Here is a 241,496-nt window from a genome sequence, read left to right on the forward strand (position 1 = left end):
TGGGGGAAGCTAACCAAAGACTGCTTTTTATTGGCAGGGCACTTAGGAAATGTAACAGATCTGCTAAGGAGACTGCCTACACTACGCTTTTGGAATACTGCTGGGCGGTGTGGGATCATTACCAGATAGGACTGACGGAGTACATTGAAAAAGTTCAAAGAAGAGCAGCACGTTTTGTACTATCGCGAAATAGAGGAGAGAGTATCGCTGAAATGATACAGGACTTGGTGTGGACATCATTGAAACAAAGGTGTTTTACGTTGCGACGGAGTATTCTCACAGAATTCTAATCGCCAAATTTCTCCTCTGAATTCCAGAAAGTTTTGTTGACACCGACCTACATACGGAGAAACAATCGCCATGAGAAAATTAGGGAAATCAGAGCTTGTACGGAAAGATATAAGTGTTCGTTCTTTCCGCGCTCAATACGAGATCGGTATAATAGGGAATTCTGAAGGTGGTTCGATGAACCCTCTGCCAGGCACTGAAATGTGATCGATGTAGATGTACACTACTGGCCATTAAAATTGCTGCTCCACGAAGATGACGTGCTACAGATGCGAAATTTGACCGACAGGAAGAAGATGCTGTGATTTGCAAATGATTAGCTTTTCAGAGCATTCACACAAGGTGGGCGCCGATGGCCGACACCTACAACGTGCTGACATGAGGAAAGTTTCCAACCGATTTCTCATAGACAAACAGCAGTTGACCGGCGTTGCATGGTAAAACGTTGTTCTGATGCCTCGTGTAAAGAGGAGAAACGCGTACCATCACGTTTCCGACTTTGATAATGGCCGGATTGTAGAGTATCGCTATTGCGGTTTATCGTATCGCGACATTGCTGCTCGCGTTGGTCGAGAGCCAATGACTGTTAACAGAATATTGAATCGATGGGTTCAGGAGGGTAATGCGGAACGCCGTGCTGAATCCCAAAGGCCTCGTATCACTAGCAGTCGAGATGACAGGCGTCTTATCCGTATGGCTGTAACGGATCGTGCAGCCACGTCTCGATCCCTGAGTCAGCAGATGGAGACGTTTGCACGACAATGACCATCTGCACGAACAGTTCGACGACGTTTTCAGCAGCATGGACTATCAGCTCGGAGACCACGGCTGCGGTTACCCTTGACGCTGCATCAGAGACAAGAGCGCCTGCGATGGTGTACTCAACGACGAACCTGAGTGGACGAATGGCGAAACGTCATTTTTTCGGACGAATCTAGGTTTTGTTTACAGTATCATGATGGTCGCATCCGTGTTTGGCGACATCGCTGTGAACGCACATTGGAAGCGTGTATTCGTCATCGCCATACTGGCGCATCACCTGGCGTGATGGTATGGGGTGCCATTGGTTTCACGTCTCGGCCACCTCTTGTTCACATTGACGGCGCTTTGAACAGTGGACGTTACATTTCAGATGTGTTTCGACCCGTGGTTCTACCCTTCATTCGATCCCTGCGAAACCTACATTTCAGCAGGATAATGCACGACTGCATGTTACAGGTACTGTACGGGCCTTTCTGAATACAGAAAATGTTGGACTGCTGCCCTGGCCAGCACATTCTCCAGATCTCTCACCAACTGAAAACGTCTGGTCAATGGCGGCCGAGCAACTGGCTCGTCACAATACGCCAGTCACTACTCTTGATGAACTTTGGTATCGTTTTGAAGGTGCGTGGGCAGCTGTACCTGTACACGCCATCCTAGCTCTGTTTGACTCAATGCCCAGGCGTATCAAGGCCTTTATTACGGCCAGACGTGGTTGTTCTAGGTACTGATTTCTCAGGATCTATGCACCCAGATTGCGTGAAAATGCAATGACAGACAGTTCTAGTATAATACCCGTTTATGAATACCCGTTTATCATCTGCATTTCTTCTTGGTGTAGCAATTTTAATGGCCAGTAGTGTAGATGTAGATGTAGAAGGAGCTACAGCGTACTCCTATGAGGCAGCGTTATCAGCACCTGAACGGGTTCGAATTGTGCCTCGGTGTTTGTCTCCCTTTGGCCAGCAGATGGAATCGTGAGTATCCAGATTTCTGGCAGACTTGCATATCGTGGCGGTCCGACGTCCGACAGCATGCGACCGAGAGGACGGGCAGAATCGTCCTCATGGTTAGGGTCGAGCATCACAAGGGGGAACCACCATATTGTCCGCCAAGCGCATCGTAATCGCTCCCATCTGCGCCCGCCATTCGAGAACTGGTAGGGGACTCCTCGCAACATTCTGCGTCATCCCACACCATTGGTCGGAGATTAGCAGCTGGAAAGGGAATAACCGATCCATGTCCAGACTGCTGTTAAAGTTATCTCGCAAATGGATGTGTTTGAAATGGTGCAGTGGTTTATTACTAGGCTCATGTCAGAAACATACACTCCTGGAAATGGAAAAAAGAACACATTGACACCGGTGTGTCAGACCCACCATACTTGCTCCGGACACTGCGAGAGGGCTGTACAAGCAATGATCACACGCACGGCACAGCGGACACACCAGGAACCGCGGTGTTGGCCGTCGAATGGCGCTAGCTGCGCAGCATTTGTGCACCGCCGCCGTCAGTGTCAGCCAGTTTGCCGTGGCATACGGAGCTCCATCGCAGTCTTTAACACTGGTAGCATGCCGCGACAGCGTGGACGTGAACCGTATGTGCAGTTGACGGACTTGGAGCGAGGGCATATAGTGGGCATGCGGGAGGCCGGGTGGACGTACCGCCGAATTGCTCAACACGTGGGGCGTGAGGTCTCCACAGTACATCGATGTTGTCGCCAGTGGTCGGCGGAAGGTGCACGTGCCCGTCGACCTAGGACCGGACCGCAGCGACGCACGGATGCACGCCAAGACCGTAGGATCCTACGCAGTGCCGTAGGGGACCGCACCGCCACTTCCCAGCAAATTAGGGACACTGTTGCTCCTGGGGTATCGGCGAGGACCATTCGCAACCGTCTCCATGAAGCTGGGCTACGGTCCCGCACACCGATAGGCCGTCTTCCGCTCACGCCCCAACATCGTGCAGCCCGCCTCCAGTGGTGTCGCGACAGGCGTGAATGGAGGGACGAATGGAGACGTGTCGTCTTCAGCGATGAGAGTCGCTTCTGCCTTGGTGCCAATGATGGTCGTATGCGTGTTTGGCGCCGTGCAGGTGAGCGCCACAATCAGGACTGCATACGACCGAGGCACACAGGGCCAACACCCGGCATCATGGTGTGGGGAGCGATCTCCTACACTGGCCGTACGCCACTGGTGATCGTCGAGGGGACACTGAATAGTGCACGGTATATCCAAACCGTCATCGAACCCATCGTTCTACCATTCCTAGACCGGCAAGGGAACTTGCTGTTCCAACAGGACAATGCACGTCCGCATGTATCCCGTGCCACCCAACGTGCTCTAGAAGGTGTAAGTCAACTACCCTGGCCAGCAAGATCTCCGGATCTGTCCCCCATTGAGCATGTTTGGGACTGGATGAAGCGTCGTCTCACGCGGTCTGCACGTCCAGCACGAACGCTGGTCCAACTGAGGCGCCAGGTGGAAATGGCATGGCAAGCCGTTCCACAGGACTACATCCAGCATCTCTACGATCGTCTCCATGGGAGAATAGCAGCCTGCATTGCTGCGAAAGGTGTATATACACTGTACTAGTGCCGACATTGTGCATGCTCTGTTGCCTGTGTCTATGTGCCTGTGGTTCTGTCAGTGTGATCATGTGATGTATCTGACCCCAGGAATGTGTCAATAAAGTTTCCCCTTCCTGGGACAATGAATTCACGGTGTTCTTATTTCAATTTCCAGGAGTGTATCTAAAACACAGTTTATACGGTTGTTGACGGACCAGCACATTTTATACACTCAGGCGCCAAAGAAACTGGTATAGGCATGCGTATTTAAATACAGACACATGTAAACTTGTAGAATACGGCGCTGCGGTCGGCAACTCCTATTTAAGACAACAAGAGTCTGACACAGTTGTTCAATATGTTTTCAAAGGTTACCCAAAAAATCAAATCCTGTGTGGACAGTGTGGTGTCACCGCCAGACACCACACTTGCTAGGTGGCAGCCTTTAAATCGGCCGCCGTCCGTTAGTATACGTCGGACCCGCGTGTCGCCACTGTCAGTGATTGCAGACTGAGCGCCGCCACACGGCAGGTCTAGAGAGACTTCCTAGCACTCGCCCCAGTTGTACAGCCGACTTTGCTAGCGATGGTTCACTGACAAATTACGCTCTCATTTGCCGAGAAGATAGTTAGCATAGCCTTCAGCTACGTCATTTGCTACGACCTAGCAAGGCGCCATTACCAGTTACTATTGATGCTGTAAAACATGTACCGTCAAGAGCGATGTTCACCGTTTATGGATTAAAGTTAAGTATTCCACAGGTACGTCATTTTTTGCTAGTCTAACTTCCTTGTCCTGTTCCAGACCTCATTCCAGCCTGCGTGAGCTAAAACGCGTGCCTTTCGGCTTCCTCTCATTCCGGGTTGCGTCGCTTGCCAATCCACAACAGACAGTCATCTCCCAGAACGACAAATGGCTTTCAGATCTGGAAGATCAGCACTTACGACAGTCAAGCTTCTCCAAACAACATAAGGGAAGCGCTACAAAAAAAAAAAAAAAAAAAAAAAAAATGTTCTACACAGTGTTCATAGAGTTTACAAAGCCTTTGACCTACTGGAAAGAGATCTCATAGTCCGAATCCCACTAAATCACAATATCAGACAACCACTCTTTTTCGAACCTCTTCTGCAATCAGACGGACTCTTACAGGGTGACCCAATGAGCCCTTTGCTGTACATTCTTGCCACTGAAGAAGTACTGCGAACTGGAGAAAATGAAGATGATGTATACGTATATGTATACGCTGACGACATAGCCGTAGGTTCAACAGATGTACAGAAGCTGCAGGAAAGATAGATAGACAAAGATAGACAAATGGTTCAGTGAACACAAACTACATGTAAACATAACGAAGACAGAAATGGCGATTTTCAGGAAAGGAGACAAAACACCCAAGAATGCGGAAATCAACATCAGAGGACAAAAAATAAAACTCTCATCAGACTTTAAATACCTAGGGGTGACATTACAACCAACAGCCAAATGCTTCACAGAACATGCAGCCCAAGCAGTAATAACAATACAGGACATCAAGAACATCTGCCTACTCAGTCTAGAAACGGCCATGAAATTATCCAACGCAAAAATCTTGCCAATCCTGGCCTATGGGATCGAGGTTATATGGGACCACCTGACGGAAAAAAAATCTAGAAACACTAGAAAAGGTAAAATCGACTTATCTAAAAAGAGTACTAGGTGCCTCAAAGAGGCCGGCCGGAGTGGCCGAGCGGTTGTAGGCGCTGCTGTCTGGAGCCACGCGACCGCTACGGTCGCAGGTTCGAATCCTGCCCCGGGCATGGAAGTGTGAGTTGTCCTTAGGTTAGTTAGGTTTAAGTAGTTGTAAGTTCTAGGGGACTGATGACCTCAGAAGTTGAGTCCCATAGTGCTCAGAACCATTTTTTTATCTCAAAGACACTAGTGTCCCTGCTAGCGAGAGAGACATTCCTAATTGTGGTGTCACCGCCAGACAACACACTTGCTAGGTGGTAGCCTTTAAATCGGCCGCGGTCCGTTAGTATACGACGGACCCGCGTGTCGCCACTATCAGTGATTGCAGACCGAGCGCCGCCACACGGCAGGTCTAGAGAGACTTCCTAGCACTCGCCTCATTTGTACAGCCGACTTTGCTAGCGATGGTTCACTGACAAAATACGCTCTCATTTGCCGAGACGATAGTTAGCATAGCCTTCAGCTACGTCATTTGCTACGACCTAGCAAGGCGCCATTACCAGTTACTATTCATGCTGTAAAACATGTACCGTCACGAGCGATGTTCACCATTTATGGATTAAAGTTAAGTATTCCAGTAGCTACGTCAGTTTTTTCTACAGTCTGATTTCCTTGTCCTGTTTCAGACCTCACGCCAGCCTGCGTGAGCTAAAACGCCTGCCTTTCGGCTTCCTCTAGTATACTGGGTTGGCTCTCTTGTCAACCCACAACACTAATTGAAGACATTAATCTTCGATATATGATGCCACAACCAGGGCTTCCAGAAAACAACAAAATCATGGAGGACAAACGAGAAAATGTATGGCCAGAGTTCTATGGCGCCAAATCAGTGACGAACCGCTCATGGACAGCACCAAATTTCGAACTGCGACACGTCGTAACTAGACTTTCTATTCACGGCTTTCATCGTCTAATTTGCAAAAACAAAATTTATCACGTCCCAACCACATGTGTATGTGAACTGTGTAACGAAGCCTGTGAACGATACCACATAGAACAGTGCAGTAAAAGAGTGAAATCGATAAATGAATATGCGAAAATGTAAAATGTAAATGTAAAATGTTAAGCAAAGTAACTGTATATGGCTATCTGGCTGCAATTATATGAAATAAAATAGAAAAAAAAACCTGACGGAGATCGGACGGACAGTGACCAATCTGTCAGCTGATGTTATACAGTATCTGACATACACTCCTGGAAATTGAAATAAGAACACCGTGAATTCATTGTCCCAGGAAGGGGAAACTTTATTGACACATTCCTGGGGTCAGATACATCACATGATCACACTGACAGAACCACAGGCACATAGACACAGGCAACAGAGCATGCACAATGTCGGCACTAGTACAGTGTATATCCACCTTTCGCAGCAGTGCAGGCTGCTATTCTCCCATGGAGACGATCGTAGAGATGCTGGATGTAGTCCTGTGGAACGGCTTGCCATGCCATTTCCACCTGGCGCCTCAGTTGGACCAGCGTTCGTGCTGGACGTGCAGACCGCGTGAGACGACGCTTCATCCAGTCTCAAACATGCTCAATGGGGGACAGATCCGGAGATCTTGCTGGCCAGGGTAGTTGACTTACACCTTCTAGAGCACGTTGGGTGGCACGGGATACATGCGGACGTGCATTGTCCTGTTGGAACAGCAAGTTCCCTTGCCGGTCTAGGAATGGTAGAACGATGGGTTCGATGACGGTTTGGATGTACCGTGCACTATTCAGTGTCCCCTCGACGATCACCAGTGGTGTACGGCCAGTGTAGGAGATCGCTCCCCACACCATGATGCCGGGTGTTGGCCCTGTGTGCCTCGGTCGTATGCAGTCCTGATTGTGGCGCTCACCTGCACGGCGCCAAACACGCATACGACCATCATTGGCACCAAGGCAGAAGCGACTCTCATCGCTGAAGACGACACGTCTCCATTCGTCCCTCCATTCACGCCTGTCGCGACACCACTGGAGGCGGGCTGCACGATGTTGGGGCGTGAGCGGAAGACGGCCTAACGGTGTGCGGGACCGTAGCCCAGCTTCATGGAGACGATTGCGAATGGTTCTCGCCGATACCCCAGGAGCAACAGTGTCCCTAATTTGCTGGGAAGTGGCGGTGCGGTCCCCTACGGCACTGCGTAGGATCCTACGGTCTTGGCGTGCATCCGTGCGTCGCTGCGGTCCGGTCCCAGGTCGACGGGCACGTGCACCTTCCGCCGACCACTGGCGACAACATCGATGTACTGTGGAGACCTCACGCCCCACGTGTTGAGCAATTCGGCGGTACGTCCACCCGGCCTCCCGCATGCCCACTATACGCCCTCGCTCAAAGTCCGTCAACTGCACATACGGTTCACGTCCACGCTGTCGCGGCATGCTACCAGTGTTAAAGACTGCGATGGAGCTCCGTATGCCACGGCAAACTGGCTGACACTGACGGCGGCGGTGCACAAATGCTGCGCAGCTAGCGCCATTCGACGGCCAACACCGCGGTTGCTGGTGTGTCCGCTGTGCCGTGCGTGTGATCATTGCTTGTACAGCCCTCTCGCAGTGTCCGGAGCAAGTATGGTGGGTCTCACACACCGGTGTCAATGTGTTCTTTTTTCCATTTCCAGGAGTGTATTTTCGAGAGAGTTACTCGTGGTTACTAACGCCACTGTACCTACAAATGTAGAAACAGAAATAAATCACCTTCCCATCTAATTTCTGCGACGTCGAGAATTCCAAGGCAGAGAGAGCAGACAAAGTTTTCCAAAGAAAGAAGTTTTCGACATGACGCTTCGTTGCACGGAAGAGCCATTCTAGCGGCGACGAATGTTGGCGAACAAGTTATGAACAACGCCATTCTAAACGGGACTGCAGGTGAAGCGGTGACATACAAATTTATGTACTCTGTAATGAACCAAAATGAAATACTTGTTTTTACAACGGAATTTCGTAATTTCCTCGAAGTTCCTGGTTACCGTTGAAAACTGGAGTATCAGCAATATTACTCCGAAACAACAATCAATCAAAGTTGTGCAGTGGCCCACGATTAGTGGTTAAAAAATTGACGAACAGTCTGACTGAAACAACAATTCTGATTGGACTTCATAAAGATGACTCACACATACTGCTTCTGCGAATGTCGCTCATTTCGACCGACAAGGCGTTCGAGTTCAAACGACTTCAATTTCCGAAACACCCCGGGTTCGCTATGACTATCATTTTCGATAGTCATAGTCAGGTTACCTTCCATTCAGAAGGGTGTTGCACTCAGCGACTGTTATCATCATCATCATCATCATCATCATCATCATCATCATCATCAGCCAATTCGATCATTAGATGATGTGGCCTCTTCGAGTCGTGGATTCAGGTAGGCTTTCAGAAGTCTTCTCCAAGTGGGACGGTCTTGGGCAGTTCTCTGCCAGGTGTTACCAGCGATCTTCTTGATGTCTTTGTCCCATCTGTCTGGTGGCCTTCCTCTAGGCCTCCGGTGCTCTCTCGGACTCCACTCCAGTACTAGCTTCGTCCATCTGTTGTGTTTTCTTCTCGCGACGTGGCCAGTCCATTGCCATTTCAAGGAACCTACTCTCTCTAAGATGTCATTAACCTTCGTCACAGACCGGATGTCATCTGCCCTTTTCCTGTCCTTTCTTGTATAGCCCAGCATTGATCTCTCCATGGCTCTCTGTGCTGTCCTAAGTTTCCCTTTTGTGAATGAGTTCAGTGTCCATGTCTCGCATCCGTACGTCATAACAGGAAGAATGCATTGATCAAATACTGCTTTCTTCAGATTTGATCTGAATACTTTTGGATTCTTCCCAAATGCTTGCCAGCCAAGCTCGATGCGTCGATAGATTTCTGGCCTTATGTCTCCCTTCATATTTATAATCTGGCCAAGGTAGACATATTCACTGACCTCTTCTAGTAGACTGTCCTTGACTTTCACATCTCCAGCTGGGACCCATTTGTTGGATATTACTTTTGTTTTGGAAAGGTTCATGTTCAAGCCAACCAGCTGACATTCCGATGTAAGATCTGTAACTAAGTTTGGGAGCTCTGCGAAGTCTTTGGCCAGTAAGGCAATATCATCAGCGACTGTTATATGGACTTGTAAATTATAGATTTCAGCTATCAGTCGCCCTTTTTAAATTTTATTTGAATGCTCAATGAATACACAATGAACTGTGCATGAAGCCCGACCTACAGGCATTATATGTATTGAAACTTCCTAGCAGATTAAAACTGTGTGCCGGACCGAGACTCGAACATGGGACCTTTGCCTTTCGCGAGCATGCCCGAGGCAGGATTCCAACCTGCGACCGTAGCGGTCGCGCGGTTCCAGACTGTAGCGCCTAGAACCGCTCGGCCACAACGGTCGGCTAGGGAACTGGATTCAGAAGGGAAACCTGCTACTGTAGTCCATGCAGTTGCGCAAAACCACTGTACCAGAGTGTCGTAGTAATCGGAACATCTGCCTAATGAGCAGGAGTCCCGGGTTGGGATTCCGGCCTTGGTACAAATTTTCATTCGTCGCTTGAGTCTGCATATGTATACCACAGATGTTTGAGACTCGAAAAGGCCTTCTTAACCTAACGATTTCACGTGTTAACTTTGTTAGGAAGTTTCTGTGACGTTACTTGCCTGGAGGTAGCCCTGCATGGAAGCGAAGCGTGGACGACAAGAGTTCAGACGAAAAGATAGGGAGAGATTTTGAAAATTGAATGAGTGGATCAGATAATCAGAGAGTTGCGGCACCGAGATTTGAAAATTCTCAGATGCAGCAACAGCCCCCCACAAAAACTAATAATTGAAGAAAATTATCAGATACAAGAAGCCATAGTGGAAGGCAAACAATGGCACTCTGTTCTCTGCCCTCAATAAATTATTAGACAAGACCAAGCTCTCCTGCGCAGGAGAGCTTCTGTGAACTTTGGAAGGTAGGAGACGAGTTACTGGCGAAATAAAGCTGCGAGTACCGGGCGTGAGTCGTGCTTGGGTAGCTCAGTTCGTAGAGCACTTGCCCGCGAAAGGGCAAAGTTACCGAGTTCGAATCTCGGTCCGGCACACAGTTTTAATCTGCTAGGAAGTTTCATATCAGCGCACACTCCGCTGTAGAGTGAAAATTTCATTCTAGAAACATCCCGCAGGCTGTGGCTAAGCCATGTCTCCGCAATATCCTTTCTTCCAGGAGTGCTAGTTCTGCAAGGTTTGCAGGAGAGCTTCTGTGAAGTTTGGAAGGTAGGAGACGAGTTACTGGAGAATAAAAGCTGTGAGGACGGGGGTAAGTGGAAGCAGGCGCCGACTGCGATTCCGTGGTGAGAAGTAATGCTTGAATTCTCTACACATTCTTGACACTTTCGATCTCGAAATATCGGAAATCCCCAAACAATTTCCGAAATGGAATATCCCATGCGTCTAGGTCCAACGACCAGATCGCCTTCAAAGTCGGTTAAGTTCCCTCGTCCGGCCATAATGATGTGGTAAACTTTTTTATATGAATCGCATGAGTGCAAATGACAGCTTGTATAATGAAACTTCCTGGCAGATCAAAGCTGTGTGCCGGACCAAGAGCACTTGCCCGCGAAAGGCAAAGGTCCCGAGTTCGAGTCTCGGTCCGGCACACAGTTTTAATCTGCTAGGAAGTTTCATATCAGCGCACACTCCTCTGTAGAGTGAAAATTTCATTCTATAAACATCCTTCAGGCTGTGGCTAAGCCATGTCTCCGCAATATCCTTTCTTCCAGGAGTGCTAGTTCTGCAAGGTTTGCAGGAGAGCTTCTGTGAAGTTTGGAAGGTAGGAGACGAGTTACTGGCGAATTAAAGCTGTGAGGACGGGGCGTGAATCGTGCTTGGGTAGCTCAGTTGGTAGAGCACTTGCCCGCGAAAGGCAAAGGTCCCGAGTTCGAATCTCGGTACGGCACACAGTTTTAATCTGCCAGGAAGTTTCATATCAGCGCACACTCCTCTGTAGAGTGAAAATTTCATTCTATTATATGTATTGATCAAAAATGATAGTGCAATGCGAATGGCTAGTTTCTACCTGAATTCTGGATCTGCCAATAAAATTTAAAAAGGATGAGTGATAGCTGAAATCCATTATTTACAAGTGGCAATAAAGTGTTTAAGATGGATATTTTTTATTATGTTACTGGATGTGTTAACATATGTAAAGGAAAATGATATGTTCGGAGAATTGTGGTCAGAGAAACAGTTTTCAGGTAGCGGTATCTGCGTCTGCGAGGGCAGCACTGTGGGGTAGTAGAATGTTTGACAGTCAGTAGCGGATAGCTACGGTGTGCAGCACGTGGATTTTTTTCGAGGAGTGTACTGTGCAATACATGGACGCACTTTTGGAACTATGTGAGTTGCAGCCTTAGTACGAGGAGGAATGTTGACTCAGGACAGTGGTTGGATAGCATACTGACATAAAACTGGTTTCGGAATGGAGAGCAGGATATAATTTGACGAGGTAACAAGTTAATTTTAATTTTTGTAAATTTGTGGTGTTGGTTCATTTCACTCTCGCCACATTCGAGTTTTTGATAATTATTCCAGTGATCGATCTTTTGCGTTATTTTACAGTACCAGCGAAGTTATCAGATTAAATGAATTTTCTTATTAGAGTCTGTAATTGCTTCCCTTATAAGTTCCTTCGCAACTGATATTTCAGAACTTAAAGGTTGAGTCGTGTTTTAACATTTTAAATGTTCGGATAATAAGTTGCCGTCTCTTTATCTAAGAACAGATGATGAATGCAGCTAGCCGCTATCTCTCTGTAATGTCTTGTCCGTATAGACGTGTATCTGTTGCCTTTAAGATCCCTTCACCTTCACACGTAAATCTATACAGTTAGTAAGGCCCTCCCAGTTCTTGGCTGATCCGTGATAAGACAGGCGAAAAAATAGACTAATGGAAGATTATTAGTATTATCTCTACTTTCATTCGCTCTCTCTCTTTGTCTCTTTTATCTATGTATAGTTTTTAATATAAGATTTCATTACGTGTATAGTGGAAAAAAATTCAGCCAAATAGGATCTTTGGTGGAGTCCTTCGTCTTGGTAATCAGCGGCTTGCTTGCTGTAAGAGATCTTTACATTTATCATTACTGTTAAACACTGCAGTCATCGGGAGAATCAATCGTTTGGACAATTTGTTCCTTTTACGAAAGATTGCGATTTCCAGATGTGTACGAAGCCTTTTTGGGCGATTTAACACAGACTCAGTGATTGCAGGCTCTCTTCGACACAGCTGAAACTTCCCCAATAATTACAGGGCCTACGTGATCAACAAACGATTCAGAAAAAAACTCATTCGTTCATTCACTCCAGAACAAAAAAGTCACAAACCTTATTTATGGAGGAAATCGTGTATTAAATCCATCTCCATTACATGTCCAGATCTCCGGTGATTCCACGCCTTAATTATTTTCCTTTTACAATGTCTTTCTCCTCAAACAAACCGCTAGCGGCACAAATGTTAATTGGCTCGCTTTAGCGAGAAGAAAAGCAGAATATATACCTCTCAGAAACACGTCAATCCCTCAAAAGGTACTACAGAAGCTGACCTAGTTACCACTCTAACAACCATGGAGAGTGCATATATGCATCTCCGTTATTTCAAAGAATAAACGCACTAGAAAATACTTTGGCGTCGGTGAGCTGTCGCCGCATATATTACGAGAAAATCAGATCAGATAACTTTTCCAAAGTGAATGAATGTGGATGGTTTGATTGAAAATGATTAATTGGTGCGTGGTAGAGGGTATTTGCTGTGGGGACATTACAGTGTGTTTCGTTGGCATTCTATGTCAAGGTTATGAACTTAGTTTCTCTGGACGAACTGTAGTTAGTTTTTAGCAGTAGTTTTTTCGCTGTTGCGGAGTCTTCCTATGTTGCTGTTTCTGCCAGTACTTCATTTTGCAGGTGACATTATTAATATCTGATTGTTTCGTTTTCTTTGGGCAATGTACGTTCTGTCAGTTTCTTTATTTTACCAAGGTGATATGTCAGCGCAGAAATGTTTATGTGTTTCAGCGTAAGTTCTTACACATGTCGACATTATAGTTTCGTCTTCTTTATGCAGTTGCGTTTTTTTTAATAGTTCGCAGTGACCAACCCTACTCACCGTTGCTTGTTTATTTGCTTAGGAATGAAATCGCTTGTCACACACACACACACACACACACACACACACACACACACACAAAGGATTCTTGTCAGTTTCATGTAATTGATGCGGCTTTGAGCTCAGTAGCACATTTAGGTTGACAGTTCACATTCCGAGGTTTGTATTTACGATAACATATACAAGTGAAGGCGCCGGCCGGAGTGGCCGTGCGGTTCTAGGCGCTACAGTCTGGAACCGAGCGACTGCTACGGTCGCGGGTTCGAATCCTGCCTCGGGCATGGTTGTGTGTGGTGTCCCTAGGTTAGTTAGGTTTAATTAGTTCTAAGTTCTAGGCGACTGATGACCTCAGAAGTTAAGTCGCATAGTGCTCAGAGCCATTTTTTGAACAAGTGAAGGCTATTCACTTACAAGTGAAAGGGCAATTTTGGCAAGTGTGCTCTATCAGTTTAGAAAACAATTGCTTCTCTCGAGAGCAATTGTACGTTAGAGTCGGTAAACCGCATGATCTTTACGTTTATGTAGGAAACGGAAAACAAAAAAACGTAGTCAGTACACTGGCTTCACAACGAGAAAGAATGCTAGCGATCAGGCAGGATGCTTACGTACATGTCACCTGTCAGATTTGTATCTAGACGTATCAGGGGTCCCATATCACTCAGCTGCACATACCTCACGCCATTCCACAGCCATGGCCAGCTTGAACAGTCCCCTACTAAAATGAAAGTTCCATGGATTCAGAAGGTTGTCTCCACACAAGCCGGCCGCGGTGGTCTAGCGGTTCTGGCGCTGCTGTCCGGAACCGCGGTACTGCTACGGTCGCAGGTTCGAATCCTGCCTCGGGTATGGGTGTGTGTGATGTCCTTAGGTTAGTTAGGTTTAGGTAGTTCTAAGTTCTAGGGGACTTATGACCTAAGATGTTGAGTCCCATAGTGCTCAGAGCCATTTGAACCATTTTTTGTCTCCATACCCATCCACGTCCATCAGCTCGATACAATTTGAAACGAGACTCGTCAAACCAGGCAAAATATTGCCAGTCATCAACAGTCCAATGTCGGTGTTGGGGGACCCAGACGAGGCGTAAAGGTTCACGAGTGGGCCTTCGGCTCCGAAAGACCATACCGATGATGTTTCGTTGAATAGTTCACAGGCTGACACTTGCTGATGGCCCGGCACTGAAACCTGCAGTAATTCGCGGAAGGGCTGCACGTCTGCCACGTTGAACGATTCTCTTCAGTCGTCGTTGGTTCCATTATTGCAGAATACGTATCCGGCCGCAGTGTTGTCGCAAATTTCATGTTTTACTGGATTCCGGATTTTCAGGGTACGCTAGTGAAATGGTCGTACGGGAAAATCCCTACGTCATTGCTACTTCGGAGATGCTGTGTCCCATCACCCATGCGCCGACTATAGCACCACGTCGAAACTAAATTCAATCTTGATAACCTGCCATTGTAGCATCAGTAACGGATGTGACAACTGCGCCAGACGCTTGTTGTATTACACTACTGGCCATTAAAATTGCTACAGCACGAAGATGACGTGCTACAGACGCGAAATTTAACCGACAGGAAGATGATGCTGTGATATGCAAATGATTAGCTTTTCAGAGCATTCACACAAGGTTGGTGACGGTGGCGGCACCTACAACGTGCTGACATGAGGAAAGTTTCCAACCGATTTATCATACACAAAGAGCAGTTCACCGGCGTTGTCTGGTGAAACGTTGTTGTGATGCCTCGTGTAAGGAGGAAAAATGCGTACCATCACGTTTCGGACTTTGATAAAGGTCGGATTGTAGCCTATCACGGTTACAGATTATCGTATCGCGACATTGCTGCTCGCGTTGGTCGATATCCAATGACTGTTAGCAGAATATGGAATCAGTGGGTTCAGGAGGGTAATACGGAACGCCGTGCTGGATCCCAACGGCCTCGTATCACTAGCAGTCGAGATGACAGGCATATTATCCACATGACTGTAACCGATCGTGCAGCCACGTATCGATCCCTGAGTCAACAGATGGGGACGTTTGCAAGACGACAACCATCTGCACGAACAATTCGACGACGTTTGCAGCAGCGTGGACTATCAGCTCGGACACTGTGGCTGCGGTATCCCTTGACTCTGCATCACAGACAGGAGCGCCTGTGATAGTGCATTCAACGACGAACCTGGCTGCACAAGTGGGAAAACGTCATTTTTTCGGATGAATCCAGGTTCCGTTTACAGCATCATGATGGTCGTATCCGTGTTTGACGACATCGCGGTGAACGCACATTGGAAGCGTGTATTCGTCGTCGCCATACTGGCGTATCACCCGGCGTGTTGGTATGGGGTGCTATTGGTTACACGTCTCGGTCACCTCTTGTTCGCATTGGCGGCACTTTTAACAGTGGACGTTACATTTCAGATGTGTTACGACCCGTCGCTCTACCTTTCATTCGATCTCTGCGAAACCCTACATTCCAGCAGGATAATGCACGACCGCATGTTGCAGGCCGTGTACGGGCCTTTCTGGATACAGAAACTGTTCGACTGCTGCCCTGGCCAGCACTTTCTCCAGATCTCTAACCAATTGATAACGTCTGGTCAATGGTGGCCGAGCAAATGGCTCGTCACAATACGCCAGTCACTACTCTTGATGAACTGTGGTATCGTGTTGAAGCTGCGTGGGCAGCTGTACCTGTACACGCCATCCAAGCTCTGTTTGACTCAATGCCGAGGCATATCAAGGCCGTTATTACGGCCAGAGGTGGTTGTTCTGGGTGCTGATTTCTCAGGGTATATGCACCCAAATTGCGTGAAAATGCAATCACATGTCAGTTCTAGTATAACATAATTGTCTAATGAATACCCGTTTATCATCTACATTTCTTCTTGGTGTAGCAATTTTAATGGCCAGTAGTGTATATGGGCGTATGCTGCCTATTTACCCATCTCTGTATTTGGCGCTTCACTTTATACAGCTACAAGTAAAGGGAAATCTGTGGTGTCACCGCCAGACACCACACTTGCTAGGTGGTAGCTTTAAATCGGCCGCGGTCCATTAGTACATGTTGGACCCGCGTGTCGCCACTGTCAGTACTTGCAGACCTAGCGCCACCACATGGCAGGTCTAGAGACGCGGACTAGCACTCGCCCCAGTTGTACGACGACTCTGCTAGCGACTACACGTACGAAGCCTTTCTCTCATTTGCCGAGAGACAGTTAGAATAGCCTTCAGCTAAGTCCATGGCTACGACCTAGCAAGGCGCCTTTAACCCAATCTGGAGAGAGTCTAATTTGTATCGTCAAGAGCGATGTACCACAATGATGGATTAAAGATGAGTATTAACTTAGCTGCATACTTTTCTTATTAGCATTCATAACTTATCTTGTTCCAGACTTCACGCCAGTCGGCGTGTGTGTACGCGTGCCTTTCGGTAACCTCACCCTGTGTCTAGACTGTCTTGTCTGGACACAACAAAATCGATCTTTTTTACTGAACGGCTTCTGTAAAATCTTTTGACCGCAGGGCGTGCGCCTAGATTGTGTCATCCCCGATCGGCTGTGGTGTTTCAGGCACTGTTAGCCTTCCGTTCTGAACTTTTCGCGCAGCCTCGTTTCGCTGTTTTGTTGCCTGGAGATTACGCCGCGCCAAAACCACCTCTGTGCAGGGCGCGAGACGGAGTAGGTGACGTTAGCGGCCCAAGGTGTTGCGGAGCGGGTGTCGTGTTTTCCCCGTCGAGCCCACCGCGATAACGGCCCGTGTGATAGATCTGGCGTGATAGCGAGGCCGACCGCATTCTGCCAGTGCGCGAAAGTCTGCCGTGCGTCGCGCGCCGAGGTACAGCCCTTGCCACGCAACAAACCTGTGCGCCCCTGCTCCTAGACGGTGAGTTCCGTTCGTTCAGACTGCATACGTCACTGACTCTCCTCCGTCTTCCTCTGAGTCTGTACTCTGCGAGCTACGCCGTGGTATGTGGTGCAGGGTAGCCACCCTCTCCACGCCATTCACAAACATAGTTGATCTGGAGGGGAGGGGGGGGGCGTTTACTTGTCACTTCTAACACAAATTTCACTTCAGTTAACGTATTTTTCTGTTTCCAACAAAAGGTTTATGTTGTTGTTGTGGTCTTCAGTCCTGAGACTGGTTTGATTTAGCTTCTAATGGTCCTTGAATTACGTAACCATTATGGCACCTCAACTTAACCTCTCGATACCAGCAATATTCTACTGTGTTTCTGTAAAGCAGTTGACATATTTCTGAGACAACATTCTAATTTGATTCCATTAATCTAGAGGTACTTTGATAAATCGATATGTTTATGTTGCAATGATATTATTCCTATATGTATTCTTTCTTTTGTCGCAATGATCTTTGACGTACTTGTAACTCTTGATTTTTGGGCGCGAAAGCAATTAGTTACAGAGTTAGAGACTGAGAAAGTCAAGTCTTCGATGTCATGTTGGAAAGACGCATATTGTAGTCAGCTTATAAAATGTGAACTTTAACAGTGAGGAAGATGTTTTCAAGTATGTTTTGTATTGTGAAATGATGTTTTGTGTGTTACGTGCCAATGCAACAAAAGCAATAAAAAGGAAGTGTAACTTCAATTCGGAGTGCTGATTACTTTTTTTACATCACCATTGTGCTACCTTTCAAAGGCTTAATCTTCAAGAATGGTTTGTGAAACACATCTATCAAACTTTTGAATATACCAGAACAAAACCTAGGCCTCTTTGCATCCGAGCCTGGAATCATCACCACCTAGATTTTCGACGATTGAACCATGATTTTACTACGGAACCAGCGTGGGAAACACGCAAAGATGAGTGCTAGTTTATGTATTATTGCATGAAATGACTTTATTAACTGCGCTCTGCCGCATAATAACTTTGTTGTTGCCCGAAAATGCAGTATTCAGCAGCGTGAGCAACACCAAAATCATTATTAAATTTTGACCTTTGTTCTGGCAGGGTTCTTAGAAGCTCTCCATGCTACTCTATCCTGTGCAAGTTTCTTCATCTCCCAGTACCTACTGTAAACTACAGACTTCTGAATATCCTTAGTGTATTCATCTCCTGGTCTCCCTCCAATACCTAATTGGTGATCCCTTGATGCCTCAGAACATGTCCTACCAACCGATCCCTTCTTCTAGTCAAGTTGTGCCACAAACTTCTCTTCTCCCCAGTCCTATTCCATACCTCCTCATTAGTTATATGATCCACCCATCTAATCTTCAGCATTCTTCTGTAGCACCACATTTCGAAAGCTTCTATTCTCTTCTTGTCCAAACTATTTACCGTCCACGTTTCACTTCCATACATGGCTACACTCCATACAAATACTTTCAGAAATGACTTCCTGACACTGAAATCTATACTCGATGTTAACAAATTTCTCTTCTTCAGAAACGCTCACCTTGCCATTTCCAGTCTACATTTTATATCCTCTCTACATCGACCATCATCAGTTATTTTGCTCCCCAAATAGCAAAACTCCTTTACTACTTTAAGTGTCTCAATTCCTAATCTAATTCCCTCAGCATCACCCGACTTAATTCGACTACATTCCATTATCCTCGTTTTGATTTTGTTCATGTTCATCTTATATCCTCCCTTCAAGACACTGTCCATTCCGTTCAACTGCTCTTCCAGGTCCTTTGCTGTCTCTGACAGAATTACAATGTAATCGGCGAACTTCAAACTTTTTATTTCCTCTCCATGGATTTTAATACCTACTCCAAACCTTTCTTTTGTTTCCTTTACTGATTGCTCAATATACAGATTGAATAGCATCGGGGAGAGGCTACAACCCTGTCTCACTCCCTTCCCAACCAATGCTTCCCTTACATGTCCCTCGACTATTATAACTGCCATCTGGTTTCTGTAGAAATTGTAAATAGCCTTTCCCTCTCTGTATTTTACCCCTGCCACCACCAGAATTTGAAAGAGTGTTTCCAGTCAACATTGTCAAAAGCTTTCTCTAAGACTACAAATGCTAGAAACCTAGGTTTCCCTTTCCTTAATCTTTCTTCTAAGATAAGTCGTAGAGTCAGTATTGCCACACGTGTACCAACATTTCTAGGGAATCCAAACTGATCTTCCGCGAGGTCGGCTTCTACCAGTTTTTCCATTCGTCTGTAAAGAATTCGCGTTAGTATTTTGCATCCGTGACTTATTAATCTGATAGTTCGGTAATTTTCACATCTGTCAACATCTGCTTTCTTTGGGACTGGAATTGTTATATTCTTTATGAAGTCTATGGGAATTTCGCCTGTCTCATATATCTTGCTCACCAGATGGCAGAGTTTTGTCAGGACTGGCTCTCCCTAGGCTGTCAGTTGTTCTAATGGAATGTTGTCTAGTCCCGGGGCCTTGTTTCTACTCAGGTCTTTCAGTGGCCTTTACGCAGTATCATATCTTCCATTTCATCTTCATCTCCATCCTCTTCCATTTCCATAATATTGTCCTCAATTACATTGCCCTTGTATAGACCCTCTATATACTCTTTCCACCTGCTTTCCCTTCTTTGCTTAGAACTGGGTTTCCATCTGAGCTCTTGATATTCATACAAGTCTTTCTCTTTTCCCCAAAGGTCTCTTTAATTTTCCTGTAGGCAGTATCAATCTTACCCCTAGTGAGGTTTCCTAGGCACCCCATATTCGATGACTAGGTTGGACTTAACATACAACCCATAAACCATTTTATCGAGTATGATGAAACATACTTCTTATACCTCAAATACTTCACTGTCCTTGTCCGATTCATTAATGGCGATTGAAACTTGGGATTTTTTTTTATATTGTCATCAGTCTTATGGCATGAATGATACGGTTTGCCGCGAATCTCTTCATATTACCAGGTAACATTTGGTCCATAATTCTGATAGTACGCCCTTACTACCTTACAAATGTATAGCTTTCAAGCTTTCGCGCGCACCGTTTTTCTGTCACTGCAGCTGCCTAATGCCAGGGAGTGAAGCACTGTACTGTGTGTTAAGTACGAGGCTTCTGAAATACTGCTGCGGCATTGGCAAGATGCATTGTGTATTATTTCTAAGTGCGCTGTTCCTAATCTGTACTTTGAGCGTAACATCTTTTTGATCTGAACATTTTATAATTCTTCAGTTACTTTTATAAAAAAAAATGGCTCTGAGCACTATGGGACTTAACATCTTAGGTCATCAGTCCCCTAGAACATAGAACTACTTAAACCTAACTATCCTAAGGACATCACACACAACCCTGCCCAAGGAAGGATTCGAACCTGCGACCGGAGCGGTCCCGCGGTTCCGGACTGAAGTGCCTAGAACCGCAAGGCCACCGCGGCCGGCTGATCCTTTTATCAGCTTGCTTTTGAAACGTATTAGGGGGTGGACCATTGATAGTGACCAGGCCAAATATCTCACAAAATAAGAATCAAACGAAAAAACTACAAAGAACGAAACTTTTCTGGCTTGAAGGGAGAAACCAGATGGCGCTATGGTTGGCCCGCTAGAAGGCACTGCCATAGATCAAACGGATATCAAATGCGTTTTTTTTTTATAGCAACCCCCATTTTTATTACATATTCGTGTAGTACGTAACGAATTATGAATGTTTTATTTGGACCACTTTTTTCGCTTTGTGATAGATGGCGCTGGAATAGTCACAAACGTATAAGTAACATTCAGCCAGTGGGGACGGTAGTTGCTTCATGATACATTACCCGTGTTAAAATGGACCGTTTACCAATTGCGGAAAAGGGTCGATATCGTGTTGATGTATGGCTATTGTGATTAAAATGCCCAACGGGCGTGTGCTATGCATGCTACACGGTATCCTGGACGACATCATCCAAGTGTACGGACCGTTCGCCGGATAGTTACGTTATTTAAGGAAGCAGGAAGTGTTCAGCCACATGTGAAACGTCAACCACGACCTGCAACAAATGGCGATGACCAAGTAGGTGTTTCAGCTGCGGTCGCGGCTAATCCGCACGTCAGTAGCAGACAAACTGCGCGAGAATCCGGAATCTCAAAAACGTCGGTGTTGAGAATGCTACATCAACATCGATTGCACCCGTACCGTATTTCTATGCACCAGGAATTGCATGGCGACGACTTTGAACGTCGTGTACCGTTCTGCCACGGGACTCAAGAGAAATTACGGGACGATGACAGATTTTTTTGCACCCGTTCTATTTAGCGACAAAGCGTCATTCACCAACAGCGGTAACGTAAACCAGCACAATATGTACCACTGAGCAACGGAAAACCCACGGTGGCTGCGACAAGTGGAACATCAGCGACCTTGGTGCGGCATTATGGGAGGAAGAATAATTGGCCCCCATTTTATCGATGGCAATCTAAATGGTGCAATGTATGCCGATTTCCTACGTAATGTTCTACCGATGTTACTACAAGATGTTTCACTGCATCACAGATTGGCGATGTACTTCCAACATGATGGATGTCCGGAACATAGCTCGCGTGCTGTTCAAAAATGGTCCAGATGGCTCTAGGCACCATGGGACTTAACATCTGGGGTCATCGGTCCCCTAGACTTAGAAATACGTAAACCTAACTAATCTAAGGACATCACACAACACCCAGCCATCACGAGGCAGAGAAAATCCCTGACCCCGCCGGGAATCGAACCCGGGAACCCGGGCGCGGGAAGCGAGAACGCTACCGCACGACCACGAGCTGCGGGCTTTTAATTAAAAATAAAAAAAAAACCTTCGTATTACCAACTGCCCGTCTAAAATTGTGAGCCATATATTTGTGACTATTACAGCGCCATCTATCACAAAGCGAAAAATGTGGTCCAACTAAAACATTCAAATTTCTTTACGTACTACACGAAAATGTAATAAAAATAGGGGGTTCCTATTTAAAAAAAAATACAAAAAAATGCAGTTGATATCCGTTTGAGCTATGGCAGCGCCATCTAGCGGAACAAGCATAGCGCCATCTGGTTTCCCTGTTCAAGCTAGACGAGTTTCGTTCTTTGTAGTATTTTCGTTTGATGCTTATTTCGTGAGATATATGGACCGGTCACTATCAGTGGACCGCCCTGTATACAGTTATATTGGTTTCTTAATCCGGACACAACTGCATGACATGTACATAAATGTGATACATTTACTGTAAATTATCAGTTTGTGATTACAATAATCACATAGAATATATAAAGTTTTAAAAATGTAATAGCCTTATGCTTGTGAGACGAAGATACTGACAACTGCTAATCCGGTATCAAATACATTTCTGTAGTACGCTTTACACAAATGTGTCACGAAGCATTTTTAATATTCATAACTCGGTAATTTTTCTGAAATTGACAAATCAGTTCGTTGAAACCGGCAAAAGCGAAATGAAACTATCAGTGTAACTGACAATTTTATTCTGAAATATACACTCCTGGAAATTGAAATAAGAACACCGTGAATTCATTGTCCCAGGAAGGAGAAACTTTATTGACACATTCCTGGGGTCAGATACATCACATGATCACACTGACAGAACCACAGGCACATAGACACAGGCAACAGAGCATGCACAATGTCGGCACTAGTACAGTGTATATCCACCTTTCGCAGCAATGCAGGCTGCTATTCTCCCATGGAGACGATCGTAGAGATGCTGGATGTAGTCCTGTGGAACGGCTTGCCGTGCCATTTCCACCTGGCGCCTCACTTGGACCAGTGTTCGTGCTGGACGTGCAGACCGCGTGAGACGACGCTTCATCCAGTCCCAAACATGCTCAATGGGGGACAGATCCGGAGATCTTGCTGGCCAGGGTAGTTGACTTACACCTTCTAGAGCACGTTGGGTGGCACGGGATACATGCGGACGTGCATTGTCCTGTTGGAACAGCAAGTTCCCTTGCCGGTCTAGGAATGGTAGAACGATGGGTTCGATGACGGTTTGGATGTACCGTGCACTATTCAGTGTCCCGTCGACGATCACCAGTGGTGTACGGCCAGTGTAGGAGATCGCTCCCCACACCATGATGCCGGGTGTTGGCCCTGTGTGCCTCGGTCGTATGCAGTCCTGATTGTGGCGCTCACCTGCACGGCGCCAAACACGCATACGACCATCATTGGCACCAAGGCATAAGCGACTCTCATCGCTGAAGACGACACGTCTCCATTCGTCCCTCCATTCACGCCTGTCGCGACACCACTGGAGGCGGGCTGCACGATGTTGGGGCCTGAGCGGAAGACGGCCTAACGGTGTGCGGGACCGTAGCCCAGCTTCATGGAGACGGTTGCGAATGGTCCTCGCCGATACCCCAGGAGCAACAGTGTCCCTAATTTGCTGGGAAGTGGCGGTGCGGTCCCCTACGGCACTGCGTAGGATCCTACGGTCTTGGCGTGCATCCGTGCGTCGCTGCGGTCCGGTCCCAGGTCGACGGGCACGTGCACCTTTCGCCGACCACTGGCGACAACATCGATGTACTGTGGAGACCTCACGCCCCACGTGTTGAGCAATTCGGCGGTACGTCCACCCGGCCTCCCTCATGCCCACTATACGCCCTCGCTCAAAGTCCGTCAACTACACATACGGTTCACGTCCACGCTGTCGCGGCATGCTACCAGTGTTAAAGACTGCGATGGAGCTCCGTATGCCACGGCAAACTGGCTGACACTGACGGCGGCGGTGCACAAATGCTGCGCAGCTAGCGCCATTCGACGGCCAACACCGCGGTTCCTGGTGTGTCCGCTGTGCCGTGCGTGTGATCATTGCTTGTACAGCCCTCTCGCAGTGTCCGGAGCAAGTATGGTGGGTCTGACACACCGGTGTCAATGTGTTCTTTTTTCCATTTCCAGGAGTGTATGTGCACAATAACATTATTGTTGCTGAAAAATACACATATAAAGAAAATAACAGAGTGAACTGTGGAACACCTTTGCCAGTTATGCCCTTTTACCTGTTCAACACAGGACTCTATGCACGCAAACGATTGCGTTCTAGAATGGCTCAGTTTTCGACAAATGTCATCCGATCTGCAAATGTGGTCGATAGTAGTTAGAAATGCACTTTTTTTCTTGTAAATATGTGTACACAGTGTTTAACCATATGGTTGGTTGCTTTATTTGGTGGTGGGGGAGGGGAGGACCAAACAGCGAGGTCATCAGTCCCATCGGATTGGGCAAGGAAATCGGCCGTGCCCTTCCAAAGGAACCATCCCGGCAATTGCCTTAAGCGATTTAGGCATATCACAAAAAGAAACCTAGATCAGGGTAGCGGACGCGGGTTTGAACCGTCGTCCTCCCGAATGCGAGTCCAGTGTGCAAACCGCTGCGCCACCTCGCTCGGCGTGTAGCCCTATGGATTTCAACGGTAGGCTTCTTGTACTAGTAAATCAGAGTAATGCTTCCTCGCAAAGTAATATAGCTCAAATAAGAACCAAGAGGAAAGTAGAAAAATGGAAGTCGAAGAACAAAGTGCTCGCATAAAAAAGGGTGTAACACAGGAACGTAACCTTTCGGCCCCAGTGTTCAATCTTCACACTGAAGAAACAATGACGAAAGTAAAAAGAAGGATACAAAGTGGGAGTATAACTCATGATGAGAGGATATCAATGGTGACATTCGATGATGACATTGAAATCACCGGCGGAAATGAGCTGCAGGAACAGATGAATGAAATGAAGAGTCTAAGGAGCAGACCGCTATGGGTTGCGAGGCTGAGAGTAAACAAAAGAATGACAAAAGTAATTAGGACTAGCGCGAATGTGGTTAGCGATAAGGATAATATAAAAATTGTGCACCACGAAGTACACACAGTGGAAGAATTGTATTGCCTTGGAAGCAAAGTAACACATGGCGGATAAAGGAAGGAGGAGATAAAGAGAAAACTACAACAGTCAAAGTGGGCATTACTGGCCAAAGGAACGGTTCTAGAATGAAATATTGATCCCAATTTAACAAAGAAATTTCTGCGAATGTGAATTTTAGCATAGCGCTCTGTGGAAATGGGTGAAAAATGTGGATGAGAAGAGAATCGAAGCATGGACGTGATTGTAAAGGAGGATGTTGAAAGTTAGATGCACTGACGAGGTACGAAATGATTCTGCGGAGCCACAGAATCTTGGAGGATTAGAACATGTGGAATGTAGTGACAGACAAAAGGGGAAAAATGATGGAACATATGTTTGGACATCAGGGACTATCTACCATGGCACATGAGCGACGCTTAAAGGGTAAAAACTCTAGGGTAAGACAGAATATCCAGCGATACACGTAGACACGTAGACTGTTGCAAATACAGTTAGAAGTAAAGAAGTGATTTTGAAATTTTATTGCCCGCAACTTCAACCGAATGTCGGTTTTTGGTGCATATAAAAATTTATAGCCTCTTGTCTGCTGAAGTGTGTGTCGTACAGTGATATAATTTCGCTGGAACATTAAGTAGTACATGTGGATATTGTCGGTATACTGTGTTGCTAATAGAGTAGTTAGTAAAGAAGCAATAAATTGAAACATCATTTATGATGTTCACGTTTCACTGCATGAAAAGAAAAATTTAGTAAGCTATAAGCATTTTTCGTTTCATCCTTTCGTGGAGTCAATCAAACACAAAAAAATTAGTCAACGTTTCATTTTATCTGGAAAGTTTGTTGCAAGTCGCTGAGCACACTCATTCTGAAATGCTGGATGACCAAAGTCGTGGTATGCGCGCGGCGGCTGTCCTGACTTAAGAGAGAAACATACAGGGTGTTTCAAAAATGACCGGTATATTTGAAACGGCAATAAAAACTAAACGAGCAGCGATAGAAATACACCGTTTGTTGCAATATGCTTGGGACAACAGTACATTTTCAGGCAGACAAACTTTCGAAATTACAGTAGTTACAATTGTCAACAACAGATGGCGCTGCGGTCTGGGAAACTCTATAGTACGATATTTTCCACATATCCACCATGCGTAGCAATAATATGGCGTAGTCTCTGAATGAAATTACCCGAAACCTTTGACAACGTGTCTGGCGGAATGGCTTCACATGCAGATGAGATGTACTGCTTCAGCTGTTCAATTGTTTCTGGATTCTGGCGGTACACCTGGTCTTTCAAGTGTTCCCACAGAAAGAAGTCACAGGGGTTCATGTCTGGCGAATAGGGAGGCCAATCCACGCCGCCTCCTGTATGTTTCGGACAGCCCAAAGCAATCACACGATCATCGAAATATTCATTCAGGAAATTAAAGACGTCGGCCGTGCGATGTGGCCGGGCATCATCTTGCATAAACCACGAGGTGTTCGCAGTGTCGTCTAAGGCAGTTTGTACCGCCACAAATTCACGAAGAATGTCCAGATAGCGTGATGCAGTAATCGTTTCGGATCTGAACAATGGGCCAATGATTCCTTTGGAAGAAATGGCGGCCCAGACCAGTACTTTTTGAGGATGCAGGGACGATGGGACTGCAACATGGGGCTTTTCGGTTCCCCATATGCGCCAGTTCTGTTTATTGACGAAGCCATCCAGGTAAAAATAAGCTTCGTCAGTAAACCAAATGCTGCCCACATGCATATCGCCGTTATCAATCCTGTGCACTATATCGTTAGCGAATGTCTCTCGTGCAGCAATGGTACCGGCGCTGAGGGGTTGCTGCATTTGAATTTTGTATGGATAGAGGTGTAAACTCTGGCGCATGAGACGATACGTGGACGTTGGCGTCCTTTGGACCGCAGCTGCAACACGGCGAACGGAAACCCGAGGCCGCTGTCGGATCACCTGCTGCACTAGCTGCGTGTTGCCCTCTGTGGTTGCCGTACGCGGTCGCCCTACCTTTCCAGCACGTTCATCCGTCACGTTCCCAGTCCGTTGAAATTTTTCAAACAGATCCTTTATTGTATCGCTTTTCGGTCCTTTGGTTACATTAAACCTCCGTTGAAAACTTCGTCTTGTTGCAACAACACTGTGTTCTAGGCGGTGGAATTCCAACACCAGAAAAATCCTCTGTTCTAAGGAATAAACCATGTTGACTACAGCACACTTGCACGTTGTGAACAGCACACGCTTACAGCAGAAAGACGACGTACAGAATGGCGCACCCACAGACTGCGTTGTCTTCTATATCTTTCACATCACTTGCAGCGCCATCTGTTGTTGAAAATTGTAACTACTGTAATTTCGAAAGTTTGTCCGCCTGAAAATGTACTGTTGTCCCAAGCATATTGCAACAAACGTTGTATTTCTATGGCTGCTCGTTTAGTTTTTATTGCCGTTTCAAATATACCGGTCATTTTTGAAACATCCTGTAGTTTCCACACTGAAGAGGCAAAGAAACTGGTACACCTGCCTAATATTGTGTAGGGCCCACGCGAGCACTACACAAGACATGTTATGGACTGGACTAATATCTGAAGCAGTGCTGGTGTGAGCGAACGTGTGGATGCTATTCTGTCATTCTGCACAACGGATTAATGTGAGATGTACCCTTTACCCTGTGGCTCCTGCAAGATGCAATTTCCACCCCCCACACCACTACAGAAGTCAGACAGACGCTCCTAACGTTCTAAGGAGAAATGCCTAAAGAACATTCATCAATAAATATCATGTGGAGTCGTCCGCTGTAAGGAAATGACACAAAAATTCACAAAATTTCTTACGTAGCTAGTGGGATACTTGGGTACTGGAGTAGAGCTAGTTAGTGTAAGAAAAACATGAAACTAACGAAAATTATTATTTATTTTCCAAAAATTCTGAGAAATCACAATGGCACTTCTAGTTATGAACTGAACAAGTTATATCCCGGTTTTTTTAGGAATGTGAAGTTACCTCTCAAGGATAGGATTCGCTAATGAAATTTCTGTACAAAGTTTAAGATGGTTGTTGACTCGGCAGAATGGCTGAGAGGCGCGCCTACTCAACTTGAATAATTATCCTTTAGAATGTTGCTAGGTACGGTTGAGGCTGTCGCATGTGAAATGCGGTGAAGTGTACTGTTGTGGAGGAAGTATGGGGCTCGCAAGAGCTGTAGCGCACAATAAGATGCGATGACTGCTGTCTGCGCCGCTCGCTGCTGACAAATAAGATAACTCTCGTTCTATCTGGATTGACCTTCGCCAATCAAACTCTCTCTACGCCTTGAAGTCAAGGATTCCTATTCGCCCCTAGTCTACCTATTGGTGTGGTACACAAGTCAGATACCCAGTCCACCGCGATGCCACTCAAAAATTCGCTCGCAGGCGTCTAACTATAACTCTGTCCGTTCACACCGCACGATAAGTGTGTCGGCCAACACAGAGAACAACGCTTAATCACAAGAACTCAATATAGAGTCGCACTCCGATTCGCTCGCGACAGAGGTGCTCTCCCAGAGAAATAGTGGCGAGAGACTTGTTCACCGCTCTTTGAGTACACGTATGAGCGCACACGTGTATCCGCTCCAAGAGCGGCAATGGAACGTCCCCTCTCCACGCCAGACGTGAAGGGGTATACCTTTCGGTCTCCTCCATTACTCCTTCAGCTCAAAGCGTCAGGAATATTGTCTGCCAATCAGTATTGCTCTTCTAAAACGGGAGAATGACGTTTCGTTTAAGGCGACCAATCCAGAAATCTGTAGCATCGGCGTTTGCCGTTTGCTCTCTCCCTGTGAAAACTCTGAAACTGTGTGCTATATTTGTAAAGTATGTGTAGACTGGGCGCTCCCACACAATGAAGCGGAATTTTCTTTTAAGCCAAACACAGGGTCGTTCTTCCTCTGACTCGGGCAAACGCTGTCTGCTCTACGGGCGGTCGCCGGCCGACGTAGATACGTTGACTAGTCCTCTGAAGGGACCGGCCTCCTGGCATGTGGTTTGCCTCTCCCAAACTAAAAGCTTTTGTGGCTGTTGTGTCTTGAATGTGTTTGTGTATGCCAGCCCCGAGTATTTCAAGCTCGGTGTGCACTTGCGATTTACTTGTTATTTCCATATCATTTACATGAATTCATACAACATTGACTTTATGTTATCGAAGTATGAAGGCTTTCTCGACCGGATGACATATCTTGTGGTAAACCTTCTGGGATGTAAGGTCGTGGTTCAATGGCTCTGAGCACTATGGGACTTAACATCTATGGTCATCAGTCCCCTAGAAATTAGAACTACTTAAACCTAACTAACCTAAGGACATCACACAACACCCAGCCATCACGAGGCAGGGAAAATCCCTGACCCCGCCGGGAATCGAACCCGGGAACCCGGACGTGGGAAGCGGGAACGCTACCGCACGACCACGAGATGCGGGCTGTAAGGTCGTGGTCCATGAAACTCTTCAGCTCCTAACGTTTCGTCCAGAGCTGCGCTGGACATCTTCAGAGGGGTGTTTCTCCTCCGGTGAGTCTTGCCGACTTATCGAGTTCGGGTGCGAATGAAGCGTCTTGATGTGTGGAGTATGATCGTGAGGGCGGAATATGTAAGCGATGAAGGTCAGGAGACCATGACGTCTTACGCTGGAGGGAATTGACACCATGAATCCTGCAGGGATGTCCATAAATCCGTATGAGTATGAAGGGGTGGAGATCTGTTGTGAACAGCATGTTGCAAGACTTCACAGATATGCTCAATAATATTTACGTCTGGGAAGTCTGGTGGCCAGTGGAAGTGTCTGAACCCGAAAGAGTGTTCCTGGATCAACTCCATAGCAATTCTGGACGTGTGGGATGTCGCACTGTACTGCTTGAAATTGCCCAAATCCGTCGGAATGCACAATGGACATGAATGGATGCAGGTGATCAGATAAGATGCTTACGTACGTGTCACCTGTCAGAGTCGTATCTAGGCATATCAGGGGTCCCACTTCACTCCAGCTGCACACGCCCCACAGCATTAGAGAGCCTCCACCAGCTTGAACAGTCCCCTGCAGACAACCACGGTAATTGGATTCATGAGGTTGTCTCCATACCCGTACAACTCCATCTGCTCGATACAATTTGAAACGAGACTCGTCCGACCAGGCAACATGATTCCAGTCATCAACAGTCCAATGCCGGTGTTGACGGGCCCAGGTGAGGCGTATAGCTTTGTGTCAACGGTTCACGAAGGGAATTTCGGCTTCGAAAGGCCATATCGATGATATTCCGTTGAATGGCTCGCACCCTGACACTTGCTGATGGCGACGCAATGAAATCCTCGGCAATTTTCAGAGCCGAAGGCCCACTGATGTACCCCTGATGTCTGCACGAGACAAAGCTTTACATCTCGCCTGTGCCCGTTAACTCGGACATTGGACTGTTGATGAAAAATTCTGCCTGGTCGGACGACTCTCGTATCAAATTGTATCGAGCGGATAGACGTGTATGGGTAACCTCATGAATTCATAGAACCTGCATGTCATCAGGAGACTGTTCAAGGTGGTAAATGTAAATGTCGTGTGAGTAGGCCTCCCATCCGGTAGACCATTCGCTGGGTGCAAGTCTTTCGGTTTGACGCCAGTTAGGCGACTTGCGCGTCGATGGGGGTAAAAAGATGATGATTAGGACAACACGACACCCAGTCCCTGAGCGGAGAAAAATCTGCAACCCAGCCGGGAATCGAACCTGGGCCCTTTGGATTGACATTCTGTCGCGCTGACCACTCAGCTACCGGAGGAGAAGTTGGTGGAGGCTATGTAATGGTGTGGGGCGTGTGCAGTTCGGGTACTATGGGACTCCTGATGCGTCTAAATACGACTCTAACAGGTGACACGTACGTAAGCATGATGTCTAGTCCTCTGCATCCATTCATGTCCGTTGTGCATTGAGCAATTTCAGCAGGTCAATGCGACACCCCACACTTGCAGAGTTGCTACAGAGTGGTTCCAGGAACACTCCTCAAAACTTAAACATTCCCCAGACATGAAAATTACTGAGCAGATTTGGGATGCCGTGCAACGTCCTGTTCAGAAGACATCTCCCCCCCCCCCGCCGCCCCCCCCCCCCCTCCCTGTCGTACTCTTACGGGTTCATGGACAGCCCTGCAGGATTCATCGTGTCAGCACCCTCTAGCTCTACTTCATATATTAGTCGAGTGCATGCCACGTCTTGTTGCGGCACTTCTGCGTGTTCGTGGGAGCCCTAAACGATCGTAGGTAGGTGTACGAGTTTGTTTGGCGCTTCAGTGTATGAAGAGTCAGTCTGAGAGGCAAACAGTGAAGCACGTCGACGGTCGCTCATGGTGTGGGTACGTTTTTCGGATTATAGGATCGGTGGTCTAATAAGAATTAGCGAAACATTAAAGAAGGAAGCTTCCTGGCAAATTAAAACTGTGTGCCTGACCGAGACTCAAACTCGGGACGTTTGCGTTTCTCCTGCAAGTGCTCTACCAACTGAGGTACCCAAGGACGACTCATGACCCGCCCTCATAGCTCCAGTTCTGCCAGTACCTCGTCTTCTACCTTCCAGTCTTCACAGAAGCTCTCCTGCGAACCTTGCAGAACTAGCACTCCTGATAGAAAAAATATTGCGGAGACATGGCTTAGCCCCAGCCTGGGGGATTTTTACAGAATGAGATTTTCACTCTGCAGCGGAGTGTGCGCTGATATGAAACCTCCTGCCAGATCAAAACTGTGTGCAGGACTGAGACTTGAAGCCGGGAGTTTTGCCTTCCGCACACAAGTGACATCATAGCATGCTGTTCATCAATGCCGTCTGATCTGGCAACAGACTCTTTGGTCGTGGGTTTGTTGTGCATCAGGACAAAGATCCCAAACGTGTTTCTAAATTTTGCAGAGCTTATGTCAATAGAAAATGGAAGTATCGGGAACTGTGCAATATTATTTCGTTTAGCCAGTCGCCTGAATAATAGCTCTAGAATGCCAATTCTTTGTGTAACTGTCCTGCGATCACAGGTTCGATGCTTTTGAGGCTAAAATCTAAACCATGTTGCATTGTACTTAATTATACCGACAGAAAACATTTATTTTGTTGATCTATTTCCTTACGATGTGTTTGTACACTAAAATAAAGTACATAGATTTTACCATGGCTGATCAAAAGCCATTGACCAGTAGTGTACATGGTATTAATTCAGCTGCGAATGTTTGGGTCTGTCAATAAAGAAGTTTTAAAACTATCCTAGCAGCTCAAGGCTACTTTAATTATAAATGCGAACCATATAAGGCTGTGATGCCACCATCTACTACGATGAATAGTCACGGTATTCCACAAATATTTATTGACTGGTTTTGACCACATTAGCCCTGCATAAGGTAATGGCTGATAGGAGTTAGCTAACACTCCAAAATACCAGGATTGCAACAATGCAAACTAAAGGTAATAAACTCTGGGAATTTGGTTCCGACATATTCTGTAAACAGCAAAATATTTTGTACGCCAGGCATATTTCAGCACATGTGTGTCACCAACATGTTTAGTTAATAATCTTGAAGGTGCAGCATATTTCACAGAACATTTAGTGAGCGACAGATTAGCCCAAAACTGTTTATAGCAATTCTAATCTTTATTTTAGTACCTAGACACGATGCTTATATTCTAGCTGTGTACTTGGTCCAGGTTGATGTTGGACTGTTTCTTGCTTCTTTTGTCTTCCCCCCACCCATCCCCCACTACCCACCCACTTCTCTTGGCACTGTGACTCACTTTCTGTGTGTGTGTGTGTGTGTGTGTGTGTGTGTGTGTGTGTGTGTGTGTTTTCAATTTTGTACTTGTTTGTGTTGTAAAACTGGAGAGCTTTGCTGGAGGTATTACTTTGCGACAACAGCGCGCACTTGTGTTTTATTCTTAAACACCGTAACCGGGATTAACATTCAAGAGATAATTCTGCTGCAGCGTGCTTACGGCTGCCATTACTGGCGGAAGCTAACAGGTACGCACTTTGCACTCGAGTCGGTGTGGAAAAACTTGTTGTAGACATCTTGCAATCTTTCTTCTAGTGTCGATAAATTTTAAGGGCTGCATAACTGAAGGTAAGTTAATACAGATATGTTATACATGCAAAAATTCTGTAAAAGTGTAAATTTTACTAAATTTGTCTTCAGACTTTGAGAAAGAAACATGTTACTTCTGTGGGTGAAAGCAATAAAATTTTGGCAGCATACAAGTTTTGTTAATGAAATTAGGGCCATTTGAGAACAGTTTAGAGTAAAAATTTTTATTTCGCAACATAACTTTGCTTGTAAATGTAACATTCAGTTGATCAGAATTATTAAATGTCACGACTTCGTTTTTTTCTCGTGCCACTGATCTTGTATGTAACAGTCTAATCTATCTAACTTGCTTAGCGAATATTTTTCTAACTGCACGTTTGTGATATTTGTTGTGGTTATTTTTATCATACTTAATTAGGTATCTGTTCGGTGAAAACGTATGTATCAGTTTTGTTTAATTGCCTTGTTCAACGCAGTTTAGTTTTCTTGCATTATCATTTTGTTTCAACGAGGATTGGACTATAATTATTCGCATTTAAAGAAAATGCGCAAGATAAATATCACCAAACCGGCAAACATTGCGACAAATTGTTTTCTGTGTATCTGCAATACACCAGTAAACGCCCATTTCATTGAAGAATCGGTAACTCATGTAAAAGAAACCACGGTGTTAAACTTTCAGCTCAGACAATAACTACGCGAAATATTAAAAATGGCATTTTTGTTACCTCCAGAAGCGTTTATACACGTGCAGCTAGGACCATAAGGCATAAACGATGAATCGAGTTAGCCCTTTAGTAACACAGATAACTCATAAAAGTGAGCAAATCGGTAACGCATTCATAACTGTGTTGTTGTAAAGGAACAGTACGAAGTTCATCTTTATCACGGATCTGCTTACCACTCGCTGATTTGCTCGTGCTTCTTTGTCTATACAATTCTGAGAAAGTCGATATGTCATGGTGACTATTAAATAGTTTTCTTTGATTCAGTTCACAGACTGCAACACTAACTAAGCTTTTCGTGCTAATTGAAGCGGTAGAAGCATGGTCTTTTCTGAATGTGCTTCAAACGAAAAAGCGATTTTGCTAGCTACAGGCTCAGTTGAGATTTTGCGGCCATATTTGCACAGAAACTTTCAGCCCGTAACACATTTCTTTTATTCTAACCGACACCTCAAATTCCAATATTCATAGATTTAGCTCTAAAAATGCTTTCATAATGAAATATTTTCATAAAACTTTTCATCAGCTGTGTCATCCCCTCACCGGTTGCATCTCCAGAACTAGCAAAACACTTTTTTTTAACTGAAAATTCAAAAACCAGTTTTTATGCATGTAGTGTCGTAGCAGTTCTTTAATAATAATTTATTTTCAGAACAAACTTTCATCCACTATTTCATCCCCTTAGTGGATTAATTTCCAAAAATGCTGAAACACAGATCGATTCTATTTCTGAACGAGGAACCAAATACTAGTTTCCGTGATTATAGCTTCTGATTGCCTTAATAATGATATATATTCAAATAACATTCCATCCAGTATTGAACTCCTTTAGGGGTGCAATTTTTAAAAATCTTTTCTTAAACGGGGCCCTCCAAATTTCGAGTTTCTGTCCTTAGCGATTTGGACTGCGAAATGATGAATGAATGAATGAATCAGGACGTTTCTTTTTAAACGAGGGTCATTCAATAGTTAAAGAGACAAACTGATCCGGATAAAAAGCTTTTATTTTTACAGAACAATACTTTCCCAATTTTTAACATAATCCTCTTGAACATTTATGTGCTTGTTCCCACGGGCTACAAGCTTTTTTCATTCCGGCTGCAAAGACCTCCTTATCTTGATGTTTGAACCGATTTCTCACAAACTTTTTCATGTCCTCGTTGTTCTGGAACCTCTTCCCCCGTAATGCCTCCTTCAGTGCACCGAGCTAATGTTAATCACTAGGTGTTAAACCAGGACTGTAAAAGGAATGAGGCAGTACTTCCCAGCCAATTTTGTCGATGGTTTCACTTTTAGTTGAGCAATATGAAGGCGTGCGTTGTCTTGCTGGAGAATCACACCTCTACTCTGAGATCTACGACGTCTTTCTCTCATGGCTGGCTTCACTTTGTTTAAAAGCAAATCCCAGTAGTATTGGCTGTTCATTGTACGTTACTCTTCGAGATAATAAAAAAAAAACTGGACCTTCAACATCCCAAAACACCGTCAACATGACTTTTCCTGGTGATGCTAGGGGTTTTGAAATTTTTTTTGGGCAGGTGAGTTGGTGTGCTTCCAATCCATGCGTTGTCTTTCTGACTCTGGCTCGTAATAGTGAATCCAAGTTTCATTAGAAGTTAAAATTTTGTTTAGGAAGTGCTCACCTTCTCTTTCATAACGTTCCTTTAGTTCTGTGCACACTCTCAATCTTTTGGGACCCATCTTGCACATGTTGAGCGGTAATTCGGCCTGTTACAGATAATGTTACGAACTCTACCAGTACTAACTTGAACGTTATCAACTATCATTTCCACAGTCACACGGCGGTCGGCACGAATAATGTCATCAATTCGACTTTCAAGTGAGGGAGTTGAAACTACATCTGGTCGGCCAGAACGGTGTTCGTCAGTCACTGAGTCGCGACCATTTTTGACTGCTCTACCAACTTGTAAAACTTTTCACGATACTTACCACCTTCACCATAAACTTCAGACATTCTACAGTGTATGTTCACTGGTTTTCTCCTTCGGCAAGTGAAAAACGAATAACAGGAACGTTGTTCAACTAATGTGGTCGTTCCAAGTGGACTCGCCATCTTGAAATGTATTTTTGAGGCTATAAACAACACAATGCTGATACATCAGCTGATCCGAGCTCGTCCCAGTGATGCCAACTTAAAACCATAAAAGTATCAAACTTGCCCTGCTAACAGTTTTTTTCCCAGACGAATTTGTCTCTTCAGTTATTGAACGACCCTCGTACATACGAACAGAGATGAACATGGCTCCACTCTCCCTCTCATCGATTTGATGTCACTGTGTTTTTCTGAGTAGGGTATAACTTTTTGTTAAATTAATATTCTCTATTCCGAAACCTCATTGCACATAGAAAATTTATTGTTATCAAAATTAACGATTAAAGATTATAGAGTTCCATATTCTGAAATTAAAGATATTTTAATTATTTTAGATCATAAAATTTTTTTCAAATGTCACACAGCTTCCTTATATTTTGTTTTCTTGTACAGTTCTTATTAGATAACAAACAATACATCAGCAGATGCAGGGGTATTTGGTCATGACAGAAGAAAAGAAAAAACTTAAGAGTCCTGATTACTGCTTTTATACGTTAAGTATGTTACATCCTCTCAGTAGCTTTTAACTGCTGTGGCACGGAAGAGCTCTTCTCAGGAAAGGAAGTTGTGAGTGGATGTATATCAGCGTAAATAGTGATCACTGAACAAGGAACGCAGCTGTGTGTATCACATTGGCTGTAATTCCTTATACAAAGTTCACGTTCGCACATAAACCATTGTTTTCTTTAAGCTGTAGCAGTACACAGATAACTATATATTGGGCATAATTGTGGTAAAGTTACGACGGTGTAATGGCAAAAGAGTATTAGATTAAACACTTCAGAATGAAAAATACCAAAACAGTTCGAATCGAGTACAGACTGTCTTCAACTACAAATATTTGTCGTCAGATTTTCAGTAAGTTATCAAAGAGGACTTTGGTTAGGCACTCAAAGAAAAAAAAAAAAAAAAGACGGGCAAGCCTTGATAGAACTACCTGCTTGAGACGGAAATCGGTAGATGCTAGATGTGATGCATCAGGTTAACTGAATCTTCCGTCACTTCTCGGTTGAGGAAAATTATAATAAATGAAAAGCACTAGTTTACTTTTGTTGTACAGTATTACTTTTAATGTGTTAAGCGGTTCTCGGCTTACAAAGCCTTCTTCAGACATTTACTGAGTATTCCACGAAAGACGTTTGTAAACGACATTGGAAAAGAAGTTGCAAATCTAGATTGAAGCAGAAACGCGCAGGAAATAACATCTCTGACAGTGTGGTCGTAATCAAATGTAGAAAAGTAAACAGTTGAATAGAAAATAAATATGAAGGAAAAAACTATAACACAGTACTGGAACAGCAAGCCCAAATAACGGTTTATAATAATAAAAAAACCAATAAAGTAAGAGGAGTACTTGATAAGGGTAATTGAGGAGATATAAAATATGGAAGTGATACACATCCCAATTAAAAGAAGAAATAGTTATCAATGTAATTACAGAATGCATGAGAAACTTAAAAAACAACATCCACAGGATAAACAGAACTGAATAAATGCAAAAATATTTAGGATTGTAAGAAACATACAGTAAATGCTAACTTTGAGAGTATGCTGGCACAGCTTTTTAAAAAGTAAAAAGGTTGAACAATTTACAAATACGAGGTGCATTCAAGTTCTAAGGCCTCCGATTTTTTTTCTCCAGACTGGAAAGAGATAGAAACATGCGCACTGTTTTAAAATGAGGCCGCGTTCATTGTCAATCTGTCCCAGAGATGGCAGCACTGTACAGCAGATGGAATTTTACCGCCAGCGGCGAGAATGAGAACTGTTTTAAATACTTAAAATGACGACGTTTTCCTTACTTGAACAGCGTGCAATCATTCGTTTTCTGAATTTGCGTGGTGTGAAACCAATTGAAATTCATCGACAGTTGAAGGAGACACGTGGTGATGCAGTTATGCATGTGTCGAAAGTGCGTTCGTGGGTGCGACAGTTTAATGAAGGCAGAACATCGTGTGACAACAAACCGAAACAACCCCGGGCTTGCACAAGCCGGTCTGACGACATGATCGAGATAGTGGAGAGAATTGTTTTGGGGGATCGCCGAATGACTGTTGAACAGATTGCCTCCAGAGTAGGCATTTCTGTGGGTTCTGTGCACACAATCCTGCATGATGACCCGAAAATGCGAAAAATGTCATCCAGGTGGGTGCCACGAATGTTGACGGACGACCACATGGCTGCCCGTGTGGCATGTTGCCGAGCAATACTGACGCGCAACGACAGCATGAATGGGACTTTCTTTTCGTCGGTTGTGACAATGGATGAGACGTGGATGCCACTTTTCAATCCAGAAACAAAGCGCCAGTCAGCTCAATGGAAGCACACAGATTCACCGCCACCAAAAAAATTTCGGGTAACCGCCAGTGCTGAAAAAATGATGGTGTCCATGTTCTGGGACAGCGAGAGCGTAATCCTTACCCACTGCGTTCCAAAGGGCACTACGGTAACAGGTGCATCCCGCGAAAATGTTTTGAAGAACAAATTCCTTCCTGCACTGCAAAAAAAACGTCCGGGAAGGGCTGCGCGTGTGCTGTTTCACCAAGACAACGCACCCGCATATCGAGCTAACGTTACGCATCAGTTTCTTCGTGATAACAACTTTGAAGTGATTCCTCATGCTCCCTACTCACCTGACCTGGCTCCTAGTGACTTTTGGCTTTTTCCAACAATGAAAGACACTCTCTGTGGCCGCACATTCACCAGCCGTGCTGCTATTGCCTCAGCGATTTTCCAGTGGTCAAAACAGACTCCTAAAGAAGCCTTCGCCGCTGCCATGGAATCATGGCGTCAGCGTTGGGAAAAATGTGTACGTCTGCAGGGCGATTACGTCGAGAAGTAACGCCAGTTTCATCGATTACGGGTGAGTAGTTAATTAGAAAAAAAATCGGAGGCCTTGGAACTTGAATGCACCTAGTATAAGGTGAGGAAATAGAAAAACATTAACATTGTACTACAAACTGTGCTTATGTAACGGTTTTGCTTAAATAAATGAACCAAGTAAATTCACAATAATTGTATTTGATGAGACAACTTCTAGAGGTATTAAATATGGAAAGTAATGCAAGTGCCAGTTAAAAGAAAGAATAACAGTCGCAATTAACAAATGGCTCTGAGCACTATGGGACTTAACTTCTGAGGTCATCAGTCCCCTAGAACGCAGAACTACTTAAACCTAACTAACCTAAGGACATCATACACATCCATGCCCGAGGCAGGATTCGAACCTGCGACGCGGTCGCGTGGTTCCAGACTGCAGCACCTAGAACCGCTCGGCCACCCCTACCGGCATTCGTAATTACAGTCTATAGGTATTGAAGTCCAGGATATAAGAGGAACATCAACAAAAGCAAAAAGAGGATAAGAGAATGTAGTCGAATTAAATTAGGTGATGGTGAGCGAATTAGATTAGGAAATGAAACACAAAGTAATAAATGAGTTTTGCTATTTGGGAAGCAAAATAACTGATGACTGTCGAAGTAGGGAGGATATAAAATACAGACGGCAATGGAAAGAAAAACGTTTCTGAAGAAGAGAAATTTGTTAAGGTCGAGTACAGATTTAAGTGTCAGGATGTCTTTCCTGAAAGTATTTGTATAGAGTGTGGTCATGTATCGAAGTGAAATACGGACGATAAATAGTTTAGACAAGAAGGGAATAGAAGCTTTTGAAATGTGGTGCTACAGAAGAATGCTGAAGATTAAATGGTTAGATTATGCGACTAATGAAGAAGTACTGAATAGAATTGGGGAGAAGAGAAATTTGTGGTACAACCTGACCAAAAGAATGGATCGGTTGGTAGGTCGCATTCTGAGACATCGAGGGATGACCAATTTGGTACCGGAGGGAAGCGTGTGGAGTAAACATCGTTGACGGAGACCAAGACATCATTACAGTAAACAGATTCAGAGGGATGAAGGTTGCAGTAGTTACTCGGGGATGAAGGGGCTTGCACGAGATAGAGTAGCATGGAGAGCTGCATCAAAGCAGTCTGTGGACTGAAGACCACAACAACAACGACTACGTAGACCATATTAATAAAATAAAAGAACTGAATGAATACAGTAAAATAGGGGAATGTATAGGAACGTATAGTGTGGGAAGTAACGAAAAACAGACAGGATTATGCGAATTTAGGAAGAGGGGAAGTATGAAGATGTGATATAAATGTACAGACAAAAAAATGTTTACCTTTACAGAAAAATTGGATGATATATTCACGAGATTGAGCTTCAAAAATTGAGTAAGTCAATGACGTTTTGGTGTAACTATGGCCCTTATGCAAGTAATCATTCGGCTTGACACTGATTTATACAGTTGTTGGATGCCCTAACGGGGGATATCATGCCTAGTAGCGTCCAACCAGTGAGGCGTGTATGGAGACGGCCCGGACAGCTCTTTGGTTCAAAGACGAGATTCTGTAAGCAATAGTGCAATCGTATCGTCAATATTTTGGTGAAAATACATATTGATGGATGATGTGCGTGCTCACCATGTTGTCTTCGTAAACGCGTTCCTTCAGCATACTAAGATTAGGTGAGTGGCATGTGTGTTCCCTGGGCATAAACGCAATCGAACGTGCGTCACATCTAGTGAAGCGAGATGTAATTGGACTTCGACGATGAACACCTGCTCTGCGTGACTTTCTCAGAATCGCCAGTGGAGAAGGGGACGATTTGGAACAGGGTTGGCTTCTACATCTATAGCCATCTCGAAACCACCGTGAGGTGCACGACAGAGAACCAGTTATTAGGGTTTATTCCTGTTCCATTCAGGTATGGAGCGCGAGAAAAATGATTGTTTGAATGCCTCCGTTTGTGCTGTAATTATTCTAATCTTGTACTCGCGATCCCTATGTGAGGAATACGTAGTGGATTGTAGGACATTCCTAGAGTTTTCATTTAAATCCGTTTCTGGAATCTTCGTTAATGGAATTTCTCGCGACAGTTTCTGGCTATCTTCAAGAGTCTTCGAGTTCAGTTTCTTCAGTATCTCAATGACATTCTCCCACGGATGAAACAAATCTGTGACCATTCCTGCTGCCCTTCTCTGAAAATGTCCAATATCGCCTGTCAGTCCTATTTCTTACGGGTCCCATACACTTGAAGAGTATTCTGCCTGACTAACTATGCAGCATTTTTCAGGTAGTACTTCAATGTAGATACCTGCATCATATGCTAAAACTCTGATTTTACTATTGATATTGTCTGCAAGATCATTAATATACTGTCTCCGATTCTACATCTACATGGATACTCTGCAAATCACATTAAAGGTCCTGGCAGAGGGTTCAACGAACCACCTTCACAATTCCCTATTATTCCAATCTCATATAGCACGCAGGAAGAACGAACACTTACATCTTCCCGTACGAGCTCTAATTTCGCTTATTTTATCACGGTGATCGTTTCTTCCCACATATGTCGCCATCAGCAAAATATTTTTGCATTCGGAGGAGAAAGCTGGTGATTGGAATGTCGTGAGAAGATTGGTCCGCAACGAAAAACGCCTTTGTTTTAATGATGTCCATCCCAAATCCTGTATCACTTCAGTGACACTCTCTCTCCTATTTCGTGATAGTAAGTATTCGGTTAAAACACTGTTGAAAATTTGTTTATACATCTTGTTCTGTAATTCTGTTTGTTCATTTTGTTGTCAGTGGGAAAACAGGTACTCCGTCTAGCCATCCTTCGTGTACCAAGTACTATTGGGGCGTGGTGGAAAGTAATGGCTCCGAATTTTCGATGTGTAAACTCTTAAAGCTTTTAAAATAAAACAAGCGTTATTAACACCCTACATCTATAGTTTCCATGTTTACATACTTACTTCTCGCATACGCACCGTGGAGACGAAAACATTTCTCTCAACGAGAGACCAGCTTTTTGATACCGTCACTGAAGAGTGTTAGGCTTGGTTCACAGAGCCACAACTCCACCTCTGGTTGCACCGCTTCATTACTACGAAAGTGAAGTCATCGAGGGTATTCTTTAAGTTTTATAAAGAGACGAAAATCGAATGGGGCCAAGTCGGGACTGTATGTGGGATGATCGATGGCGGTGAACCCAAGGCGTCGTATTGTTGCAGATGTCGCAGCGCTGGTGCGTGGTCTGGCATTGTCATGCTCAAAAATGGCTCTGAGCATTATAGGACTTAACTTCTGAGATAACTTAGAACTACTTAAACCTAACCTAAGGGCATCACACACATCCATGCCCGAGGCCGGATTCGAACCTGCGACCGTAGCAGCAGCGCGGTTCCGGACTGAAGTGCCTAGAACCGCTCGGCCTCCCCGGCCAGCGTCATGCTGAAAGAGAGGGCGCTCCATGTGTGGACGAACTAGTCTAATTCGAAACCTAATTACAGTATCCTGTTTCTCGCGTACCGAAGTAAGTATGATATTCACCGCCAAGTTACATGCTGCAATTCGAAGCGCTCTAGCGGCAGAGTGGCAACAAATACGAGGGTGAGTCAAATGAAAACCTTAAATTTGTGATAACAAATCGAAATTTCGCGCCGTCATCCTGTAAGTTGCTTGCTACAAACTGCGTGCAGAAAGGCCTGTACAGAATGGCCTGTAGGTGGCAGCATAGTGCCGATGCAGCTTCGACCATAAATATAATAGACTCACCGTGACGTCATTTTCGTGGCTCCAACATCTCTGGGCTGAAGTCACGCGAATGTTGACAAAACATGGTTGTTTCGTGTTGCGCTTATCGCTGTACTCAGCGTTTTCTCGGAGGAAATGGCATTACATGTCACGTGGAAGTGTTTCTATGATAGTGTAGATGCGTTTATTGAAATCTGCTGACGTGACTTTTATATGTTTCATACACTTGAAATAGAGTATCACGTAAATTAAAGTCTTGAAAGTGATGCCTGTAAACTCAGATTCATATTACAGTTTGGAAAGTACCTGTGATAATTCGATTACAGAAGTGCGTATAATTGTTTCTCGTTCCTACTCATAGGTTCCCTAAGGATGAAAACCGAAGGCAGCTTTGGATACAGGCCCTGAAACGGAAAAACTTTAAGCCATCTGCACATACGCGCCTTTGCTCGAAACAGTTCGCGGAGAAGTGTTCTGATAGGTTAGTTATTATTTACAATGTATATTTATAATTTATATTTACAGTGTCTGTCATTTTTAAACCTAGGCTTCAAAATTATTTTCTGAACCTTTCATGTAAAATATCATTTTTTTAGACTGATAGTTTCAACTTTTGTAAAAATAGTGGGAACTGAACCTTTGAAGTGCAACTAAAACTGATACTCTAAAATGGACCTGCTCCTAAAGTCGACAATTTTGGCACCTATAGTTGACATAATTCCCACATCCCATTTTCTTTTATAAGTGACTAGAGCTCAAAACGCGGCGAATACAATGTTTAAAGTTTTGACACGAGCCCACTCTTACTGTTGAAAAGAACTTTAACGACATTTTACTTTAATTGATAGTTTATAGTAATTTCGACCCGCTGCCCACCAGAGTGGCGTTCGATGTATTTGTTAGATTTTATAAATGGTACAGTGAACAAATGCAGGTCAAATGTAGTTCTGGCATAATTTTTCGCAAATAAAAAAGTAATTTTTGTTGGAAGCGTTTGGCAGTCAATTGAGAAATGTGGGGAAAATACGATACAAACATAGGATGGCAGACTGCTGATTTGAAATCGCGCCACGTTTTGCCAACAGTCACGTTGTTTATGTTGGAGCCACACCAGCCCTATAGCTTCTGCACAGCAAGGCCAGTCTACTAGTATTTATGGTCGAAGAGATGCACAAATACCGTCGCAGTATAAAGATGGCCGCCCCACTTGCGACTTGCACCAGGGAAGAACAACGTTCTGTTATTCGGTTTTTTGCGTAGTGAAGGTGTGGAACCTATTGAAATTCATCGACGAATGAACGTTCAGTACGGTGATGCATGACTGACACAGCAACAAGTCAACGAAAGGAGTAGGAAGTTCGAATGGTGTGACTTCAGTGGAAGATGCTCCTCGTCCAGGTCAGGCACAACGAGTTGTGACTCCACAGACCGCCGGCCGTTGTGGCCGAACAGTTCTAGCCGCTACAGTCTGGGACCGCGCGACCGATACGGTCCCAGCTTCGAATACTGCCTCGGGCATGGATGTGTGTGATGTCCTTAGGTTAGTTATGTTTAAATAGTTTTAAGTTCTAGGGGACTGATGACCTCAGCTGTTAAGTCCCATAGTGCTCAGAGCCATTTTGAACTCCACAGAAAATTGTATCAATTGAAGCCATAGTGAAGCAAAACCGCCGAGTGGCAATGAGTGACATTGCAGCGTGTTTACAGATTAGTGATGGGTCAGCACACCACATTGTGCACGATGTGCTCCAGTTTCACAAAGTGTCTGCAAGATGATTGCCACGGCAGCTGACTCCTGAAATGAGAGAACGACGTGTTGATGCTTGTGAAGAACTTCTTCGGCGCTTTGAACGAGAAGCTGATGGCTCCCTTGCAAGAATCGTTACTGGGGACGAAACCTGGGTACACTTCCACCAACCGGAAATGAAGAGAGCGAGCAAGGAATGGCGCCATTCCTCATCACTAAAACCAAATAAGTTTCGAACAGAACCATCAGCAGGGAAGGTTATGCTGACTCTCTTTTGGGACGAAAAAGGCGTCATTTTGGAGCATTACATGCCTAGAGGGACCACTGTCACCAGTGCATCATACACACATCTCCTAAAAAATCATCTGCGGCATGAAATCAAATCAAAGCGATGTGGACTGCTGTCAGCAGGTGTCCTTTTGCAACATGACAATGCAAGGCCCCACACTGCCCGTACAACAGTTGCAACAACCACACACCTGCATTCTGAGTGTCTTCCTCATCCACCATACTCACCAGACCTTGCCCCAAGTGATTTCCATATGTTTGGACCACTCAAAGAGGCAATGGGAGGAAAGAGGTTCCGTTCTGATGAAGAGGTACGCCACGCGGTGCATGAGTGGTTGCATGGACTACTAAAAGATGTTTTTTTCTAAATGAATTTATGCACTTTGTAAGCGCTGGAGGACTGGCATTGAGCGTGGGGGAGGTTATGTTGAAAAGTGATACATCTTTGTACCACTTCTGCACAATAAATAATATTTTTTAAAAAAAATTAAGGTTTTCATTTGACTCGCCATCGTATGTTGACGTGAGGAACAAAAATGGAGAACGTTAACAACGTTTGCTTTAGTTACAGAGCTTTAAGAAATCCCACATTAAAAATTCGCAGATATTACTTTTCACCACGCCCTCGTAGTTCCTTCGAGCTATTTCACAGAAGTACTCTCATCAGTTCATGATTTGTGACTGGTGTAGAGAATGGCAGCTAACTCTACATACAGATAAATGTAAATTAATGGAGATGAATAGGAAAAAGAATCCCGTAATGTTTGAATACTCCATTACTAGTGTAGCGCTTGACACAGTCACGTCGATTAAATATTTGGGCGTAACATTGCAGAGCGATATGATGGTTCAAATGGCTCTGAGCACTATAGGACTTAACATCTTAGGTCATCAGTCCCCTAGTACTTAGAACTACTTAAATCTAACTAACCAAAGGACATCGCACACATCCATGCCCGAGACAAGATTCGAACCTGCGACCGTAGCAGTCCCGCTGTTCCGGACTGCAGCGCCTAGAACCGCTCGGCCACCTCGGCCGGCAGAGAGATATGAACTGGGACAAGCATGTAATGACAGTTGTGGGGAAGGCGGATAGTCGTCTTCGGTTCATTTCGGCAAGATGTGGTTCATCTGTAAAGGAGACTGCTTGTAAAACACTAATACGACTTATTCTTGAGTACTGATCGAGCGTTTGGGATCCCTATCAGGTCGGATTGAGTGAGGACATAGAAGGAATTGAGAGGCGGGCTGCTAGATTTGTTACTGGTAGGTTTGATCGTCACGCGAGTGTTACGGAAATGCTTCAAGAACTCGGGTGGGAGTCTCTAGAGGAAAGGAGGCGTTCTTTTCGTGAGTCGCTACCGAGGAAATTTAGAGAACCAGCATTTGAGGCTGACTGCAATACAATTTTACTGCCGCCAACTTACATTTCGCGGAAAGACCACAAAGATAAGAGAGATTAGGGCTCGTACAGAGGAATATAGGCAGTCACTTTTCCCTCGCTCTGTTTGGGAGTGGAACAGGGTGAGAAGATGCTAGTTGTGGTACGAGGTACCCTCCGCCAGACACCGTATGGTGGATTGCGGAGTATGTATGTAGATGTAGATGAACATGATCATCATCAGTTCTTGATAGGTCTGTAACATGAATTTTTCATCTAAAACTTCGAACGCTACGTACCGACCCCACCACACACCTTACTGTTGTTTGCGAAACGCTGTTTTAGACACAGATGTAGGTTATCAGAGCATGTAAGTTGAGCATATCGTGCGCAAGTAACCCAGTACTTCTGCAGAAAGATATCTCCAGGTGACTAATGACATATCGCCATTCAGTGAGGTGATTCCCCGGGACGCGACCTGATACGATCTGTAGACGCTTCGCTACACGTTGTGCAACATGTCGCAAGGTTCTCCGGATGTTACACATACACCGACGGAAAAAATTGTAACACCAAGGAATAATTGATGTAGAGCAATGAAACTTCGCGAATTAATTTTCCCCTCTTTTCTCCGGGCCCCTCAGCGTATACCACCGTGGTGTGTGCCCCGCCCATGCCTTCGGAGCCGGCCGGGGTGGCCGAGCGGTTCTAGGCGCTACAGTCTGGAACCGCGCGACCGCTACGGTCGCTGGTTCGAATCCTGCCTCGGGCATGGATGTGTGTGATGTCCTTAGGTTAGTTAGGTTTAAGTAGTTCTAAGTTCTAGGGGACTGATGACCTCAGAAGTTTAGTCCTCTAGTGCTCAGAGCCATTTTGAACCATGCCTTCGGCTCGATTTGGCACAGGGCCCGAAGGACTCAGTTCGTCCTGAGGCCCTCCCTCCCCCGCCGCTTTCTTCCAATCCTTGCCGCCTTTCAAGGCCCTGACGTTGTCTATACTGACGGTTCGATGGTTGCTCGTCGTGTTAGTTATGCTCTTACTCTAAGGCAATCTTTCCCAATAGGTGGTCCTCTGACCCCCAAGGGTCCACGAGCTGTGCTACAGTGGTTCGCAAGATGCTATTAGAACAAAAAATATATTAAATATATTTCGTATGATAACAGAGTGTTTTGGCCTTTTCCTGCATGAGCAGAGCTTTAGCGAACGCTAACTTCTGCGTCTAGCGTCTTATTAGTGTGTGAAGAGACCGGCAGTGAGCATAAGCAACTTCTTATTCATACGGAAGTAAGATGGCTTTCTCGGGATAGGATCTTGGCAAGATTTTTTGAAAGAGACGAGGTTTGTGTCTTCCTTCTTGACATAATGTACGCAGATTGTCTCACTAGCTTCTCTTGGCTTTGCTCAGTTACGTACTTAGCTGATGTGTTTGATCACTTGAGTGCGTTAAACTTGAATTTACAAGGGAAAAATGTAGACATGTTCAAAGTTCGACCTAGAGTATTGCTCATCAGTGTGGGATCGGTACCAGATCGGTTTGACGGCGGAGATAGAGAAGATCCAAAGAATAGCGGCGCGTTTCGTCACAGGGTTATTTGGTAACCGTGTTAGCGTTACGGAGATGTTTAGCAAACTCAGGTGGCAGACACTGCAAGAGAGGCGCTCTGCATCGCGGTGTAGCTTGATCGCCAGGTTTCGAGAGGGTGCGTTTCTGTATGAGGTATCGAATATATTGCTTCCCCCTAAATATACCTCCCGAGGAGATCACGAATGTAAAATTAGAGAGATTCGAGCGCGCACGGAGGCTTTCAGACAGTCGTTCTTCCCGCGAACCATACGCGACTGGAACAGAAAAGGGAGGTAATGACAATGGCACGTAAAGTGCCCTCCGCCACACACCGTTGGATGGCTTGTGGAGTATAAATGTAGATGTAGATGTAGATGTTAAGATTAGTGCTATGGTCAAAAAGTGTCAGATCTGGACGTCAAGGATAGAAAACGTCTCACTAACTAACTCTTCTACTTTAAAACAATTCTTGGAGTCATCAGTGGAGAGTTTGCGTGACCAGATCAATGTAGCCGAGCATCTATGCAGCCTAGCCACCACGACTTTAAGAGAGTATTTCCCTGAACATGACCCTGACGACAGATGGATTCGAAATCCCTTCAGCTGTGAAGAAATAGACAAAATCCTAGGCCTCAATGAAGAAGAGCAAGATCAACTTGTGGATCTGTCCAGCTCTGTACGATGATAAACATTTTCATCGGTGATAAAATTACAGATTTGTGGGCATCAGCACGCAAGGGCTACAAGAAACTTGGAGATAAGGCAATGAAAAAGATCGTTCCATTTGCAGCGACATATCGGTGTGAGCAAGCATTTTCTTCCTTGTGTTTCATAAAAAACAAATATACGAATCAGCTCGACATGTAGTCGGATTTCAGAGTGAAAGTTTCAAGTTTGGAACCTAATAATTCAGAAATAATGGACTCAAAGGTCAGATTGAACTCATGTCTTTAAGAACTGAAAATTAAAACTAACTGTATACTGATGGAGTACTCTGTTGTAACTGTATTTTTTTCAAATAAATAATACGTCGTATGAATTTAGTGTTTTCTTATTTTTCACACGTCTACTCAACGCAATCTCTAGTACACTTGAAAACCCAATACACTCAGTTTTAATTTTTTTCTGTCTTTTACAGTTCATACTCATTTTTTTAAGGAGTTTGTTATACTAAACACCCAGATTTGAAGACAAAGATTTTGAGCAATAATCAAAAATTTAACGATAACAGTGATGCCTAAATTGAAAAAGTTTTAAGCTCAATATTTTTCCAATAATAAATATGTCACTGTTTTTTCTAACAAGGGAACCTCCCCATCGCACCCCCCTCAGATTTAGTTTTAAGTTGGCACAGTGGATAGGCCTTGAAAAACTGAACACAGATCAATCGAGAGAACAGGAAGAAGTTGTATGGAACTACGAAAAAAATAAGAAAATATACAAACTGAGTAGCCAGTGGGCAACATAGGCAACATAAAGGATAATGTGAGCTCAGGAGCGCCGTGGTCCCGTGGTTGGCGTGACCAGCTGCGGAACGAAAGGTCCTTCCCTCGAACGAAAAGTTTTAATTTTTTATTTTCAGACAAATATTATGTGTCCGTCCGTCCGTCCGATGCGATCACTTTTTTGGGAGTGATTATCACATCCACAAGAAAACCTAAATCGGGCAAGGTAGAAGAATCTTTTTACGCATTCGCAAGTGTACAAGTTAGGTGGGTCGACAACATATTCCTGTCATGTAACGCACATGCCGTCACCAGTGTCGTATATAATATATTAGACGTGTTTTCCTGTGGAGGAATCGGTTGACCTATGACCTTGCGATCAAATGTTTTCGGTTCCCATTGGAGAGGCACGTCCTTTCGTCTACTAATCGCACGGTTTTGCGGTGCGGTCGCAAAACACAGACACTAAACTTATTACAGTGAACAGAGACGTCAATGAAAGAACTGACAGATCATAACTTTGCGAAAATAAAGAAAGTAAAATTTTCACTCGAGGGAAGACTTGAACCGAGGACCTCTCGTTCCGCAGCTGTGCACGCTAACCACGGGGACACGACACTCCTGACCTACCATTCTCCTTGTATTGCTTATGTTGCACATGAACTACTCAGTTTGTATATTTTGCTTTTTTTTTCATAGTTCCAAACAACTTCTTCCGGTTTTCTCGATGGATCTGTGTTCAGTTTTTCAAGGCCTATCCACTGTGCCAACTTATAACTAAATCTGAGGGGGGTGCGATGGGGATGTTCCCTTGTAAGTACTAACAATAGAAAAGGTATAAAAAGACTCTTATTTGGCTTTCTTAGGTACTTGATATTGTGATATGACAAGGTACCAATCATGCTCGATGAAGGGGTCCTCGAGAAAACTTTGTTGGGAACCCCTGCTCTAAGGGTTGTTTATGAACAACACTCATTGCCGGCTGGCTGCAGCTTTTTCCCTGCTGAGCTGGTCGCCATCTCTCGCGCCCTAGAGCATATCCGCTTCTGCTCAGGTGAGTCCTCCGTTATCTGTAGTGACTCCCTGAACGGTTTACGAGCTGTCGACCAGTGTTTCCCTCGCTCTCCTCTGCTGATGGCTATCCAGAAGTCCCTACATACTCTTGCCCGCTGCGGCCGCTCTGTGGTCTTTGTGTGGACCCCGGGTCAGGTCGGCATCCCGAGAAATGAACGTGTTGACACGCTGGCTAAACAGTCTGTCGGTGCGCCAGCCTTGGAGACTGGCCTTTCGGAGAGTGACCTCAGGTCAGGTTTGAGGCAGAAGGTACTTCGCAGCTGGGGTGAGAAATGGAGCGCCCTGCCTTCTTCACCCAACAAACTTCGGGCCATCAAGATGGCTACCGGTGAATGGCGCTCCTCCTTGCTGGTCTCTCACAAGTGTTCTCCTCTGCCAGCTGAGCACTGGTCACACCTGGACGACGCACAGCTACACTACTGGCCATCAAAATTGCTACACCACTAAGATGACGTGCTACAGACGCGAAATTTGACCGACAGGAAGAAGATGCTGTGATATGTAAATGATTAGCTTTTCAGAGCATTCACGCAAGGTAGGCGCCGGTGGCGACACCTACAACGTGCTGACACGATGAAAGTTTCCAGCCGATTTCTCATACACAAACAGCAGTTGGCCGGCGATGCCTGGTGAAACGTTGTTGTGATGCCTCGTGTATGGAGGAGAAATGCGTACCATCACGTTTCCGACTTTGATGAAGGTCGGATTGTAGCCTATCACGATTGCAGATTATCGTATCGCGACATTGCTGCTCGCGTTGGTCGAGATCCAATGACTGTTACCAGAATATGGAATCGGTGGGTTCAGGAGGGTAATACGGAACGCCGTGCTGGATCCCAACGGCCTCGTATCACTAGCAGTCTGGATGACAGGTATCTTATCCGCATGACTGTAACGGATCGTGCAGCCACGTCTTGATCTCCGAGTCAACGGATGGCGACGTTTGAAAGGCAATAACCATCTGCACGAACAGTTCGACGACGTTTGCAGCAGCATGGGCTATCAGCTCGGAGACCACGGCTGCATCACAGACAGGAGCGCGATGGTGTACCCAACGACGAACCTGGGTGCACGAATGGCAAAAAGTAATTTTTTCGGATGAATCCAGGTTCTGTTCACAGCATCATGATGGTCGCATCCGTGTTTGGCCACATCGCGGTGAACGCACATTGGAAGCGTATATTCGTCATCGCCATACTGGGATATCACCCGGCGTCATGGTATGGGGTGATATTGGTTACACGTCTCGGTCACCTCTTGTTCACATTGACGGCACTTTGAACTGTGGACGTTACATTTCAGATGTTTTACGACCCGTGGCTCTTCATTCGATCCGTGCGAAACCCTACATTTCAGCAGGATAATGCACGACCGCATGTTGCAGGTCCTGTACGGGCCTTTCTGGATACAGTAAATGTTCGACTGCTGCCCTGGCCAGCACATTCTCCAGATCTCTCAACAATTGAAAACGTCTGGTCAATGTTGCCCGAGCAACTGGCTCGTCACAATACGCCAGTCACTACTCTTGATGAACTGTGGTATCGTGTTGAAGCTGCACGGGCAGCTGTACCTGTACACGGCATCCAAGCTCTGTTTGACTGAATGCCCAGGCATATCAAGGCCGTTATTACGACCAGAAGTGGTTATTCTGGGTACTGATTTCTCAGAATCTATGCACTCAAATTGCGTGAAAATGTAATCGCATGTCAGTTCTAGTATAATATATTTGTACAGTGAATACTGATTTATCACCTGAATTTCTTCTTGGTGTAGTAATTTTAATGACCAGTAGTGAATTTTCCCATTCGTAGGAGAAAGTTGGTGACTGGAATTTCGTGAGAAGATTGCTCCGCAACGAAAAACGGCTTTGTTTTTAATGATGTCCATCCCAAATCCTGTATCATTTCAGTGATAACTATTTCGTGACAATAATTATACGGTTAAAACACTCTTATGAGAGCGTTTATGTCCAGCATATCCTGTGTAAGTAATCCACTACTTCTGCCGCAGGAGATCTCAAAGTGACTAATGAGATATCGCCATCCAGCGAGGTTATTCCCGGGAAGTGACCTGATACCATCTGCAGACGCTTCGCTACACGTTATGCAACATGGCGCAAGGTGCTTGGGATGTTATACATACACCGACGGAAAAAACATGGTAACACCAAGAGATAATGTAGACCAATGAAACTTCGGGAATACATTAGGTGACATATTTAAGTGAGTAACATTGCAAGATCACTGGTTTATGTAAGAGCGAGATAAGCCACCGCAAAAGTGATATGGTCTCACATTGATAACCGGTGTAGCCGCTAGAATGGTGAATGCAAGCACGCAAACGTACGTGCACTGTGCTGTACAGGTGGCGGATGTCAGTTTTTGGGCTGGAGTTCCATGCCTGATGCGTTTGGGCGATCAATACACAGGCGGTTAAGGCTGATTTTGGTTGACGCTGCACCTGTCGTCCGATGATATCCCTTACGTGTTCGACTGCAGACAAATGTGGTGATCTAGGAGGCCAAGGCAAGAAGTCGATACTCTGCAGAGCGTGTTCGGTTACAACAGCAATATGTGGGAGAGCGTTATCCTGTTGGAAAACTACCATTGGAGTGCTGTTCATGAATGGCAGTAGAACAGGTGGAATCACCAGACTGACGTAGAAGTTTGCGATCAGGGTGCTTGGAATTACCACTAGGCTGGTCTTGCAGTCGCACGAAATGGCACCCAAGTGTAGATCCAGGCCGGCCGACCGGTTCTAGGCGCTACAGTCTGGAACCGCGCGACCGCTACGGTCGCAGGTTCGAATCCTGCCTCGGGCATTGATGTATGTGATGTCCTTAGGTTAGTTAGTTTTAAGTAGTTCTAGGTTCTAGGGGACTGATGATCTCAGAAGGTACGCCCCATAGTGCCCAGAGCCATTTGAACCATTTTTAGATCCAGGCCCTCAACTGGCGTAGTTTTAACCAACACACAGCCATAACTGGTACCGAGGCAGGACCAGCTTTCATCAGAAAACACATCTACATCTACATCTACATGATTACTCAGCAATTCACATTTAAGTGCTTGGCAGAGGGTTCATCGAACCACAATCATACTATCTCTCTACCATTCCACTCCCGAATGGCGCGCGGGAAAAACGAACACCTAAACCTTTCTGTTCGAGCTCTGATTTATTTTATTTTCATGATCATTCCTACCTATGTAAAGTTGGGCTCAACAAAATATTTTCGCATTCGGAAGAGAAAGTTGGTGACTGAAATTTCGTAAATAGATATCGCCGCGACGAAAAACGTCTTTGCTTTAATGACTTCCATCCCAACTCGCGTATGATATCTAAAAATGGCTCTGAGCACTAGGCGACTTAACTTCTGAGTTCATCAGTCGCCTAGAACTTACAACTAATTAAACCTAACTAACCTAAGGACATCACACATACCCATGCCCGAGTCAGGATTCGAACCTGCGACCGTAGCGGCCGCTCTGCTCCAGATAGTAGCGCCTAGAACCGCTCGGCCACTCCGGCCGGCGCGTATCATATCTGCCACACTCTCTCCCCTATTACGTGATAATACAAAATGAACTGCTCTTTTTTGCATCCTTTCGATGTCCTCCGTCAATTCCACCTGGAAAGGATCCCACACCGCGTAGCAATATTCTAACAGAGGACGAACGAGTGTAGTATAAGCTGTGGACTTGTTGCATCTTCTAAGTGTCCTGCCAATGAGACGCAACCTTTAGCTCGCCTTCCCCACAATATTATCTATGTGGTCTTTCCAACTGAAGTTGTTCGTAATTTTAACATCCAGGTACTTAGTTGAATTGACAGCCTTGAGAATTGTACCATTTATCGAGTAATCGAATTCCAACGGATTTCTTTTGCAAACTCATGTGGATCACCTCACACTTTTCGTTATTTAGCGTCAACTGTCACCTGCCACACCATACAGCAATCTTTTCTAAATCGCTTTGCAACTGATACTGGTCTTCGGATGACCTTACTAGACGGTAAATTACAGCATCATCTGCGAACAACCTAAGAGAACTGCTCAGATTTTCACCCAGGTCATTTATATAGATCTGGAACAGCAGAGGTGCCAGGACGCTTCCCTGGGGAACACCTGATATCACTTCAGTTTTGTTCGATGATTTGCCGTCTATTACTACGAACTGCGACTTTCCTGACAGGAAATCACGAATCCAGTCGCACAACTGAGACGATACCCCATAGCCCGCAGCTTGATTAAAAGTCGCTTGTGAGGAACGGTGTCAAAAGCTTTCCGGAAATCTAGAAATACGGAATCAACTTGAGATCCCCTGTCGATAGCGGCCATTACTTCTCGCGAATAAAGAGGTAGTTGCGTTGCACAAGAAAGATGTTTTCTAAAACCATGCTGATTACGTATCAATAGATCGTTCACTTCGAGGTGATTCATAATGTTTGAACACAGTATATGCTCCAAAACCCTACTGCTAACCGACGTCAATGATTAAGGTCCTTAGTTCGATGGATTACTCCTACTACCCTTCTTAAACACTGGTGCGACCTGCGCAAGTTTCCAATCTGTAGGTACAGACCTATCGGTGAGCGAGCGGTTGTATATGAATCCTAAGTAGGGAGCTATTGTATCAACGTAATTTGAAAGTAATCTAATCGGTATACAGTCTGGACCTGAAGGCTTGCTCGTATCAAGCGATTTGAGTTGCTTCGCAACCCCTAAGGCATCGACTTCTATGAAACACATGCTAGCAGCTGTTCGTGTTTCAAAGTCTGGAATATTCCATTCATCTTCCCTCAGACGACCTCATCCCTAATCCGATGAGCTCTCGCTTGACACCAGTCAAGTATCAATTATTCAAAAACAGTCTTAATCGCATTTATTGTTTTATACCTCATTATTATTATGAATGCGATTAATTTTTGAATAATTTTCAATAATTGAATAATGACGTGGATGCCATTTTTCAATCCAGAAACAAAGCGCCAGTCAGCTCAATGGAAGCACACAGATTCACCGCCACCAAAAAAATTTCGGGTAACCGCCAGTGCTGAAAAAATGATGGTGCCCATGTTCTGGGACAGCGAGGGCGTAATCCTTACCCATTGCGTTCCAAAGGGCACTATTGTAATAGGTGCATCCTACGAAAATGTTTTGAAGAACAAATTCCTTCCTACACTTGCAACAAAAACGTCTGGGAAGGGCCGCGCGTGTGCTGTTTCACCAAGACAACGCACCCGCACATCGAGCTAACGTTGCGCAACAGTTTCTTCGTGGTAACAACTTTGAAGTGATTCCTCATGCTCCCTACTCACCTGACCTGGCTCCGAGTGACTTTTGGCTTTTTCCAACAATGAAAGACACTCTCCGTGGCCGCACATTCACCGGCCGTGCTGCTATTGCCTCAGCGATTTTCCAGTGGTCAAAACAGACTCCTAAAGAAGCCTTCGCCGCTGCCATGGAATCATGGCGTCAGCGTTGTGAAAAATGTGTACGTCTGCAGGACGATTACGTCGAGAAGTAACGCCAGTTTCATCGATTTCGAGTGAGTAGTTAATTAGAAAAAAAATCGGGGGCCTTAGAACTTGAACGCGCCTCGTACTGGCAATCAACGGGGGAAAGTAGACACTTGGAGAGAGACATACAGTCATGTTCATAAAAGAAACATAAACCCGCGAACCACTAGACATGGGATGTTCATGTTCACAGGACACGCACATTAGTGTGTTGTGCAGAAATGATAAGCATTCCAACCGTATCGGTCCGCGGGTTCAGCGTCAACATCGATATCGCGGCGGAGCGCCACCTACCGGTAAAAACGTGCCTGCGACTCACGTTGTCGCTATAAACTTACGATAACGGATCAGTGCGACTTTAGCACACGTGCAGGGTGCCTCGCAGAGGTATGGGCGGACAGCATTCGACAGTAAGGCACACAGAAAACACAGTTTTGGTACGGAATTTGTACAATTTCTGACCTCATTCTTCCTATTTGCCTATGGAGTTATCTATTCCACACTCCTAATCAGGGTAGTACTTGGAGATCATATTGTGCAGCTCTGCGACATTCTTTTTGTGGTATTACATATTCTAGACTTCTTCAATCGTGTATCTTAAAGAGCTCTACACCCACATCTCAGATGCCCCATTTCACTCTGTATAAATTTTCATGGTGTGGTGACACGTAATATTATTACGGCACATTTTCTGCTTGAAGGAAACAACACAAATATTTTACAATACGATGGAAATATATACATACCTCAGATCAAGATGATGTCTATGTCGCTGTACTGTGCAGAACGTGCCAACATAAAAAATCAGAATTGTATATGAACGCTACCTCTCAGGCTGTCGAGAAATTTTTGTTTAATTGCAGTAAAGTCTTACCCTTTTTGTGTTTTTTCTTTTTTTTCTTTTGGTCATCAGTCTACTGACTGGTTTGATGCGGCCCGCCACGAATTCCTTTCCTGTGCTAACCTCTTCATCTCAGAGTAGCACTTGCAACCTACGTCCTCAATTATTTGCTTGACGTATACCAATCTCTGTCTTCCTCTACAGCTTTGCCCTCTACAGCTCCCTCTAGTACCATGGAAGTCATTCCCTCATGTCTTAGCAGATGTCCTATCATCCTGTCCCTTCTCCTTATCAGTGTTTTCCACATATTCCTTTCCTCTCCGATTCTGCGCAGAACCTCCTCATTCCTTACCTTATCAGTCCACCTAATTTTCAACATTCGTCTATAGCACCACATCTCAAATGCTTCGATTCTCTTCTGTTCCGGTTTTCCCACAGTCCATGTTTCACTACCATACAATGCTGTACTCCAGACGTACATCCTCAGAAATTTCTTCCTCAAATTAAGGCCGGTATTTGATATTAGTAGACTTCTCTTGGCCAGAAATGCCTTTTTTGCCATAGCGAGTCTGCTTTTGATGTCCTCCTTGCTCCGTCCGTCATTGGTTATTTTACTGCCTAGGTAGCAGAATTCTTTAACTTCATTGACTTCGTGACCATCAATCCTGATGTTAAGTTTCTAGCTGTTCTCATTTCTACTACTTCTCATTACCTTCGTCTTTCTCCGATTTACTGTCAAACCATGCTGTGTACTCATTAGACTGTTCATTCCGTTCAGCAGATCATTTAATTCTTCTTCACTTTCACTCAGGATAGCAATGTCATCAGCGAATCGTATCGTTGATATCCTTTCACCTTGTATTTTAATTCCACTCCTGAACCTTTCTTTTATTTCCAACATTGCTTCCTCGATGTACAGATTGAAGAGTAGGGGCGAAAGGCTACAGCCTTGTCTTACATCCTTCTTAATACGAGCACTTCGTTCTTGATCGTCCACTCTTATTATTCCCTCTTGGTTGTTGTACATATTGTATATGACCCGTCTCTCCCTATAGCTTACCCCTACTTTTTTCAGTATCTCGAACAGCTTGCACCATTTCATATTGTCGAACGCTTTTTCCAGGTCGACAAATCCTATGAAAGTGTCTTGATTTTTCTTTAGCCTTGCTTCCATTATTAGCCGTAACGTCAGAATTGCCTCTCTTGTCCCTTTACTTTTGCTAAAGCCAAACTGATCGTCACCTAGCGCATTCTCAATTTTCTTTTCCATTCTTCTGTATATTATTCTTGTAAGCAGCTTCGATGCATGAGCCGTTAAGCTGATTGTGCGATAATTCTCGCACTTGTCAGCTCTTGCCGTCTTTGGAATTGTGTGGATGATGCTTTTCCGAAAGTCAGATGGTATGTCGCCAGACTCATATATTCTACACACCAACGTGAATAGTCATTTTGTTGCCACTTCCCTCAATGATTTTAGAAATTCTGATGGAATGTTATCTATCCCTTCTGCCTTATTTGACCGTAAGTCTTCCAAAGCTCTTTTAAATTCCGATTCTAATATTGGATCCCCTATCTCTTCTAAATCGACTCCTGTTTCTTCTTCTATCACATCAGACAAATCTGCACCCTCATAGAAGCTTTCAATGTATTCTTTCCACCTATCTGCTCTCTGCTCTGCATTTAACAGTGGAATCCCCGTTGCACTCTTAATGTTACCACCGTTGCTTTTAATGTCACCAAAGGTTGGTTTGACTTTCCTGTATGCTGAGTCTGTCCTTCCGACAATCATATCTTTTTCGATGTCTTCACATTTTCCTGCCGCCATTTCCTCTTAGCTTCCCCGCACTTCCTATTTATTTCATTCGTCAGCGACTTGTATTTCTGTATTCCTGATTTTCCCGGAACATTTTTGTATTTCCTCCTTTCATCAATCAACTGAAGTATTTCTTCTGTTACCCATGGTTTCTTCGCAGCTACCTTCTTTGTACCTGTCTTTCCCTTCCCAACTTCTGTGATGGCCCTTTTTAGAGAAGTCCATTCCTCTTCAACTGTACTGCCTACTGCGCTATGCCTTATTGCTGTATCTATAGCGTTAGAGAACTTCAAACGTATCTCGTCATTCCTTAGTACTTCCGTATCCCACTTCTTTGCGTATTGATTCTTCCTGACTAATGTCTTGAACTTCAGCCTACTCTTCATCACTACTATATTGCGATCTGAGTCTATATCTGCTCCTGGGTACGCCTTACAATCCAGTATCTGATTTCGGAATCTCTGTCTGACCATGATGTAATCTAATTGAAATCTTCCCGTATCTCCCGGCCTTTTCCAAGTACACCTCCTCCTCTTGTGATTCTTGAACAGGGTATTCGCTATTACTAGCTGAAACTTGTTACAGAACTCAATTAGTCTTTCTCCTCTTTCATTCCTTGTCCCAAGCCCATATTCTCCTGTAACATTTCTTCTACTCCTTCCTCTACAACTGCATTCCAGTCGCACATGACTATTAGATTTTCGTCCCCCTTTACATACTGCATTACCCTTTCAATATCCTCATACACTTTCTCTATCTGTTCATCTTCAGCTTGCGACGTCGGCATGTATACCTGAACTATCGTTGTCGGTGTTGGTCTGCTGTCGATTCTGATTAGAACAACCCGGTCACTGAACTGTTCCCAGTAACACACCCTCTGCCCTACCTTCCTATTCATAACGAATCCTACACCTGTTATACCATTTTCTGCTGCTGTTGATATTGCCCGATACTCATCTGACCAGAAATCCTTGTCTTCCTTCCACTTCACTTCACTGACCCCTACTATATCTAGATTGAGCCTTTGCATTTCCCTTTTCAGATTTTCTAGTTTCCCTACCACGTTCAAGCTTCTGACAGAACCACAGGCACATAGACACAGGCAACAGAGCATGCACAATGTCGACGTAGAACGTTATCCTTTCGTTGATTATTCAATCTTTTTCTCATGGTAACCTCCCCCTTGGCAGTCCCCTTCCGGAGATCCGAATGGGGGACTATTCCGGAATCTTCTGCCAATGGAGAGATCATCATGACACTTCTCCAATTACAGGCCACATGTCCTGTGGATACACGTTACGTGTCTTTAATGCAGTGGTTACCATTGCCTTCTGCATCCTCATGTCGTTGATCATTGCTGATTCTTCCGCCTTTAAGGGCAATTTCCCACCCCTAGGACAAGAGAGTGCCCTGAACCTCTATCCGCTCCTCCGCCCTCTTTGACAAGGCCGTTGGCAGAATGAGGCTGACTTCTTATGCCGGAAGTCTTCGGCCGCCACTGCTGATTATTTATCAAAATTTAGGCAGTGGCGGGGATCGAACCCGAGACCGAAGACGTTTTGATAATGAATCAAAGACGCTACCCCTAGACCACGGGTCTCGAACGCTTTTCGTGTAAACCATGAAAAACAGTATAGCTTTTAAGGCTTGTGATGCTCTAGGAAGAAGCCACTGTGTAAGCTGCAGAAACAAAAATCTTATGGTGGATATACACTCCTGCAAATTGAAATAAGAACACCGTGAATTCATTGTCCCAGGAAGGGGAAACTTTATTGACACATTCCTGGGGTCAGATACATCACATGATCACACTGACAGAACCACAGGCACATAGACACAGGCAACAGAGCATGCACAATGTCGGCACTAGTACAGTGTATATCCACCTTTCGCAGCAATGCAGGCTGCTATTCTCCCATGGAGACGATCGTAGAGATACTGGATGTAGTCCTGTGGAACGGCTTGCCATGCCATTTCCACCTGGCGCCTCAGTTGGACCAGCGTTCGTGCTGGACGTGCAGACCGCGTGAGACGACGCTTCATCCAGTCCCAAACATGCTCAATGGGGGACAGATCCGGAGATCTTGCTGGCCAGGGTAGTTGACTTACACCTTCTAGAGCACGTTGGGTGGCACGGGATACATGCGGACGTGCATTGTCCTGTTGGAACAGCAAGTTCCCTTGCCGGTCTAGGAATGGTAGAACGATGGGTTCGATGACGGTTTGGATGTACCGTGCACTATTCAGTGTCCCCTCGACGATCACGAGTGGTGTACAGCCAGTGTAGGAGATCGCTCCCCACACCGTGATGCCGGGTGTTGGCCCTGTGTGCCTCGGTCGTATGCAGTCCTGATTGTGGCGCTCACCTGCACGGCGCCAAACACGCATACGACCATCATTGGCACCAAGGCAGAAGCGACTCTCATCGCTGAAGACGACACGTCTCCATTCGTCCCTCCATTCACGCCTGTCGTGACACCACTGGAGGCGGGCTGCACGATGTTGGGGCGTGAGCGGAAGACGGCCTAACGGTGTGCGGGACCGTAGCCCAGCTTCATGGAGACGGTTGCGAATGGTCCTCGCCGATACCCCAGGAGCAACAGTGTCCCTAATTTGCTGGGAAGTGGCGGTGCGGTCCCGTACGGCACTGCGTAGGATCCTACGGTCTTGGCGTGCATCCGTGCGTCGCTGCGGTCCGGTCCCAGGTCGACGGGCACGTGCACCTCCCGCCGACCACTGGCGACAACATCGATGTACTGTGGAGACCTCACGCCCCACGTGTTGAGCAATTCGGCGGTACGTCCACCCGGCCTCCCGCATGCCCACTATACGCCCTCGCTCAAAGTCCGTCAACTGCACATACGGTTCACGTCCACGCTGTCGCGGCATGCTACCAGTGTTAAAGACTGCGATTGAGCTCCGTATGCCACGGCAAACTGGCTGACACTGACGGCGGCGGTGCACAAATGCTGCGCAGCTAGCGCCATTCGACGGCCAACACCGCGGTTCCTGGTGTGTCCGCTGTGCCGTGCGTGTGATCATTGCTTGTACAGCCATCTCGCAGTGTCCGGAGCAAGTATGGTGGGTCTGACACACCGGTGTCAATGTGTTCTTTTTTCCATTTCCAGGAGTGTATAACCCAATGCGGGTAAGCATTGGAATATTTGGAAACCCGGAATTATACGTAGGTTTAGTTTGGCAGTTTGACATTCCCTTTCGTGTTTGTCGGTGGTCTCTGGCCAGCTATGTTTCTTCCCCTGGTTCTGCGCATGCGCTGCTGTATTTTCTTCCTAGGACAATGCCTGCTTACTCCGTCTATGCTGCATCGGTGGTGCTGGTCGCTGCACCTGACAAGAGGTACCAGATATGTTCTGTAAGCTCGATTAGCTTGGGGGCTGTTTTTCACGTCTTGTGATGCCGGTTCTTACCCCGGCATTAATTTGTAGAGTGTAACTGAAGTGTGGAGGCGTATGGAATGGCAAGCGCCTTTGAGGACACGCAACTCGCTAAACGGGGCTGGGTTAACATTGAGAGGCGATTCTGAGTAGACCGCTGAACCGAAAGAATTTCTACAGGTACTCTCGCCCGAAGCGCTCGAGAGCGTGGTATACGCAACGCTGTCGTTCATCCAAGGCAGCAGTCAAGAGAGGGCTTTGAACTATGACACGTAGGACTTAAGGCGTCGTCTGTTGAATCTGGAGAGAAAACATTGTAACTGTGGTCAGACATGGTACTCTACATCTACATCTACATACATACTCCGCAATCCACCATACGGTGCGTGGCGGAGGATACATCGTACCACAACTAGCATCTTCTCTCCCTGTTCCACTCCCAAACAGAACGCGGGAAAAATGACTGCCTAATCTCTCTTATCTTGTCTTTGTGGTCTTTCCGCGAAATGTAAGCGGGAAATACGTTGGCAACATAATAATTTTATGCTTCTGAAGAAGGCTAGATTAATTTAGCCGAAACCTGGTAAAGACCAGAAAATTTGTCCAACTGGGGCCGATTCTTCAAAATATTTCAAAATGCGGTCCCCAAAGTGTTCCTTCAGGACATCAAACACTCTCCCCTCCCATCCCAAGCCCTATAGTCTTGGGTGCGATGGGCTACAACTCTCATCACTTTTGGTGTTTCAGGAGGGGATGCTAACCAGCTCTCAGTACGTGCAGAATGTTGTCAGGCCCATTATGTTGCTGTCCTTGTAACAGGTAGCTTATGTGTTGCTGCAAGATGAAAATGCTCGCCCACACACTGCATGTGAAACTGAAAGTACTCTAGAAGATGTGCAGCATGTTCCCTGGTCAGCACGATCTCTGGACTTGTCTCCAGTCGAGCCCAGGTAGATACCGTGTCTCTTGACTTCCGCAAGGCCTTCGATACAGTTCCCTACAGTCGTTTAACGAACAAAGTAAGAGCATATGGACTATCGGACCAATTCTGTGATTGGATTGAAGACTTCCTTGATAACAGAACGCAGCATGTCATTCTTAATGGAGAGAAGTCTTCCGAAGTAAGAGTGATTTCAGGTGTGCCGCAGGGGAGTGTCGTAGGACCGTTGCTATTCACAATATACATAAATGACCTTGTGCATGACATCGGAAGTACACTGAGGCTTTTTGCGAATGATGCTGTGGTACATCGAGAGGTTGTAACAATGGAAAATTGTAGTGAAATGCAGGCGTATCTGCAGCGAATTGACGCATGGTGCAGGGAATGGCAATTGAATCTCAATGTAGATAAGTGTAATGTGCTGCGAATACATAGAAAGAAAGATCCCTTATCATTTAGCTACAATATAGCAGGTCAGCAACTGGAAGCAGTTAATTCCATAAATTATCTGGGAGTAGGCATTAGAAATGATTTAAAATGGAATGATCCTATGAAACTTGTGGTGTCACCGCCAGACACCACACTTGCTAGGTGGTAGCCTTTAAATCGGCCGCGGTCCGTTAGTATACGTCGGACCCGCGTGTCGCCACTATCAGTGATTGCAGACCGAGCGCCGCCACACGGCAGGTCTGGAGAGACTTCCTAGCACTCGCCCCAGTTGTACAACCGACTTTGCTAGCGATGGTTCACTGACAAATTACGCTCTCATTTGCCGAGACGATAGTTAGCATAGCCTTCAGCTACGTCATTTGCTACGACCTAGCAAGGCGCCATTATCAGTTGCTATTAATATTGTGAATCATGTAACGGCAAGACCGACGTTCACCATTAATGGATTAAAGTATTCCACCAGTTACGTCCGTTTTTCTAGTCTAATTTCCCTTTCCTGTTCCAGACCTCACGCCAGCCTGCGTGAGCTAAAACGCGTGCCTTTCGGCTTCCTCTAGTATTCCTGGGTTGGCTCTCCTGCCAATCCACAGCAAAATTAATCGTCTGTAAAGCAGATACCAGACAGATTCATTGGAAGAATCCTAAGGAAATGCAATCTGAAAACAAAGGAAGTAGGTTACAGTACGCTCGTTCGCCCACTGCTTGACTACTGCTCAGCAGTGTGGGATCCGTACCAGATAGCGTTGATAGACGAGATAGAGAAGATCCAACGGAGAGCAGCGCGCTTCGTTACAGGATCATTTAGTAATCGCGAAAGCGTTACGGGGATGATAGACAAACTCCAGTGCAACACTTTACAGGAGAGACGCTCAGTAGCTCGGTACGGGTTTTTGTTGAAGATTCGAGAACATACCTTCACCGAGGAGTCAAGCAGTATATTGCTCCCTCCTACGTATGCCTCGCGAGGAGACCATGAGGATAAAATCAGAGAGATTAGAGCCCACACAGAGGTATACCGACAATCTTTCTTTCCACGAACAATACGAGACTGGAATAGCACACTGATAGAGGTACACAAGGTACCCTCCGCCCCACACCGTCTGGTAGCTTGCGGAGTATGGATGTAGATGAAAGATGTAGATGTAGATGCAAGGCACAGTACTTCCATCCCAAGTCTTATAGTCTTGGGTTCGATGAGCAACAACCATCGTTCACTTTTGGTGTTTCATGAGGGGATGCTAACCACTTCTCATTACATGCAGAATGTTGTCAGACCCATTCTTTTGCTGTAACAGGAAGATTATGTGTTGTTGCAACATGAAAATGCTCGCCCACACACTGCCTGTGAAACTGAATGTACTCTACAAGACGTGCAGCATGTTCCCTGGTCAGCACGATCTCTGGACTTGTCTCCAATCGAGCGTTTGTGCTATATGTTGGGACCGGAAGTGAACCGTGCGACTCGTCAACCAACAGCTCGTAGAGAACTACGTGAACAGGTTGAGCAAACGCGGCATGACGGATCCCAGATCAGTATTCGCCATCTGTACGACGGACTGAATGCCGAAGTCAACGCCGCCTGTGAAGGCTACACCACATACTAATTGGATGTTTCAACATGAATCGATACCTGATACCATAGAACCGCTACACTAATGAGCTCTAAATATAATCATTTCACATACTCCGTATGCACTCTTGCAACATTAAATCTTAACTTAACTGAACACCTCTAGAACGGTGTACTAATTTTTCTTTCCGGCAGTTTATTACACTACTGGCCATTAAAATTGCTACACCAAGAAGAAATGCAGATGATAAACGGGTATTCATTGGACAAATATATTATGCTAGAACTGACATATGATTACAGTTTCACGCAATTTGGGTGCATAGACCCTGAGAAATCAGAACCCAGAACAACCACCTCTGGCCGTAATAACGGCCGTGATACGCCTGGGCATTGAGTCAAACAGAGCTTGGATGCCGTGTACAGGTACAGCTGCCCATGCAGCTTCAACACGATACCACAGTTCATCCAGAGTAGTGACTGGAGTATTGTGACGAGCCAGTTGCTCGGCCACCATAGACCAGGCGTTTTCAGCTGGTGAGACATCTCGAGAATGTGTTGGCCAGGGCTGCAGTAGAACATTTCCTATATCCAGAAAGGCCCGTACATGACCTGCAACATGCAGTCGTGCATTATCCTGCTGAAATATAGGGTTTCGCAGGGATCGAATGAAGGGTGGAGCCACGGGTCGTAACACATCTCAAATTTAACGTCCACTGTTCAAAGTGCCGTCAATACCAACAAGAGGTAACCGAGACGTGTAACCAATGGCACCCCATACCATCACGCCAGGTGATACGCCAGTATGGCGATGACGAATACACGCTTCCAATGTGCGCTCACCGCGATGTCCCCAAACACGGATGCGACCATCACGATGCTGTAAACAGAACCTGGATTCATCCGAAAAAATGACGTTTTGCCATTCGTGCACCCAAGTTCGTCGAACTGTTCGTGCAGATGGTTGTTGTCTTGCGTCCCCATCTGTTGACTCACGGATCGAGACGTGGCTGCACGATCCGTTACAGCCATGCGGATAAGATGCCTGTCATCTCGACTGCTAGTGATACGAGGCTGTTGGGATCCAGCACGGCGTTCCGTATTACCCTCCTGTACCCACCGATTCCATATTCTGCTAACAGTCACTGGATCTCAACGCGAGCAGCAATGTCGCGATACACTAAACCGCAATCGCGATAGGCTACAATCCGACCTTTATCAAAGTCGGAAACGTGATAGTACGCATTTCTCCTCCTTACACGAGGCAGCACAACAACGTTTCACCAGGCAACGCCGGTAACTGTTGTTTGTGTATGAGAAATCAGTTGGAAACTTTCCTCACGTCAGCACGTTGCAGGAGTTGCCATCGGCGCCAACCTTGTTTGAATGCTCTGTAAAGCTAACCATTTGCATATCACAGCATCTTCTCCCTGTCGGTTAAATTTCGTGTCTGTAACACAGCATCTTCGTGGTGTAGCAATTGTAATGGCCAGTAGTGTATTATGTTTTAGGCTGTTCTTGCTACTGGACCCGTTACCTGTCCATAGATTAACTGGAACCTCAAATAGCAAACTACTCCACCATTTTAAAGATTACAAAATTACGTAAAACAATCGCTGCAGAGTGACTAATTGGCCACTCTTGGTAAATGGGGAACAGTAAATAACTCTTAAATCGATAACTTAGGAAATGTCTATGTTGCTCAGTGTGCAATTCTTGTGCCATGTACCGTTGCACGCAGTGTGAAACGTTTCTGCCATCGTGGCATTTTCAGGTGAGAGATGGGCGGACCTGGCTGCTGGTGCTGCTGCTGCTGCTGCTGCGGTAGGGAGGAGCCGACCCCACCGCCACCCCCGCAGCCGGTGGTGGTCGCGATGCACCACGGGCACCCCGTCGTTCTCAGACCCGCCTTCCAACCCATCACCACGCAGCCACCTGGGACCATCAGCACGACCACGACCACGACCGTGCTCACCAGCAGGCAGCTGCCTCCGACAGCCTACGCCGCAACCAGTCCACCGCTAATCATCAGAGAAAATCATCAACGAATTCGAGAACCGGTATTGCATGCACTGCTTACACACTTGTTGTTGTTGTTGTTGTTGTTGTCTTCAGTCCTGAGACTGGTTTGATGCAGCTCTCCATGCTACTCTATCCTGTGCAAGCTTCTTCATCTCCCAGTACCTACTGCAACCTACATCCTTCTGAATCTGCTTAGTGTATTCATCTCTTGGTCTCCCCCTACGATTTTTACCCTCCACGCTGCCTTCCAATACTAAATTGGTGATCCCTTGATGCCTCAGAACATGTCCTACCAACCGATCCATTCTTCTGGTCAAGTTGTGCCACAAACTTCTCTTCTCCCCAATCCTGTTCAATACTTCCTCATTAGTTATGTGATCTACCCATCTAATCTTCAGCATTCTTCTGTAGCACCACATTTCAAAAGCTTCTATTCTCTTCTTGTCCAAACTATTTACCGTCCATGTTTCACTTCCATACAAATACTTTCAGAAATGACTTCCTGACACTTAAATCTATACTCGATGTTAACAAATTTCTCTTCTTCAGAAACGCTTTCCTTGCCATTGCCAGTCTACATTTTATATCCTCTCTACTTCGACCATCATCAGTTATTTTGCTCCCCAAATAGCAAAACTCCTTTACTACTTTAAGTGTCTCATTTCCTAATCTAATACCCTCAGCATCACCCGACTTAATTCGACTACATTCCATTATCCTCGTTTTGCTTTTGTTGCTGTTCATCTTATATCCTCCCTTCAAGACACCATCCATTCCGTTCAACTGCTCTTCCAAGTCCTTTGCTGTCTCTGACAGAATTACAAGGTCATCGGCGAACCTCAAAGTTTTTATTTCTTCTCCATGGATTGTAATACCTACTCCAAATTTTTCTTTTGTTTCCTTTACTGCTTGCTCAATATACAGATTCAATAACATTGGGGAGAGGCTACAACCCTGTCTCACTCCCTTCCCAACCGCTGCTTCCCTCTCATGCCCCTCGACTCTTATAACTGCCATCTGGTTTCTGTACAATTTGTAAATAGCCTTTCGCTCCCTGTATTTTACCCCTGCCACCTTTAGAATTTGAAAGAGAGTATTCCAGTCAACATTGTCAAAAGCTTTCTCTAAATCTACAAATGCTAGAAACGTAGGTTTGCCTTTCCTTAATCTTTCTTCTACTGCCATCTGGTTTCTGTACAAATTGTAAATAGCCTTTCGCTCCCTGTGTTTTACCCCTGCCACCTTTAGAATTTGAAAGAGAGTATTCCAGTCAACATTGTCAAAAGCTTTCTCTGAGTCTACAAATGCTAGAAACGTAGGTTTGCCTTTCCTTAATCTTTCTTCTAAGATAAGTCGTAAGGTCAGTATTGCCTCACGTGTTTCAGTATTTCTACGGAATCCAAACTGATCTTCCCCGAGGTCAGCTTCTACTAGTTTTTCCATTCGTCTGTAAAGAATTCGTGTTAGTATTTTGCAGCAGGGACTTATTAAACTGATTGTTCGGTAATTTTCACATCTGCCAACACCTGCTTTCTTTGGGATTGGAATTATTATATTCTTCTTGAAGTCTGAGGGTATTTCACCAGTCTCATACATCTTGCTCACCAGATGGTAGAGTTTTGTCAGGACTGGCTCTCCCAAGGCCGTCAGTAGTTCTACTGGAATGTTGTCTACTCCGGGGGCCTTGTTTCGACTCAGGTCTTTCAGTGCTCTGTCAAACTCTTCACGCAGTATCGTATCTCCCATTTCATCTTCATCTACATCCTCTTCCATTTCCATAATATTGTCCTGAAGTACATCACCCTTGTATAGACCCTCTATATACTCCTTCCACCTTTCTGCTTTCCCTTCTTTGCTTAGAACTGGATTTCCATCTGAACTCTTGATGTTCATACAAGTGGTTCTCTTATCTCCAAAGGTCTCTTTAATTTTCCTGTAGGCAGTATCTATCTTACCCCTAGTGAGATAAGCCTCTACATCCTTACATTTGTCCTCTAGCCATCCCTGCTTAGCCATTCTGCACTTCCTGTCGATCTCATTTTTGAGACGTTTGTATTCCTTTTTGTCTGCTTCATTTACTGCATTTTTATATTTTCTCCTTTCATCAATTAAATTCAATATTTCTTCTGTTACCCAAGGATTTCTACTAGCCCTCATCTTTTTACCTACTTGATCCTCTGCTGCCTTCACTACTTCATCCCTCAAAGCTACCCATTCTTCTTCTACTGTATTTCTTTCCCCCATTCCTGTCAATTGTTCCCTTATGCTCTCCCTGAATCTCTCTACAACCTCTGGTTCTTTCAGTTTATCCAGGTCCCATCTCCTTAAATTCCCACCTTTTTGCAGTTTCTTCAGTTTTAATCTACAGGTCATAACCAATAGATTGTGGCCAGAGTCCACATCTGCCCCTGGAAATGTCTTACAATTTAAAACCTGGTTCCTAAATCTCTGTCTTACCATTATATAATCTATCTGATACCTTTTAGTATCTCCAGGGTTCTTCCATGTATACAACCTTCTATCATGATTCTTAAACCAAGTATTAGCTATGATTAAGTTGTGCTCTGTGCAAAATTCTACCAGGCGGCTTCCTCTTTCATTTCTTAGCCCCAATCCATATTCACCTACTACGTTTCCTTCTCTCCCTTTTCCTACACTCGAATTCCAGTCACCCATGACTATTAAATTTTCGTCTCCCTTCACTATCTGAATAATTTCTTTTATATCATCATACATTTCTTCAATTTCTTCGTCATCTGCAGAGCTAGTTGGCATATAAACTTGTACTACTGTTGTAGGTGTGGGCTTCGTATCTATCTTGGCCACAATAATGCGTTCACTATGCTGTTTGTAGTAGCTTACCCGCATTCCTATTTTCCTATTCATTATTAAACCTACTCCTGCATTAACCCTATTTGACTTTGTGTTTATAGCCCTGTAGTCACCTGACCAGAAGTCTTGTTCCTCCTGCCACAGAACTTCACTAATTCCCACTATATCTAACTTTAACCTATCCATTTCCCTTTTTAAATTTTCTAACACTTACAATCACCAAAACTCAACATTTAGCTCTACATTAGCGCCTTAGCATTGACTATACCCTGAGGTAACTCGTAATACCGTGTCGGACCTTCTTTTGCTCCGGCGTACTGGAGCAACTCGGCATGGCATGCACTCAACAAGTGGTCTGAAGTCCTTTGCAGGAATACTGTGCATTGCTGCCTCTATAGCCGACCACAATTACGAAAGTGTTGACGGTGCAGGATTTTGTGCACGAAATGACCTCTCCATTATGTCCCATAAATGTTCAGTGGAATTCATTTTTCCAAGTTTAGGATTAGCTGCCTTTCACCACACAAATTGGATATTTTGCCTAAGTCGTGTTGTACCTTCCTACAGTCACTCAACTTCGCCACCTTACAGTACATAACGGCATCATCGGCAAACAACCCCAGACTACTGCCCACGATCTCTGCCAAATCACCCGCATACTGAGAACAACAACGGTCCTATCACACAACCCTGCGGCACTCCATTGTCTACGATGAACGCTCGTGTTCGACGATATCATACTGGGTTCAGCCGGCCACTGTGGTCGAGCGGTTCTAGGCGCTTTAGTCCGGAACTACGCGGCTGCTACGATCGCAGGTTCGAATCCTGCCTTGAGCATGGATGTGTGTGATGTCCTTAGGTTAGTTACGTTTAAACAGTTCTAAATTCTAGAGGACTGATGACCTCAGATGTTAAGTCCCATAGTGTTTAGAGCCATTTGAATCATACTGGGTTCTATTACTTAAGAAGTCTTCGAGCTACTCCCATACCTGTGAACTTATTCCATGTGCTCGTACCCTGGTTAATGAGGAATGATTTCCAGAAATCTAGAAATATGGAATCTGCGAGTTGACCTTCACCCATAGTTCTCAGTATATTACATGAGAAAAGGGCAAGCTGAGTTTCGAACGAGCGATGATTTCTAAAACCATGCTGATTGTGGTGTCACCGCCAGACACCACACTTGCTAGGTGGTAGCCTTTAAATCGGCAGCGGTCCGTTAGTATACGTCGGACCCGCGTGTCGCCACTATGATTGCAGACCAAGCGCCGCCACACGGCAGGTCTAGAGAGACTTCCTAGCACTCGCCCAGATGTACAAGCGACTTTGCTAGCGATGGTTCACTGACAAAACACGCTCTCATTTGCCGAGACGACAGTTTAGCATAGCCTTCGGCTACGTCATTTGCTACGACCTAGCAAGGCGACATATTCAGTTACTATTGATATTGTGAGTCATGTACCATCAAGAGCGACGTTCATCATTAATGGATTAAAGTTAAGTATTCCACCAGCTAAATTATAATTCCCTTGTCATGTTCCACACCTAACGCCAGCCTGCGTGAGCTAAAACGCATGCATTTCGGCCACCTTTAGTAAAACGGTATTGGCTCTTCTGCCAACCTCAACACTGATTCGTGCACATAAGTTCCTCGGTCTGAAGAAAGTTTATTATATTCGAACTGATAATGTGTTCAAGGATTTTGCAGCATACAGATTTAGGGTATTGGTCTCTAATTTTGCAGTTCCGTTCTATTACCTTTCTTATGTACTGCAGTCACTAACACGAATTCTTTACAGACAAATGGAAAAACTGGTAGAGGCCAGCCTCGGGTAAGGTCAGTTTGGAATCCGTAGCAATATTGCAACACGTGAGGCAATACTGACACTACCACGTATCTTGGAAAATACATTAAGGAAAGGCAAACCTACGTTTCTAGGATTTGTAGAGAAAGCTTCTGACAATGTTGCCTGGAATACTCTCTTTCAGATTCTGAAAATGGCAGGGGTAAAATACAGGGAGCGAAAGGCTATTTACAATTTGTACAGAAACCAGATGGCAGTTATAAGGGTCGAGGGTCATGAAAGGGAAGCAGTGGTTGGGAAGGGAGAGAGACAGGTTTGTAGCCGATCTCCGATGTTATTTAATCTGTATATTGAGCAAACAGTAATGGAAATTCTGTGTAGGAATTAAAATCCATGGAGAAGAAATAAAAACTTTGAGGTTCGCCGATGACATTGTAATTCTGTCAGAGACAGCAAAGACCTGGAACAGCAGCTGAACGGCATGGGCAGTATCTTGAAAGGAGGATATAAGATGAACATCAGCAAAAGCAAAACGAGGATAATGGAATGTAATCGAATTAAATCGGGTGATACTGAAGGAATTAGATTAGGAACTTAGACGCTTAAAGAAGTAAATGAGTTTTACTATTTGGGGAGCAAAATAACTGATGATGGTCGAAGTAGAGAAGATATAAAACGGGCAATGGCATCGAAAGCGTTTCTGAAGAAGAGAAATTTGTGAACATCGAGTATAGATTTAAGTGTCAGGAAGTCGTTTCTGAAGGTATTTGTATGGAGTGTAGTCATGTATGGAAGTGAAACGTGGAAGATATATAGTTTGGACAAGAAGAGAATAGAAGCTTTCGAAATGTGGTGCTACAGAAGAATGCTGAAGATTACATGGGTAGATCATGTAACTGATGAGGAGGTATTGAATAGAATTGGGGAGAAGAGAAATTTGTATCACAACTTGATTAGAAGAGGGAATGGTTGGTAGGACATGTTCTGAGGCATCAAGGGATCACCAATTTAGCACTGGAGGGCAGCGTGGAGCGTAAAAATAGTAGAGGAAGACCAGGAGATGAATACACTAAGCAGATTCAGAAGGATGTAGGTTGCAGTAGGTACTGGGAGATGAAGAAGCTTGCAATGCATAGAGTAGCATGGAGAGCTGGATCAAACCAGTCTCTGCACTGAAGACCACAACAACAACATATACTGGAATCACTGGGCTTTTTTCCAGTCGCTTGCGACTTTTTGCAGGCGAGAGATTCACGGTAAATGCAAGCGAGGTAAAGGTCCAATGACACAGAGCACTCTTTGTAGAATAGAACTGGGTTTCCATCCGGACCCGGTGACTTATTTGTTTCCAAATCTTTAAGTTGCTCTTCTACGCCAGGTATACTTATTCCTATGACGCCCAGACTACATTCTGTCCGTTGATCAAATTGCAGTATGTTTGTACGCATCTCCTGCGTGAAGGATTTCTTGAACGTGGACTAAAACTTCGTTTCATTTCCCTATCTTCAACTGACACACCAGTGCGATCAACAAGGTACTCTATGAAAGCCTTAGACCTGGCTAGTGATTTTACATACTACCAGAATTTTCTCGGGTTCTCTGCCACATCTTGTGCTACGGTGCGTCGGTGGTAGTTGTATGCTATAATACGTAAAGAAAATGAAAGTTCCAAAACTAGTTGCAATAAGGTAACATGTGTAATATTTTATACCGCAGCTTAATTGTCATTATCAACTAAAGGCTAGTTGGTAGTGACCTGTTCTGTCAAGTCGTGGTAAGCACAATGTTTTTGTAGTTACAAAACATAAAAATACTTTTTTACTGATATTTTGGCAGGTCAATGTTTTGACAGCAAAAAATTGTCAGAGTATTCAAATGTCAAAAACGTACTTTCTTACCTATTTTAAGTACAAAAAGTGTGATAGTTACGACGACTTGACGAAAAAAATTTACTGTGGTCGTTGCTGTGGCCTTCTCCACCAGACATCACGGCGCCTACAGTATCGGCAACCAAACTGACAGCCTGCAGCCGCGGGTTGCCCCCTCGCAGGCACACCGAACAAGCACTACACAACCGACAGGCAATATTGATGAACGGCCACAACAGCAACAACAACAACAACAACACTGCAAAGACACCAGCGGCCACCAGGGGCTACTACCGGCCCATATAAACATAAGGTCGCTGCAGATCCCTTCACTATTTCACACGTCAAACCACGTGATGGAAAATAGTTCCTAGGTACTCATCCGCCGAAGCGCTATAAAGGCCGGCGCTCGGCCGCACATCGGCTCCTACGTCACCATCCACAACATGGATTCCTACACCTTTTGCCCCTCCGCCGGTGTGCCCCAGGGTTCCGTCCTCTCCCCTCTTCTGTACATCTTGTATATGGCTGACATGCCGCCGCCCTAACCCCCTATTCACCTTCTCCAGTACGCCGATGACACTGCCTTCCTTGCCCTTGCCCCCACCCTGCAGCGCTCCTTTCTCCAATCCCATCTTGACCAGTTCACCGCTTGGTGCAACCAGTGGTTGTATAAGGTCAATCCTGCCAAAACCCAGGCGATCATAGTAGGCAAAACCACCCCTTCCTTCCGTCTCCTAGATTTCTACATCACCATCTATAGCCGTCCTATCGCCCTCACCCCCACCCTTAAGTACCTTGGTGTCACCCTCGACCGTCTCCTCTCCTGGACCCCCACCTCCGGACAATCCAAGCCAAGGCACGCTCCCGCCTCTGTCTCCTCAAACTCCTTTCCAGCCGAACTTGGGGTCTGGACCCCTCCACCATCCTCCACACCTATAAATCCCTCAGTCGCCCTATCCTTTGCTACGCCCACCCTGCCTGGATCTCCGCTCCCCCTACCTTTTACAAATCCCTTCAGATCCTAGAACGCCATGCCCTTCGCCTCGCCTACCACATCCGTCTCCCCTCCGGATCCTCCTTTTCCTCGATCGGATACGGATCCTCTACACCTCCCGCAAACTCCATCCTCCTCACCCACTGGTCTCTCCCATTCGCTCCCCCCCCCCATCTGCTGCCGCACCTGTACTTCCATGTCCCACCCGGTCTCCATCTCTCCACCCCCCTTACCCTCTCCCAAGGTGGCTTCCGCCACCTCCCCCTCCCTGATGATGCCCTCCTCCTCTCCATCTACCCCTCCTACCAACTTTGATCCTCCCTCCCTCTTCCTGTGCTTGTTTCCCTGGGCACCCTCTCTCCCCTTCTCTCCCCCTTCCCGCCCTCCACTCTTTCTCCCCACTGCTCCCCTGGGCTTCCCATACCTCTGTCCCTCCACTCCTCCTCCCCTCTCCTCTGCCATTGACATCTTTGCTCTCCCCTCTCCCTCTCCCTCACCCTTCTTCCCCACTTGGCAGGTCCCCGGAATCTCACACGTTACGTGGACATTCGCGCGCCGGAGATCATCGCCATCTGTTTCTCGTGTGGGCCGTCATGTTTTGTGTTCACTGTTCACATGTACCATCTAAATCATCAGTGTTTGTGCGTCGTGTCAACAGTTTGTAATGTGGATTATCATCGAGTGTGAACGGCTCCATGTTTTGTATTCTATGTCTACTGTTTTTTACCCGCTATTTAGTCACTTACGAGTATTCTTTCTGTTTTTATCATTGTCTACTCTAAGGCTGAAGAGCGGCGTAGAATGCTGCTGCCAGCGTACCTGTTGTTCGTACAGGTGTCAATATTACAATAAAGGAAAAAAAAACGCACATCGGCAGTTCATCGACCGCCAGCAGACGTGGATAGCTGGCGCCCCGGCAGTCCGGCTTGGATCCTCTCGCTGATCTCTGGATTAGGCTTGGTATATCAGAGATGTGTCTGGCGGAGACTAGTAGGAAATTATTTCAGTTATATGTAGTTGTGATTCGAAGGCGGATCTCTATTTTGTGTTGGTGTTATACTTGGAGAATTTGTTTTGGTTAATTGAACAGTCCAATAAATTGTTTTCGGACTTTGATCGTTAGTTTCTTCTGCTTACGCAAACATATCAGTCATCACTTCCAACTAGTTGTCACCTGATAGCAGCAATTTAGCCGAAACAAGCCTGTCGTGTAAAATATTAAATATATTACTTTATTGCAGCTAATTTTGGAGCTTTTATTTTTGTTATGTCAACGCGTGAAGTTTCGTTCTCTTTCCCTCACCCCTGCTGGGTGCTGTAGCCTGTTAGGCAGGCTGTGTTGTTGCCCAATTTTTCTTTGAAAGTACGCTGTCAGTATTTCAACAGCAGCGTCCTCTGTGACGCAAAACGGCTTTCTCGTAAAGTATGTCAGTGGGATTTGTTGAGCATCTCCCTAATGCTCTCGCACATAGTAGCCATCCCACCGTGCTTCTCTCTGTCTCTTCTGTTAATCCTACAGAGTAGTGGCCCCAGAAATAAATCTAAACTCCATCCGAACAGATCGTGGAAGGCCGAACGGTACCGACCGGCCGCCGTGTCATCCTCAGTCCACAGGCGTCACTGGTTGCGGATATGGAGGGGCATGTGGTCAGCACACCCCTCTCCCTGCCGTATGTCAGTTAAAGATACCGGAGCCGCTACTTCTCAGTCAAGTAGCTCCTCACTTTGCCTCCCAAGGACTGAGTGCATCCCCGTTGCCAACAGTGCTTGGCAGACCGCATGGTCACCCATCCAAGTGCCAGGCAAGCTCGACAGCGCTTAACTTCGGTTATCCGACGGGAACTGGTGTTACCACTTGTGGTGTGCATACTGTAAGACCTTCGGTACACACACCATCAGATTATTTGACTTGTCGCTCTAACGAGGTAGGCGAGTCTCAGCAATATGTCTCGTGGTCTTATCGTGGCGTGTTTATCTTCAGCCGTTAGGTCAGACGATAGAAATGCCACTTGCACGCTTAGGGTAGCAGATTGACGGTGACTGACTTTAAACAGAACATGATTAATTTTTACACACATTTATTAAAATAAAAAAAAAGCATAGACATTACATAACTTGATTCTGGATGGTGCTTACAATTGACAATCTGAAGTTCCTTTGGTCTTGGTACGTTAATCTTATTCTCACATATCTCTGATACTTGACAAAGTGTCTATACATTTCTCTTCATGGCTATGTACAGGAATACGATAATCTTATAAGGTGCAGACTGAAACTTGACTACAGACTAATGCAGACTAATGTAGAAGTTGTACAGACTGGTGCAGACAAATGCAGACTGACTAATCGGAGGTCTGTATACTCGTTATAATACCTCGCACGTTCATGTATCACTGCGCGAGTGTGCTCCACAAGGAGAAAAGGTTCTATGTTAGCAGCAATCTCATTGGATGCGTTACATATTAATACGCGGGGCAGCGGAAGCAGTATTTGGTCCGTCTCTATGGCAGCGCCATCTCGTAGTGCGGAGACAGACAAGCGCTGTGCCTGCGCTGTTGTGCTTAGCGGGGCGCGCTCTAGTGAGAAAGTTGTGTACGCACTGACTACACAAAACTATGTACACAACACCACTGCTGTGAGGCCATTGTCTAAAGACCCCAGACTGATGGGCAGTACTCTTGGACCAGTGGAACGACTGTGTTCCAAGCCGATTCATTAGCAGATGAGCTACATTTCTTTAAAACCCTCCCTGTGGATCTCAGCCCCACATGCATTTCTTATAAAGTTTGTTTTATGTGGCCACTCGACTTTGGGGCACTCCAGATGCTTTCTCCAAGACATTGCCATTGTGTCCAGTGCCAACAGCCTTGGCTCAGTCGTAACACTGATGCCCGTCAGTCACCGAAGTGAAGAGCAGTCGGACTTGGCTAACACTTGGATGGGTGACTGTCCGGGTCCACAGAGCACTATTGAAGCCAATTGAGGAGCTACTTGACTGAGATGTAGCGGCTCCGGTCAGGAAAACTGAAAACAGATGGGGGAGCGGTGAGCTGACCACATATCCCTGTATACCCACATCCAGTGACACCTGGATTCAACATACATAAAAGAGGGAAGGTCCTGTTGAATGACCAACTACACATGCCAAGCAATTCATTATTTACACTAATAGATATAATAAAAGAATAATGTTCGCAACAGGTATTAATACAATAATACTGTCCAATGTAATAATAATCTAACCCAACATCTTTACACTCTCTCATCCATGAACCCCTCAACAGAATATCGAAACGAAAAGCCGAAACAGCTGTCGCCAAAGTTTTCAGCCACTCGCTATCAGCTAGTACACCCGTCACGCCACCCCCACAAAAAAAGTCTCTATCCCCCTATCTCTCTCACTCATACACACACACGGTATAAACGTCATAAATAGAAGTTGGTAACGGACATATACTTCGTTAGGTTGGCAACAAATAGGTAAACATACCAAAGAAGATGAAACAAATAACGGAGTCGCAATATTTACGCTGTGAAAAGCAGTGTACGACGAAATAGTTGTATCGAGTGACAAAAGAACAACAGTCCACCACAAAAGAGAGTGAGAAACATGGTGAACAGCGTGTGGAAGGCGAGAACCTAAAGATGTGATGGCAGTGATAAAAGCGATAGCGCGACCTCCAGACGACATGTGAGGAATCGCAGATCAGCATTTCGTAAGTAATTACTTTCTTTACAAAAAAAACAAATAAAAAATAAACAAAAATAATGCGAAGTGAACTGTTTGATAATCTATAACTAACAATACTGTATCGTTATAGATCCTAATGACGATGCCTTAGAACAGGAGAATGCGAATCGCGTATGGGAGAAATAAAGTAACCTGCAGCAGGAAATGGCAGTTTTATTTACAAAACAAGTATATATATGCTTGCTGCGGAGGATGGCCAGGCAAACAAACTTTTATGAAGCTTGAGACAGCATACAATGTATTGTCCAAAATCGCTAAACGTACAATGAAACTGCAACTCATCGTTTCTGACAAGATTCGTCATTCCAGATTCGCACCGCCCTTGTGTACCCACTCACTAATGAGCCAAAGACACTACGACCACTGCCCACCGTGACGTTGGACACCACCTGGTGGTGTGGGGAGCACGTGACGTGGTAACAAAAGTATGTAAGCGGAGCAGACACAGGCGGGGTACAACCCTAGCCAAGATGTGGGCTGCAAATGGGGAAATCCATTGAGATAAGCTACTTTAACAAAGGCAGTTTACTATTACACAGAGCCTATGAATGGGTATCTCGAAAACGGCGAAGCTGATCTGATGTTCACTTGCTTGTTTGGGGGAGGAGACCAAAAAGCGAGGTCATCGGTCGGTCTCATCGGATTAGCGAAGAACGGGGAAGGAAGTTGGCTCTGCCGTTTAGAAGGAACCATCCCGGAATTTGCCTGGAGCGATTTAGGGGAATCGCAGAAAAACCAGATCACAATGGCTGGACGCGGGACTGAAGCGTCGTCCTTCCAAATGCGAGCTCAGTGTCCTAACCACTGCTCCACCTCGCTCGGTGGTCAGATTCTTGAAGAAATAATCGACAATTAAACTCCTCAATTAAATAAAAATCCACGAAAAAATCCAAATTCTCTCACCAGCATCGACCAATAGAGCAATCGGAGACACGGATGGGGGATCACCCTAGCGAAGGTACGGCCTACAAATGGGGAAATCCATTAAGAATCGCACCTTCGACAAGGGACAGATTATTTTTACGCAGAGCCCGTGAACGAGTGTCTCAAAAACGGCGAAGCTGGTCGAATTTCCACGCGCTACTGTCGTGAGCATCTACAGGAAGAGGTAGAAGGACAGTGAAAGTACCACCAGGCGCTAAATGGTTGGACGTCGACGACTCTTCAGAGAATGTGGGTTTGGAGGCTTGACTGCTCTCTAATGTAGGTTAGATGGTGATCTTTGGAATGTCTGCCGAAAGAACACAATGCTTGTCGCGCAGCTAAGTGTTTTGTATATTGTAATTGTTTTACTATTTGTATATTTATGCATTTATGTCGATGTATAATTGGTTTGTTTCGCGGGATTCTTTGTACTCGCGAGTACGGAATGTGGAGTTGCTTTTCTTCCCGGACAGCTGATGTGAAAGAATTCTGCTGTCAATATTTGTGTTTTTTTCGATCTGCTGTATATTATTTTCTTGTTTAGCGTTAATTGGACATGACGAGAAAATTAATTATGAAAAGGTTACATAAAAATGTGTATTCTATGTAATTAATCATTAGTTTGCGTATTTTGATATACCTGTTTTTTATGACCATGTACTCTGATTAATTTTACAAATAGTATTCCATTTCTTATAGTGTTACGAATTTTAATGATTTTGGAATAGCTAAACCATTTTCTATGTTTTTTATGAATTTTGATATGTTGTCACTCGCGAACGCTATCGTCCGGTGTTCCTTATCCTCTCCTTCACCAACTTCTTGGAACAGCAGGTGTGTTGTGTGACGCTCCCGCGAGTTGCCGCGCTTTCGGGGTTTGGCAGTTAATGTTTCCCGTCCGCGACACCATGTTCCGTGCGGCGATGACGCAAATATTCCAACTTGCGGATCCAGCCCTCACAAAACTCCCTCATCGAACCGCGCGAACTCGCATCGAAAGGCCTCGATACGACAAATTCGCGCCAGACACTTTGCTGTTTTTGCTCTGACCAGTATTCAGCCAGAAACAAATTTTTAAACTCGTCAAAAGTCAGGTTCGTAATGTTGAGGTTTAAGCCCCAACGCTTGGCATCACCAGCCAGCACATCAATAACCGCATTAATTTTTCTCTCATTAGTCCATGATCTGGGTAAAACTCTTTCACAATTTTTAATGAAATCCGTCGCGTGTATACCGCCTTTTTTTCAAGGGGTCGAACCCAAACGATCTTTTTTCACACCAATACTAATGTCAATCCGTGGAGGGAATTTGATTATCTCTTCCACTAAACTTTTACTTCTGTCATCCAACAGGATTTCCTCTGGAGAAAATCCCGTCGATTCATGTCTCAAGGTGTTCATAATTCTCTCAAATACTGCTACATATTTGCCCCATGCCCTATGATTGAGGCCGCTTTCGAGAGATTAAAAGACGAGTTGGGTGATGCCAAGCGTTGGGGCTTAAACCTCAACATTACGAACCTAACTTTTGGAAACAGCGGAAATGCATACGCTCAAAACATCAAAAAAATTTAGCATTCGTCTAATTAATCATAAACCAATTTTTATACAGTAACAATTGAGTGGAGATACTCCTAATCTTATTCCACTCTGTCATCTTGCACAAAAGTAAAACAGGTTGACAACATATCAAAATTCAGGAGCACATAGTTAATCCTACACTGTTGAACAGGCAGCTCCGCAGCAGACCACCCCTCCGTGTTCATATGTTGACCCAACGGCATCGTCCGTTACGACTGCACAGGGCACGGGACCATCGGGGTTCGACGGTCAATAAATGGAAACGAGTCGGCTCTTCGGCTGAATCACAGTATTGCTGCACTAAGTCGCTGGTCGTCTCCACAAACGCAGTCATCGAGGACAACGGTGGCTCGAAAAGTGCAGCGCGCCACCGACGCAGGCTGGTGGGAGAAGTATCATGCTATGTGAGACATTCTCCTGCGCTCGTATGGAACCCATGGTAGTAATCGAAGACACGCCGCCTTCATCCCTTCATGCTCTGCCCTGACGGCGAAGCCATCTTTCAGCAGTGTAATCGTCCGTGCCTCAGAGCCACAACCGTGCTACAGTGGTTTGAGAAGCATTATCCCCAACTCACGTTGATGTCTCAGCGTTCAAATTCGCTTGATGTGTGAGAGTCATTCAATAATTAAAGTCCGGCCGGGGTGGCCGAGCGGTTCTAGGCGCTACAGCCTGGAACCGCGCGACCTTTACGGTCGCAGGTTCGAATCCTGCCTCGCGCATGGATGTGTGTGATGTCCTTAGGTTAGTTAGGTTTAAGTAGTTCTAAGTTATAGGGGACTGATGACCTAAGAAGTTAAGTCCCTGCCTCGGGCATGGATGTGTGTTATGTCCCTAGGTTAGTTAGGTTTACGTAGTTCTAAGTTCTAGGGGACTGATGACCTCAGCAGTTAAGTCCCATACGATTTCACACACAAAGGGTATCTCGAAAACGGCGAAGCTGAACTGATGTTCACTTGCTTGTTTGGGGGAGGAGACCATAAAGCGAGGTCATCGGTCTCATTGGATTAGGGGAGAACGGGGAAGGAGGTTGGCTCTGCCGTTTAGAAGGAACTATCCCGGAATTTGCCTCGAGCGATTTAGGGAAATCACAGAAAAAACAAAGCAGGGTGGCCGGACGCAGGACTGAACCATCATTGTTCCAAATGCGAGTCCAGTGTGCTAACCACTGCTCCACCTCGCTCAGTGGTCAGAATCTAGAAGAAATAGTCGAAAATTAAACTCATCAATTAAAAAAAATCCGCGAAAGGAATCCAAATTCTCTCACCAGCATAGACCAATAGAGCAATCGGAGACACGGATGGGGGATCACCCTAGCGAAGGTACGGCATACAAATGGGGAAATCCATTAAGAATCACACCTTCGACAAGAGACAGATTAGTTTTACGCAGAGCCTGTGAACGAGTGTCTCAAAACCGGCGAAGCTGGTCGAATTTCCACGTGCTACTGTCGTGAGCATCTACAGGAAGAGGTAGAAGGACAGTGAAAGTACCACCAGGCGCTAAATGGTTGGACGTCGACGACTCTTCAGAGAACTTGGGGTTCGGAGGCTGGACTGCTCCCTACTGTAGGATAGATGGTGGTCTTTGGAATGTCTGCCGAAAGAACACAATGCTTGTGGAGCATAAGTGTTTTGGAGCACATAGTTAATCCTACACTGTTGAACAGGCAGCTCCGCAGCAGACCACCCCTACATGTTCACATGTTGACCCAACGACACGTCAGTTACGACTGCACAGGGCACGGGACCATCGGGGTTCGACGGTCAATAAATGGAAACGAGTCGGCTCTTCGGCTGAATCACAGTATTGCTGCACTAAGTCGCTGGTCGTCTCCACAAACGCAGTCATCGAGGACAACGGTGGCTCGAAAAGTGCAGCGCGCCACCGACGCAGGCTGGTGGGAGAAGTATCATGCTATGTGAGACATTCTCCTGCGCTCGTATGGAACCCATGGTAGTAATCGAAGACACGCCGCCTTCATCCCTTCATGCTCTGCCCTGACGGCGAAGCCATCTTTCAGCAGTGTAATCGTCCGTGCCTCAGAGCCACAACCGTACTACAGTGGTTTGAGAAGCATTGTCCTCAACTCACGTTGATGTTTCAGCGTTCAAATTCGCTTGATGTGTGAGAGTCATTCAATAATTAAAGTCCGGCCGGGGTGGCCGAGCGGTTCTAGGCGCTACAGCCTGGAACCGCGCGACCGCTACGGTCGCAGGTTCGAATCCTGCCTCGCGCATGGATGTGTGTGATGTCCTTAGGTTGGTTAGGTTTAAGCAATTCTAAGTTCTAGGGGACTGATGTCCTCAGTAGTTAAGTCCCTGCCTCGGGCATGGATGTGTGTTACGTCCCTAGGTTAGTTAGGTTTACGTAGTTCTAAGTTCTAGGGGACTGATGACCTCAGCAGTTAAGTCCCATAGGGACTGATGACCTCAGCAGTTAAGTCCCATAAGATTTCACACACAAAGGGTATCTCGAAAACGGCGAAGCTGTCCTCATGTTCACTTGCTTGTTTGGGGGAGGAGACCAAAAGGCGAGGTCATCGGTCTCATCAGTACAAGAGAAATTAATTTTAGCTCCTACAAAAGTTATAGGACCAGTAAGCAGTTCTTCTTGTGCAACTTTATTAGGAGTCGTACACTACTGGCCACTAAAATTGCTACACCACGAAGATGACGTGCTACAGACGCGAAATTTAACCGACAGGAATAAGATGCTGTGATATGCAAATGATTAGCTTTTCAGAGCATTCACACAAGGTTGGCGCCGGTGGCGACACCTACAACGTGTTGACATGAGAAAAGTTTCCAACCGATTTCTCATACACAAACCGCAGTTGACCGGCGTTGCCTGGTGAAACGTTGTTGTGATGCCTCGTGTAAGGAGGAGAAATGCGTACCATCACGTTTCCGACTTTGATAAAGGTCGGATTGTAGCCTATCGAAATTGCGGTTTATCGTATCGCGACATTGCTGCTCGCGTTGGTCGAGATCCCATGACTGTTAGCAGAATATGGAATCGGTGGGTTCAGGAGGGTAATACGGAACTCCGGGCTGGATCCTAACGGCTTCGTATCACTAGCAGTCGAGATGACAGGCATCTTAACCGCATGGCTGTAACGGATCGTGCAGCCACGTTTCGATCCCTGAGTCAACAGATGGGGACGTTTGCAAGACAACAACCATCTGCACGAACAGTTCGACGACGTTTGCAGCAGCACGGACTATCAGCTGGGAGACCATGGCTGTGGTTACCCTTGACGCTGCATCACAGACGGGAGCGCCTGCGATGGTGTACTCAGTGACGAACCTGGGTGCACAAATGGCACAACGTCATTTGTTCGGATGCATCCAGGTTCTGTTTACAGCATCATGATGGGCGCATGCGTGTTTGGCGACATCGAAGAGAATGCACACTGGAAGCGTGTATTCGTCATCGCCATACTGGCGTATCATCCGTCGTGATGGTATGGGTTGCCATTGGTTACACGTCTCGGTCACCTCTTGTTCGCATTGACGGCACTTTGAACAGTGGACGTTACATTTCAGATGTGTTACAACCCGTGGCTCCACCCTTCATTCGATCCCTGCGAAACCCTGCATTTCAGCAGGATAATGCACGACCGCATGTTGCAGGTCCTGTACGAGCCTTTCTCGATACAGAAAATGTTCGACTGCTGCCCTGGCCAGCACATTCTCCAGATCTCTCACCAGTTGAAAACGTCTGGTCAATGGTGGGCGAGCAACTGGCTCGTCACAATACGCCAGTCACTACTCTTGATGAACTGTGGTATCGTGTTGAAGCTGCATGGGCAGCTGTACCTGTACACACCATCCAAGCTCTGTTTGACTCAATGCCCAGGCTTATCAAGACTGTTATTACGGCCAGATGTGGCTGTTCTGTGTACTGATTTCTCAAGCTCTATGCACCCAAACTGTGTGAAAATGTAATCACATGTTAGTTCTAGTGTAATATATTTGTCCAATGAATACCTGTTTATCATTTGCATTTCTTCTTGGTGTAGGAATTTTAATGGCCAGTAGTGTAGTAAAAGTGTCGATAGTCTTGTAGACAGGCATTCTTGATCTTCTTGTATAGCTCCTCCTCCTGTACGGCATGCCTGTGTGCTTCGTGCGGCTGCCTCGAGTCAAATGAGCGTGCTGCTGCCTGCACAGCGGAAGCCACTACTGGTAAGACTAGGCGCGGCAGGAAGTAGCGCTCGCAAAAACTGTCATGGCGGCGCCGGAAGTTATTTTTCGCTGCGGATCGCGCTTAGTTAGAACTACAGCGCGCTCCGGCGGCGGCCTCGTGCTACGGCTAAGTCCCGCTCAAGGTCACCCGCCAATATGGCGGCGCACACAGCCATTGAACCAGCTAAGTCCCATAGTGCTCAGTGCCATTTGAACTAATAATTAAAGAAACAAATTGGCCTGGGGAAAAACTGTTACTAGGGAAAGTTCGGTAGTTTTATGGGTTTTAAGTTGGCATCACTGAAATGAGACCTGACCAGCTGATGTATCAACATCGTTTTCTTTATAACCTCAAAAATGCATTTTAAAATGGCGAATCCGCTTGAAACGTCCACATTAGTTGAACAATGTTCTGTTATTCGTTTTTTACTTGCTGAAGGCTAGAAACCAGTGAATATAGAGAGGGGTCCTAGAAAATGTATCCACAAACTGACGGAGTTGTCTCATCTTTGGTAGGTAATAGTTTGTAGTTCCGGAAATCGCCACACGAGCGTTGTATTGCGTTGTTTTGTTTTGTCAGATGACAGTCCCCAGATAGTGTTTTGTTCTTAGTTGCACCTAGTTTCTCGAGTAAACATGACTGGCGCAAGGCTTACATTCGATGAAAGGAAGTCAGTTTTGAAGTGGTGTTTTAAGTACGAAAAGATTGCCGAAATGAGTGTCAAACAGAGCCACCGACACGTTTAACGATTCGTACCATTCGAGACAAATTTGAAGCCGAAGGCTGTGTTAAAGATGTACGCAAACAAAGATCTGGACGACCTGTAACAGTAACAAGTGCAGCTAACTCCCATCGTGTGTTACAACAATTCACTCGCTCACCACAGAAGTCTGTGAGACAGTGTGCCCGTGAAACTGGAGTCAGTCGTTCAAGTGTTCGGCGAATTTTGAAGACAGCAAAGTGGAAGTGCTACATCCCACGATTGCTACACGCAATGAACGAGGACGACCCCAATCGTAGAATGGAGTACTGCGAGTGGTTTACTAACGTAGTGCACAACGATGAAGAGTGTGCAGAGATGATTGTGTGGTCTGATGAGGCACAGTTCAAACTCAGTGGTACAGTAAATCACCACAATTGCATCTACTGGGCGGCCGAAGATCCGAACGTCCATGTACACAAAGCCGTGTATTAGCCAGGAGTAAATGTGTGGTGTTGGTTGTCTTACCGGGGCTTGATTGGGCCATTCTTATTTGACGGCACAGTTACCGGTGTGGTGTACCTTCAAAAGCTTCAGACATCCATTTTACCTGCCATCCGAGACGTGTATGGAGACGGAAGAGTTTACTTTCAACAAGATGGTTCCCCAGCCCAAAATCATGTTGGGGCGTATCTCGACGAAAATCTACCAGGAAGATGGATAGGCCATAGAGGTGCTGTGGAGTATCCACTACGTTCCCCAGGCCTAACTCCTCTGGACTTTTACCTGTGGGGAACACTAGAGGACGTCGTCTATCGACAAAAGCCACGCACATTGGATGAACTTCGAGAATCCATCGTACATTCATGTGCAAATATCCAACTGAACACGTAGTCAGAAGTTCGTGCTGCAGTTGGGCGGCATCTTTTGTATGTGGATGTTAATGGTGACCATATCTTTAAGTTGGACTTTAAGCTACACTTTCACCAAAAATGAGACAACTCCGTCAATTAGTTGGCAAGTTATGGACTTTTGAACAGTGGATACATTTTTTTGGATCCCTCTGTATAGTGTAGAATGTCTACAGTTTATGGTGAAGGTTGTATGAATCGTGCAAATGTTTGCAAGTGGGTAGAGCAGTTCAGAACGGTCGCGACTCAGTGACTGACGATCACCATTCTGGCCGACCAGTTGCAGTTTCAACTCCCTCACTTGAGAGTCGAATTGATGACACTATTCGCGCCGACCACCATGTGACTGTGGAAATGATAGTTGATAAGGTTCAAGCTATTTCTGGTACAGTTTATAACATTATCTGTAACAAGCAGAAGTACCGCAAAACATGTGCAAGATGGGTCCCAAAGGAGATGACGCGGCTACACAAGGAAACAAGATTGAGAGTGTGCACAGAGCTAAAGGAACGTTATGAAAGAGAAGGTGAGCACTTCCTCGACAAAATTTTAACTTGTGATGAAACTTGAGTTCACTGTTATGCGCCAGAATCAAAAAGACAAAGCATGGGGTGGAAGCACACCAACTCATCTGTCAAGAAAAAATTCAAAACCCAAGCATCAGCAGGAAAAGCCATGTTGACAGGGTTTTTGGATGCTGACGGTCCAGTTTTTTTGTGATTATCTCGAAGAGCAGCCTACAATGAACAGCCAATACTATTCGGATTTGTTTTTAAACAAGGTGAAGCCAAGCATGAGGGAGAGACGTCGTGGATCTCAGAGGAGAGGTGCGATTCTCCAGCAAGATAACGCACGTCCTCGTATTGCTCAACTAACTCATAAAACAGACAAAAAGGGCTGGGAAGTACTGCCCCATCCCCCTTACAGTCCTGATGTAGCACCTAGTGATTCCCATTTGTCTGGTGCACTGAAGGAGGCATTATGTGGAAAGAGGTTCCAGGACAACAAAGACGCGAAAATGTTTGGCGGGAAATTGGTTCATACATTAAGATAAAGAGTTCTTTGCAGTCGGAATAAAAAAGCTTGTAGCGAGTTGGAAAAAGTGCATGAATGTTCAAGGAGATTATGTTGAAAAGTAGAAAAAGTATTATTTATAAAAATAAACGCTTTTTTCTCCAGACCTGTTGGTCTTTTTAATTACCGAATGATTCTCGTGAATCCTTCGGAGCTCGTCTGGATCGCTATCGGGTGGCTTCACCGCCTATGCAATTCTGCAGCCAGTTATTTACGCGAATTACGTGAGCCATGCGTAGGCATGTAATGCCTCGTACTTCTTCAGATCTACCAGCAAACTGTCGGATTCCTGATACGTAGAATCAGTGATGTAATCCTTTCGAAAGACGAAAAAACAAGCTGTTAAAGTAGGTGGTCATAATATTTCGGCTCATCAGTGGGTGGTCACATGCCACTGTAATGGACTTGTAGCAAGCGAGTAGAGGATGAGTTGGGCGATGGGTACTCAAGCAGTGAATGTCAACAGCTTGGGGTTCTTTCAGATGGTTCAAATGGCTCTGAGCACTATGGGACTTAACATCTGAGGTCATCAGTCCCCCAGAACTTAGAACTACTTAAACCTAGCTAACCTAAGGACATCACACACATCCATGCCCGAGACAGGATTCGAACCTGCGACCGTAGCGGTCGCGCGGTTCCACACTGAAGCGCCTAGAACCACTCTGCCACACTGGCCGGCGGGGTTCTTTCAAAGTAGCTTGTTCTAAAGCACACTGAATTTCATGCAATACATTGTCTCGTTGTTGTTGTTGTCGTTGTCTTCAGTCCTGAGACTGGTTTGATGCAGCTCTCCATGCTACTCTATCCTGTGTAAGCTTCTTCATCTCCCAGTACTTACTGCACCCTACATCCTTCTGAATCTGCTTAGTGTATTCATCCCTTGGTCTCCCTCTACGATATTTACCCTCCACGCTGCCCTCTAATGCTACATTTGTGATCCCTTAATGCTCAGAACATGTCCTACCAAGCGGTCTCTTCTTCTTGTCAAGTTGTGCCACAAACTCCTCTTCTCCTCAATTGTCTCGTTAATAGAAGCATAAAAAAATTTATACCTGTCCTTAACAATTTGTAATGTGCGTTTTATTATAGGCTGTTTATTCCTACGGTTGGTGGCAACCGTTGAATAAACGCGTAGTCTGTAGTGAACGTATGGCAACTTGTGCTCCTTTTCCTCTGATAGCCGAGTGCCTGCCCCAATGATGGAACAACTGAAACTACCAACATCTTCGAATGAGTACGTTACCAATTAGCCATAACAGAGTTTTCGTTTCTGTCGTTCACTATCTGTTTCTGTAAGGACAGATTCAGATCTAGTACACTTCAGTTCAATCAGACATAAAAATCTTTCTCGCGCCGGCCCGGGTGGCCGAGCGGTTCTAGGCGCTACAGACTGAAACAGCGCGACCGCTACGGTCGCAGGTTCTACCCTGCCTCGGGAATGGATGTTTTTGATGTCCTTAGGTTAGTTAGGTTTAAGTAGTTCTAAGTTCTAGGGGAGTGATGACCGCAGAATTTAAGTCCCATAGTGATCAGAGCCCCACCCCCCCCATGAACCATGGACCTTGCCGTTGGTGGGGAGGCTTGCGTGCCTCAGCGATACAGATAGCCGTACCGTAGGTGCAACCACAGCGGAGGGGTATCTGTTGAGAGGCCAGAGAAACATGTGGTTCCTGAAGAGGGGCAGCCGCCTTTTCAGTTCTTGCAGGGGCAACAGTCTGGATGATTGAATGATCTGGCCTTGTAACATTAACCAAAACGGCCTTGCTGTGCTGGTACTGTGAACGGCAGAAAGCGAGGGGAAACTACAGCCGTAATTTTTCCCGAGGGCATGCAACTTTACTGTGTGGTTAAATGATGATGGCGTCCTCTGGGTAAAATATTCCGGAGGTAAAATAGTCCCCCATTCGGATCTCTGGAAGGGGACTACTCAAGAGGACGTAGTTATCAGGAGAATGAAATCTGGCGTTCTACGGATCGGAGCGTGGAATGTCAGATCCCTTAATCTGTAGGTTAGAGAATTTAAAAAGGGAAATGGATAGGTTAATGTTAGAAATAGTGGGAATTAGTGAACTTCGGTGGCAGGAGGAACAAGACTTTTGGTCAGGCGAATGAATACAGGGTTATAAATACAAAGTCAGATAGGGGTAATGCAGGAGTAGGTTTAATAACGAATAAAAAAATAGGAATGCGGGTAAGCTACTACAAACGCATTATTGTGGCCAAGATAGACACGAAGCACACGCCTAATACAGCAGTACAAGTTTATATGCCAACTAGCTCTGCAGATAACGAAGAAATTGAAGAAATGTATGATGAAATAAAAGAAATTATTCAGATAGTGAAGGGAGACGAAAATTTAATAGTCTTGGGTGACTGGAATTCGGTAGTAGGAAAAGGGATAGAAGGAAACGTAGTAGGTGAATATGGATTGGGGGTAAGAAAGGAAAGAGGAAGCCGCCTGGTAGAATTTTGCACAGAGCACAACTTAATCATAGCTAACACTGGGTTCAAGAATCATAAAAGAAGATTGTATACATGGAAGAAGCCTGGAGATACTGACAGGTATCAGATACATTATATAATGGTAAGAGAGAGATTTAGGAACCAGGTTTTAAATTGTAAGACATTTCCAGGGGCAGATGTGGACTCTGACCACAATCTATTGGTTATGAACTGTAGAATAAAACTGAAGAAACTGCAAACAGGTGGGTATTTAAGGAGATGGGACCTGGATAAACTGACTAAACCAGAGGTTGTACAGAGTTTCAGGGAGAGCATAAGGGAACAATTGACAGGAATGGGGGAAAGAAATACAGTAGAAGAAGAATGGGTAGCTTTGAGGGATGAAGTAGTGAGGCAGCAGAGGATCAAGTAGGTAAAATGATGAGGGCTAGTAGAAATCCTTGGGTAACAGAAGAAATATTGAATGTAATTGATGAAAGGAGAAAATATAAAAATGCAGTAAATGAAGCAGGGAAAAAGGAATACAAACGTCTCAAAAATTAGATCGACAGGAAGTGCAAAATGGCTAAGCAGGCATGGCTAGAGGACAAATGTTGGATGTAGAGGCTTATCTCACTAGGGGTAAGATAGATACTGCCTACAGGAAAATTGAAGAGACCTTTGTAGAGAGGAGAACCACTTATGTGAATGTCAAGAGCTCAAATGGAAACCCAGTTCGAAGCAAAGAAGGGACAGCAGAAAGGTGGAAGTAGTATATAGAGGGTCTATACAAGGGTGATGTACTTGAGGACAATATTATGGAAATGAAAGAGGATGTAGATGAAGATGAAATGGGAGATATGATACTGCGTGAAGAGTTTTACAGAGCACTGAAACACCTGAGTCGAAACAAGGCCCCGGGAGTAGATAACATCCCATTAGAACTACTGACATCCTTGGGAGAGCCAGTCCTGACAAAACTCTACCATCTGGTGAGCAAGATGTATGAGACAGGCGAAATACCCTCAGACTTCAAGAAGAATATAATAATTCCAATCTCAAAGAAAGCAGGTGTTGACAGATGCGAAAATTACCGAACTATCAGTTTAATAAGTCACGGCTGCAACATACTAACTCGAATTCTTTACAGACGAATGAAAAAAGTAGTGTAAGACGACCTCGGGGAAGATCAGTTTGGATTCCGTAGAAATATTGGAACACGTGAGGCAATATTGAACCTACGACTTATCTTGGAAACTAGATTAAGGAAAGGCAAACCTACGTTTCTAGCAATTTTAGACTTAGAGGTAGCTTTTGACAATGTTGACTGGAATACTCTCTTTCAGATTCTGAAGCTGGCAGGGGTAAAATACAGGGAGTGAAAGGCTATTTACAATTTGTACAGAAACCAAATGGCAGTTATAAGAGTCGAGGGGCATGAAAGGGAAGCAGTGGTTGGGAAGGGAGTGAGACACGTTTGCAGCCTCTCCCCGATGTTATTCAATCTGTATATTGAGCAAGCAGTAACGGAAACAAAAGAAAAATTCAGAATAGGTATTAAAATCCATGGAGAAGAAATAAAAACTTTGAGGTTCGCCAATGACATTGTAATTCTGTCAGAGACAGCAAAGAACTTGGAAGAGCAGTTGAACGGAATGGATAGCATCTTGAAAGGAGGATATAAGATGAACGTCAACAAAAGCAAAACGAGGATAATGGAATGTAGTCGAATTAAGTCGGGAGATGCTGAGGGCATTAGATTAGGAAATGAGACACTTAAAGTAGTAAAGGAGTTTTGCTATTTGGGGAGCAAAATAACTGATGATGGTCGAAGTAGAGAGGATATAAAATGTAGACTGGCAATGGCAAGGAAAGCGTTTCTGAAGAAGAGAAATTTGTTAATATCGAGTACAAACTGATGTGCCAGGAAGTCGCTTCTGAATGTATTTGTATGGAGTGTAGCCATGTATGGAATTGAAACATGGACGATAAATAGTCTAGACGAGAAGAGAATAGAAGCTTTCGAAATGTGGTGCTACAGAAGAATACTGAAGATTAGATGGGTAGATCACATAACTAATGAGGAGGTATTGAATAAGATTGGGGAGAAGAGAAGTTTGTCGCACAACTTGACTAGAAGAATGCATCGGTTGGTAGGACATGTTCTGAGGCATCAATGGATCACCAATTTAGTACTGGCAGAGTGGAGCTTAAAAATCGTAGAGGGAGACCAAGAGATGAACACACCAAGCAGATTCAAAAGGATGTAGGTTGCAGTAGGTACTGGGAGATGTAGAATCTTGGACAGGATAGAGTAGCATGGAGAGCTGCATCAAACCAGTTTCTGGACTGAAGACTACAACAACAACAACAGTGATCCGAGCCATCTTTCTCTCACTTCGAAAGACGGAGATGGCACAACAAACGGTCTATATTCTGCATAGGAACAGTCCTGATGCAAATATTACGATGTACAACTCCCCGAGTCTTCTATTACCGCACACGGTTTCATTCCCCACGGAATTTTTACAGTGCGTGGTCTGTTACTACAGTAACCCCTGTTTTATTCTCTTGGACACACTACACAGCGAAGATAATGCAATGTACAATGCTTTGACGGCACTTTCAAAAGAGCGAGGCCGGTCCATCCATCCCGCAATGATGCGAACAACTGCAGATAATCGCGTGGAAGCTTATTTGTTTGTGTTCGACCACTGAACGTTAATAACGTTTCGCGTAATTTGTTTCCAATTGCTTTGTTTTAACACTTCACACAGGTAGGTGTCTCAAAATGCTCTAAAGCTGAAATCATCGACGTTAAAAGCATTAAAATAAAACATTCAGAATCAGATTACGCCAAACGTTACACCTGCAGATAATTAATGAAATTGACAAACAGCAGACAAATAATTGAAAAAGCCATTTAAATTTTAAAAGGGATAAATTAACACACAGTGTGATCAAAAAGGACTTTACCACTTTGGAATGATGTAGAAACTGATTGAGATAGCTTACAGAACAACCTCAAATTTGACATTAAAGTGCCAAGTGTCATTTTGGTTCTATGTGACAACCTTTTGTCATGCGGCAAACGCCCCACCAGTAATCAATTCGTTCCCACACTCGTTGCAGCAAATCTGGCGTAACTTGTGAAACGGCAGAGTAGTTTTGATTTTTCAGGTCGGACAAATTGTTTTGTAGGGTAGGAACTTAACACTGTCTCTAATGAAACCCTAGAGAAAGAAATCCAATGATGTAAAGTCTGGGGAGCGAGATGACCATGCGATTTGCCTTGCACTGCCAATCCACCGAGATGGAAAGCGATAATCGAGCAAACCTCGAACTTTCGTGAGGAAATGGGGTGGTGCACCGTCTTTACGGTAGTAAACCATCCCATCTCGGCCACCTTCACCTAGCTGTGAAATTCAAAAAACTTTTCGAAGCCAAAACACACAGCAAGCAGTGAAAGTAGCCATCTTAACTGTGCACTACGCTAGCGTTCGTGGTGGCGGAATGGGGTACTGATGCACTACGTGAATCAAACTTGGAGTTCTTTCCTACAAAATGACACATCTACCGATTCTATGTGTTATCTAAATAAATGTCTATGTCATACAATAGTTGTGCAAGTTTCGCAGGAGAGCTTCTGTAAAGTTTGGAAGGTAGGAGACGAGATACTGGCAGAACTAAAGCTGTGAGTACCAGGTGTGGGTCGTGCTTCGGTAGCTCAGTTGGTAGAGCACTTGCCCGCGATAGGCAAAGGTCCCGAGTTCGAGTCTCGGTCGGGCACACAGTTTTAATCTGCCAGGAAGTTTCATATCAGCGCACACTCCGCTGGAGAGTGAAAATCTCATTCTGGAAACATCCCCCAGGCTGTGGCTAAGCCATGTCTCTACAGTATCCTTTCTTTCAGGAGTGCTAGTTCTGCAAGTTTCGTAGGAGAGCTTCTGTAAAGTTTGGAAGGCAGGAGACGAGATACTGGCAGAAGTAAAGCTGTGAGTAGCGGGCGTGAGTCGTGCTTCGGTAGCTCAGTTGGTAGAGCACTTGCCCATGATAGGCAAAGGTCCCGAGTTCGAGTCTCGGTCGGGCACGCAGTTTTAATCTGCCAGGAAGTTTCAATGAAGGAATCTGTTCGAAGTAAAGCGGTCTTTGATTTATGCGAGATTAATCAGAAGTCATAAATTTAACAGTTGCAGCAGACAATGTGGCAGAGACTTATCTGAGCAGACGAACATCGAACTTGTATTCAGTGCAGTAGTTTCCACATACTGTAATATAACAGTACAGATATTGTGAAATTTGTTCTATAAGTACCTAGAAAAAGCATTATTGCATTTAGATTGTGACAAAATAAACATTATGCGGAAGAAATTGATATGAATATGTCTATTTGAAGACATTTTTGCGTCAACACATCAAGATTTTAAAAATGGGCTGATACTTTATATGCATATCATAGAAATACAGTATCAAATTGTTATATTTGCATTTCAGGTACAGGCGCATCCAGACATAATTTCTCTAATGAAGCACAAGGCACACTTCTAAATTTTTATATCTTTACTGCGTTTTTGAAGCTTTCCATTTTGATATATCTATAAATTTTGTCACTGGCTATTAAAGTCATAGAAAAACGCATATTGGATATGAAGCAAAATCTGTGGAACAGTTATATCCTAAAGTTGTTTTAGACTGTTTTATCTACTTGATTTGACTAAATCTGAGTAAATTATTTTTCACGAACTTGAATCCAAAGAAAAGAAAAAAGCCCTATCAGAATAATATCAGCGTTGATTACATTTTAGCTTGTCTGTGCATAAAGTGTGAGCAAATTGTTCTTCATACAGTTCGAGTTATCTGACAATATCTACCTTATTGCATTTTCGTATAAGCCCCCCCTCCTTAAATACTTTACACAGTACAAGTATTACTAATGTAAGACTACAGAACAATACACAAATTTTATTTCAGCTATTTTCTGGATTTTGTTAGACAAATTTAACATATTTCGTTTTGGATAGTTGGCAACACTAATCCGTTTCAGTATTTCAAGTATGTATAAAACCTTCTTTTATGATTCTTGAACCAAGTGTTAGCTATGATACCTGTCCTTAACAATGTGTAATGTGCGTAGGAATAAACAGCCTATAATAAAACGCACATTACACCTGTCCTTAACAATGTGTAATGTGCGTTTTATTATAGGCTGTTTATTCCTACGGTTGGTGGCAACAGTTGAAAAAACGCGTAGTCTGCAGTGAACGTATGGCAACTTGTGCTCTTTTTCCTCTGATAGCCGAGTGCGGGCCCCAATGATGGAACAACTGAAATTACCAACATCTTCGAATGAGTACGTTACCAATTAGCCATAACAGAGTTTTCGTTTCTGTAGTTCACTATCTGTTTCTGTAAGGATAGATTCAGCTCTAGTACACGTCAGTTCAATCAGACATAAAAATCTTTCTCGTGCCGGCCGGGGTGGCCGAGCGGTTCTAGGCACTACAGGTTCGAATCCTGCCTCGGGAATGGATGTTTTTGATGTCCTTAGGTTAGTTAGGTTTAAGTAGTTCTAGGGGACTGATGACCTCGGAATTTAAGTCCCATAGCGATCAGAGCCATCTTTCTCTCACTTCGAAAGAGACGGCCGATGGTGGCCGAGCGGTTCTGGCGCTACAGTCTGGAACCTCGCGACCGCTACGGTCGCAGGTTCGAATCCTGGCTCGGGCATGGATGTGTGTGTTGTCCTTAGGTTAGTTAGGTTTAAGTAGTTCTAAGTTCTAGGGGACTTATGACCTCAGCAGTTGAGTCCCATAGTGCTCAGAGCCATTTGAACCATTTTTGAACTTCGAAAGACGGAGATGGCACAACAAACGGACTATAGTCTATCCTTCATAAGAACAGTCCTGACGCAAATATTACGCTGTGTATCCTCCTAAGTCTGCTAGAGGGAGACCAAGAGATGAACACGCTAAGCAGATTCAGAAGGATGTACGTTGCAGTACGTACTGGGAGATGAAGAAGCTTGCACAGGATAGAGTAGCATGGAGAGCTACATCAAACCAGTCTCAGGACTGAAGACCACAACAACAACATGTTTCAGTCCTTTCTGATCTTTCTTCCTGTGAATTACATATGCTTTAAATGTCAGTATTACGACAAGTGGCTCAACGCAAAATTACATATCGTTATTTACACATATAAAAAGTTTAAATTTATTATGACCACTAGGAAGTCACCATTTGTCTTCCAAAACATTAACATTACCCCATATCCCTCGGTGTTGCTCCTTCCCCCTTCAAACATTCGTACGGGCGCCCTCGGTAAACAGTATTAAAATGGTCTTATGTATTGACATGCTTAATTAAGGTACTAACTCCAGCAATTCCGTGCAGTAATGACAAGCAAAAAAGACTCAGAACAGTGAAGTAGTAAAGAGTAAGAAAGCAGACAACAATGGCTTCTTCAGACAGTGTTTCAGCTACCTAATGTTACCAGCAGCCCGGAACAAGTACTGCCGTCACTTGATTTTTACCAATTCAGGACAGTCAAAATACAGTTTAGACATTGTAACTGTTATTCGTTTGTGAAAGTGATCTGCGAACGGTATTTATGAATCCAAAGATACATAAAATCTAAATTTCTCTTAATTTAGTAGCTTTTGCCTGGAGGTTTTGTTTGAAATGTTCCTACAGAGAGGCTTCAAAATTTCGCACGACATTAGCGATCTATGTCAGTGAAGGTCGTTGGTTGGTTCCCCCCTGTACCGTCAGTCGGTCACAGTCAGACAAATAATAGCAAAACCAGGAAAGATTCCGCATCACGTTACTGCAGACCTATAAGCTTTCTTCTAGTAGTCTGAAATGCTTTTAGAAACTTTGGAAATTCTCTCACATGTTTATGGACTATTACTGAAAGTTGGTAGATCTTGTTGAGAATGAAAGCTTTGCATAATCTGTAAGGTGACAGAATAAATGAAGGTCAATTTCGCACCTTACATAAAAGCTTTATATATCTAACGGGAAGGTGAATTTGACACCTAACTTAATTTGGCGTTGTTGTTGTTGTGGTCTTCAGTCCTGAGACTGGTTTGATGCAGCTCTCTGTGCTACTCTATCCTGTGCAAGCTTCTTCGTCTCCCAGTACCTACTGCAACCTACATCCTTCTGAACCTGATTAGTGTATTCATCTCTTGGTCTCCCTCTACGATTTTTACCCTCCACGCTGCACTCCAATACTAAACTGGTGATCCCTTAATGCCTCAGAGCATGTCCTACCAACCGATCCCTTCTTCTAGTCAAGTTGTGCCACAAACTTCTCTTCTCCCCAGTCCTATTCAATACCTCCTAATTAGTTATATGATCTATCCCTCTAATCTTCAGCATTATTCTGTAGCACCACATTTCGAAAGCTTCTATTCTCTTCTTGTCTAAACTACTTATCGTCCATGTTTCACTTCCATACATGGCTACACTCCATACAAATACTTTCAGAAACGACTTCCTGACACTTAAATCTATACTCGATGTCAACAAAATTTTCTTCTTCAGAAACGCTTTCCTTGCCATTGCCAGTCTACATTTTATATCCTCTCTACTTCGACCATCATCAGTTATTTTTCTTCCGAAACAGCAAAACTCCTTAACTACTTTAAGTGTCTCATTTCCTAATCTAATTCGCTCAGCATCACCCGACTTGATTGGACTACATTCCATTATCCTCGTTTTGCTTTTGTTGATGTTCATCTTATATCCTCCTTTCAAGACGCTATCTATTCCATTCAACTGCTGTTCTAAGTCCTTTGCTGTCTCTGACATAATTACAATGTCTCAATTTGGCGGTAATGAGCAAATTTGCCTGTAAGTGTTTAATGCAAAAGGGATGACACTCAGTCGACGGTATTAACACACCAGTCATGTGAAGCATGCCTACGAGCAGAAGGTGAGACAATCAGCGAGAAAAAAACGTTATGATTTGGAAGCAATTGTGAGGAGAGGAGAAGGCCACACCAGAGGGGGTACTACGGAAAGCACTTAGGGCGCGTCCCAAGGCGGGAGTCAACGACCGACCGACCAGGTGGCTCGAACCCAATCGGTCGAAAAAAGCCGTGACATGGGGAATGAAAGAACCTAGGTGGGGAGACAGTTCGGTTACGAGAAAGACAAGACGGAAATTTTCGAGGACTCTGACTAGGCATCAAGTGCAGAACGGGGCGCATAACGCTCTGTTCGACGCAGAGGAAAAATTTGTGTGAACACTGCGTTCACAGTTGCTGACGTCCAGCTAGGAATTAGCTCCAACGGCAGAGAAACGAACCACCCAGTTAGTTAATTGTTCTTGAGAGAACTGAGAGGGCATTACAATATGCACGCTGCTCCAGCCATGAGCCTGTATATCGGCATATTCCAAGACTAGGGATGAGTATATATTTTCTCGCATAACGAGAAACATAGGGAAAAATTCAGCAAAGGTTTAATAAGCTTTTATAGGAATTTCAGGGTAAGATAGTTACTGCCTACAGGAAAATTAAAGAGACCTTTGGAGAAAAGTGAAGCATTTGCATGAATATCAAGAGCTCAGATGGAAACCAAGTTCTAAGGAAAGAGGGGAAAACAGAAAGGTGGAAGGAGTATATAGAGGGTCTATACAAGAGCGAAATAGTTGAGGACAATATAATGGAAATTGAAGAGGATGTCGATGAAGATGAAATGGGAGATAAGATACTGCGTGAAGAGTTTGACAGAGGAATGAAAGACCTGAGTCGAAACGAGGCCCCGGGAGTAGACAACATTCCATCAGAGCTACTCACGGCCTTGGGAGAGCCAGTGCTGACAGAACTCTACCATCTGGTGAGGAAGATGTATGAGACAGGCGAAATACCCTCAGACTTCAAGAAGAATATAATAATTCCAATCCCAAAGAAAGCAGATGTCGACAGATGTGAAATTTACCGAACTATCAGTTTAATAAGTCACAGCTGCAAAATACTAACAGGAGTTCTTTAGAGACGAATGGAAAAACTGGTAGAAGCCGACCTCGGGGAAGATCAGTTTGGATTCCGTAGAAATGTCGGAACACGAGAGGCAATACTGACCCCACGAGTTATCTTAGAAGAAAGATTAAGGAAAGGCAAATCTACGTTTCTAGCATTTGTAGACTGAGAGAAAGCTTTTGACAATGTTGACCGGAATACTCTCTTTCAAATTCATAAGGGGGCAGGGGTAAAATACCGGGAGCGAAAGGCTATTTACAATTTGTATAGAAAGCGGATGGCAGTTATAAGAGTCGACGGACATGAAAGGGAAGCAGCGGTTGGGAAGGGAGTGAGACAGGGTTGTAGCCTCTCCCCGATGCTATTCGATCTGTATATTGAGCAAACAGTAAAGGAAACAAAAAAAAAGTTCGGAGTAGGTATTAAAATGTTCTGAGGCATCAAGGGATCACCAATTTAGTACTGCAGGGCAGCGTGGAGGGTAAAAATCGTAGAGGGAGACCAAGAGATGAATACACTAAGCAGATTCAGAAGGATTTAGCTTGCAGTAGGTACTGGGAGATGAAGAAGCTTGCACAGGATAGAGTAGCATGGAGAGCTGCATCAAACCAGTCTCTGGACTGAAGACCACAACAACAACAACAACAACAGGAATTTCTGTGGCAGAGAGCGGCCATGCCTATGACAGCTCATCACAGCAAAGGCAAATAGCGCGTGCAGAGGTGTAAACTTGTTGGTTCACCAGCTTGTGTCCACTGTACACTCGAGCGACCTTGGGTAATCTTTTGCTCAACTTGTCACAAAACTAACCATCCTCCATAGACTTGATTGTCATCCTAAATAGTACCGAACTTTGAAACGGAATCGGATAATTTATCGTAGTACTAACCAACATCATAACGTAATTGTAAGAATAATTTTGTAAAGAAACCTATGGTTAAAATTTAATATTGTTGTCTTTAGGATTAGTTCAGTTTCAGAGGACAAGACGCGTCATTTTCACAACTGTCTTAACATTGTCTCATTGTAAACTGTGTAAAAGCGTGTATATCTCTTAAAAGTCTGCAACATTAAACAAATATCATTACAGCATACATAGTTGTGTCCTGAGTGACAGAATAAATAACCACCATCTCACATCTTACAAATTTTTTCGATATTATTAATACCAAAAATACGTATGGCCAGCTTTAGTAAAAAAATACAACAATAAAGTGTTATTTTTCAGTACAAAATATTTAAATAATACAGGCTGTTGCAGAAAATATTTTACCTCCTTATAGACGAATGGCGTCTTTAAATATTGACCTCACATTTTATGTTTTCAAGCAGATGTGTTCTTATCATTAATTATCGATTAAACATAATAGCGCTAATCCTACATAATTAAACTAATAACTACTAGTAAAAAATCCCAGTAAAATGAAGGAAGTGTTGTTTAAAATTAAGAATATGTGACTCTTACCAATTGTTTTGTGTTGTCGAAATTGTAGTCTCTAGATGAACATGCCTGTGACGATTCCAGTTCTATAGCGCAAGCTTCAGATTCCTTACGAGAGTTTTTGGCCCTACGCTCAGGTTTGCCACAATAATCCGTTAGCTTGCGATTCGCTGCAGCAACGTCTTTAAACGCTCACTCCAATCTCTAATACACTATTATTTCAGAAGAAAATTGACACTTCACGACGCATGATTCTGTCACACTACTCAGTTACACACTTCAGTAATATCAAATTTGTCATTAAAAATGTATCACTTTTTCAAACCAACAGCTCAATTCATGGAATCAATACTAGAAATAAGAATAATCTTCACAAGGATTTAAAGTCACTTAGTCTTGTACAAAAAGGTGTGCATTATTCAGGAACACACATTTTCAATAACTTGCCAGCAGCCATAAAAAGCTTAACAACCAATGAAATTCAGTTTAAGAGAAGCCTAAAGGATTTATTGGTGGCCAACTCCTTCTACTCCATTGATGAATTTCTTAGTAAAACCAACTGATTTGTATATAAGTACAACATAACTTCTGCACAATTTCAGTGCAGTAATGTGTTCACTGAAAATTTGTGTGTGTGTGTGTGTGCTTGTGTGTGTGTAAGTATAATCTAACTTCTGCACCATTTCAGTGCAGTAATGTGTTCATTGTAAATAAGTATTACAGTAGTTGTATTACATGTTTCTTACCTTATAAATAAGTAAAAAACTTTTTTATTTTAAATTCAGTGCAATAGTATTTGTAAAATGACTCTTAGTGTTCATTAAAAAATGACGATCATTCCACTTGGGACCTGTGAAATGGTAAATTAGCTGATTTGTTTTAGTTGTAAATATTTGTCATGTATTGTTGTTTTTCTGACATGTTCCACATCCTGGAGGACCTCCTCACTACGGATCAATTGGAATGAAAGTAAATCTAATCTAATCTAATCAACAATCTTACTCGGAAAACAAGTGTTAGCTGACAACACGTGGAAGAGTTGGAAGGACAACTGACTGTTTTTAACGATCGATTGGTCAGTCGATTGTTTCTTCGTGCAGTCGGTTTCTTCACTCGGTTGCAGCCGTTATATGAATTTTACACTCAGTTTCCGGGTTTGAGTTATTTTACTTACTTTCTCTTTCGGACTTTTCGGTTATCATATCAGTTTTTGGTTGCTGTTTACAACTTAATATCAGAGGCTGCCCTTTAAATTTATGTACACTCCTGGAAATGGAAAAAAGAACACATTGACACCGGTGTGTCAGACCCACCATACTTGCTCCGGACACTGCGAGAGGGCTGTACAAGCAATGATCACACGCACGGCACAGCGGACACACCAGGAACCGCGGTGTTGGCCGTCGAATGGCGCTAGCTGCGCAGCATTTGTGCACCGCCGCCGTCAGTGTCAGCCACTTTGCCGTGGCATACGGAGCTCCATCGCAGTCTTTAACACTGGTAGCATGACGCGACAGCGTGGACGTGAACCGTATGTGCAGTTGACGGACTTTGAGCGAGGGCGTATAGTGGGCATGTGGGAGGCCGGGTGGACGTACCGCCGAATTGCTCAACACGTGGGGCGTGAGGTCTCCACAGTACATCGATGTTGTCGCCAGTGGTCGGCGGAAGGTGCACGTGCCCGTCGACCTGGGACCGGACCGCAGCGACGCACGGATGCACGCCAAGACCGTAGGATCCTACGCAGTGCCGTAGGGGAGCGCACCGCCACTTCCCAGCAAATTAGGGACACTGTTGCTCCTGGGGTATCGGCGAGGACCATTCGCAACCGTCTCCATGAAGCTGGGCTACGGTCCCGCACACCGTTAAGCCGTCTTCCGCTCACGCCCCAACATCGTGCAGCCCGCCTCCAGTGGTGTCGCGACAGGCGTGAATGGAGGGACGAATGGAGACGTGTCGTCTTCAGCGATGAGAGTCGCTTCTGCCTTGGTGCCAATGATGGTCGTATGCGTGTTTGGCGCCGTGCAGGTGAGCGCCACAATCAGGACTGCATACGACCGAGGCACACAGGGCCAACACCCGGCATCATGGTGTGGGGAGCGATCTCCTACACTGGCCGTACACCACTGGTGATCGTCGAGGGGACACTGAATAGTGCACGGTACATCCAAACCGTCATCGAACCCATCGTTCTACCATTCCGAGACCGGCAAGGGAACTTGCTGTTCCAACAGGACAATGCACGTCCGCATGTATCCCGTGCCACCCAACGTGCTGTAGAAGGTGTAAGTCAACTACCCTGGCCAGCAAGATCTCCGGATCTGTCCCCCATTGAGCATGTTTGGGACTGGATGAAGCGTCGTGTCACGCGGTCTGCACGTCCAGCACGAACGCTGGTCCAACTGAGGCGCCAGGTGGAAATGGCATGGCAAGCCGTTCCACAGGACTACATCCAGCATCTCTACGATCGTCTCCATGGGAGAATAGCAGCCTGCATTGCTGCGAAAGGTGGATATACACTGTACTAGTGCCGACATTGTGCATGCTCTGTTGCCTGTGTCTATGTGCCTGTGGTTCTGTCAGTGCGATCATGTGATGTATCTGACCCCAGGAATGTGTCAATAAAGTTTCCCCTTCCTGGGACGATGAATTCACGGTGTTCTTATTTCAATTTCCAGGAGTGTATATATAAATGAACCATCAACTAACTCGTTTCTGAAAGATCTCTGATCAAAGCTGTAATGATCGTTTTGGAACACCCGGTATTTTCCTTACTTCTTTATTGAGATAATGAGAAGCCGCCAACAGTCGGTGAACTTATGCACCACGAAGCTGCCCCACTCACCAGGCAACTGAATAATTTAAATATCATTTGCCTTCTACTCATTGAGCTGTATTAAAACAGTCTTAATTTACGTTCATATTCCTTACTACAAACGCGTACTATGTTTCAACATGAGCGTCTCTAAAATGCGCTTTCACAAATTCCTGTAACTCTCGTGTGTAGTTTGTATCTACTGGTCGGTAGGTGGCGCGCACCCGCTGGCGTCGTTGACAGCACTACAACGCGTCTACAGAATGACCCAGATGTCCGGCGATTTTGAAGTTTTTGTCTGGGGTTAGCAATTTAAGTGTCGGTAGGCATACCTGGCATATTTAGCTTTCACGATTATTGTAAGCGGTACATTAATATACTAGATACTAGAAGATATCAGATAGATTATATAATGGTGAGACAGAGATTTAGGAACCAGGTTTTAAATTGTAAGACATTTCCTGGGGCAGATGTAGACTCTGACCACAATCTATTGGTTGTGAACTGTAGATTAAAACTGAAGAAACTGCCAACAGGTGGGAATTTAAGGAGATGGGACCTGCATAAACTGAAAGAACCAGAGGTTGTACAGGGTTTCAGGGAGAGCATAAGGGAACAATTGACAAGACTGAGGGAAAGAAATTCAGTAGAAGAAGAATGCGTAGCTTTGAGGGATGAAATAGTGAAGGCAGCAGAGGATCAACTAGGTAAACAGAGGAGGGCTAATAGAAACCCTTGGGTAACAGAAGAAATATTGAATTTAATTGATGAAAGGAGAAAATATAAAAATGCAGTAAATGAAGCAGGGAAAAAGGAATACAAACGTCTCAAAAATTAGATCGACAGGAAGTGCAAAATGGCTAAGCAGGGATGGCTAGAGGACAAATGTAAGGATGTAGAGGCTTATCTCACTAGGGGTAAGAGATGTACTGCCTACAGGAAAATTAAAGAGACCTTTGGAGAAAGGAGAACCACTTGTATGAACATCAAGAGCTCAGATGGAAACCAAGTTCTCAGCAAAGAAGGGAAAGCAGAAAGGTGGAAGGAGTATATAGAGGGCGATGTACTTGAAGACAATATTATGGAAATGGAAGAGGATGTAGATGAAGATGAAATTGGAGATATGATACTGCGTGAAAAGTTTGACAGAGCACTGAAGGACCTGAGTCGAAACAAGGCCCCAGGAGTAGACAACATTCCATTAGAGCTACTCACAGCCTTGGGAGAGCCAGTGCATGGAGATGAAAAAAAGCTTTGAGGTTCGCCGATGACATTGCAATTCTGTCAGAGACAGTAAAGGACTTGGAAGAGCAGTTGAACGGAATGACAGTGTCTTGGAAGGAATGTAGCCGAATTAAGTCGGGTGATGCTGAGGGAATTAGATGAGGAAATGAGACACATAAGTAGTTTTGCTATTTGGGGAGCAAAATAACTGATGATGGTCGAAGTAGAGAGGATATAAAATGTAGACTGGCAATGGCAAGGAAAGCGTGTCTGAAGAAGAGAAATTTGTTAACATCGAGTATAGATTTCAGTGTCAGGAAGTCGTTTCTGAAAGTATTTGTATGGCGTGTAGCCATGTATGGAAGTGAAACGTGGACGATAAATAGTATGGACAAGAAGAGAATAGAAGCTTTCGAAATGTGCTGCTACAGAAGAATGCTGAAGGTTAGAGGGGTAGATCACATAACTAATGAGGAGCTATTGAATAGAATTGGGGAGAAGAGGAGTTTGTGGCAGAACTTGACTAGAAGAAGGGATCGGTTGGTAGGACATGTTCTGAGACATCGAGGGATCACCAATTTAGTACTGGAGGGCAGCGTGGAGGGTAAAAATCGAAGAGGGAGACTAAGAGATGAGTACACTAAGCAGATTCAGAAGGATGTAGGTTGCAGTAGGTACTGGGAGATGAAGAAGCTTGCACAGGCTAGAGTAGCACGGAGAGCTGCATCAAATCAGTCTCAGGACTGAAGACAGCAACAACAACAACATTAATATACATCCAGTGTATATTAATAAATATAAGACACCCATTTTAAGTTAAATGATATTTTTTGGTTTAGATAGTAAGCTGTTTGTCGCTCTCATTCTTTTGTTAAAATGTGTTTGAAAGACATTGCAACGCATATTGCTACATAATTACAAAAAAAAAAAGATTGAATCTGTTGAAGTAATATATTCGCTCATTTCTGAAGACAATTTTATCCAGTATAAAATGGTACTCCATTAAGGGGGGGATGGCTGTAGCCCCCATAGCCTCCCCCCCCCCCCTAGCCACCGCCCCTGCTTACATACACTCCTGGAAATTGAAATAAGAAAACCGTGAAGTCATTGTCCCAGGAAGGGGAAACTTTATTGACACATTCCTTGGGTCAGATACATCACATGATCACACTGACAGAACCACAGGCACATAGACACAGGCAACAGAGCATGCACAATGTCGGCACTAGTACAGTGTATTCCACCTTTCGCAGCAATGCAGGCTGCTACTCTCCCATGGAGACGATCGTAGAGATGCTGGATGTAGTCCTGTGGAACGGCTTGCCATGCCATTTCCACCTGGCGCCTCAGTTGGACCAGCGTTCGTGCTGGACGTGCAGACCGCGTGAGACGACGCTTCATCCAGTCCCAAACATGCTCAATGGGGGACAGATCCGGAGATCTTGCTGGCCAGGGTAGTTGACTTACACCTTCTAGAGCACGTTGGGTGGCACGGGATACATGCGGACGTGCATTGTCCTGTTGGAACAGCAAGTTCCCTTGCCGGTCTAGGAATGGTAGAACGATGGGTTCGATGACGGTTTGGATGTACCGTGCACTATTCAGTGTCCCCTCGACGATCACCAGTGGTGTACGGCCAGTGTAGGAGATCGCTCCCCACACCATGATGCCGGGTGTTGGCCCTGTGTGCCTCGGTCGTATGCAGTCCTGATTGTGGCGCTCACCTGCACGGCGCCAAACACGCATACGACCATCATTGGCACCGAGGCAGAAGCGACTCTCATCGCTGAAGACGACACGTCTCCATTCGTCCCTCCATTCACGCCTGTCGCGACACCACTGGAGGCGGGCTGCACGATGTTTGGGGCGTGAGCGGAAGACGGCCTAACGGTGTGCGGGACCGTAGCCCAGCTTCATGGAGACGGTTGCGAATGGTCCTCGCCGATACCCCAGGAGCAACAGTGTCCCTAATTTGCTGGGAAGTGGCGGTGCGGTCCCCTACGGCAGTGCGTAGGATCCTACGGTCTTGGCGTGCATCCGTGCGTCGCTGCGGTCCGGTCCCAGGTCGACGGGCACGTGCACCTTCCGCCGACCACTGGCGACAACATCGATGTACTGTGGAGACCTCACGCCCCACGTGTTGAGCAATTCGGCGGTACGTCCACCCGGCCTCCCGCATGCCCACTATACGCCCTCGCTCAAAGTCCGTCAACTGCACATACGGTTCACGTCCACGCTGTCGCGGCATGCTACCAGTGTTAAAGACTGCGATGGAGCTCCGTATGCCACGGCAAACTGGCTGACACTGACGGCGGCGGTGCAGAATTGCTGCGCATCTAGCGCCATTCGACGACCAACAACGCGGTTCCTGGTGTGTCCGCTGTGCCGTGCGTGTGATCATTGCTTGTACAGCCCTCTCGCAGTGTCCGGAGCAAGTATGGTGGGTCTGACACACCGGTGTCAATGTGTTCTTTTTTCCATTTCCAGGAGTGTACTTACAAACCCCTAAGGCGTCTGCACGACTTCGGGTGCCACCAGGCGTAGTGGAACGTAGCCTTAGCGTGTGTAAGAGCCGGGAATGGTAAGGCGCATCCGTACATTGCAGCCACTTACGGTATACGCTGATGGAACTTAAATCGTAAGGCAAAGGGTTAGCCGTGTTCCACGCGCGTGTTTCATAACGGAACAGGCTGCAGCTTCAGCCATCTTCATACTGCGCATCGTGCGACAATCGGAGGACAACAGTGCTGTGCCTATGACTGTAAACGAATTTTGATATAAAAACTACATAGCTAAAGCGTGACTGAGTCAAACGTTGACGGCTGTTAATAAATTTGAATAACTTAAAGTTTCATTTAACGTAACTTCGTACACTGCTGGCCAACACAATCGCTACACCAAGGAGAAATGCAAACGATAAACGGGTATTCATTGAACGAATATATTATACTAGAACTGACATGTGATTACACTTTTACGCAATTTGAGTACATAGATCTTGAGAAATCAGAACCCAGAACAACCACCTCTTGCCGTAATAACGGGCTCGATACGCCGGGGCATTGAGTCAGAGCTTGGATGGCGTGTACAGCTTCAACACGATACCACAGTTCGTCAAGAGTAGTGACTGGCGTATTGTGACGAGCCAGTTGCTCGGCCACCATTGACCAGACGTTTACAATTGGTGAGAGATCTGGAGAATGTGCTGGCCAGGGCAGCAGTCGAACATTTTCTGTATCCAGAAAGGCCCGTACAGCACTTGCAACATGCGGTCGTGCATTATCCTGCTGAAATGTAGGGTTTCGCAAGGATCGAATGAAGGGTAGAGCCTCGGGTCGTAACACATCTGAAATGTAACGTCCACTGATCAAAGTGCCGTCAATGCGAACAAGAGGTGACTGAGACGTGTAACCAATGGTACCCCTGTATGGCGACGACAAATACACGATTCCAATGAGCGTTCACCACGATGCCGCCAATCACGGATGCGACCATCATGATGCTGTAAACAGAACCCGAATTCGTGCGAAAAAATGACGTCTTGCCATTCGAGCACCAAGGTTCGTCGTTGAGTACACCATCGCAGGCGTTCCTGTCTGTGATGCAGCGTGAAGGGTAACCGCAGCCATGGTCTCCGAGCTGATAGCCCATGCTGCTGCAAACGTCGTCCAATTGTTCTTGCAGACTGTTGACTCAGCGATCGACACGTGGCTGGACGATCCGTTACACCCATGCGGATAAGATGCCTGTCATCTCGGGATCCAGCACGACGTTCCGTATTACCCCCCTGAAGCCACCGATTCCATATTCTGCTAACAGTCATTGGATCTCGACCAACGCGTGCAGCAATACGCTAAACAGCAATCGCGATAGGTTACAATCCGACCTTTATCAAAGTGGAAAACGTGATGGTACGCATTTCTCCTCCTTACACGAGGCATCACAACAACGTTTCACCAAGCAACGCCGGTCAGCTGCTGTTTGTCTATGAGAAATCGGTTGGAAACTTTCCTCATGTCGGCAGGTTGTAGGTGTCGCCACCGGCGCCAACCTTGTGTGAATGCTCTGGAAAGCTAATCATTTGCATATCACAGCATCTTCTTCCTGTTGCTTAAATTTCGCGTCTGTAGCACGTCATGTTCATTGTGTAGCACTTTTAATGGCCAGTAGTGTAATAATCTATCTGATTCAGAGTTCAGACAAAATTTGAGTCTTGTAACAAATAAATACCCCACTCATACGGTTATAGTTGGTGGGGACTTCAACCTTCACTCGGTATGTTGGCAAAAATACTTGTTCAAAGCCGGTGGTAGATAGAAAACATCTTCCGAGATTGTCCTAAATGCTTCCTCCGACAATTATTTAGAGCAGTTAGTCCACGAACCCACGCGAATTGTAAATGGTTGCGAAAACACACTTGACCTCTAAGCCACAAACAATCCAGAGCTAATAGAGAGCATGATGACTGACACAGGGATTAGTGATCACAAGGTCTTGTAGCCTGGCTCAATACTGTTTCTTCCAAATCCACCAGAAACAAACGCAAAATAATTTTATTTAAAAAAGCGGATAAAGGGTCACTAGAAGCCTTCCTAAGAGACAATCTCCATTCCTTCCGAACTGACTATGCAAATGTAGACGATATGTGGCTCAAATTCAAAGATACAGTAGCAATAGCAATTGTGAGATTCATACCTCATAAATTGGGAAGAGATGGAACTGATCTCCCATGGTACACAAAACAGGTCCGAACGCTATTGCAGAGGCAACGGAAAAAGCATGCCACGTTCAGAATAACGCGAAATCCCGAAGATTGGCTAAAATTTACAGACGCGCGAAATTTGGCACGGACTTCAATGCGAGATGCCTTTAATAGGTTCCACAACGAAACATTGTCTCGAAATTTGGTAGAAAATCCGAAGAAATTCTGGTCGTATGTAAAGTACACAAGCGGGAAGACGCAGTCAATACATTCGCTGCGCAGTGCCGATGGTACTGTTACCGACGACTGTGCCGCTAAAGCGCAGTTATTGAACGCAGTTTTCCGAAATACCTTCACCAGGGAAGACGAATGGAATATTCCAGAATTTGAAACACGAACAGCTGCTAGCATGAGTTTCTTAGAAGTAGATACCTTAGGGGTTGCGAAGCAACTCAAATCGCTTGATACGGGCAAGTCTTCAGGTCCAGATTGTATACCGATTAGGTTCCTTTCAGATTACGCTGACGCAATAGCTCTCTACTTAGCAATCATATACAACCGCTCATTCACCGATAGATCTGTACCTACAGATTGGAAAATTGCGCAGGTCGCACCAGTGTTTAAGAAGGGTAGTAGGAGTAATCCATCGAACTACAGACCTATATCATTGACGTCGGTTTGCAGTAGGGTTTTGGAGCATATACTGTATTCAAACATTATGAATCACCTCGAAGGGAACGATCTATTGATACGTAATCAGCATGGTTTCAGAAAACATCGTTCTTGTGCAACGCAGCTAGCTTTTTATTCGCACGAAGTAATGGCCGCTATCGACAGGGGATCTCAGGTTGTTTCCGTATTTCTGGATTTCCGGAAAGCTTTTGACACCGTTCCTCACAAGCGACTTCTGATCAAGCTGCGTGCCTACGGGGTCTCAGGTGTGCGACTGGATTCGTGATTTCCTGTCAGGAAGGTCGCAGTTCGTAGTAATAGACGGCAAAACATTGAGTAAAACTGAAGTGATATCAGGTGTTCCCCAGGGAAGCGTCCTGGGACCTCTGCTGTTCCTGATCTATATAAATGACCTGGGTGACAATCTGAGCAGTTCTGCTGTAATTTACCGTCTAGTAAGGTCATCCGAAGACCTGTATCAGTTGCAAAGCGATTTAGAAAAGATTGCTGTATGGTGTGGCAGGTGGCAGTTGACGCTAAATAACGAAAAGTGTGAGGTGATCCACATGAGTTCCAAAAGAAATCCGTTGGAATTCGATTACTCGATAAATAGTACAATTCTCAAGTCTGTCAATTCAACTAAGTACCTGGGTGTAAAAATTACGAACAACTTCAGTTGTAAAGACCACATAGATAATATTGTGGGGAAGGCGAGCCAAAGGTTGCGTTTCATTGGCAGGACACTTAGAAGATGCAACAAGTCCACTAAAGAGACAGCTTACACTACACTCGTTCGTCCGCTGTTAGAATATTGCTGCGCGGTGTTGGATCCTTGCCAGGTGGGATTGACAGAGGACATCGAAAGGGTGCAAAAAAGGGCAGCTCGTTTTGTATTATCACGTAATAGGGGAAAGAGTGTGGCAGATATGATACGCGAGTTGGGATGGAAGTCATTAAAGCAGAGACGTTTTTCGTCGCGGCGAGATCTATTTACGAAATGTCAGTCACCAACTTTCTCTTCCGAATGCGAAAACATTTTGTTGAGCCCAACCTACATAGGTAGGAATGATCATCAAAATAAAATAAGAGAAATCAGAGCTCGAACAGAAAGGTTTAGGCGTTCGTTTTTCCCGTACGCTGTTCGGGAGTGGAATGGTAGAGAGATAGTATGATTGTGGTTCGACGAACCCTCTGCCAAGCACTTAAATGTGAATTGCAGAGTAGTCATGTAGATGTAGATGTAGATACATAAGTATGACCTACTTTCAACAGCGTAACAACACTAGTGTACGTGTGCTACGGCTTCTGGCCAATCATCGCGATTGTGTTTGTTCAATAAGGTTTATTCTTATGATGAACGGAGTACAGTTACGCTGTTTCGCTTCCTATTTTCTAAATGAAACCAACATCTTTTATGAATTTATAAAATGTCGTTCTTTTAAAAGTAGGCAGGTTACCGTTATCATTTACCCCTTGGAATACCCTGTTTATCGTGTGCAGTTCGCTCTTGAAGAACGTTTAACGAAATCAGCACACATTTTCCTAAAACACACGATAGACGTTTCCTTGTCTTTCCTGGAGTTGATAGCTTAGCACTATTGTGTCTTTCTTTACCTGCGCGATTTACAATGTCGCAGAAAAGCTGATAGATTCGCATGTCCTTGAGGCAAGTTCCTCTACCGGCAGCGACGGATGTTTTTCCTATAACTTTCTCAAAAACATGACTATCAGCTTCTCAGCGTATTTTAACGATGCTTTTCTTCTATCTACATATATAAAAGAAAGTCGTGTTAGTTACACTATTAATAACTCAGGAACGGCTGGATCGATTTCGCTGAAAATTGGTGGAGAGGTAGCTTCGAACTAGGAGACGGCCGATCGGCCGCTATAAAACATGGTATAACAAAAACTCATCTGGCATCGAATAACAAATCGCAAATGTCAGCTAAACGACGGCTGGACCGATTTGGCTGAAAATTGGTGGAGAGGTATCAAGAATGTGTGTGCGCTGATATGAAACTTCCTGGCAAATTAAAACTGTGTGCCGGACCGAGACTCGACCTCGGGACCTTTGCCTTTCGTGGGCATGTGCTCTAAAATCTGAGCTTCTGTAAAGTTTGGAGGGTAGGAGACGAGATACTGGCAGAAGTAAGGCTGTGAGGATGGGGTGTGAGTCGTGCTTGGGTAGCTCAGATGGTAGAGCACTTGCCCGCGAAAGGCAAAGGTTCGGAGATCGAGTCTCGGTCCGGCACACAGTTTTAATCTGCCAGGAAGTTTCATATCAGCCCACACTCCGCTACAGAGTGAGAATCTTCTTTCAGGAATGCTAGTTCTGCAAGGTTCGCAGGAGAGCTTCTGTAAAGTTGGGAGGTATGAGACGAGATACTGGCCGAAGTAAAGCTGTGACGACGGGGTGTGAGTCGTGCTTGGGTAGCTCAGATGGCAGAGAATTTGCCAGTGAAAGGCAAAGGTCCCGAGTTCGAGTGTCGGTCCGGCACACAGTTTTAATCTGCCACGAAGTTTCGGTGGAGACGTAGCTTAGAACCAGGAGACGGACATAGGATACCTTTTATCCCGTTCGACCTCTATAAAAAGTGGTATATCAAAAACGCATCTGGAATGGAATAACAGAAAGCAAATGTCAGCTAAACATCACTATAAAACGTGGTATAACAAAAAGGCATTTGACATGGAATAACAAAACGCAAATGACAGTTAAACGTCTATGGTTAATTGTCAGTATATACACTCCTGGAAATTGAAATAAGAACACCGTGAATTCATTGTCCCAGGAAGGGGAAACTTTATTGACACATTCCTGGGGTCAGATACATCACATGATCACACTGACAGAACCACAGGCACATAGACACAGGCAACAGAGCGTGCACAATGTCGGCACTAGTACAGTGTATATCCACCTTTCGCAGCAATGCAGGCTGCTATTCTCCCATGGAGACGATCGTAGAGATGCTGGATGTAGTCCTGTGGAACGGCTTGCCATGCCATTTCCACCTGGCGCCTCAGTTGGACCAGCGTTCGTGCTGGGCGTGCAGACCGCGTGAGACGACGCTTATCCAGTCCCAAACATGCTCAATGGGGGACAGATCCGGAGATCTTGCTGGCCAGGGTAGTTGACTTACACCTTCTAGAGCACGTTGGGTGGCACGGGATACATGCGGACGTGCATTGTCCTGTTGGAACAGCAAGTTCCCTTGCCGGTCTAGGAATGGTAGAACGATGGGTTCGATGACGGTTTGGATGTACCGTGCACTATTCAGTGTCCCCTCGACGATCACCAGTGGTGTACGGCCAGAGTAGGAGATCGCTCCCCACAACATGATACCAGGTGTTGGCCCTGTGTGCCTCGGTCGTATGCAGTCCTGATTGTGGCGCTCACCTGCACGGCGCCAAACACGCATACGACCATCATTGGCACCAAGGCAGAAGCGACTCTCATCGCTGAAGACGACACGTCTCCATTCGTCCCTCCATTCACGCCTGTCGCGACACCACTGGAGGCGGGCTGCACGATGTTGGGGCGTGAGCGGAAGGCGGCCTAACGGTGTGCGCGACCGTAGCCCAGCTTCATGGAGACGGTTGCGAATGGTCCTCGCCGATACCCCAGGAGCAACAGTGTCCCTAATTTGCTGGGAAGTGGCGGTGCGGTCCCCTACGGCACTGCGTAGGATCCTACGGTCTTGGCGTGCATCCGTGCGTCGCTGCGGTCCGGTCCCAGGTCGACGGGCACGTGCACCTTCCGCCGACCACTGGCGACAACATCGATGTACTGTGGAGACCTCACGCCCCACGTGTTGAGCAATTCGGCGGTACGTCCACCCGGCCTCCCGCATGCCCACTATACGCCCTCGCTCAAAGTCCGTCAACTGCACATACGGTTCACGTCCACGCTGTCGCGGCATGCTACCAGTGTTAAAGACTGCGATGGAGCTCCGTATGCCACGGCAAACTGGCTGACAATGACGGCGGCGGTGCACAAATGCTGCTCAGCTAGCGCCATTCGACGGCCAACACCGCGGTTCCTGGTGTGTCCGCTGTGCCGTGCGTGTGATCATTGCTTGTACAGCCCTCTCGCAGTGTCCGGAGCAAGTATGGTGGGTCTGACACACCGGTGTCAATGTGTTCTTTTTTCCATTTCCAGGAGTGTATTACTACTAACTCTCAAACATTATTTATAGATCATTTCCAACCTTTTTTCATGCTGTAGGGCACCACCAGCCCAAGAATCTTTCACCACGAGAAGTAATAAAAAGCAAACAAATTATGTACACTTCAAGTAAACGTCCATCCTATTAGCAGCCACCTGAAGATGAACTGTCGTTTCAAAATGGATTACGCCTCTATTTTCTAAAATAAACAACATTATCAGTAGTATTTGGATGCTATGTTTTTGTTAGAAAGAATCAACCTATATTTTGTACCGAGCGAGGTTGTGCAATGCTTAGCATACTGGACTCTTATTCGGGAGGACGGCGGCTCAAACCCGCGTCCAGCTATCCCCAGTTAGATATCCTGTGATTTTCCTAAATCACTTCAGGCAAATGCCAAGATGGTTCCCTTGAACGGGCACGGCTGAGTTCCTTCCTTAAACCGATGGGACAGATGACCTCGCTGTTTGGACCCCTTACACCCCCTCCTCCACCACCCTGAATAAACCAACCTATGTTCAGAATGAGCCACGGTCTCAAAATGTCACTTTTTCACTTTTTTTTTCCTCGCAACCAGATATCCATGACGACCAGGAGGCACATACTTATGAAGCTAATTGTCATGATACAGGATGACACTTATTGTACTATATGAATTCGAATCGTCATAACTTCTGAACTGTTTATTGCACAGTACGTTGCGGTTCAAATAGCTCTGAGCACTATGGGACTTACTTCTGAGATCATCAGTCCCCTAGAACAGAACTACTTAAACGTAACAAACACACACACACACACACACACACATGCATGCCCGAGGCAGATTCGAACCTGCGACCGTAGCGCTCGCGCGGTTCCAGACTGTAGCGCCTAGAACCGCTCGGCCACCCGACCTTGCGGAGTACCACAGGGAAGTGTGATAGGAACTTTGCTGTCTACAATATGTATAAATGATCTAGTAGAAAGCGTCGGATGCTGTTAAAGGCTATTCGGAAATGATACAACCGTCTATACCAAAGTAGCAACTGACATGTGATTACATTTTCACGCAATTTGGGTGCATAGATCCTGAGAAATCAGTGCCCAGAACAACCACCTCTGGCCGTAATAACGACCTTGATACGCCTGGGCATTGAGTCAAACAGAGCTTGGAGGGAGTGTACAGGTACAGCTGCCCATGCAGCTTCAACACGATACGACAGTTCATCAAGAGTAGTGACTGGCGTATTGTGACGAGCCAGTTGCTCGGCCACCATTGACCAGAGGTTTTCAGTTGGTGAGAGATTTGGAGAATGTGCTGGCCAGGGCAGCAGTCTAACATTTTCTGTACCCCGAAAGGCCTGTACAGGACCTGCAACATGCGGTCGTGCATTATCCTGTTGAAATGTAGGGCTTCGCAGGGATCGAATGAAGGGTAGAGCCACTGTTCAAAGTGCCGTCAGTGCGAACAAGAGGTGACCGAGAAGTGTAACCAATGGCACCCCATACCATCACGCGGGGTGATACGCCAGTATGGCGATGACGAATACACGCTTCCAATGTGCATTCACCGTGATGTCACCAAACATGGATCTCAAGACTCAAGAGTTCATGTATGCACACCGGTGAATCAAAGGCGTACAACTTTCAAAGTTTAAGACCAGTTTCACCGCACGTACTCCCCTTAATGTGTAGCTATTGTCCCACCAGCCGACCTTTCCGATACTAAAACGGTGTCCCCGTCTGTGTTTCAGCTTCCCATTCCCAGACCTAGACCTCGACCTGCGTCAGACGTGGCCGCCTCTGCTCCAGCGCCGAGCGCACCACCTGCTCCAGATGCAACAGGTAAGCCGTACACGTTGTGAGCGTGCGGTTGATCTGCTATTCTGTTATTCTGCGCAAAGGATTAATCTGAGACGTACCCTTTACCCTGTGGCTCCTGCAAGATGCAATTTCCACCGCCACGCTACTACAGAAGTCAGACAGATGCTCCTAACGTTCTAAAGATAAATGCCTGAAAAACTTTCAGCAATAAATATCTTCTGGAGTCGTCCACTGTGAGGAAATGACACAAAAATTCACAAAATTTCTCACGTAACTAGTGGGATTCTTGGGTACTAGATTAGTGCTAGTTAGTGTAAGAAAAACATGAAACTAACGAAAATTATTATTTATTTTGCAAAAATTCTGAGAAATCACAATAGCACTTTTAGTTATGAACTGAACAAGTTATGTGGTGGTTCTTTTCCGAATGTGAAGTTACCTCTCAAGGATAGGATTCGCTAATGAAATTTCTATATGAAGTTTAAGATGGTTGTTGACTTGGCAGAATGGCTGAGAGGCGCGCCTACTTACTAGGTACGGTCGAGGCTGTCGCGTGTGAAATGCAGTGAAGTGTACTGTTGTGGAGGAAATATGGGGCTCGCAATAGCTGTAGCGGCGATGACTGCTGTCTGCGCCGCTCGCTGCTGACAAATATGATAACTCTCGTTCTATCTGGATTGACCTTCGCCGATCAAACTCTCCCTACGCTTTAATGAAGTCAAGGATTCCTATTCGCCCCTAGTCTAACTATTGGCGTGGTACAGCTGTCAGATAATCAGTCCACTGTGATGCCACTCAAAAATTCGCTCACAGGCGTTTAACTATACCTCTGTCCATTCACACCGCACGATAAATGTGGCGGCCAACACAGTGAACAACGCTAAATCGCAAGGATTCAATATAGAGTTGCATTCCGATTTGCTCTCGACAGAGGTGCTGTCCCAGTGAAGTACTGAGGAGAGACTTGTTCCTCGCTCCAAGAGCGACAATGGAACGGCGCCTCTCCATGCCAGACGTGAAGCGGTATATCCTTCAGCTCAAGGCGTCAGAAAAAGCGTCTGCCAATCAGCATTGCTCTTCTGAAACGGGAGAATGACGTTTCGTTTAAGGCGACCAATCCGGAAATCTGTAGTATCTGCGTTGGGCGTTTGCTGTCTCCCTGTGAAAATCTCTGAAGCTGTGTGCTATGTGTAAAGAATGCGTAGGCTGGCTGCTCCCACACAATGTAGCGGAATTTGCTTTTAAGCCCAACATGGGACCGTTCCTCCTTTCCCTCAGGCAAACGCTGTCTGCTCCACAGGCGTCCACCGGCCGACGTAGATGGGTTGGGACCGGCCTCCTGGCGTGCGGTTGCCTCTTTCGAACTAAAAGCTCCTGTGACCGTCGTGTCTGGAATGTGTGTGTGTACGCCAGCCTCGAGTATTTCAACCACGGTGCGCACTTGCGATTTATTAGTTATTTGCATATCGTTTACATGAATTCATACAACATTGACTTTATCTTATCGAGTTTGGGTTCGAATGAAGCGTCTTGGTGTGCAGAATATGATTGTGTGGGCGGAATATGTAAGCAATGAAGGTCAGGAGACCACGACATCATACAACGTTTTACCCTCAAGAATTACGACGTTTTTGGAAAATTAACATCTCCCGTATAAAAACCACCATTGATTCCGGCAAGCAGAGACCCTGCGAAACTCAGCTCGCTCTGTGCCTCCATGAGATACAGTGCGCTGTGAACACCGGCGCCGCCGCGCGGGATTCGCCGAACGGTCTTGGGCGATGCAGTCATGGACGGTGCGGCTGGTCCCAGCGGAGGTTCAAGTCCTCCCTTGGACATGGGTGTGTGTGTCTGTGTTCATCCTTAGGATAATTTAGGTTAAGTAGTGTGTAAGCTTAGGGACTGATGACCTTGGCAGTTGGGTCGCATAAGATTTCACACACACAACAACGGCGATGAGATCCATGCCGTGTCCCTTGACTTCAAATGGCTCTGAGCACTATGCGACTTAACTTCTGAGGTTATCAGTCGCCTAATTAAACCTAACTAACCTAAGGAAATCACACACATCCATGCCCGAGGCAGGATTCGAACTTAACGATCGTAGCGGTCGCTCGGCTCCAGACTGTAGCGCCTAGAACTGCACGGCCACTCCGGCCGGCCTTGACTTCAGTAGGGCGTTTGACACCGTCCCGCAATGCCGTGTAATGGAAAAAATACGAACTTACGGACTATCGGAGCACACCTGCGATTGCATTCAAGACTTTCTTGCAGATAGAACTCAACGCGTCGCTCTTAACGGAACTAAATCGACAGATATAAAGGTAATATCTGTAATACCACAGGAAAGTGTGATAGGACCGTTGGTGCTTATAATATACAGGGTGGTCCATTGATAGTAACCGGGCCAAATATCTCACGAAATAAGCATCAAACGAAAATACTACAAAGAACGAAACTCGTCTAGCTTGAACAGGGAAACCAGATGGTGTTATGGTTGGCCCACTAGGTGGCGCTGCCAACGGATATCAACAGCGTTTTTAAATAGGAACCCCCATTTTTTTATTTACATATTGGTGTAGTAGGTAAAGAAATATGAATGATTTTGTTGGATCACTTTGTGACAGATGGCACGGTGAAACGTCCCCTTAGAAAAATTATAAATGACTGTCCTTAAACTGAGACACAATATTTTTAGCGCAACGCAATCTGACTTCCAAAAATCCCTACAAAAGAATGGAGGTGACTGACACTAACCTATACCTTTCTTTAATCACTTACCTCACAAAAATCTTCGTTACTCAAACTACTGCAATACAGCGAGCGCCACTACTGCCAGCTAAATAAAAGATTCAAACTACTGAAGGCACTAACTACTGATAGGCATAGTTAGCAAATGAAAGATTTTGACAGAGAATAAACCATGTATTTACCTTAATAGTGTTCAAAAGCCATAATATATCATCAGTTCATGACATCCAGTCTTACAAATTTACTGTCTCTGATGGACACACGTCCAGACCATCTGCTCTCAAAACTCCGCCATCTCTCCCCCCACATCCACCACTGCTGGCGGCTCACCTCCAACTGCGCAACGCTACGCGCTGTTAACAGCCAACTGCCCAACACTACAATACCAAATTCCAACAATGCAAAACCAGGGACAGACTGCACACAGCACAGTCAGTGATGTTCATATAGAGCGCTACGTGGCGTTACCAACATAAAAACCTAAACAGCCTACTTACAACTGTAATAGTCACAAACATATTGCTCACAATTTTAGACGATAACAGGTACGTTTTTAAATTAAAATACAGAACGTAGCTACGTTTGAACATTTTATTTCGATTCTTCCAATGTGATACATGAACCTATGTGAACTTATCATTTCTGAGAACGCATGCTGCAGCAGCGTGATTACCTGTCAATACCACATTAATGTAATAAATGCTGCCGGCCGGGGTGGCCGAACGGTTCTAGGCGCTACAGTCTGGAACCCCGCGACCGCTACGGTCGCAGGTTCGAATCGTGCCTCGGGCATGGATGTGTGTGATGTCTTTAGGTTATTTAGGTTTAAGTGGTTCTAAGTTCTAGGGGACTGACGATCTCAGAAGTTAAGTCGAATAGTGCTCAGAGCCATTTGAACCAATAAATGCTCAAAATGATGTCCGTCAAACTCAATGCATTTGGCAATACGTGTAACGACATTCCTCTCAACAGCGAGTAGTTCGCCTTCCTTAATGTTTACAAATGCATTGACAATGAGCTGACTTATGTTGTCAGGCATTGTCGGTGGATCACGATAGCAAATATCCTTCAACTTTCCCCACAGAAAGAAATCCGAGGGCATCAGATCCGGTAAACGTGCGGGCCACGGTATGTTTCTTTGACGACCAATCCACCTCTCATGAAATATGCTACTGAATACCGCTTTAACCGCACGCGAGCCATGTGCCGGACATCCATTATGTTGGAAGTACATCGCCATTCTGTGATGTAGTGAAACATCTTGCAGTAACATCGGTAGAACATTACGTAGGAAATCAGCATACATTGCACCATTTAGATTGCCATCGATAAAATGGGGGTCAATTATCCTTCCTCCCATAATGCCGCACCATACATTAACTCGCCAAGGTCGCTGATGTTCCACTTGTCGCAGCCATCGTGGATTTTCCGTTGCCCAATAGTGCATATTATGCTGGTTTACGTTACCGCTGTTGGTGAATGACGCTTCGTCGCTAAATAGAACGCGTACAAAAAAATCTGTCATCGTCCCGTAATTTCTCTCGTGGCCAGTGGCACAACTGTACACGACGTTAAAAGTCGTCGCCACGCAATTCGTGGTGCATAGAAATATGGTACGGGTGCAATCGATGTAGAGGTAGCATTCTCAACACCGACGTTTTTGAGATTCCCTATTCTCGCGCAATTTGTCTGCTACTGTTGTGCGGATTAGCCGCGACAGCAGCTAAAACACCTACTTGGGCATCATCATTTCTTGCAGGTCGTGGTTGACGTATCACATGTAGCTGAACACTTCCTGTTTCTTTAAATAACGTAACTATCCGGCGAACGGTCCGGACACTTGGATGATGTCGTCCAGGATACTGAGCAGCATACATAGCACATTCCCGTTGGGTGTTTTGATTACAATAGCCATACATCAACACGATATCGATCTTTTGCGCAATTGGTAAACGGTCCATTTTAACACGGGTAATGTAACACGAAGGAAATGCCGTCCGCACTGGCGGAATGTTACGTGATACCACGTACTTATATGTTTGTGACTATTACAGCGCAGTCTATCATGAAGCGGAAAAAGTGGTCCAACTAAAACATTCATATTTCTGTACGTACTACACGAATATGTAATAAAAGATGGGGGTTCCTATTTTAAAAAAACGCAGTTGATGTCTGTTTGACCAATGGCAGCGCCATCTAGCGGGCCAACCATAGCGCCATATGGTATTCCCCTTCAAGCTATATGGGTTTCCTGCTTTGTACTTTTTTCGTTTGATGCTTATTTCGTGAGATATTTGGCCTGGTCACTATGAATGGACCACTATATATATATATATATATACACTCCTGGAAATGGAAAAAAGAACACATTGACACCGGTGTGTCAGACCCACCATACTTGCTCCGGACACTGCGAGAGGGCTGTACAAGCAATGATCACACGCACGGCACAGCGGACACACCAGGAACCGCCGTGTTGGCCGTCGAATGGCGCTAGCTGCGCAGCATTTGTGCGCCGCCGCCGTCAGTGTCAGCCAGTTTGCCGTGGCATACGGAGCTCCATCGCAGTCTTTAACACTGGTAGCATGCCGCGACAGCGTGGACGTGAACCGTATGTGCAGTTGACGGACTTTGAGCGAGGGCGTTAGTGGGCATGCGGGAGGCCGGGTGGGCGTACCGCCGAATTGCTCAACACGTGGGGCGTGAGGTCTCCACAGTACATCGATGTTGTCGCCAGTGGTCGGCAGAAGGTGCACGTGCCCGTCGACCTGGGACCGGACCGCAGCGACGCACGGATGCACGCCAAGACCGTAGGATCCTACGCAGTGCCGTAGGGGACCGCACCGCCACTTCCCAGCAAATTAGGGACACTGTTGCTCCTGGGGTATCGGCGAGGACCATTCGCAACCGTCTCCATGAAGCTGGGCTACGGTCCCGCACACCGTTAGGCCGTCTTCCGCTCACGCCCCAACATCGTGCAGCCCGCCTCCAGTGGTGTCGCGACAGGCGTGAATGGAGGGACGAATGGAGACGTGTCGTCTTCAGCGATGAGAGTCGCTTCTGCCTTGGTGCCAATGATGGTCGTATGCGTGTTTGGCGCCGTGCAGGTGAGCGCCACAATCAGGACTGCATACGACCGAGGCACACAGGGCCAACACCCGGCACCATGGTGTGGGGAGCGATCTCCTACACTGGCCGTACACCACTGGTGATCGTCGAGGGGACACTGAATAGTGCACGGTACATCCAAACCGTCATCGAACCCATCGTTCTACCATTCCTAGACCGGCAAGGGAACTTGCTGTTCCAACAGGACAATGCACGTCCGCATGTATCCCGTGCCACCCAACGTGCTCTAGAAGGTGTAAGTCAACTACCCTGGCCAGCAAGATCTCCGGATCTGTCCCCCATTGAGCATGTTTGGGACTGGATGAAGCGTCGTCTCACGCGGTGTGCACGTCCAGCACGAACGCTGGTCCAACTGAGGCGCCAGGTGGAAATGGCATGGCAAGCCGTTCCACAGGACTACATCCAGCATCTCTACGATCTTCTCCATGGGAGAATAGCAGCCTGCATTGCTGCGAAAGGTGGATATACACTGTACTAGTGCCGACATTGTGCATGCTCTGTTGCCTGTGTCTATGTGCCTGTGGTTCTGTCAGTGTGATCATGTGATGTATCTGACCCCAGGAATGTGTCAATAAAGTTTCCCCTTCCTGGGACAATGAATTCACGGTGTTCTTATTTCAATTTCCAGGAGTATATATATATGCGGGTAATATTGTGCAGCGTTGTGTACCTTACGCAGAGAAAAATGGTTTTCGTTGTTTGACAATTTTTTGCGGTAAGCTTTCGAAAATATGAAATAATTATTGCCAATATGCACTAACAATGAAATTTATTAAGTAAGAGAGAGAAGTAGATTATTGGCTATGAGTAAACTCGGTCCTGTTGTGATGTCCAATATGGTTCCTGGGACAATATGGAATGTCTGGTATGCCATAAAACCAATTCTGACTGTTCAGGTGCTGACAACGAAGATTGGCTTAGTGAATTATGCAGATAGGTGAATATTAAACGAATCACATCTAGTACATATATAGGTAACTGTTTCAGAATTTTGTTTTGGATGTAAGTTTATTAAGTGATTTGCTATCGCATGAAATTATTTTTTTTGTTACTAATAATTAATTGTTTCACGAGTATTAATTAAGAGTAATCTCAAAATTTTATTTTCTTTACGTAAAATACTTTTCCCTAATTTGCATGATTACGTGCATTTTCACAACGATATTCCATGTCTCACGACTATACCATATTAGCATTAAACTACAATTATTTTTTGACGTTTTTTTCGATGGTAAGTCTTTTTATATTCTAGTAAGAGAAATACAGACACTTCTTCGCGAATAGTTGAAGTTCACGGTAATGTGTGAATGGGATTTAACAATGAGTTCAATTTCGAGATACAGCTGCAAAAATAAATGGTGAATCGTAATGCCCGAAATTCACCTATATAGGGTGTTACAAAAAGGTACGTTTCAGGAAACATTCCTCACACACAGAGAAAGAAAATATGTTATGTTGACATGTGTCCAGAAACACTTACTTTCCACGTTAGAGCTCATTTTGTTACTTCTCTTCAAATCACATTAATAATGGAATGGAAACACACAGCAACAGAACGTACCAGCGTGACTTCAAACACTTTGTTACAGGAAATGTTCAAAATGTCCTCCGTTAGCGAGGATACATGCTTCCACCCTCCGTCGCATGGAATCCCTGATGCGCTGATGCAGCCCTTGAGAATGGCGTATTGTATCACAGCCGTCCACAATACGAGCACGAAGAGTCTCTACATTTGGTACCGTGGTTGCGTAGACAAGAGCTTTCAAATGCCCCCATAAATGAAAGTCAAGAGGGTTGAGGTCAGGAGAGCGTGGAAGCCATGGAATTGGCCCGCCTCTACCAATCCATCGGTCACCGAATCTGTTGTTGAGAAGCGTACGAACACTTCGACTGAAATGTGCAGGAGCTCCATCGTGCATGAACCACATGTTGTGTCGTACTTGTAAAGGCACATGTTCTAGCAGCACAGGTAGAGTATCCCGTATGAAATCATGATAACGTGCTCCATTGGCGTAGGTGGAAGAACATGAGGCCCAATCAAGACATCATCAACAATGCCTGCCCAAACGTTGACAGAAAATCTGTGTTGATGTCGTGATTGCCCATTGCGTGCGGATTCTCGTCAGCCCACACATGTTAATTGTGAAAATTTACAATTTGATCACGTTGGAATGAAGCCTCATCCGTAAAGAGAACATTTGCACTGAAATGAGGATTGACACATTGTTGGATGAACGATTCGCAGAAGTGTACCCGTGGAGGCCAATCAGCTGCTGATAATGCCTGCACACGCTGTACATGGTACGGAAACAACTGGTTCTCCCGTGGCACTCTCCATATAGTGACGTGGTCAGCGTTACCTTGTACAGCAGCAACTTCTCTGACTGCACGAAGAATTGCCTAGTCCATTGCAGGTGTCCTCGTCGATCTAGGTCTTCCGCAGTCGCGAGTCATAGGCTGGAATGTTCCGTGCTCCCTAAGACGCCTCTCAATTGCTTCGAACGTCTTCCTGTCGGGACACCTTCGTTCTGGAAATCTGTCTCGATACAAACGTACGGTGCCAGAGCTATTGCCCCGTGATAATCCATACATCAAATGAGCATCTGCCAACTCCGTATTTGTAAACATTGGACTGACTGCGAAACCACGTTCGTGATGAACACTAACCTGCTGATGCCACGTACTGATGTGCTTGATGCTAGTACTGTAGAGCAATGAGTCGCATGTCAACACAAGCACCGAAGTCAACATTACCTTCCTTCAATTGGGCCAACTGGCGAGGAAGTACAGTACATACTGACGCAACTATAATGAGCTCTAACATGGAAAGTAAGCGCTTCCGGACACATGTCCACATAACATCTTTTCTTTATTTGTGTGTAGGAATGTTTCCTGAAAGTTTGGCCGTACCTTTTTGTAACACCCTGTATATACAGCTGGTTAAGACTGTGTCACTGGTTGTGTCAAAAATAAAAAAAAATTCTAAATAAGTCAATGACGAATCTCCAACATGTCCTTTTTCTCCAGAGCTAACTGATTTGTTGGAGGAATAACGGCTCGCTCTCAGATTAGATGATTGTAATTTACGATGATGATGGAATATAAAGAAATGAAATAACATTTGTGCTACAGCTGGGACTTGAACTCAGGTCCCCTTGTTTACTAGGCAGGAGTACCAACCACTACACCACCATACCACTGTGGGTGACATTGCTGCATACACTACCTATTTCCGACGCCCTCCCCAGCACAAACTTCAAATATTTTCTCCTTCTTAGAGCATCAATTTTAGTAGGGAGGGCCATCGACGTGAGTAGTCCATGCAGTAGTGTTAAGTCTAGTGCTGTGGCGTTGTAATTGTCGGCGTTCCTGCTTAGTGATTAAGTGGACCCGGGTTCAAGTCCTGGCTACGGGAAATATTCCATTTCTTCAGATTCCATCATTACCATAGACAAAGACAAATGTCTTGTGGCAATTTAATAATAAGGTTGTAATTCATTGATCGTGAAAGTTTGGCGCTAATGTTTTACTTGCTGTGTGTGAATGCGTGCAGAGTACTACTGGACGAAGACGAGGCTGGCCCACACGGAGCCTTCGGTGATGGTCAGCGACGGCTTCTACGCCGGGCGCGTGGTCGCTGGCAGGGACACCCTGCCAGCCATCTTGGAGACCAAGAAGCAGGTGGACCCTCGCTATGGAGTCCTGCTGGAACACTTCGTAGCGGCCCACTTCTTCTACAAGAACCAGGCCGGCTCCAGCGAGGACTTCGAGGTATCGCGCCTACCCTCCCTTCCACTCACTGCATCGTGTGAGGGGGGAACAGTTTTAGTGGGACTGGACTCACTTCCTACTTCTACCTCTTCATCTACATCTGGAGTACACTATCGGATCAAAAGTATCCGGACATCCCTGTGTAATGCGGAACTGGCCACTAGATGTCACGAGAGGCAAATCGCCTCTTATGACTGGTTGCACAGTCATCAGCGCCCGTACAGTCCCAGTTTTTACATCATCTTGAAAGACCTGAGTCGAAACAAGGCCCCGGGAGTAGACAACACTCCATTAGAACTATTGATGGCCTTGGGAGAGCCAGTCCTGACACACCTCTACCATCTGGTGAGCAAGATGAATGAGACAGGCGAAATACCCTCAGACTTCAAGAAGAATATAATAATTCCAATACCAAAGAAAGCAGGTGTTGACAGAAGTGAAAATTACCGAACTATCAGTTTGATAAGTCACGGCTGCAAAATACTAACGCGAATTCTTTACAGACGAATGGAAAAACTACTAGAAGCCGACCTCGGGGAAGATGAGTTTGGATTCCGTAGAAATATTGGAACACGTTTGGCAATACTGACCTTACGACTTATCTTAGAAGAAAGATTAAGGAAAGGCAAACATAAGTTTCTAGCATTTGTAGACTTAGAGAAAGCTTTTCACAATGTTGACTGGAACACCCTGTTTCAAATTCTAAAGGTGGCAGGGGTAAAATACAGGGAACGAAAGGCCATTTACAATTTGTACAGAAACCAGATGGCTGTTATAAGAGTCGAGGGGCATGAAAGGGAAGCAGTGGTTGGGAACGGAGAGGCAGGGTTGTAGCCTGTCCCCGATGTTATTCAATCTGTATATTGAGCAAGCAGTAAAGGAAACAAAAGAAAATTCGGAATAGGCATTAAAATCCATAGAGAAGAAATAAAAACTTTGAGGTTCGCCGATGACATTGTAATTCTGTCAGAGACAGCAAAGGACTTTGAAGAGCAGTTGAAGGGAAACGATAGTGTCTTGAAAGGAGCATATAAGATAAACATCAACAAAAGCAAAACGAGGATAATGGAATGTAGTCGAATTAAGTCGGGTGATGCTGAGGGAATTAGGTTAGGAAATGAGACACTTAAAGTAGTAAAGGAGTTTTGCTATTTGGGGAGCAAAACAACTGATGATGGTCGGAGAGGATTAGACTGGTAATGGCAAGGAAAGGGTTTCTGAAGAAGAGAAATTTGTTAACATCGAGTATTGATTTAAGTGTCATGAAGGCGTTTCTGAAAGTTTTGTATGGAGTGTAGCCATGTATTGAAGTGAAACATGGACGATAAATAGTTTGGACAAGAAGAGAATAGAAGCTTTCGGAATGTGGTGCTACAGAAGAATGCTGAAGATAAGGTGGGTAGACCACATAACTAATGATGAAGTATTGAATAGAATTGGGGAGAAGAGGAGTATGTGGCACAACCTGACAAAAAGAAGGGACCGGTTAGTAGGACATGTTCTGAGGCATCAAGGTATCACAAATTGAGCATTGGAGGGCAGCGTGGAGGGTAAAAATCGTAGAGGGAGACCAAGAGATGAATACACTAAGCAGATTCAGAAGGATGAAGAAGCTTGCACAGGATAGGGTAGAATGGAGAGCTGCATCAAACCAGTCTGAGGACTGAAGACCACAACAACAACAGCCACTATCAGGAATGATTATGGTGATGGTGAAATGATGAGGACAACACAAACACCCAGTCCCCAGGCAGAGAAAATCCCCATCCCAGCCGGGAATGGAATCCGGGACCCCGGGACCCAGAGGTAGCAAAGCCAGCCACGAGCAGCGGACAAGGCAGGGAGTACAGTGTTGTCAACAGAGAAACAGTGACCAACAGAATGGGTCGCACATGAGGGCTCAGGGACTTCGAATGTGGAATAATCATTGGGTGTCTTTTGGATAACATATCAATCAACTACATGTCATCCAGTTCTAAGCTGCTCTGGTCTACTGCTGGTGTTGCGACTGTGAAGTGTAGATGCTAAAGAATGTAGAAGAGATGATCACAGCTAAACGAGAATGTTCAGTAAACTAGGTAAAAAATCAGTAGTGGCACATCTTAATGGGGAACTTGAAACTTTCAGCGCAGGGCAGAAGCATGTATTGATTTGCTGACAGTAATGTCCTGAAATGGAGTGGTCTGCCTGTAATCGAACCTTTGGTATGAGACAGAACGTCAACTCCGCTCCAGAGAGAATTGTTCAACATGACTACCCTCTCTTGTTTCCTCTCTCGAGGAAGACTGGTCGGCCATTCCTCCAACTGACTGTACGTGTCTCCTTCGGGGTTCAAGCCTTCATAAAACCGAATGGTGGCCATCTTTCGTATTAATGTCCACTAACAGGTGTCCGGATACTTTTGACTGGATAGCGTACTTCTGCAGCACTCCCAGTATATGAACGGTCCTCGACCATTGGCAGCATATAATGTTACTGTTTCTTGCCATTCTACTTTCATGTGACAAGCTCCAGTTGTCGCTTGTTGCTACAAAGTGATGTGAGTGGCTTTTCTTCACGCTATGTAAAACTCGTTGGCGCTCAGCTGGAAAGCAGGTGAGTATAGAATGAGCACATGGATACCAGAATGAGATTTTCACTCTGCAGCGGAGTGTGCGCTGATATGAAACTTCCTGGCAGATTGAAACTGTGTGCCGGACTGAGACTCGAACTCAGGACCTCTGCCTTTCGCGGCCAAGTGCTCTACCATCTGAGCTACCCAAGCACGACTCACGCCCCGTCCTCACAGCATTACTTCCACTCAGATGGTAGAGCACTTACCCGCGAAAGGCAAAGGTCCCGAGTTCGAGTCTCGGTCCGGCACTCAGTTTTAATCTGCCAGGAAGTTTCAGCACATGGATAAATTAAGTTATGTCGTACGCATTAAGTAGCATCCCTCATTGGGTTGAAGTATACAGTTTAGGGTTATTTTCCATATTTTCAGTCTATGTTGTCCTATGGAACTACGGTGTGTGCCAGTGAAATGTAGAATCCGAACAGTAAGAGTACTGTGTGCAGTAGATAACCGTACATCTAGCAGATGCCTTCTTAAGGAGACCACACCTTGGGTCAGGTCGAAAAAAAAATCGATTTTCGGTTTTCGTCATACTTCGATAGATTAAGGTTTCATTTAAGTACTCTGTAAGGGATGATTTTTTTTCGAGCATTTGAAGAGCATTTTCCTACCACGTGTGTTTATGTGCCACGCCCACTTTTCTGTCTCCCACTTTTCTGCATATATTTTAGGTCTTTATATCCCCTATATTGCACGTTAGGGATGTTTCTTTACTCCCGCGTGAGTTGGCTGTCCTTGGAATGCAACGGTCAGTATTATTTTGTTTCTGCTCTTTGTAAACAACAGGCTTTCAAACACGCGGTTAGTTTTGTTCAAGTGTGATTGCGAGTAGTTGTTATAGAAAACTTGCAGGTATACTATGGCAGTCAGTTAGGAGAAATAAAGAAAATATGGAGGCAATGAAGAGAGATGTTCTTCCATAAGTCCTCTACCGATGATAAGCCATGTCATGGATTGTGTCCATCACGAGAAAATTCGCGGTGCAAACACAATAGTGCTCAGGCAACTGGAGAATCTTATTCTCACCAGCATTCTCTTCCTGCTGCTGTAATTACAGAAATTAAACCTATTTTCAGAGACTTGGCTCATCCTGACCTAAGGAAATGTCTGCATGGGCAGACACAGATCCCAAATGAATGTTTCAACAGCATAATTTGGAACTGCTTTCCTAAAACTGTATATGTAGGCTTGCATACTATGAAACTAGGAGTTCATGATGCTGTTATTATATTCAGTTGCGGTAATATTGGAAAGTGCTGGGTACTGAAAAAGCTGGGAATTAATCCTGGTGAATATGTGATCACAGGGCTGCAACATTGCGATAAAATGAGGATAGCCGATGCAGACAGGGCTGCATCTAATATGTCCAAGGAAGCAAAACAAACATCCAGGAATGTGAAAAAGAAGCTGGAAGACCAGGTAGAGGCCAAAGAAAGGCCATCAAATGTACCAGGACAGTTTTAACTAACTGTAAGTAACAAATTTCAAAAGTTTTTTTTAATCAATTTCCCGCAAACATAATTTTTAGTACATATGAACCAAAATATCAGAAACTACACTCCTGGAAATTGAAATAAGAACACCGTGAATTCATTGTCCCAGGGAGGGGAAACTTTATTGACACATTCCTGGGGTCAGATACATCACATGATCACACTGACAGAACCACAGGCACATAGACACAGGCAACAGAGCATGCACAATGTCGGCACTAGTACAGTGTATATCCACCTTTCGCAGCAATGCAGGCTGCTATTCTCCCATGGAGACGATCGTAGAGATGCTGGATGTAGTCCTGTGGAACGGCTTGCCATGCCATTTCCACCTGGCGCCTCAGTTGGACCAGCGTTCGTGCTGGACGTGCACACCGCGTGAGACGACGCTTCATCCAGTCCCAAACATGCTCAATGGGGGACAGATCCGGAGATCTTGCTGGCCAGGGTAGTTGACTTACACCTCCTAGAGCACGTTGGGTGGCACGGGATACATGCGGACGTGCATTGTCCTGTTGGAACAGTAAGTTCCCTTGCCGGTCTAGGAATGGTAGAACGATGGGTTCGATGACGGTTTGGATGTACCGTGCACTATTCAGTGTCCCCTCGGCGATCACCAGTGGTGTACGGCCAGTGTAGGAGATCGCTCCCCACACCATGATGCCGGGTGTTGGCCCTGTGTGCCTCGGTCGTATGCAGTCCTGATTGTGGCGCTCACCTGCACGGCGCCAAACACGCATACGACCATCACTGGCACCAAGGCAGAAGCGACTCTCATCGCTGAAGACGACACGTCTCCATTAGTCCCTCCATTCACGCCTGTCGCGACACCACTGGAGGCGGGCTGCACGATGTTGGGGCGTGAGCGGAAGACGGCCTAACGGTGTGCGGGACCGTAGCCCAGCTTCATGGAGACGGTTGCGAATGGTCCTCGCCGATACCCCAGGAGCAACAGTGTCCCTAATTTGCTGGGAAGTGGCGGTGCGGTCCCCTACGGCACTGCGTAGGATCCTACGGTCTTGGCGTGCATCCGTGCGTCGCTGCGGTCCGGTCCCAGGTCGACGGGCACGTGCACCTCCCGCCGACCTCTGGCGACAACATCGATGTACTGTGGAGACCTCACGCCCCACGTGTTGAGCAATTCGGCGGTACGTCCACCCGGCCTCCCGCATGCCCACTATACGCCCTCGCTCAAAGTCCGTCAACTGCACATACGGTTCACGTCCACGCTGTCGCGGCATGCTACCAGTGTTAAAGACTGCGATGGAGCTCCGTATGCCACGGCAAACTGGCTGACACTGACGGCGGCGGTGCACAAATGCTGCGCAGCTAGCGCCATTCGACGGCCAACACCGCGGTTCCTGGTGTGTCCGCTGTGCCGTGCGTGTGATCATTGCTTGTACAGTCCTCTCGCAGTGTCCGGAGCAAGTATGGTGGGTCTGACACACCGGTGTCAATGTGTTCTTTTTTCCATTTCCAGGAGTGTATCATAGATAAATGAATGAAATTTTCAGAGAGTCTGCATAACATAAAAAGCCACCTCTGATACTACATTCATTAATATTCCCCCATTAGGAAGTTGACAAAAAAATATTTTCTGCAGAAAAAACTTAATATTTTTTGTTAATAAATTTGAATAAGTATTTCTTAAAAACTATAAAATGAATAAAGTAGATTTTTGTACAGTCGACTCTATTAGCATCATGTAACATACAGTAAAAATATTAAGGTCGTGCATCGAATAGTTTTTTTTTCAGAAATGGGTCAAATACTTTTCCTAAATTAACGTGGGTTAGATAGGCAGGATGTGGTCCCCTTAAAGACTTTGGGATTCTTACACTAACTACCCGTTTAATCTTTGCTTCTTGACCACGAAAAAATCGGTCTCTACTGAAGATACGCACAGTCATAATAGCAGAGAAATAATTCTAATGAAGACTTTGCCCTCTGACGAGTATTCAGAAAGGAATTATGTAAGCTGTTGGAAAGATACTCAACAAGCTACCTCTTAACACAAAGCATGAAACTGGAAATCCCTACCGGTTCAAAAGCAAATTAAAAACATACCAAATGGCTACTATTTCAACAAATTATCAGAGTGTGTAGACTGTTGGACTGAAAATTTTTTGGCCTCAATGAGATAGTTTAGTTATTAAACTTAATACTGAAACAAAATTACTTTCAGTTCAATGGAACGCAGGATCGCAGGCTTAGAAGCGAAAATTTTTAAAAAATAATTAAGAAGTGAAATTCTCACGCGCCAGAAACAGAACAACCACCAAAATCGTGTACTACTATAGATATTTTGATGACACACTGATGTTAATGGATGGAAATAACGAAACACTCAACCAATACATGATGCTCTCAACAATTTGCACCCCAAAATAAAATTCAGTATAGAATTACGAAATAACAAAACAATAAATTACCTGGATTTGACCATAGGAAACACCTATTATGCATACAAATTTGAGATTTATCTGAAACCGACCACAACAGGAAACAAAAGTAAAGCACATTCCTGTCACACAAAATCTAAAATGAACGTATATTTTGATGCTATCACGATTAATTAATTTGCTTCTGGAGCGAGACATCACACAAAAAGAATTCCAAATTCAACACGTTGCAGAACGAAATAGTTTTGATCCTAAAATTGTCGCATAACTTTATGTACGCGCACTAAGCCTATACAATACAGCTTAGAAGAGAATCACCTGCAAAACAACGTACGCGCTACGCATCTACCTCACACAATTAACGCAGTACTGAAGCAAACTAAAACAAAATTTGCATAGAGACACTACTCAATTTTCGAGCACTACTACGCTCCGGACAAACAAAGCCAAACCAATATTCAAATCCAGACATGTATAATATTCATTGTTAAGTATGTGAAAAGTTCTGTATATGTCAAGCTGGACGGAATTTTAATATTTGATGCCGAGAACACATTAGTGAGAGCGACATTAAACCATCAACCTTCTCCCGTGATTTGACATCAGTGAGATATACAACGGTCGAGATTTTACACACTGCACAAAAATGACCACTAATGAGTATTCTTAAAGAAATCGAGATATATTCACACACATACAAAATCACCCCAAGAAATTCTAAATGAACAGATCGAAATGAAACACAGACATTACATACAAAATGTTAATTAAATTATTCTCTCAAACAAGAGATCAGTAAAAAAAATGAATCCAGAGATCAAGTTACTTCTTTTTATTTCTCTTCTTGTTCTTCTTCTTGTTCTTTTTCTTCTTCTTGCCTTCTTCTTGCAAACTGACTACGTCTGGCGCCGTTTATCCCCATCCTGTCGCCGTCTTCTTCTGACTTTCCTGAACGTTAATAATCTTTGCTTCCACTGCATCCTCCACATCATTTTGCCATTTGCACCGTGGGCCATTTTGTCATTTGCGTCCGCTGGGATAGTATCCATCGTAGTACACTATTAGGTACCCTCTCTTCATTCATCCTAGTCACAGGGCCGAACCGCATCCGCTGCTTTTGTCGGATGTCGTCACAGATACCACTATTCATTTTCATCCGTTGTCGGATAACATCCTTATCCTGTCCTGTAGTAAAGCCTGAGCTTCGTATTGCATCTCAGTGGCAAGTAGTTTATTCTTATTTCTTTTGCTAACATCCCAGACTTCTGCTCCATACACTACACTCTCTTCCTCTAACCTTTTTCCTCAACAGAACACAGTCCATTGTCCTTGTTACAGTTCGTCGTTTATTAATCCTGCAAGTGATTTTATCATTGCTTGTGCCGTGTTTATTAAATAATACCTGAAGATATTTTGCCCTTTCTACACCTACAATTATTTCTCCATCTACCTCCAAAGTATTTACTTTCATCTACACCTACATTTATACATCTACATCTACATCTACATTTATACTCCGCAAGCCACCCAACGGTGTGTGGCGGAGGGCACTTTACGTGCCACTGTCATTATCTCCCTTTCCTGTTCCAGTCGCGTATGGTTCGCGGGAAGAACGACTGTCTGAAAGCCTCTGTGCGCGCTCTAATCTCTCTAATTTTACATTCGTGATCTCCTCGGGAGGTATAAGTAGGGGGAAGCAATATATTCGATACCTCATCGAGAAACGCACCCTCTCGAAACCTGGCGAGCAAGCTACACCGCGATGCAGAGCGCCTCTCTTGCAGGGTCTGCCACTTGAGTTTGTTAAACATCTCCGTAACGCTATCACGGTTACCAAATAACCCTGTGACGAAACGCGCCGCTCTTCTTTGGATCTTCTCTATCTCCTCCGTCAACCCGATCTGGTACGGATCCCACACTGATGAGCAATACTCAAGTATAGGTCGAACGAGTGTTTTGTAAGCCACCTCCTTTGTTGATGGACTACATTTTCTAAGGACTCTCCCAATGAATCTCAACCTGGTACCCGCCTTACCAACAATTAATTTTATATGATCATTCCACTTCAAATCGTTCCGCACGCATACTCCCAGATATTTTACAGAAGTAACTGCTACCAGTGTTTGTTCCGCTATCATATAATCATACAATAAAGGATCCTTCTTTCTATGTATTCGCAATACATTACATTTGTCTATGTTAAGGGTCAGTTGCCACTCCCTGCACCAAGTGCCTATCCGCTGCATATCTTCCTGCATTTCGCTACAATTTTCTAATGCTGCAACTTCTCTGTATACTACAGCATCATCCGCGAAAAGCCGCATGGAACTTCCGACACTATCTACTAGGTCATTTATATATATTGTCAAAAGAAATGGTCCCATAACACTCCCCTGTGGCACGCCAGAGGTTACTTTAACGTCTGTAGACGTCTCTCCATTGATAACAACATGCTGTGTTCTGTTTGCTAAAAACTCTTCAATCCAACCACACAGCTGGTCTGATATTCCGTAGGCTCTTACTTTGTTTATCAGGCGACAGTGCGGAACTGTATCGAACGCCTTCCGGAAATCAAGGAAAATAGCATCTACCTGGGAGCCTGTATTTAATATTTTCTGGGTCTCATGAACAAGCGTGTTGGGTCTCACTCGATCGCTGTTTCAGGAATCCATGTTGATTCCTACAGAGTAGATTCTGGGTTTCCAGAAACGACATGATACGCGAGCAAAAAACATGTTCTAAAATTCTACAACAGATCGATGTCAGAGATATAGGTCTATAGTTTTGCGCATCTGCTCGACGACCCTTCTTGAAGACTGGGACTACCTGTGCTCTTTTCCAATCATTTGGAACCTTCTGTTCCTCTAAAGACTTGCGGTACACGGCTGTTAGAAGGGGGGCAAGTTCTTTCGCGTACTCTGTGTAGAATCGAATTGGTATCCCGTCAGGTCCAGTGGACTTTCCTCTGTTGAGTGATCCCAGGTGCTTTTCTATTCCTTGGACACTTATTTCGATGTCAGCCACTTGTTCGTTTGTGTGAGGATTTAGAGAAGGAACTGCAGTGCGGTCTTCCTCTTTGAAACAGCTTTGGAAAAATAGTATTTCAGCTTTAGGCGTGTCATCTTCTGTTTCAATGCCATCATCATCCCAGAGTGTCTGGATATGCTGTTTCGAGCCACTTACTAATTTATCGTAATACCAGAACTTCCTAGGATTTTCCGTCAAGTCGGTGCATAGAATTTTACTTTCGAATTCACTGAACGCTTCACGCATAGCCCTCCTTACGCGAACTTTGACATTGTTTAGCTTCTGTTTGTCTGAGAGGTTTAGGCTGTGTTTAAACTTGCAGTGAAGCTCTCTTTGCTTTCGCAGTAGTTTCCTAACTTTGTTGCCGGCTGCGGTGGTCGAGCAGTTCTAGGCGGTTCAGTCCGGAACCGCGCGACTGCTACGATGGCAGGTTCGAATCCTGCCTCGGGCATGGATGTGTGTGATGTCCTTAGGCTAGGCTAAGTCCTAGGGGACTGATGACCTCAGATGTTAAGTCCCACAGTGCTTAGAGCCATTTGAACCATTTTTTGAACCTAACTTTGTTGTTGAACCACGGTGGGTTTTTCCCGTCCCTCACACTTTTACTCGACACGTACCTGTCTAAAACGCATTTTACGATTTCCTTGAACTTTTTCCATAAACACTCAACGTTGTCGGTGTCGGAACAGAAATTTTCGTTTCTTCTGTTAGGTAGTCTGAAATCTGCCTTCTATTACTCTTGCTAAACAGATAAACCTTCCTCCATTTTTTAAAATTCCTATTTACTTCTATATTCAGGGAAGCTGCAACGGCCTTATGGTCACCGATTCCCTGTTCTGCGCTTACAGAGTCGAAAAGTTCGGGTCTTTCTGTTATCAGTAGGTCCAAGATGTTATCTCCACCAGTCGGTTCTCTGTTTAATTGCTCGAGGTAATTTTCGGATAGTGCACTCAGTATAATGTCACTCGATACTCTGTCCCTACCATCCGTCCTAAACATCTGAGTGTCCCAGTCTACATCTGGTAAACTGAAGTCTCCACCTAAGATTATAACATGCTGAGAAAATTTATGTGAAATGTATTCCAGATGTTCTCTCAGTTGTTCTGCCACTAATGCTGCTGAGTCGGAATGTCGGTAAAAGGAGCCAATTATTTACCTAGCTCGGTTGTTTTTCCGTTCCAAAAGCCAAGTACCCACACTTCTTCATGTTCATCTTCTGGCCAACCTTCCGGCCAAGCTTTCTTGCCATATAGCTCAAAGCGTCTTCATCTTCTCATAGTACAGCCCGATCATCTGTAAAATACATGCTAACTATCTTGCTGTCCTCTACTGTCGCTATCATAACATGTCTTTCTCTATGCCAAGTTTGCAGGATTGCTCCTAGATACAGCTTATAGACTCTTGCTCAAATGGTTCAAGTGGCTCTGAGCACTATGGGACTTCTGAGGTCATCAGTCCCCTAGAACTTAGAACTACTTAAACCTCACTAACCTAAGGACATCACAGAAATCCATGCCCGTGACAGGATTCGAACCTGCGACCGTAGTGGTAGCGCGGTTCCAGACTGTAGCGCCTAGAACCGCTCGGCCACACTCTTGCTCACCTCGAATTATTCTGTCCTACTATTCCCAATCTTTACTCTCGCTTTGTTATTTTCACATAATTCCCTAACAGCCTCTAGAAATCTTTGATCTACCTCTGTCTCTTACAAATTTTTTCCACAGTTTGTTGGTGGGTAAATTATCAAATACTTTCTCTGCGTCAACCAATGCAACATGTCTCTCTAGTCAATGTTTGTGCGTAGTCCACATATTAGTTTCCATTGTCCATTACCGATCCTCCTACGCCGAATCCTGCTTGCTCTTCTAGCTGCTTGTGATTTGTTCGTTTCTCTGCCAGATATTACAATACCTTCGAGTACAATATTATAACGAAAGGGATCACTGCCAATCCCATATGGCTCATTACGTCACCCTTTCTTATGCACTGCTGTTATGTAACATCTTTTCCATTCTGATGGAACAGCTCCATTTGATGCTATTTCAGATATCCTCCTTAGCGTCTCCAACAGTTTCGGTGGAGTGGACCAAACATCACTATCTCTGGATTGCCTTCTTCATCTTACAGTTCCTCATAACCCTGTTGAAGAAATTTTATGTCTAAGCTCCATAACTTTTCTTATGGCAGCTTCACCTCACAACTATATGAAAATTCAGTCCGATGCTCCTGGAATAAATCCTTTAAATTCGTGACTAATGTTGTTTTGCTGTAACTTGTCATTAGTTGACACTCGTACTAACCTGATTGTTTTTCATGCCTCAGCACTACGAGCGCAACCAGTCATCCTTTCTACATATTCACATCTTTTTTCCCCACGCCTCGTTTTTCCCTTTTAACACTCCTCTTTTTTAGTACTGTATTTAATATAGTATATTTATCTGTTCTCTCACATTCATTCATATTCACGAACGCCAAATAAGCTTCTTTTTTTCCTTTCAATCATCTGCGCTATTTCCGCATCCCACCAAACTGGTTTCATATTCTCATACTATCCAAGGGCTTCTTTCGCTGCTTCATCTACGGCCTTCTTTATATGCTCGGATTCCTCTTCTACTGCACTCTCCAGTTTGATTCCTACTCGCTACTATTTTCCCTTAAACTTGAAACATCCCCTTAGAAAAATTTTATAAGTGACAGTGCTGGAAAACCTCCACGTTATTTAATTTTCAAACAGCTGAGCAAAACTGAACGTACTCGGACATTCACTAAACTGACACACAATAGCTTTAGCGCAACGCAGTCTGACTTTCACTAATCCCTACAAATGAATGGCCCTGACTAACAATAACCTATACCTTTCATGAATCACTTACCTCACAAAAATCTTCGTTATTCGAACTATTGCAATACAGCGAGCGCCAATTCTGCCAGCTAAATAAATGATTCTAACTACTGAAGGCACTAACTACTGATAGGCATAGTTGGCAAATGAAAGATTTTGATAGAGAACAAACAATGTATTTACCTTAATAATATTCAAAAGTTATCATATATCAGTTCATGATATCCAGTATTGCAAATTTACTCTTTCTGATGGACACACGTCCATATCGTCCACTCTCAAAACTCTGCCATCTCTCTCCCCACATCCACCACTGCTGGGGGCTCACCTCCAACTGCGCAACGCTACGCGCTGTTAACAGCCAACTGCCCAACACTACAATAGCGAATATTCCAACAATGGCAACCTGCCACAGACAGCACTCAGCACAGCCAGTGATTTTCATATAGAGCGCTACGTGGCGTTAGCAACAAAAAAACCTAAACAGCCTACTTACGAACTGTCAAAATTATACCTTAGGGTAGGCAAGTCATTATGCTACGACCTCTTCTGTTTGCCGCTACTCCAGAAAGTGTGGGGACCACTTATTTCACATTCTGCCAAAATATGGCCACTTACAGAATGTGGTCCTCCAATTCTGATATAGTCAATTTTTAAATTGGCCTTTTGCCTCTAGATTAGATGATCAATAATTGATTTCAACCCTCTTGTATTGTTATACCATTTAAATTTATGTGCATCCTTGTGGGAAAAAATGTATTTTCTACTTGTAATTCATGCTGCTCCATGCTGCTCCACAAAACTTTCCCTGTTCTTATTCCTTACATACTCCCAAACATCCCAATATCCTTATTATCCATCTCTATCCCTACTCTGCTATTAAAATTTCCTGCCAGTATCAGTTCATATCCACTTGGAATGGCTTCTACGGTCTCTAACAACACGTGTACTACGAAATTAAAAATAAGCACTGGAAACAATGTTGTTGTTGTGGTCTTCAGTCCTGAGACTGGTTTGATGCAGCTCTCCATCCTACTCTATTCTGTGCAAGCTTCTTCATCTGCAACCTACATCCTTCTGAATCTGCTTAGTGTATTCATCTCTTGGTCTCCCTCTACGATTTTTACCCTCCACGCTGCGCTCGAATACTAAATTTGTGATCCCTTGATGCCTCAGAACATGTCCTACCAAGCGATCCCTTCTTCCAGTCAAGTTGTACCACAAACTCCTCTTCTCCCCAATTCTATTCAATACCTCCTCATTAGTTATGTGATCTATCCATCTAATCTTCAGCATTCTTCTGTAGCACAACATTTCGAAAGCTTCTATTCTCTTCTTGTCCAAACTAGTTATCGTCCATGTCTCACTTCCATACATGGCTACACTCCATACAAATACTTTCAGAAACGACTTCCTGACACCTAAATCTATATTCGATGTTAACAAATTTCTCTTCTTGAGAAACGCTTTCCTTGACATTGCCAGTCTACATTTTATATCCTCTCTACTTCGACCAACATCAGTTATTTTGCTCTCCAAATAGCAAAACTTCTTTACTACTTTATGTGTCCCATTTCCTAATCTAATTCCCTCAGCATCACCCCATTTAATTCGACTTCATTCCATTATCCTCGTTTTGCTGTTGTTGATGTTCATCTTATACCCTCCTTTCAAGACACTGTCCATTCCGTTCAACTGCTCTTCAAAGTCCTTTGCTGTCTCTGACAGAATTACAATGTCATCGGCGAACCTCAAAGTTTTTATTTCTTCTCCATGGATTTTAATACCTACTCCAAATTTTTCTTTTGTTTACTTTACTGATTGCTCAATATACAGATTGAATAACATCGGGCAGAGGCTATAACCCTGTCTTACTCCCTTCCCAAATTGTAAATAGCCTTTTGCTCCCTGTATTTTACCCCTGCCACCTTCAGGATTTGAAAGAAATTATTCCAGTCAACATTGTCAAAAGCTTTCTCTAAGTTTACAAATGCTAGAAACGTAGCTTTGCCTTTCCTTAAGCTAGCTTCTAAGATGAGTCGTAGGGTCAGTATTGCCTCACTTGCCTGGAAAGCATACGTTTGAGAAAACATCATTTGGAAATAGTCACAAACCTCACGTATCACAATACTATCGGGCATAACCAATTCCTTAAAAAAGGTTAGGTTGAAATTACTTATGAACGTAGAGCCACATAAACGCGAATCTTACAAGGAATATATTACGGATAGTAAGAACAAAGGTATGACACTCCAAGTACCATATAAGGAAACAACGTTTAACCATATATCTGACTCAACTGTCAATATAGCTGTCTCGAAACGTCATTGTGAAAGAAACTTCCATAATTCACAAAGAGTACTCCAACAATAGTTTAACATCTCTTATAGCTCCAGTAAGAACAAAGGAGCACTCTTTTACAATAGTGTGACAGCAACTGAGACATCGATTTGATATACAGGATGTTACAAAAAGGTACGGCCAAACTTTCAGGAAATATTCCTCACACACAAAGAAAGAAAATGTTATGTGGACACGAGTCCGGAAACGCTTACTTTCCATGTTAGAGCTCATTTTATTACTTCTCTTCATATCACATTAATCATGGAATGGAAACACACAGCAACAGAACGTACCAGCGTGACTTCAAACACTTTGTTACAGGAAATGTTCAAAATGTCCTCCGTTAGCGAGGATACATGCATCCACCCTCCCTCGCATGAAATCCCTGATGCGCTGATGCAGCTCTGGAGAATGGTGTATTGTATTACAGCCGTCCACAATACGAGCACGAAGGGTCTCTACATTTGGTACCGGGGTTGCGTAGACAAGAGCTTTCAAATGCCCCCATAAATGAAAGTTAAGAGGGTTGAGGTCAGGAGAGCATGGAGGCCATGGAATTCGTCCGCCTCTACCAATCCATCGGTCACCGAATCTGTTGTTGAGAAGCGTACGAACATTTCGACTGAAATGTGCAGGAGCTCCATCGTGCATCAACCACATGTTGTGTCGTACTTGTAAAGGCACATGTTCTAGCAGCACAGGTAGAGTATCCCGTATGAAATCATGATAACGTGCTCCATTGAGCGTAGGTGGAAGAACATGGGGCCCAATCACATCACCAACAATGCCTGGCCAAACGTTCACAGAAAATCTGGGTTGATGACGTGATTGCACAATTTCGTGCGGATTCTCGTCAGCCCACACATGTTGATTGTGAAAATTTACAATTTGATCACGTTGGAATGAAGCCTCATCCGTAAAGAGAACAATTGTACTGAAATGAGGATTGACACGTTGTTGGGTGAACCATTCGCAGAAGTGTACCCGTGGAGGCCAATCAGCTGCTGATAGTGCCAGCACACGCTGTACACGGTACGGAAACAACTGGTTCTCCCGTAGCACTCTGCATACAGTGACGTGGTCAACGTTACCTTGTACAGCAGCTACTTCTCTGACGCTGACATTAGGGTTATCGTCAACTGCACGAAGAATTGCCTCGTCCATTGCAGGTGTCCTCGTCGTTCTCGGTCTTCCCCAGTCGCGAGTCATAGGCTGGAATGTTCCGTGCTCCCTAAGACGCCGCTCAATTGCTTCGAACGTCTTCCTTCGTTCTGGAAATCTGTCTCGATACAAACGTACCGCGCCACGGCTATTGCCCCGTGCTAATCCATACATCAAATGGGCATCTGCCAACTCCGCATTTGTAAACATTGCACTGACTGCAAAACCACGTTCGTGATGAACACTAACCTGTTGATGCTACGCACTGATGTGCTTGATGCTAGTACAGTAGAGCAATGAGTCGCATGTCAACACAAGCACCGAAGACAACAATACCTTCCTTCAATTGGGCCAACTGGCTGTGAATCGAAGAAGTACAGCACATACTGACGAAACAAAAATGAGCTCTAACATGGAAAGTAAGCGTTTCCGGACACATGTCCACATAACATCTTTTCTTTATTTGTGTGTGAGGAATGTTTCCTGAAAGTTTGTCCGTACCTTTTTGTAACACCCTGTAGATATCAACACCACCTGTTTAATGTAGCAAACCAACATTTTGTAATATGTAAATTATCTGCTTACAAATTTGAAATATTTTACCAAACTATGTACCGTTCCCAGATAACCTGAACATGACGATCACGCCGTAATATACCTATGGTAATAATGGATGCAGTTAAACACAGCAGCGTCTTTGGAGTCATAACACAACACATAAAAAAATATTTCCTTTTCTGTGTTATCTTCGGTAGTGTTTTATCGGCCCGATGTTGTTTGAAACCACTACCAATGCAGACGTTTATCTTCATCTTTTGGAGATCTTATGTCAGTGAAAGGAACCGGAAAAGATATTCTTCTTATTCGGATTCGATCCGGGGCCGGTGCGCCCACCCGAGTCCAGGAAGCAGCGCATTAGCGATCTCGGCTAACCTGGCGGGTTACAGCGGGGCAACACCACCTACTGGTAAAGATGTACCTGTGGCTCTCGCTGTAGCTGTAAACAGCAGGTGATGTGTCACTGTGATATGGCAGGCGTGCAGGCTTATGCGCGGACCGTACCGACAAATCAGTGAGTTTGAAAGACGGCGCATTATTGGGATGGGAGAACGCGACGCATCCATCCGGGAAATTGTTGATCGTGTGGGCGAACTCTTTCGGCAGAGTTGTGCGACTGGATTAGTGATTTCCTGTCAGGAAGGTCCAGTTCGTAGAAATAGACGGCAAATCATCGAGTGAAACTGATCAGGTGTTTCCCAGGGAAGCGTCTTGGAACCTCTGTTGTTCCTGATCTACACTCCTGGCAATTGAAATAAGAACACCGTGAATTCATTGTCCCAGGAAGGGGAAACTTTATTGACACATTCCTGGGGTCAGATACATCATATGATCACACTGACAGAACCACAGGCACATAGACACAGGCAACAGAGCATGCACAATGTCGGCACTAGTACAGTGTATATCCACCTTTCGCAGCAATGCAGGCTGCTATTCTCCCATGGAGACGATCGTAGAGATGCTGGATGTAGTCCTGTGGAACGGCTTGCCATGCCATTTCCACCTGGCGCCTCAGTTGGACCAGCGTTCGTGCTGGACGTGCAGACCGCGTGAGACGACGCTTCATCCTGTCCCAAACATGCTCAATGGGGGACAGATCCGGAGATCTTGCTGGCCAGGGTAGTTGACTTACACCTTCTAGAGCACGTTGGGTGGCACGGGATACATGCGGACGTGCATTGTCCTGTTGGAACAGCAAGTTCCCTTGCCGGTCTAGGAATGGTAGAACCATGGGTTCGATGACGGTTTGGATGTACCGTGCACTATTCAGTGTCCCCTCGACGATCACCAGTGATGTACGGCCAGTGTAGGAGATCGCTCCCCACGCCATGATGCCGGGTGTTGGCCCTGTGTGCCTCGGTCGTATGCAGTCCTGATTGTGGCGCTCACCTGCACGGCGCCAAACACGCATACGACCATCATTGGCACCAAGGCAGAAGCGACTCTCATCGCTGAAGACGACACGTCTCCATTCGTCCCTCCATTCACGCATGTCGCGACACCACTGGAGGCGGACTGCACGATGTTGGGGCGTGAGCGGAAGACGGCCTAACGGTGTGCGGGACCGTAGCCCAGCTTCATGGAGACGGTTGCGAATGGTCCTCGCCGATACCCCAGGAGCAACAGTGTCCCTAATTTGCTGGGAAGTGGCGGTGCGGTCCCCTACGGCACTGCGTAGGATCCTACGGTCTTGGCGTGCATCCGTGCGTCGCTGCGGTCCGGTCCCAGGTCGACGGGCACGTGCACCTTCCGCCGACCACTGGCGACAACATCGATGTAGTGTGGAGACCTCACGCCCCACGTGTTGAGCAATTCGGCGGTACGTCCACCCGGCCTCCCGCATGCCCACTATACGCCCTCGCTCAAAGTCCGTCAACTGCACATACGGTTCACGTCCACGCTGTCGCGGCATGCTACCAGTGTTAAAGACTGCGATGGAGCTCCGTATGCCACGGCAAACTGGCTGACACTGACGGCGGCGGTGCACAAATGCTGCGCAGCTAGCGCCATTCGACGGCCAACACCGCGGTTCCTGGTGTGTCCGCTGTGCCATGCGTGTGATCATTGCTTGTACAGCCCTCTCGCAGTGTCCGGAGCAAGTATGGTGGGTCTGACACACCGGTGTCAATGTGTTCTTTTTTCCATTTCCAGGAGTGTATATAAATGACCTGGGTGACAATCTGAGCAGTTCTCTTAGGTTGTTCGCAGATGATGCTGTAATTTACCGTCTAGTAAGGTCATCCGAAGACCAGTATCAGTTGCAAAGCGATTTAGAAAAGTTTGCTGTATGGTGTGGCAGGTGGCAGTTGACGCTAAATAACGAAAAGTGTGAGGTGATCCACATGATTTCCAAAAGAAATCCGTAGGAATTCGATTACTCGATAAATAGTACAATTCTCAAGGGTGTCAATCCAAATAAGTACCTGGGTGTTAAAATTACGAACAACTTCAGTCGGAAAGACCATATAGATAATATTGTGGGGAAGGCGAGCCAAAGGTTGTGTTTCATTGGCAGGACACTTAGAAGATGCAACAAGTCCACTAAAGAGACAGCTTACACTACACTCGTTCGTCCTCTGTTAGAATATTGCTCCGCGGTGTGGGATCCTTACCAAGTGGGATTGACGGAGGACATCGAAAGGGAGCAAAAAAGGGCAGCTCTTTTTGTATTATCACGTAATAGGGGAGAGAGTGTGGCAGATATGATACGCGAGTTGGGAAGGAAGTCATTAAAGCAAAGACGTTTTTCGTCGCGGGGAGATCTATTTACGAAATTTCAGTCACCAACTTTCTCTTCCGAATGCGAAAATATTTTGTTGAGCCCAACCTACATAGGTAGGAATGATCATCAAAATAAAATAAGGGAAATCAGAGGTCGAACAGAAAGGTTTAGGTGTTCGTTTCTCCCGCGCGCTGTTCGGGAGTGGAATGGTAGAGAGATAGGATGATTGTGGTTCGATGAACCCTCAGCCAAGCATTTAAATGTGAATTGCGGAGTAGATATGTAGATGTAACGTGTGTGTGTAGAATGGTTCACGGAAGGCCATGAGATGGATCAGGTCGCCCCACCCAGACCACCTCCTGAGAAGATCGGCACCTCGTTCGAATGACATTGAAGGACAGATGTGCGTCCTACTCTGCTCTGGCGCAACAGTGGAACAGTGTAACACATCGTACACTATCAAGCGTGACAGTGCGCCACCATTCGTTACGGCATGCGTTAAGTGCTCATCGTCCACTTCTCTGCCTACGTTTGGCGAACGTGCAGACATGCTAGAGGGCAATGACGTATGGAACAAAGTCACTGGGATCAGGAATGGCATTGGATAGTGTCTTCGGACGAATCCAGGTTCAAAATAATGACCGCATTTTGTTTCGCCGCAGGCAGGGGAGCCCCATCACAGTGACTGCATTCGCACGAGACATACAGCGCCAGTTCAGGGCCTTATGGTGAGGGGTGCTATTGGGTACAATCACAAATCATAGTTGGTGTTTGTCCAGGACACTGTTCCCAGTGTGACCTATGTGAAGAGATCCTGAGATCTGTAGCCATACCCTTTCTGCACAACACCCCAAACGCCATTTTTCAGCAAGACAATGCACAACCACATGCTCCTTCGACTGCCCGGTTGGCCGTGCGCTCTAACTCACTGCTTTCCGGGCAGGAAGAGGCGCCGGTCACTGGCACGAATCCGCCCGGCGGATTTGTGCCGAGGTGCGGTGAGTCGGCCAGTCCGTGGGTGGTTTTTAGGCGGTTTTCTATCTGCCTCGGTGAATGCTGGCTCGTTCCCCTTATTCCGCCTCAGCTACACTATATCGGCGATTGCTGTGCAAACAAGTTCTCCACGTACGCGTACACCACCATTACTCTACCACACAAACATAGGGGTTACACTCGCCTGGTGTGAGACGTTGCCTAGGGGGGGCCATCAGGGGCAGAACCGCACAATAACCCTGGGTTCGGAGTGGGGCGGAGAGGGGTGAAGTGGACTGCGGTAGTCATCGTGGGGTTGCGGACCACTGCAGCTGCGGCGGGGACGGAGCCTCTCTGTCGTTTCTAGGCCCCCGGTTAGCAAAACATAACATTACATAACATGTTCCTTCACAAACTATTGCCTTATTATTGGCACTGTATGTCAGCCTCTTGCCGTGGCCCGCCAGATCACCTGACTTGTAGCCAATCGGAAGTGTGTGGGATATGGTGAAACAACTGGAGCGGCTCTGTGACCCAATGCCGAAGATGAACTTTGGAACCAGGTGAATCCAGCGTGGATGGCTGTACCACAGGACGTTATCAGCACCATATACGCGTCGATGCCATCACGTATGGAACAATTTATCAGGGCACGTGGCAAACCTTGTGCCTACCAGGCACCACGACAGATGCTTAACCGAGGTAACTAAAATACTAATCATTTTTGCAGAACATGCTAATATACACGTCCTGTGAATATGATCGTCCTGTCTCTAGACGTTCAAGGTGTTTCTCTTTAACGTCAGTGTATATTTACCGTATTTTAACAAATAACCTGATGAACTTCAGACCATTTGCATTACTCCTGAATTTACAATGAAAGAGATTTTAGCTCCATTTGTTTTTAACGGTAGCGGAGAGTGCCTTACCTGGAAGACAGTGTACCTAGCAACAGACGGTGTTGCCCGGGGGGGGGGGGGGGGGGGGATCGAACTGTGGTGACCGATTTTGCAGTGACATGAAGGCACATGTACTAGAGAAGTCCATAAGTCGTTGCCGGCATTTTCTACTGTTTTTTAACATGTTGCGGCCCCGTCAGCAACTGTGATAAATTAATATGTCAAAAATCCGCTTCAGTTGCGAAATGTTACTGGTCTCTTCTTTCTTTCGCTGATTCCATAGTCCCGCAGCGATCGCAGGGTCGGCGTGGCTACAACGAATTTGGAAATGATAGTTTTAGGGGTGGCCGGATGCCCTCCCTGCCGCGACCCTGTACCCCCAGAGATGGAATCAGTGTTCTGCATCTAGTGTAAATCGTAAACAGGGCGAACGTGTTTAAAACGTCTGCGACGCCTGTTAACTGAGGCGGAAGGTGGGGACCAGCCCGGTATTCACCTAGCGGGATGTGGAAAACCGCCTAAAAACCACATCCAGGCTGGCCGGCACACCGGCCCTCGTTGTTAATCCGCCAGGCGGGTTCGATCTGGGGCCGGCGCGCCTACCCGAGTCTAGGAAGCAGCGGTTAGCACTCTCGACTACCCTGGCAGGTAGTCTTTGACCAGGAGAACACAGGGAAAATATTCAACGTAGCGTCCGCGGCTAACCGACCGCTTATCACGAAGAGGGGCTGGGGCTGTTCCTCAGCTAAGTAACGCTGCTTGACACAGTACCACGGAACTGTAGCTTTTCGTGTGCCTTATTCTGGCGTGTATTAGTTTTTTTTTGCTTCTGAAGAAGGCTAGATTACTCTTGCTGAAACCTGGATAAAGACCGGAAACATTTCGCAACTGATGCGGATTTTTTACATACTCATTTCCTACTGTGGTTTTTATTGTTGTTAGACATGAGGATGTGTCTTGTGAAGCATATATGAGAAGGAGATTAGTGTTTAACAACCCGTCGGCAACAAGGTCATTAGAGACGTGCAGCACTGGTGAACAGTTGTACTTGTACACACCTAAATGGTGAAGAATATATTACAGCTATTTCGAAGACATTTTCAATTCTCCACTTATCGAATTTTATGATTAGTAATATTCTATGTATTCTTATAACTGCTTACAAAATGCACTGGCTGTTAAGTCAAGTTTGTCGCTAATGCACCACATCCTATCTTAAAACAGAGATAAGTCTTTCTGTTGTGGCGTAACAAGACAGCCACGCCACTCGGAAGTAGCCGAAAGGCACGCGTTACACTCACGCAGACTAGAGATAGGTCTGAAACAGGATACGTAATGAATGCTATAAAGAAAAGTACGTAGCTTCTGCAATACTTAACTTTAATCCATCCTTGTGGTACATCACTCATGACGATACAAATGAGACTCTGTAGATTCTGCAATAAACTACTAATGGCACCTTGCTAGGTCGTAGCCATTGACGTAGCTGAAGGCTATGCCAACTATCGTCTCGCCAAATGAGAGCGTATTTTGTCAGTGAACCATCGCTAGCAAAGTCGGCTGTACAACTGGGGCGAGTGCTAGTAAGTCTCTCTAGACCTGCCGTGTGGCGGCGCTCGGTCTGCAATTACTGACAGTGGCGACACGCGGGTCCGACGTATACTAATGGACCGCGGCCGATTTAAAAGCTACCACCTAGCAAGTGGCGGTGACACCACACTTTCATCGTGGAACACGCGATTGCTTGTCTTCAAAATTGAAAGGATGTGTTTGCAGTAGCTTCTATTTTAAAATGTTGTTAACCTGTAACTAGTTTTAGATAATACCTCTGCTTAGCTTCATTTGACTCATCACTAATTATTTAGTGTGATACAGTAGTAGCGTCAGAGATAGAATATTAAGTGTTGTGCTAACACGTTTTTATCGATTACAGCTCTTTTAAATGCGAAATACTTACAAATGTATTTTTCCAAATTTGGCAACACCTTAATTCCGGAAGAGGCTGCACCAACAAAAACTGAATGCTATCATTCAAAAAGTCTCTCCGCAGTGCCGTATGATTGTTCGCCTGCCTGGGTTACTTCCATTCAAGTGGACTCTCCCAACATTCCACTGTTTCGTTTATCTCAGCCAGCGTCAGTAGTATCGTTGGTGTGTGTCGTTACGAGTTGACGTGAACGTTATAGTTCCTTTGTTCGTTTGTTTCGTTTTTGTCATTGTTAAAATGATAACCACTGAAGAACATGTGTTTTTAGTCGAACGAGTGTTCAAAGCTGGCGGTAAATACACAGTTTCAGTTCGTCAAACATTTAATTCAGTTTTCCCGGAGACAATACTGCCGCATCGCGATACTGTGCGAGATTTGATTAACAAATTTCGAAGTACGGGTGCAGTGACAGATGCACCGAGAAGTGGTCGTCCTAGCGTTTTGTCTCAGGTTAAACTACTCGATATTCCCGATAAAATGTCCACGGGTCCGAACAGTAAGAAAACTCGCCCAGGAAATCAATGTTAGTGTCGGAACGGCCCGCATAGCTGTAAGGAAAAAATTAGAACTTTTCCCATACAAAATGAGAGTCGTGCAAGAACTAAATAATACTGATCATGGCAATGGACTGCATTATGGTCAATCGTTCAAAAATTTCTTTCAACTGAATGGAAGGGATATTCTTAATGAAACGTTTTTCAATGATGAGGCGTGGTTTCATTTATCCGGGTATATGAACTCGCAAAATTCTCGTATGTGGAGTACTGCAAATCCATTGTGTGTTCATGGGGAACCACTTCACTCTGTGAAAATGGGAGTTTGGACGGTAATTTCTAGACGTCAGGTTGTGGGTCCCATATTTTTCAACGAAACAAGACAAGCACAACTATACTGCAGTGATATTCTGCATCCATTGATAGGAGAACGTGTGTTAAGTGAAATTCTGAACGGTTATTTTCAACAAGATGGTGCAACCGCGATAAAGATCGCGTTCTAGTGTCGCCGCTTGCTGATGTTTTCGGTGGTCGCATAATTTCACAGGGACTTTGGCCTCCACGATCGCCTTACCTAACACCACCTGACTTATTCTTCCACTTTACCTAACACCACCTGACTTTTTCTTCTGGGGTGCAGCGAAAGCAACTGTCTATAAAAACGCGTCCAAAATCCATCGATGATTTGAAAACTGGTTGGTTGGTTGTGTCGGGGAAGGAGATCAGACAGCGAGGTCATCGGTCTCATCGGATTAGGGAAGGACGGGGAAGGAAGTCGGCCGTTCCCTTTGAAAGGAACCATCCCGGCATTTGCTTGGAGCGATTTAGGGAAATCACAGAAAACCTAAATCAGCATGGCCGAACGCGGGATTGAACCGTCGTCCCCCCGAATGCGAGTCCAGTGTCTAACCACTGCGCCACCTCGCTCTTGTAAACTGCAATATCCACTTTCACTGCTTCTGTTACAGGAGAAATGATACAGCTTCTTTTTGGAAACATGATTAGACTAATTAAATTCTGTATTCAACAACAGGGGGTACACTGTCAACATTTATGTGAAAATTTGTTAGTAAAAATGAATATTGCCGGCCGGTGTGGCCGAGCGGTTCTAGGCGCTTCAGTGTGGAACCGCGCGACCGCTACGGTAGCAGGTTCGAATCCTGCCTCGGGCATGGGTGTGTGTGATGTCCTTAGGTTAGTTAGGTTTAAGTACAATCCTGGAAATTGAAATAAGAACACCGTGAATTCATTGTCCCAGGAAGGGGAAACTTTATTGACACATTCCTGGGGTCAGATACATCACATGATCACACTGACAGAACCACAGGCAGATAGACACAGGCAACAGAGCATGCACAATGTCGGCACTAGTACAGTGTATATCCACCTTTCGCAGCAATGCAGGCTGCTATTCTCCCATGGAGACGATCGTAGAGATGCTGGATGTAGTCCTGTGGAACGGCTTGCCATGCCATTTCCACCTGGCGCCTCAGTTGGACCAGCGTTCGTGCTGGACGTGCAGACCGCGTGAGGCGACGCTTCATCCAGTCCCAAACATGCTCAATGGGGGACAGATCCGGAGATCTTGCTGGCCAGGATAGTTGACTTACACCTTCTAGAGCACGTTGGGTGGCACGGGATACATGCGGACGTGCATTGTCCAATTGGAACAGCAAGTTCCCTTGCCGGTCTAGGAATGGTAGAACGATGGGTTCGATGACGGTTTGGATGTACCGTGCACTATTCAGTGTCCCCTCGACGATCACCAGTGGTGTACGGCCAGTGTAGGAGATCGCTCCCCACACCATGATGCCGGGTGTTGGCCCTGTGTGCCTCGGTCGTATGCGGTCCTGATTGTGGCGCTCACCTGCACGGCGCCAAACACGCATACAACCATCATTGGCACCAAGGCAGAAGCGACTCTCATCGCTGAAGACGACACGTCTCCATTCGTCCCTCCATTCACGCCTGTCGCGACACCACTGGAGGCGGGCTGCACGATGTTGGGGCGTGAGTGGAAGACGGCCTAACGGTGTGCGGGACCGTAGCCCAGCTTCATGGAGACGGTTGCGAATGGTCCTCGCCGATACCCCAGGAGCAACAGTGTCCCTAATTTGCTGGGAAGTGGCGGTGCGGTCCCCTACGGCACTGCGTAGGATCCTACGGTCTTGGCGTGCATCGGTGGGTCGCTGCGGTCCGGTCCCAGGTCGACGGGCACGTGCACCTTCCGCCGACCACTGGCGACAACATCGATGTGCTGTGGAGACCTCACGCCCCACGTGGTGAGCAATTCGGCGGTACGTCCACCCGGCCTCCCGCATGCCCACAATACGCCCTCGCTCAAAGTCCGTCAACTGCACATACGGTTCACGTCCACGCTGTCGCGGCATGCTACCAGTGTTAAAGACTGCGATGGAGCTCCGTATGCCACGGCAAACTGGCTGACACTGACGGCGGCGGTGCACAAATGCTGCGCAGCTAGCGCCATTCGACGGCCAACACTGCGGTTCCTGGTGTGTCCGCTGTGCCGTGCGTGTGATCATTGCTTGTACAGCCCTCTCGCAGTGTCCGGAGCAAGTATGGTGGGTCTGACACACCGGTGTCAATGTGTTCTTTTTTCCATTTCCAGGAGTATAGTTCTAAGTTCTAGGGGAGTGATGACCTCAGAATTGAAGTCCCATAGTGCTCAGAGCCATGTTCAATAAATTAATAACTTTTATTTCACTGAGTTTCATTCCGCTGTATTCACTGCGGCAAACGGCACATGCGGCTAACTATCATACGGCAATGCGGAGAGGCTTTTTGAACACCCCGTATATTCAGCTTTTACTGCGCAGCTGGTTTGATGCGGACTTAAGAGAAGTGTTTCAGGGTTCAGCTCGTGTTACTTCCGATTTCTGCGACCTTTCTGTGAGACTCCAGTATGGTGCTTTGACTTTCCAGGTGCTCTCGTGCCGCAATACTTCCTGGCAACCAGCCATGGGCGGCTACGTGGCACCAGAGAACGCCATCGTCTGCGGAAGAACGGCCTCTGGAAGGCCGCTGTACTTCGGAAGGGCATTCGACGAAGGGAAATACCACTTCGGAACGGTACGTGCCCTTTAAACAGGTCATAATATAAGGGTACGCCCCATACGACCCTATATCACTCTTGCGGCGCACTACTTCGCTACCCTGACGTATGCTGTACTGGTGTGCACACGCTCAAGTACCATTTCTGAAACAATAATCTTATTTCTAAAGGCCTGTCAAGCTGGCTAGGCCACACAAATTTTACAATTCACAGTCAGCGGTCTCAGCTACTTTCTTTTTTTTTTTTTCCTTTATTGAGTTTCGATTGCCCGCATCTCGTGGTCGTGCGGTAGCGTTCTCGCTTCCCACGCCCGGGTTCCCGGGTTCGATTCCCGGCGGGGTCAGGGATTTTCTCTGCCTCGTGATGGCTGGGTGTTGTGTGCTGTCCTTAGGTTAGTTAGGTTTAAGTAGTTCTAAGTTCTAGGGGACTTATGACCACAGCAGTTGAGTCCCATAGTGCTCAGAGCCATTTGAACCATTTGAGTTTCGATTCCCCCTAAAGGGGGCGGGCTGGCAGCAGCTTATTACGCCACTCTTCAGGCTACAGAATTTGTTTTAAAAAGATGAAGATAATAAAAATATAATAACAGATCGCGATAAATCGGTGACTTAAAGGTAAAATGCCAGAAAATTCTGGAGCTTAAAACATAAAACACAGGGTCGATGATGCTAATAAAATACACAGGAAGCAGAAAAATAATAGACAGACAATTAAAAAACACGGCGACAGTCTGGGTTCTGTTCGCAACAGATATAAAATGCACACCCAGCGACAGCATGATGTCTGTTCGCAACACTGTGGAAAGACGCACAACACTGAACACTCACTGAAACACGGCACTAAAAAGTTGGCACAAATATGACATACCACACCAGAGAGCAAGTGGGGGATGACGGGAAAAAAAGGGGGAAAGGAGAGGAAAAGTGAAGGGGGAGGGGGGAAAGGAGCCAATGGAAGATGAGGATCCATAAGAGGGGTGGGGGGTGCTGAGCAGACGTGCTAGGGAGTGGGGAAGGCAGAGGAGGGCAGTACAAAAGGACTCGGGGGGGGGGGAGAAAGGAGATAGGGAGAGGGTAGGCGGGGAGAAAACACAGGATGGAAGGGGGGAGGAAGAGGGCTACTCTCAAGTTCAGATTTGTTACAAATCGAAAATCAGTGTTGCATCGATTTAAGTTCAATTGACTGAGGCAAAATGTAAACAGGACATGTGATACATAAAAAAAATGCGAACTATTTACATGGTTAAGAGCCATGCATAGCCGCCATATACAGGGTGGTCCATCGATAGCGACCGGGCCAAATATCTCACGAAATAAGCGTCAAACAGAAAAACTACAAAGAACGAAACTTGTCTAGCTTGAAGGGGGAAACTAGATGGCGCTATGGTTGGCCCGCTAGATGGCGCTGCCATAGGTCAAGCGGATATCAACTGCGTTTTTTTAAATAGGAGCCCCCGTTTTTTATTACATATTCGTGTAGTTCGTAAGGAAATATGAATGTTTTAGTTGGACCACATTTTTCGCTTTGTGATAGATGGCACTGTAATAGTCACAAACATATAAGTACGTGGTATCACGTAACATTCCGTCAGTGCGAACGGTATTTGCTTCGTGATACATTACCCGTGTTAAAATGGACCGTTTACTAGTTGCGGAAAAGGTCGATATCGTGTTGATGTATGGCTATTGTGATCAATATGCCTAACGGGCGTGTGCTATGTATGCTGCTCGGTATCCTGGACGACATCGTCCAAGTGTTCGGACCCTTCGCCGGGTAGTTACGTTATTTAAGGAAACAGAAAGTGGTCAGCCACATGGGAAACGTGAACCATGACGTGCAAAAAATTATGATGCCCAAGTACGTGTTGCACAACGATTCTGTGTCGCCTGGCCACCAACAGCTGTTGCAAACGATTTGGTTCACGGATCCAGTTATATGGCTCCTTCTGTGTATAGCGATTTTACGACTATGACGTGTGGGAACTCAAAATGGCACCAACGTAATGCCGAAACTAGTAGCACATAAGAAGTTCATAAAATAAATTTCTACAATACATACGGCTGTTGGTAAATTATTGCATCAAGAAATACAAGCCAGCCTTTGTCCCATGGTCCATAATGGATCAACGATGATTACATACTGTAACTGACTGTATGGTATAATACGTATTAGCCCACAGCCTCTGTGACAATGTATTATTAAATAAATGGTTTGTAGCATGGAAACCATACATTTCCGGACATATGTTCATTAGATTTATCCGAGTTTGTACATGGTGGAAAAAACCACCCCGCATATGGTTAGTATACATGGCTGATGTAAGTAGTTTTCATTTTGTCATGTATCGCTTGGCCTGCTATAAATTTCACTTGAGCCAATTAAACATAGTTCGTTTCACTGCCGGTGTTCTATTTGTAACAGATCTGACGACGGCAGCGGCCGAAGCGGGTAACTGCGAATTGTAAAATTTGTGCGATGTAAACAGAACTTTACAAATAAAGTTCCATCACATGTAGGCAACACATTTACAAACTTCGTGTCTTCAATTGATAAAAGTGACCAAATAAAGTGACTCGTAAACTAGTTGTACGATATATCGTAGAAATAGTGGTTTTGAGATCGTTCTCTTTATATGTTTATTGTGATTCTGCTAGGAGTGCAGACATTACTATACGTCAATAACACCATTCTTTATTTATCGAGGTGCTCGCTCATTCCGATGACATGATGGTCTTATTTTACATTGGTTGATATTCATTTGATAACCTCTTTTCGAGAATAATCCACTCTTTTCCAGTCCGCATGTATGTGCTTTCCTTTCTCTTTCAGAATTACAGTGTCATTTTGAAACGTCACAGTTCTTTTTCATCTGACTGAACTTAAACTCTGTAAGGTTTAACATATCTATACCAGTGGTCATATGATGTCCAGAGAGGCAGATTATATCAACTAGGTTCGATGACTCTGATTCATCAATGCACATAAGTAGTTCATTAATTTTACTTCTAAGCCCTCGAATATTTTGATGCTCTAAAGATAGTCGCCATTTCACATTTACCGAGATGAAATCGGATGGAAATAAAATTTCTGCTTATTGCTGTAAATTTTTAACCAACAGCTGTGTTCGCTGATCCAATGTGCCAGGATTATGCTGTTTGATTTCTTTATCAAACTGAAGGTATGTTTCAATCTTTACTTCTCTCAGAACTTGACTTCGTTCTGTCCTACCTATCCTAAAAAAGGTGCTGCTCCAGCACCTATGACCACTGGTATATTATCACTCACGGCAGTGCCTCCCCCCCCCCCCTTTACATTTCCTGCTATTAGCCCAGGCAGTTTACCCTTTCCGTTCCTGTTGAGGTGTAGGCCATGTCTAGTACAATCCCATCTGCTGAGAGAATCAACAGAAACCAAACCAGTATGTGACCCTGCACCCGACCCAAGCAACTGCTCCAACTCCAAATTAATTCTCCCGACAGAAGAGTTTAAATGAGGTCGGTCATGGCTTCTCATAGCAGGCACAAACACTGCTATATTTCGTTGCTGGTACAATCTATGCCAGGTCACACTCTATATTGTACCCAAAGGATAGTAAGGATACGTAGGATGAATACATTAGAATGCGAAGAGAATACCTATTTTGAAATAATATTATTTTTGAAGAGAAGAATTTTGAGGTAACACTGCAGCACTGCACAGTTAGGAATGATTATTTTCAGATAGTTAACTTCACCAGAGTTGAGAAACAAACCGCTCCACTTCCCTGAATCATGGATTAACAGATTAACTGATTAAGCTGTTTCATTTTTATAGAAATTCTCTGTGAACTTTGTACCCTTCTTTTTAATAGCTGTTAACTTTGTCAAGCAGAGTGTTGGTAACGCTTATCTTATGTATGAAGAGCACGCGAAGTTTTACTCTTGTCTTTTTGAATAATACTTCATTCTAAAATCGTTGTCTTGGAATACCATTTCATAGGAGCAGCCAGTCTCCCCACCTCACTGTTTGTCATTATGCATTGCCACATGCAACAGTTTGAATACGTATTTAGTGATACTAATCTAGCCTAGCCGATGCCTGCTTGCTGTTTACTGTTGTGCTTTCGAGAAATCTGCAACAGTTTTTTCAAGACACGAGGTAATTGGATATTTGGATTAGGGCCAGATAATTGGTATACTTTCGTTGCGCATTTAATACAAAGCCAAGCTGCATTCAGACCAGTTACACTTCAGTTCATATTAGCTTCTGCAGAGTTGGGTTAAATTTCAGACAAAAACAAACATATTGGTTGGCCCTTGTTGGCAAGTTATCGACGAAAAGATTTGAAATTTCGTGTGATGCTGTAAAGATTTAATAATGATAACATACTACAAACAGATCGCGGTGAGTAATGGGTAAAGTAGTGCGCTCGTATGTAAAAAATGCGGGCAGTTCGAATCTAGTCAGGTACATTGATACTTTTCTTAATTTTTAAATCTTTATCGAAAGGACTCTGATAATTATTTTCATTCAGTTAAGAGGTTTAAAGATAATTTTTTCCATCAATTTGTCATGTCATGTTAGTCATCATATGAAATACATCATTTTCTGCCATTTTCGCCATTAGTCTTTCTCCATTTTTCTTTGTCCCTGTGATTTTAATTACTGTTAATCATTAACTTCATTTCGTTGCTTTGTTTTTGTCATGCAACATTCTAGTCCATGTTATTGCATTCTTTATTACAATTTTTCTTTTTGCTTGAATTTAATTTTATCTATAATCCCTGCTTTCGTTCAAATCATCATCAATGTTATTTTGTCCATAGTTCAATAACAAATTGTGTATTAAATATTTGTATGACAACTGGCATCCAAAGCGATGTACCCCCGTAACGGAAAGTAAGTCCTTGGCACCATTGCACAGTCAATATAATAAATAAGTAATATATATTTTGCTTTTTTAATCGACAGATCGGCATTTTCAAAGGTTAGAACATTATGATAGATAAACAAAAATAATTACATTCAAATGCACAAATATTGAAGTGGAAAGAGAATGATAGGAAGAAAAAATAAGAGCAAGTGAAGATGTTAAAATGATGATTAAAATGATGTGACAGAGATACAAATGAAAGAAATTGTTTGTAAACTAATTAATTGAATAAAAGTAATGATCGAAGTAATATCGATAGAGATTTAAAATTAAAAGAAATCCAGTGTACCTGATCCGATTCAAACCAACAATCTTTCGCACGTGAGGTCAGTACCTTAATGATTACGCCATGTAAGCAGTTTCCATATTTATACCATTTAGAAGCTATGCAGCATAGCGAAAAATTCCGCAAATTTTTCCGTCAATTACTCTCAAACGTGTGCCACCTAGGTTAATCGTTATAGAGTGTGATTCATTGGATTTTAACACAGACCACCGCATAGATGTTTTTCAAAAATCGATCCCACTGTTGGGGAAATCTCCTTGTCAGTCTTATACACTAAAGAGTCAGAGAAACTGGGACACCTGCCTGATACCGCATAGGGCCTCCCGAACACGCAGAAGTGCCGCAACACGATGTGACATGGACTCGTCTAATGTCTGAAGTGGTGCCGGAGCGAACAGACACCAGTAATTCTGCGAGGCTGTCCATAAATACACAGGGTACGAACGGGTGACCATCTCTTCCGAACAGCACGTTGCAAGGCATTCCAGATATGCTAAAAAATGTTAATATCAAGAGGTCTGGTTGCCAGCGGAAGTGTTAAAGCTCAGAAGAGTGCTCCTGGTGCCACTCTGTAGCAATTCTAGACGTGTACGGTGTCGCAGTATCCTGCTGGAATTGTCGAAGCCCCTCCACAATGCACAATGGACATGAATGGATGCACGTGATCAGACACGATGCTTATCTACGTGTCACCTATCAGAGTCCCATCTAGACATACGAGAGGTCCCATTTCACTCCAACTGCAGATGCCCCACACCATTACAGAGCCTCCACCAGATTCAACATTTCGCTGTTATCATACAGGGTCCATGGTTTCATGAGGTTGTCTCCATACATGTACACGTCCATCAACTCAGTTCGTAACGAGACTCGTCCGAACAGGCAACATGTTTCCAGTCCAAAGTCGGTGTTGACGGGTCCAGGCGAGGCGTAATGGTTTGTGTCGTGCAGCCATCAAAGATACACGAGTGGGCCTTCGAATCCGAAAGCCCATATCGATGATGATTCATTCAATGGCTCGCACGCTGACGCTTGTTGATGGCCCAGCACTGAAATCTGCAGCAGCTTGCGCAAGGCTTGCCCTTGTGTCACGCTGAACGGTTCTCTTCAGTTGTCAGTGGTCTCTTTTTTGCACGATTCTTCTCCGGCCGCAGTGATGTCGGAGATTAAATGTTTTACTGGACTCTTGGTATTCACGGTTCACACGTGAAATAGTCGTACGCGTCAATCCCCACTTCATCGCAATACTGACCCCACGACTTATCTTAGAAGAAAAGATTAACGAAAGGCAAACCTACGTTTCTAGCATTTGTAGACGTAGAGAAAGCATTTGACAAGGTTGACTGGAATACTCTCTTTCAAATTCTGAAGGTAGCAGGGGCAAAATACAGGGAGCGAAAGGCTATTTACAATTTGTACAGAAAGCAGATGGCAGTTATAAGAGTTGGGGGACATGAAAGGGAAGCAGTGGTTGGGATGGGAGTGAGACAGGGTTGTAGCCTCTCCCCGATGCTATTCAATCTGTATATTGAGCAAGCAGTGAAGGAAACAAAAGAAAAGTTCAGAGTAGGTATTAAAATCCGTGCAGAAGAAATAAAAACTTTAAGGTTCGCCGAACAAAGGACTTGGAAGAGCAGTTGGACGGAATGGACAGCGTCTTGAAAGGAGGGTATAAGATGAAAATCAATAAAAGCAAAACGAGGATAATGGAATGTAGTCGAATTAAGTCGGGTGATGCTGAGGAAATTGGATTAGGAAATGGGACACTTAAAGTAGTAAAGGAGTTTTGCTATTTGGGGAGCAAAATGTCTCATGATGGTCGAAGTAGAGAGCATATAAAATGTAGACTGGCAATGGCAAGGAAAGCGTTTCTTAAGAAGAGAAATTTGTTAACATCGAGTATAGATTAAAGTGTCAGGAAGCCGTTTCTCAAAGTATTTGTATGGAGTGTAGCCATGTATGGAAGTGAAACATGGACGATAAATAGTTTAGACGAGAAGAGAATAGAAGCTTTCGAAATGTGGTGCTTCAGAAGAATGCTGAAGATTAGATGGGTAGATCACATAACTAATGAGGAGGTATTGAATAGAATTGGGGAGAAGAGGAGTTAGTGGCACAACTTGACTAGAAGGAGGGACCGGTTGGTAGGACATGTTCTGAGGCATCAAGGGATCACAAATTTAGCATTGGAGGGCAGCGTGGAGGGTAAAAATCGTAGAGGGACCAAGAGATGAATACAATAAGCAGATTCAGAAGCATGTAGGTTGCAGTAGATGCTGGGAGATGAATCAGCCTGCACAGGATAGAGTAGCATGGAGAGCTGCATCAAATCAGTCTCTGGACTGAAGAACACAACAACAACATCGCTACCTCGGAGATGCAGTGTCCCGTCGCTCGTGCGCCGACTATAACACCTGGTTCAGACTCACTTAAATCTTGATAACCTGCCACCGTAGCAGCAGTAACCGATCTAACAACTGTACCAGACACTTGTTGTCTTACATGGGCCTTGTCGACCGCCGCGCTGTGTTCTGCCCATTTACATTTACACGCATGCCTGTGTCAATTTCTTTGACGCTTCAGTGTATTTTCCATCGTCGATCATACCTTCACCTACTTCCTCTCCCATCTGCATAATTTTTCCGTCAAGTTAATGATGGCGAGCTTTTTATACAACGCCCGAAAACATTTTCGGAGAGCTGACTTGTTAAACATTTCTGAAGATTCCGCTGAACTAGAAATGAATCAGTGAATGAATTGCTTGATTTTTGGAACCATTTCTTTTTTTCCGCAGGCTGACCCGGAAGACGGCCTGCTCTACAGCATGGCGAACGGCGGCACGTGGTACGGCTGCGTCCGCACCTCCCAAAACTTCGACATCCTCGTCGCTGCCTGAACCCTTTTGCAGTCTGCCCATTTGGAGTGGTGTGTCCTAAAAAAGACATGTGTATTTATACCGTTATGTTACATTCTATATAAATTGCCATATATCACACAGTATTCACTTCAAAAATATGAAAAAATTACCACTTATTCATAAAAGTATTATGGCTTACACAGATTATCATAATGTTTGAAATGAATTTGATTGTGACAATCCAAATAAATTTTTTTAATATTTTAAATTTGACTTTGATTCCATACATCCAACACTGTGCTTCAATTTAAGAAGGCTAACTACAGTCCATAGAATCTACACACATTTGTGAGTAAAATGACATGAGGTATATGAAATTTGTGATATTATTTATAGAGGATCAGAAGATCAGTTTCGATTGTGTAGAAATGTAGGAACACGTGAGGCAATACTGACCCTACGACTCATCTTAGCAGAAAGATTAAGGAAAGGGAAACCTACGTTTCTAGCATTTGTAGACTCAGAGAAAGCTTTTGGCAATGTTGACTGGAATACTCTCTTTCAAATTCTGAAGGTGGCAGGGATAAAGTACAGGGAGCGAAAGGCTATTTACAATCTGTACAGAAGCCAGATGGGAGTTATAAGAGTTGAGGGGCATGAAAGGGAAGCGGTGGTTGGGAAGGAAGTGAGAAAGTGAGACAGCGTTGTAGACCATCCCCGATGTTACTCAATCTGTATATTGAGCAAGCAGTGAAGGAAACAAAAGACAAGTTCGGAGTAGGTATTAAAATCCATGGAAAAGAAATAAAAACTTTGAGGTTCGCCGATGACATTGTAATTCTGTCAGAGACAGCAAACGACTTGGAAGAGCAGTTGAACAGAGTGGATATTGTCTTGAAAGGAGGGTATAAGATGAACATCAACAAAAGCAAAACAAGGATAATGGAATGTAGTCGTATTACGTCGGGTGATGCTTGCGACACTTGAAGTAGTAAAGGAGTTTTGCTATTTAGGGAGCAAAATAACTGATGATGGTCGAAGTAGAGAGGATATAAAATGTAGACTGGCAATGGCAAGGAAAGCGTTTCTGATGAAGAGAAATTTAACATCGAGTAAAGATTAAAGTGCCAGGAAGTTGTTTTTGAAAGTACTTGTATGGAGTGTAGCCATGTATTGAAGTGAAACGTGGACGATAAATAGTTTGGACAAGAAGAGAATAGAAGCTTTCGAAACGTGGTGCTACAGATGAATGCTGAAGCTTAGATGGGTAGATCACATAACTAATGTGGAGGTATTAAGCAGAATTGGGGAGAAGAGGAGTTTGTGGCACAACTTGACTAGAAGAAGGGATCGGTTGATAGGACATATTCTGAGGCATCAAGGGATCACCAATTTAGTACTGGAGGGCAGCGTGGAGGGTAAAAATCGTAGAGAGAGGCCAAGAGATGAATACACTAAGCAGATCCAGAAGGATGGAGGCTGCAGTAGGTACTGGGAGATGAAGGAGCTTGCACAGGATAGAGCAGCATGGAGAGCTGAATCAAACCAGTCTCAGCACTGAAGACCACAACAACAACAGCAATTTAGAAAGATAATAATTATTTATTTGAAGAGAACATTACAGAATTTCCATGTGTACAGTATGACTTAGCTTTTGTGTTTAGGAAAAAATTCACCATGCAACCCCTTATTACATCAATTACAAACAGTTATTGACCTTCTTTTCCTTCCCTCACTAGTACACACACAGTATCTTGACGCGTTCTTCTCTGGAAGTTTTCTCAAAGTCAGAGAACCACGAGGGTCATCAGCTGCATTTTTTTCTTGAAGCTATTCATCTGACAAGGCTTCAATTAACATTACAGTATATACATATCTGGAACTAACTTTAATTCCTTTATTGTGCTCTTTGTGTAACATGTGAGAGTTGAACACCATTCTTGACATTATGTTAAAAGCTACCTTCTTCCAGTAACGAAAAGTTCGCCTCTCATCCAAATATGCATACAGAATCATGTCGGATGTGTCTATTCCACCCATATACTGAATGTACTGGTGTATTATTTCTGGCTTTTTTACTGTTTTATTTAAATTTTGGTTCAAAAGTGGTTCAAATGGCTCTGAGCACTAAGGGACTTAACATCTGCAGTCATCAGTCCCCTAGAACGTAGAACTACACTCCTGGAAATTGAAATAAGAACACCGTGAATTCATTGTCCCAGGAAGGGGAAACTTTATTGACACATTCCTGGGGTCAGATACATCACATGATCACACTGACAGAACCACAGGCACAGAGACACAGGCAACACAGCATGCACAATGTCGGCACTAGTACAGTGTATATCCACCTTTCGCAGCAATGCAGGCTGCTTTTCTCCCATGGAGACGGTCGTAGAGATGCTGGATGTAGTCCTGTGGAACGGCTTGCCATGCCATTTCCACCTGGCGCCTCAGTTGGACCAGCGTTCGTGCTGGACGTGCAGACCGCGTGAGACGACGCTTCATCCAGTCCCAAACATGCTCAATGGGGGACAGATCCGGAGATCTTGCTGGCCAGGGTAGTTGACTTACACCTTCTAGAGCACGTTGGGTGGCACGGGATACATGCGGACGTGCATTGTCCTGTTGGAACAGCAAGTTCCCTTGCCGGTCTAGGAATGGTAGAACGATGGGTTCGATGACGGTTTGGATGTACCGTGCACTATTCAGTGTCCCCTCGACGATCACCAGCGGTGTACGGCCAGTGTAGGAGATCGCTCCCCACACCATGATACCGGGTGTTGGCCCTGTGTGCCTCGGTCGTATGCAGTCCTGATTGTGGCGCTCACCTGCACGGCGCCAAACACGCATACGACCATCATTGGCACCAAGGCAGAAGCGACTCTCATCGCTGAAGGCGACACGTCTCCATTCGTCCCTCCATTCACGCCTGTCGCGACACCACTGGAGGCGGGCTGCACGACGTTGGTGCGTGAGCAGAAGACGGCCTAACGGTGTGCGGGACTGTAGCCCAGCTTCATGGAGACGGTTGCGAATGGTCCTCGCCGATACCCCAGGAGCAACAGTGTCCCTAATTTGCTGGGAAGTGGCGGTGCGGTCCCCTACGGCACTGCGTAGGATCCTACGGTCTTGGCGTGCATCCGTGCGTCGCTGCGGTCCGGTCCCAGGTCGACGGGCACGTGCACCTTCCGCCGACCACTGGCGACAACATCGATGTACTGTGGAGACCTCTCGCCCCACGTGTTGAGCAATTCGGCGGTACGTCCACCCGGCCTCCCGCATGCCCTCTATACGCCCTCGCTCAAAGTCCGTCAACTGCACATACGGTTCACGTCCACGCTGTCGCGGCATGCTACCAGTGTTAAAGACTGCGATGGAGCTCCGTATGCCACGGCAAACTGGCTGACACTGACGGCGGTGGTGCACAAATGCTGCGCAGCTAGCGCCATTCGACGGCCAACACCGCGGTTCCTGGTGTGTCCGCTGTGCCGTGCGTGTGATCATTGCTTGTACAGCCCTCTCGCAGTGTCCGGAGCAAGTATGGTGGGTCTGACACACCGGTGTCAATGTGTTCTTCTTTTACATTTCCAGGAGTGTACTTAAACCTAACTAACCTAAGGACATCACACACATCAATGCCCGAGGCAGGATTCGCACCTGCGACCGTAGCGGTCGCGCGGTTCCGGACTGTAGCGCCTAGAACCGCTCGGCCACCACGGCCGGCTTAATTTTGGTCTTCAATGTCACCAGCATCAACTTAACTTGACAAAAAGAGAACAGGGATACGCTGGGATTTTTTCTCTCAGTACGCACATGCTAGCACTGGACCTGACTTAAAATACATCTTTTTTCCAGTTCCAGATTTCTTTCTAAATTGCTCTGGCAAATATTTCCTGTTTTTTCTTACAGTGCCAGTAATGTAAGTACCTAATTTATAAAAACTTTTTACAACTGGTACTGACGTGAAAAGTTTTCTACAAATATATCCCTTGTTCAAATAATTGGCCAAACGCAGTAACTTCTGGACAACACAGTAACGTAAGCCATATCTTGCAATCTCAGCCTTATTTTCTTGGCTTTTGGCACCTCTGTAAGTATAAAACCCAAGACAATAGTGCGTTATAGAGTCACACAGCATCCATAATTTGATTCCCCATCGGTGGTGGTGTTTGTTTGGCAAATACTGTAATAGAGAAGTGTGACATTTAGTGTCAACTAGAATCTCATCAATTCTAAGTTGTTCACGAGGTGTGTAATGATGCCTGAATATATTATTAGCATGATCTACCAATCGCTAGTACCTGATACATGGGTCATAATCAGGATGGCATGGTGCTGGACATTTCTAACCATCCACAAGATGAATGAATTTCATAAGATGCCTAAATCGGTGGGCAGAAAACATTTTACCAAACCATGGAAATGCCTGTGACGGTTTTGTACTCCAGTATGAGAGCATTGAGGGCCTTTTATTGAGTCCCATATTTAGTAAGCAAGCAATAAAAACCTCTTACCTCGGTACTTGTCACATTCTTCCATTTCTTATACGGTTTGGACAATGTAGCGCGTTTAGTTAAAACTGTTCACCTGAGCGATTTGTTTCTGTTACAATAATCTGCAGCAACGTTGTAGTAAAGAATAGATAGAAATATTCTGTCACAGGAGATCCTGCTGGCGGCATATGCTTTGGTCCTGACAGCTCTTGAAATGGATGTGGTAATGGCTGTAGTGTTTTAGGCGCAATTACGTCAGTGCATTGCGCATCTTCCATTTCGTCTTCACTTTCGTTCACGATATCGTCAAGTACATCTCTGTCACTTTCTGAACTGTTGCTAATTTCGCTAAAACACTCTGTATCACTAGTGCTTTCTAAAAGTTCACAAATTTCTTCGTCGGTAAAACCTCTGCTCTTGCCTGGCGTAGGTCGCATTTTCCACAAAAAGCGGAGATAACAAACAAACAGTAAACTCTTAACGTGAAGAAAAACACACAGAAACAATGGTAAATAACAGTACTGCGCAGAAACAAGGACGTAGAATGCAATAATATAATGTAAACATGTTCTGCGAAACACGACGTCAATAAACAAACGATGCAAAAGCGGAATAATCGAACCAAGCCCCTACCACGCCGTAGCGGAGAAGCGAGGCAACTGTCCCCCAATTGAAGCAGCTGATCGCTGGCATTTTCAGGGATGAATCCTAGTACTGGGGTTGGGATTTGACGTAAATGAGACGCAACAAGAGCAAATTGAAGCACAAATTAGACACATGTTTGTTTAAAAAAGTACTGAGTATTCGAGTCTATTTTAAAATTATACTTAAAGGAATGAAGTTTCCTAATTTCCGAAATACGTCTGCATAGACGCGAAATTTAAGAATGTAAGGCTCTTTGCTGACAAGGTCGAGCGAGTTTACATCGAGTTTTTTGCATTAGATAATTACATGAAACTTTGAAAGTAGCAGACAGGACGATTGTTATTTAATTCACGTAATTTTCCTGTCAGGTCCTGTTTGCTTTTTGCCGACTACTCTGTACATTTTGCACGCTCAATTTTGTTTAGCACGGTATTGTCTACACTCGAATTTTGGTATGATTAATTGTAATAACCCATATCACTTTAAATACTGTAGGAATTTCATTCGCACGTTAGTTTTTAACACTGATAGCATCTCTAATAGTGGTTGAGTTTGCAACATTTGACCAAATATTTGACCATTTAGAAAGTATAATCACCGCCTGACAACACATGTTAAGTAGTCTATCTAAACGCAATTATTCGACCTGCCTCTGATTCATACTTAATATATATTTGATTGCCTTGGTAACCTGGAAAAGGAACGTTCAAAATTATACACACTGACAGTATTTCCACACCATTTAACCTAGGCCTACATTGCACGATTTCCAGGACACTATACCTTTTTCAAATTAGTTGGAAATCTAAATACTGTCGGTATAGCATCGTCCTTCAGTTGACGTCTATTTACATAATTTTCCATGTAACAATTCTCTTCAAAATGAAGAGAGCACAGAAAATGATTTGCTGTCGGTTGGAAGTTGTCTCTCCGAGTAGCAACTATCCATTTCCGATTTAGAATATCATTTGTAAGGGGAAACCTAAACAAAAACAAACGGTCAACATGTATTATTTCTCTATGAAAATACTATATACAAGCAATAGAAAGCAACAAACAACCAGAAATGGCTGACCTGTGAAATGAACATTGTTTCCGTCTTCGTCTTTGCTTTCATTATACTGTTACAATTAAAAGCAGCACACGAACGAACCATGTTTACGCAGTTTCCCTGCCAATGGTGGCTTCTATCACGTTCAGTGTGGGGACGCGAGACTAGCGCCAATGCGCGGTCTAGTTTTTATTTAGTAAGTCTATGAATCGAACGCATAGAGTAGATACCTCTCTGGAGTGAGCATTCAGAAGCGCAGAATTGATTTTGTGTTGTCAACATACGTTGCCACAATGGTCACGTGATCTCTGGACGCCGTATATTTGTCCGACATTTGTCCTATAAATTTTGAATGTTGTCATACCGCTAGTAAAGACAGATTCCCTTCGTAAGTGCTGTGGATTTAGTCTAGACGTTTTGCAGGCACCATAGCAGATTACGTCTGATATTTGAAATAAATTGGGCTCTTAGCTTTGAAGAGCGAAATGAACGAGCATGACGTCAGAGAAGCTTCACGTCAGCATGTATTTACAATGTCTTTCATGTCACATCTCGTCAAGTCACTTAACACAGTACTGAACGGCGAAATTGGGGTTTTGAGTCACCATCCCTAATATGCATAAAATTTTAGAGTATAGTATCAGAACTGAGGAACTAACAACGACAAAGTTTGTCAACGGTCGAATCAAACTTTATAACCTATGTTCTTGATCAATTATGTTTCGTAAATTACTGAGAAGTGAGACAACGTTTCAAAACATCGGCAATTATTTGCTAGGGAAAGTATGTACATTCATACACATGAAAGAAAGCTTCAAACAAATTAATGAAGCCTGTTAAACTTATCCATTGTGTTTTTTCGTACGTAAATAATAACGTCATAAACAACTGTATTTTCCTCCTTCATTAAAGCTGACTTTTTTGCTTAAAATGTCATATGGTGCAATTTGCTTCTCTACTTATGTTCTTATACATATACATTGTGGGCGTCAGCGCCGTTGTGTTATCGTAAAACCTAAATAACTTTTCGCCCTCAGATATACGACCTCGGTTGTGTAAGAAAGTGGAAAAAATATCGCAGTCGTCATGGAACATCTCCAATTTGTCACTAAAACAAAGCGCTATTATAAAATAAATCCACTATTATAAGGAGAATGAGCGCGGCGAAAATAGGTTAACTTAAGATGTTAACAGACGTACCGTCAAAATTTTCTTCCCGAGAAACCTTGACGTACCGTGAAATGACGTGACGTTCCGTTGACGACCTGTGCGAATGCCTCTATTCGAAAGGTATTGTAGAATGTTTTGGTGTTATGTGACGAGACGTGACGTCACCTGATGGCGGACGCGAATTGGCGTTAAACAATCGACGTCGTCCCTAGATCACGTGACAATTTAAGTTTAATAATGACAACATGCGCAGGACGCCATGTTCACTCCAGAGATATTTCTACTCTATGATCGAACGCTAAGGTTTCACCCAAACGATGCTCAATTGTCGATAGCTATCGACCTACATGTAACAAAGAGCATCTGTAATCAGCATGCCAACACCATCTAGCGCCCGATTCTGTAAGCTAAACGAGACGAAACAAGAGTACCGACGAATCGGCACCCTGACAGTATTATCGTCAGTAGGGGGCGACGATAGATCGTTACCTTGACATTCACATTGTGAAGTTGACGCGCCACAGCCGCCCGATCCGACGACGAGCATGCGATTGTTGACGCGTGTTTGTCAGTTTCATGACAATTGTTTCAAATGGCTCTGAGCGCTAAGGGACTTAATATCTGAGGTCATCAGTCCCCTAGAACTTAGAACTACTTAAACCTAACTAACCTAAGGACATCACACACACCCAAGCCCGAGGCAGGATTCGAACCTGAGACCGTAGCGGTCGCGCGGTTCCAGACTGTAGCGCCTAGAACCGCTCGGCCACCCCGGCCGGCAGTTTCATAACAAAAACGGGTCACAGAAGAAGTGCAAGTGGACGAATTACAAAGAACAGCAACTAGTCGCTCGCCTTACATCTCGATTAAAACCAGCTGTGGTGGACACTATGCAAGAACACATTAAAGCCAACGTTTGACACTGACATATCCGTCTTGGCTAGGAGTACTTTCATTCCCTGTACTAATCTGCTTTCTTTGTCTTCCTTGTCTCGTCTTTCTTATGACAATTTGCATCCAAGGTGGCAGAATTACTTCACTTCCTCTACGGCCGTGTTCCCAAATTTTGATCGTAAGTAACTCACTTGTCCCCATTCTGACTTCCGTCTTTCTTCGGTTTACTGTCATTACAATCTCTATGGACAGCAGACTGTTCATTGTATTCAGCAGGTTCCATAATTGTTCTTATCTTTCACTGACAGTGCAATGTCATCAGCGATTTTTTACTGTCCCTACGCTCTGCGTTTCAAACCCACTCTCGAAACCGTTTTCTGTTTCATTCACTGATTCTTCGATGCACACATTGGATAGCAGCAGAGAAAAAGTAAACACTATTGCACACTTCTCTTAGTCCAAGACCTTCGCTCTTAGTTCCCTCCCATCCCCCACCCCCCCCTTATTGTCCTTTCTTTGTTACTGAACATGCTGTATACTACTTATCCTTCCTTATAGATTACACCTATGTTTCCAAGACCTTCGCTCTTAATTTCCCCACCTTATTGTTCCTTCTTTGTTCTTGAAAATGCTGTACACTGCTTATCCTTCCTTATAGATTACACCTATTTTTTCGGGAATGTAGAACAATTTGCACAATTTGAGATTATCGAGCGCTTTTCCTAGATCGAGAAATCCTACGAACGTGTCCTGCATATTTATTTCATATGCCAGGTTACAGGCTGAGAATTGCTGCCATGAAAACAGTATGCTCTTAAGATTCACCATACATAAATATAATGTAAACAGTAACACTAATGTGAGATTTGTTAGAGTTAGGAAAACCAAATTTTTTTTTTCTTGTCTACAGCTCGTGGTCGTGCAGTAGCGTTCTCGCTTCCCACGCCCGGGTTCCCGGGTTCGATTCCCGGCGGGGTCAGGGATTTTCTCTGCCTCGTGATGACTGGGTGTTGTGTGATGTCCTTAGGTTGGTTAGGTTTAAGTAGTTCTTAGTTCTAGGGGACTGATGACCACAGATGTTAAGTCCCATAGTGCTTAGAGCCATTTGAACCATTTTTTTTTTTTCTTGCAAGAAGATAGTTTCTACCTTTACTGCGGGCACAGGAGCATCTTTACTTTGTCAAAGCTGGACTGCGTTAAAAAATTGGATGAGAAGTAATACCGTAAATTTACAAAAATCTTCTCAAAGCCAAATAAGGCCGATGGGCATTAAATTGATACTGAAAGACCCAAAATGATCTTATTGAGACTGAAAATGGAAGACAAACATAACGTATTATTCTAAGACTGATAAAGCTCTTAAAGTTAGAAACAATCTGGTGCCGCGCAGGATTAGCCGAGCGGTCTGGGTGCAGCAGTCATGGACTGTGCGGCTGGTATACAGCTGAAAATATCGAAAACTGACTATGTTTATAAAGAATATTATACTGCTTAATTCAGTCAATACTTGGACTGTATTCTGTCATGAGACAACGAAAACGACTCATGTTACCCATTTCGAAGTCATACATTGCGGCTCTGTGTTTTCATTTTAAGTTTTTGGTCTAGCTGATTGACGACGAGTTCACTTTCGTTATATTTCAGTATTTGTATTACTGACATGTGGTGTAGCAATAAATCTTATGAGATTATTCATATTATAAAACACTGTCACTGACAATACTGCAGTATCATGTTGTTTAGTAGGGCAGGCTACCACAGCCAAACTTCGACATTTTTCAAAGAATATTCCGCACTGGGAGATTAAATCTGCAAATTTAATAAAAATTATTCATACAACCTGTCCGGAATTTTCTTTGAAAAAATACTGTATTATTTGATTTTCTTAATCGGCTGCAGACTCTTGATGAATGTTGCAGACTCTGGCAGTTGACCCAGAACGAAATAAATGTAACATATTGCGCATACATAGGAAAAGAAATCCCCAAGTTTATAGCTACACTGCTAAGGACAAACCGCTGGAACAATATCTGCTGTAAAATATCTAGCGGTAACAATCCAGAGCGAAGTTAAGTGGAATGGGTTAAAATGGCTCTGAGCACTGTGGGACTTAACTGCTGAGGACATCAGTCCAGTAGAACTTAGAACTACTTAAACCTAACTAACCTAAGGACATCACACACATCCATGCCCGAGGCAGGATTCGATCCTGCCACAGTAGCGGTCGGGCGGTTCCAGACTGAAGCGTCTAGAACCGCTCGGCCACACTGGCTGGCTAAGTGGAATGACGATATAAAATGAACAGTTGGAAAACCAGATGCCAGACTCAGATTCTTAGGAAGAATCATTAGGAAATGTAACTCATCCATGAGGGAAGGGGCTTTTATGGCACCTGTTCGACGGACTCTTGAGTATTGTTCATCTATCTGGGATCCATACCTGATAGGACTGATAGAAGAGATGGAGAAGATCCAACGAAGAGCGGCGCGTTTCGTCACGGGGTCATTTAGTCGACACAAGAGCCTTACGAAGATGCTAAACAAACTCCTCTGGCAGACGTCACAAGAGAGGGGTTGGGCACCACGAAGAGATTTACTACTGAAATTTCGAGAGAGCACTTTCCCAGAAGAGCCGGACAACATATTACTTCCCCCTGCGTACGTCGCGCGTACCGACGACGAGGAGAAAATTTGAGAAATTAGAGCCAATAAAGAGGCTTACCGACAATGACTCTCCCGATGCGTTATTCGCGAGTGAAACAGGGTTGGATGGCTGAGTTAGTGGTACAAAACGTACCCTCCGCCATACACCAGTAGGCGGCTCGAGGAATATGATGTAGGTGTAGATGCATACGAATCACAAAACAAGTTCTTAAAGTGTACTATAATTTCGCAGTCACAGATCTATCTCACCATGTGAATCTCCAGGCGGAATCTACACTACTGGCCATTAAAATTGCTACACCACGAAGATGACGTGCTAAGGACGCGAAATTTCACCGACAGGAAGATGCTGTGATATGCAAATGATAAGCATTTCAGACCATTCACACAAGGATGGCGCAGGTGGCGACACCTACAACGTGCTGACATGAGGAAAGTTTCCAACCGAGTTCTCATAGACAAACAGCAGTTGACCGGCGTTGCCTGGTGATACGTTGCTGTGATGCCTTGTGTCAGGAGGAGAAATGCGTACCATCACGTTTCCGACTTCGATAAAGGTCGGATTGTAGCCTATCGCGACATTTATGCTCGCGTTGCTCGAGATCCAACGACTGTTAGCAGAATATGGAATCGGTGGGTTCAGGAGGGTAATACGGAACGCCGTGCTGGATCCGAATGGCGTCGTATCACTAGCAGTCGAGATGACAGGCATCTTATCCACATGGCTGTAACGCATCGTGCAGCCACGTCTCGATCCCTGCGTCAACTGATGGGGACGTTTGCAAGACAACAACCATCTGCACGAACAGTTCGACGACATTTGCAGCAGCATGGACTGTCGGCTCGGAGACCATGGTTGCGGTTACTCTTGACATTGCATCACAGACATGAGCGCCTGTGATGGTGTACTCAACGATGAACCTGGGTGCACGAATGGCAAAAGGTCATTTTTTCGGATGAATTCAGGTTCTGTTTACAGCATCATGATGGTCGCATCCGTGCTTGGCGACATCGCGGTGAACGCACGTTGTAAGCGTGTATTCGTGATCGCCATACTGGGACTTTGAACAGTGGACGTTACATTTCATATGTGTTACGACCCATTGCTCTACCCTTCATTCGATCCCTGAGGAACCCTACATTTCAGCAGGATAATGCACGACCGCATGTTATAGGTTCTGTACGAGCCTTTCTGGATACAGAAAATGTTCTACTGCTGCCCTGGCCAGCACATTCTCCAGATATCTCACCAATTGAAAACGTCTGGTCAACGGTGGCTGAGCAACTGGCTCGTCACAATACGCCAGTCACTACTATTGATGAACTGTGGTATTGTGTTGAAGATGCATGCGCAGCTGTACTTGTACACGCCATGCAAGCTCTGTTTGACTCAATTCCCAGGCGTATCAAGGCCGTTTTTACGGCCGGAGGTGGTTGTTCTGGGTACTGATTTCTCAGGATTTATGCACCCAAATTGCGTGAAAATGTAATCACATGTCAGTTCTAGTATAATATATTTGTCCAATGAAAACCCGTTCATCATATATATATATATATATATATATATATATATATACTCCTGGAAATGGAAAAAAGAACACATTGACACCGGTGTGTCAGACCCACCATACTTGCTCCGGACACTGCGAGAGGGCTGTACAAGCAATGATCACACGCACGGCACAGCGGACACACCAGGAACCGCGGTGTTGGCCGTTGAATGGCGCTAGCTGCGCAGCATTTGTGCACCGCCGCCGTCAGTGTCAGCCAGTTTGCCGTGGCATACGGAGCTCCATCGCAATCTTTAACACTGGTAGCATGCTGCGACAGCGTGGACGTGAACCGTATGTGCAGTTGACGGAGTTTGAGCGAGGGCGTATAGTGGGCATGCGGGAGGCCGGGTGGACGTACCGCCGAATTGCTCAACACGTGGGGCGTGAGGTCTCCACAGTACATCGATGTTGTCGCCAGTGGTCGGCGGAAGGTGCACGTGCCCGTCGACCTGGGACCGGACCGCAGCGACGCACGGATGCACGCCAAGACCGTAGGATCCTACGCAGTGCCGTAGGAGACCGCACCGCCACTTCCCAGCAAATTAGGGACACTGTTGCTCCTGGGGTATCGGCGAGGACCATTCGCAACCGTCTCCATGAAGCTGGGCTACGGTCCCGCACACCGTTAGGCCGTCTTCCGCTCACGCCCCAACATCGTGCAGCCCGCCTCCAGTGGTGTCGCGACAGGCGTGAATGGAGGGACGAATGGAGACGTGTCGCCTTCAGCGATGAGAGTCGCTTCTGCCTTGGTGCCAATGATGGTCGTATGCGTGTTTGGCGCCGTGCAGGTGAGCGCCACAATCAGGACTGCATACGACCGAGGCACACAGGGCCAACACCCGGCATCATGGTGTGGGGAGCGATCTCCTACACTGGCCGTACACCACTGGTGATCGTCGAGGGGACACTGAATAGTGCACGGTACATCCAAACCGTCATCGAACCCATCGTCCTACCATTCCTAGACCGGCAAGGGAACTTGCTGTTCCAACAGGACAATGCACGTCCGCATGTATGCCGTGCCACCCAATGTGCTCCAGAAGGTGTAAGTCAACTACCCTGGCCAGCAAGATCTCCGGATCTGTCCCCCATTGAGCATGTTTGGGACTGGATGAAGTGTCGTCTCACGCGGTCTGCACGTCCAGCACGAACGCTTGTCCAACTGAGGCGCCAGGTGGAAATGGCATGGCAAGCCGTTCCACAGGACTACATCCAGCATCTCTACGATCGTCTCCATGGGAGAATAGCAGCCTGCATTGCTGCGAAAGGTGGATATACACTGTACTAGTGCCGACATTGTGCATGCTCTGTTGCCTGTGTCTATGTGCCTGTGGTTCTGTCAGTGTGATCATGTGATGTATCTGACCCCAGGAATGTGTCAATAAAGTTTCCCCTTCCTGGGACAACGAATTCACGGTGTTCTTATTTCAATTTCCAGGGGTATATATATATATATATATATATATATATATATATATATATATATATATATATATATATATATACTAAGATGGTATCTGTTCTTTCAGACATGTCCGAAAGAGCAGATACGATCTTAGTATGTATATAGTTAAGGCTCACCGGCCACTTGATCATCTTCTTCTTCTGTGCGAATGCACAAACAGTGCCCGAACTCTTACGGCAACGCGCCGCGAGTAATGAGTATGATGGGCGGGGGCACTACGAATGTAGTGCGGGACAATACGTTGAGAATGTGGGTTTCGCAGGAGGCGTGCCAGAGATAAATATCTGCAGTCACGCTATTGTCTGTGTCCTCGGTGGGTCAGATGGATAGTGCGTCTACCATGTAAGCAGGAGATCCAGGGTTCGAGTCCCTGTGGGGGCAGTCATTTTCATCTGTCCGCGTTGACGGATGTCAACGCCTGTAAGCAGCTAAGGGTGTTCATTTCATTGTAACCTGTTTATCATCTGCATTTGCTTGGTGTAGCAATTTTAATGGCCAGTAGTGTATCTTTCCATACGAGCTCTGAGTTCCCTTTTATTGTTAGGATGATCGTTTCTCCCTGTGAAGTTATACGTCAAAAAATATTTTCGTATTTGGAGGAGAAGGATGACGATTGAAATCTCGCGAGAAGATGCCACCGCAACGAGAAACGCATTTGTTTAAATTATGTCCACCCCAAATCCTGCATTATTTCAGTGACACTCTCTCTGCTACTTCGCAATATTCGAACTTTCTCGATGTAACACGTTAATCCTATCTGGTGAGGATCCCACACCGCGCAGCAGTATTCTAAAAGAGAATGGACAAGCGTAGCGTAGGCACTCTCTTTAGTAGATCTGTTGCATCGCCCAAGTGTTCTGCGAATAAAATGCAGTCTTTGGTTAGTCTTCCCCACAAAATTTTCTATGTCTTCTTTTCAATAAAAGTTTTCGTAAGTATAATTCCTAGTTATTTAGTTAAATTTACGGCCTCTAGATTTGACTGATTTATCATGTAACCGAATTCAACGGATTCCTTTTAGCACTCATGTGGATGACCTCAAACTTCTAATTATTTGGGATCAATTGCCAATTTTCGCACCATATTTTCTAAATCGTTTTGCGATTTGATCTTCTGATGATTTAACTGGATAAACGACAACATCATCTGTAAACAATATAAGACGGCTAATCAGACTGCGTCCTAACTCGTTTATGTAGATAACGAACAGCAAAGGGCACATATCACTACCCTGGAAAATACCAGAAATCACTTCTGTTTTACTCAATGAGTTTCGGTCAGTTACTACGAATTGTAATTTCTCTGACAGGAAATCACTATTCCAGTCACGTACCTTGAAAGTATCTAACCAAAATTGTATCCTTTTTTATTTGTGAAAGTATCAATGATAAGATTATTCTAAATTAATTATTCAACAAACCTGCATCTGACTGCGTCTGTGAACTTGTTTATTGCACTCCTCCATTTTGCCAGAAAGGCAACGTGTATTTGACTCAGCAATCGAGTTTAAGAGAATAATGCCGTTTGTGCAATGGCATTAAGATGGTAGTGGAAAATTAACTTCTGGCCCTGATGTTTACTTAATGAAATTGTATCTTTACTTGAATAATGGCAGTTGTGCAATGGCATAAAATTAGTTATTTGAAATAACTTTGCTCTGATAATGTTAGTTATACCAAAATCGATTTCAAACCATGAACTGCACATATTTATAATGCATAGAGGCCTCATTTACTTTATGTTCTTTGACTGGTGGGTAACTTTTCTTTACTACTCATTTTCATATTCAGTGCAAGCAAAAGATGTGGATTATGATTCAAGCTGTTGTATTTAAACACAATGTTGATCTATATATATATATATATATATATATATATATATATATATATATGTACTGTACTTCCTCAATTCACCGCCAGTTGAAGGAAGGTAATATATATATATATATATATATATATGAGCTCTATCATGAAAATTAAGCGTTTCTGGACACATGTCCACATAACATCTTTTCCTGACTGTAACACCATATATATATATATATATATATATATATATATATATATATATATATATATATATATATAAAGGGTGTTACAAAAAGGTACGGCCAAACTTTCAGGAAACATTCCTCACACACAAATAAAGAAAAGATGTTATGTGGACATGGGTCCAGAAACGCTTAATTTCCAGGTTAGAGCTCATTTTAGTTTCGTCAGTATGTACTGTACTTCCTCCATTCACCGCCAATTGGCCCAATTGAAGAAAGGTAATGTTGACTTCGGTGCTTATGTTGACATGCAACTCATTGCTCTACAGTACTAACATCAAGCACATCAGTACGTAGCATCAACAGGTTAGTGATCATCACGAACGTGGTTTTGCAGTCAGTGCAACGCTTACAAATGCGGAGTTGGCAGATGCCCATTTGATGTATGGATTAGCACGGGGCAATAGCCGTGGCGCGGTACGTTTGTATCGAGACAGATTTCCAGAACGGAGGTGTCCCGACAGGAAGACGTTCGAAGGAATTGATCGGCGTCTTAGGGAGCACGGAACATTCCAGCCTATGACTCGCGACTGGCGAAGACCTAGAACGACGAGGACACCTGCAATGGACGGGGCAATTCTTCGTGCAGTTGACGATAACCCTAATGTCAGCGTCAGAGAAGTTGCTGCTGTACAAGGTAACGTTGACCACGTCACTGTATGGAGAGTGCTACGGGAGAACCAGTTGTTTCCGTACCATGTACAGCGTGTGCAGGCAATATCAGCAACTGATTGGCCTCCACGGGTACACTTCTGCGAATGGTTCATCCAACAATGTGTCAATCCTCATTTCAGTGCAAATTTTCTCTTTACGGATGAGGCTTCATTCCAACGTAATCAAATTGTAAATTTTCACAATCAACATGTGTGGGCTGACGAAAATCCGTACGCAATTGTGCAATCACGTCATCAACACAGATTTTCTGTGAACGTTTGGGCAGGCATTGTTGGTGACAATGGAGCACCTTATCATGATTTCATACGGGATACTCTACCTGTGCTGCTAGAACATGTGCCTTTGCAAGTACGACAAAACATGTGGTTGATGCACGATGGAGCTCCTGCACATTTCAGTCGAAGTGTTCGTACTCATCTCGACAACAGATTCGGTGACTGGTATTGGTAGAGGCGGACCAATCCCATGGCCTCCACGATCTCCTGACCTCAACCCTCTTGACTTTGATTTATGAGGCGATTTGAAAGCTCTTGTCTACGCAACCCCGGTACCAAGTGTAGAGACTCTTGGTGCTCGTATTGTGGACGGCTGTGATACAATATGCCATTCTCCGGGGCTGCATCAGTGCATCAGGGATTCCATGCGACGGAGGGTGGATGTATGTATCCTCGCTAACGGAGGACATTTTGAACATTTCCTGTAACAAAGTGTTTGCAGTCACGCTGGTACGTTCTGTTGCTGTGTGTTTCATTCCATGCTTAATGTGATTTGAAGGGAAGTAATAAAATGAGCTCTAACATGGAAAGTAAGCATTTCCGGACACATGTCCACATAACATATTTTCTTTCTTTATGTGTGGGGAATGTTTCCTGAAAGTTTGGCCGTACCTTTTTGTAACACCCTGTATATTGTTAAAATTTTACGTCATACCCAAATCCTACCATTTCCAACATTTTTGTACCACGAATGACTCTTTCCAAAAATTTTAGATAACGCATACTGTGTTGAACCTTGGACATACAAATCCTAACTCTGAACATTATCTAACAAAAACAAAATTGTAATCGTTATATATCTTCTCTCATTCATACGCTAAAATTTTCTTAGGGTAACTGCACTCCTACCTTAAAGCTATCCGCGCACGTCTGCTTCATCCGGGCACCTACCTGCGACTCCCGGTGTTTTTCTTTGCTAGCACCCAGCTCTCTTAACCATCAAAGATCCTCCTACTCAAAGATATTATACTCGTTCCACCTTGCGGTTGGCAACTACCGACTTTATTTTCTGTATCTACCCCAAGCCCCAAGCCCCTACCACGCCGTAAAAACAAGAACGTAGAGTGCAATAACAGAATGTAAACATGTGCTGCGAAACACGACGTCAATAAACAAACGATGCAAAAGCGGAATAATCGAACCAAGCCCCTACCACGCCGTAGCGGAGAAGCGAGGCAACTGTCCCCTAATTGAATCAACTGATCGCCGCCATTTGCACGGATGAATCCTAGTACTGGGGTTGGGATTTGAAGTATATAAGACGCAACAAGAGCAAATTGAGGCACAAATTAAACACATGTATGTTTAAAAAAATACTGAGAATTCGAGTCTATTTCAAAAGCGTACTTAAATGAATAAAATTTCCTAATTTCCGAAATACGTCTGCATAGAGACGCGAAATTTAAGAATGTAAAGCTCTTTCCTGATAAGGTGGAGCGTGCTTACATCGAGTTATTTGCATTAGATAATTACATGAAACTTTTAAAGTAGCAGACAGTACGATTGTATTTGCCCCTAACTCCCTTGCCATTGCAATATTAGTGGAAAATCCATCACAACTAACAGCTAACACACTGACAATTATGTCATATGTCGAGCGAGGTGGCGCAGTGGTTAGACACTGGACTCGCACTCGGGAGGACGACGGTTCAATCCCGCGTCTGGCCATCCCGATTTACGTTTTCCGTGATTTCCCTAAATCACTCCAGGCAAATGCCGGGATGGTTCCTTTCAAAGGGCACGGCCGACTCCCTTCCTCATCCTTCCCTAATCCGATGAGACCGATGACCTCGCTGTCTGGTCTCCTTCCCCAAACAAACCAACCAACCAATTATTTTGTATTGACCATCTCCAGTAACATGTCACTGTGAGTAGCGTTAATAAACGAGATTACTTTATCGTTTACTACGTTTTTAGCTTTTAGTTCTTCTAAAATATTTGCTAATTTGAAAACCTTCTACGTCTGTCTTTTGCTCTTTTTCTTCACTGTATTTAACTTAGTGTTATATTGCACAATTTATGCTTCCTTCTTTCTTCAGTTTTTTCGAACTTTTCTTTCAGCTTACTTGGACTTGATGGAAATGAGTAATTGTGGTCTCCAGTGTAACCTGAAATGTGCACATCCACACACACGTTTTCTGCTGTCTCTACCTTTCTTGGCTTTGGCTTTGGAGGTTTCCTTGCCTTGGTAACCTGGAAAAGGAACGTTCAAAATTATTCACACTGACAGTATATCCACACTATTTAACCTAGGCCTATACTGCACGATTTTCAGGACACTATACCTTTTTTAAATGAGTTGAAAATCCAAATACTGTCGGTATAGCGTCGTCCTTCAGTTGACGTCTATTTACATAATTTTCCATGTAACAATTCTCTTCAAAATGAAGAGACCACAGCAAATGATTTGCTGTCGGTTGGAAGTTCTCTCTCCGAGTAGCAACTATCCATTTCCGATTTAGAAAATCGTTTGTAAGGGGAAATCTATACAAAAACAAACGCTCATGATGTATTATTTCTCCATGTAAATACTATATACAAGTAATAGAATGTAACAAACAACCAGAAATGACTGACCTGTGAAATATAACATTGTTTCCGTCTTCGTCTTTGCTTTCATTATACTGTTACAATTAAAAGCAGCACACGAACGAACGATGTTTACGCGCTGTTTCCCTGCAAATGGCGGCTTCTACCACGTTCAATGTGGGGACGCGACACTAGCGCCAATGCGCGGTCTAGTTTTTATTTACTAAGTCTATGATCTACCCTGATCAGACCTTACAAGGGAACATCCCCATCGCCCCCCCTCAGATTTAGTTATAAGTTGGCACAGTGGATAGGCCTTGAAAAACTGAACACAGATCAATCGAGAAAACAGGAAGAAGTTGTGTGGAACTATGAAAAAATAAGCAAAATATACAAACAGGGTCGTCCATGAGTAAGATAGGCAACTTTAAGGGCAATATGAGGTGAGGAGTGCCGTGGTCACGTGGTTAGCGTGAACAGCTGCCGAACGAGAGGTCCTTGGTTCAAATCTGCCCTCGACTGAAAATTTTGCTTTCTTTATCTTCGCAAAGTTATGATCTGTCCGTTCGTTCATTGACGTCTCTGTTCACTGTAATAAGTTTAGTGTCTGTGTTTTGCGACCGCACCGCAAAACCGTGTGATTAGGTGACGAAACGACGTGCCTCTCCAATGGGAACCGAAAACATTTGATCGCAAGGTCATAGGTCAACCGATTCCTCCACAGGAAAACACGTCTGATATTTTGTATACGACACTGGTGACAGCATGTGCGTCACACGACAGGAATATGTTGTCGACCCACCTAACTAGTACACTTGGCGAATGGGTGAAAAGATTCTTCTACCTTGCCCGATTTAGGTTTTCTTGTGGATGTAATAATCACTCCAAAAAAAGTGATGAAAACATAAGAGTTTTTCACATAAACTGAAAATAAAAAGTTAAAATTTTCGGTCAAGGGCAGATTTGAACCAAGGACCTTTCGTTCCACAGCTGTTCACGCTAACCACGGGACCACAGCGCTCCTCGCTTCACATTGCCCTTAATGTGGCTTATCTTACACATGGACGACCCAGTTTGTATATTTTGCTTATTTTTTCATAGTTCCACACAACTTCTTCCTGTTTTCTCGATTGATCTGTGTTCAGTTTTTCAAGGCCTATCCACTGTGCCAACTTATAATTAAATCTGAGGGGGGTGCGATGGGGATGTTCCCTTGTTAGCACATACCTTTCAACCTCATACGATATTCCATAAGCACGCAATTTCACTACAAGCCGCTTGTGTGGTACGGTGTCAAAAGCCTTATGGAAATGCAGCAGTACGGAATCAATTTCAGATCCCTTGTCAATAGCACTCAACACTTCGTGTGAGTAGAGAGCTAGTAGTATATCACAAGATGTTCTTGTTCTCCTCGAAGTATTTTTCTTCAATAAAATTCTTCAGGGTATCAGACCGCATCGTCATAATTTAAAATGCGCCAACGTTTCGGCCAGCGTTGCAGCTAGCCTTCATCAGGGCCTTACGTTAAACTGCTAAATGAAACTCACTTGGTTCCTTAAATAGCTGCACGAGAAAACCGTGTCGTTACTTGATTGGCTGTAAAAGGAGGAGGAGGAGGGGTGAAAGGTATGCTTTATTGGTGTTTCCTTTATTATCTGTCATTGGCTGAAATATCTGATTTCTATTGGTCTTTATATTAATCCACCCCATTGGAGGAGACGGACGAATAGCGAACAGGTGATGGCTGTGACGTCACACTGTTTACATGCTGTCCAGAAGCCGGCTTCAATTTTATTGAAGATGACAAGGGCCGCGGAAGCCTACGCTTTCACTCCTCGAAGTAGTTTATAATGTTCGAAAACAATATATGTTCCAAAATCCTGCTGCAAGTCGACGTTAATGATATGGACCTGTAACTTTATTGGATTACTCCTACCGCCTTTCCTGAATATTGGTGTGACCTTGTAACACCACAGCTCTTAATGCTGTATGAATTTATTTTCCTTTTGCTTTATTTAAGGTCACATTGTTGATCTTCTGTAAATGTGTTTAAATCGATAACATAAAATTGTGTATTCTTTTCTTTGTCAAATCTTTGATGTCGTGATTTGATTCTATGCAAAGTAGTGTATCTGCAATTTATATTCTTTGTCCCATTTGGAGGGAACAGAACTTATTGTAGGTAATTGTAATTTTGTGTGAATAATTTTTTTTGAAGTGTTAATATGTGAAAATGTTCTGTTCTATTTAATGTATTTGTTTGCTGTTATGTAAATTGCTGATCCTCACTTAGGGCTTTTAGTTATTTTGTATGTAAAAGGTGTAGTGATTCCCCTCAGGAACGGAAATATGTAGCGCGCGCAAATTGTGGTTGGCATAGGTGAAAAAGGTGGAACTGATAGTCAGTCGGAGACGAGCCAACAGTCGGAAAGGAGCTACGAGTCTGGGCACTGTCACTGTAAAGGTGCATATCGTGCAGATTCAGAGAGAGGCTTTTCCTGCTTCTTTCTAAAGCCTCGGATGGGTGGATAAATAGCTGGAACTCTTCTGGAATTTGTATGAATCATCGTCATGAAGATACGATAAAGTCCGGCAATTCTACCTGCAATTCCACCTACCAACATGCAGTTGCCACCACATTGCGCAATCACTGTAACGTAATACTATATTGATGTACAGTGAAGGATCAGCCTAATGGATGTGTTAGTGTGCTGAAATATAAGGTAATTCATATCGGAATTTATTTACCTAATACCTTGATTTTACTCCTCATCATAACACCTCTCAGGGTCCTCTCCGTTTGAAGAAAAGTGATTACCGAGTGTCCTTACTGAAAGTACGTTGAATCCTAGAGCTTTGTTAAATAATGCCTCTTGAACTTATTAAAAAGATACTTAAAGCTAAAGTGGTAACAGAATGAGTTAAAGCAAATGTTATTTGTCCAATAATAATCTTTCTATTGAAACTGCTATTTAAAGTGCTGTTACTAACTTCAAACTTTAGGCTGAGTCTTATAAAGTAAATGATCACGTTGTTGTCTGTAGTAAATTCTAAAAAGGAGAGTCAGTTTCTTGCAATTTTGTCAACATTGTGTTTCGTTGTAGTAAAAGTGAGAAAGCTGCAGTTGTGAAACGTTACATTCTCATGTATGCCAAGTGTTTGTCTCTCTTGTGTGCATATTAACAGCATAAAGAGCACTCAGTTTGTGTAAACCCTGAAAGTGATAGTGTTTTTCTGTACCTGTTATAATTTTGAAAATAGTTCCTGCTGCTCTAACTGTTAGCTTCAATCTTAAAACATGTGTGTGTTAGAGTTCATTGCACTCGCGTGTTGCTAAGTCTAGGTTGTGTCTGTTGTGTTGTCCATTATAGTTACTTATACCTACTTTCATAAACGAGAATGTCAATCTTTCTCTTGCCTAATTAGGCTGGCGACCGTTTCCCTTATTCTATAAACAATATAGCTAGGCAAAAATTTGTTTGTCACTATTCCAATATTAACGTAATTCTGACTTTCATTTCCGATTAGCCACTTCCATTAGGAACAATACGGTCAACTTAACAAAATTCCTCTCAGAGGGTAACACTGCTCTGTTGCTTTGTGCCATAGTTACTTTTACAAAATTGTTTTATGTTACAACCTGCTTCTGGCATTGAGGTTATGGTACAGTAGTTAGCAGACGGGGAGTGTTATAACCTGTACGACTTTCAAGTCTTTGCACACGGATCTTTCCTCTAGCGAGCGGTTCTATATGATTGTTAAAGTACGGAGCTATTGCATCAGCATACTCTGAAAGGAACGTAGCTGGTACACAGTCTCCGAAAGATGATACTGTAGGCTTTTGTTTTTGTCAGGCACCTGCCCACTGTCGAGCTTTTAGGTGGTTAGCCACCTTATAGTGACGCATTGATGTCCAGGAGAGTTTTAAAAATAGACTGCAACTTCAGCTAAAAATTCAGGTACAGTGCGTCAGGTGCTTCAGTATGAAGGTACACATAGAAAACTGGTTCGTTACGGAAGTCCTTCGAAGGAAATGATCAGTTGCTTCTTTTGCAGGAGTGGACAAGAATTGACGACTGCCCTGGAAAATAAAAAAAAAATTTTTCAAATGGCTCAGAGGACTATGAGACTTAACAGCTGAGGTCATCAGTCCCCTAGAACTTAGACCTACTTAAAGCTAACTAAGGTAAGGATATCACACACATCCATGCCCGAGGCAGGATTCGAACCTGCGACTGAAGCGATCGCGCGGCTCCAGACTGAAGCGCCTAGAAACGCTCGGCTACTCCAGCCGGCCTGGAAAATAAAAGAACACTCTATGCTAAGTAGGAAACGATCAACTGGTTTACTACAAGTCGTCGATGACACGAAGAAACAACAACTGGAAACGTCCCATCACTCATCAACTCATCATGACAATGTCGCACGCCCCCCCACCCAAAAAAAAAGAAGATTGTTTCGCTGAGAAAATCATCGAACTAAATTTCCATTGCTTGGTCTCATCACATTTTTCGCATAACGACATCATTTTTTTCCCTTAAGTCAAACAAGCGGTCTAACGCACGGCGTTCCGGGCATGAAGGAGCGCCTGGTCCCCGGCACGAATCCGCCCGGCGGATTTGTGTCGAGGTCTGCTGAACCGGCCAGCCTGTGGAAGGTTTTTAGGCGGTTTTCCATCTGCCTCGGCGAATGCGGTCTGGTTCCCCTTATTCCTCCTCAGTTACGCTATGTCGGCGATTGCTGCGCAAATAAATTCTACATGTACCCGTACACCACCATTACTCTACCACGCAAACATAGGGGTTACACTCGTCTGGTGTGTGACGTTCCCTGGGGGGGGGGGGGGGAGATCCACCGGTGACTGAACCGCACAATACCCTGAAAGAGTAGTTCGGTGTGGGGCGGCGGAGGGGTGAAGTGGACTGCGGTAGTCGTCGTGGGGTTGCGGACCACTGGGGCTGCGGCGGGGACGGAGCCTCTCCGTCGTTTCTAGGTCCCTGGTTAACATACTATATGATACAATATATGTCAAACAAAAGTCACTTTAGTAATGGGCGTCGACTTCTTGCAAAACAACGTTTATGTGCTGTGGTCGTAACATCACAGTCGGAAAAAATGTCCCCTTCATTGATTTGATCGCATGCAAAAGTGAAAATCTTTAAGGTGAATATTTTGAGAATCGCTGAAGTCTTTTTACTTCAAAATGTATTTCTTTTTCATTGTTCTCGCATCTTCGTTAAAAGAGGTACTAATGCAACCGCATATAATGTGTGTAGAACACTGCTATCGCATTTTGAAATGTTTTCTACACGACCGACGTGTCAGTGTGTAACACTCTACTGATTTATTTTGCTTTTGTTTCATTTAATTTCACATCATTGAGTATCTGTAAATGTGTTTGAATCAATAACACAAAATTGTATACTCCTTTCTTTGTTTTAAACTTTGATGTCGTGGTTTGATTCTATGTAATGTAGTATATCTGTCATTTAAATTCTTTGTCCCATTCGGAGGGAACAGAACTTACTGTATATAACTGTAATTTCTGTGTGAATAATTTTTTGTAGAAATACTAGTATGTGCAAATGTTCTGTTTTATTTAAAATGTTTCTTTGCCGTTACGTAAACTGCTGATCCTTCACTTAGGGTTCTTAGTTAGTTTGTATGTTAAAGGTATTGTGGTTCCCCTTGGGAACGGAACTGTGCAGTGCTCGCAAATTGTGGTTGGCCTAGGTAGAGAACGTGGAACAAGAGTCAGTCGGGGATGAGCTACCAAACTGTGCACTGCAATGTAAAATATATTGTGCTGGTTTCCGAGAGAGTCTTTTTCTGCCACTTTCCAATGCCTCGGATGGATGGATAAATAGCAGGAACGATTCTGAAATTGGTATCCATCATCGCCACCAAGAAGGGACAGAGTCCAGCAATTCTGCCTGAAACTCCACCTACCAACATGCAGCTGCCACCCCATTGCGCAATCACTGTAACGGAGTACTATAATAATGTACAGTGAAGTATCAGCTTATTGGATGTTTTAGTGTGCACAAATATAAGATAACATATAACTGAATTTATGTACCTACCTTCATTTTTTCCCTATCACAACACCTCTCAGGTTCCTCTCCATTTGAACTATGATTACCGAGTGTCCTAGTTTGTGGAAAAAATGAAAGCCTCAGAACATTAAATAATGTTCTTTGATCTTTGGTAAGAATGGAGTGTTCAGATTTACTGTGGATTTAGTGAAATTGTGGGAGGTAGTAAATGTAGTCTTGTGAAAGCCTCCCAGGGATGGAAGCAGTCTAATTTAAAGTTTTGTGGAGTTCCAAAGTCTCCTATTTAATCATTTACTTGAAAGTAGAAGATTGTGGTAATAAAGACAATTTGCAGTTTCCTTTAAAGATTAAAAGCTCTTAAAACTGAGGCTTATAAAGTGTTGCTTAGTTAATGATCATAGTGCTGCCTGTAGTAAATTTTAAAAGGTGAGTTAGTTTCTTGTAAATATTTCAACATTGTGTCTCACTGTAGTAAAAGTCGTGAACTGCATTTACGGAAAGTGATATACTCATGCTTGCTAAGCACTTGTTTCTTTTGGGTATTGAAAGTGCATATTAATAGTGTAATAAAATCCACAGGTTATCCTCTACCGCTATATATGAAAACAATAATTTCTTTATTCAAAAGACAGTGAGAAGTAACCTGTTAGTGAATTCCATTTAACTTTCATTCTAAACAGAATAGTATTTAAGTGAGAGATACTTAACCTCTGACCAGTTCATAATTTTGCAGTGAACTACATTTATAATTTCATGCCAGCTAGGAAAATGTTTGAACAATAATACTGAACCTATGTCCAATTAATGATTCTGCAGTGAATGTTAATAGTAATGTTATAAAGACCATTCAGTTTGAACAAGCCCTGAAAGTAATAGTGTGTTTCGGTATCTGTTATATTTTTGCAAATAGTTTGTGCTGCTCTAGCTGTTAGCTTCAATCTTACCGTAAACATATATATGTGTCTGAGTTCATTGCACTCGCGTGTGGCCAAGTATAGGTTGTGATTGTCCGTTAAAGTTACTCATACCTACTTTCTTAAACGAGAAGGTTAATCTTTCTCTTGCCTAATTAGGCTGGCGACCGTCTTCCTCATTCTGTAAACAGTTTAGCTAGGCAAAAACATTATTTGTTACTGTTTGAATATTTACGTAATTCTGACTTTCACTTCCGATAAGCCATCTCCGTTAGGTAAAACGCGGTCAACATAACACCGCTCTGCTGCGTTGTGCCATAATTGCTTTAACAAGATAGTAGTATTTCACAACCTGCCTCCAACCTTAGGGTTATGGTACAGCAGTAGCAAACGAGAGTGTTATACGTGGCTTTTCCGTGACAGGACTATTTGTTCTGTTGGGGCATAGTACGTAAAAAACCAAACTTGGTATTTCATAGTAAAAGCAACGTCAGTCCGGTTGCAGTGTTATACGTGTACTTAACGTACTGCTACGTTGCGCTGACACTGTTATGTAATACACAGCGCCTCCTGCAATTGCCGCCAGAGTGGGAAATTACCGGACAAGTGGGCAGGGAATTCACCGTTCAGTGCTGCCAACCGTTGCCGCCTCTGTTCTGGAAGAGAGACGCGTTCACTGCTTTAGTCAGACGGCGTGTATTTGTCCATCTCTTTGCCAATCGTCACGGACAGATCTTCATTATTGTTTCCTACATAAACTAAACAAGCGCATCGCCACCGTTCGTGGGTGACATGCACTGTGAAGTCTACCGAATTTGTACAAGTGCTCAATCCTTCGCTAGTACGGGGAACGCTACACGATGTCACGAGTAAAGCATTCATATCGCTCTAGATAACGCTGCGAGAGTTTTCTCTCTGCTAAACCAGATAGTGTTGCATTCAGATACGGAAAGCTACGAGCTAATCGCTGTGTGACCGCTTGCTTCTATTGCAGGTAAGCCTGACTTCGCTCATTCTTGTATACGAAGAGATGATACACTACTGGCCATTACAATTGCTACACCACGAAGATCGGATTGTAGCCTATCGCGATTGCAGTTTATCGTATCGCGACATTGCTGCTCGCGTTGCTCGAGATACAGTCACTGTTAGCAGAATACGGAATCGGTGGGTTCAGGAGGGTAATACGGAACACCATGCTGGGTCCCAACGGCCTCGTATCACTAGCAGTCAAAGAGACAGGAATCTTATCCGCATGGCTGTAACGGATCGTGCAGCCACGTCTCGATCCCTGAGTCAACAGATGGGGACGTTTGCAAGACAACAACCATCTGCACGAACAGTTCGACGACGTTTGCAGCAGCACGAACTATCAGCTCGGAGACCATGGCTGCAGTTACCCTTGACGCTGCATGACAGGCAGGAGCGCCTGCGATGGTGTACTCAATGACGAACCTGAGTGCACGAACGGCAAAACGTCATTTTTTCGGATGAATCCAGGTTCTGTATACAGCATCATGATGGTCGCATCCGTGTCTGGCGTCATCGCGGTGAACGCACATTCGAAGCGTGAATTCGTCATCGCCATACTGGCGTATCACCCGGCGTGATGATATGGGGTGCCATTGGTTACACGTCTCGGTCACCTCTAGTTGGCATTGACTCCACATTGAACAGTGGACGTTACATTTCAGATGTGTTACGACCCGTGGATCTACCCTTCATTCGATCCCTGCGAAACCCTACATTTCAGTAGGATAATGCGCGACCGCATGTTGCAGGTCCTGTGCGGGCCTTTCTGGATACAGAATATGTTCGACTGCTGCCCTGGCCAGCACATTTTACAGATATCTCATCAATTGAAAACGTCTGGGCAATGGTGGCTGAGTAACTGGCTCCTCACAATACACCAGTCACTACTCCTGATGAACTGTGGTATCGTGTTGAAGTTGCATGGGCAGCTGTACCTGTACACGCCATCCAAGCTCTGTTTAACTCAATGCTAAGGCGTTATTACGGCCAGAGGTACTGATTTCTCAGGATCTATGCACCCAAATTGCGTGAAAAAGTAATCACATGTCAGTTCTGGTATAATACATTTGTCCAATGAATACCGGTTTATCATCTGCATTTCTTCTTGGTGTAGCAATCTTAATGGACAGTAGTGTATGTAACGTGTTTTGTTACGTGTATGCTGCCCACATTTGCTAGTGCACCAGCTTTCGGAGAAATGGGTTGCAAAGCTGTAGGTGCACGAGAAAATTTTCTACCTTAAGGAGAGTGATTTCCAGCTTAAAATCATTTAATAACAGTAAAATGTGAACATTCTTATTCCTGTTCGTGTCAGGAACCATCCTGCCCAAACTGCGACTCAAACTGCGACCCAAACTGCGACTTTTATCACTACCTTTCACAGCTGAGGCCTAGTCTTGTTTTTGTCTCCGAGACTCATTCACGAAGCTCATGTACCAACCCAGAGTGCCACTGATTAATTTATTTCGCTCTCCGCTTCTTTAAACTGTAATGAGAATCGATCTTTCGCAATTAATAAAGTATTCCGCGCTATTATGGTGCGGTCTAAGGGATTTCACTTCAAAACCCGATGATGATGATGATGAAGATGACGTTTGGTTTGTGGGGCGCTCAACTCCAAGGTTATCAGCACCCGTACAAATACCAAATCTTTGCTCAGCCCAATCTCGCCATTTTCATGATGCTGGTGAAATTATGAGGACAACACAAACACTCAGTCATCTCGAAGCACGTGAAAATCTCTGACCCCGCCGGGAATCGAACCCGGAACCCCATGTCAAAAACCCGATGTTTCGTCCCCACCTGCGGAGGACATTTTCAAGGGGGGCATCTTAGCTTTGTTGAATGTCCGATTCACACCCTGGCTCGCTACTTACTACAGCGAAATTCCGCTTCTGCAAGCTCCCACGGAGTGGCGTGACGTCACATGTTTTGATACTCGAGTGCAACTGGCCGTTGTAGACTGCCGCCGTCCGCTGTTGCTAATCATCCCATGGTGGCAGACTCATACACATCTTCTTCAACACCGGAATCCAAATTTCATTCAATTCCACGCAGTCCTCCTTCCTAATAAAATTCATGGGGTGTTTCAGAATCTCTATGGACTCTCTGTACAGCCTTTCGTGGTACCCACTTATGGCTGCAAGTACTTGAGTCCGGTCAAAATAAATGTGGTCGTCTCTTGTTCCCCAACAGCTGATCTGTCAGTCTCCCCTTTTCTGAAATTGCCCTCATGCTCTTCAAGATGTTTTTTTGCCAGTTCTTTTTGTAGTACCCGTGTACACCTCCCCACAACTACACGGAATCCTATAAATCCCAACTTACTCCAGAGTTTTTCGAGCATTCTTGACCGATTTTAGATGACATTGGGCCGGCCGGAGTGGCAGAGCGGTTCTGGAATCGTGCGGCCGCTATGGTCACAGGTTCGAATCCTGCCTCAGCCACGGATGTGTGTGATGTCCTTAGGTTAGTTAGGTTTAAGGAGTTCTAAGTTCTAGGGGACTGATGACCTCAGAAGTTAAGTCCCATAGTGCTCGGAGCCATTTGAACCATTTTAGATGACACTGTATCTTCCGTGTGGGTGAGTAAATTACCGCGACGTTCCGTTTTCTCAACATTTTTCCTATGGAGTCAGTCACGTACTTAAGGGGAGTTGGAACACCCTATCCCAACAATGTCAAATTTAGTGACTTGGCTTCCCTGTATTTCCGGAACCACTGTAGCTACTGATAAGAAACTTTTACAGAACATTCAACTGTATCTTCTGAGTCTACTGAACTACAGTAATTGTATTTCAGGCATTGCTTCCGCAAATATAGTTTTTTAATTACACAGTTAAAATTTTGTATACTTTTTGTACGTTATCGCAAATACACTCCTGGAAATTCAAATAAGAACACCGTGAATTCATTGTCCCAGGAAGGGGAAACTTTATTGACACATTCCTGGGGTCAGATACATCACATGATCACACTGACAGAACCACAGGCACATAGACACAGGCAACAGAGCATGCACAATGTCGGCACTAGTATAGTGTATATCCACCTTTCGCAGCAATGCAGGCTGCCATTCTCAAATGGAGGCGATCGTAGAGATGCTGGATGTAGTCCTGTGGAACGGCTTGCCATGCCATTTCCACCTGGCGCCTCAGTTGGACCAGCGTTCGTGCTGGACGTGCAGACCGCGTGAGACGACGCTTCATCCAGTCCCAAACATGCTCAATGGGGGACAGATCCGGAGATCTTGCTGGCCAGGGTAGTTGACTTACACCTTCTAGAGCACGTTGCGTGGCACGGGATACATGCGGACGTGCATTGTCCTGTTGGAACAGCAAGTTCCCTTGGCGGTCTAGGAATGGTAGAACGATGGGTTCGATGACGGTTTGGATGTACCGTGCACTATTCAGTGTCCCCTCGACGATCACCAGTGGTGTACGGCCAGTGTAGGAGATCGCTCCCCACACCATGATGCCGGGTGTTGGCCCTGTGTGCCTCGGTCGTATGCAGTCCTGATTGTGGCGCTCACCTGCACGGCGCCAAATACGCATACGACCATCATTGACACCAAGGCAGAAGCGACTCTCATCGCTGAAGACGACACGTCTCCATTCGTCCCTCCATTCACGCCTGTCGCGACACCACTGGAGGCGGGCTGCACGATGTTGGGGCGTGAGCGGAGGACGGCCTAACGGTGTGCGGGACCGTAGCCCAGCTTCGTGGAGACGGTTGCGAATGGTCCTCGCCGATACCCCAGGAGCAACAGTGTCCCTAATTTGCTGGGAAGTGGCGGTGCGGTCCCCTACGGCACTGCGTAGGATCCTACGGTCTTGGCGTGCATCCGTGCGTCGCTGCGGTCCGGTCCCAGGTCGACGGGCACGTGCACCTTCCGCCGACCACTGGCGACAACATCGATGTACTGTGGAGACCTCACGCCCCACGTGTTGAGCAATTCGGCGGTACGTCCACCCGGCCTCCCGCATGCCCACTATACGCCCTCGCTCAAAGTCCGTCAACTGCACATACGGTTCACGTCCACGCTGTCGCGGCATGCTACCAGTGTTAAAGACTGCGATGGAGCTCCGTATGCCACGGCAAACTGGCTGACACTGACGGCGGCGGTGCACAAATGCTGCGCAGCTAGCGCCATTCGACGGCCAACACCGCGGTTCCTGGTGTGTCCGCTGTGCCGTGCGTGTGATCATTGCTTGTACAGCCCTCTCGCAGTGTCCGGAGCAAGTATGGTGGGTCTGACACACCGGTGTCAATGTGTTCTTTTTTCCATTTCCAGGAGTGTAATTTTAATTATACATAACGTCATGTTCTTCTTTTAGTTCAGTAGACTCAGGATATGTGTATTATTACTCCCTGAAAAATTTTAATACTCTACTCGAAGTGGTTTCTCAGATTTAGGGAAAAATCCAACAGAAAATGTAAATTTTCAGGAACGGCTTATAAAGTTTCAAAAGACTGTAACTCACTTAATATATGCTTAATTTTTTATTTTATCATCCTCTTCATCTTTCTCCAAGATTTTTCTCCTTTTCTTCTATCTGGACTCCTTAGTGGCCAACTGTCCTGCATACTCTGCTTTTCAGCGCCCATCTTATCCCTCTGTTCAAGGTCTCTGATGCAGTTTGCTCCAGGATAAATTCCCATATGCTTTAGCACTTTCCCCATACTAATATGTTGCCACCAGTAAAATCAATAAGTAGCATCACTGACCCCCCACTTTAGTGTCTTCATTTCAACAAAAACATTTTTGGTAAGCGAGTTCACATGAGATTATGGAACGACTCATTTGGATTTTGAGTCTGACCATGCAGACACTTCTTCAGTAATTCAGGGTTTGCCAGGTCTCTCGTAAATGGGGTTCATGATATCCATGACTGCTGCTGGCATGGAATGTTTATGGCTGTATCAACCTGGGCATTGTTGTAATTGCACCATGAATCATGTCCAGGAGGGCAAAGGTTTTTCATCAGTTGACAGTCTGTGGAAAAAGTTAGCCCATAAGGGCTGCTTCCTATTCAACAAATCCTCAGTATTATTTCTAATGGCCATCCCATAATACTGCTGTAGTTCATCAATCATTTTGTCTGTCAGCCTGCCTCTTATGGTTTTACCATCAGAAAGTTTATTGTCTCTCAAACTTTGTTTCAATTTCGACAACCTGGTTCCTATCCTCTTCTGGGCATGTCGTACACATTCCATTTTTGTGATAATTTTCTCAGCATAAGGCTGAGCGGCTACTACGCTGCTATATGCCTTTGATTCTCCATCACCTAAGAACTTAGTGTAACACTGTCCCCTTTCATTCACAAATCGGCTAGAAATTTCAATAAATGCAGAGGCCTACATTCCATGACTTGTTCCTTCATAATTTCTGTCAGAGATATGCCCTTCTTCATTCCTTGATTTACACTTAGAACAATGTTTGGCTAAAATCTGAAAATGTCACCTCTCGGGTGTCCGCACTGGTCACTGTACCAGCGGAATTCTTAGAACTGTAGCCACACTTCTGCCAAGTCCCACAAAAAGCTATTAGCATGTCAGTCATACCATCAGTTATTTCAACAGCTTCGTTTGCAGCATCCTTCATTGACTCACATGCAGCAGATTCTACAGCAACTCCAATAAATCCTGCATACTTGTCGATTTCACAATGTGGGCTTCTCATATTCACCACGGCAAACATTGTTTCTGCTGCAGTGTGTCCTTGGCCAATAGCTCTTAATCCATAAAACCACCTAACATTTACTTCAAAATAATTACCTTTACACTTACCAGAATTCCAAAATGAATGAGTATATTTACAACTGTCACAATTAATGATATGTTCCTTGGCTAGTCCATCTGATAGCTCAATGTCTTCATGTAGTAGTAGTAGTAGTAGAAGTAGTAGTAGTCACAGCTTTATTCATCCATAGATCTCTTTTTACAAGGATATAGGACATGTCAAACTATTTACAAGTTTAGATCAATTTAAAATAAGATAACTCGTATACATATATATTTACAGATTTCTAGTTAGAGACAATCATTAGATTTACTCCTGGTGTACAATAATTTTTTTTTACAAATAATGTATTAAATAATGTAATGCCACATTGTTCACTCATATCTCACTATCAGTCACTGCACACACTATACACACATTGTTTCCTAACACTTCACTCACTAGACACACACACACGCACACACACACACACACACACACACACACACACACACACACACACACACACACACACTGGTGATCTCTGGTCCATTTTCTGTACTGCAACTTCCCATTTGCTATCCTGCAAAACTGAGTCTGCATCCCTTCATAATGAGTAATATGTTCAGCTCAGAAAGAGGAGTAAGTAAGTAAGTATTTCTAGAAAAGAAAAAAAGAAGTAGAAAAACATAAAGTGAAGGTGTTATGTGGAATGTTGGATACTTTATAATCATTAATATTATTATTATTCATTTCTACAACATTTTTTATCAAACCCCCTACTCTGTTCTAGCTAAGTAATCCTTCAATGTATAAAACGTATTGCACAACAGGTTATTTTTAGTTGCCTTTTTAAAAAAGTGTATTTTTGCAATTTCTTTAATCTCTTTTGGTAATTTTTTGTACAGTATTATTCCTTGGTAGAAAATGCTGTTTTATGTTTACTTTTTCTTGGTAAATGTAAGTTGAGTCTATCTCTCGTTGCATGGTCATGGACAGAGCTGTTTGTGCAGTAATCACCATTATTATTTTTGATGTGTACAACTGCCTGGTAAACGTATTCACATGAAGCAGTTAAAATCCCCATTATTCTGAACATATCTTTACAATGAGCTTGACTAGTATTTTTGGTTACTATTCTTATGACTCTTTTCTGGATTTTGAAAATTGTGTTCATATTTTGTGCATTTGTTCCCCAAACAGGAATGCCATAGCTAAGAATTGAGTGTACATATTAATAATGTGTAACTAAAAGACACTGCATGTTATGCACTGATGAGAGGATTCTAAGGGCGTAACATGCTAATGATATTCTGTTTGCAAGTACCTTTGTGTGTTCATATCACTTCAACTGAGAATCAATATTTATTCCTAGAAATTTTGCATTTGTTACACAATCTAAAGAGGTGCCATCTACATTTAATTTAACGTCGTTATTTTTCCTCTTCAAACTGAAATCCATGGCATCTGGTTAATTTTTCATTTTGTTTCCCAAAATCTCCGAATAAATTCGCGTTCCGTTTTGTCATCTCAGTCATGAATTTGTGTAAACATGGCATGAGCGCACGTCGCTAGAAACTGTACCTAGCGAGCATGTACACTCGAAATTAACAAAATGTACGTGAAGCATTAATCATCTCAACGTGAATATGTAGACAAATGACTGGTGCACAACGAATTGTGGAACATAGAATAAAAGATGCGATCGCGGCCGATTCAACTTTAATCGGCATGGCAGCAGTAACAGCATTACCCGTGCCCAACGAATGTTGCTATTTCGACAGGCAAGGGAATTAATAAATGCTCTTGGCACAATAGTGACCAGAACATGGAAGTACAAAATTCTCTGTAATAAGGACCCGACCGAGAATCGCGAAATAAATGAACTAAGTTAACGGAATCGAAACACTCCATAACATTCCGAGAGATCACACGACACCCAATTAAGTACATCTTATAGAGTCTCTGCACGGAATCGCGCCACCTCGTCGCCATCGATTTATGGTGTATTCACCAAGGTGACAAAAGCTGTGGGGTAGCGATATGCACACATACATCGGCGGTAATAAGGCGGTGCATTGTCGGAGCTTCCATTTGTGCTCAGGTGATACATGCGAAAAGGTCTGCTACCTGATTATGGTCGCGACGAGAATTAACAGACTTTGAACTCCGAATGGCGGCTGGAGCTATACGCATGGGGCATTCCATTTCGGAAATCGTTGGGGCATTCAGTATTCTGAGAGCCACAGTGTCAAGAGTGTGCCGAGAATACAAAGTTTCAGACATTACCTTTCAGCACGGACAACACAGTGGCTGGCGGCCTTCACTTAACGACCGAGAGCAGCTGCATTCACGTGGAGTTGTCAGTGCTAACAGACAAGCAACGCTGGATGAAATGACCGCAGAAATCGATGAGGGACGTGCGGCGAACGTATCCGGTAGGACAAGGCGGCGAATCTTTGCTTTAATGAGCTATGGTGGCAGACGGCCAACGAGAGCGTCTATGGTAACAGTGTGGCATCGCCTACAGTGCCTCTCCTGGCCTCGTGACCCTCTCGGTTGGACCCTAGACGAGTTGGACCCTAGACGAGTTGGACCCTAGACGAGTTGGAACCTAACGAGTTGGACCCTAGACGAGTTGGACCCTAGATGAGTTGGACCCTAAATGAGTTGGACCCTAGTCGAGTTGGACCCTAGACGAGTTGGACCCTAGAACAGTTGGAGCCTAGATAGGTTGCACCCTAGGCAAGTTGGACCCTAGTCGAGTTGGACCCCACACGAGTTGGACCCTAGTCGAGTTGGACCCTAGACGAGTTGGACCCTAGACGAGTTGGACCCTAGACCAGTTCCGATTTCAGTTCATATGACCTAATGGTACGGTTCGAGTGTGGCGTAGACCCCACGAAACCATGGAGCAAAGTTGTCAGCAAGGCACTGTGCAAGCTGGTAGTGGCTCCATAATGATGTAGGTTGTGTCCACATGTAATAGACAGTGTCCTCTGGTCAAACTGGAAATAATTATGTTCGGTTACTTGGAGACCATCTGCAGCCATTCATGGTATTACAGTTACTAAACGTTTTCCATATTCCTAGTACACTAACAGAAATCTCTGGGGAGGGTTGTGCATTTGATAGCCATAGTAACTACAACTAACAAACATGTTTCTGACACCACTGACTGGACTGAGAAAACCGTTGGACGAATAAACAGACCCTCCCATCATTAGCAAATCATCATAGGTCCTGATTGTTGATGTATGATATTGCACCCTGCTATTGTAAAATAATCCGTTAAAACTACAGTCTTCCACAACATGTACATGTACAAACAACAAACGCAGAACTTATGTATTTGAATTTTAGGAGTCATGAACAGAGAAAGCATGAACGATCTTAGGGTTACATATACACTATTGGCCACTAAAATTGCTACACCAAGAAGAAATGCACATGATAAAAGGGTATTCATTAGACAAATATATTATACTACAACTGACATGTGATTACATTTTCACGCAATTTGCGTGCATAGATCCTGAGAAATCAGTACCCAGAATAACCACCTCTGGCCGTAATAACTGCCTTGATACGTCTGGGAATTGTGTCAAACACAGCTTGGATGGCGTGTACAGGTACAGCTGCCCATCATGCCCATGCAGCTTCAACAGGATACCACACTTCATCAAGAGTAGTGACTGGCGTATAGTGACGAGCCAGTTGCTCGGCCACCATTGACCAGACATTTTCAATTGGTGAGAGATCTGGAGAATGTGCTGGCCAGGGCAGCACTCGAACATTTTATGTATCCAGAATGGCCTGTACAGGACCTGCAACATGCGATCGTGCATTATCCTGCTGAAATGTACGGTTTCGCAGGGATCGAATGAAGGGTAGGGCCACGGGTCGTAACACATCTGAAATGTAATGTCCACTGTTCAAAGTCCCGTCCTTGCGAACAAGAGGTGTCCGAGACGTGTAACCAATGATACCCCATACCATAACGCCGGGTGATACCCCAATATGGCGAAGACGAATACAAGCTTCCAATGTGCGTTCACCGCGATGTCGCCAAACAGTGATGCGAAGATCATGATGCTGTATACAGACCTGGATTCATCCGAAAACATGACGTTCTGCCATTCGTGAACCCAGGTTGGTCGTTGAGTATACCATCGCAGGCGCTCCTGTCTGTGATGCAGCGTCAAGGGTAACCGCAGCCAAGGTCTCGCAGCTGATACTCTATGCTGCTGCAAACTTCGTCGAAATGTTTGGGCAGATGGTTGCTGTCTTGCAAACGTCCCCATCTGTTGACTCAGGAATCGAGACGTGGCTGCACGATCCATTACAGCCATGCGGATAAGATGCCTGTCATCGCCACTGCTAGTGATACGAGGCCTTTGGGATCCAGCACGGCGTTCCGTATTACACCCCCTGAACCCACCGATTCCATATTCTGCTAACAGTAATTCGATCTCGACCAACGCATGCTGCAATGTCGCGATACGGTAAACCGCAATCGCGATAGGCTACAATGCGCCCTTAATCAAAGTCGGAAACGTCATGGTATGCATTTCTCCTCCTTATACGCGGCATCACAACAACGTTTCACCAGGCAACGCCGGTCAAGTGCTGTTTGTGTGTGAGAAATCGATTGGAAACTTTCCTCGTGTCAGCACGTTGTGGGTGTTGCCACAGGCGCCAACCTTGTGTAAATGCTCTGAAAAACTGACCATTTGCATATGACAGCGTCTTCTTCCTATTGGTTAAATTTCGCGTCTGTAGCACGTCATCTTCGTGGTGTAGCAATTTTAATGGCCAGTAGTGTACGATAATTTTGTTAGGTAATGGTCTAAGTCTCCTCAGTGCACGTTGCCACCTTTACATTTCAGGAAGGTACAATTTATTCTGTATCTCTGCCAGAGAGACAGTCCAGCTCTGTACAGATGTATAGGAGTTCTGTAGATTCTCGTATTTTCGTATTCTTAACATTATCAAAAACACCTCTTTGATGATATTTTGTCCCGTACTGGTTTGCTTACATCTTATAGACTGTCATCCAACCTGCATAAAGTCTATTGTGGAACTGTCAGCATTGCTGTTTGGTGGCTCGTGTAATCTACACTCCTGGAAATTGAAATAAGAACACCGTGAATTCGTTGTCCCAGGAAGGGGAAACTTTATTGACACATTCCTGGGGTCAGATACATCACATGATCACACTGACAGAACCACAGCCACATAGACACAGGCAACAGAGCATGCACAACGTCGGCACTAGTACAGTGTATATCCACCTTTCGCAGCAATGCAGGCTGCTATTCTCCCATGGAGACGATCGTAGAGATGCTGGATGTAGTCCTGTGGAACGGCTTGCCATGCCATTTCCTCCTGGCGCCTCAGTTGGACCAGCGTTCGTGCTGGACGTGCAGACCGCGTGAGACGACGCTTCATCCAGTCCCAAACATGCTCAATGGGGGACAGATCCGGAGATCTTGCTGGCCAGGGTAGTTGACTTACACCTTCTAGAGCACGTTGGGTGGCACGGGATACATGCGGACGTGCATTGTCCTGTTGGAACAGCAAGTTCCCTTGCCGATCTAGGAATGGTAGAACGATGGGTTCGATGACGGTTTGGATGTACCGTGCACTATTCAGTGTCCCCTCGACGATCACCAGTGGTGTACGGCCAGTGTAGGAGATCGCTCCCCACAGCATGATGCCAGGTGTTGGCCCTGTGTGCCTCGGTCGTATGCAGTCCTGATTGTGGCGCTCACCTGCACGGCGCCAAACACGCATACGACCATCATTGGCACCAAGGCAGAAGCGACTCTCATCGCTGAAGACGACACGTCTCCATTCGTCCCTCCATTCACGCCTGTCGCGACACCACTGGAGGCGGGCTGCACGATGTTGGGGCGTGAGCGGAAGACGGCCTAACGGTGTGCGGGACCGTAACCCAGCTTCATGGAGACGGTTGCGAATGGTCCTCGCCGATACCCCAGGAGCAACAGTGTCCCTAATTTGCTGGAAAGTGGCGGTGCGGTCCCCTACGGCACTGCGTAGGATCCTACGGTCTTGGCGTGCATCCGTGCGTCGCTGCGGTCCGGTCCCAGGTCGACGGGCACGTGCACCTTCCGCCGACCACTGGCGACAACATCGATGTACTGTGGAGACCTCACGCCCCACGTGTTGAGCAATTCGGCGGTACGTCCACCCGGCCTCCCGCATGCCCACTATACGCCCTCGCTCAAAGTCCGTCAACTGCACATACGGTTCACGTCCACGCTGTCGCGGCATGCTACCAGTGTTAAAGACTGCGATGGAGCTCCGTATGCCACGGCAAACTGGCTGACACTGACGGCGGCGGTGCACAAATGCTGCGCAGCTAGCGCCATTCGACGGCCAACACCGCGGTTCCTGGTGTGTCCGCTGTGCCGTGCGTGTGATCATTGCTTGTACAGCCCTCTCGCAGTGTCCGGAGCAAGTATGGTGGGTCTGACACACCGGTGTCAATGTGTTCTTTTTTCCATTTCCAGGACTGTATTTCCAGGTTAAAAAATTAAAAACTATAGACATACAGAGAATGGTATTACATCCGATTATTGACTGTTATTATGTGGAATGTATGCACATCCACACAAGTCAAAAGTATTTAATTCGCCGGAAGATGCCATTTTAGCCCTCATGTCAGTCAGTAAAACTGGATTCCGTCATAGTATGGCAATATCACCACCAATGGCAAATACTCTTTATATTGATGATGATTGTTGACTGCAATAACAAGAGACCACAGGGTAAAGAGCTGTGGTGGCAACACTTCCAGTTACACAATCTTCTAAATGTGATTGAACCCTCACTGTACCGTGTGTGCTGCAACATGGATACCCTAGTACCATGGGACCGATGCATGGAGGCCAACAACGACAAATGTTCAAAATGTGTGTGAAATCTTATGGGACTTAACTGCTAAGGTCGTCAGTCCCTAAGCTTACACACTACTTAACCTAAATCATCCTAAGGACAAACACACACACCCATGCCTCAGGGAGGACTCGAACATCCGCCCGGACCAGACCCACAGTCCAAGACTGCAGCGCCCTAGTCCGCTCGGCTAATCCCGCGTGGTTCCAACAACGACAAATAATATGCATAGAGCTACTCAGCACAACAAAAACTCATGCTCAGCGGTGTACATTTATTATCGGTCGGCCCAGGTGTCAACAAAAAAAATGTGAGATGCAGCTCCAAAGCCTGACAGCTATACAGAAAAACATGATAATACACCCAGCATAGGGAGTCGTCGTAATATATAGGTGACTTTGATATCGTTTTAAGTAGAACTATGACACATATTTAGATAAAGTGATACACATAATCTAAACTTACATCAACAGTCGAGCGCTTATGCATCCTCTGCAGTGGTGCTAAATGGCTCCAAATACATTTCTTTTTGACATGATCACATACCAACAATAAAAGTTTGTGTAATCGATTTCCACAAATAATTAAGATTATAGACATGCAGATAATGTTTTGCAATAGACCTCCACAGGTCAAACACAATTTGTCCGAGGATTGCAGCACTTTCTGTAAATTCTCAAAGTGTGGGCATAATTACATTCTTTTAGCACTTTTTGAATTTGAATGTTTCTCGTAGCAGTTGGCAGTTGATGGTTGGAGTGCTGACATATTATCTGCGAATCCAGTAATGCTGGCAACTAATGGGTTATGCATGGAGATCGTATCAACCTGTACCGCATCAAAACAGCCTGAAGATGACACAATGAAGCGTTGAAACTCGTGGCGACAAAATGAAATAAAATCATAAGGATATCTGTAGGTAGTTTATTTTTTGTCACGATATTAAAAGGCCACCGTCCCAGAGACCTCCTGCTAAAAGGATGGAGATAGAACAGCAGTACATGCTAGCTGCAAGTCAGATGTATTTGGAATAATAAAATTGTCTTGATGCAACGTAAAATTCAACTGCGTATTGATGTTACTATAGACGTAATAATGAGAAATTTTCTCATAGAGGATAAAAAGGAGCTCTGTGGACAACATGAAGAGTATAATTTTTATCTATATGGCTTAGATTAGCTCATAATACTACTGCTTACTGATTATCCAGTTTTTAAACCCATTTATCATACATTTAACGTTTTCTTCCATTGTTCAATCTGGCAGTATGAATTGTGGGACCACTACGGCGGTCACAGGAATTAGGAATAAATTGTGGAAATTCTACTATTATGAGGTACATGCAGAACTTTTATCCAGCAGTCCGTCTGAATGCCATTGGTAGCATGTTAATTGGTCATTGGAGAAATACTTATCTGCAAATGTGCTCGATCCATAAGGTCGTATTTTTTATCGTATCGTGGAGAGGTATCGTAGCCTCTATGAGTCTATGATTTTGAATGCAGGAAGAGTTCATTTTTGCTGCGCTATGGTTATTGCACAGTCTCGTTTGTGAGTGATGAGGATGAATGTAGTGCGAATTATTTCCATATCTCTTTAGGAGCCTTATAACAACGTGGTACACTAACATTGTGAGAGTTGCATTCTGTCTGGTAGACCTGGGGAATCTCATCCACAGTCAATGTTCTTACAGAATTCTGTTTATCAGTGTTTTAACGCAGCCACAAACTAATAACATTGCTGGGTTTATCTGTGTAAATATTATGGTGTGATGGGTAATTAGTAATCGTATGTGTACATGAAATGTCACCCATTATTAATGCACAGATAAGTTTCCATAGCAATTTTTTTTTTTAAATATTGCCATGTCCTTGTTGTCCAGTGTGTGTCTTTGGAATTCTATGTAATCAGTCGAAATAACGTTTATAGCGATTGTTAGTCTCGGATTTTCCAGTCGTGGTACAGTGTATTATAGTAATTACGCATATACTAACAACAATTTTATTTTGTTCAGCTGTTGTAATTATAACTACATGTTATCATTACACTTGGGAGTACTGCTTGGTTGAAAATGGACTTGCCTATGCAAGTTTTAAAAGTATGATGGTTGTGGAAGGAAGGGTGTCTTGTATCTTACTGGTTTAGAGGGAAAGACATGTAGAGTTAAGAGTGCGTAGCGTGTAGCTGTTGGCCCACGTTAATTCTTCGTTTGTTGTCCTCGGTGTCGACGTAGTGGCCGAAAAAATAGGGGGTGGGAGTGCGACTACTCTCCACTGTAAATAAATGATGTAGCCGACAGGTGCACAGTTGCGTTTCGCAGTCTTTTACTTTCACTGATCACAACCCCCTACCCCCCTCCCCCAATAATACACAGTTATATATGTCTAGTGCACTATTGTTTAAACTTTCCGTAGGCGTCATTAATAGTTTGCAGGCTAACATCCTCATACTGCTTCAATACTTTACTATTGAACATCTACTAGCAGTAAAAATCTAACCACAAAGTTCTTGAAGAATCGGAAGGTATGTATGGAGCAGACACTGTCATTGTTTTCACACAGCCTAATCGTGTAAGACTTGTTTCACAGTTAAGTTGAAGCATTGTTGTTGTTCCAAACAATGCAAGCTTCTTTTCTGACTGTCTTGGGACCAAAAATTGGGACCTTACATATCTTCACAATAACAGGTGCTGAAACTACACATTGTTCAATGTTTCATTTACAAAATTACAATTAAAACTTAATTAATTAAATTAACTGAATACATCGAAAACTTCTGTCGTTTTGACAGTTTCTTCTACTACAAGGTTTAGACCGAATTATTTGTTTCAATGATGAAATTAACATACACAGTTTCGCAAACAAAACTTTTGACAAAACTGTTAATTACTTTGGAATTAATGAAGGACTGGCTTTGCTTAATGAAGGACTGGCTTTTCGAATAGAGCTAAATAGATATTTTAAGATTACTAGTATTTCGTCTTTCAAATGTGTATGATTAGCACAGAATTTATATTTATTTGTCAACAATAGAATTTAAGTTACGAAACAATTATTGATTTCAGCCTGTCACAAAATATACCAACTAGGAATAGTCGAAACAAATTAGAAAATCTATTACATACATAAAACTAAGCACAAAATTAGATCTGGTGCTATATTCTTTAAAACTGAGGGCCAACTGATTTCTTTTATGAAAATGCAGATTATATTCACGTATGTTAACGGTAATCAGTTACAATCGAAAAAAACGAATTAGATTAGATTAGATTAGATTAGATTAATACTAGTTCCATGGATCATGAATACGATATTTCGTAATGATGTGGAACGAGTCAAATTTTCCAATACAAGACATAATTAAGTTAATTTAACAACATACTTAATTTAATATAACAACTTTTTCATTTTTGTGTTTTTTTATTTTTATTTTTTTATTAATATTTTTTTTTAAATTTATATCTAAAAATTCCTCTATGGAGTAGAAGGAGTTGTCATTCAGAAATTCTTTTAATTTCTTCGTAAATACTTGTTGGTTATCTGTCAGACTTTTGATACTATTTGGTAAGTGACCAAAGACTTTAGTGCCAGTATAATTCACCCCTTTCTGTGCCAAAGTTAGATTTAATCTTGAATAGTGAAGATCATCCTTTCTCCTAGTATTGTAGTTATGCACACTGCTATTACTTTTGAATTGGGTTTGGTTGTTAATAACAAATTTCATAAGAGAGTATATATACTGAGAAGCTACTGTGAATATCCCTAGATCCTTAAATAAATGTCTGCAGGATGATCTTGGGTGGACTCCAGCTATTATTCTGATTACACGCTTTTGTGCAATAAATACTTTGTTCCTCAGTGATGAATTACCCCAAAATATGATGCCATATGAAAGCAATGAGTGAAAATAGGCATAGTAAGCTAATTTACTAAGATGTTTATCACCAAAATTTGCAATGACCCTTATTGCATAAGTAGCTGAACTCAAACGTTTCAGCAGATCATCAATGTGTTTCTTCCAATTTAATCTCTCATCAATGGACACACCTAAAAATTTGGAATATTCTACCTTAGCTATATGCTTCTGATTAAGGTCTATATTTATTAATGGCGTTGTACCATTCACTGTACGGAACTGTATGTACTGTGTCTTATCAAAATTCAGTGAGAGTCCGTTTACAAGGAACCACTTAGCAATTTTCTGAAAGACAGTATTGACAATTTCATCAGTTAAGTCTTGTTTGTCAGGTGTGATTACTATACTTGTATCATCAGCAAAGAGAACTAACTTTGCCTCTTCATGAATATAGAATGGCAAGTCATTAATATATATTAAGAACAACAAAGGACCCAAGACTGACCCTTGTGGAACCCCATTCTTGATAGTTCCCCAGTTTGAGGAATGTGCTGATCTTTGCATATTATGAGAACTACTTATTTCAACTTTCTGCACTCTTCCAGTTAGGTACGAATTAAACCATTTGAGCACTGTCCCACTCATGCCACTGTACTTGAGCTTGTCTAGCAGAATTTTATGAGTTACACAATCAAAAATTTAAGGAGGCAGATGGTAAAACAAGAGGGGAAGTAAAAATATGCCAGCTTGCTTCGTCACAGGCGCTTAAACTGTTAGTAACATTTATCCGCAGAGATGCCCTCAGATTTCCTCTCATGAGTGCTTAAGTATCTGCAAGCTACAACTGGTTTACCTAGGAGCTATTCCTCGTTGCTGAATGATTGAGTGTTTTTGTGCCAGCCGCCGAGCCGGGAAGGGTTACATCTGTACAACATGCATTCAAGTTCTAAGGCCTTCGATTTTTTTTCTCCAGACTGGAAAGCGATAGAAACATGCGCATTGTTTTAAAATGAGGCGGCGTCCATTGTCAATACGTCCCAGAGATGGCAACACCGTACGGCAGATGGAATTTTACCGCCAGCGGCGAGAATGAGAACTGTTTTAAATACTTAAAATGGCGACGTTTTCGTTACTTGAACAGTGTGCAATCATTTGTTTTCTGAATTTGCGGTTTGTGAAACCAATTGAAATTCATTGACAGTTGAAGGAGACATGTGGTGATGGAGTTACGGATGTGTCGAAAGTGCGTTCGTGGGTGTGACAGTTTAATGAAGGCAGAACATCGTGTGACAACAAACCGAAACAACCTCGGGCTCGCACAAGCCGGTCTGACGACACGATCGAGAAAGTGGAGAGAATTGTTTTGGGGGATCGCCGAATGACTGTTGAACAGATCGCCTCCAGAGTTGACATTTCTGTGGGTTCTGTGGACACAATCCTGCATGACGACCTGAAAATGCGAAAAGTGTCATCCAGGTGGGTGCCACGAATGCTGACGGACAACCACATGGCTGCCCGTGTGACATGTTGCCGAGCAATTTTGACACGCAACGACAGCACGAATGGGACTTTCTTTTCGTCGGTTGTGACCATGGATGAGACGTGGATGCCATTTTTCAATCCAGAAACAAAGCGCCAGTCAGCTCAATGGAAGCACACAGATTCACCGCTACCAAAAAAATTTCGGGTAACCGCCAGTGCTGAAAAAATGATGGTGCCCATGTCCTGGGACAGCGAGGGCGTAATCCTTACCCATTGCGTTCCAAAGGGCACTACGGTGAAAGGTGCATCCTACGAAAATGTTTTGAAGAACAAATTCCTTCCTGCACTGCAACAAAAACGTCCGGGAAGGGCTGCGCGTGTGCTGTTTCACCAAGGCAACGCACCCACACATCGAGCTAACGTTACGCAACAGTTTCTTCGTGATAACAACTTTGAAGTGATTCCTCATGCTCCCCACTCACCTGACCTGGCTCCTAGTGACTTTTGGCTTTTTCCAACAATGAAAGACACTCTCCGTGGCCGCACGTTCACCAGCCGTGCTGCTATTGCCTCAGCGATTTTCCAGTGGTCAAAGCAGACTCCTAAAGAAGCCTTCGCCGCTGCCATGGAATCATGGCGTCAGCGTTGTGAAAAATGTGTACGTCTGCAGGGCGATTACTCGAGAAGTAAGACCAGTTTCATCGATTTCGCGTGAGTAGTTAAAAATCAGAGGCCTTAGAACTTGAATGCACCTCGTAATTACGCAGCTTTATCTCTACACATGGGTAGACTGTCTGCCTTACTGTTTGGCAGTCGCGTGGAGCATTGCAGTTCGCAGCAAGGGTTTCGGTGGTGGCTGCGGCTGCCTCAGGATTTCCATACCTGCCGCCCGGTGTGGCCAAGCGGTTCTAGGCGCTTCAGTCAGGAACCGCGGGACCCCTACGGTCGCAGGTTCGAATCCTGCCTCGGACATGGATGTGTGTGATGTCCTTAGGTTACTTAGGTTTAAGTAGTTCTAAGCTCTAGGGGACTGATGACGTCAGAAGTTAAGTCCCATAGTGTTCAGAGCCATTTGAACCATTTGAATTTGATTTCCATATCTTACCAGTATATCTACATCTACATCCATACTCCGCAAGCCACCTGACAGTGTGTGGCGGAGGGTACCTTGAGTACCTCTATCGGTTTTCCCTTCCATTCCAGTCTCGTATTGTTCGTGGAAAGAAAGATTGTCGGCATGCCTCTGTGTGGGCTCTAATCTCTCTGATTTTTTTGTCATGGTCTCTTCGCGAGATATACGTAGGAGGGAGCAATATACTGCTTGACTCCCCGGTGAAGGTATGTTCTCGAAACTTCAACAAAAGCCCGTACCGAGCTACTGAGCGTCTCTCTTGAAGAGTCTTCCATTGGAGTTTATCTATCATTTCCGTAACGCAATTACTAAATGATCCTGTAACGAAGCGCGCTGCTCTCCGTTGGATCTTCTCTATCTCTTCTATCAACCCTATCTGGTGCGGATCCCACACCGGTGAGCAGTATTCAAGCAGTGGGCGAACAAGCGTACTGTAACCTACTTCCTTTCTTTTCGGATTGCATTTCTTTAGGATTCTTCCAATGAATCCCAGTCTGGCATCTGCTTTACCGACGATTAATTTTATATGGTCAATCCATTTTAAATCATTCCTAATTCTTACTCCCAGATAATTATGCAATTAACTGCTTCCAGTTGCTGACCTGCTATATTGTAGCTAAATGATAAAGTATCTATCCCTCTGTCATCTATTTCGATATCTACCATTTCGTCATCTGTGCGACAATCTAGAGAAGGAACTACAGTGCAGTCTTCCTCTGTGAAACAGCTTTGGAAAAACACATGTGGTATTTCGGCCTTTAGTCTGTCATCCTCTATTTTAGTACAATTTTGTTCACGGAGTGTCTGGACATTTTGTTTTGATACACCTACCACTTTAACATAAGATCAAAATTTCTTACGATTTTCTGCCAAGTCAGTACACAGAACTGTACTTTCGAATTCATTGAACGCCTCTCGTGTAGCCCTCCTCACACTACATTTCGCTTCGTGTAATTTTTGTTTGTGTGCAAGGCTTTGGCTGTGTTTATGTTTGCTGTGAATTTCCCTTTGCTTCCGTAGTAGTTTTCTAACTCGGTTGTTGTACCACGGTGGCTCTTTCCCATGTCTTTCGATCTTGCCTGGCTCATACTCATCTCATGGCTCGCTCAGCCTCCGAATGCAGGACTTCCTCATAATTTAGATGTGTACTTGTGGTAGTCTTTGACATTTCCACTGGTCTGGCCTGCTTGCCGTTATTTTCATGGGCGAGAGATCACTCGGCCAGCACTGATATATAATTTGCGCCATTTGTCTCAGCCAGGTGGTGACGATTGCACTGCAACCTTATCGGCCATTGGTGGTTTGCGGGCCGAGTACGCTGCTGTACCCTTCAAATCAGGTTCTGAGGACTGGGTTCATGCAGGCGACTTGTGTTTCGTTGGGGTTCTTGCAGATGCTGGTCACTTCCCTGTAGGCATATTTTGTAGCGCTGGGCAACATATAGGGGGACATTACGATATTTACAGTGCCTTTGTTATTCCAAATCACGATTCAATGTTGTTTCGGACACGCAAGCACAGGAACGGGCACTGTGGAGACTAGAGGCGTTATTAAATACATTAAATGTACCAGGTGATCAAAAAGTCACTATAAATTTGAAAACTGAATAAATTACGGAATAGTGTAGATAGAGAGGTACAAATTGACACACATGCTTGGAATGACATGGAGTTTTATTAGAACCAAAAAAATAGAAACGTTCAAAAAATGTTCGACAGCTAGCGCTTCATCTGATCACAACAGTAATAATTAGCATAACAAAGTAAGACAAAGCAAAGATGATGTTCTTTACAGGAAATGCTCAATATGTCCACCATCATTCCTCAACAATAGCTGTAGTCGAGGAATAATGTTGTGAACAGCACTGTAAAACATGTCCGGTGTTATGGTGAGGCATTGGCGTCGGATGTTGTGTTTCAGCATCCCTAGAGATGTTGGTCGATCACGATGCACTTGCGACTTCAGGTAACCCCAAATCCAATAACCGCACGGACTGAGGTCTGCGGACCTGGGATGCTAAGCATGACGAAAGTGGCGGCGGAGCACACGATTGTCGCCATTTTTGGTTCTAATAAAACCCCATGTCATTCCATGCTTGTGTGTTAATTTGTACCTCTCTATCTACATTATTCCGTGATTTATTCAGTTTTCAAATTTATCCTGACTTTTTGATCACCTGGTACATTATGGGTACTCGAGAACAGGTTGTAGGCACACGGTTGACAACATATGGAAATCTGAATCTTTCTATAAGTCATACTCGGATAGCCTCATTGTAAAGCGCCCACTTGCGATTTACAGGAAACCCCGGTCTGGCAGAACTTTTCATTGTTGTCATTTAATGCTACAACCGACGGTTGTCTGTATTTCGAATTATGAATACATTTAATGTAGAGAAACTTACTATGACAACATACAAGCTAGTAATGTAGTTGTGGCTTAACAATGATGCATAAAACGGGACCATTTTACATTATGGTTGGCTCAGAGCTCCAAGACGAAGAACGATGTGATGCAGTGCCACGTTGTGCCATGACATCGTCACTCTACCACGTGACTTCATGCTTTGTGATATTAACATGACATTGGGACAGACTTGCATGAGTAAGAGAAATGCGGAGAATTGTGCAAAATACGAGAAAAAAATTCTTAAAATTTGGGGAGAACGAACTAGTCACATATCTAATAAATTCGCAATTGCAAATAAGGGCTACCATCGGCTGTAGAATGGAATGACGACAGTGAAAATTTGTGCCAGACAGGGCTTCGAATCCGCATTTCCCGCTTATCGCAGCGGTCGCCTCACTACACTACTGCCCATTAAAATTGCTACACCAAGAAGAAATGCTGATGATAAACGGGTATTCATTGGACAACTATATTATACTAGAACTGACATGTGATCACATTTTCACGCAATTTGGGTGCATAGATCCTGAGAAATCAGTGCCCAGAACAACCACTTGTCACCTTAATAACGGTCTTGATTCGCCTGGACATTGAGTCAAACAGAGTTCGGATCGCGTGTAAAGCTTCAACACGATACCACAGTTCATCAAGAGTAGTGACAGGCTTATTGTGACGAGCCAGTTGCTCGGCCACCATTGACCAGATGTTTTCAATTGGTGAGAGGTGTGGAGAATGTGCTGGCCAGCAGTCGAACATTTTCTGTATCCAGAAAGGCAGTTACAGAACCAGCAACATGCAGTCGTGCATTATACTGCTGAAATGTAGGATTTCGCAGGGATCGAATGAAGGGTAGAGCCACGGGGTTGGTTCAAATGACTCTGAGCACTATGGGACTCAACTGCTGAGGTCATTAGTCCCCTAGAACTTAGAACTAGTTAAACCTAACTAACCTAAGGACATCACAAACAGCCATGCCCGAGGCAGGATTCGAACCTGCGACCGTAGCGGTCTTGCGGTTCCAGACTGCAGCGCCTTTAACCGCACGGCCACTTCGGCCGGCGAGCCACGGGGCGTAACACATCTGAAATGTAACGTCCACTGTTCAAAGTGCCGTCAATGCGAACAAGAGGTGACCGAGACGTGTAACCAATGGCACCCCATACCATCACGTACGGTGATACGCCAGTATGGCGATGACGAATACACGCTTCCAATGTGCGGTCACCGCTATGTCGCCAAACGCGGATACGACCATCATGATGCTGTAAACAGAACCTGGATTCATCCGAAAAAATGACGTTCTGCCATTCGTGCACCCAGGTTCGTCGTTGAGTACACCATCGCAGGCGCTCCTGTCTCTTCAGATGATGTTCAGATGTGTGTGAAATCCTATGGGACTTAACTGCTAAGGTGATTAGTCCCTAAGCTTACAGACAACTTAACCTAAATTACTCTACGGACAAACACACACACCCACGCCCGAGGGAGGACTCGAACCTCCCCGGGACCTGCCGCATAGTCCATGACTGCAGCGCCTAAGGCCGCTCGGCTTATCCCGCGCGTCGCTCCTGTCTGTGATGCAGCGTCAAGGGTAACCGCAGCCACGGTCTCCGAGCTGATAGTCCATGCTGCTGCAAACGTCGTCGAACTGTTCGCGCAGATGGTTGTTGTCTTGCAAACGTCCCCATCTGTTGACTCAGGGATCGAGACGTGGCTGCACGATCCGTTACAGCGATGTGGATGAGATGCCTGTCGTCTCGACTACTACTGATACTAGGCCGTTGGGATCCAGCACGGCGTTCCGTATTACCCTCCTGAACCCACCGATTCCATATTCTGCTAACATTCATTGGATCTCGACCAACGAGAGCAGCAATGTCGCGATACGATAAACCGCAATCGCGATAGGCTACAATCCGACCTTCATCAACGTCGGAAACGTGATGGTACGGATTTCTCCTCCTTACACAAGGCATCACAACAACGTTTCACCAGGCAAGGCCGGTCAACTGCTGCTTGTGTATGAGAAATCGGTTGGAAACTTTCCTCATGTTAGCACGTTATAGGTGTCGCGACCGGCGCCAACCTTGTGTGAATGCTCTGAAAAGCTAATATTTTGCATATCACAGCATCTTCTTCCTGTCGGTTAAATTTCGCATCTGTAGCACGTCATCTTCGTGGTGTAGAAATTTTAATGGCCAGTAGTGTATTTCCTACATGTCACATTTTTTTTGCTAGGTGTTTGGATTGCGGAAAAATTACTGGGCCAATTTTGACGTCGCTTAGCTATTTTTGTAGAGAACCGAACTGGCTATCGACGAAACATCAAAATATTAATTTTCATAATATCCGTTTTATGCACGTTTGAATGAATAAAAGGTCGCCATTTTTTTTACTTTGTTTCAAATAGCCGTAGTTTGGTGATAAAACGACAATTTTTCACTTTTCCGAAATTCTGACCATAGCTGCACTCAAATACTTTAATAAATGTTTGGTCTGGACTGTTACAGACCAACCAGTTACCTGAAATACATCCACGCCCTTACTGATGCACGGCGTGCATTACGGTCTTCGATGCGATTTTGTTTAATAATCCCTTAATATTTTCGGACAAAAAATTGTTAATGCCGTTGAAAGATAGATGAAGAAAGGGATGTAAGTACTGTTTGACTTTTGTTTTGTTTTCACCTAAAAAAATGTTGAAAATGAGGTAAAAATCTGACCTCTAGACTAGGAAACCTTCATAATAGACGTTACGTTTCGCACAGGGCACCTTGAATACTGTATGAGAACATTATAGGTTTATTCTTCTTACTCATTTGTTCTAAATTTACACCATCAGATCTTTGATGTATACAGACGAGAAGAACTCTCCTATCGCACTTTCCTGGTGAACTTCCGACGATACCCATGTCTCCGACGAACTCTAGCCGCCCATGCCAAAGTGTGCGTGAGTTACTGTGTGACTGTGAGTTCCAAAAAAATGGTTCAAATGGCTCTGAGCACTACGGGACTTAACATCTGCACTCATCAGGCCCCTATAGCTTAGAACTACTTAAACCTAACTAAGCTAAGCACATCACACACATCCATGCCCGAGGCAGGATTCGAACCTGCGAACGTAGCGGTCGCGCGTTTCCAGACTGGAGCGCCTAGGGCCGCTCGGCCACACCGGCCGGCTTGTGTGTTCCACATCTCCTCCTAAACCACAGAACCGATTTCAACCAAAATTGAAAACATGTGTCCCGACCGGGAATCGAACCCGGGATTTCCTGCTTACATTGCAGCCGCTCTATCCATCTGAGCCGCCGAGGACACAGAGGATAGTGCGACTACCAAGGACTTATCTCTGGCACACCTTCCGTGAGACCACATTCGTAACTTAGTGTCCTGCACTTTATTCATAGTGCCCCTATCCATCATAGTCATTACTCGCGGCTTTACCGCCGATTCCCGGAAGAGTTCGGGTACTGTTTGTGCATCCGCACAGAAGAAGATGGTCAAATGACCGGTGAGCCTTATATATATATATATATAGAGAGAGAGAGATGGTATCTGTTCTTTCGGACACGTCCGAAACAACAGATACAATATTCATATATACAGGGTAGTCCATTGATCGTGACCGGGCCAAATATCTCACGAAATAAGCGTCAAACGAAAAAATTACAAAGAACGAAATTTGTCTAGCTTGAAGGGGGAAACCAAATGGCGCTATGGTTGGCCTGCTAGATGGCGCTGCTATAGGTCAAACGGATATCAACAACTTTTTTTTAAAAATGGGAACTCCCATTATTTTTATTACATATTCGTGTAGTACGTAAGGAAATATGAATGTTTTAGTTGAACCACTTTTTTCGCTTTGTGATACATGGCGCTGTAATAGTCACAAACATATGGCTCACAATTTTAGACGAACAGTTGGTAACAGGTAGGTTTTTTAAATTAAAATACAGAACGTTGGTACATTTAAACATTTTATTTCGGTTGTTCCAATGTGTCACATGTACTTTTGTGAACTTATCATTTCTGAGAACGCATGCTGTTACAGCGTGATTACCTATAAATACCACACTAATGCAATAAATGCTCAAAATTATGTCCGTCAGCCTCAATGCATTTGGCAATACGTGTGACGACATTCCTCTCAACAACAAGTAGTTCGACTTCCATAATGTTCGCACATGCATTGACAATGCGCTCACGCATGTGTTCAGGCGTTGTCGGTGGATCACGGTAGCAAATATCCTTCAACTTTCACCACAGAAAGAAATCCGGGGACGTCAGATCCGGTGAACGTGCGGCTGTGGTATGGTGCTTCGACGACCAATCCACCTGTCATGAAATATGCTATTCAATACCGCTTCAACCGCACGCGAGCTATGTGCCGGACATCCATCATGTTGGAAGTACATCGCCATTCTGTCATGCAGTGAAACATATTGCAGTAACATCGGTAGAACATTACGTAGGAAATCAGCATACATTGCACCATTTAGATTGCCATTGATAAAATGGGGGCCAATTATGCTTCCTCCCAATATGCCGCACCATACATTAACCCGCCAAGGTTGCTGATGTTCCACTTGTAGCAACCATCGTGGATTTTCCGTTGGCGAATAGTGCATGTTATGGTGGTTTACGTTACCACTGTTGGTGAATGACGCTTCGTCGCTAAATAGAACGCGTGCAAAATATTTGTCATCGTCCCGTAACTTCTATTGTGCCCAGTGGCAGAACTGAACACGACGATCAAAGTCTTCGCCATGCAAGTCCTGGTGCATAGAAATATGGTACCGGTGAAATCGATGTTGATGTAGCTTTATCAACACCGACGTTTTTGATATTCCCAATTCTCGCGCAATTTGTCTGCTACTGATGTGTGCGGATTAGCCGCGACAGCAGGTAAAACACCTACTTGGGCATCATCATTTGTTGCAAGTCGTGGTTGACGTTTCACACGTGGCTGAACACTTCCTCTTTCCTTAAGTTACGTAACGATCCGGCGAACGTTCCGGACACTTGGATGACGTGGTCCAGGATACCTAGCAGCATATATAGGACACGCCCGTTTGGCATTTTGATTACAATAGCCATACATCAACACGATATCGACCTTTTCCGCAATTGGTAAACGGTCCATTTCAACACGGGTAATGTATTACGAAGCAAATAGCGTCTGCACTGGCGGAAAGATAGCCTACGTGATACCACGTACTTATACGTCTGTGACTATTACAGCGCCAAAGCGAAAAAAGTGCTCCAACTGAAAGATTCATATTTCTTTACGTACTCCACGAATATGTAACAAAAATGGGGGTTCGTATTTAAAAAACGCAGTTGATATCCGTTTGACCCATGGCAGCACCATCTAGCGGGTGAACCATAGAGCCATCTGGTTTACTCCTTCAAGCTAGACGAGTTTCGTTCTTTGTAGTTTTTTCGTTTGATACTTATTTCGTGAGATATTTGGCCCGGCCACTGGACCACCCTGTATATGTATGAAGGTGGTGTGTGTTCTTTCGGGCATATATATCTACACTCCTGGAAATGGAAAAAAGAACACATCGACACCGGTGTGTCAGACCCACCATACTTGCTCCGGACACTGCGAGAGGGCTGTACAAGCAATGATCACACGCACGGCACAGCGGACACACCAGGAACCGCGGTGTTGGCCGTCGAATGGCGCTAGCTGCGCAGCATTTGTGCACCGCCGCCGTCAGTGTCAGCCAGTTTGCCGTGGCATACGGAGCTCCATCGCAGTCTTTAACACTGGTAGCATGCCGCGACAGCGTGGACGTGAACCGTATGTGCAGTTGACGGACTTTGAGCGAGGGCGTATAGTGGGCATGCGGGAGGCCGGGTGGACGTACCGCCGAATTGCTCAACACGTGGGGCGTGAGGTCTCCACAGTACATCGATGTTGTCGCCAGTGGTCGGCGGAAGGTGCACGTGCCCGTCGACCTGGGACCGGACCGCAGCGACGCACGGATTCACGCCAAGACCGTAGGATCCTACGCAGTGCCGCAGGGGACCGCACCGCCACTTCCCAGCAAATTAGGGATACTGTTGCTCCTGGGGTATCGGCGAGGACCATTCGCAACCGTCTCCATGAAGCTGGGCTACGGTCCCGCACACCGTTAGGCCGTCTTCCGCTCACGCCCCAACATCGTGCAGCCCGCCTCCAGTGGTGTCGCGACAGGCGTGAATGGAGGGACGAATGGAGACGTGTCGTCTTCAGCGATGAGAGTCGCTCCTGCCTTGGTGCCAATGATGGTCGTACGCGTGTTTGGCGCCGAGCAGGTGAGCGCCACAATCAGGACTGCATACGACCGAGGCACACAGGGCCAACACCCGGCATCATGGTGTGGGGAGCGATCTCCTACACTGGCCGTACACCACTGGTGATCGTCGAGGGGACACTGAATAGTGCACGGTACATCCAAACCGTCATCGAACCCATCGTTCTACCATTCCTAGACCGGCAAGGGAACCTGCTGTTCCAACAGGACAATGCACGTCCGCATGTATCCCGTGCCACCCAACGTGCTCTAGAAGGTGTAAGTCAACTACCCTGGCCAGCAAGATCTCCGGATCTGTCCCCCATTGAGCATGTTTGGGACTGGATGAAGCGTCGTCTCACGCGGTCTGCACGTCCAGCACGAACGCTGGTCCAACTGAGGCGCCAGGTGGAAATTGCATGGCAAGCCGTTCCACAGGACTACATTCAGCGTCTCTACGATCGTCTCCATGGGAGAATAGCAGCCTGCATTGCTGCGAAAGGTGTATATACACTGTACTAGTGCCGACATTGTGCGTGCTCTGTTGCCTGTGTCTATGTGCCTGTGGTCTGTCAGTGTGATCATGTGATGTATCTGACCCCAGGAATGTGTCAATAAAGTTTCCCCTTCCAGGGACAATGAATTCACGGTGTTCTTATTTCAATTTCCAGGAGTGTATATGGTATTCTTACTTTTAGGCAACTATCGCGTTGGGGTATGAATCGGCTACCTAACATAGCTAAAGAGTATGACGTCATGGGTGAAAAACTGCCGCATCATGTGTGACGTGTAACTTCGTTTCTTCTGTGCTACTCACAGTATTCCTAGTAAATTTCGCAGGCAGTAGACGGCATATGCCGCTATATGCACCTACAAAAGTTTCATGGTACCACATATAATTCAGAAGATGTGACGCCATAATCACTGAGAAAAACTGACGAATTGCGCGTGATGTTCAAATTTATTACTTCTCTTCTACTTGTTCTGTTTGTAATATGGTTTGCAGACAGTGTGAAGATACGCCGCTGAGTGTACCTACAAAATTATATCATTGTGTGACACATATATACGGACTTACGACGAAATGAACACTGAAATACGTGATAAAATGCCGCTCCATGCATGAAGTTCTAGTGCATTTATCCTTCACAGTTCCTACACTCGAATCAACTTAAGGAAGTCTCTGACACTTGACAGTGCTTTTGACAGCTGCCAACTATGTAGCGAAAACGGTAGTCGACGAAAACTGTAGCCGCCTGCAGAACTATGAAAAGGCGTTATCATAGAGAGGTTTACAAAATCCTGTTGAACACTCGCGAAACAATTGCACACAGTGTACAGAAAGTGTCCGAGATTGTGTTCCTCAATCTCGATACTGTAGCTATAAATCTCTTGTACATCACATGTATTTCTTTTTACTACTGTTTCATAATTTCAGAGATGTTTTCAGGAATATATGCATATGTAATTTTTTTTTCCACTCTTCACTACAAATACCGTTGATTTCTTGTTTTCGTTTCTAATAGATAATTATTAGAATTACAATTGGACCTGGAGAAAAGTTTTCAACTCTCCAAAATGGCTCTGAGCACTATGGGACTTAACATCTGAGGTCATCAGTCCCCTAGAACGTAGAACTACTTAAACCTAACTAAAGCCGTCGGCACACGGACCGTGCATCCGAACGTTGAGCGTTGAGCGTGCCCAGTTTCTGACGTCATAGCGTGGAATAGCACGTTCAGGAGTCTTCCCGAACGTGCAGGGCAATATCTAGCAGGTCAGATATTCTGAGCGTGCGGCTGAGCGTTGACCAATGAGATGGCATAACGCCACCTACGTCACATGCACGCCGTCTCCCTTCAGCAGAGAGTTGTGATGCGCCATATTGGCATTCAGTTCAAGCCTATACGTAGATATGCCGTTTATGAGCATCAGGAAATTGAGAATTACTCGAAAACCCGTTGTTAACTGTGTGTTTCGTTGCAAAAAACATAACGAGAAACATCTTATTCGTGGCAAAAGTATTATTATAACTTGCGCGTTATGAGAGTACGCCATTTGAATGCAACGACACAGGCGGGATCCAACGTTGTCAGTGTAGCGTAGTGAGTAGCATTACCAATTTCTACCTGGCTGCAAGAAATAACTTTGGTTCGCGTCTCGCGCTGTCTAATTTTTCCCCCCTTTCGTGTAATAGGTTCTGATGCATTATTATTAGTTTAATATAAGTTTATACTATAGTATTTGATGTGATGTAAATATAAGTGCACCTTCTTTTGAGGTGTGAGTTTGTTCGATTGGCTTAATCTACAGGACAGCTTGCGCTACTTGTATAACGATATTTTGCTCCTTTTTCGTTTACGTCTTGTAATTCACATGTTCTAAAAATTCTGCTCCTGGGTACGAACAGTGATCAAGTAAGAATGACCTTAGGGTTTTGCTAAAATGTGGGAATGCTGAAATAATGCTTGTCTTATGTGGAGAACTATTGCAAATTTGTATCACACTGTTTGTAATAGAAATTTTATAAGTCTATGTTCTTACTTGTTAGACATGGTACTTTCCTTTTCGTCTTAAAACATTTACATGGATATTGAAGTTTTTATTTGTGTATATTACATATAGGACAACGCGACTGGCCTATGGGTAATGGAGGAAATGTGCGTTTTGATAGAGTTAATGCGGGAATTTTACGCGCACCCGTTTAAGTAAATAGTGTGATTTACGAGCTAGAAACATACCGCAACTGCCGCTGGAGTGCGTTGTGATCGCGTATAGCAAGTTGGGGCCCACGTACCGTATGCACAAGTCGCAACGTTCCTGAGCGTTCAGCAGCACGTTGAAGTTGGCACGCTCAACGTTAACTTTCGACAGCACGGTCCGTGTGCCGACGGCTTAACCTAAGGACATCACACACATCCATGCCCGAGGCAGGATTCGAACCTGCAACCGTAGCGGTCGCGCGGTTCCATACTGAAGTGCCTAGAACCGCTCGGCCACACTGGCCGGCCAACTCTTCCAGCCAGTATTGAAAGCTAGGGATGACTCCGTCTATATGCTCTACCCTAGAGCTGCGGGCGTTGGTCAAATGACGATATGTCTGTACGATGCTCGTGCTAAATGACCTTTTCAAACGCGAAATTTTGAATTTCATCTTTCCTTTTTTTGTCTTCTACGCGGTGCATTCAAGTTCTAAGGCCTCCGATTTTTTACTAATTAACTACTCACCCGAAATCGATGAAACTTGCGTTACTTCTCGACGTAATCGCCCTGCAGACGTACGCATTTTTCACAACGCTGACGCCATGATTCCATGGAAGCGGCGAAGGCTTCTTGAGGAGTCTGTTTTGACCACTGGAAAATCGCTGAGGCAAAGCAGCACGGCTGGTGAATGTGCGGCCACGGAGAGTGTCTTTCATTTTGGAAAAAGCCAAAAGTCACTAGGAGCCAGGTCAGGTGAGTAGGGAGCATGAGGAATCACTTCAAAGTTGTTATCACGAAGAAACTGTTGCGTAACGTTAGCTCGATGTGCGGGTGCGTTGTGTTGGTGAAACAGCACACGCGCAGCCCTTCCCGGACGTTTTTGTTGCAGTGCAGGAAGGAATTTGTTCTTCAAAACATTTTCGTAGGACGCACCTTCCACCGTAGTGCCCTTTGGAACGCAATGGGTAAGGATTACGCCCTCGCTGTCCCAGAACATGGGCACCATCATTTTTTCAGCACTGGCGGCTACCCGAAATGTTTTTGGTGGCGGTGAATCTGTGTGCTTCCATAGAGCTGACTGCCGCTTTGTTTCTGGATTGGAAAATGGAAATCACGTCTCATCCATTGTCACAACCGACGAAAAGAAAGTCTCATTCATGCTTTCGTTGCGCGTCAACATTGCTCGGCAACATGCCACACGGGCAGTTGTGTGGTCGTCCGTCAGCATTCGTGGCACCCACCTGGATGACACTTTTCGCATTTTCAGGTCGTCACGCAGGATTGTGTGCACAGAACCCACAGAAATGCCAACTCTGGAGGCGATCTGTTCAACAGTCATTCGGCGATCCCCCAAAACAATTCTCTCCACTTTCTCGATCATGTCGTCAGACCGGCTTGTGCGATCCCGAGGTTGTTTCGGTTTGTTGTCACACGATGTTCTGCCTTCATGAAACTGTCACACCCACGAACGCACTTTCGACACATCCATAACTCCATCACCACATGTCTCCTTGAACTGTCGATGAATTTCAATTGATTTCACAAACCGCAAATTGAGAAAACGAATGATTGCACACTGTTCAAGTAACGAAAACGTCGCCATTTTAAGTATTTAAAACAGTTCTCATTCTCGCCGCTGGTGGTAAAATTCCATTTGCCGTACGGTGCTGCCATCTCTGGGACGTATTGACAATGAACGCGACCTCATTTTAAAACAATGCGCATGTTTCCATCTTTTTCCAGAAAAAAAAATCAGAGGCCTTAGAACTTGAATGCACCTCGTACTACCACTCCTGCCGGTCTACAGGTTGTTACGTACAATTTTACTTAAAGACGTCGTTACCTTTTGTATTGCTCCGTTTGTGATCAACCTTAGCCTTCATCCTTGTAAGTCCACCCATCCGTCTGCTTCATTTGTTTGGTACTGGTATTTATTACCCTTTTGTCGGCTTGGGAGTTTCATATTTAACTATTGTCAACAGGAATTCTAGGAGCCCAGCACTTCTCCTGCCTCCAGTATGGGAGTCGACGGGCTGTCGAAATACGTCAGAGACCATAACCTCTACCAGGTGGTGAACATGCGGACCGTTGCCAACGACTTCAGGAGGAGGTACACAGGCGAGCCTGTGGTTGCCGTGGATGGGCCTCAGTGTGCTTGGTACTTGTACAGGAAGCTGGGATCTCTTCATGGTGGGCAGTACAAGGAGTTCCGGGAAAGGTGCGAGCAGTTCGTCGAGCAATTCCGTGGCATAGGTTTAAGCTTACATTTCGTCTTCGATGGGGCTCCAGTGGAAGGGAAAATTTCAACGTGGGTGAAGAGAAGAGAGGATAAGGCAAAGGAAATCAGCAAATTCTTTGCAAAATTGCGTACAGATCAAGCCAAGGGATATCTCAGCTGTGGATTCAGGATCTTACCCGAAGCTGTAATACCCTGTGCATCGGTCTTTTTCAAGCACCTTGGCTGTCAGGTGTGTTTGTCTACAACTGACTGCGACACTGAACTGGCACAGTTCGCAGCCACCAAGGCGTGCTGCGTTGGCGTACTGTCCGACGATTCAGATTTCCTCATATACAGTGGTGTACCTTGCGTCTTCACCTTTACTGGTCTGCAGATCGGCAACAAAGTGAAGGCATTGCGTTTCCAGTCGACCGTGATCGCCTCACATCTCGGCATAGTGGTTGATAACCTCCCAGCTTTTGCGTCTTTTGTGGGCAACGACATCGTCAGCAAGAAGGCTTTAAAGAAGCCGCACAGAAACCTGAGACGGATGTATGGGTCCAAGGTCGTAATAGAACTCGTAGCAGAGTTGTTGAAGGGAACGCCGAGGGGTGATGTCAGCAGAATGTGTGAGGTGGCTGTCGGTAAGAGTGGTAAGAAAGCTCAGAAACTGGAGAAACTCGTCCAGGAAAGTGTTTATAGTTACCAGTATCACGTGGGGGTGTCAATGACAGCTAAAAATGAGCCAAGACGGGATGCAGCGCTCCAACGGGTAAAAGCCAAACATGTGTCCTGTGAGATTCCCCGGAACATCTTCACAGTGATGAAGTACCGCCTCATGCGATTTGGCGACGTACTTGAGGATCTGTCCATAAGTCGCCCAAACTTTCCTCCAACTTTTCTGGCTCTGCGAGCCATGCGATCCAGGATGTACACAGTGCTCTTGTGGAATAGCGGTAATGGACCATTCCGAGTGACCGAGTATACACTGACTGGGTTAGGGCAGGTGCGTAAAGAGACTGTGGTGGTCCAGAAAACACTGCCAGAAGGAGTCCACCACCCAGACCCCTTAGAACTGTGGTCAGGCCCGGAGGATCGCCGTTGGTGTATCTTCAATTGGGTGATATCGCCGACCAAAGACCTCTCTGTTTTTCGGGCATTGTCTCCACAGTACCTGGTCGTACCCACAGCGGCGCTCTTTTACTTGTACAACGAGGCCCAAATCCTAACAAGGGACGAGTTGAGGATTTTTGTGATTGTTGCTGTGTCCGTGAAAAGTTTGTCTGCGAGACAACTGTCCAGACGTTGCGTCAAAATCCGAACAGAACGCGCCATCTACCTGGCCACGCTCTTCGTGCGCACCGTCCTCCAGGTCTTGGACGTTGCTGCAGCTTGTGGTTTATCCTTCCCACGGCCAGCTGACTGTCATCTGGATGCCTATTTCGATGGTAAATTTTTTCACCACATCTACAGCAAGTCAGAATCTACCACTGATCCAAGCGCTCTCACTGAGTGGGACAAGGCACATGAACACACATTCAGTCGTCTTATGAACATAATACAGCAATGATGAATGGTACATACGGCTCATGGGAGTGCCTCACATTTACAAATTTGGTAAATATGCCATGTGCATTCATTTATTTCGAATTTCATTACCCTCTTTTACTTCATCGCCTTGACTTATTGAGTATTCACTTATAAGCCGTTCCTATGTGTTCTCGCTCTTCTTTTCCCACATTAGTTCAAGAATAATGTTGCAATGACAAGTTAAGTGGTATTCAGTATTTATATCTATGTTTCAAGAAGTGGTGATCTGGAATGGTGTTAGTGTGTTTGAGCACTGGGAAGATCAAATATAAAATCGAAAAAATTAACTCATACTTAAATATCAAATGTTAATATATAATTATCAAAAGACAGTTTCTAAAGTTAATTGTTGGCAACATGAGATGAATACGTGATGGATAAGCTATAATAGGTTTGTTTATTAATAAATAAATCTTCTGCTACCAGTCACGATTTTTCTTTATTTTACTTTTCTCACGACGCGTTTCGAGAAATAATTGCCATTTTAGAATGCGTTTTTTGTGTTTATTAAGCCATTTCTTTTGAAGTTGTCAGTGTGTGTGAGTCTGCTTCATTTCGTTGACTTTTGCTGCGATATATAAGAAACACGCGAATTCTTAGTTGGGTATCAATTCTTTTTATGAAGTTAGTGGCGAAATTTAGAAGAATTTGTACTTACAGTTTTCTGATGGTCCATTTGTGCAGAGTCTCACACACACTAAACATCGCACACAACTTGTTGCACTCTTTACACATCGAAAATATCTTATGTAAACAAAGCAGTTACAAAGATCTTCTTACAGGTGGTCCACATAGATAACATTATATCTCTTCCACAGATTATATGTTCTTGTACAGAGGTTGTTTATCTTAACAATTTAGCTCAGAAATTACTTATATTTATGTCACAATTGTGCTTATTTCTAAGTTTTACTATTTTTATTTAGGTATATTATCGAAACATCTGAAGAAATTCACTTTCAAGTTTTTCATTTAATATTTTATCTTCACATTTTCTGTAATGTGAATATATCTACAGTTCTTCAAGTAAACCCATTTTGTGTCCTTTATTTAGTCAGTGGAGTACTTTGACATTTTGCTCTATTTTTCCAAATCGGTGTCTTGTATTATGTATGTGTGTTGCTATTGCTGATGTAGTGTGTTCGTTGTGTGTGTATGCTCTAATGTGCTCTGTGTACCTGGTGTTGAAATTTCAGCCTGTTTGTCCTACATAGAAGTTGGAGCACTCCTGGCATGTTACCTTGTATATTCCAGAGTCTGAATATGGATCATGATTACACTTTATATTATGTATTAGTTTTTGTTGTAGTTTATTAGATGTAGAAAACCCAATTTTTAGTTTGTTATTTTTGAAAACATTTGCAATCTTCTTCTATACATGGCCTGTGTATGGGATACTAGATATATAGATTTGTTTCTCTCTTTTACTTCTGTGGTGAAGTTTGTACCTGGGTTTTTCTTCACTTTGTCTAAGATTGTTCAACCATGGAAGCATTGTAACCATTGGCAACGGCAATCTTTTTCACTGTATTTATTGCTCCTTGCATATTTTCTTGATTCAATGGTATTTTCTTTTTGCCCTATGCAGCATTGACCTGTATGCTGCCTGTTTATGGATATTTGGGTGAAATGAGGTTGCAGGGACTGTGGTGTCAGTCATTGTGTTTTTCCTATAAATTTTGAATGTGCATGTGTTGCTGTATCTTGTAATATTTAGGTCTAGAAAGTTGTTACTTTTATTTTATTCATGTTCGACTGTAAATTTGATTTTCTCATTTAGATTATTGAAATGATTTAGAATGTCTCTGATGTTACATTTTGCAAGCTTAACATTGTCATGAAGATTACTGGACTGGGTCCAATATCTATCCAAAGAATGCTATAGATTCCAAACTGCACAGGACTGTTTTCTTAAAACTGCTGTATTACAATTCTTTACCTGTCGTTATTCTTTTCTTGCAGAGGATCATGAGGTTTGTTCACTTCTTTGTATTTATGAAATTATATTGCCCAGTATCCCTGAAGAGCATTTTGCACCAGTGAAACAATATCTGAGCTAAAGAAAGAGCTTCTGTAAATCAGGAAATTTAACAATAAGTATATAAATATGAAAATCTATGTTCACTGAACTCCCGTTCAGAATCCAAATTAGCAGGATGATCATCGATACAATGGGATTCAATTTTGTGTTAAAGCTACTTCCGGTTTTTCGACAAAATATCTCGAAGTATTATAAATGTAAATATCAAATCTGTTAGGACCTAAATCATATCATTCCACAATTTGAAGAGCGGTTAATCTCCTGTGATAAGGAAAGTAATTGTAACGTTTGGCTCAATGAACTCACACAAATCATTAAAAACTAGCAATTGTCAAAGATTCGGCAGGATAATGACTGTAAAATTAACGTCTTTTCTCCATTTCAAAATACTAATCTCTTTATGTACACTTATTTGTTCTTTATCTTGTTTATTTTGTTTGTATGAAAAAACATAAATTATAAAGTGTCATGGTCCCATACGTGCTGTGAAATGGTACCCTGAGAAGTGTTGAACCCCATTCTGTAGCTTCAAAGTGTATTTTATTAATATGTTTTTTTTTGTACTGTAATATTAGTCATTATTTACTGAAGGCCATAATTTTCTTTGCAGTCATTTTGAAAGCAACTGAAACGACGCATCATAAACTTTTAACAGTAATTTGTTCTATTTATTTTGCCTTGGGCCCACATCATGCTAGATGTCTTGTAATGATATAGTAAAATAAAGACCATATTGTACCAGAATGCTGCTATAATTGTTGATTGCTGGACGTTTTATATTAGCAATAGCCCAATTTCGGTATTATTGCCACTTCAGGATATCTGCAACCTAACACGCTTCGTAAAAAGTTGTAACATTATAACTAATTACAGTTTTGTTTTACTGAGTGCCTGTACTTACTTCCATTTTGCATCGTGACGATGTCAGTGTCTTATAATGTTACTGTTGCTTAGGTCCTTTCCGACTGCAGAAAAGTTATTAGATATTTGTCTTAATCTCTATTAATTGCTGTTCTTCACAGATGTAAGTTGGGTCTTCTATCGTTTGTATATACTGTTGTGGTTTCGATAGCTACAATTGACAGATAATCCTGCCATGCTGTAGGGTTACAATTTGTTTATTCATTTGGTACATATCGTAATTATCTATGGCGTGGTATTACATTCTTTGTTATATCATACAGCTCGATTCGGGTTATCCGTAACAAAACAGAAACACAGATGTACACTATGTGATCAAAAGTATCCGGACACCACAAAAAACATACGTTTTTCATATTAGGTGTATTGTGCTGAAACCTGCTGCCAGGTACTCCCTATCAGCGACCTCAGTAGCCATAAGACATCGTGTGAGAGCAGGATGGGGCCCTCTGCGGAACTCACGGGCTTCGAACGTGGTCAGGTGATTGGGTGTCACTTGCGTCATACGTCTGTACGCGAGATTTCCACTCATGAACATCCCTAGGCCCACTGTTACCAAAGTGATAGTGAAGTTGAAACGCGAAAAGACACGTACAGTATAAAAGCGTACAAGCCAACCTCATCTGTTGACTGACAGAGATCGCCGACAGTTGAAGAGGTTCGTAATGTGTAATAGACAGACATCTCTCCAGACCATCACACCATTCCAAACTGCATCAGGATCCACTGCAAGTACTATGGCAGTTAGGCGGGAGGTGAGAAAACGTGGATTTCATGGTCGAGCGGCTGCTCATAAGCCACATGTCACGCTGGTAAATGCCAAACGACACCAGGCTTGGCTTATGGACCATAAACATTTGACGATTGAACAGTTCACAATGTGGCGATCCGATGGCAGGGTGTGGGTGTGGCGAATGGCTGGTGTGCGTCAACTATCAGCGTGTGTAGTGCCAACAGTAAAATTCGGAGGTGGTGGTGTTATGGTGTGGTCGTGTTTTTCATAGAGGGGGATTGCACCCCTTGTTGTTTTGCGTGGCATTATCACAGCACAGGCCTACAATGATGTCGTAAGCACCTTCTTTCTTCCCACTGTTGAAGAGCTATTCGGGGATGGTGACTGCATCTTTCAACACGATCGAGCACCTCTTCATAATGCACTCACTGTGGTGGAGTGGTTACACGACAATAACATCCCTGTAATGGATTGGCCTGCACTGAATCCTGACCCGAATCATATAGAACACCTTTGGGATGTTTTGGAAAGCCTACTTCGTGTAAGGCTCTGCCGACCTACATCGATACAGCATGCGGTGATGAATGGGCTGCCATTCCCCGAGAAACCTTCGAGCACTCGAATGAAAGTATGCCTGCGAGAGTGAAGTTGTCATCAAAGCTAAGGGTGTGCCAACAGCATTACAGATGAAGAGCCTCACGAACTTGTACGTCATTTTCAGTCAGATGCCGCGATACTTTTGTTTACACATCGGAAAATGAGTTGTATCAGTACCCTAGAGTAAATGCCTAAAATAATTTTATAGCTCATTTAAATTAAATGTGACTTTTCACGTTTGGATCACCAGAGGGAATGTAACGTGCATCGTTTTCCTTTCAATTCTTTGTCCAAGGGGGATAAGCAGACTGCTAGCTTGTTGATGTACAGAATATCTAACAGTAAATCAGTACTTATACAGGGTGGACCATTGACAGTGACCGGGCCAAATATCTCACGAAATAAGCGTCAAACGAAAAAACTACAAAGAACGATACTTGTCTAGCTTGAAGGGGAAACCAGATGGCGCTAAAGTTGGCCCGCTAGATAGCGCTGCCATAGGTCAAACGGATATCAACTGCATTTTTCTAAATACGAACCCCTACTTTTTATTACATATTCGCGTAGTCCGTAAAGAAATATGAATGTTTTATTTAGTTGGACCACTTTTTTCGCATTGTGATAGATGGCGCTGTAATAGTCACAATTTTAGACACACAGTTGGTAACAGGAAGGTTTTTTAAATTAAAATATACAACGTAGGTACGTTTAAACACTTTATTTCGGTTGTTCCAATGTGATACATGTGCCTTTGTGAACTTATCATATCTGAGAACGCATGCTGTTACAGTGTGGCAAAAAAGTGGTTCAAATGGCTCTGAGCACTATGGGACTTAACATCTGAGGTCATCAGTCCCTTAGAACTGAGAACTACTTAAAACTAACTAACCTAAGGAGATGACACACATCCATGCCCGAGGCAGGATTCGAACCTGCGACCGTAGAGGTCACACGGTACCAGACTGAAGCGTCTAAAACCGCTCTGTCACACCGGCCGGCTGTTACAGCGTGATTACCTGTAAGTACCACATTATTGCAATAAATGCTCAAAATTATGTCCGTCAACCTCAATGCATACAGCAATACGATTAACGACATTCCTCTCAACAGCGAATAGTTCCCCTTCTGTAATGTTCGCACGTGCATTGACAATGCGCTGACGCATGTTGTCAGGCATTGTTGGTCGATCACGATAGCAAATATCCTTCAACTTTCCCCACAGAAAGAAATATTGGGACGTCAGATCCGCTGAACATTCGGGCCATTGTATGGTTCTTCGACGACCAATCCACCCGTCATGAAATATGCTATTCATTATCGCTTCAACCTCACGCGAGCTATGTGCCGGACATCCATCATGTTGGAAGTACATCGCCATTCTCTCATGCAGTGAAAAATCTTGTAGTAACATCGGTAGAACATTACGTAGAAAATCAGCATACATTGCACCATTTACACTGCCATCGATAAAATGGTGGCCAACTATCCATCCTCCCATAATGCCGCACCATGCATTAACCCGACAAGGTCGCTGATGATCCACTTGTTGCAGCCGTCGTGGATTTTCCGTTGCCCAATAGTGCATATTATGCAGGTTCACGTTACCGCTGTTGGTGAATGACGCTTCGTCGCTAAATAGAACGTGTGCAAAAAAATCTGTCATTGTCCCGTAATTTCTCTTGTGCCCAGTGGCAGAACTGTACACGACGTTCAAAGTCGTCGCCATGCAATTCCTGGTGCATGGAAATACGGTAGGGGTGCAATTGATGTTGATGTAGCATTCTCAACACCAACGTTTTTCAGATTTCCGATATTCGCGCAGTTTGTCTGCTACTGATGTACGGATTAGCCGCGACAGCAGCTGAAACACCTACTTGGCCATCATCATTTGTTGCAGGTCGTGGTTGACGTTTCACATGTGGCTGAACACTTCCTGTTTCCTTAAATAACGTAACTATCCGGCAAACGGTCCGTACACTTGAATGATGTCGTCCAGGATACCGAGCAGCATACATAGCACACGCCCGTTGGGCATTTTGATCGAAATAGCCATACATCAACACGATATAGACCTTTTCCGCAATTGGTAAACGGTCCATTTTAACACGGGCAATGTATCACGAAGCAAATACCGTCCACACTGGCGGAATGTTACGTGATAGCGCGTACTTATACGTTTGTGACTATTACATGGCCATCTATCACAAAGCGAAAAAAGTGGTCCAACTAAAACATTCATATTTCTTTACGTACTACACGATTATGAAATAAAAAATTGGTGTTCCTAATTAAAAAAACGCAGTTGATATCCGTTTGACCTACGGCAGCGCCCTGTAGCGGGCTAACCATAGCGCCATCTGGTTTCCCCCTTCAAGCTAGACGAGTTTCGTTCTTTGTAGTTTTTTCGTTTGCTGCTTATTTCGTGAGATATTTGGTTCGGTCACTATCAATGGACCACCCTGTATATACTACTCTAAAATTATATACGTTTTTCCCCTCAGTACCATTATGTCGAGAGTGTTTTTCGATATATCGACTGCCGCAACTATACTTTAAATATGGGTACACCGGAATCCCAATATAGAAATAGTGCAGGTATTACACAAACAGTTTGCAGTTATCACTTTTGTCTGGGTGCTTTTTGGATCTGACAGAGTAGCAGGTGTCCGTACGATGCGCGTAGATAATCTTACATTCACTACATTCGAGTCTATGAATTTATGACTGCGTCGTGGTTTTGTTTCGTGGGTTTTATGTCATTCTATTACCACTATATTGTTACATGTGCGACGCTATGTTTACGAAAATTACTGGATATTCTATCTGACGCTGCAACGTAATACAACAAAACAATGTACCTCGCCCTTTCAGGGTCCATTTCTAGTGTCTATGTGATGTCTCTATCTATTTTGACGTTTTTATTTCGTAACTTATAGCGAGTATCTATGTCCCTCGTAAAATTACAATTTTTGAGAATGCCACAAGTTCAATAAAATGTTATACTGTTCGAATCACCAATTTGTTTTTCTTTTTCCAAGTTAATTTCCGTCTTTAAAAATACCGTACTGACTGGGAGACTAATATCGTTTTCATCAATGGACTTGAAGTCAGCGGAGGTACTGCTTACGCCTATATATTTTCCATCAGTACAATTACTGCGATTTTTATAGAGATATTTGATGTTCCACAACAATATTTATGTAATAGTTCATTACGAACTGGCTTCGGCTTCATAGACCATCGTCAGATAATTTAATACCACACAGATAGTCCACATAACTTCAGTATGAATTTATAGCTGTCCAAAGATAGTGACATTTTGTGACCTTTTTTTAGTCATCAGTCTTCCGACTGGTTTGATGCGGCGCGCCACGAATTTCTCTCCTGTGGCAACCTCTTCATCTCAGAATAACACTTGCTGTGCACCGAGGTACTCAACTATTTGCTGGATGTATTTCAATCTCTGTCTTCCTCTACAGTTTTTGACCGCTACAGCTCCCTCTAGTGCCATGAAAGTCATTCCCTGATGCCTTAACAGACGTCCTATCATCCTGTCCCTTCTCCTTGTCATTGTTTCGCACATATTCCTTTCCACTACGATTTTGCTCAGAACCTCCTCATTCCTTACCTTATCAGTCCACCAAATTTTCAACATTCGTCTGTAGCACAACATCTTAAATGCTTCGATTCACTTCTGCTCCGTTTTTCCCACAGTCCTTCTTTCACTACCATACAATGCTGTACTCCAAACGTAAATTCTAAAAAATTTCTTCCTCAAATTGAGCCGTATGTTCGATACTAGTAGAATTCTATTGGCCAGGAATGTTCTCTTTGCTAATGCTAGTCTCCTTTTGCTGTTCTTCTTGCTTCGTCCGTCATTGGTTATTTTGCTGACTAGGTAGTAAAATTACTTAACTTCATCTACTTCGTTACAATCAATCCTGATGTTAGGTTTCCTGCTTTCCTCGTTTCTGCTGCTTCTAATTACTTTCGTCTCTCTTCGATTTACTCCATATTCTTTATTTATTAGACTGTTCATTCCATTCAGCAAATCATGTAATTCTTCTTCACTTTCACTCAGGATTGGAATGTCATCAGCGAATCTTATCACTGAAATCCTTTCACCTTGCATTTTAATTCCACTCCTGAGCCTTTCTTTTACTTACATCACTGCTTCTTCAATGTAAAGATTCAACAGTAGGTGCGAAAGACTACATCTCCGTCTAACACACTTTTTAATCCGAGCGCATCGTTCTTTGTCTTCCACCCTTGTTATTCCCTACTGGCTCTTGTACATATTATATATTACCCGTCTCTGCCTGCAGCTTACCCACGTTTTTCTCAGAATTTCAAATATCTTGCACCATTTGATATTGTCGAACGCTTTTTCCAGGTCGGCAAGTCCTATGAAAGCGTTTTGATTTTTCTTTAGTCTTGCTTCCATTACCAACCGTAACTTCAGAATTCGCTCTCTGTTGCCGTAACGCGCCCTAGAGCAAAACCGATCGTCGTCTTACTCATCCTTAATTTTCTTTCCATCCTTCTGTATATTCTTCTTGTAGGTGAGTTTGATGCTTGAGCTGTTAAGCTGATTGTGCGGTAATTCTCGACTTGTCAGCTCTTGAAATCTCCGAAATTGTATGAATGATATTTTTCCGAAACTCTGATGGTATGTGCCAGACTCGTACACTCTACTCACTGAAGTGAATTATCGTTTTGTTGCCATTTCCCCCAATGATTTTAGAAATTCTAATCGAATGTTATGTATCGCTTCTGCCTTATTTGGTCTCAAGTCCTGTAAAGCTCTCCTCAATCCTGATTCTGACACTGGATCGCCTACCTCTTCTGAATCGATTCCCGTTTCTTCTTCTACCACGACAAATCTTTCACTAATAGGGGCCTTCAATGTACTCGTTCCACCTACCCGCTCTCTCCTTTGTATTTAACAATGGGATTCACGTTGCACTCTTAACGTTAACACCCTCGCTTTTAATATCACCGCAGATTGTTTTGAGTTCCCTATATGCGGAGCCAGTCCTTCCGACAATCATTTCTTTATCGATTTCTTCAAATTTTTCATGTAGCCATTTCGTGTTAGCTTCCCTGCACTTCCTACTTATTTCATTCAGCAACTACTTATATTTCTATGTTCCTGCACTTCCATGAACATTTTTGTATTTCCTTCTTTCATCGATCAACTGAAGTATTTCAAATGTTACCCATGGTTTCTTTGCAGTTACTTTCTTTGCACTTATGTTTCTCATTCCAGCTTACGTGATTACCCTTTTTAGTGACGTCCATTCCTCTTCAACTGTTCTGCCTACTGAGCTGTTCCTTATTGCTGTCTCTCTACCCTTGGAGAATTTCAAGCGTATCTCGCCATTCCTTAGTACTTCCGTATCCCACATCTTTGCGTATTGATTCTCGCTGACAAATCTCTTAAACTTCAGCCTACTCTTTATTGCTACTAATTGTGCTGCTCCTGGGTACGCCTTGGAATCCAGTATCTGATTTTGCAATCCCTGTTTCACCATGATGTAACCTAACTGAAATATTCCCGTATTTCCCGGCCTTTTCCAAGTACACCTCCTGCTCTTGTGATTCTTGAACGAAGTATTCGCTATTACTAGCTGAAGTTTATTACAGAACTCAATTAGTCTTTCTCGCCCTCATTTCATTTCCCAAGCCCATATTTCTTCCAATCCTTTCCCTACAACTGCAATCCAGTCTCCCATAACTATTAGATATTCATCTCCCTTTACGCACCGTATTACCCTTTCAGTATCCTCATATACATTCTCTATCTCTTCATCTTCAGCTTTCGACGTTGGCATGTATACCTCAACTATCGTTGTCAGTGTTTCTATCGAGCCGGTGAGAACATCCCTATCACTGAACTACTTAACTTTTTATACCTGGGATTCACAGCCATGTAGAACACTGAACTACTTAACTTTTTATACCTGGGATTCACAGCCATGTAGAACTTCATAAAAGACATCACATTTACGCCAGTGACTGTAACACTTTCTTCATTTCACGATTGCAGTTTCGGCCTTAATCCATTATCAAGTGAAGATGTTATGCCTATTAAGCCATGTCAACCTAAATTGAGCTGACACATTTATATGTTGTTGCCATTACTATTAAATACATTGGTGACACTATGTAAGAGCATCCCCAGTGTATTTAATAGTAATGACAACGACATATAAATGTGTCAGCTCGTTAGGTTGACATGGCCTAATAGCCATAACATCTTCACTTGATAATGGCATAAGGGCGAAACTGCAATCGTGAAATAAAGAAAGTGTTACAGTCACTGGCGTAAACATGATGTCTTTTATATCACTGAACTGTTCTCAATAACACAAACTCTGCCATGCCTTCCTTTTCATAACGAATCGTACTCCAGTTATACCATTTCCCGCTGTTGATGGTATTACCCTATACCCATCTGACCATAAATCCGTGTCTTCTTTCCATTTCAATGCACTGACGCATACTATATGTAGACTGAGCCTTTGCATTTCCATTTTCAGTTTTTGTAACTTCCCTAGCACGTTCAAGCTTCTACACTCCTGGAAATGGAAAAAAGAACACATTGACACCGGTGTGTCAGACCCACCATACTTGCTCCGGACACTGCGAGAGGGCTGTACAAGCAATGATCACACGCACGGCACAGCGGACACACCAGGAACCGCGGTGTTGGCCGTCGAATGGCGCTAGCTGCGCAGCATTTGTGCACCGCCGCCGTCAGTGTCAGCCAGTTTGCCGTGGCATACGGAGCTCCATCGCAGTCTTTAACACTGGTAGCATGCCGCGACAGCGTGGACGTGAACCGTATGTGCAGTTGACGGACTTTGAGCGAGGGCGTATAGTGGGCATGCGGGAGGCCGGGTGGACGTACCGCCGAATTGCTCAACACGTGGGGCGTGAGGTCTCCACAGTACATCGATGTTGTCGCCAGTGGTCGGCGGAAGGTGCACGTGCCCGTCGACCTGGGACCGGACCGCAGCGACCCACGGATGCACGCCAAGACCGTAGGATCCTACGCAGTGCCGTAGGGGACCGCACCGCCACTTCCCAGCAAATTAGGGACACTGTTGCTCCTGGGGTATCGGCGAGGACCATTCGCAACCGTCTCCATGAAGCTGGGCTACGGTCCCGCACACCGTTAGGCCGTCTTCCGCTCACGCCCCAACATCGTGCAGCCCGCCTCCAGTGGTGTCGCAACAGGCGTGAATGGAGGGACGAATGGAGACGTGTCGTCTTCAGCGATGAGAGTCGCTTCTGCCTTGGTGCCAATGATGGTCGTATGCGTGTTTGGCGCCGTACAGGTGAGCGCCACAATCAGGACTGCATACGACCGAGGCACACAGGGCCAACACCCGGCATCATGGTGTGGGGAGCGATCTCCTACACTGGCCGTACACCACTGGTGATCGTCGAGGGGACACTGAATAGTGCACGGTACATCCAAACCGTCATCGAACCCATCGTTCTACCATTCCTAGACCGGCAAGGGAACTTGCTGTTCCAACAGGACAATGCACGTCCGCATGTATCCCGTGCCACCCAACGTGCTCTAGAAGGTGTAAGTCAACTAACCTGGCCAGCAAGATCTCCGGATCTGTCCCCCATTGAGCATGTTTGGGACTGGATGAAGCGTCGTCTCACGCGGTCTGCACGTCCAGCACGAACGCTGGTCCAACTGAGGCGCCAGGTGGAAATGGCATGGCAAGCCGTTCCACAGGAGTACATCCAGCATCTCTACGATCGTCTCCATGGGAGAATAGCAGCCTGCATTGCTGCGAAAGGTGGATATACACTGTACTAGTGCCGACATTGTGCATGCTCTGTTGCCTGTGTCTATGTGCCTGTGGTTCTGTCAGTGTGATCATGTGATGTATCTGACCCCAGGAATGTGTCAATAAAGTTTCGCCTTCCTGGGACAATGAATTCACGGTGTTCTTATTTCAATTTCCAGGAGTGTATCAATCTACGCCCCGTCTCATTCAAGGTCATCCCCTCGTCGGTTATTCAGTCTTTTTCTCATAGTCACCTACCCCTTGGCAGTTCCCTGCCGGAGATCCGGATGGGGATCCATTTGGGAATCTTTTGCCACTGGAGAAATCATCGTGACACTTTTTCAATTACAGGCCACACGCCCTGCAGATACACATTACGTGTCTTTAACGCAGTAGTTTCCACTGCCTTCTGCATCCTCATGCCGTTGATCATTGCCGATTCTTCCGCCGTCAGTTGCAGCTCCCCACCCCAAGGAGGGCAGACCCTGCTGACCTCTCCTTCGCCTTCTTTGACAAGGCCGTTGGCAGAATGAAGGTGACTTCCTGTGCCGAAAGTCTCCCGCCTCCAATAACAATTTAAGCGGTGGCGGGTTTCGAAGCTGCGACCAAGGATGTTTTGATCAGTAATCAAATGCTCTACCCCTAAACAAGGGGTACTATATCGATACAGAAGGACTTAAAGGGAATCTGAAGAAATAAATCTTATATTACAGTGTATTCTAATACTGTATCTTTTCGTCACTTTGTAATGTCAACGCGAATATTTTGTGTCGCCAGTGATTCGGACAGTGCACGATGCTTATGAATCAACGAATAATTTTCCAGAAATGACTTTTAACCGAGAAAACATTTATTATTATATTGTGAATTATGACTATATGGTGAAATAACAAAAATATGTTTTATTATTTTATAACGAGTTTCCTACAAAGAATAAGCACATAACAAAAGGTAATACCACTAAAAGAGTGTGTTGGCTTTGTATTGTCTGTGGAATTCTTCCTTCTTATGTTCTTCTTCTCCGCGTTGTACGAAGCGGATGACATCCAAGATAAGCTGAGCTCTGTTCTTTTAAATCTTGTAAAATGTAGTCATTAGTGGTCAATGGAAAATATAACGTAAAATTTACAAAATGGAATTCTAGTGTACGGACTTTTAATTGTAACAAAATAACCACCTATGAATGTTTCAAGTTTTGTGTCCGCAGCAGTCCAGACTGTGATTTGTTTGCCGCCATTACGTGAGCGTCTGGAGCGAATATTTTAAACTGCAGAAATAATCAGACACTAATTCTTTCAATCGATATTACAATATTTGAACTCTGAGGACAAGAACCCGCAGGAATTTATTATTTTTCTATTGTAAAAGTGAAGGTAACATTCAGTAGAACAATCTTAAACTTTACGTGTGAAATAATTTTATGGCTGGTGCGTAAGATTAATTTTTCCAAAACTAATCCATCAGTGACTTATAGAAATATTTACGACACCAGTGTTGTTACTGGTAGAGGTGGTGGTGTGATATATTAGTTATTTGGTAGATACATTTTAATATCAAGCATGGAATTATTCAAACTCGTTATAGTCGGGCTCAGCAGCACACAAATAAGAATTTTCAGAGTTTATTTATTTCTTTCAAATACTACTGTTATTCTTGCTGCTACATTTTCATTTGTTTTATAATAACACTTACACACCACAACAACAACATTGAATAGAACTCCAAAGCAGCCATTACAACATTCACCAGTTTGTCCATATGACTTAGTAGCCAGTGGAATTACTGACCTGTAGAACGTTTTCGGTTTATACATTCACGTATAGTTTCAGTATTTAAATATTCTGTAAAATAAAATTTATTTGTTCAGATTTTCTTTAGGCCTTACATTGTGGTTGTTTTTTGTATCGATATACTCGTAAAATGTCACTTATATTTGTACATCAATCGCTGTACAGCTGTGAATCCTCGCTGAGCTATGTATACTATGTGTTTAGTATTATCTTATCTGACGATGTCCTAAGAAGCTGAAAGTCAGTTCATATCGAACTTTAAATAAATATTATCGTGGAACTTTGATAATTTGAATTAAAGTTATTGATATGCCTACGTTCCTCCAAGAACCGACGGAATATTCCATAATTATTAAGAAATATTTGAATATGACTCATCTTTTTCTTTTCGTTTATGAATTAAAAAAAAAAACTGAGGAATAACGGTCATATTTTCACTCTGCTCACTACGGTTCTGCGCCTCACATTCCAAAAAATTGTAAATGAACCACATTAATACACCACTGCTCACTTATAGGTCATTGTGGCCAATGGAAAAATTGAGAGATAATGTCATTCACTGCTGACTACACAGTTGCGCGCCTTACCGATCTACATCTAACGGTTATAATTAAACTTTCCCTATTTAACACATTATAACACGGAATCTAATTACCGCAGGAGTACCAAAATTGGTAGCATTAATGTCCAGAATATGGGGTGCACGTTTTCCATGTGTCACAGTGCCACCATCCAGTTCCAACTATGGCCACCATGTGCCATCATCAGTCATCGTGGTTCACAGTCTCACACACTTGACGAGTTACAGACCACTTGTTGATGTGTCAACATGACCTTGGACAAAAGGAGCAGGGCGTTATTGGTGAAGCACTGTTATCAAAACAACAGCAATGCTGCAGCTGCACTTCGACAATATCGCCGGCTGAAAGGATTATGGAAGGGTCCTCTTCCTCCACCTGTTGTGCGGAGCACGATGAAGAAGTTCGAATCAACTGCAGAACTGGGTCCTGCTGCCTTGATCCCCCTCACCCCCAGGTTGCTCCACTCCTCTCCAACCCCCACCCTCTGCCACGTCTTCACTGTTTCGTCCCCCCCCCCCCGCCACCCTCCATCTCTGCACCCTTCAACTCCTTTCCCAAGGTGGCTTCTGTCAACTCCCCCTCCCGAATGATTTCCTCTCTCCCTCCATTTAACCCTACTATCCACTCTGATCCTCATCCCCCTCCTTTCCTTTGCCATTTTCCTGGGATCTCTCTTCCCCTCCCCCCTCTCCATCCCGTTTTTTCACCTACCCTCTCTCTGCCTCTCTTCTCTCCACCGAGACCTTTTGTGTTTTCCTTCCTCTGCTTTTCCCCATTCTCTTTCAGGTCTGCCCTGCTCCCCCCTTCATCGTCCCCCAACCCCGCCTTTCGTTTTTCTTCTCTTCCCCCCTTTTTCTTCCCCCTCATGTGTCCAGAACCCCCCTCCCATCTACCCTTGCCTGTGATGTGTCATCTTCGTACCGACCTTTTAGTGCAGTGTTCCCAGTGATTGTTGAGTGTTGTGTGTCTTTTCCAAAGTGTTGCAAATGGACATCACGCCGTCACAGGGTGCAATCTTTTATATCTCTTGCAAACAGAATCCAGACTGTGGCCGTTATTTTTTAATTGTCTGTCAACTTTTTCCCTGTCTGCTTCCTGTATATTTTATTATAATCGCCCACCTATAGTTTTATGTTTTAACTTTCCATAATTTTCCGCCATTTTACATTTTACGTCACTGTTTTATCGCTTGTTTTTATTGTTTCTTATCTTCTTCTGTCTTAAGAATGCAGGCTGAAGAGCGGCGTACTAAGCTGCTGCCAGCCCGCCCCCTTCGGGGGCGTCAAATTCCAATAGAGGAAAAAAAAAAAACAGAACTGGGCGTCGCTCTGGGAAGAGGCCGATGACAGGTTGCACCACAGGTGGTTGATGAAATCGCTGTTGCTATGGCAGACAACGTTGCGCGCAATTCCATATCTTCAGGCAGTGCGCGTGCTGTGTCATGACAGTTGAACATCCTGTTGTTCACTGTACAGAAGGTGCTTCGAACTGCTCTCAAATGGTATCGATACAAGATCCATATCGGACAGCAGCTTGCACCACAGGATGCTCAACAACTGGTCGATTTAGCTCTTCACCTTCTCGCAAGTATTGAAGTTGATGAGGGCTCGCACTGGACTCTCCTATGGACAGACGAAAGTCATTTTCGTCAAACGGGTGAGGTGAACACACAGGAGTGTGGAGGTCCTCTGTATGGTGAACCTGTCACTGTATGGTGTGCCTTCGTGGCTACTTTCATCATTGGCCCTCTTTTTTGTTGAACAGGTTGATGCTCAAGGACCAAACACATGCTGTTTCACTGGCCAGCATTACTGCGATATGCAGTTTTCATGTAAGAAGGGACCCCACCACACATCGCTCGTCAAGTTCGCCTGCTTCTCCTAAACACATGTGGAGACGATCGAATTATCAGCCGACCGTTTCCAAATGCTTGGCCTGCAGGATCACCTGGTTGTGGGGCTACCTGAAGGACAGGGTTTACCAGAGGAACACTCACAAATATGCTGATTGAAGCACAGCATACCTGCAGATGTGCTTTGCTCTGCTGTTGAGAATGAAATCCTGCTCTTTCAGACCCTTCTGGACACTGATGGGTGTCGTACTGAGTCCCTTTCGTAGCAGTAATGGTACCGACATGACAATCACAAAGGAATTTACATGTTTTACCTACTTTTCTGCATAGTCACCGATGTTCTCAACACATTTCTCCCATCGTGGTACCAGTTTCAATGTGCACTGTTCGTAGAAGTCCGCATTAATGTTTTGACGTTCGTCGTGACGCAACCGAAGTTTTAATGTAAGTTGCAGCATTCACAGTGGACCTATGTTCAGCATAGTCCACCAATAACACACCACGTGCATCCCACAACGCTTTTACAAGCACCTTCCTAGAAGACAGAGTCAATTTGAATTTTTTTCGTACTGTGGATCCAGCACGTTTTCAGACCATAGGAGCATGCCTGGTTTCAGCCGTGTAGTGGTACAGAAAGTCGTGTGTTTCTGCGGAGTAACGCGTTATGTGATCCAAGCTTGTGAACATTCACTAGCTCTAGTGGTTCTTCGGCACACGAGGAGCACTTATTTTCCAAAATTTCAGCGTTTCATGAATAATGTCGTACATTACGTCATAGGAAAGGTCGAACCGCTGCGATAAAGTTGGCAGTTGCACACGCCGGTCGTTCAAACTGCTGCCTCAATGACTTCGACATTGTGAAGGTCCTAGGCGCTTCAGTCCGGAACCGCGTGACTGCTACGGTCGCAGGTTCGAATCCTGCCTCAGGCATGGATGTGTGTGATGCCCTTAGGTTAGTTAGGTTTAAGCAGTTCTAAGTCCTGGGGGACTGATGACCTCAGATGATAAGTCCCATAGTGCTCAGAGACATTTGAACCAACCATTGTGAAGGGCAGCAGCTGTTACCGGCAGACCAGAAGAATGCACAAAGCCCAGGGACAGTGCTACGGTCCATACAGTAGTCCCCATACACGTGAGGCACGTGCCTCTGAATTTTACTCGGCCTGTGCCCTTTGGCCCACAAATACCGAACTACTTAGGCTGCCCTTCACAATTTGACGACAATAACATGCGCGCCATGTTTGTTTCGTAGATCAGGCTTCTCTCGCTAGAGCTGCAAACAAAACTAAAGTACCCCCTGTTGCGCACAATTCAAACTCTATCGTCATGAAATTTGAACATTCCAGCTGCAACACCAGGTGACAAAGAAGTTGTTGTGCTTTACTTTCCGAACCTCCCTTGTATCTTTTGGGGGACGTGCTTCAACATACCTGCGTTTACGATTTACTTCGCAAATTTTACTTATTTAAATGTCGTTGTTGATGAAATGCCTAAACTATGGCATCTCTTCATATTGCAGGATATTCGCAGTCCTGAGTGAGCTTAAATGCTTTTGTAAATACTGTTGAGAATTACTGAAATCTGTTCGACCTTTTTTTCGCCAAAAGTAATGACGGCATCATTTATGAAATTAATATTCTTTTGTTGTTTGTTCACAAAATTCAAACGTGATCTTTACTCTAACGTCGGCAACAAAACCAGATCTTCTGAGTCTAGAATTACTAAACTATATATCATCACGATTCAGAGTTAACTATTTAGGCACAAGACTTTTGGGTGCCAGTTTCGTTGAAGGCGCCAGTCAATTAGATCACTTTGCCAATTCTTGCCAATTTTAAAATTTGGCGATTGTTATTAGTGCTCTATTCCAGAAGAGTTCAAGTTTGATTTATCAGTTTTTATGAAGCCAGTTTCTAAATCTCTGCATCGCTACACTCCCTTTGCGAGGTTTTTCTCGTAAATAAACTAGTCTAATCGTTCACTAAACGTTCTCGGTCACAACCGAAGCCAGCCTCTCCCTCCCCATCCAAAATACCTGGCCACTTAAGTGCTGGTAAGTACTTTGATAATGCTACTGGTGTGTTTTAGTTGTAATCTGTAACATATTTAATTAATTAAAGCAGAATAATGAGAATATTCAGTTCGAATGCCTTATTCCTTTGAAATAAGTCTACAAGATGACCTTGTCTGAACACTGCACAGTAATGTCTTTCATTGTTCTGAAACAGAGTTACCAAAAAATACTAAGGCCGCAAGAGGTTAATGAATGTAAATACGGCAAACGTACTGATGTATTCATTTGTTTCAGTCTTCGACTAATAAACAAGAGGAGAACAGAAATTTCTAAACTTAACTACTTTAGAAAGACTATAATTTGTTCCTTCCAACTGAACTATTCCGTAATAGCTACATTTTGCCCTAATTTCTAGCTCATCTTAATGTGCTGATTATTAGTACCTCATTTTCGGCAGGAGACATAATACTGTTTTCCTTGAATTACCAGGGAGTGTCTGCCGAACGGTGCTTTGAAAACAGCTACAGGCTGATACCTCTGCTGAAAAGTCTGCTTGATGTATCTTGAGTGGAAGCTCATTCACCTGAGGAACAAGTAGGAATGAAGGCAAACTGATACATAAGAACTCCTTTTCGGAATTTTCCCTAGTTATTTAATTCACCTCCCATTCCTACCTCGTATGGATTATTGAATACCAAGTTTTCTTCTTGTTTGTTAAGTTTGCTCCCCATAACTTGATTAATATTTTTAAAATTTCGTGAATTATAACATTTTTATGACACACCATTAATGTTAGTTGCTGAACTTACCTTGTTGAGAAACTGAATAATCTATATCTTCTGACTGATATACTTAAGTTCTCTCTCTATTCATATTTTCTTTAACTGTTGTTATGTTCGTTCTTCTGAATATATAACACTGTGTTTCTCAAGCATGAGAGACAGTGTATTTATAGAGAACCATTTAATAAATGTTTGATAAACGTACTGCAAAATTTTTCTGTTGGTGTTCTATTCTGCTTTGTGTATGGTAAGTGGAACCTCATTCACTTAAGCAATTAGTAGGAATGGAAGCAAAACCAAAACTTACTGAACTCCTGTTTGTAGTTCTCGCTACTTATTGATTTTGCCTATCCTTCCTATCTTGTATGCATTACTTAATACCACCTTTTCTTCTTGTTTGTTACGCTTGATCCAGACCAGTCAAATGCAACACCATTACTCTCATAAAATGTTAACAATTCAACTAAAATCTACAAAAATATTTTGGACAGATAAAGAAACTGGTGTTTGAGTTTGAGGCTCGTAATACGCACTGTGTAAATATGTGGACGTTAACATCACCAAATGGCTGTACTTTACTAGCTGACATATGTTAGGTACATGATGCAACAAAAACCCCAAACTTTCACTTACGTT

General features: G+C 44.5%; 2 protein-coding genes across 2 annotated transcripts; both read left to right on the plus strand.

The window, feature by feature from the left end:
• The first annotated feature begins 17,257 nt into the window (after positions 1–17,257).
• Positions 17,258–160,181, plus strand: LOC126109799 (uncharacterized). The gene is made up of 6 exons (XM_049914857.1): positions 17,258–17,327; positions 66,522–66,807; positions 115,590–115,680; positions 125,093–125,310; positions 151,771–151,917; positions 159,893–160,181. The coding sequence occupies exons 2-6, from the start codon at positions 66,529–66,531 to the stop codon at positions 159,992–159,994; spliced, it is 837 nt and encodes a 278-aa protein (XP_049770814.1). The 5' UTR covers positions 17,258–17,327; positions 66,522–66,528; the 3' UTR covers positions 159,995–160,181.
• A 59,764-nt stretch (positions 160,182–219,945) lies between these two features.
• Positions 219,946–221,715, plus strand: LOC126109446 (uncharacterized). Its single transcript, XM_049914476.1, has one exon. It carries the CDS (start codon positions 219,946–219,948, stop codon positions 221,713–221,715), a length of 1,770 nt encoding a protein of 589 aa, XP_049770433.1.
• The last annotated feature ends 19,781 nt before the right edge of the window (positions 221,716–241,496 follow it).

The sequence above is a fragment of the Schistocerca cancellata genome, chromosome 12, assembly GCF_023864275.1.
Source record: "Schistocerca cancellata isolate TAMUIC-IGC-003103 chromosome 12, iqSchCanc2.1, whole genome shotgun sequence".
Classification (NCBI taxonomy): Eukaryota; Metazoa; Arthropoda; class Insecta; order Orthoptera; family Acrididae; genus Schistocerca; species Schistocerca cancellata.

Coding starts and splice junctions, on each gene's coding strand:
- LOC126109799 (XM_049914857.1), top strand. CDS start 66,529: ATGGGCGGACCTGGCTGCTGGTGCTGCTGCTGCTGCTGCTGCGGTAGG. Junction 66,808..115,589: donor ATCAACGAATTCGAGAACCG/GTATTGCATGCA, acceptor TCTGTGTTTCAG/CTTCCCATTCCCAGACCTAG. Junction 115,681..125,092: donor ACCTGCTCCAGATGCAACAG/GTAAGCCGTACA, acceptor GAATGCGTGCAG/AGTACTACTGGACGAAGACG.
- LOC126109446 (XM_049914476.1), top strand. CDS start 219,946: ATGGGAGTCGACGGGCTGTCGAAATACGTCAGAGACCATAACCTCTAC.